The 275150-nt window shown below is 48.9% G+C and overlaps 1 protein-coding gene and 5 long non-coding RNA genes across 17 annotated transcripts; 2 read left to right on the forward strand and 4 right to left on the reverse strand.

Annotated features, from left to right (window-relative positions):
- Window positions 1-854: 854 nt before the first annotated feature.
- Window positions 855-6044, reverse strand: LOC103351426 (uncharacterized). Its single transcript, XR_016221569.1, has 4 exons — window positions 5835-6044; window positions 5667-5745; window positions 5292-5422; window positions 855-2952 (listed from the first exon to the last, which is right to left on the reverse strand). It is a non-coding gene; the product is annotated as an uncharacterized LOC103351426 (long non-coding RNA).
- A 3591-nt stretch (window positions 6045-9635) lies between these two features.
- Window positions 9636-228366, reverse strand: RBM20 (RNA binding motif protein 20). 10 transcript variants are annotated; one of them, XM_089314040.1, is made up of 16 exons: window positions 92189-92377; window positions 90596-90695; window positions 79068-79157; window positions 70060-70789; window positions 68208-68269; window positions 65969-66060; window positions 65559-65656; window positions 54187-54327; window positions 51149-51280; window positions 40750-40829; window positions 38478-39147; window positions 29099-29203; window positions 26198-26864; window positions 24592-24726; window positions 16552-16673; window positions 9636-12551 (listed from the first exon to the last, which is right to left on the reverse strand). In XM_089314040.1, exons 4-16 carry the CDS (start codon window positions 70594-70596, stop codon window positions 12441-12443), a joined length of 2952 nt encoding a protein of 983 aa, XP_089170166.1. In that variant the 5' UTR covers window positions 70597-70789; window positions 79068-79157; window positions 90596-90695; window positions 92189-92377; the 3' UTR covers window positions 9636-12440. The 10 variants fall into 10 exon arrangements, 9 of the variants coding, with proteins under 9 accessions (XP_089170166.1, XP_089170164.1, XP_089170165.1 ...); XM_089314038.1 differs by having other exon boundaries at window positions 69703-70789; window positions 92189-92327; XM_089314039.1 differs by lacking the exon at window positions 79068-79157 and having other exon boundaries at window positions 69703-70789; window positions 92189-92555.
- LOC138845306 (uncharacterized) lies at window positions 40536-42484 on the forward strand. Its single transcript, XR_011382269.2, has 2 exons — window positions 40536-40660; window positions 42251-42484. It is a non-coding gene; the product is annotated as an uncharacterized LOC138845306 (long non-coding RNA).
- Window positions 116075-117024, reverse strand: LOC149121923 (uncharacterized). Of its 2 annotated transcripts, none has more exons than XR_016221561.1 (2): window positions 116906-117024; window positions 116075-116549 (listed from the first exon to the last, which is right to left on the reverse strand). It is a non-coding gene; the product is annotated as an uncharacterized LOC149121923 (long non-coding RNA). The 2 variants fall into 2 exon arrangements; XR_016221560.1 differs by having other exon boundaries at window positions 116745-117004.
- Window positions 162505-163107, forward strand: LOC149121924 (uncharacterized). The gene is made up of 2 exons (XR_016221570.1): window positions 162505-162661; window positions 162853-163107. It is a non-coding gene; the product is annotated as an uncharacterized LOC149121924 (long non-coding RNA).
- A 21302-nt stretch (window positions 228367-249668) lies between the features above and the next one.
- Window positions 249669-267242, reverse strand: LOC149121925 (uncharacterized). Of its 2 annotated transcripts, none has more exons than XR_016221562.1 (3): window positions 266422-267242; window positions 264334-264418; window positions 249669-250595 (listed from the first exon to the last, which is right to left on the reverse strand). It is a non-coding gene; the product is annotated as an uncharacterized LOC149121925 (long non-coding RNA). The 2 variants fall into 2 exon arrangements; XR_016221563.1 differs by lacking the exon at window positions 249669-250595 and adding an exon at window positions 260072-262029.
- Window positions 267243-275150: the final 7908 nt, after the last annotated feature.

Genomic DNA, 275150 nt, shown 5'->3' on the forward strand with positions numbered 1-275150 from the left:
ATAAAGCCTCTTTCTCCCCACCGTCAATCGGACCTGTCTCATGCTCTCAATCACTGCCACATTTCTTTCTAAAACCACCGCAAACCGCCCCCGCGCATGCATGCACAAACGTGCTCTTTGTGTCCTGTGTTCTTGTCACGCTTTCCTCAAGAGCCTCGGATAATCAGAGCAATCCGTACGCTACTGGCACCAACGCCATCCTGAAGGCCAGCATTCTCAGGGGCCTCACATCCAGTCCCTGTGACCACCCAGATGTCCAGACTGTGGTGTGGGCACGCGGATGCGGGGTGGGTGCGAGCGTGCACGTGCAGCTGTTTCTCCATCCAGCTTTCAGAATGTCGTTACAGTGGAAAAAATCTATGCAGACTTATGGAGAGCACTTGGCTGCAGCCCCCTGACAGGATACGATTGCTCCACAAAACTTGAGTAACTGAGTTCCTCCTTGAGTCAGGTCAGAGAGCACAGGGTGGGGGCAAGGAGACCGACATGCACACCATGGGACTCCCAGTGCATGGAAGGGGCCGGCCTTGTGGTGCAGTGGGTTAAGCTGCCACTTGGGCCCCACAGTCCATACTGGAGCACCAGTTCAAGTTCAAGCCACTTGGCTTCCAACCCAGCTTGCTGCTAATGCACCCAGGAAAACAGCAGAAGATGGCCAATTTCTTGGGTTCCTTCCACCCACAGGGGAGACTCGGATGGAGTTCCAGTTTCCTGGCTTTGGCCTGGCCCAGTCCCAGCCAATGCAGACATCTGGGGAATGAGCCAGGGGATGGAACATATTCTCTCTCTCTCTCTCTCTCTCTCTCTGCTGCCCCTTCAAATAAATCTCTTTTTGAAAAAAAAAAAAATGAATACCTTTAAGAGCTCCACACAGTCCAGTCCCAGCACACTGTTCCATTTTAAAAATGTAAAGCAATGGTGCTATATTCATACATCTTAAACACACAATTTTTTCTTTTTTTTTTTTGACAGATTTTAGACAGTGAGAGAGAGAGAGAGAAAGGTCTTCCTTTTCTGTTGCTTCACCCCCCAAATGGCTACTAAGGCCGGCGCACTGTGGCTGGCGAGCTGTGCCAATCCGAAGCCAGGAGCCAGGTGCTTTTCCTGGTCTCCCATGCAGGTGCAGGGCCCAAGCACTTGGGCCATCCTCCACTGCACTCCCTGGCCACAGCAGAGAGCTGGACTGGAAGAGGGACAACTGGGACAGAATCTGGTGCCCCAACCGGGACTAGAACCTGGTGTGTCGGTGCCACAGGCAGAGGATTAGCCTAGTGAGCCGCGGTGCTGGTCTCATTTTTTCCTTTTTTAACATTCCTGAAACCCAGATGCATCTCACAAATGATTAGCACAGTAGAGTTTAACTGGCAGTGTTATTTGCCTTTGTACTTGTGCAAACAACAAAGATGAGATTTATGATCCGAGCTGCCTTTGATGAGATGAAGAATATTATTTGGGTCATAAAGTGACATCAGCTTTGTAAACCACAGCAACAAAGTCCCTGCGCCCTGCGTCGATCTCTCCGTTTCCAGCGCTCTGCTGCTGTGCAGCTGCCCAAAGCCTCTCTCTCCAGCTCTCACACTCTACTCTGCACCCAAACTCTGCAAAACTTCCCTGACATCTTCCCCAGAGAGTTCTCTTTCTCCTCCCCACCTTGCTCTCGCTCCCTCTTTTCCCTCCTTGTCTGGGGGACGAACTCAGCTTCTTCACTGCTCATATGCCCAGCCCTGCTCCTCTGCTTCTTCCCCACTCCGTACGGACAGTCTCGATGAACAGGAAAGAGAAAGGACGGAGAGCTTGCAGCTAAGGCCGGGGGGAGGGAGGGAAGAGGCTTTGAATAGTCTCACAGGAATAATCGTTTGACTCAGAATCAGAGTATCCAGGTGGATGGGGGTGGGTGCACCATGCTGCCCGAGGGCCAGAACGGATGGGAGCTCCTGAAGCTGGGGGTGGGGAGTCTGTGGGCCCCCAGACCTGGGTAGAACATCCTTCACAGGCAGGCTGCCGGCTGGGGCTGGAAAGTTGTCTCCAGACCGACTGACTGATCGGCATTTCCCCCACCAACAGCTTCTTGCGTTGCATGCGTGACCTTGCCACTTTAAATCCCTCCCTCAGGTGGCTGCAATCTTTCACCCAGAGTTGGCAGAGGAGGGGGCTGAGCCCCTGGGGAGAGGCAGACTGTCTCCAGGAGACTCCTGCTAGCTCATGAGCCCCAAGCCAATCAGCACACAGCATGTGAAAGCCCTGTCCAATGGGCACCCCTACAGAATGACAGTAATGCCTTAAAGACCCGGGCACTTCCTCAGAGCCAGTGTCGCTTGCCTATGAAACAAAAGTTTCTTTTCTGTCTAATAAAAGTTTCTGCCTCTTTGCTAACTGTCTCCCGGCTTTTTATTTCTATACTAAGCTGAGGAAAAGAACCCACAAGACTCGCTCCGGCAGCCGCCCGCCCCTCTGCGACTGTAACAGTTCACCTACGACAGAGCATCCTGGGAGCACTCAGGTGTTAACACCTCCAGCTGCGACTGCTTCACATGGGCACAAGCACACTTACACAGACACATGCACACATGCCCGTGCACCTGCGTAAACAACAGGTCAAAGACTTCTCCGCTACCTCACACCACGCCAGGAGGGAGGCACGTGGGGCCAGGATGGCTGCCTCTTTTCCAAGGATGTGGTGGCGGGGGGAGGTGGTCCAGCAGATCAGTGGAAGAGGAAGACAGGAAGACAACTGCTGCGGGCTGGCCAGCTGGCCCAGATGGGGAGACTGGGCTGCAGGGAGCTCAGGTGACTCGTCTCAGCCCAGAGCTCAAGGGCCTTAGCTGGGCTGGCTTGAGGCTGGAGCACAGAAGGGGGAAGGACCCGCCCCTATCCCTACCTGCAAATAAACATAAGCACAGAAGGATGGCCTCTGCGGGGTGAAGGAGTCCTCACGACGCCGGAGAGATGGAGCTGGAGGGGAGAAGACGAGGGAAGGAGATTGTGTTTCCCGGGATCTTAGAGAAAATCCAGGAAAAGCCGGGGGAAGAGCCTGCGGGGGAGAGGGCCCCACTGTGGCAGCCTAGCTGCATAGCTGCAAGGGGGTGCTAGGGCTTCCTGCCTCCAAGCTGTCTGCAGGGTTCTCGCAGCTGGAGAAGTACTCTTGGGAGACCACAGGGGCCCCAAGGATGGGGGTGCGCTGCAGCCTGGCCTGCCAGCCCCCGCCCCCCCCCCCCCGCCCCGCCAGTGCCAGGAGCAGGCGGGAAGCCAGCAGGAGGCCAGGCATGCTTCCCTCGGTAGGGCGCTGGGCAGCGGGGGTAGAAACGAGCAAGGGGAGAGCCGGTCTGAGGAGGAGCTGGGGGGGGGGGGGGAGTGTGTGTCAACACAGTTGCAGCTGCAGCCTATGGGATCCCCAAAGCCTCTCCCAGAGCGGCCGCCGAGGCTGGCTGCACCCAGGCCTGCCCAAGGTCTGCTCAGAGCTCAGGGCTGCTCGGGAAAGGCAGACAGGCTGTGTGCACGAGGTGGGCTTGCAGATCTCGGGGAGGTGGGCAAAAGGCCCTGCGGCTACGAGGCCGTGCTCCCTAGGGGATCTGCTCCAGGGCCTCCTTCTCCGCCCCGCCCCTTGCAGGAGAGCAGGGGGAGAGGACAGCAAATGGGTCGGGTTTAATGATTAATCCTCTAGCCAGCCTAATCTCTATAGACAAGGTCTCGGTCTCCCAGGACTATGAGGTTCTCCCTCCATGACCCAAGCCCCTCAGTGGCTCCCAGGTGCCGGGAGAGGAGGGAGCCAGCAGCCTCCCTGCAGGCTGCAGGAGACGTGGATGAGGTGTGGGCAGCAGGCGAAGGTGTGGCTTCCAAGGCAGGGTGAGCCGAGGCCACCCTCCCAGTGTTGACACTGCCGTCATAAACCCTGCTGTGTTCCCAGTGAGGCCCAGGAAGGACGGGGAGAACTGGGTGGGCCTGGCTAGGTGGGGATGTGGAGTGAGGACAGACCGGTTTGGGGACAAGATGTCCCGGGGGGACAGAGAGCTGAGGCCTGCTCTGTGGCCAGAGGAGAGTCCGGCTATGAAAAGGCTGCGCTGGAGCACACAAGCAGGGCTGTGTCCCCAGCCGTCAGCCCCAACTCCCAGCCCTGCCGTGGGGTGACCGGGCTGGGCCAAGGCAGGGGCTGGTGTAAGGGTGGGGTGTTGTCTGGTACTGCTCCAAGGACCCACCCTGCTCCCAAGCCGGTCCTCACGGTAGGTAGTGACTGTGCTGAGGCCTGGGGTTCAGAGCCTGTGGCTCCAGCTCGTCCCAGGGACAGGCAAGGGGGCTGCTTAGTCCTTCCACCCCCATTCTCTGATACCTGCTCCGTGCTGGGCACAGGGGGAGCAGGAAGCCCTCCCTGCCCTTGCAGACACCTGACTGCTTAGGGGCAAACCGACAGCAGAGCCCAAGGCAACGCGATACCGGCCGGGGAAGAGTGGCCTATGTGTCCGTGTCTGGGCTCAGGGTACAAAGCATTCTGGGGGCCTGTGGGGGAACAGGGACACAGGTGGGGAGCCCACGGGGCTCAAGGAAGGCTGCAGAAAGCAGGGCACGCTCATGTAGAAGGTTGAAGGTGGCTGTAGTGGCCAAGCAAGGAGAAAGTGGAAGGACACTGCAGGCAGTCTGGGGACGTGCGAGGCAGGGGTGTGGCTGAAGCCCACCTGGAGGCTGCGAGGGGGACTCGGTCAGTGGAGAAAAAGTGGAGAAAAAGCCGGCATTAAGGAGGATTGGCTGGGGGCCAGCTCTGTGGGTTGGGCCACTGCCTGCAGGGCCGGCATCTCTTCTGGGCACCAGTTTGAGTCCCAGCTGTTCCACTTCTGATCCAGCTCTCTGCTAATGCACCTGGGAAAGCAGTGCTGAAGATGGCCCGAGTGCTGCGCCCCTGTGCCCATGTGGGAGACTTGGAAGAAGCTCCTGGCTACGGGTCAGCCCAGCTCCAGCTGTTGCAGCCGTTTGGGCAGTGAACCAGTGGATAGAAGACCTCTGTCTCCTGTCTCTCCCTCTCTCTCTGTAACTTGGCTTTTCAAATAAATAAATAAATCTTTGTTGGGGGGCTTGGCTGTGTGCCAAGCTAAGGCACAGGAGCTGCCCACGAGATCAATGCTGCAGAGACCTGGGTGGGCGGCCCTGGGGACACCCACCCCATGGAGGCACTTGGTTTGCCCCTGATGGTGGATTCCCCTAAGGGGGGGTGGTGGTAACAAGGCCCACGCCCCTCCACAGGCCTCTGGCCTGAACTACCAGGGCTGTGGGACAGCTCAGGGCGCGAAGCGACCAGCCCTCACCTCGTGACTGCCAGTGGGTCTCCACTCCTCTCAGCTCTCAGCACCCACAGGCAAGCACAGGACACGCATCAAAGGCACAGGGCGGGAGACGCTGGTGGCGTCGCCTCCGAGTGAGTTCACGGCGAATTGACCTAGGAAGAGATACTGATTGTCAGCACAGAGACCTGTCCCCGAGCCAGAAAGCTCTTTCCTTCCCAGCCTGAAGGAGGGTAGAGACCGGGGGTCCACTCCTGATCAGGCAGGTCTGAGGGCAGTTCCCAGCCTGGCCTGAGGGAGGCAGCACCTGCCAGTCACGCTGGGCTCCCTCCTGCAGGGAACCCCGAAAAGTAAGTGCTGGAGAACCCGCGCCAGAACCCAAACGGGCAGGGTCCCTACCCAGAGCTCTCTGAGGGGGCAGGACGGTCAGATGGCCGGCACGGAGGTGGTTTCATCCTTGTCCCACCGACTCTGGGGCCTGGAAATTCAACCAGTGGACAGGAGAAATTTGAAAAACAGTTTGAGAACAAAATGACCCCTCTCACAAACCCAAGCCAGCATACTCACTCTCAGTGGGCTGGGCGGGGGGCCATGGGCGGTGTCACCCTGCCATCAGGAAACACGTCACAGGGACTGCGCAGTGCGCAGGGTCCCCTCCAGAGGGCCTCCCCTGCAGCCTCCTCCAGCGTCGGCCAGCAGCTCCCGAGGACTCTCAGCACCGCTCGGAGCCTCTGCCCATGCTGGGCACAGTCCCACGGGACCAGTCTTCCAGATTGCACAGCAGGGCAGAACAATCTCCCCCACGCTCCCGCCAGGTCAACGAAGCATACTTCCTCTTTTTGCCTTGCCTCCCAGGAGGCTCTTAGTCACAACTCGCGCTCACCACTTTGCTGGCAGCTCATGGACTGCACACGTGTCACCCACAATATTCTTTAAGCCTCATTAAAACTGTTTGCATTGGCTTAGTCTGGTCACTCCTGGCCTGTGTTGTACATCGTCTCAACTCCTCGTCAGAACAAGGTGGCAGGTAAGTAAATCATCGCATTTTACTCAAGGAGAGGAGGCAAGTACAAAGCGATGGCTGGCATTCTGGGGCCAGGGGAGCTCTCTGCTGAGCGTCTCACAGTGTGGCCGGGACCCCGGGAACAGGGAGCAGGGTACCTTCCTCTCCTCCCTGAAGGAGGAGGACCCGGGCAGCCACAGGGACCTCCTCATTCCCTGCGCGCAGAGCAGCTCCTCTGGCAGAATTCCTCCAAGTGAGAAGAAAGAACCCACGCGTCCTCGGCCTCCTTGCCCGCTTGCCTCCAGTTTTGGGGGAGGGCGGGCGCTGTTTTTCTTGATCTACTTCCTAAGAAGGGAGTTCACAAGCATTCCCGGTACAGCTGAACTCAGTCCTCCTGTGTCCCAGGCCTGTCTCTCCTGCAGGACCAGGGGCTGGGACTTTAGGGAAATGCAGAAACAAGACAAGTCCCAGCCCTAACACAGGCAGTGGAGAACACTCACAGTGGTAAGGAGTATAGGTTGGGTCCTGGGTTCGAATCCCAATTCTGCTCGTCACTGGCTCGATGCCCCCGGCAAACCGCTCTGCCCCTCTGAACCTCCTTTTCCCAAGCAGGGAACTAGGGAGAACCACAGGACCTGTCTCTCAGCACAGGGCACACACACAGTGCGCCATGTAGCTGGGCTCAGGAGTCAGCAGGGCTCACGGCACCAGTAGGAGTCGTGGCCACGGAGGGCGAGAGAGAAAGCGCGTGTGATCCCCAGGTCCCTCTCTGCTGGCGACAAGGCCCCGGGGCCCCTCCCAGAAGGCCCGCTGCCTCTGTGGCGCGCTCTGTCCTCAGCGGCTCTCACCAGGGCACCAGGAGCCCCCTCATCGGCCGCGGCACTTCCAGCCGGCGAGGAGCTCCAGCAGCCCTGGAAAGCTGACTTTTGCCTACGCGCAGTGAGACAGCACATGTGAATCCAGCTGCAAAACTCCTGGCACATGGCCCCGACAGCCTCCCCCGCCCCAGCTCCCACACCCCGTCCGCCAAGGCCACAGGGTCTCCTGTCCTCTGCCCCCACTGTCGAGCCCCTTTCACACTGGAATGGTCTCCCTTCACATCCCCCCAGCGGGTAGATGCCCCTTCTGTTCTAGAAGCTGCTGAGGAAGCCCCTGGGGGACACTGAGGGCAGAGTTTGTCAGAGTGTGTTGAGTGGGCTCCACCTGCACAGCCCCATCCGGCAGCCAAATGCCCATGCCCGGGCCCCTTTCCTCACCGGCGGCCACAATCTCCATGCGGGTGACGAGGGGAGGGGGCACTGTATTTCTAGCAAGCTCCCCAGGCAATAAAAAAAAAAAGATTAATTAATTAATTAATTTGAAAGTCAAGAGTTAGAAAGAGAGAGGAGAGCCACAGAAAGATCCTCCATCTGCCGGTTCACTCCCCGGTCGGTCGCGACAGCCAGCATTAGGCCAGTCCAAAGCCAGGAGCCAGACGCTTCCTCCAGATCTCCCATGAGAGTAGCACAGATCCAAATCTGCTGCTGCTTTTTCCAGGCCAGTAGCAGGGAGCTGGATTGGAAGCGGAGCAGCCAGGGCATGAACTTGCGCCCGTATAGGATGCTGGCGTCGCACGTGGCAGCTTTGCCTGCTACGTCACCATGCTAGCCCCTCTCCAGACAATTCTGATGTCCACAAAGTATGCTAATCAATAATCGTCATGAGTCCCTGCTGAGCGAGTACCAAAGTCCAGCTAGGGCTAGACCTGGAAAATTCATAGAATAATCTAACAGTCATCGAAACTGCCCACGTGGCCCCTGCAGAACGACCCAGGAGGAATTCCAGTCCTGGCCCTAAACTAATAGCAATGTGGCTTTAGGCATGTCACTTCCCCTCCATGCGCCTGTTTCCTCACTTGAAAAGGAAGGGCCAAGACTTGGGGGTCTCTGTGGCCATCCTGCTGTGAGCTGCTTGGAATTGCACTTGGGCCAGGAGCTGGTGCGGGGCCATTGTGACAGCCAAAGAGAACAGGCTGCTCCCAGGGGCAGGTGTCTGTCACTGCCGAGGGAGAGGATCCGTGCTTGTGACTGATGTCACAGGAGCACAGAGGGGCTGGGCTGGACGGAGCCAGCACTGGAACCTAAGAGGCCTGACATGTGCGGCGCTGTGAGGGGCGCACAGCCCAGTGCGCAGGCTGTGCCAGTCAGGCAGGGGCAGCCTGGAGTCTATTCCTGGAAAGGTGGGCAGGAAGGGCGCAGGGGCTCCCGCCCAGTGGGCTGGCTCAGAACCAGCCTGGAGGATCCACAGGGACAACAGCCAGGCCTGGGGGAGGGGGGGTACCTGCACAACTTGCAGGAGGGCCCTGGTACAGGTCACCATCAGCTGAGGCTTCCCAGAGTTGTGCCACATAGAGTGACATGAAGGAATTCCCCCAGGCCCCAGGGACACCCCCCAGACATCCTGGATCCTGAACTTAGGGCAGCAGGATGAGCTCCAGGCCCTTTGGCCAACGTGTCCCCGATAGCACCACAGAGGAGGCTGGGAACTGGAGGCGTGAGCTTGGCCCAAGTGTGGCCACAGCGGGTAGAGGTGGGCCGGAGAGCAGCCAACAGGCTGAGCAGGAACTTCACTCAGATCCACAAGCGCTCCCCGTCATCGCGGGTGGGCGGCCCCACTCTCTCCGCCCCTGGGTCCAGCTGCCCAGCCCCTCCCGGTTGACTCAGGAGCACCGTCAACAAGAGGGAAGGAGCCAGAGGAGCTTGCAGGCCACTCAAAGAACTGGCCAGCTACACCAGGAGACTGCACTGTTTTACCAGAAGAAACGGTTAAAAAAGAACTTGACCCTGGAAATATGGAGGTTGCCGTCCAACACACAGATCACAAACACACACACGGTGCAGCGCTATGCAGCTTACCAAGTGCTTTCACCAGCAATTATCTTCACCCGGAAACAAGCCCGGGAGGCGATTATGATCATTAACCTCTTTTATAACAAGGAAGCCGGCCTTGGAGTCATGCGGCTGAGAGAGGCAGGGCCAGGCCTCCGATCTCTGCTACCGGGCTAACCACCACAGCTTCATCTTCCCGGGGGATGGAGTAGCCGGGAACAGCCTGACCCCAGTGCAGCACTGGAGACCAGGCAACAACCGTAGCAAGGCTAGGGATTTAAACGTGGCCCAGAGGGCTTTCTGCTTGAGCCTCCCAGCCGGGAGCTCCCAGCTTTGTTAGGTTCCGGCGCTGGGGACCAAGCCCCGAGAACCCGAGCCCTGTGCTGCTCTAACCAGGTGGACGTAAAACATTGTGGTTCAGAAGCACCAAAGCCCAGCTGTGTGCTCAGTGAGTCCCACTCCCCCCAGGCGCCAGCCAAACGTGTGAGCCACGGCCACTTACTCACAAGCTTTCAAATTCTCTTTATTAAAAATCAGGTTTTTCCTTTTGTAAAAACACTTCGCGGTCAGTTATACAGATAAGGAAAAGTGGTGACAATTTATGAGACACTCAACAAATTCCAACACTTTACAAGTTCAAACTTAAATTAACTAGTGGGTTTGTTTTTCTGTTTGTTTTCCATGAAGTCACAAAACAAACTCTGGTCCAGTTCAAGTACAATCTAACTGATCACGGCCTCGGACTGTCTGAAAATGGGAAACTGACACTAACGGCTGCTGCTCACGCCAACGCCAAGGTCGCCAAATTCTTTGGGAATATTGTCTGGATCTACTTTTTTGCAGGTGGTCACAACAAAAAGAAAATTGCACAGGCCTTTTGTTAGAATAACCCAGAGCAGAAGTGAATCTGCCACTCAAGGGAGCAACCGCCCTTGAGCAGTTTTCTGGTGAGACACTGAAGTGGGTGACAAACACTGAGGAAAAGCTCCACGAAATCAGCCTTTCCCAGTGGCTTTTACTGCTGCACCGTGTGACATCCATAGGAATCAGAAGTGCGAATGATAGGGTCGGTGAAGGGCCATGCTGATGGAATTGTACAAAAATAAATAAAATAAGTTACCTATGTACACCCAAGTAGAGAATCTTACAGGGTTTTAAACTGAGGGTTCTCAACGAATGCACAGAGAACCTCTCCGCTCTCCCTTCCAGGGGCTCCTCCGGCTTCCTCCAGGAAGACGGTCAGTGTTTCAGCAAGGGAGCCAGGACATCGCTGGGGGACCTGGCCATCTGGGTTTCCATGGGAACGCCGCGGAGGAGGGGCTGCGCCCACTTTGCAGGGATGGTGCCTTCAGCGCCTCTCATGGAGGCTGAAGGTTTTTCCCAGCAAAGTTCAGCAGGGAGGCCACAGGGCTGCCCCAGCCTCGCCCCCGGAGGGATGAGACGCACAGGGCGCAGCTTTCTGGGAAATGGAAGCAGCGTAGCTGTAGTCAGAGTGCGGCGTTAAAACCAGCAGAGTCAGCCCGGGGAGGGTCTGGGCCGGAGAGCCCAGCCTTCTCTGGGGGAGAGTGGGGGGGGCGGGGTTCCTTCCTCTTCAGCCTCTCTTCAGCACACCTGTCCCAGCAGCCCTGCCTGGTACGTGCATAGCTCTCCTCTCCCAGGCTCCCAACCGCTCTCTCCTCAGCGGCGACCGCCAGAAGCCTCACGCTCAGCTGACAGTGATCACTGTCGGTTCCACCCTGGTTTCCTTCCCGTGCCTCGGTTTCCCCCCAACCCGTCAGCGTGAACTTGAGCATCTCGCCACCCCCTCTTCCACTGGTGCAGAGGACAGAAGGTGCAGGGTGCTCTGAGCTACCATTAAAAGAAAACTGCAGAAACAAGAACCCCGCACAACCCCTTCCCAGCGTTCCTGGCCACAGTCAGGAACGCAAACAGCAATCTCCTGGGGGGGACCCCTGGGAGGGAGACCCCTCCCCCTTATTTTACTTTTCACAGGCTGAGCCCCAGAAGGCACCTGCAGAGGAGTGTCTCGGCCCAGGAAACAGCACGAGGCTCCCGGCTGACTTCCAGGGTCCACCCGATAGCTACATAGTGCCTCCTGCGCCCCGACACCTCTGTTCCAGCCCCTGCCGAAGGAACAACCACCTCGAGACCCCGCTCCCCCGGCCGGGGCACAGCACGGGGCGGTGTGGGGATGAGGGCTCTGTCCTCTGCAGCATTCTGCCATCCAAGCCGGCCCGTGCGGTCAGCGCCGGGAGCCCTCGCCCCCTGCCCAGGCTGGAAGGGACCCACCTACAAACACCTACAGCCCTCTCTTCCTTCACTTCTCCTGCGCTCGGGGGCCACTCGGGGGAGGTCAGTGCACCTGGGGTGCAGGCACCAAGGGGAAACCAAGGCCAGGGCCACCTCCTCGCCACTATCACTGGAGCTGATGCCACCCTTGCAGACCTAAGCCTCGGCAGCAGCCGTCTCGGCTGCAGGGAGAAGGCATTTTTGATTTCATTTTTAAGTGAAGCGGCTCCATATCCAATTCATCGCTCAGGAGAGGGCAAACCCTGACATCTGCTGATGGAGGGAAATTTGGATGAAATTGATCTGGGCTTCCAAAATGTAGGGTTCTTTTCTTTCTCCATAAAAATGCACTTAATTTCCGTTTAAGGCATGACTCTGGCAGACTTCTAGGAGAGTTAGCAAAAACTGGAGTTCTTCCAAAAGGTGGTGCAGCTGGGGGAAGGGGTTCAGGAAGCCAGCCCCGGCCTCTGCCCTCTGATTATCTTCTGTGCCCGTCTTGGGACCGCAGGGGCCCCCTCAGCTGCCCCGCGCAGACACGCAGACGCCAGGCGGAGAAGGCGCACTGAGGCCCTGAAGTGCTTCTCTTGACACAGGCGTTGCTGCTAAACTTGGCCGTGCATGGCAGCCTGGCCTGGCCTGTTCTATCCCAGCAAGAATTCGGGCACTGTGAAGATCCCTGAGAAGCTGGCTTTTGTGAAAAAGAAACACTCCTTGGCCCAGGGAGGGGGTGAGGGCGGGAGATGCAGGGGTTGGGGGGGGGCGAGCAGTGAACTGAAAGGCTGTTGGAAAGAGGCCAGGTCCCCCAGGAGCGGGGTGGTGACCGCTGCGGCCAGGCCAGGAGCCGGGTGACACGGTTCCTGGAGGCACTTCAGACGCTCTACACATCTCTGCCAGGCTCTCCTTCCGATCGGGATCAGGCCTGTCTGGCGCAGGGCGAGGCCCGTAGCAGGTCCTTCTTACCCCCCAGCAGCAGCAGCAGCAGTGGCAGCGGCGGCAGCGGCGGCGGCAGAAACATCAGGGCTTTTTCCTGTCAAAGTGCGGCACGATTCCGCTGTCCTCGGGCCTGGGGCTGCCTGCCCCCTCGGGCTCCTTCAGGCCCTCCTCGGCCAGCTGGGACAAGTACTTCTGCGGTGCAAAGACAGGGACAAGGAGGCAGGGAGGCGTGAGTGGCAGCAGGTGGAGAGCAAGCGGGGTGACAGGCCCCCTCTCCTGTCACCTGTGTCCCATGGGTGGGCCACCCTTCCCTGGCATCCTTCTGGGGCTGCGGGACCCATGCTAAGGCCCTCCTAGGTTAGTTGACAACTCGTACGTGCCTGTCGTAGGAAAAACACAAAGTCCAGATACTAACAATAGCAAACACTTCCACAGCCAGGCACTGTTCTAACTGCTTGGCTTCTACAAACTCACTTAATCCTCATGGCAACTCTACCTGCTTTCCAGAGAGAGCAGGCAGCGGGTCCACGTGGGAGGGCGGGAGAAGATGAGCCCTGGCCCACAGCTATTGGGCAGCGGCAGCACAGAGACTCTTGGTAACCCGTTTCCTGCCAGGGCAGCCGGTGGGGAGGGTCCTGGAGCTCCTTCCACGGATTCCAGCATGCACATGTCAGCGCTGTAGCTGGGGCTGCTTCCACACAGTCCCTGAACACTCGCTGCTACGACTGGCCCCCGGCCCAACTAGGTGAGCCAGGTCAGGAGGCCGTGCAGCGTCCGCAGTGGACATGGTGAGACGGGATCAGGGGCAGCAGGTGCACAGAGCACTAGATCAGGAGTCAGAAGCATTCCGTCCGGCACAGTGTGTGAGCTCTGCTCTCAAATGACCAGGGTTCAAATCCCAGCTCGGCCGGCACGTCACCCACTAACTCGGACGTCGGTGGGGTGAGGGTAGCAGCAGTGACTCCCACATTTGGGGGGGGGGGGAGTTGTGAAGCTGGAGAGAAGCTGCACAAAGCATCTGGCTCGGTGCCTGGCACAGGGTAAACACTCAGGCATGTGGGTCTCCTCACAGCCTCACAGTCCTAATCCGTGAAATGGGATGACAGTGTCTCCCACCTCCCCCCTCCCGGGGCGACAACCAGGGTCACATGAGAGGATGTATGTGGAAAGCCCGGGGCTGCCCTCTTGTTCCACAGAAGAGACTGGCTGGCTTTCAGGGCCGGGTGCAGCTTGATGGGGAGCGGGCACCTGCAGACGTCCATGGTCAAGGCTGCTGATGCGGAGCCTGGGTTCATCTGAGTGGTGGGAAAAGGCGCACTGAGGGAGGCAGTGCACCGTGTGTGCAGGCCTGCTCTTTCTCAGGGCAAGGGTCTGCTCTGCCCATCTAGCGCTGCGTCCACCTGCGGTCCCAGGTCACTCCGGGTGGTTCTCCCAGAGCCTTGACCTGCAGTGGGCACAGCAGGGGAAGGTCAGAGAATGGAGGCTCCTCCCACCTGCTCCCTGCCTCCAAGAGCCATCCCGACCCCTCCTCAAGGAATCCTGGTGGCTGCTAAGTTTACATGTGTCTGGCTTGGGTGTCAGCCAGCACCCACTTGCTTGGGTCTGAATTTTTCCCTTTCCACACGTGTATCCGGGGGTGAGGTGGGTGAAGCTGTGAGGACTGAGACATGCTGTCAAGGCTACCAGAAACCCTATCTAGGAAGCCTGTGGCAGAGGCACTGGCTCCCCAGCAGGTGCACAGTTTGGGCAGCATGGCGGGGGGGGGGGGGGGGCATTAGCCAGCATCTACACATGCCTAGAGAATCCGAGGAGGGGCTCTGGCCTGCGGTGGGGGGATGGGGAACGGCAGTTGGTCAAGGGGTCTGACCCAGAGGCTCAAAGCACGGGAAGGCCACTGCCCTGGAGAAAACAGGATTTGGAAGTAGAAGCCCTGGCGAGTCTGAACACTTGCTAACTCCCTGGGTGACCCTGAGCTGTGTGGTCTCGTCTCCCTGAGGGCGTCACAGTCTGCCTGAGAGAGAAGGTTCCTACAGCGACACGTCAGAAGGCACTGGACAGACTGCTTAAAATGCAGACTCTCAGGCCGGGCCCAGAGAGGATGAGGAAGCGAGTGAAGGGGCAGGGTCGAATCCAGGAAGCCATGTTTTGAAGAGGAGCCAGTTGGCAGGGGGAACAAGGTTAGGGGGGGCAGCAGGACCAGGTGACCTCCACAGCCGCTCCCAGCCCGGCCACTCCAAAGCTCCCATCGCGGGGGACCGGGGTGGGAGCGTCCTCGGGCCAGCTGACTGTCCTCAGCCGGCTCTGGGGAGCCCAGTCTGAACTCCCTGCTCTGGGCCCGGTGGTGGCCTCAGGCACAGGGCAGCTGCTCTCCAGAGGGAAATCAAGAGGCTTAAATGACCTGAGTCTGGGCATGGCCCACGCCAGCCTCTTACAAACGGTGACCCGGGCCAGGACATCGTGGGTCTCAGTTTCCAGGGCCAGCTTAGTAGAGTAAAAAGAGGAAAGTGATTAAGAATCAAGTGATCTAGCGCTGGGCCCAGCGGCTCACTCTGCAATGGCTGAATCTTGCCGCCTCGCTCTGAGCCTCAGTTCCCTGGGTTATAAGACCAGAGAGCCCCGACCAGAGCTTCTTAACTGGGGGGAGGGCATTCGAGTCATCTGGAGAACTTTCTCGAATTGCATGTCCCTGCCTCCCCACTTCCAGTTCTGTTGAATATCTGACCTGGGACGTGCACTTCAAAACAGTGCCCAGGTGAGTCTGGTTTACAACCTGCTAGGTCAGGCCCTGTTTACCAATTGAACTGTACCCCGAATGCATGGCTGCAATTAGGGTGCTGACAGCACAAGGACTGCGTGACTTGAGGCCTTGAGGGTCAATCGTATCTGATCACTCGTAGTAAATGCAGGCGGCGTCTCAAGATACTCATTCCGGACATTTGAGACGCCATGCCTTCTGGTAAGCTGCCAAAATGTAGCTTATACCAGAAGTTCATTATGAAACCACACTCTAACATACTCTATGTTAGTTGGGTAGACATTGTAGAACATTATGCCCTATTTCATTGATTTTAAGACACCTTTTTCCACATGTTAACATCTTTGCAATAGAGATAGATTTCACAGTTGGTGGATTCTCACCATTTAATTGACAACATTTTTTTTCTTGTTGGTCACCAAAAATGGCACTGTAGACTGGCTATAATGTAGTATATAGGATATCTTTTACATGCTACTTTTTTTTAAAAAAGCTATTTTTATTTATCTGAAGGCGGAATGACACACACACAGAGCGGCAGAGATCTCCCATGTGCCGATTCATCTCCCAAATGCCTGCAACAGTCAGTGCAGGACAAGGCCAGGCTGTCCCAGTGGCCAGGAACTCAGTCAAGTCTCCCACAAGGGTGGCAGAGACTCAAGTACTTAAGCCATCACACCCAGGGTGTGCATTAGCAGGAAGCTGGATCAGAAGTGGAGTGGGGACTTGAACCAGGCACCCCGATACGGGATGTGGGCATCTCAACCGCTGGGCCAAATGTCCGCCCCATATATGTGACTTTTTAATTTACTATATCGCTTTTGTGATTTATTGCTTGACTCCTGCACTAGAATGGGAGCTCCATGAGGTCAGGGGTTTTGTCTGCTTTTGTGGCTGTCTCCCCAGCTCCTGGAGCAGTGTCTGGTACACAGTCTGTGACAGACATCTGCTGTCTGCATGCACATTTAAACAGAACATGACAGTGGACCCTGTACCAAGGAACAGAAGCAGGAATACCAATACCTGGAGCACCTAGGTCTGGTGGGAAGGGGTCAGCCCCACGAGGGGTCAGGTGAACAGCAGCCTAACTCAGGCTACTCACAGTGGCTGGGGAGGCAGGCATTTTAAAAAGCCACCTAAACAGAATGTGTCAAGTATGAAAGTGAAGATAGACGCCCTGGAAGCACTTGGGAGACAGCCCCCACAAGGCGCAGACTGGTGGGGTCAGTTCTGTGGGTAGAGGGGGAGTTCTGCATGGTGGGAGGGCACAGAAACTCACAGTAGCAGAGGGCAGCCCTGTGTGCATGGGGTAGGGTTGGCTGCCTGCTCCCAGAGTAGGCCTTGAACTTGGGGCTGGAGTCAGAGACAAGCCAGCTGAGGACCCTGGATGCCTGGCCTGGCCCCACAGGGTGCTGAGCAAGGAAGGCCAAGGGTTACCTGCAAATTCCTATAGTGGACAGCACTGCGGCAGTGGGTCACCTTGGCCATCTCCTCGCTGGTATAGAACAGCCCACACAGCTTGCAATAGAACCCGGTCCTGGGAACCACGAACTCCACCCCTGTAGGAGAGGGGATGCACAGGCGTTAGGAGGGCGCCCCCGGCCCCCAGCCCTTCCCGCCACCAAGCGGACACGGGGGTGACAAGTTCCACTCTCCCTCATGGTTGACTTTGGCTGGTTCTCTTGCTCCTCCAAGCCTCGGTTTCGTTTGCCAAGCGGCTTCGCTCACTGGTGGCTGTGAGTATGAGCGATGCCGCCGTGTGGGGTGCTGAGTGCTAGCAACTAAAGGCTCGGCCACTAGCTTTGGGGACGGTTGTCCCCATCTTCTCCTCGCAGGCAGAGCAGGAGGAAGGGGGTTTTGCATTTCACATCTCTAGCCCATGCTCCTCTCTGCTGTCGCGGTTGCTGTTAATTTAGGAATGACGTTCATTGAAGAAAACCTTGCACACAAAGGGAGGCTAAAAAGCCACCCAGAGCCAGGCAACCCCAGGATTTCTTTCCGCATGGCTTCTCTCTGGCAGGGCCCTTTGCGGGCAGTCTTAACCAGCTCCTAAAGCAGCTCTGTGCCTCCCTTTCTCCTAATGCGCACATTTCTCTACCTGCCTCCAGCCTTTACGTCCCAGCCGTCAATGTCACAGTGAATGTGTGGCTCACTAACTGTAACTTCCAGAATTCCAGGAGGCCTTTTGATTTCAAGGGAGGGAGACAATGGGCCCCAGGCATCGAGAAGTGACTGTCACAGCAGAGGGCTCATCTTTGAAGGGTGACTGCCCGGGTTTCTGCAAAGAGGTGTTCTGCCAGTCACGCAGTCTCCCCTCTCCACCCCACCCCCAACCTTTTCTCAAAAATGATTTATTGATTGATTTATTTGAAAGGTGGACTTACAGAGGGCAAGTCAGAGAGAGAGAATGAGAGAGAGAGAGAGAGAGAGAGAGCGCGCAAGTGAGAGATCTTCCATCTGCTGGTTCACTCCCCAAGTGGCTTCAACAGCCAGGGCTGAGTCAGGTTGAAACTAGGAGCCTGGAACTCCATCTGGGTCTCTCATGTAGCTGGACGGGGCCCAGGTATTCAGTCATCTTTTGTTTTCTCAGGTTCATTAGCGGGAGCTGAATCGGAAGCAGAGCAGCCGGGACTCCCACCTGCACTCATATGGGATGCCAGCATTGCTGATGGCAGCTTAACCTGTACCACAACACCTGCCAACGTGGTCTCCTCTTGGAGATGTGGTCAGCAGGGTGGAGAAGGCCCAGGTCTGAGAGGGTCCCGCCCAGACACTGAGGACCTAGGCATCTTGGGGCAAGTCAGTGAATCACTCCTGGGGTTCAGTTTCCCTGCCTGGAAGAGCATGGACCCTGCTCAAGGGCATCTGTAGTGCGGCTCCAGCAAGGGGTGAGCCGGCAGGACTGCGAAAAGCAGCAGCCACTGCAGAGCGAAACAAGAGGGCTGGGCTTGGACCACACTGGGGCCACTGCCTGTGTGTGAGTAGCACCTGTAGCCAGGCTTGGCTGCTCCCTCTGCTCTGCTGGGGGTGGCAACGTCAGAGATCAGGCCACACTGAGATCCGCCCATGCAGGGGACACATGGCAACCTCTGGCAGTGAGGGAGAGGCAAGTCCCCCTCCCCCCGCCCTCCGGGAGGGCGGTCCTGAGCCACAAGACCACATCCTGGCTGCTCTGCCTTCTCTCTCCTCCTCCCTCCTCCCACCCAGGGACAGAGCCGAGGGCCGGGAAGACTCTGGCTTAGAGACGCAGCCTAGCCTTGTCATTAGAGCTCCTTTTTCCATTTCACTGTGTGTGAAAGGGCAGCCCTGGGGAGGGGCCAGGAGGCCTGCCCCTGCCAGCCTTGGCTGCTCGCTGCCTTGTGGTTTGCGGCCTATGGCCTCAACTAGCTTGCTCTAACTGCCACATAGCCTTGAGCCCTCAGCAGGCAGCAGCAGCCCCCAGAAGTGAGGGGCTCAGGCCTCGCTGCCTGGAGGGGGCCAGAGGGCCCTCCCCAACCGCTCTTCCCACCCTCACCGCAAAGGTAGGGAAGGTGGCCCCGGCCCTGCTCCCCTCCACCTCATGCCCAGGCCCTGGCCCTGCCTTGTGCTGGTCCAGCCATGTTAAACAAAGCAGAATTTTTCCTCTTGCGGCCACTCCACCGGGAGCTGAGAGCTCTGAGCCCAGCCAGGCCCTCGGTCCCAACTCAGACCCCACGGGATCCACCAATCAGGTGGGGGTGGTGGTGCTGAAGGCCTGTCCTGGGACCCCCGGGAAGGGGTATAGTTGCCTCGGGGGTGGGGGGGTCCACTGAGCCTGACACTGGTATTGAGCTGGCAGCATCCATGCCTTTTAAACAAAGACCCCGCTGCCCTCTGTGGGGCTCAGGGCAGCATTTCACTTCACCCAGGCGAAAACACCACCAACAAGCAAGAAAGCAAAAACGAGGGAGGCCACGGGGCAGGGCCATGGTGGAGTGGAGAGAACACTGAATTTAGAATCAGACGGATGTAGGCGTTTTACTTGTGCTGTGTGACCCCAGGCACGTCTGAAACCTCTCTGCAACAGTAACACCACGCATGTCGTTAGGGGGAAGCACCTATCATCTTGCCTAGTGCTCAGGAAACATCCGTTCAGAATGTTACCCTCCCAGAAGCCAGCCTGAGCAGCGGCCTCCTGCAGAAGCCGGCTCTGCAGCCTGCCACGACTTTTCCTGGCCTCTGTCCAGCAGGTTAGGGCAGTACGGGGAGTCACAAGACAGCCCCAGGAAAACAGAAGCTAGGCAGGGAGAATCCCCGGACAGCCTGGGGTTGCTGCGGGCCCCTCAGCACTCACAGCGACACCCTGGGATGCGGGGGACCTGAAGCAGCAGCAGCACATGTGTTGCCTTGGCCGTGACGAGCTCTGGAGCTGCTCGGTGCTCTCTCTGCCTCTGTTGTAAAGTACCATCATTAAAGCTGCTTTTGGCTTCTAATAATAGCTCCTGGCAGCAGCCACTTAATTCCGTCATCCTAGTAAAGCCAGCACTGGGATGGCAGTGGCGGGGGGTGTTCTGTGCACTGCAGGCAGGGGCAGTGACACTGGGATCTGAGAGGAGCAGGTCTTAGCAGGCCCACACCGGCCAGGGCCACCCAGAGCTGGCCTGAGTCACATGGGCCATGCCCTTCCCCACCATGACCCAGCCTCTGAGCAACAGGATCGGCCTCTCCCCATGGGGTACCCGGTCCTGGGCACTCCTCATGTCACCTCCCTGCTGTCCCACAGGGACCAAGCTTCCCTAAGTGACCAATCTTGGAAGGGGAAGGTTATGCAGCCCCAGTAAGAGGAAGCACACTACAAGGGCACTTCACAAAGTTCATGGAAAATGCAATGAAGTATATTTTGGTGTAAAAAAAATATCATGAAATCCATGCAAAGTTTCTGCATAATGTGCATTTCCATGAACTTTCAAAAGATTCTTCATATGCGTGGATTTCAAAACTATTTTGTTCGATAATAAACTTTCAATTCCACTTTCCACAAACTTTTTGAAGTACTCCTGTAGTTCTCAATAAACAAACAGTAAGCCGGCGCCGTGGCTCAATAGGCTAATCCTCCACCTTGCGGCGCCGGCACACCGGGTTCTAGTCCCGGTTGGGGCGCCGGATTCTGTCCCGGTTGCCCCTCTTCCAGGCCAGCTCTCTGCTATGGCCAGGGAGTGCAGTGGAGGATGGCCCAGGTGCTTGGGCCCTGCACCCCATGGGAGACCAGGAAAAGCACCTGGCTCCTGGCTCCTGCCAGGATCAGCGCGGTGCGCCGGCTGCAGCGGCGGCCATTGGAGGGTGAACCAACGGCAAAGGAAGACCTTTCTCTCTCTGTCTCTCTCTCTCACTGTCCACTCTGCCTGTCAAAAAAAAAAAAATAAAAAAAAAATAAACAAACAGTAACAACAGAAAACCCTTATTAAGTGCTCTTCTGGAAGGCACTAAGACCTAACAAATATTTTTCCATTTAATCCTCAAAATAACTCTCGGGAAGGCTTCTGTTATAATCCCAGCTTCATAGATGAAGAAGTCCAAGCAGAGGTTACATAAATTGCTTTTTGTTACCCAGCCAGCAAGTGGCCGAGATGAGGCTCGAACCCGGGGAATCAGATTCCACGGTCCGTGCTCCTCACCTCCTGCGCTTGCTGCTGCCGGAGCCAGAGGAACTGGCGAGCAGAGCGGTCTGAGAACAGAACCCTGAGCTCTGGCCTGGACTTCCTATGAGATCTTGGGGAAGTGTCTAGACTTGAGTGCCCCCACCTGTCGAGTGCACACGATAGGATTGTGCCTCTTCTCTGTGGAGTCTCAAGGTCAAGCAAAGACCACGAACATGCACAATCTGCAATGCTCCAAGCCAAACACAACCTAAATGCCCATCAACCCGTGAATGAATAAACAGAGCGTGGTACACCCACATCTATGGCCCAATCCTGCTCAACGAGGGAAGACGTGGACTACTGATACGCTCACCCATACAGACGAATGCCAATTATGCTGAGCGAAAGAAGCCAGGCAAAACCAGGACGCACTGTAGAACCCCCTCCACAGTCAGCTCTAGAAAACGCAAATACTTGGTGGTGGAAAGCAGGTCAGTGGTGAGCGGGGGCCTGAGGCGAGGGGAGGGAGGGATCACAGAGTAGCACACACTCCCTGTCTTGGTCTTGCTCAAGGTTTCTCGGGTACACACGTATGTCAAACCGCACACTTCACAACGGTCAATCACACTGATAGAGCTGTTTCCAGAAAACCAAAATGAGACATCATTTTCCTACTAACAGGCTCACACAGACAAAAGACAGATAACGTGTGATGCTGGCAAGGAGGTGGAAGATGGGAATGCACTCCCAAGGTCACAGAGGAAACTAGCATGGCCTTTGTGCAGTGCAATTTGGCTGCTGTCACGAGAATTTAAGGTGCAGGACGCTGTCTTGCAGAAGCACTGGCAAGTGCAGAGAGCATGTCACAGCACACACGTGCAAGGCAGCAAAGCTTAGCGAGTAGGAACGTAGCTCCAGAATCAGACTCAGGGGCTTGCGTCCTCGCTCCTGCCCCTGCCAGCCGTTAGCTGTGTGATGCTACTGCTCAGATTTCTGATCTATAAAAGAGGCATGAAACAATGGCCTGTCTTACAGGTGTCTTGAGAGGGCCAAGCGAGACAAGATACAGGAAGCACTAGGAGGCCTGCACAGTGAGCGAAGGCAACACAAGCATAGTTACTGCAGTGTTCTCGCAATGGGAAAAACTGAAAACAACCTACACGGTCTCCAGGAGCAGAAGGGACCAGGAATGCACAGTGAATCTTTTCAGAAGGAACGTCTGTGGGGCCAGCGTTGTGGCGCAGCAGGTAAGGCCACTGCTGCGCTCACTTCCCTCACGGGCACCGGTTCTTGTCCCGACTGCTCTACTTCTGAACCAGCTCCCTGCTAAAGGCCTGGGAAAAGCAGCGGAAGACGGCTCGACTGGGCCCCAACCACACACTACTGGGCCCCTGCAGACCCAGATGAAGTTTTTGACTCCAGTGTTTGTCCTGATCCACTCCAGTCATTGCGGCCATTCCATGTGGGGAGTGAATCAGCGGATGGAAGATCTCTCTCTCTCTCCTCTCTATCTCTCCTCTCTCTCTCTCTTTTCTCTCTCTCTTCTCTCTCTCTTTTCTCTCTCCTCTCTCTGAATAGGGCCAGCACTGTGGCTTAGGAGGTTAAAACACTGGCCTGCTGGCCAGCGCCGTGACTCAATAGGCTAATCCTCCATTGCGGCACCGATGCCCCGGGTTCTAGTCCCAGTCGGGGTGCCAGATTCTGTCCCGGTTGCCCCTCTTCCAGGCCAGCTCTCTGCTATGGCCCGGGAGTGCAGTGGAGGGTGGCCCAAGTCCTTGGGCCGTGCACCCGCATGGGAGACCAGGAGAAGCACCTGGCTCCTGGCTTTGGATCAGCATAATGCGCCGGCCACAACGTGCCGGCCGCGGCAGCCATTGGAGGGTGAACCAATGGCAAAAGGAAGACCTTTCTCTCTGTCTCTCTCTCTCTCTCACTGTCCACTCTGTCAAAAAAACAAAACAAAACAAAACACCATATGGGAGATGGTTCGTGTCCCGGCTGCTCTATTTACAATCCAGCTTCCTGCTAGTGGCCGCGGAAAGCAGTGGAAGATGGTCCAAGTGCTTGGGCCGCTTACCCATGTGGGAGACCTGGAAGAAGCTCCTGGCTCCTGGCTTTGGCCTGGCTCAGTTCTAGCTGTTGCGGCTATTTGGAGAGTGAACCAGCAGATACAAGGTCTCTATCTCTCTGTCTCTCCTCTCTCTCTGTCACTCTGCCTTTCAAACAAATAACTCTTAAAAAAAAAAAGAAGGAATAATAGCATAAAATAAGGCATCCTCTAAGAAGAGATCTCTGTTATCCACTGTGACGTGAAAAAAGCAAACTGCAGAACATGATGCGTCTCTAGCGATTCTTCCTTTGTGGGAAGATCCTGGAGGGACTGCGGGAACGGGCGACACCTTTCTTACTGACTGTATATGCCTCTTATTTTTTAACTCATTAGTAATACTCATATTTTTTTCTAGTGAAGACACGAATTATGTTGGTAGAATTTACTCCCAATTTTTGCTGACTCATCTGATTCCAAGTTCTTGGATGACAAGAGACTGGTTCCCCTGCAGGCCTAGCCCTGTATTTGCTGCCTGAGTGAATCATCTCCTCTCCCAAAAGGCAGCCTATGCAGCTGTTTAGAGACTTCCCAGGGTTAAAAACCCAGGCCCTTGCAGTTCATTCTAAGGTCTGTCGGCCTCCTTCCCTCCCCCCCCCCCTCCCTTCCTCCTCTCTTCCCTCTCTCCTTCTCTCCCTTCTTTTCTTTGCTCCTTCCTCCCTTCATTTCTCCTTTTTAAATTTTTATCTTCGAAGATACTGTGCAGCACATCGACCACTTTACAAAAAATGGTTTTTCTCTACACTTGACCCCACAAAAATGAGGGGAAAACAGAGGGTTTTTTTTTTAAGAGGAGAAGAAAAAGAACAGAGGGAAGAGGAACCTGGATGGGAAGGGGGGCCTCCACGGCGAGGAGCCCCAGCCTGGAAGAGCAGCCACCCCAGAGCTTCTCAGACACACCAGCCTCTCAGCTGCCCACATGGCCCTGTCCCAGGCTCGCTCTCTGGGCAGCTGCTGTGACTCCTTTATCTCATCGCCTTCCAACCTCTCAGAGCCAAGGTGCACACTCAGAGATGACGCAGGCTGGAGTGGGAGCTACTCCGGACTCTCCCAGGGAAGCACCTTTACCCCTACCCAGAGACTCTGCTTGGTTCTCCCCCATGGAAATGTGGCCTCAGTGATTCAGTGAGTGAACCCCACCCCACCCCCAATACCTGCCCCACTGAAAGCCACTGGTTTGCTCCAATTCCGTGGCACATATGAGGAAATCAAGGCTCAAGCTGGGACCGACCTGCCTGAGAAAACAGTCACACAGTGCCCCATAAATGGAATAGGAAGGACAGGGCCCCAGTCTCTGTGTTCAATGCTCCCTCTGTCAACCACCCAGGACCTGCCTAAAACACAGTCTATTCATTGCCTCAAAGAGAAAAAAATTGTAGTATTGGTCTGGGAACGGCTGGGCAAGCGGGGAAGGGAGACAGCAGCAGGAGAGGCTCATTTCTGTTGACTGTGGAGGCCGTGGGGCCTCCGCCTCTCTATCTGCACGAGGCTGCGTGGTCAAGAAGACCACGTTAGCCAACAAGACAAACAGGCCTGTGTTAGCTGAGTGCCAGGGTGCTGCTGCCCAAGGCCTGCTCCCCAGAGAGTATGTGGTCAACCAGGGGAGACTGAAACTGCGCGAAACTTCTGGCACCTTGTAAAATTAGGTTATTGTATCACATGTTAAAAACACGACAACAACAACATGGGCAACGCCCTCTCAAGCTCTTAGAAGCTGCTGTGGACTGCAATTTCCTGGAGCTGGGCTTTAGGGAGAACAGTTACATCACCTACCTAGAGGAATGCTGAGCTCACTGAACACATCCTCTGGCTCCCAGGACGGCAACGAAATGGGCTGCTTCAGCTCCGCTTCAGTGTATTCCGGGGCCCTCGTGTCCAGAGATTTCACTTCCAGGTACCTGGGGTTTTCTGTAAAACAGGAGCCAAGGCAAGGGGCTATTGGAGCACACACGTCTCAGAGAGTCCCTGCAGGTGCACCCCCTGGGAACGGTGTGGCTGGGAGTTGTCTCTAGATGCCTAATCTCATGAGGCTACAGTGATGACTGCAAATTAGAACCAAGCGCTATCATCAGGAGCCTTCCCAGAATGCCACACGCCCAAGTCTTTGCACTTGGCCCACAGAGGGTGGGCTACTGATGCCCCTCTTCTGCCCCACCCCCAGCTCTGTCTCATTCCATCTCTGCAGGCAGAGGAATTATAAAAAGGGCAAAAACTGTACAGATGTCTACTGGGGCTGGCAAGAACGGCCACTCTAGTGTCACCGTAGAGAGCACAGGGAGCACTCACAGGCACGAGCTGAGACCCAAGCTGCAAACCACAAGGGGTTCACAACAGAGCGAGGGGGAAAATGTCTCTCCTGCCTGATCCTGGCCTCTTCCAGGCAGAGCCGGGCCTCGGCGTCTCTCTAGGCAGCTCGTGGTAGAGTTTCCATGGAGACTCAGATCCAGGCAGATGAAAAACAGCTCGGGTCAGCCTGACATGGAAGGAAGCCCGAGCCTCCAGGTCACCTACCACTTGGTGCTGTCCATGAGGCTCCGGGTTGAAAGGTTTCTTTTTAAGGCTTTTCTGCAGAATCCCGACCTCCGCTCCCCCACCCCCCATCCTGCCTTGACCTCCCCTGTGTGGAGGCTTTCTATGCAGCGAATCTCGGGGCGTTCTCACTGTGACAGTCTCCAGGGCTGCACTCCCTCCCGCCTGCCCTCCCCTAGAGCCCTTGATGGAGCTTGGTTTCCACTTGGCAGAGAACCCGGGCTGAGCCTATTTTAAACTCTCTCTTTCATGATGTCACAGAGCCAGGCATAGACACAACATCACCTCGCGCGGAAGAGATCCTGGGACAAGTCTTGTGTCACTGCCAGACCCTGGAGAGAAATGGCTCTGCGGTAGCGAGAAGGGGAGCAAGCCATACTCCTTGGGGATGACGCCCTGTCCTTTCCCCAACCCCTCCCTGCTTGCCTCCCACACACCTACCCCAGGAACCACAGCCTGGGTGGGCTCTGCCTGTCAGGTAAAAGGGGTCTTGGGGCTGATCCGAGGAACCCCAGCTCCTTCTGCTGTGAACTTGAGCACATTTTTCTCTGTCCAAGTCCACCTGGGTTCCTTAATGCAGAAAAGTCTGTCCTGTCCTAGAGCGCTTCCCAGAACACACGTGACCTCCTAGCCGATTTCCTTCACTCCACTGGCCTGGAAGCTCAAGCAGGTTAGCCAGGCTCTCCGAGGCTCCCCTCTGGTGCTTGCTCACTCTCTGTGCCCCTCTCCCCCACACCACTGTAACCCCGGGGGGCACCGCAGCCTTCCTCTGGCCTGCACATTTACCTCCGCCTTCGGGTGAGCAGTGGCCTGACCCGCCCGACCCACCGAGACAAGGGAAGGTAGTTACCCTGGGTCAACACTCCTTGGCAAGCCTGGCTTGGGAGGTCGGTCTCGGTGGAGGGGCTGGCTTTCTCCTCCAGGGGGCTGCCTCCACCACAAGCCCCGTCTTCGGGGGTCCCCCTGGCCTTGCAGTCATCGAGAAATGGGCTAGGCTGCCGGGGCCTCTCTTCTGCTGGCTTGGGGGACGACATTTGCTGGACTGGAGGGGCCGGATGAACATCTGAGCCCTCCGTTCCCTTTGCCTCCTTCTCGTAGCAATCTGAGTCCTCCAGTGAGAGGCCGGTCTCGCATTCAGCTGGCTTCCGCTCAGCATCCAGATTTAGGCCAGGCGTTTCCACGTCCATGTCACTGGGACAGCTCGTCGCAGCAGAAGGCAGTTGTCTGGGCGGCTTCAGGCTCATTTCCGCAGCCCCACTCCCCAAGGGCTTCACTCCTTCCTCCGCGAAATCCTGGGCCAAGTCCAGGTCCAAGGTGCTGGTTGCCACACAGAGACATGTTTCAGGGCAGATTTTGTCTTTCTGGTCCTGGGGCACGATTTCTTCCAGCTCTGGGATGTCTGGCTCCATGATAAAATCTTCTTCTTCCCCCACCTCGTCCACTGTGACCAGCTCCTCCATGTTCGTGGGATACCAGCTCTCCCCCTCAGTCTCACTTCCACTCTCCCAGTCTTGCTCCTGGATAAAAATACAAAGCAGAGGTCAGAGGGTGGCTGAAGGCATTGATCAGAAGGCACAACCCTTGTCTGCAAGGACCCCTCATACCAGAAAGCTTCCGAGCATTCTTCCTTCCCTCTGGGAACGACTGGGAAATTGGGAGCCATGACACACTCTAGCCCCGTATCTGTGGCTCATCCTCAGAAAGATGCTCAATGCGGCACCAGATTTGCAGGGAGCCCTTGGTGCTTAGGCCACCGTGGTTACAGTGACACAAAGAATTCCAGCCTCTGGCACATAACAGGTGCTCAATAAATAGCTTTTGAATTAATAGACGATTAAGTTAGAACTCTAAACACATTAGAGAACACTGGGGAAACTGTCTAAGACATTGGCACAGGCAAAGAGTTCTTGGAAAAGACCCCAAAAGCATAAGCAATCAAAGTCCAAATTCACACATGGGATTACATCAAATTGAGAAGCTTCTATACTGCAAAGAAGCACTTAGGAAAGTGAAGAGGTAACCGACAGAATAGGAGAAATTATTTGCAAACTATGCAACTGATAAAGGATTAATAACCAGATTATATAAAGAGATCAAGAAACTCAGCAACAACAAAACAAATGACACAGTTAAGAAATGGGCAAAGGAGTTTAACATTTTTCAAAAGAAGAAATCCAAATGGCCAACAGACACATGAAAAAATGCTCAGGATCACTAGCCATCAGGGAAATGCAAATCAAAAACACAATGAGGTTTCACCTCACCCCAGTTAGAATGGCTTTCATACAGAAATCAACAAACAACAAATGCTGGTGAGGATGTAGGGAAAAGGCACCCTAATCCACTGCTGGTGGGAATGTAAACTGGTATAGCCTCTGTGTAGACAGTATGGAGATACCTCAGAAATCTGAATATAGACCTACCATATGACCCAGCCATCCCACTGCTGGGAATTTACCCAAGGGAAATGAAGTCAGCATATGAAAGAGTTATCTGTATCCCCATGTTTATTGTAGCTCAATTCTTAATAGCTAAGACACGAATCAATCCAAATGCCTGTCAACTGAAGACTGGATAAAGAAATTATGGGATATATACACCATGGAATACTATTCAGTGGTAAAAAAAAAAATGAAGAACAGTCATTTGCAACAAAATGGATGAATCTGGAAAACATCATACTTGGTGAAATAAGCCAGTCCCAAAGGGACAAATACCATATGTTCCCCCTGACCTGTGATAACTAATAGAGCACCAAAAGGCAATCTGTAGAAGTGAAATTGACACTTTGAGAAATAATGACTGGAACAGCCTTTGTCTTGACTGTTGAGGAAGAGTTTTTTTCAATACTATTTGTTGACCTCTTTACTTAACTTAAACATATGTGTATAAAGTCAACTGAAAATAAATCTCAGTAAAAAATAAGAGTGGGAGTAAAAGAGGGAGGAGGAACAGGGGTGGGAATATGGGTGGGAGGGCGGCCACAGTGGGAAGAATCACCATGTTCCTAAAGTTGTAACTGTGAAGTGTATGAAGTTTGCAACTGTAAAAACATAATAATAATAAAATAACACTTTCTGGAGCTACTTCCTTGCACGTGGATGGCCACTCACTGGAACTGTGACCAACTCCCTCACACACACACACAAATCCCGATTCCCCCCAGCCAGGGTGCAATCCCATAACCAAGGCTGTCCCTCGGCCCCTCCTGGAACAGCGCCCTTGGTGCCCCAGCAGCCCACAGACTCATGGACAGAGTGAGGACGACACCCACCACCCCCACCTCTCCTGATCGGGAAGGCGTGGAGCTGGCCACGTGCCAAGGACATTGCTTGTTGCTTTGGCAGCCCCAGCCCAGGAGGTCTGCAACTGGGATTTGCATTTTAATTAAGTAAAGTCATCTTTACAAGCACAGTAGATGCCTTGCTAATCCCAGGCCTGGGCCTGCTGAGGTCAGGGCCCCAGCTCGAGCACCAGAAGTGGGACCTGCCTATTTCGGGAGCCTGGCTCTGGAGCCTGAGTCTCTTTTGAGTGCGTGCTGCCTCTCAGGAGCACAGCCAAACTCTGGAGAGGGAGGCAGAGACGAGGCATGGGAGTCGGGAGATCAGTCAAGGCTGTCAGAAGATCCCAGGCAAATCCATTCCTCCAATAGCTCCTTCATTGGAACCATGCTAGGGACACCCCTGAGACCCAGGGCCAGCAGCCACAGGGCAGATGTGACAACGCTGCGAGAAACCAGGGCACACTTTACCTTCTTTGTCCTTGTGTCTTCTGGGTCAGAGGCCTCTGCTTCTTTCTCCTGTCCGCCCACGGATGCAGGGCTTTCTTCTGCGCTGTCTTGTTCCTCTTTTCCAGCCTTACCAAAAGAAGATCAGAAAAAAACAAATCAGCAGTGAACAATGGCGGGGAAGAGCAAGAGCAGCAGAAGGAAGCATGATTCTGAGCGCGGCTCGCCGCTGTCAGACACGGCTGCGGACGTCACCTTCTGTCCCCTCACAGAACCCTCGGAGGCGGCTACACTGGTCATCTTGGTTTTATAAGGGAGCAAACTGTGGCTCAGAGAGGCTAAGTAGCTGTTCACAGTCACACAGGCAAATGGAGGCAGAGAGCTGTCTCTGATGGCTGGCCAGATGTCATTAGCGGGGAAACTAGGTACTTTTTTTTGCAGTGAGGGTGAGTAGAAGAAGCCAAGGGTGAAATGACTCTAGAGCCAGAGACCCTGGGGTTGGACATAAGATAGCATTTTCCCAACAGAGCTGCCTTGACTGCTAAAAAACAAAACAAAACACAACAAAAAAACCTCCACTCAGGGGTGAGCCTTGGGCATAGCTGGGGACACATGCATTCCAGATCAGAGTGCTGGGTTGCAGTCCTAGCTTTGCTTCTGTTGCAGCTACCTACTAATGCACACCCTGGAGGGGTGGCAGCAAATGATTGCTTAAGTAGCTGGGACATTGCCACCCATGTGGGAGAGCTGGATGGAGTTCCAGGTTCCCAGCTTTGGCTTGGCCTAGCCCTGGTTGCTGTGGGCATTTGGGGAGTGAAAGAGGTATGTCTGTCAGTCTCTGTCTTCCAAATATATAAATAAATTTTCTAGAAAATCACATTCAGGCCACTGTGAGTAGGAAGGGAGCTGTCACTCAACGCTGTCTCTGTCTCAGTGCTACAGTTCAAACGAGCACTCCTCTCTTTCTCAGGATAGTGCCTATGTGTGTGACATTGAGCAACTGGGAGCAGGTGTTGAGTTTCAGAATGAGGGCCTCACCAGCCTTTAAAACAGGGCCACCAAGCTGTAGTCCATGGGACAAACCTGACAACTGCCCCCTCCCCCAGTGTGTGTACAGTCTGGGAGCTAAGGGGGGATTTTCTAATTTTAAACAGCTATCTTTTAAACAATCATGTAAGCGCCCGTCTAAGATCCCCAGTTTTGCCTTGCCCTGCACAGACTAACATGTTTATCATCTGGTCCCTTGCAGAGAACATTTGCCAACCCCGCTGTAGAAGTTTCTGGGAGATTCTCCCGTGACTTAAACTTTGGCTACCAAATCCACAACTACTCCCAGGCCTCCTCAGGGGCACCCTGCATTTTCTCGATGTTTTCAGCTGGGGTTGGTTCAAAGGAAATGACTCTGGTTCTGATGTCTCATCACCAGACACAGCCTCATGAGGACAGGAGCCAGTTGGGGCAGGAATTCAGGGCTGACTGGTTTAGCCTGTTGTACTGACGGGGACAGATGGTTCCAGTCCACAAACCCTCACTCTTTCCAGTGTCTGGAGCAGAAGATTCCACGGAAAGCTTTGCGGAAGTCTTCTGGCTAAGTGCGCAAGACAACAGCTGCGAGTACCTGGTGAGGCTGCGGAAGCCACTCCTTCACCTGCCTGGACACTCAGGGCCTGTCCTACCCTCACCCTTTGCAAGCAGCTCGTGCAGCCACACTCCTAGCCCGCACTGTAAAGAGACTCCCTCCAGATCAAGCTAGGAGAGGCTGCGCCAAAAGCTCCCCTCCCCCCAAAGCAGGCAGAGCCCTGCTCTTCCTTCCTGCAGGAAAGGAAACTGGGGAGCCCTGGGATCACTTCCCGGTGAGAGCAGCACCTTCAGAGGAACAGATAAACACACCCTTGTCCCCAGCTTCCCATGGCAGCCCTCAGACCACAATGTTCGGGCCCCGTCTTGCTCTAAGAAAATAGGGATCTTTTGGCACAGGACACATAATCCTGATTGGCAGCTATGGAACAGAGCTGAGCAGTGGCCAGCCACCCCCATCAGACAGGCAACACAGCCTCAGCCTGCCTCGGTCCCATCACTCCCACTTGGCCACACTCATGTCGTTTGCTCCAGCATCACTACATGGCGTCCAGGTCTCCAACACTGGATCCTGCTCCCGCCTCTCCTGTGGTCCTGGACTCAAGGCTGGCCATCATGCATGGACATGGCCACCACAAACACCCAGAAGCACAAACTGGCTACACCATGTACTTTCTCCAGAGATCTCAGGGTTCCTAATGAGCACAAGCTCATTAACAAGCTACCACGGCCTGGGTCACACCCATTCTAATAACAAGAAAACTGAGGTAGAGAAGAACAGGGTGGGACTGGTTCTAGGAGCCAGGTCTTTGCCTTCAGAGTCTAGGTTCAATCCTCCACCCTTCACTGGGAAACTGTTGAGTGTCCACTCTGGAGCTGGGGACACAGGATACAAAACTCCTGCCTCCTGGAGGTGACACGCAGAGGGTGGTGGGAATAAGGACACACATTAAATAAAACAGACAGTAGGTGGCTGGTGCTGTGGTGTAGTAGGTTAAGCCTCCACCTGCAGTGCCAGCATCCCATATGGGCACCATTTCATGTCCTGGCGGCTCCACTTCCCATCCAGCTCCCTGCTAATGGCCTGGGAAAGCAGTGGAAGATGGTCCAAGTACTTGGGCCCCTGTACCCACATGGGAGACCTGGAAGAAGCTCCTGGCTCCTGGCTTCAGATCAGCCCAGCTCCAGCCGTTGTAGTCACTTGGGGAGTGAATCAACGGCTGGAAGACCAGTCTCTGTCTCTCCTTCTCTCTGTCTGTAACTCTGCCTCTCAAATAAATAAACCTTAAAAAAAAAAAAAAAAAAAAAAAAAAGACAGAAAGTAGGTGAAAGTGCTACCCAAAACAGGAAAGCGGAGAAAGGAGAGAAGTGGGTTGGGCATGGCTGGTGCCGCGGCTCACTAGGCTAATCCTCCACTTGCGGCACCAACACCACAGGTTCTAGTCCCGGTCAGGGCGCCGGATTCTGTCCTGGTTGCCCCTCTTCCAGGCCAGCTCTCTGCTGTGGCCCGGGAGTGCAGTGGAGGATGGCCCAAGTGCTTGGGCCCTGCACCCCATGGGAGACCAGGAGAAGCACCTGGCTCCTGGCTTCGGATCAGCGCGGTGCGCTGGCCACAGCACGCCAGCCGCGGCGGCCATTGGAGGGTGAACCAACGGCAAAAGGAAGACCTTTCTCTCTGTCTCTCTCTCTCACTATCCACTCTGCCTGTCCAAAAAAAAAAAAAAAGAAGTGGGCTGGGCTGAGATCTTACACAGTTGCCAGGGGCGCACTTGGAGATGCTGCCACAAATGAAGACACAGGGATGAGCAGCAGGCAGCAGGACTTCTGGGCTGGGGCTCCTCAGCAGAGCAGTGGGCGCCAATGTGGGTGGCGGGGGTCTTGGGGGGTAGAAGAAAGGCTGTAGCTCAGCCCTGCTGCCTTCACTCCCAAGTTCAGCTGCTGCGTCATATCTGACTCTGGGGCAGCCCCATGGAGACCTGTTTTTTACAGAGTTCATAATACAGATTTTTGAGAATGGGGCAGAAAACTCTTGTTTTGCTGTTATTCCAACTCAGTGAGTTGGGCTGCCCAGCTCTGATTCCCCAGAAACAGTCTGCCGGGGGCCCTGAATCCCTACCAACCCCACTTAGGGACTATGCAAGGTAGAACCAAGCAGGCGGACAGATTTATGGGAAACACACGGGGCTACCTGAGACTCTTTCTGCTTTGGGCTCTTGGGATGACCCATAATGTGCACCAATTTAGATGGACAGTCCTGGTATCCAGGAGCCAGGAGCTTCTTCCAGGTCTCCCATGTGAGGACGGGGGTCCAAGCACTTGGGCCATCTTCCACTGCTTTCCCAGACCATTATGCAAACCAACAAGAGCAGGGTGGGTGAAACTGCAGGAGAAATAAGGTTCCCAAAGAACAGGTACGGGCAGGAGTGTGGAGGTACAGCTCCACCCTTGCCTTGGGGGTCTGCGTATGAGCCCCGGGCTTTACCCCCTGCCAACTCTCGCTCTTTCTCCCCTGGAGCCTTTTCTTTTCTTTTCTTTCTTTCTTTTTTTTTTTTTTTTTGACAGGCAGAGTGGATAATGAGAGAGAGAGAGACAGAGAGAAAGGTCTTCCTTTGCCGTTGGTTCACCCTCCAATGGCCGCCGCAGCCGGCGCGCTGAGGCTGGCGTACCACGCTGATCTGAAGCCAGGAGCCAGGTGCTTCTCCTGGTCTCCCATGTGGGTGCAGGGCCCAAGCACTTGGGCCATCCTCCACTGCACTCCCAGGCCACAGCAGAGAGCTGGCCTGGAAGAGGAGCAACTGGAACAGAATCCGGCGCCCCTACCGGGACTAGAACCGGTGTGCCAGCGCCACAAGGCAGAGGATTAACCTATTGAGCCCCGGCGCCGGCACCTTTTCTTGCAGTACTAACCCATCGCCTGCTCCCTGATACTTGTAAGCAGATATGTTCTTCTTAAAAACTTCGACTTGGAGGTTGGCATTGTGACACAGTGGTCTAAACCACTGCTGTTAACACTGGCATCCCATAGTTGTGGGGAGCAATCCGGACTAGACTAAGTTACTCGAATTGGGACTTATTCTGTGCATCTGCTCTCCCACAATATGGCGCTGGGAGAGAAGTAAACAGCTTCCGCACAGCTGCCTCCAGTTCAACTAATAAACTGTAGGACTTGCTCCTGATTGGAGGAGAGCAGCGTACTCGGCGTGTGGGCAGCCGAGTTGGGATTGGCGGAGGAGGACTATAAAGGAGGAGAGAGACGGCATGCACCAGGAACATCTATGGGGAACATCTAAGGGAACCCGTGCAGCCCCCGAGAGAACCGGCCGGCGGTGTGCCGCTCCCCTGCGGAAGTGGGGAATGCGGCCAGGGGGAACTGCCCTTCCACGGAGGTGGAAGGGATAGTAGCCAACCCGGGAAGAACCAGCAGCAAACCCGGGGAGGGCCGAGCAGACAGAAAGAACAGCGCAGGGTCCAGTGTTGCTCCTCCACGAAGAGGGGGAGCGACATAATGGTGCCGTGACTCGGATATGAAGCCTAGGCAGGGTTTAGTGTCGTTCCTCCATGAAGAGGGGGAGCGACATAATGGTGCCGTGACTCGGATAGGAAACCTGACTCGGATAGGAAACCTAGGACGGATAGGAAACTTAGGAGGGAAGAAACGGGAAGAAGCAGGAAAATACCGGAGAGAGAGACTAGCGAAGAGCCTAGGGGAAAGCCGGACAAGAAAGGTGCCGGAAGAAGCTATTGAAAGCCTAGGCATAGACTCGGATACGGACTGTGGGAAAGAAGTTAGGATTGAAAGCGAAAGTGAAAGCTTTCATAGACTCGGATGCGGACTATGGCGGGGAAGCTAGGAGATTGAAAGCGAAAGTGAAACCTGGAGGAGGCTTGGACTCGGATATGGACTGTGGGAAAGAAGTTAGGATTTAAAGTGAAAGCAAGAAGAAACTTAGACTTAGATACGGACTGCAGGTTGAAGGTGAAAGTGAAACCTATAAGAAACTTAGACTTGGATATGGACTGTGGGGAGAAGCCAGGAGAAATGAGGGAGGAATATTGTTGGAAGAAAACTTAAGGAAACATACCGGGTAGAGAAAAATGTTAGGGAGGATGAAGCCGCGAGTGCAGGCCGAGGCGGAGATATAAGCCACCTTGGAATTCTTCAAGTCACCCCGGGGAGCAAGAGGCGAAGATCTGGAACCAGAGGCAGAGACGTGGGCCGCCAGGTTGGAATTCGCCAGGTTAGTCCGGGGAACTTGGACTGAATGCCGGTGGTGGCGGAAACATTCGCGGAAGCCGCCGCGTGCAGAGAGAGCACGGGGCGTGAATAGATAGGGAACGCTGGCGCGAGGCCGTGGTACAGACGCGAAGGGCGTGGAGACCGCGGAGCGCGCGAAGCCAAGCCGCCGAGAAGCCGCCGCGGGGCGGGCGCCGGCGGGGCGAGGCGCCGGGAAGCCGCGCGGAGCCGTGAAGCTGCCGGCAGGGCGAGGCGCCGGGAAGCCGCAGGGATAAGAGAAACAGAAGTTTAGAAGTAAGATGAGAGAAATAGGAATGCTGGAAGATAGAAGTAAAATGGGAGAAATAGGAATGCCCGGAGATAGAGAAATAGAGAAATAAAAAGGCCTCCCTACAACACTGCAATGTGAGAGCTTGGATTCGGTCTGCCTAATCAAGTGAGGCAATGAGCACCTGCGGGCAGCTAGCAGCTTATGCGCCGCAGGTCACCGAAGACAGGCACGAATTAACATCAGTAAGGCTTCCCCACAATACAATATTAAGCTTGGATTCGGTCTGCCTGATTTAAGGCGGTAAGCGCCAGCAAGCAGCTCGACCAGAGTATGAGCTGCAGGTCACCGAAGATAGGCACGAACCAACACTAATAAGTCTCCCCCACAATACGGCAATGAGAAGGCTTGGATTCGGTTTGCCTGATAGGTTTTGTAAACACCTGCAGGCAATTCCAGCAGAGCAGAGCATGCGCTGCAGGGCACCGAACACAGGCACGCATCAGCGCCTAAAAACCTCCTCACAACATGGCGAAGAGAGGACCCGGATTCGGTTTGCCTGATAGGACTTGTAAGAGCCTGTGGCAACTCTAGCAAGTAGAGCAGAGTGTGTGCCGCGGGACACCGAAGACAGGCGCGTATCAACGCTAAAAAATAAAAAGAAAGGGGGATCTGTGGGGAGCAATCCGGACTAGACTAAGTTACTCGAATTGGGACTTATTCTGTGCATCTGCTCTCCCACAATATGGCGCTGGGAGAGAAGTAAACAGCTTCCGCACAGCTGCCTCCAGTTCAACTAATAAACTGTAGGACTTGCTCCTGATTGGAGGAGAGCAGCGTACTCGGCGTGTGGGCAGCCGAGTTGGGATTGGCGGAGGAGGACTATAAAGGAGGAGAGAGACGGCATGCACCAGGAACATCTATGGGGAACATCTAAGGGAACCCGTGCAGCCCCCGAGAGAACCGGCCGGCGGTGTGCCGCTCCCCTGCGGAAGTGGGGAATGCGGCCAGGGGGAACTGCCCTTCCACGGAGGTGGAAGGGATAGTAGCCAACCCGGGAAGAACCAGCAGCAAACCCGGGGAGGGCCGAGCAGACAGAAAGAACAGCGCAGGGTCCTGTGTTGCTCCTCCACGAAGAGGGGGAGCGACATAATGGTGCCGTGACTCGGATATGAAGCCTAGGCAGGGTTTAGTGTCGTTCCTCCATGAAGAGGGGGAGCGACACATAGTGACATGCTGATTCCAGTCTTGGCTACTCTGCATCGAATACAGCTCCCTGCTAATATTCCCAGGCACTCAGCGGAAGATGACCCAAGTACTTGGGCCCCTACCACCTATATGGGAGGCTCAGATGGAGCTCCAGGCTCCTCCTGGCTTTGGCCTGGACCAGCCCCACTTGTTGCAGTGGACAAAAGATATCCCTCTGTTTCTGTCTATCTCACTCTGCCTTTCAAATAAATGAATAAACCTTAAAACAACAACAAGCATAATAGTTCCCCAGGTCCTTGGGATCCAGTTCAAGTCCTTAGCAAGGCACACAATGTCCTTCACGAACCCACCCCTTCCCTTTCCTAATCTCATCTCCTGTGCTTCCCTCCGCTCAGTCATAAAGACTGTGAGTTTGAAGTGGGCAGAAAAGGTTGCGATGGACAAAAAAAAAGGGTATCCTTTCAATGGACAATGGAACACTGGACATTTGTCCAGTGTACCCTTCCATGGTGTCTGATTCTATCAGGGTCTACACTGTTCTTGATCTTGAAGAATACTATTTTACAACTGTCGAAGTCACAGAAAACTGGTTGTAATGCAAAGAATTCTTGGCCATAACGCTGCAAATGAATTTCAACTGGTACAGATGCACCTGACCCTCCAGTCCCTGTGGGGGAGGCCAGTTGTCCATCCATTAGCATATTATCAGTATCCCTGACTGCCTATATAGGTTGCCACTCTCTGGATTCTCCTCTAAGTTGGCTTTTCCATCCTATAGTTTTCTCATTAACCAATGAGCTGAGTAAAATCTCTGACATCGATTCATCGATGTTTGCTCTAGGCCCACAGTTTTACTTTTTGAAAATATTATCCTTTAATATGCCCTAAAGTTGCAGTCATGTCCAGAGTTTCAGGGTTCTTCACAGTCCTTCACACTTCTTTCCTTGCTGCTGCCTCTACCAAGAACCCAAACTGCTTCTTTTTCCCATTTTCTGAACCCAGCTCAAATGTCACCCCCTCGGTGCAGCTGTGCCTCTCTCCTTGTGTAAAATTCATTGCTCACAGAACAGTTCATCCACTCTGAATTCTAGCATGAGCGCCATCGCATGCAAATTATTTTGAGGGGTCTGTTTCCACCCTTAGACCTTGGGCTATGCCGTAAAATGGACTCTGTCCTATTCGCCAGACCCCCTGTGCCAACCACACACCACCTAGCAAAGCAGCACCCCAGCCGTATGTATGTGTGACTCTTCAGCATTCATGGAGTGGAGAATCGGGCTTAGTAACTGTCACCAAGTCCTGGTTCAGAAGAGACACAAGGAGGATTCAAACAATCAGGTCCCTCACACAGATCTCCCAACCTCGACTACCCCAGCTCTCCCTTCAACACAGGAGGCTCCAGCAAGAAGGGAGCATGGGCATCTGTCAAGTAGATTCCAAACCTGGTACCCAGACTCCTCCTCGTGACCCCCGCCCCCCAGTGTGAACCGGGACAATGCAACAAGGCGCAGGCCCTTTCGGACAGAGAGGAAGGTGTTGGCTTTACTGCAGAGGAAGTAAAACACCGTGGGCAGCATCTGGAGAAACACACCATGCCCTGGACGCCTGGGGTAATTTGGAGGGTGGTGGCTGCTTCTCCTTCACCGCCTCTCACCAAAGCTCTGGGGCTGGTATGCTCTGGGCAGGAGAGAGAAGAGAATGCACCAAAGATCTAATCTCTCTTGGCAGACTCTGTGTCAACACTGCAGGGTTACTCCGCCCTGGGCAAACAGGGCTACAGAGGCCTTGCCACCCGGTGCCTCCCTGACTTCTAATAAGGGCAACAAGTGCCCTTATTAGATGTGGGGCCAGGCTGCCCAGGCAGGATTCTGGCTCTGCCCCTTCCGGATCATGTGTCCTTGGGCAAACCACACAGTTCTCTGTGCCTCAGTTTCCTCATCTGCAGTAATCAGAGCACCAACCTCAGGGTTGCTGTGAGGATTAGATGACCTGAGATAAAGCATTCAGCCCGGTGCCTGGCGTGCAGTAAACAGCCAACCCCCATCACGCTGTTCCTAGGATTATTCTACTATGGGGCCTGCCTCGCCTTACCTGGGGAGGACTTGCGTCATTACCTCATTCTCTGCCATTTTGCTTTCTTTTCTATCATCAGCTCCTTCTTGGTCTCTATCAGGTCTCTTGGTTTTATTTTTCTCACTCTGCTTGGACTTGGCGCCCTCAGGGGCCCTAGCGACCTTGGGCCCCAGCCCGTCTTCCTTGCCTGAGTCATCGGGGTGGGGGTGCCTGCTCTCCCGCAGCCTGGCCTCTTCTTTCCTCCTGGATCTCCCAGGGGCCTCCTGCTGTTGCTTTAGATGCTTGTCTGACTTGGCTTTAGGCTCTTTCCGGTAGTAGCCGTCTTCCCGGCTTTTGTAGCTGGACGCAGAGTGGATGAGGTTGGGGGACCCAGACCTTGGGTACCTGTCCCGGTAGCCCCTCCCTCCTTCCAGTCGCTCATCCAGGTCGGCCTTGTCTGGCTGCCGGGGGTAGTGCTTGCGATCGTGCGCCCACGTGTCAGTCCTGTCCCTCTTGTCCTCTCCGTTCTCCCTCCAGGGGCCTGGGTCTCGCTCCTCTTCCCTCCTGGCATAGGGAGAGTGCTCCCACGAGTCCCGGCCGTTGCCCCAGTCAGCCCGGGAGGGGACTGAGGGACTGTGGGAAGAGCTGCAGGAGGTGAAGCTTGGTGTATGGGACCTTGGAGAGAGGGACCGGCTCACTGGACTGCGAGACCGTGGCCTCTCTGGGCCGTATCTGCCAGGGATCAAAGGAGCAGGATTAGAATTTGTACCCCATGCCACCAACCTGGGCACAGAAGACACAGCCTCTCTGGGGACAGCTGTGCATCCTGCACTCACAGTGCTCCAGAACCACACAGAGTGGCCCAGGAGCAAGGCTTTCCTTCCCTCCTGGCTTCTGGTAGCGGTGGTGGTAGTGGGAGATGGGGGAGGGGGTGGGATGGACAAACAAGAGAACAAAAGCCCCATGCCTGAACAGTTACTTACAGATACACACAGGAGGCTACTTCAAAAAGGCCATGGAAAAACGGAGTTAAAAGATTGGTTGATTTTGGTACAAAAACATCTTTTACAATTGATGTATTTATTTAAAAGACAGAGTTACAAACACACAAACACACACACAGATGGAGAGATGGAGAGAGAGAGAGAGAGATTCTTTCATCCAATGGTTCACTCCCCAAATTGTTGCAAAGACCTGTGCTGGGCCAGGCTGAAGCCAGGAGTCAGGAACTCCATCTGGGTCTCCCAAATGGGTGGCAAGGAGCCAAGTACTTGGGCCACCTTCTGCTGCTTTCGCAGGAGTGTTAGCAGAGAGCTGGCTTGGAAGTAGAGCATCCGGGACTCGATCGGCACTTATATGGGATGCCAGTGTTGCAGGTAGCAGTTTAACCCACTGCACCACAATGCAGGCCCCTTGGTACAAAAACTTTTTGAAGTCTATGCATAATTTACTCATAATGTGCATTTCCATGAATTTTCTAAGTTTCTGTGAATTCCCTAAAGACCATTATATACTCACAGACACATATACACACACACACACACACACACACGTTATTAAACAGATCAACTGAGTCCTACCCCTATCATTCTAAAAGGACGAGCATTTTTCATTTGGGTCTCAAACACAGAAAAACCCTGCAGCCCTCACTGCCCAGGAGACAGGAAGGCATGGTTCTCTAGGACCAAGATACCTTGACCATCATGGGGGAAACAGCCTGGGCTCATGCCCTCTCTAGTGGGGTGAGAGCGCCCCCTGTGGTATCCCTGGGTAAGATCCCAGAATGCATCAGCCAGGTGCAGGCTCCTGCTGCTTTCCACCCACGCTCTCCACAGGGACTGACTTTGTAGGGCAGTGACTGTGGTCAACTTGCAGCCCCCAGCTTGGCCTGGTCACAACCCTCAGTTGGGAGAAATGGGTTGGAAAACTGAATGCATTCAATGTACAGAGTAAATGACTGTGCAGGGAGTTTGCGGGATCATCTGCATTCAGTTCATGAAAAATCCAGAGCTGGCTCCAAACCGAAATGCCCCTCCCTCTACACACACACTGTCAGGCTGTCTTAGTGGAATGCAGACTTGCCCCAGAGGACCAAATATTTAAAAAAGCTTGCTATATTCCTTTCCAACAAAGCAGGAGCAACTGAGAAGCAGCCCAACACCTGGCATTTTCCTGACGTGTAACTGGAGCAGCACTATGGACTGGACTGCATCAGTGCCCAGAAGGGCCGATGGATGGGGCAGAGGTAAGGACAGGACATGTTGTGGTTCAAATACCCCTAAGAGTCAGAAAGAGGAGAGTGTTCCCACTGCTGAGACTCTGCCAAGACCTCACCTGTCTGCTTCCCGGAACAAGTCCCTCTCCCTCTGGGAATGGATGTCCTGGATGATGGCAGCCACGGCTTTCCCAGGTTTCTAGACAAAGAGAGATCACCATGAGATGAGGGTGGCCTTGCAAACACCCAAGGGCAGCTGCTGTGATGTGGGCTGCTCACTGCCCAGGCCACCAGAGGGGGAAAGGTACCCTTTGTGCAGGGGGAAGAAAGGTCTGATGCCAGGGATGTGGAGTGGGAGCGGAGAGAGCACGGCGCCCAGGGAGCTGGGGAAAGAAGGAAGCTGGAGCTTCCTGTCCATGTGCTGGCAACAGGTAGCACTGGATAATTCCTACCACCTCCCAAGTTAAAAATCAAAAGGATTAAACATGAAAGAGAGGAAGGGAGGGAGGGAGGGAGGGAGGGAGGGAGGGAGGACAATGGTTTTATAAATGCGGAGACCTGAAAACCGTTGCATGCAGCCTTCACAACAAGTGTGTGCAAATGGAGACCCAGAGTCTCCCCTGCATAATTTCGGGGCCGCCAGTCACAGGGCGCTCCATGCAGATGGTGTCGCCCAGGGCTGTGCTGAGCTAAGGGACACATTCAAGGTCACAGGTAGTGAAAGACTTGAGTGTGGACATTTTACCTCCAAGCTCCTTTCCATGTCCTTGCCCCCTTTAACACCTTTCTCTAGCATGTTCATCCACAGGGGTGATGTGATGCTCAAAGTAAATATGTGAGCTGGGCAGGGTGTCATGCGGCACAGCTGTGAATGCCAGGCACCCAAGGGCTCTGTCCTTTCCGGAGGTCACTCTGTGGTGGTTGTACCAGCTCAGGACCAAATCCAGCCCCCAAATCCCAAACCAAAACTCTTTCCTACACCCAGGATGAACAAACAATGACAGAACAATACAAAATAAATGACCGGAGCAGGCATTAGCCCAGTGGGTAGCAGTCTGGTTAAGATGCCTGCACCCCACGTTGGAGTACTGGGGCTTCATACCCAGCTCCGGCTCCTAATCCCGGCTGCCTGCTAATGAAGATCCTGGGAGGCAATGGTGCTGGCTCAAGGACTTGTGTTGCTGTGATCCATTGAGTTCTCCACACGGGAGACTTAGACTGAGTTCTCAGCTGTGGCTTCAGCCCGGCCTAGCCTCAGCCATTATGGGCATTTGGTGAGTGAGTCAGTAGACAGGAGGTCTGTCTGTCCATGCCCCCACTCCACCCCTGCCACTGTCTCTCAATAAGCAAATAAAACTTTAAATATAAATCATTTAAAAAAAGAAATTCATGGGCACGAAAAAAAAAAAAAAGGCAGTAACATCTTCCAAGAGATTCTGTGGGATCTATCCCTTTAATAAAAGTGCACTGAGCAGGGAGTTATATCTCAATAAAGTTGATTTAAAAAAAATTAAAACCCAGGGCTGGCTCTGTGGCTCAGTGGGTTAATGCCCTGGCCTGAAGCGCCAGCATCCCATATGGGCACTGGTTCTAGTCCCGGCTGCTCCTCTTCCAATCCAGCTCTCTGCTATGGCCTGGGAAAGCAGAAGATGGCCCAAGTCCTTGGGCCCCTGCACCCACGTGGGAGACCTGGAAGAAGCTTCTGGCTCCTGGCTTCGGATTGGCGCAGTTCCGGCCGTTACAGCCAATTGGGGAATCATGGAATGGAAGATCTCTCTCTCTCTCTCTGCCTCTCTTCTTTCTGTGTAACTCTGACTTTCAAATAAATAAATAAATCTTTAAAAAAAATTAAAACCCTCAGTCTGTAGTACCAACTTTTGGTAGAGTTTTATTAAGAAACTTAATGAATGCCCTTTTCATCCTTAATTTTTTCCATGTAGTTTACAGAATCCTGAAATCTTAGGCGCCATGCAAATATAGGTTATCATCATGTATCTCATTTTGTAGGTGGGAAAACCAGGTGCGGTGGCGTCCTCTGGCTGGGACTCGGACACTATGGGCACTGTGAGTGGTGCAGGCGGGAAAACCGCGGAGCAAAGGTGAGAAGGAAGGGAGAACTGCCTGTGGCTGAGGGCCAGGACACAGAGAAGAGATAACAAATGCTCAAGCCAGGGTGGGGTCTCTTGTCAACCTGAGCAGCAGGGAAAAGGCAAGAAATTCAAAGACGAGGCTGAGACCCCACCCCACCCCCACCCCTGTGGCTGTGAAGAAGTAGGAGGTTAAGAGGCCAGACAATCCCCTGTGCTTAGTCCTGGTCAGGATACACACCCAAAACCGGCCCTGAACAACCTCAGTAAATGGCCTCTTACGTTCAGGCGTAGTGTAAAGGTTGGTCCACTTACTAGTAGCCAGATCAGCCAGGACACTCTGTCAACCAACAATTCAACTGCTTGAAATGCACCACAACCAGAGACCCAAGGCCAAACACGGCAGGAAGCCACAGCTGTTGGCCTGGGCCAAGAAGAAGGCTGGTGCTGCCCAAGACCCCTCCTCCCAGCATACTCGAGACCACCGGCCCTTCAGCCAGGGTTGCTGGCTCATCCAGGAGTGACCGCACTGACCATGGGTATCCCGCTGAGTGGGTCGTCTTCCTGACTGCCCACCTTGGGCCTCACGATGAAAGTCAGCTACCGTGCCATCAGCAGCAAGGGCGGCCAGGACAGCCAGGCCGCAGAAAGACCCCTCGGCGCTGCCTTCCCACAGGTGAGCGTCAGAGCTGGGGAAAGCTGGCAGCAGCCAGCAGAGCCAGACTGACGTGACGAGACGTGCTGCTCCCGGGAGGCCACATTTTGCATCCTAAATCCATAGCTCGTATGGCCAAGCCGGAATAGGCAAAGACTGAGGGATGTGCCTCCAAACTGGGTTAAACATATCACGGCAACTTTTCAGAACATAAAAATTCTCAGGCCGGCACCGCGGCTCACTAGGATAATCCTCCACCTAGTGGCGCCGGCACACCGGGTTCTAGTCCCGGTCGGGGCGCTGGATTCTGTCCCAATTTCTCCTCTTCCAGGCCAGCTCTCTGCTGTGGCCCAGGAGTGCAGTGGAGGATGCCCCAAGTCCTTGGGCCCTGCACCTGCATGGGAGACCAGGAAAAGCAGCTGGCTCCTGGCTTCTGTTCAGCGCGATGCGCCAGCCGCAGTGCGCCAGCCACGGCTGCCATTGGAGGGTGAACCAACGGCAAAAAGGAAGACCTTTCTCTCTGTCTCTCTGTCTCTCTCTCACTATCCACTCTGCCTGTCAAAAAAAAAAAAAAAAATTTCTCTGAAGCGGTGGGATGACAGAATTTCTGTAGCACAATGAGTCCCCACAGCCCCAGGGGTCTCCTGTTCTGAGACCTCGAATCCTCATGATCATTCCTTCCAGCCCAGACCCAGCAAAGCCTGAAGTGGGAGGAGGCCAACGGCCTTGTGGTTTTGAAGCTCACCATGGACAGCATAGGGAGGAGTGGTGAGATGTGTAGGGGCAGCGACGTGGCACATCAGGGCGAGAGGCATCCCAGGAGCTCACGGTCCCTACCGCACTTTGGGCATCACAAACAGCTGGGCCCAAGCCTTCCCCTCTTAGGGTTCCCTCCAAGAGGGGCAGAGCAGGTCCATCAGGCACCACACATGGAAACGTCCTCTTGTCACCCATGTAGTCCCCCAGGAGTCACAGAGATGCCCATGGAGAGCTTCCTTGAGGGCTACAAGAGCCCCTTCTTGGTTTAAACATCCCCCAACTTCCTCCTGGGGGCCACTGTCAGCCCAGTGTCCTATGGAGCTCTCTGGGTTACTTCCATACAGATCCCAGGTCCCTGGTGAGGGTGCCCTGGGCTGTTGACCACACAGCCAACACCAGCCCTTTGCATGGAACACCTGTTCCAACATAAATGGCCTCAGAGATGGGGGCTGTGGCTGGGGAGAACCAACACATCAGGGTGCAAATACTCTACACCGTGGCTAGTGATCACAGGCATTGTGCCACCTTCTGAGCATCAGACGGTCTGTTCTGCTATTTTAAGTGCTGATTACAAGTGTGTGGCTCTCTGGACCAAACACCCTGCTAGCTGCCACCTGAGAAGGACACAGAGTGTCCAAAGGTTTTCAAACAACAGAAGTGGCTTTTCCAAATCCTAAGAACAATCCTCTCCACCTTCCTCTTTGGGCCACAGCATCTATAAGGCAGGCAGGGGAAAGAAGAAAGTGGAGATGAGGCTACAATGATGTCGCCAATAGAAATCTGGGTACCTTTTTGTTGTAGAACCTCTTAAACACAGATAAAAGGAGAGAGAATGGTATGTTGGACCCCCCATTAATCCATTAGCCATCTTCAACAATTCTGTCCAATCCTGCTGCATCTGCCCCCCCCCATTCCCATCCCATCCCTCTCCTCTCTCCCTAGGTTAATCTAAAGCACATCCCAGATGTTCCATCTTCTCATCCACTCTATGACGTTGTTGTTGCAATCCAGCACCCCACAGGGGACATTTATTTCCAATGCTTGCTGACAACTCACCTTGCTGCTTCCAAGACAATAGAGAGATTCCAAGCCTCACACAGACCTTGGAAAGTGCTCCATTCGAAGAGGGAGGCACCCAACTTGGAATCTCAAACAAGGAGAGCAGCCCCAGCTCCACTCCCACCTGGCTGCGTAATCTAGGGTCAAGGTTTGCTGCCTGTGGAAGACTCACTTTCTCCAGCTATAAAGGTGGGATAACAGAGCCCATCTGGCATCCACCAAGAGCCTCTGGGCATGGCAGTGTCTACACTAAAGGCTCAGCCAAATAAAAGGGGCTGCCAGTGAGCTTCATGCCTTCTGACAGCACTACAGCTGTCTCACATACCTCTGGAGCCCTGGGTGATGCAACCTTCCAGATGGGCCCACAGCCCATCACAGCAGGACCCCATCAGGCAGCCCTGATTGTTTCTGACGTAACTGGGCTTCCCAGCCCGTGCACCTCTTCTTGCTCAGTTCCTTCTGCATGCAAACAAGCCTTTCCCCCTGCAGCTGATTCCCTCCATGCTTCAAGGAACGGCTCCCTTCTTTACACTCCAAGTCACACTGACCCTCTGCTGGCTCCTGCACTTACGCACTCGTGGTTAAATCTTGTATAACTCTGCATAAGAATAGCTCGTCCCCCTATTAGACAGTAAACTGACCCAAAGGGAGGACCACGTTTCACACGAATGACAGCTACAGGTACCATGCCTTACATGGAGAAGATCTTCAGGCACCAGTTTGCTGATTGGATCTGTCTAACTGGGAACATCACAGGCCACTTACAGGCCCACTTCCTAAGGTAGGAGGCCTGCTCTGTGGCTAGGAGGCTGGCAAGATGGGCAGTTCTGAAACCAGGCCATCTGCCTTGGAGTTTCAGCCTCACCCCAGATCTACTGAATGAGACTCTGGGAAAGAGGACTTGAACAGCCCTTGACAATGTCTGACACGGTGAATGGGAGACATTGTCTAAATTATTCCAAGTTCCCTTCTGCATCAAAGACATTATAAACTTGCACATCTAGGACAAGCATACAGAGCCACCCAGAAAACAGCCTCATCTTGCCCAGGCCTACAGGAAGAAAAACAATTACTTCATGTTGCTTCCTTGGATTTTCTCTGTTTCATTCATTCCACATGTTTGCTAGACACCTGTCATGTGGAAGGCTCATCCCAAATCCCCCAGGGAATAGAACCCCTGTCACAGCAGTGCATGGGGCAATATGACATGAGCATGAGGAAGTATCATTCATGAGAGGAGAGCAAAAATGCCGTAAAATCTCTCCAGTCTCTCTCTCCATTTTTCCTAAAGAGCAGAAGATAAAGTCAGAGGAGAAAGACCAATCAACATGTTCTCCCACCACTGCAAACCCTGGTGGGACCCAACATGGACCCATTTTGAATACAGAAGTTCATTGTCCACCTCCTTAGGACCCATTCCCCCTCTTCCTGGTAGCAGCTGTTTCTCCCCCGTCTCACTCCAGGGGTCTGGGTGGGTCTCTACCCCTGACTGTAAAGATGTACTGAGTGACATGAGTCTGGCCAATCACAGTGAAGCCTCCCTGTGGCCAGAGATTGGTACAGAGATAGGCACATATAGTAAGCTAGTCCAATCAAAATGACCCTAGCACTTTTGTGGGAGCTAGGAGTAAAATCTCTGGCTACCTCTTATTGAAGGCTATGGAGGATGAGAAGTCAGAGCTGCTGAAGTCACAGTAACCATCACGCCATCTAGGGGAGACAGCCTGGGGCTGCTAAGGACCATCCCAGAACAACATCAACTGAGCAGAAGTCACAGTGGGGAGAAACCAAGTCTCATGAGATCATCTGGGCCCTGGCGCCAGCCATACCTGCTGCCAGAGCTACTCCTGGATTTACCATGCCATAATAATTCCTTTTATTACTGCATCAATAGGTGAGACAAAATGAATTTCTGTTACTTGCAGAGAGAGACCTAGCTGATTCATGTCCACATAGGGACCATAAAGCATGCATTACTCCAGAGTGGAGACCTGCTTTAAAGATACTTTCACGTAAGTGATCCCATGGGACCTTTACAGTGACTCTGAGAGGCAGCGTCACGGCTTGGGGAGCAGAGAACACTCACTGAAGATCAGAACACGATGTGCTCCACAGGCCTTCCCACTCAGAGTGGGCTCTGCGCATCAGCAGTACAGCATCTCCTAGGAGTCGTCAGAAATGCAGAATCAGGGTTGGGTGTCATGATGCAGCAGCTTAAGCCACAGCTAAGGATGTCTACATCCCATAACTGGAGTGCCAGTTTCAATCCTGACTACTCCACACTTCCAATTCAGCTTCCTACTGAACCTAGGTGGCAATGGATGATGGCCCAAGTATATGTATGGGTTCCTGCCATCCATGTGGGAGCCCCACATGGATTTCCTGGATCCTGGATTCAGCCAGGGCTGGATGGCCACAGGCATTAGGGGAGTGAACCAGCAGATGGAAGATGGATATTTTCTCTCTCTCTTTCTCTCTCTCTCTTCCTTCTTCCTCTCTCCCTCCTTCCTTCTCTGTCACTCTGCCTTTCAAATAAGTAAATCTTTAAAACAAACGAAAACATAAACTCAGAATCACAGCCCTTGCTCAGAAACACATTTTAACAAGACCCCTGCGTGGCTGGCACACACACTGCAGTTGGAGAGGCTCTGTCCGTTAGAACGCTGCCTCTGTTTCTTCCTGCCCAGGCTACCTGGTTTCTCTCTGTGTTTTCCTGTGGACGACAGAGATTATAATGACAATATAATGATGCAGCAAAACCAAAATGTTCTTAGGTTTTCCTCATGGCCTTTCCAGTAACTATGATCTGGGGCAAGTCACCTATTAGCCCCAGTTTCCTCTTGTGTGAAATTGAGATAATGATACCTGTCTGACAGGGCTGACGTCAGGATGAAGGCAGATAATGTATGGCAAGTGTTTGGGACATTATTTGCCCCCAAATAATTCAATTAATGGTACACATTATTGTTATTGTTGTACTCTCTTAATTACTGTAATTATCCACCCTACGCGCCTCACACGGTAGGGAGATTGTGAGATTTAAAGGTAATATAAGTTTAAAAAATTGCTAAAACTAAAGAACTCAAGGTATAGTTCTTTCCTGTTCTGGCAACTGAGGTTCCCAGAGGTTAAGCAACTCATCTGAGCTTGCCCCAGCAGGAAGGGATAGCACCTGGGTTGGCACCACCACCCTCCAAGCTGGCACAGGTCACGAGGCTGTGGATGGTTCTGTGGTTACACGTCTCTCCTCCCACCAGACTGAGCTCCTCACACGCCTGCCACTTCCACACCCATGGCACCAGGCCCAGCTCTGGCCAACGGTGAACACTGAATGAGCATCTGCAGAATGCAAACCTTGACCACATGATCTTTTTAAAAAAAACCCATGGTTTTTGCCCCATCCCGAACTATCTCCCTCCGTAAGGCATTACAGCATCTTGGTACTTTAATGTAAGAAGCTGATTACCACTGTAGCTCCTAATTAGAAACTTACGACAACATCTCATCTGGAGACCAAAGCTCCTCTGTGAACTCAGTGCAGAAATTCAGTTCCAGCCCCAGGGGAGAAACCAGGAGAACAGGAACTTTGGCTGGGTACAGAATGGGGAGGGATCTTTCACTGAGAGAAGGAGGGGAGGGGAGGGGAGGGGAGGGGAGGGGAGGGGAGGGGAGGGGAGGGGAGGGAAGGGAAGGGAAGGGAAGCGAAGGGAAGGGAAGGGAAGGGCTCACATTCTGCTTGGAGCACCCTAGTTGGCAAAGGAACTTCAGAGGCAACAATGCAAGCAAAGCAGAATCAGCTTGGGCAAATGGTTGACATATTCCTGGTCTACATATGGAGACCTGTCAGAACGCTATCCTGCTGGAAGCAACCACCGAGCCTTTGTTTTCTGGCTGCAAACTAGAAGATTAAGGGCATTGTTAAGGACTATGAGACCTCAAAAGGGACCCTAAGTAAATGAGGAATGAGATGAAGTAAAGTGGAAAAGATTCCTATTGAATAATACAGAAGGTACAAAATAAGAGCATAGACTTAGATGCAAATATAGCATTAATTATAAGAAACCCAAATAGATTCAGTGCTCCAGTTAAAAGAATTTCTGTAAATAAGAAGACATAGTGCAAAAGGAAAGTATGGGCACTGACTTAAAAAGAAACTTCTTGCCAAAGAATATCCAGATGGAATAGCCAAAAAACAGGAAAAAGTGCTCAAGCTCAGTTAGTAATTAAGAAAATAAAAAATGAAACCATAATAAACCATTATACTCTCCTGCAGAAAGGCAAAATTGAAGTCAGACAAGTCAAAGTGCTAGCAAGAATGTGGACCACTGAAAACTCCCAAACTACTAGGAGTGCAAATGTGGAAAGAGCTTTCTATCGTCTAATAAAGTTATGGGTAAGCATGCATTGTGACTTAGCAACTCCAAGTCTACTTATTTGCTTACCCTTAGTTATATCCTCATGAGCATGTATAGCAGGATAACATGTTTGGGAAGGTTTCTATTAGCCTTGTTCCTAATATCCTGCAACCGGCAGCAATCCAAATGTCCTTCAGCAGTAGAATGGATAAATAAATTGTACAACAGGGATTTATATAACAATTAAATAAACAGGCACACCCAACAACATGGATGACATAACGTGGACTGAAAGAAGACCTGAAAGAATACAGGTGGTATAATTCCACTCTTATAAAGCCTAAAATCAGGCAAACCTAAGCTACAATATGGCTTGGATATGGCTTGTCCCCTAGAAGTTCATGCACTAGAGGCATGGTCCCAAGTTTGGCAATACTGAGGTGGTGAAACTTTTAAGAGGCGTGGCCTAGTGGGGTGATTTCATCACTATGTGCAACACCCTCAGGAGGGATTAATGCAGGTATCAAGGGACCCTAATTAGTTCTCACAAGAGTGGGTTGTTGTAAAAGAGCAAGCCAGGCCCCGGAATGTCTTGGGCTTCCTGTCTAGTCATGTGACCTCTTCTGTACCTGCTCCCACCATCATGATGCTATCTCTCATGGGCCCTTACCCAAAGATGAACAGATAGGGCCACCCAATCCTGAACTTACAGCCTCCCAAAATATGACCTAATCAAACCTCTTTTTTTCCTCTTTGATGAAGTGCCCAACCTCACGTATTTTTCTGCAGCAACAGAAAAGGGATTAACATTTCTACAATAAAGTTGAAGCAGGCATTACTGTGGTAGAACTATAAGAGAAAGCATGGAAATCCTAAAAGTGAGAAGAGTGGAGAGGGAGGGCTGGTTGAGAGGAGAGACTCACAGGGACTCTGTGTTCTGGTCAAATTCTATTCTTTGACTTTGACTGTAATAGTATGGGATTTATGAGCTTTCATGCATTAATAATTTTACAGTTTTACTTTTACATCTGTTTGTATGTTACATTTCACAATTTAAGAAAAAGAAAGAAATATGAGATGAACTAAAAAACAAAGCCCTCTTCAGAATGATCTAAATTCATTACTGAATTCTCACCATGGCCATTTCCTCCAGGTACTGCCTAGAAGAATGGGACTTAAGATACAGATATGGAGAAGGAAGGAGATACTAAGAGATCATGGGGTAGGAGAGGAATTAGGTCTTGAAGGCCTAGATGGGCAGAGAAGAAGGGTGTGCTCATGTTTTATGCCCTGAACTCCCATCACCGACGAGCAATCACCTTTCCCCCTCTTGCTTCTTTCTTCCAAATTTCCCCTGTAAATAAGATTTTCCTCAGCTCCCAGGCAGTCCCAAGCCTCCCTTACATTTTGCACTTACCTCAGGGAGCGCTTCTCTTACATATTGTAATGGTCTGCTCTCCCAAGTGATCTCTTCAAAGCCATTAATTTTGAGTCATTTTTGAATCACACCCCTTTCCCATCAACACTTAGGTCAAGGTCTGACCAGTAAGGGAAACTTGGCACATGCTTGTTGAATGACTGCATGACTGAAAGCATGCTTTACCTTCAGCTGCAGTTCCTTGTATCTCTTAGACATCCGAATGAGCAACTTCTCACCATTGATCACAGCAGATTTTTCTTGGTAATACTGGACCATGGCCTGGGCAGCTTCTGTGTAAGCCATCTCTAAGAAGGCCTGGGGAGAAAGGAAAGACATACCCTGGACTTGACTTTTATGGTCTTCAGCAAAGTTCAGTACAGGGAACGAGTCTACGTATGGGAAGTTCAAGGACAGACAAAACCAACCGATGGTGACAGAGCTCACAGCTGAGCTTCCCTCTGGGGGAATCCACTGGAGAGGACATAAGGAAATCCTCTATTTCTGGATTATAAATATTCTAGAAATGTCCCATATCTTGACTGAGTGCTAATTATATGGATGTACATATGTTAAAAATTAATGGAGTTGTACACTGAAGACACGTGTGCTTTCTGTACTTTAGACTGTATACTTTATCCCTCAATAAAAAGGAAAAAAAGTCAGTACAAGGAAGAGCTGTCTTTGATCCCATCTGTTCAAAGAGACCTCTTTATTTACCTCACCAAATGAACTCATTATCTAATGGCTCCTCTCCTGATCCCCATGGTTACTGAACATCATTCTTCATAACACATTCCACCCTGGGCTACATCATGCCACTGAAGCCCCTGTGGGATGGGAGAGTCCATCGTGGACCCACAGCTCCCAGAGGGGACTGCTGCAAATGTGGCCTTAGGCTGAGCCCTATAAAACTTGCTGTTTGGTGTGGCTGCAGCAGGAGGTAGAGGCACCGGCCCTGGTTATTTGAGTTCTCATTCCTTACACAGTCCCTTACACAGACAGAATATACTAAAAACAAACAAACAAGAAAAAAAAAAAAAACTCAGAAACCCCTAGGCTTGAAGAAAGGCACTGTCGTCACAGAGTTAGAGAAAGGAAACCCTGGGAGGTGTTTCCACCACATTTTCCCTCTTGATTTAATTGCTCAAATAAAATACTTTTGGAGAAATGGGTTTTTCCCTTCGGTCTGTGTCTACAGAGTTTCTAAGCAGTCTGTTTTGACGCCCGTCATTTTACCCCAGGAGCCGCTGTGGCAAATTTGCCGCTGTGGTTGTTTCCTGGATGTGTTTGGGTTGTACCGTGCTGAAGATGTCCTCATTCTGGTCCCTCTGTGTTGACAAGGAAAAGTGGTCCAGGACAGGGAATCTTTAACGTGAGCCCCTGACTCTCTCGTTTCCTTGAACTGAATGAGCTAAACAGCTCATTCCTCCTCCCTTCCACACACTTCTGAACTTCAGCTGCTTGGCTCCTCCCCCATAGCCAGTCCATGGTGAGAGCGTGGGTGGCTTAGAAGTCAATTCCCGAGTGTTTTTATTTCAAGTTCTGCCACCCAGCTTTCTAAGTGCCTCTTTGTTGACAGAAATATTTTAGCACCTCTAGTTCTCACCTGTCAAGTGGGAATTATACGAATCTAGGGACTCTCAATGCATTAATCTTGCAAGATGAATTGTGTATATTTGCCCAAAAATTAATTCCTGTGTAGTGGGCAGAAAGAGACAAAGTGAGTAGTCTGTCCCCAGGTTGGGGGAGGGAGGTCGCCGATGACCTGATGTGGTTTTGACTCCAAAATTCATGACTTAATTTAGAAAATAACTTCTCTTCTGTCTATTCCTCTGATTCATGCTACTAAAAATATTTATTTAAAAAGACAAAAATACTCTGATTTATGGCCATCCAGTGTATAAACTTCCCTTTGGGGGCTGGCGATGTGGCAAAGCAGCCTGAGCTAATGCCTGAGACACCGGCATTCCATATGAGTGCTGGTTTGAGTCCCGATTGCCCCACTTCCAATCCAGATCCCTGCTAATATGCATCTGGAAAACAGTGGAAGATGGCCCAAATGCTTGGTCCTCTGCCATCCATGTGGGAGACCCAGATAGAGTTCCAGGCCCCGGTTTCAGCCTGGTCCAGCCCTAGCCATCGCAGCCATTTGGAGAGTGAACCAGTGGATGGAAGATCAATTCTCTCTCTCTCACTCTCTCTTTCTTTCTCTTTCTCTCTTTCTCTCTCACTCTGCCTTTCAAATAAATAAACAAATCTTATAAAATAATAAACTTTTGACTTTAGAGACGAAGACAAACATATTCAGTCCCAAAAGTCTGCTCAGTCAATTCCCATAGATTATGACTTTTTAGTGCCTTAGGCGACTTAGACATCCATCCACTCCCACGTAGTCTCCCACTACGAGACCCAAGGGCCTCACACACCGATGCCAGGGACTGGTAAGAATGCCCACCCAGGTGGATACTTGTGCATTTCAGATGCATGGCTTTTCTTCACGCAGCTGGTTCCTGACTGATTCCAAATCCAGGACATCATTTATGTTAAACTTAAAAGATGAGACCGCAGCACTCGCTCAGAGGGTCAGCAACACAGCAGAGACTCATGTCCATGAATTTTTATTTGGGAGCCAATTATGTTCTCTCTGTTAATGAGCACCTCATTCCAAAGTGCCTCCCCTAGCCACAGGGTGGCTTACAAAGACCTGTGTCTATCACCAGAAGGGTAGGATAAAGCGAGGGGAAAAACAACACCCCCAACAGAAACCTCTATGTTGTGCCAACAGGAGGTCAGCTGTATCTCCTCTTTATGTTAGGACTGTTCTTTGAAATATTTATGCTGGCTTAGAGGTTAGGACACCCACATGTCATACTGGAATGCCTGCATTTAGTAACCAGCTTCCTGACAGTGCAAACTCCAGGAGGCAGTGGTCACTGCTCGAGGGATGGTTCTGCCACCTGTGTGGAGACCTGGACTGTTCTCGGCTCCTTGCTTCAGCCCAGCCTTGCCCTGCAGCAGCTGTCTCCGGCATCTGGGGAGTGAACCAAAGGAGGGGGAGCTCCCTCCCTCCCTCCCTCTCTCTCTCTCTTCCCCTTTCTCTCAGCCAAATATTAAAAATATAAATACACACACGTGTGTGTACTTGTGTATATGAGTATCATTCCCCTTCTCCAACCTGTGGCTTATCCCGTACACGTTGGAGTGAAAGTGCCCCGACCTACCTGGTTAGTCGACTTCATGAGGATGTAGTTCGTGACTTTTCCAAAGGGCAGCCCCAGGTTAATGACGTCATTCTCGGTGCAGCTTCCTTCTGGGAGGTTGCAGATGTGCACCACACGACCAGCACCTTTCCGCTGTGCAAACTAGTGGGAACCAAGAGCAGCCACTGGTTGTCAAAGCTCATTTCCCTCTCTCCATGCCCTCCCGACATGGCTGCCTTCCCCAAGACTGTAGTCTACAAAACGTATGCAGAAAGAGAATCCACTGGGACACACATGAAATATCAATTTTATACATTTCTTTGCAAAGAGTATTCGCAATATTTGGATGAGCAATGATATCCAGGGCTGTGGGGGAAATGGGGACATCGGTGTACCACTAGCGGGTGGCTGAGTATCTACACCCTTCTGAGAATACACCTGAGCAAAATTAAATAGGCTTAAAACGGGCACATAATTCCAGCATTCCACTTTTGGAAATCCATTCTACAGAAATAAAATACCTAAATAAAATAAAATAAAAGACTTAGAAGAGAGCTTCAAAAAGTTATGAAAAACTGGAATTATAAGTTTCACTTTGGTGCAAATTATTTTGAAATCCAAACACATTTTTTTCATAATATGCATTTTCTATGAACTTTTCAAAGCCTAGCTGTATGTACATAGATGTTTAATACAGTAATTTATGAGGTGACAAAAGTCCTGGAAACAAGCCGAATGTCCAGCAACAGGGGCAGGTTTGTGTAAATGATGGTTCAAGCATACAATGGAAAACTTCAGGGGCTGGCATTGTGGCACAACTGGTTATACCACCACCAGCAATGCTGGCATCCCATATTAGAAGGATGGTTCAAGTCCTAGCTACACTGATTCAGATCCAACTCCCTGTTAGCATGTCTGAGAAAGCAGCAGAAGACGGCCCAAATATTTGGGCCCCATACCCTGTCACTCATGTGGGAGACCCTGATGGAGTTCTTGGGTCCTGGCTTCTGCCCGGCCCAGCCTCAGCCATTGGGACCATTTGGGGAGTGAACCAGTGGATGGAAGATTTCTCTCTGTGCGTGTCTCTCCCTCACTCTCTATAACTCTGGCTTTCAAATAAATAAACCAACCTTTAAAAAAAAAAAAAAAAAAGGAAAGAAAACTATATCACCATTAAAAGGATGTAAATGTTCTGGTATGGGATAATTTTTTAAGACACAGTGTTAAGAAATAACCAATTACCAAGTAGTATGCATACAATGACACAATTTTTTTGTCAAACAAAACTGTATGAGAATAAGATAGATTAGGCAAATGCTATAAAAATGTTGATAGCTATTGGGACTGGATGATGGGTATACAAGGGTTATTTTGAGAGTCTCCACAATACTGTATGCTAGAAATTTTTTGCAATAGGAAAATTTTAAAGGGTATCAGCACAGATGGAGAAAGGCATGGAACAAGCTGGTTATCTTCAGAGGGGCAGAACAGGAAGGGTGCAAGGGGCGCTATCTTGAACCTTTTTCATACATACCACATACTGTTGGAGAATTTTTAAAATGTCCAATAAAGAAAAAAAAACACAGAAATGTTTGTGGGAACTGAATACATATGCACGAGTGTTCACAGCAAAGCCTGTGGTTTAGGCCAGTGGGTTTCAAAACATCTTTTGGCCTTGGAATTCTTTCTTGACATAAAAACTTGCTCAGAAGCCCCAAACTCTCAATAAATAAAAGAGCAGCTGTTCTGGTCGAAACTTAGGGGCCAGCCCCCGCAAAATCCCCACCAGGCAGTGTCGAAGGCACCTCTGGGAGTACAGCTGGGAAGCCAAGGCCCAGGCCAATCCAAGCTCCCGGAGGGAGGAACATCTCTGGTCCAGGCAAACACTACTGTGCCTATACCCTCTGGGACCTTCAGGGATTAGCAACCAGGAGCCAAGCCCACGTGGAAGAGAAGGATGCAATTTTCCAAACCAAAAACTTGCTCTAATAGCAGAGCCTACATTTGCACAGTGACCATTTTCTATGACAAAGTGAACTTCAGCATCTAATTACATCTGATGTGGGTCTGGCTCTGCTGAGATAATACGGGGGAAAGTCCGAGCTCTCATCCCTGCCTAGGGTTAATACTTGGGTAATTCTACCAAAAAAGCCCTCATTTGTTTCCGTGAGGACAACTGGAGTCGACAAGAGCTCCCTTTCACGGTCCAGCCCTGGACTGCAGCAATGCATGTACCCTGTTCAGGGTGTCCAGAGGCCACGCCCATCCCCAGAGAGGAGCAAGGACTCAGTGTGTGGCTCAGGCAGCTCCAGAGCATCCCCTTGCCTCTCTACGGTACAAATGGGAGACTGAGTCTGAGCCTGGCTTGGGAGGGGTACAGGGCCGATGGGAGGCGGGCTGGTGGGGAGCAGAGCCTTTGCTGCCCCTTGGGGTGAGCTAGTGACTTACAGATGTGGACCCAGTGGAGCTCTCACGCAGGGCAAGGTGCTGGCCCTCTGAGACCATCAGCAGGAGGGCTGAGGCTGGCGCTCTGCCCAGCCGCCTCTTGGTGGGGTCCACTGTGACTCTGCTGTGGTCGGTCTGGGGAACGCACTTGGACAACAGAGCAGATGGCAGGACCAGTTCTGGGTGATCTCACTCCCAGCCTGTCCAGGGGCACTGTGAGGGTCCATCCCTCTCTGGTTGGCTCCTCAGCTGACAGTGTGTGAACACAGCAAACGGCTGCTGCTGGGTGGCAGCCTATGCCTGCCAAAGACTAAACACCCTTGCAGCCACCGATCACCAAAGAACAAGATGCAGCCGTGCTGCAGATATAACCAAAGGCACCCACAGGAATGGGTCTCCAGTCTTTCACTCACATTTTAGAATTACATTTCCTGAGCAACCATTAAGATGCCAATCAGAAATAGAAGTTTGGCTTTTATTGCTTCTCCTGTTATTCATTAATATCATCATAAGGTTTTGCATTATTTACTTGGAGCTTCGCAAGGGGTAAGCTGCAAGCAGGTTGTAAGTGTGCCAAGATATTGATCCCTCAGCCTGCAGGCCAAGTACTTCGGGTGACCACAAGCAGCTTCTTCAGTTTATCATTTTCTGAAGAAGCCACATAATGAAAATCTTGGGTGTCACTGTGTTAATGGCTTGCTTCGCATTATGTCTGGCTTCAGGGCGTATAGTAAATCTTATCCAGTTCTTGTCTTGTTGTTGTTAAGCTCAATTTAGGTTCAAAATCATACATGATTCCTAAAAGCTATGGGGGAATGAGTGACATCACTCTAGTCTCTTCTCAAACAGTTCTACATAAGCGCGGTTATTATTTGTCCTGCGCCCTGGAGAATATCTGAGGGAGAAAGGGGAGAGGGGGAGGAAGGAGAGGGAGTGAGGGCCTGGGTGGTTTATTCACTGGGGCACTGGAAACCTGGAGTGCTTCCGAGCGAGCAGCATGGTGCTGTGTAGTAATCCTGAGTTCTCTAATGAGCCCCAGATCGTCCTTGAAGTTACCACCACAATATTCCTCCTTATTCTGGGAGCCACAGTCCAAGAGCCTCAGGGGACATCCAAAGCCACGGATAGTTCTAGACCCTACGTGTACTATGGTTTCCCTCTCCCTATAAACCTATCCTAAAGTTTAATTTATAAATTAGGCACAGTAAACATGCTCAACAACAACTAATAATAAAATAGAAAAATAGTTATAGCATTGGATTGCAATAAAAGTTATTTAAAAACGTAGGAATTGCTTCTGGAATTTTCCACGCGGTATTTGCAGACCACAGTTGACTGGACATAACCTGGACCACAAGGAAAGTGAAATTGCAGCAAGGAGGGAACTACTGTCCTGCAGGGCAGTGGGGGGCTAACCGTTACTTCTGACGTTCAAGAACCTGTCTGGAAGCACACCCGAGTTTCTTCACTAATATGGAAAACTGGGGTCAAATTAAACTAAATTTGACCTAAGGATGTCTCCATACTTTCAGTCCTACTGCAATGAACTTCAACCTAACGTAGTACATAAAGTAACTGACAGGCCAATTCGCCAGGGTACCCCTGTACACCAGTTTACTGCAGCTCATTGAGTACCCCACGCGGACAAGCTGGTTCCCCTCTCCGGGTCTGAGTTATCCCTTTTTCTGGAAGAGGGAGACGGCCTATGTGTCTCCAGTCCTCTGCACACGTCAAACAGCTGCACCTCTGTAGCTCTGAGCTCTAAAATTCCTCCCCTCCCAGAGGCAGTGCCAAGCTAAACCCTCAGCCCCAGGATAATGATCACTTTCCCCATTGTGCTCAGCATAAACAGGAAACCACGTCTTTCCTCGCTCTCTGTGTGAAGGGCTGTTTAACGGTGCATCTGTCAGAAGCATGTTGGCGTCCAACAGCTTGCACAGACAGGCTTGTGAACATTGTGCTCTCTTTGCAGGGCTAAAGCCCTAGGCTCTACGAGAGTTGAGATGACACACTGAGAGGAGCTGAAGACACACTGCCCTCATGCCTTTATAAGGACCCACACACGGAGTGTGCGACACAATAAGCAGGCACCAAGGTCAGGGCCGTGGGAGAATCAGACAGACCTGGATGCATGTCTCTGCTCTCCAGTGCTAACAGTGGACCAGTTTCTGAATCTCTTCAAGCCTGAGCTTGCTAGTCTGAAAGTGGGGAAAATAAACACAGATTCCATGGGACTACTTAGAAGACAAAATGCTGCACTGTATGCTACGTGCTTTGGTGTGATGTCTGGCCTCCAGCAGGCTCCTATAAATAACTGCTTGTCTCTTCCTTTCCTCTAACAGTTAAAGAATGTGCTAATATGATCCTGCAATGTGAAGAATACTGCTGGAATTATGTAAGAGAAGCTCTGTGTTCTTAGGAAATTCACACTGAGCTAAAATAGTGGGGGGTGGGGTGGGGGGAACATCCCCAAGGAGCTCTCAACAATGCTTCAGGAGACACAGTGCATAGCTGATTAGAAAGACTAGACTAGGGGCCAGTGCTGTGGCGCAGTGGGTTAACGCCCTGGCCTGAAGTGCTGGCATCCCATATGGACACTGGTTCATGCCCCAGTTGCTCCACTTCCTGTCCAGCTCTCTGCTGTGGCCTGGGAAAGCAGTAGAAGATGTCCCAAGTCCTAGGGCCCCTGTACCTGCATGGGAGACCTGGAAGAGGCTCCTGGCTTCAGATGGGTGCAGCTTTGGATGGGTGCAGCTCCGGCCGTTGCGGCCAATTGGGGAGTGAGCCATCAGATGGAGGACCCCCCCCCCCCTCTCTGCCTCTCCTCTCTCTGTTTAGCTCTGACCTTCAAATAAATAAATAAATTTCAAAAGACTAGACTAGATAGACAGATAAAAGAGAATGACAAAGTAAACAAAGGAATAGTGAGTCTAGGCAGAAATTACATGGGAGCTCCATACAACTTCTTGCAGCTTTTCAATAGGCTTAAAATGTATATGCAAACTTCCCACAGGTACATCTTAAAGTAACGCTGTGGAGCAGAGGAGCAGAGAGATGTAGATGGAAAGACCTCACCAGCTTGGATTTTTGGTGCGAGGTGTTGACAGACCTGGTTCACATCCACTCCCCTGCTCTGCCTGCTGAGCTCCCAGCAGACACATGTGTGACGGGTACTTGAAACTTTCCAGCCCAGTATCAAATGTCTAAGAGCGGGAAGGTGTGGAGGTTGTAACCAAAGCCCTAATTACCAACCTAAAAAGAGGATCATCCTTTCCTAGCCTGCATGAGGCCTCCTCCTGCCTGAAGCACTGGCCCGGAATGTGCCCCTTGGGATCAGCGGCCTGGGCTGTCATTTGCACATGCTAGGGCTGTGCATTTAAAACCAGTGGTTCATCCTCCGCTGCACTCCCAGGCCACAGCAGAGAGCTGGCCTGGAAGAGGGGGCAACCAGGGCAGAATCCGGCGCCCCGACCGGGACTAGAACCCGGTATGCCAGAGCCACAGGCGGAGGATTAGCCTAGTGAGCCGCGGCGTCAGCTCTAAAACCAGTGGTTCATGTCACGGTGTCCCAGACCTCTGAGCTCACCAGCAACGCTAACAGCTGGGTGGAAACATGAAAGGTACAACAGAATTGAATAGGAAGATTCTGAGACTTGTCTCAATGCCCCTTTAGTGCAAGCAGAAATAGGCTTTGTAGGCAAGTTCAAAGAGGTGCAGTTCAAACAACTCAGAGTTGCAATAAAATGTGGCTTAGAGCAAACAGGCCTGCGGGGTGAGGGAAGTCTCTCAAGGCGCTTCCTAGAGCGATGAGTTTAGGTTCTGCCTTCATAACTGATCCTGTGCTCTGGCCTGGTCTCTCTTAGGTGTGACCTAATTTCCTCTGGCAGAGTCTGTGGTTTTGTGCAAAAAACACCTAAGGACAGACACAGGGCAAATGTTTATTCCTCATATTGTTGGTTTTCAACATCTGATGGCAGACAGCAAATAGGTGTGGACTCCATAGCTATGGAACTTGGCTTGACCAGGAGGTTAGATATGGCCACCCCTGTTTACATACAATGACTCTAAAGAGCAAATTACCTTTGACTTGGACTGACTTTATTTTATTTGTGCCAGACTTGCCTACAGGTTTGGGTGGTTCACCTGTTGAACAACTTAAACAGCCCTGTAAACTTTGGAGTCCCAGAATGTCAAACTGGGAGGTCATCTGTGGTCCACACCCATCACTGTTTGTTAGGACACTGAAGCCTGGGAGAAATTAAGGAATTTAGCTGTGCTCAATTAAATGGTGGCAGATTTGTAATTAAAACTCAGTAGCTGGGGCCGGTGCTGTGGCATAGCAGGTAAAGCTGCCGCTTGCAGTGCCGGCATCACATAAGGGCACCGGTTCCAGTCCTGGCTGCTCCACTTCCAATCCCGTTTTCTGGTATGACCCAGGAAAGCAGTAGAAGATGGCCCAGGAGGTTGGGTCCCTGAACCCGCGTGGAAGATCCCAAAGAAGCTCCTGGCTCCTGGCTTCAGATCAGCCATTGTGGCCAACTGGGGAGTGAATCAACAGATGGAAGATCTCTCTTTCTCTCTGCCTCTGCCTCTCTATAACTCTGCCATTCAAATAAATAAACACATCGTTTAAAATAAAAACAACTCAGTTCTCACTGAAAACTCTGTCAGTCAAATCACTGATTTGGCTGGCGCCGCGGCTCACTAGGCTAATCCTCTGCCTGCGGCTCCAGCACCCCAGGTTCTAGTCCCAGTTGGGGCACCGGATTCTGTCCCAGTTGCTCCCCTTCCAGTCCAGCTCTCTGCTGTGGCCCGGGAAGGCAGTGGAGGATAGCCCAAGTGCTTGGGCCCTGCACCTGCATGGGAGACCAGGAGGAAGCACCTGGCTCCTGGCTTGGGATCAGCACAGCGTGCTGGCTGTAGCAGCCATTTGGGGGGGTGAACCAACGGAAGAAAGACCTTTTTCTCTGTCTCTCTCTCTTACTATCTAACTCTGCTTGTCAAAAAAAAAAATCACTGATTTGATAAATTAAGGTAAATACACACAATAAACAATGTTACAAAATAAGATAGACCTTTATGCTTTCATGGGGAAAGGAGTCTAGAAATTAAGTATGTACTGAGAGCTTCGGTTGAGTGAAAAAAACAAATCACCTAATATTATACTCAGATGGTATTATCTGATTTTTGCAAAAAACACTTTTAATTAAATATGCATGCACATACTAGCTAGAGATAGTTATAATAAAGATATTTACCTGAAGTTTTTTTCTGCAAAGCTGTATTTTCTAATTTTCTAATTATTTTTCTAATTTTCTAGAGCCTTTTCATACCAAGTTTACACTACTTTTTCATCAAGCAAAAACAATGAAGAGTCATAAAATAAAAAGAAAGAAGCACAAGGGTTGACATTCTAGCACGGGGGTTAGGCTGCCACTGTGACGCCAGCATCCCACGCCAGAGCACCAGTTCAAGTTCCAACTGCTGTGATTCTGCTCCAGCTCTCTGCAAACATGCCTGGGAAAGCCACAGAAGATGACCCAGGCACTCTGACCCATGCCACCCACGTGGGAAACCAGGATGGGGTTCCAGGATCCTGGGTTTGGCCTAGCCCAGTCCCAACTACTCCAGTCACATGGAAAATGAACCAGCAAATGGAAGATCTCTTTCTCTCTTTTTAAAGATTTATTTATTTATTTATTTATTTATGTGAAAGGTGGAGTTACAAAGGCAGAGGCAAAGAGAGAGAGAGAGAGAGATTTTTCCATCCACTGGTTCACTCCCTAATGGCCATAAAGGCTGGAGCTAGGTCGATCTAAAGCCAGGAGCCTGGAGCTTCTTCCAGGTCTCCCACAGGGGCCCAGCACTTTGGGCCATCTTCTATTGCTTTCCCAGGCCATAGCAGAGAACATCGGAAGTGGAACAGCACCCATGTGGGATGCCAGCACTGCAGGCGGCAGCTTTACTTGCTATGCCCCAGCACCCCAAATCTTTTTCTTTCTGTCTCTCTGTCACTCTCACTCTGCCTTTCAAATAAATAAATCTTTTTTTTTTTTTAAAAAAAAAAAAAGGAAAAAAAGAAGAAGAAAGTCCAGAAAATAAAACCTACCCAGTTCTCCTGTCTCTCCTCTATCCCTGCTTGGAAAATGCAGGAGAGACAGGGAGCGTGCACCACATTAGTGACTGCTCCCCACGCCTATAGAAGTCAGGAAAACAGACTGTCTGAGCCAGGACAGACAGACAGATGCCCTAGACGCAGCCAGCAGTCTGAGGGGCAACCTATGACTTCCAGTCTGGCAGAAACATTTGCTTCTTTGAGGTTCACTGCCTTTGTTATACAAGTCTGCAGTGTGCAGGGAGCTGGTGTGTAATGCGGGTGCCCCACATTGCTTTGCTCTCCTACTTAAAAACAGGGAGCTTTGGGAGCAGCATCTGTTGTTTGTTCCACAAACAGGCTGAGTCCTGGATGCTCCTTGTTTTAGTCAACAAAATGCTTCTGGGGGCTGGCACTGTGGCCCAGAGGGTTTAAGCCTTATCCTTAAGCGCCTCAGCCTGAAGCCTCTCCCCATAGAGGCTCTGGTTCCAGTCCCAGCTGCTCCACTTCTGATACAGCTCCTTGCTAATGTGCCTGGGAAAGCAGCAGAGGATGGCCCACGTGCTTGGGCTCCTGCGCCCACATGGGAGACCCAGATGAAACTCCTGCCTCCTGGTTTCAGCCTGGCTCAGTCCTGGCTGCTGTGGCTCTCTGAAGAGTGCATCAGCAGATGGAATACCTCTCTCTCCGTCTCTCCTTCTCTCTCTGTCTGTAACTCTGCCTTTCAAATAAATAAATCAATCTTTTTAAAAATTTTTACAATGTTTCTGAAGAGAGGTAGGTAAATGGAATCTCAGGAAGGCCCTGGTGCAAGAGCAGAAGACACCGCAGCAGAAACGCCCCGAAGCCCTCGTGGGACCCTGGAGCGGAGTTCTCATCTCCTCGAGTGTTTCTTTACTCCTTGGATTTTCACAGCAAGCATGAATTTTTCAAGCAGAAAAAGCACTAGAAACGTATCCTGTGCACACGCAGCTGGCGGGGCACTCAATGGAGCCTGGCAGAGGAGACTTTGAGAACAGAGAAATTAGCCTGGGGCGGGGGGAGGTCCCTTGTTTGAGCTTCGCACTACTAGGGGAGTCCTCTTCCTCGTGGAAGGAACACTTCAGAGAAGGAAAGTGACGACGACCTGCCTGAGGCACGCAGCTGGTGGCTCCAGAACTGGCCCTTGAGCTTGGGTCCCTGAGCTCCAAAGCTCACAGAAAGGGCCCTGGTTCCACGGGTAGCACCGAGGCCTGGGCCAGAGCTCACAGATGCTCTGCCTGTGTCCCTTCCCACCCCTTTACGGAACGCTCAGTTGACACCAACTCTCTCTCCTATGCCAGAACCCAGGACGAATCAACAAGCCCTGGTCCCTGGGCCACCTGCCACCCAATCCAGGCTTGTCCAACTCAGTCTTGGTCCCCTCCCCCTCAGCGCCTGGGGCGGGGTCTTAGAGGTGCGTCCATGGCCTTGGGATTGGACACTCCACCAACTCCATCAGGACACGGGGTCACGTCACCAGGGGTCTGACCTCAAGGACAAGGGACAGACTTCACGGAAACCCGTCCACTGACTCTCCTGACCACTGGCCCAGGCAGTGCTCTGAGTGGGTGAAGTGCAGAGAGAGAAAACACGAAATCTTTTTCACCAAAACGTGGGCTTCCAGACAGCTGCTCCCTTGAAGCACTTTTCTCCAGCTGACGTCACAAATGCACAGACGGAAATAAAAACAAAACACATGAACTTCACTCCCCAGCAGCGCCTGCAAGTTAACACTTCATGGCCGGCTCATTCCCTGTTCAGCACAAGTACTCTGAACACAGGGAGGAATTACACATGGAGGCCTGCTCTCCACAGCTTGTGTTTGTTGTGAGAGCGAAAAGAGGGAAAGAGAGGAAAGGAGAGGAAGAGAGAGAGGGAGAGAAGAGGGGAGAGGGAGAGGGAGAGGGGAGAGAGAAGAGGAGAGGAGAGAGAGGAGAGAGGAGAGGAGAGAGAGGGGAGAGGAGGAAAGGAGAGGGGAGGGGAGAGGAGGGGGAGGGGAGAGGAGGGAAGGGGAGAGGAGAGACAGAGAGAGAGACAGAGAGAGACAGAGAGAGAGAGACAGAGACAGAGAGAGACAGACGGGTGGGGGCATAGCCGCTGACATCACAATTCAACGAGACAGGCACGGGCAGAAACACACTAACAGGCGCCCTCTAGCCAGGTCCTGCCAAATGCATTTTGTTTCACAGTTGATTTGTCTCCCAGGGCCCCTGCTGCCTCCAGAGAAGAGAAGCCTTCCCAGCTGGTGGGGGAGAGGGAAGACGTGCAGCCGGGAAACTGGCAAACGCAGACAGCAAGGAGCTGCCACAGCGGCAGGAATGAGAGGGGGGAGCTAGGGCTCTGAGGCTGCAGTGCCTGTTGCAGAGAAAACACCATCAAAACCGGACACACGGAAGCCATCACACAGCACCAACCGTTCCCCCGAGGGCCAGCAAATACTACCAGTGCACCGTCCTTGCTTTCAAACACATTTTCTTGTGCTGGTTCAAGTTGCAGATCTACCCTCTCCTAGGAAATGGTCCACTTCAATAAAGCATCAAAACGTTCCTTTAAAAAGCTGAAAGTTTTTGTTCCCCCGAACTAGTGTTGAATGCTAGACGGTCTCTGCGGGCCTTCGACTTCAAGAATTCATGTCAGCGTTTTTACTGGTGCATCTCAATGCTAGCTGGGCCTAATGCAGAGCTCCTGACCTGACTAGGGGATGTTCTTCCAAGCAACACACGCTCGGAGCCACAGCAGCTGCACCCCAGCCTCTCCTGCGCCTCCACGCCCAGACGTGGCAGGCTTTGAGGACCACAATCACAACGCGGAAACCCATGTTTTCTGTACTCACATTCGTCCCAGGGGAAGCTGCAGGAAACGCGGGAGTTGACTGAGCAAATGTCCTTGCTGGAATGGCCGCATATGATGTCCCAAGATTTGAGGCATAGTCTGAGGATAAATTACACACAGCAGGTGAAGCCTAGTAGTTACCTCCCAAGGCCATCAGGTCATCAGTGGGAAGAGGAACGGGAACATTTCCTTTGAGTGCTTTCTTCGTGATCAGTGTGATGACACCCCAGCCATGTTGACCATCAGCAGAGCTTTCTGTGTAAAGTATCTCAGAGAAGACCCAGGCCCAGGTGGCAGGTGCAACGCCCAGGAGTATGAAAGTGTAAGCAGGGCAGGGCAGGCAAGTCCTGCTTGCTAAAGGTGGGACATAATGGCCTGGGGGAAGCTGCTGACCTGCCAGACCTCGCTCACCTTCGTTTCCAGCAGGGTTATACACAGCCGTGCTGTTGGGAGAGGCACGCAGAGTCCCCTCGGCAGAACCAAGTAGACACCGCACCCCAGCACTGCAAGGGGGAAAAACAGAAACCAATTCCTCGATAAGTTAAAAAAGAATGACCATATGACCCAGAAATTCCACTTCTAAGAATACATACCCAGGATTTGAAAATAGCTGTTCAAACAAACATGTGTCCCTGAAGGTTCCTTACCTCGTTACTCCCAAAAGCCAACAGGTAAAGCAACCCTGATGTCCACCAAACAATGAATGGACCAATAACACGTGTAACAGACATGTGATGGGCTATTATTCATCCACTGGAAGGTCATCCATGCTAGCAGGTGGAGGAAACTTGAAAATATTATGCTAAGGGGCCGGTGTTGTGGCATAGTAGGCTAAGCCTCCACCTGCAGTGCCAGCATCGCATATGGGCACCAGTTCTAGCCATGGCTGCTCCTCTTCTAATCCAGCTGTCTGCTATGGCCTGGGAAAGTAGTAGAAGATGGACCAAGTGCTGCAAGAAGTTCCTGGCTCCTGGCTTCGGATAAGCTCAGCTCCTGCTGTTGCAGCCATTTGGGGAGTGAACCAGCACATGGAAGACCTTTCTCTCTGACTCTCCCTCTCTCTGTCTGTAACTATACCTCTCAAATCAATTTTTAAAAAATTTTTTTAAAAATATTATGCTAAGTAAAAAAGGCAGTCACAAAAAACCCACACATAAAGCACGATTTTAATTAGAGAAACGTTCAGAAGAGGCAAACCCAAAGAGAAAGGAGGCAGATGGGTCATTGCCGGGGCTGGGGAAGAGGAATGGGAGTGACTGCCCCGGGATTCCTCTGGGGCGAGATGAAGACATTCTGGAACAAGATAGTGATGATATTTACATAACCTTCTCAGTGTGCAAAATGCCACTGGACTATCAACACTAAAACAGTTAAAATGGCAAGTCTTAATGTGAATTTTACCCCCAATAAAAAGGGGGGATCCAGAAAAGGGAGACCTTCTTAAAAATTATTTAAAAGTTCTCATTAAACACACATGATATAAAATTTAGCAGCTTAGTCATTTTCAAAGTGTGCAATTCAGTGGGATTAAGAACATTCACACAGTGATGCAGCCATCGCCACCAGGGTCTCCCAAGCTTGTGCTCGGACAAAACTGAGACTGCACCCATGAAACAAACTCCCAATTCCCTGCCTCAGCGACCCATCCTGCTCTCGGTCTAGGAGCCTCACTGCTCAAAACACCTCCTGTAAATAGAGTCACACAGTATTTGTCCCTTTCTGGACAGCTTAGTTGCCTGAGCATGATGTCCTCAAGGTTCATTCATGTTGCGGCCTGTGTCAGAATTGCACTGTGTCACTGTCCATTGTATGGATAGACTGCATTTTGTTTACTCATTCATCTGTCCAGGGGCATTCGGGTTGCTTTCACTTCGAGTTGTTATGACTAATAAAGGAAGACCTTCTGAATGCACCCATTTCAAACCCTTAACCCCAGCCATCTGGTCACCATCCCTGGGCCACACACCCTCTACTCCACCTGCTCTGTGGTCTCTGGGGGTCTGCCCTTGTCCTCCCAGCATCTGTTCACAGCAGGCAGCCAGGGTCCTGCTCTGGAGAGCTTGGGAATATCACTCTGAAGGCTCCAACCACTCTCAGAGCAAAAGTGAAAGTCTTTGCAACAACCCCAGGGGCTCAGGATGTGGGCCATGGCCCTGCCCTGGCTCCCTTCCCTTGTTCTGCCCTGGTTATGCTGTATGCTGCCTGGGTATCTCAGGGCCATGCCAGCTGCGGGGCCTTCAAACCCACTGTTCCCTTTGCCAGGAGGTGTTCCCCTACACTGTCAAGGGCTCCTTCTGCCCTCTCCCCAGAGGTCCTTAGTGAGGCCTCTCCTAAATGCCCAATTTAAAATACAAAGCATGCATGCATACGTGCACACACACACACACTCATTTCCCACTCCCACCCCAGTGGCGTTCTCTGCAGAACGTTTCTAGTGTTCCCTACTAGGAGTGCTATCTAATTTACTTGTTCCTCTTGTTCAGCGTCTGTCTCCCTGCCCCCGGTGAAGGGTAAGCTCCCTGAGGGCAGGGGCTTTGCTTGCTCTGTTCTCTGCTGTTTCCCAGCACCCAGACTAGAGCAAGACACACAGCAGGCGTGCGGTGAGCACTGCGGAGTGAATGCACGAGCCGGTCTCCTGGACGGCACTTACCTTTCAGAGAAGACCAGGCGTTTCTGCGCGTGCAGCTTCCCTTTCACATGCAGCTCCCAGTCCTGGGTCAGAAAGAAAGAAGAATGACCAAAGTGGGACTGAGTCGTGGCTGGGGTCGGGGGGCGGGGACGGGAGGGAACGAGGGCAGAGTCACCATCCAGGAGGGGGGCACAGACAGCCCAGAGGCTCCAGACCAACTCTTCCCTCCCATCCCCTCCCTCCCAGGCTCCTCCCTCTGCCCCTGCCTCCCCAGTCCCCACGCCAGCAACCTCTCACCTCTACATCCCACGCCCATCTTGGACAGCAGCCCATACCTGCAAGTCCGACCCCTCCGCCTCTCTCAGTGGATTCTTGTAGCCACCACTCACCTTCCCACTCCTCCTCTCTGGCACAGACCCCACCTGTTTTTGTGTCCAGTTGGGAGACCCCACAGATGGACCCACAGTGAGTTACCAGTCTTTAGAAAAGGCTTATGAGAGACAAAAAAAAAAAAAAATCCTCAACCCTGCCCAGTGCTCCCCAGGGCTGGAGGAGAGACAGTACAATCCACCCATGTTCCTAGGATGCATATGAATTATGTGACTAAGCAGAGGTGGTGGCGTGCTACAACAGGACTCCAACTAAGCAAGGACTTCATCACGTGGGGGACAGGATGAGGATGGGAGGCAGGGCAGCCTGGGGCTTAGGAGGCACAGCCTCTGGGGCAGCCAGGCCCACTTTGGAATGTCTGTTCATCCACTGTCTCCTAGCAGGCCCCGGTCAAGTCATTTCACCTTTCTGGGACTCAGTTTTCTAACTATAAAATGAGAATAATAATAGAATCTACCTCATAGGATTACCACTGGCACACAGATAGGGTTTCGCATATTAGCTGTTATAATTCTTATTGCTTTGGAATAGTTCATTGCAGTATAATACATTTGGGGTGGGGGGGATGATAAAGAATGGATCTTTGCTTGCAGTGGCCCTAAGCATGTTACCACCACAGGGAAAGGAGACACACAGCTCTCTCTTCATTGTGCAGATGGGAGGACTGAGGCCCTGTAACAAGGTGTGGAAGTCCCACTTGAGAAGTACTCTCTGGCCTCTGAGCCACAATTCTGATGACTTCTCCCCTTCAAACTTGGTGCAACACTTGTTCTCAAAGAACACTAGCTTCTAGGCACAACCCCACCTCACCCCTGCTGCAAGGAGGCAGGGGAGCACCTGAGCTCCTCTCTGCAGCTCCTGTGGGGTCCCTTGGTCTCTAAGCCTCGGCTTCCTCCTGGGGAAGGAATCTCTTCCTCGCCTAAAGCAAGGGACAGGCCCTGGTTCAGTTCTAAAATCTCTTTGGGTTCTAATACCTAAGATTTTAATCAAGGAGACAGACAGCTAACTCTGTCCCCCAGTCCCTAGGTATAACAGTTCCTAGCCTTCGAGCAGGGAGGGCTGGACTGGCGGAGGAAGCCGACCTGGGCTCCCAGCTGCAGCCCCCAGCCCGCCCTGGACGACTCACCTTCAAGTCAAACACCTTCTTGTCGCAGATGCTACAGATGTGCGGCAAGTGGAGGGGGGCCACGCCGTGAAAGTCGTTCAGCTCGTGGGCCTGCAGGGGCCGCAGGGATAGCATCCCCTGCTCCTCCTTGGCCCGCCGCCGGGCCCCACTGAAACCCTGTTTGCTGTTATTAAGCCGACCCCCAAAGGAAGGCGGGGTCCTGTCTGAGGTGGGCTCCTCGGGGTCGTACAGCTCATAGGGCTGGCTGGGGGGTGGTGGCCACAGGTTGGGCCCTGCTGTAAGATCAGGCTTGCTTGGGCCAGAGAACCCAGCAGGGCTCTCCCACTGGCTGTTCACACCCTGCAGCAGTGCTCCTACCTCACCCTTCATGCCCCCGGCCTGCTCCGCTGGAAATCCACCGGCCACGTGTGCCCCTTGGGAGTTGGGTCCATAGAAGTCTTTAGAAAAGGCAGCTTGGCCATCCTGCCCTGCGTGGCTGTAGTGCCCTTCGTAGGCCACAGTGCCCGAGGTGGAGGCTGAGGCTGGCAAGAAGCCAGGCTGACTGTCCGTCTCACTGCCATATGCCTGGCCGGCATTAGCTTTGCCATACTCGTAGAATCCTGTGGTAGCCGGGGTGGGCCCAGTCTTCCCAATGCCCAGGATGACTGCCGGCTGGGCAGCAGTCTGTGGCATCACCCCACTGAAAGGGTGCATCACCATGGCACTGGGGGGCTGGCTGGGAAGGCTCACAGACGGTCCCGGGCCTCGTGTCTGGCCGGGAGGTGAAAAAGCAATGGCATTTGAGGGAAACCGGGCACTGGGTATGGCCGGAGCATGTTGGGGCACCCCAGTATGGCCGTGGGGGGCACTGAGGACAGACGGATGCCTCAGCTGGTTGAAGAGAGGCTGGGACATGGCCACTTTAGAGAGGACTTGGTTCAGGACCGTGGCGGCCGCAGTGTTGGTGGTGACAGCCGTCTGTGCCAGCTTTAGCCGGTGGAGGGTGAGCTGGGCTTGCAGCTGGGCCAGTTGGAGACTGGCAGGCGAAGGAAGCAGAGGGTTCGTGTTACTGGCCGAAAACGGGTTCTTGTCCAGGAGCTTGGCGGCACTGCAGGGAGACAGAGGACTTGATGCACAGCCGGCTTCCAATGCGGGGGGCAAGGGGCTCATTAAGCTTACCTGTGGGCCCCCCAAAATACACACACACACAACCAAGACCCTCCCACCCAGGTGCCACATACAAGCAGTCTGCAAATATCTTACCCACGCATATACATGACAAAAACCCAATCTAATAGAAACGTTATGTGATGGATTGTTCAGTTTCCCTGGTAACTACAAATACAAGCTTAAACCACTAAAAACAGATGCTTAACAAAATAGCATTATCAAGAAAAATAACAGCACTCAGTGTTGGATAAAGTGGAGTGGACACAATATCAATGATAGTCTAAATTCAGACCACTATATTGAAAAGCAATCTCGAAATAGCCATTCAGTACAGTCCTACTCTTCGACTCAGTAATTGAAGCCTATAAATCTGTCCTAAGAAAATGAGCTAAGATGAAGACAAAGCTTCATATGCCAAAGATGTTTGATACTACCTTATTTAAGAGTTCAAAGTTGAAAGTTACAAATATCCAGTAGCAGAGGGATAGAATGTGATCTGAGTAAATTACAATATAGCTGCATAGTGAAATTTTAAGAGGCCATTTACTATTGGTATTCACACTTCTACTTTATTAGGTAACATTTAAAAAGTATACCCAGAACCAAGCCCAAGATGGAAAATCTTCTGACAATCTAAATGTACCATGGATGCCTGCTTTACCCCCACACACAGTCCAGTCCCATTACTGCCAGTGGTAAACACTATGTTGAATTTGGTAAAGTCACTGGTTTAAAAAAATCACTTTAATGGCATGAGAAAATCCATATGCTCCCACACTAAGTTTTAAAAAGCAGACTTCAAGATCGCACAACAGAGTGAATTGTGTGTATTTTTACATCAAACACATTTTCATCTTTGTCCTCAATTCACATCCAAAAGCAACAAGAATTATGCTCCCTCCAACCCAGCTCTCAAACCCGACCAGTATAAGGAATAACCTAAGAAACTGCAAGTGAATAATGGAAATTTGAGAAGGGGGGCACAGGTCAGCTCTCCCAGAATCTTGTGCATTGTGTGTGGTTTGTGTGTGTGTATTCTGTCTGATATGTGATGAAACAAAGACACAAGCTTTAGCCACTCTCACTCATTGCCCAAAAGATAGATAAACCTTGGAATTTATTCCTTGCCCTTGAATCTCAATTGGGTCTCACACATGCCTTCAACTCCCACCCTCCACGGCCACCTGCTGAAACACTTGACAGACCAGTTCCAGGAATTCCCCTCCACGTGTTGCCCTCTACCCCCACCCCAGCCCCTGAGGGTCGGGGCCTTCTGCCACGTGTTCCATAATGTGCACACTGGCAGTTGGTCACCCACCTCCACGAATTTATTTTCTCTTTATAAATTTGGTCTGGCTGTAAATTCATACACTGCCTTCTCTCTATTCTGTGCCTCTTTTCCTAACAATATGCACCTTTCATGGTACCTATATTGGTTGATTATGGTGTTTTCTGGAGCAAAAATCAGGACACCTGGTGTGGACATAGGACAGACTTTCCCAGAGAATCTAGAATATGTGGTTACCACGGTCAGGGCTCCTGAGTAAGACCACATTTTATGGGGCTTAAATTCCCCTTGTGGGAAGTGAATGTAAGCAGGAAACATGTTTGGGAGGCTGAAGAACTGGATGGAATTCTAGGATGTGTGACTGGGAAGAATGGGACTGTGAAATTTGAAGTTGGGACTGCCACGGCCAATCTGGCTGTATGTGAAGGGGGTTAGGAGTGTTGCACAGCTGGGACACTTTAGTGTCCCCTGTCACAGGCTCTGAGCAGTTAAAGTCCAATGATAATGAAGCAAACAAGCGTTTGGGGGACAGCCTGCGTGGGCAAGAAAAAGGGAGACATGGAAATCGCACCCCACACTTCTCTCACTTGGCAGGCATGTTGAGGACAAGGAGCTTCAGCTTTGATTGGTGCTTTGCCCTGGAGGAGGTAGGCAGTGTGGGGGAGAGGACGGTGAGATGGCTTGAAGTTACCGCCATACTACTGTGTGGCCAATGCTTAGCCTAATGTCCCCTCATTTGCTGTTTCCAGCAGTCTGATGCGTCAAGTTATTTTTCACCCCAATTTTGCTTGGCAAGAACCTACAGCTCAGAGACACAGGTGACCTACTTAATGAGCATTCACTGTTGTGAATGCAAAGTGGTGAGGGCATAGAATTCAAACCCCCACTAGGCTTTGTAAAGAAGTAAAAGCACAGCAGGCAATTAAAGCACACAGCTTCTCTTGGAGCACATCTCCAGGGTCTGCCTCACTGCTTTGTTTGAAGTGAGCTCCCAGAACACCAGGCACACCCACACTCCAATACAAGCACAAAACACATTTCAGAGCCAGATAAAAATGACTCGTTACTCATCCTCCTTTGTGTGCAAAGGCAAAAACTTGCAATAAGTCGTTAAACAGGTAGCACCTTCACCCAGCCAGCAGCACTGTGTGCTCCAAGGGCAGAACAGGTTCATTGCAAGTTAACATACTGGGGATGGAGTTGGGGGTGAAAGGTGGGCTGCAAACATTTCCTCCTCTGGAGAGCTGCATCGGGTGCAGCTAAGCCTTGGTGTCTCAGTATGGCCCAAAACAAATCATGGCAGCAGCAGAATGCAAAGGCACTAACTGTTTATATAGGCAAAGATACAAAAGGCAGATGGTCAGGATGTCTGATGATGGATTTCGACTTGTGTAGTATTAAGCCACTGAGCTTTAGAAGGGCAATTAAGCTTAACTCAAAACCCTGCCCACACGGGGCCAACCCTTCCTACCAGGTCTGTCCACCACACAGCCTGTCCTTACTAACGAGGCGATAATGAGGTGCCAACTTGGTTTCCATGACCAGAGTAAGACAAGGTTTTGTTTTCCCCCCCTGAGAAGTCAGCTGCATTTTCTAAACTTGCATTCTGGGCTGCAGAGAGCTCTTGTTGGAGACTCTCCCTGCACCTCTGAAAGGACTTGGGAGAAAAAGTTCTTTTCTACGAGGAAAGCCAGCCCTGTGGGGTGTTCCTGGATCTCCACAGGGAGGAAGTACGCTGCAGAGTAGGGCCCAGGTTACAGAAGTGCACTCTCTCAGATCCTGCCCCAACTTTAATCAACCTTGAGTAGAAGAGATGTCACACGACTCTTCAGAGCTGAACCAAAAGCCCTAGTTAAGGAGGAAAAGATCTGTTACCCTATTTTTCTTATATTTCTTAGCTTCTAAGCGTTACTAACTGAAATTCAGGTGCACATAACAATCACATTTCTGAGCCAAAAGCTGGAGTGCATGACCTGTGGAGCCTAGAAGTGATGTCCCCTACTGTCGTCTCACCTCCTTGGTTGTATCACTTAGCACATCCTACCTTGTGTTAAAAATCACTCCTATGTGCCTTTCTAGTCCATTAAACATAAGCTCCACGAGGGAAGGGAGTAGGTCTGGGAGACTCTGGCATTTTCTCAGCACACCGTCTTGAACTTTGTGGGCTCCCGGTAACTGCTGTGAATAGAACTAAGAAGAAGGATAACGGCCATGGCTCATCAGAACCTGATGGCTGTGAGGAAACGTGGAGCTATCTTTTGTGAACAGACATTTCAGTAGATAAAAGTCCTAAAACAGTTCAAAAAAGAGACTCTAAATATAACTAGAAGGCAAACAGACGTTGCTGTTGTATAGAGTCAAGTCTGCATACTATCTACAATTTCCATCCCCATTCAGTTATCTTTTTTTTAAGTTTCTTTTTTTTTAACTTTTATTTAATGAATATAAATTTCCAAAGTACAGCTTATGGATTACAATGGCTTCCCCCCCACCACCCCGTAACTTCCCTCCCACCCGCAACCCTCCCCTTTCCCTCTCCCTCCCCCCTGCCATTCACATCAAGATTCATTTTCAATTCTCTTTATATACAGAAGATCAGTTTAGCATATGTTAAGTAAAGATTTCAACAGTTTGCACCCACATAGAAACACAAAGTGAAAAATACTGTTTGAGTACTAGTTACAGCATTAAATCACAATGTACAGCACATTATGGACGGAGATCCTACACGAGGAGTAAGTGCACAGTGACTCCTGTTGTTGACTTAACAAACTGACACTCTTGTTTATGGCATCAGTAATCAACCTAGGCTCTTGTCATGAGTTGCCAAGGCTATGGAAGCCTTTTGAGTTCACCAACTCTGATCATATTTAGACAAGGTCGTAGTCAAAGTGGAAGTTCTCTCCTCCCTTCAGAGAAAGGTACCTCCTTCTTTGATGACCTGTTCCTGTTCTTTTCACTGGGATGTCACTCGCGGAGTTCTTTCATGTAGGTTGGGTTTTGTTTTTGTTTTTGCCAGAGTGTTTTGGCTTTCCATGCCTGTAATACTCTCATGGGCTTTTCAGCCAGATCTGCATGCCTTAAGGGCTGAATCTGAGGCCAGAGTGCTGTTTAGGACATCTGCCATTCTATGGGTCTGCTGTGTATCTTGCTTCCCATGTTGGATCGTTCTCTCCCTTTTTTATTCTATCAGCTAGTATTTGTAGACACTAGTCTTGTTTATGTGCTCCCTTTGGCTCTTAGTCCTGTCATTCTGATCAACTGTGAACAGAAATTGATCACCGGGACTAGTGAGATGGCATTGGTACATGCCACCTTGATGGGATTGAGCATGGTACTGGTACAGAAACAGATGGATAGACCAATGGAACAGAATTGAAACACCAGAAATCAATCCAAACATCTACAGCCAACTTATATTTGATCAAGGATACAAAACCAATCCCTGGAGTAAGGACAGTCTATTCAATAAATGGTGCTGGGAAAACTGGATTTCCACATGCAGAATCATGAAGCAAGACCCCTACCTTACACCTTACACAAAAATTCACTCAACATGGATTAAAGACTTAAGTATACGACCCGACATCATCAAATTATTAGAGAACATTGGAGAAACCCTGCAAGATATAGGTACGGGCAAAGACTTCTTGGAAAAGACCCCAGAAGCACAGGCAGTCAAAGCCAAAATTAACATTTGGAATTGCATCAAATTGAGAAGTTTCTGTACTGCAAAAGAAACAGTCAGGAAAGTGAATAGGCAACCAACAGAATGGGAAAAAATATTTGCAAACTATGAAACAGATAAAGGGTTGATAACCAGAATCTACAAAGAAATCAAGAAACTCCACAACATCACAACAAGCAACCCACTTAAGAGATGGGCCAAGGACCTCAATAGACATTTTTCAAAAGAGGAAATCCAAATGGCCAACAGACACATGAAAAAATGTTCAAGATCACTAGCAATTAGGGAAATGCAAATCAAAACCACAGTGAGGTTTTACCTCACCCCGGTTAGAATGGCTCACATTCAGAAATCTACCAATAATAGATGCTGGAGAGGATGTGGGGAAAAAGGGACACTAACACACTGTTGGTGGGAATGCAAACTGGTTAAGCCACTATGGAAGTCAGTTTGGAGATTCCTCAGAAACCTGAATATAACCCTACCATTCAACACAGCCATCCCACTCCTTGGAATTTACCCAAAGGAAATTAAATTGGCAAGCAAAAAAGCTGTCTGCACCTTAATGTTTATTGCAGCTCAATTCACAATAGCTAAGACCTGGAATCAACCCAAATGCCCATCAACAGTAGACTGGATAAAGAAATTATGGGACATGTACTCTATACAGCAGTCAAAAACAACGAAACCCAGTCATTTGCAACAAGATGGAGGAATTCGGAAAACATCATGCTGAGTGAATTAAGCCAGTCCCAAAGGGACAAATATCATATGTTCTCTCTGATCGGCGACAACTAACTGAGCACCAAAGGGGAAACTTGTTGAAGTGAAATGGACACTATGAGAAACAGTGACCTGATCAGCTCTTGTCCTGTTGATGTACAATATAATACTTTATCCATTTTAGTATTTTTTTTGTTCTAGTACTATTGGTTGAACTCTGTAATTAACACACAATTATTCTTAGGTGTTTAAATTTTAACTGAAAAGTGATCCCTGTTAGGAATCTGGAAAGCATTATGCTGAGTGAAATAAGCCAGTCCCAAAGGGACAAATACCATATGTTCTCCCTGATCGGGGACAACTAACTGAGCACCTAAAAGGAAACCTGTTAAAGTGAAATGAACACTATGAGAAACGGTGATTTGATCAGCCCTTGCCCTGACTGTTGATGAACAACTTAATACGTTATCCCTCTTAGTATTTTTTTGTTTATTTGTTCTACTTAATACTTTTGGTTGAATACTGTAATCAATACACAGTTATTCTCAAGTGTTGAAACTTAACTGAAAAGTGATCGCTGTTAAATATGAGTGGGAGTAAGAGAGGGAAGAGGTGTGCAATTCGGGACATGCTCAAGCTGACTTACCTCAAACGGTAGAGTTAGAAACATACCAGGGGATTCCAATTCAATCCCATTCAGTTATCTTAATACACTCTTCTCCCTGTCTAGGGCTAGTTTTTGAAATTGAATAGGGAGGTTCGGAGGCACTGTGGTGTAGCGGGTAAAGTCAACGCCTGCAGTGGTGGCTGCTCCACTTCTGACCCAGCTCTCTGTTATGGCCTAGGAAAGCAGTGGGAGATGACCCAAGCCCTTGGGCCCCTGCACCCATGTGGAAGACCCGGAAGAAGCTCCTGGCTCCTGGCTTTGGATCAGCACAGCTCCAGCCGTTGCAGCCACCTGGGGAGTGAACCAGCAGATGGAAGAACTGTTTCTCTCTCTCTCTCTCTCTCTCTCTGCCCCTGCCTCTATAATAAATAAATCTAAAAAAAAAAAAAAAGAAATTGAATAGGGAATCCCTGCGGTAACTTGAATGATAACCCCCAAAGACGTTTATGTTGCAATCCACAGGCCCTGCAAATATGTAACCTTACATGGTAAGGAGGACTTGGCAGATACGATTAAATTAAGGACATCGAAATGTGAAGATTACCCTGATATTAGTCAGCTGGGCCCAGTGGAATCACAGGGATCCTAACAAGATGAAGCCAGGAGGATCAGAGTAAGGGAAAGAAGATGAAAGGATGGAAGCAGAGAGCAAAGAAGGAGAAGATGGCTAAGCTGCTGGCTTTCAAGGTGCAGGGAGGGGCTGTGAGCCCAGGAAATGCAGACAGCCCCTGGAAACAATAAAAGGCAAGGATACAGATTCTCCCCTAAGCCCCCAGGAGGAACTAGCCCTATAGACACCTTCATTTCAGCCCAATGAGACCGATTTTGCACTTCTGGCCTCCAGACTGTACAGGAATAAACTTACACTGTTATAAGCATGGAAACTTGTGATAATTTGTTACAGCAGCCCTAGGAAACCAGTGCAATCCCCTCCAAATAGTTAGATACAAAAAAGGCTTCCGCTCAGAGAGGCAGTGGTGGGTGTGGGCTGTCCAGATCTGTGGGTATGAACTGATGCCCCACAGGTCCTAGGGAACACAGAGAACTGGACCTGGCATCCAAAGACCCTGTAGCAACTCAGCCAGGAAAAACCCAAAGATCACTTTCTCTTTCAAGTCAGCGTCCTTTACCCAGCTGGAGCAGTGGCAACCAGAGAAAGCTCAGAGTTACAGACTCTTAGAGATTAAACCCACTCAACACCTTCACTAACACAGAAGGCAACTTGTCTGAGCCACTTAGCTGGATGGAGGTGAAACCTTACTGAGAATCCAGGTCACCCAAGCCAGCTCCCAGTGTCCGAGGGAACAGCCTTGCCTCTAAAATTCCCAAGCCCCAGAGCTATCTCTCATCAACTGACCTTGTCCACCCACACTGGTTTATGGTTTGCACCTCCATTCGAAGAGATACCAGGATACCTCCAAAAGTTTGTGAAAAATAGAATGGAAAGATGTGATTCAATGCAAAAATTTTTGAAATCCATGCCTTCCTGCATATTATGAAAGAATGATCAGTGTGTTCTTGCACCAAAATTATCTTCGAACTGCGTTTTCCAAAAGCCTCTCCAAGTCCCCTTGTACAGAGTATCTGCCACACGCAAGGCAATCGCTGAGTGCTGGGGAAATGCAAAGAGGGAGGCCATCTCAGGAGCCACCTTGGTGAGGACAGCACAGATGGGCCCTTGTCGGCGGGTCACGGGCAGGATTCTGTGCATCTCCTAAACCCTGAGCAACCCCACTGTAGTGATAGGGTCAGATTGCAGATCGGGGCGGGTGGGGAGCACCATGGTGAGCAGCACACCTGGGGCTAGAACACCTGTCACACAGCCACACCGAGGGCTTATCCATACTCACAGAAGAGATATGAAGCCCACGGTGGCCGCTCTGATTCACCTGGGCCTGTATAAGGCTCACCGCCCCAGGGCTGAGGTCTTGTTTCTGAGCCTATTATAGAGAACCATGGTTAGATTTCACAATTCATAGTTAGAAACATAATTAGATTTACAATTTTGCTTCCTTGCTTGCTTAGAAAGTCTTGTTTTTAACGAAAGCAACATTTCTCTCGAGCTGTTTTTCTTTTTTTAAGATTTATTTATGTGAAAGGCAGAGTTAGAGAGAAGGAGAGAGAGAGAGAGAGAGAGAGAGAGAGAACTCATGTCTGCTGGTTTAATACCCAAAAGACTGTAATTGCCCAGACTGGGTCAGGCCAAAGCCAGAAGCTTCTTTTGGGTTTCCCTTGTGGGCACAGGGGCCCAAGCACTTGGGCCACCTTCCACCGCTTTCTCAGGCACATTAGCAGGGAGCTGGACTAGAAATGGAGTAGCCAGGATATGAATTGACACCCATACAGGATGCTGGAGTCATAGGTGGCAGCTTAACCCAGTGCACCACAACAGTGGCCTCATCTCAAGGTTTTAAAAATAAAATACTTAGAAAGGAGAAGTAGTTATCTTTATAATGCTGGGAGTTATCAGGGCTCCAGTTGAAAACTGTCTCTAATGGTTTAATTCTGTGTGTTGAAAGGATGGGCAGCAAACTGTGCCCAGCAGGAGAACGCAGCTGCTGTCCCAGCCTGACCATGCCCCTGATGGGTCCAAACTGTTTCATGTTTTATTAGGGGTCCCAACAGAATGTGATGATGGATTAGTTTTTGGGCATAAGGAGAGAGCCAAAATGTCCTCAGCTGGAGTCAGGGTGCTGGAACTTCAGGAAGACAGTATGCATATATGTATGTATATATTTGAAAGGCAGAGAGACAAAGATAGGCAGAGTACTCCTAGCCTAAATGGTTCACTCCCTGAGATGCCCACAACAGCCATGGCTGGGCCAGGCCAATCTCAGGAGTCAGGAACGCTATCTGGGTCTCCCATGTGAGTGGCAGGGACCCAAATACTTACGCCATCACCTGCTACCTCCCAGGATCCCCATTAGCAGGAAGCTGGAATGGGGGTGGGGGGAATGTGGACCCAGGACTCAAACCTAGGCACTCCTACCTATACAAGATGCGGGCAGCCCACGGGGTTTCTTAATCACTATACCAAACCCCTGCCCTCACCAGGGTTTTTGTCTGGTGATGTATCGTGTTCCAAAGGGAGGGAAGAGCAGCCAAGATACAGACAGAGTCTGTATCCGCCCCAAAACCAAGACTCAGAGCACTAAAGGGCCACCTGGGTATTCATGAGCTCCTCCGTTCAGCCCACTCAGATTGAGTGAGGCTCTGTCACGTGATGGGCAAAGGTGCCAGGCACAAGGGACACGGGGTGGAGAAAGAGAAAACTCCCCAAGATTGCAGGCAAGAGACAGATCCACACAGAACGACAAATACCCTGACAGAAGTTAAGCACCAGACAGCAAGGCGTGGGAGGAAAGGGGCCACGCTGTAGAATTTTTAAACAAATTGAACAAATTAAAGAAAATGTCAGCTCAGGGCTGCCTCTGAACAAAGACTCATCCACGCTCTGGGATTGTTAATCCAGCTGCAGATGCAACGCTGCATCAGTGATTCAGCAGACTATGATGACAGATCTGGGTTCCACCTGCCTGGCACTGGTTTTGAGGTTGGGGAAAACGTGCTTAATTTTCCCAGCCCTCATATGTATGATGGGAATAGTAATCCCACGCAGAGTGTCTCAGACCTGCCACTCGCATGCCCCTGGCCACGGTGATTGGTCCAAGGATAGACATTACTTGGAATTTTGTTGGAGCCATCCCTAGGAGGTTCTCTGTCATGCTCAGCACTACTAAACCAGTTGTTAGGCTACCACTTAAGGAGAGCCTTAACCCAGGGGACACTGGCCACGGGGTGGCTCCTGGGTGACTCTGTAGGAACTCCTTCAGCCAGCTTTGCCTGGCTACCCTAGACTCTTCTGTATATAACCAACGTATTTTCTTTATCTGTGTAGCAAAATTGACCATGCAAAAAAAAAAAAAAAAAAAAAGGCGGCCTACTTAAATCATCTATATTCAGTGCAGACAGTTCCCTGCCATTCTCCAGGCTCCTCTGCAGGAGTGGACACATCCAGGGACCCAGGAGTCAGAGCTAAGGGGTCACTACAGGGGAAACCTGGGCAGAAACTGTTGTCTCTGCTGACCAGAGCGACTTGCTTTCTGGAGGTTCAGGGAACAGAACGCTTCTCCTGCCTGCTGCTAAGAGCCCCACACCATGGTGCCAAAGGGGTGTGGGAGGAGAGGCCCAGTGAGGGTGTGGCTGGGGACAATCCTTTACCGGCTCAAGGATCCAGCTGTGGCCACACAGGTGCCCCATGAGCAGGGAAACAAGAGGGGCACTTCCAAATCCACTGCGACGCCTTTCATTACTCAACAGCAGACAGCTCATTTTTGCTGCACTGCGAACTGGCTTTGTGAGAAGCAGTCATCATTCCCCTAGGAGAAACAGACCTTCACTACAGATGCAAGGGTTCTTTAGTCTCCTTCTCACTGGAGGGGAGAAGGGTACGGTGAGTGCCATTGGACTGTCCTGTGTGAACTGTGGGCAGGAACCCAGCATCCTAGGTTCTAGTCCCACTCTTGCTGGTCAGCAGTGTGTCAGTGGGCAAGGCACTCCAGCTCTTTCAGCCTCGGTGTCATCACTCATAAACGGAAATCACCCTCTTCTTGTTTACAGGAGGAGGGTGTGGCAGACCACACAAGGAGAGTCACAAGAGTGCAGGCTTGTTCTCAGAGTTGAACCACAGGTGCCCATCAAGTGCTCAGCACGGTTCCTAGCACACAGGAAGTCACCATTGCTACCACTGCCATCATCATTTCCACTACCATTACTATTGCTATCATCATTGCCATCACTGTCACTGTCAGTGGAGGCAGCAGGTGGACTCTGCTAAGGCAGGGGAATCTTTCTTAGATACAAATAGAAATAAATGGCAGGCGATATAGAGATGTAGATATGGAGAGAAGACAGTCCAAGAGAAGGAGCTGCTTGCTGAGGGAGGAGGGAGAGGGGTGGGGAAGGGGCAGAGGGGAACAGAGTCACAGCAGCTGCTTGGTGAACCAGAGAAGGCGTCAACAACAGCCATAACGGGTTGGGAACAGCAACGGGGATGCAGCTGGAGCTCAGCAGCACGAACGTGCGTGGACACATCTGCAGGCTCTTCTCCGGTCGTGTTCAGCCAGGAACAGAGGCAGAAGCCAAGAACCCCAGCCCAAAGCATGTCAGTGCCCAAGCCAACCCAAGTGGCCCCATCTACAATAAGCACAGCATCGTCCAAGGTAACTACCTCAGGAGTTTAAAGTCACTCCCAATTCAACTGAGTTCACTCTCCAGACTGAGCAATGAACGTGCTGTCTTCTCCTGTGCTAAGATACACAATGCAATCCAGGTGAGAGGTCATGGCCAGGCAACAGAAGGCTGTCCACGTTTGGGCATACTTTAAAAGCATGTACAAACCAAGTAAGGCACAAGGCTCAGAGTCAGGTCTTTGCTGGGTCTGTACTTCTACTGCCTCCTGGGAGCTGAATGTCCCCTGGGATCATAACTGTTCAACCCTCCTATGATGCGCTCACAAGGCAGGTCTGGGTGTGAACCACAGGGTCTGTCCCTGAGTGCCAGGGTACAAAGATGACAACAATGACACCACAGTCATGTTGTGGCTGAAGTTCAAACTCCACCTACTTACTAAAGGTTTTAAGAGCAAGAAGGGGCTCTACAGATCTTTTAGCTGAGCTCACTCATTCTACAGTTGAAAATGAACACCATGAAGTCGGTGTAACATGTGAATCAACCCAAAGCATACATCCGGGTGGAGGGGAGCTGGGAGCAGAACCCAGGTCTCCTCCCTCCCCAGGGTTCATGCGATGGCTAGCGGGGACCATGTCCCCATCGACATTCATAGGCTAAGTCTTCTCCTTCGCGGGGAGAACGGTGGGAACACATGCTGTTTGACAGCCCCCTCTCTATGGGTAACAGTAGCGCCGCTGGGTCATGGCTGCCGGGCTGCTCTGACTAATTCTGAGATTACTGGGTCGGTGCTGCTCTCCCGTGTCTGGGCCTTCGCCATGACATTACCGTATGATGATTCATATCACCACGTACCTCCTGCAATGATTCATAATGCACTAATCACTCTGTCATCTCTCTTTTGTTCCATGTTTTTCAGTCAGTGGATTAATAAGTGCTTTTACCCCATGAGCAATTCAATCTCCAGAACAGCTCTGTGGTTTGTTAAGTCTAATATGACCAATTCCAGATTACATTAAAAAAACTAAGACCATGCAGGCCTGAGGCCATCCAGCAAATAAAGGACTTCTCTAAAAAATAAAATAAAATAAAAATAAAATCAGGGGCAGGAGCTATGGCATAGCAGGTAAAGCCACCACCTGCAGTGTTGGCATCCCGTATGGCGCCAGTTTGAGTCCCAGCTGTTCCACTTCCCATCTAGCTCTCTTCAATGGCCTGGGAAAGCAGTAGAAGACTGCCTAGGTGTTTGGGCCCCTGCACCCATGCAGGAGACCTGGAAGAAGCTCTAGGCTCCTGGCTTTGGATAGGCCCAGCTCCAGCCATTGTGGCCACTTGGGCAGTGAACCAGTGGATGGAAGACCTCTTTCTCTCTTCTGCCTCTGTCCCTGTAACTCTGCCTTTCAAACAAATAAACACATCTTAAAAAAGAAAAAAGGACTTGACTGGGAAGTAAGGGTCTTTCAACAGGAAGGCCAATGATATTCCAGCCTCAGTTCCAGGTTCAAGAGACGGAGCTTCCCACACTGCATTCCAGGTCCTACTTTCCTTGGATGTAGGCTTGGTATCGAATCTCCTGCCTCTAGCACCATTAGGATTGGTACTACTCTTACCAGGGCAAGTATGATTCCCAGAGCCAAGGACCACGCAGTGACAGAAGGGCTGCTAACAGTTTTAAAACCAACAAGACAGGGCCTGCCTTTGCTGCTGGAGTTATCAGAAGGGTTCAAAATGTGCAAAAGAGAACAAAAGAGATAGTACAGCAGATGCAGAGAAAACAGCACACATTCTGCGAGCGTCTCAGCAAGGAAGACTTAAAGCAAAGCGAGGATCCATCCAGAACCATTCAGTACTTTTCCTTCCTCTGGACCACTTTTCTTCCTTTAAAACATCAGTCATTTTATAAAGTGATAGTCTTAAGTGGGAGTTTATTTTTAATATTCATATCTGTGTCAAATTTTTAAAATGCAAAAATAGAAGAGTGTAACAAATACCTATGAATTCTGCCCACCACCACAAATGAACAAATGCTACTATTAAGGTTGTCGCTCCCCCTCTTCGTGGAGGAATGACACAGGACCCTGCGCTGTTCTTTTGTCTGCTCGGCCCTCCCCGGGTTTGCTGCTGGTTCTTCCCGGGTTGGCTACCGTCCCTTCCACCTCCGTGGAAGGGCGGTTCCCCCTGCCACATTCCCCACTTCCGCGGGGGAGCGGCACACCTCCGGCCGGCTCTCTCGGGGGCTGCACAGGTGTTCCTTCAGATAGATGTTCCCCTTAGATGTTCCCAGTGCATGTTGTCTCTCTCCTCCTTTATAGTCCTCCTCCGCCAATCCCAACTCTGCTACCCACACGCCGAGTACGCTGCTCTCCTCCAATCAGGAGCAGGTCCTGCTGTTTATTGGTTGAACTGGAGGCAGCTGTGTAGAAGCTGCTTCTCCCTTCTCAGCGCCATATTGTGGGAGAGCAGATGCATAGAATAAGTCTTAATTCCAGTAACTTAGTCTAGTCCGAGTTGCTCCCCACAAAGGTCATTTCTGCCTCAGGTTTTTTAAATAAAAAAAAGGTAAAACCAGGGGCAGGCATTTGGCAAAGCAGTGAAGACACTGGGACACCCTCATCCCATATCAGAGTGCCCAGGTTTGAGTCCTGGTTCCTCTCCATATTCCAGCTTCCTGCTAGTGTGCACCCTGGGAGGCAGCAGGTGATGGCTCAAGTAGTTGGGTCTCTGCCACACCAGTGGGAGACCTGGATTGAGTTTCTGGCTCCTACCTTTGCCCTGGTCCAGGACAGCTAATGGGAGATTTTTGTCTGTCTCTCAATCTCTCTCTTCCCTCCAATCACCTTCTCTCTTTTTGTCTCTCAGCCTTTCAAATACAATAAATACAAATTGAAAAAACAAAATTATACAGATAAAATTGAAATCCCCACTGAGATTGCGCCCAGTTTAATTCTACCCTCATTTCCCAAGTGATATCCTCACACAGCATGTGTATCTATCTATAATCTGTCTATACATATCTTACCTTCATACAGAAAAAGTTTAAAAAAGAGATCTTCTCTATGTAACGCATACTTTCATAAAACAGCATGGAAGAGGGTTTCAACAAAATTTCTCCCAATACAAGAAATGCATAGCGCCCTCACACAGAAGACTGAGGGCAAAACGACAGAGTGAAAACCTGGTGAGCTCGAAATCAGACCAGGTGGTCTTCCTACCACCTGGTGTCCTCCCCATGGGACTGCAGGTCAGTTGGTCCTCTGGATCTCAGGGGGTCCTTTTTGTTAAGTGAGAAAGTTGGATGCAAGAATCTCTGAGGTCCCTTCCATCTTTGAAAGATGATGACTGTCAAGTTTAACGTCCTCTCTGCCCAATGAAGACAACAATGTCTGTCCAGCTGGCTGTTGGGCAGGACTGTCATAAAGACCAGTCAGGACGTGCAGGTGCTCCACCAAGCATGATGAGGACAATATTAGCAGCTGTTACCATTACTGACAAATCAACCTTTTTCAAATTATTCTTTGGTGGTTTTTTTTCTGAATAAACTATGAGAATATCATTCTTGATATTCTGCAATTCTTTTTTAAAATCCTGTAAAATCTCTGACACATAATAAATGTATGTATTTATGGGTACAGTGTGATAATTCAATATATGTAGATACTAATGCGTCATGCTCAAATTAGGGTAATTAGCTATTTTTAGCTCCCAGGACTTCTTCTAAAGAAACCATTGGTATATATCTATGGCTTAGGGCAGACTGTGTTTCCAGCCAGTGAGCACAAAATAATGTCCCCCATCCCTATCCTCTTGGGTCAAATTGCTCATGTCCAAATGTACAAATGAAATATTTAAGAGTGTATTGGTCTGGATTGCCCCAGTGAAGGGCAATGTGAGTTCCATCCAGGCTCAGTGAATGAGATACCAAAAACATCTTGCTATGTAATTCCCTTTTCTACAAAAACGTGGCACAGACAACTCACAACTTTCAGGATGAGATACAACTCACATCAGGACTTAGTGGTCTGTATCAGACATGATTTTTCAGGAAATGATGTTAGGAAGAATTTCAAGCTAAAATCAAGGGAGCTAGTTTGACTCCTGAGGCTAGGGGAGACCTTTCTGTTTACTGTGCTTACCACAGTGGTGACGATGATGCCCACATTCAGTATCGGAGTGCCTGGGTTTGAGTCCCAGCTCCACTTCCAATTCCAGCTTCCTACTAATGTGCATGGCAGGAGGCAGAAAAGGTGATGGTTCAAGCAGTTGGGTCCTTGCCACCCACATGAGAGACCTGGACTGAGTTCTTGGCTCCTGGTTTTGGCCAAGCCCAGCCCTGGTTATTGCAGACATGTGAGGAGTGGACGGGTAGATGGATGATCTCTCTTTCTCTCTCTCTCTCTCTCTCTAGCTCTCTCTCTCTCCTCCTCTCTCTGTAACTCTGCCTTTCAAATAAATATATAAATATTAAAAAAAAAACCAGAAAACAAAGACTGCCCCAGTGAGGGACCCCCCTCTTGGACAACCTTCACCTGAACAACCACCACTCCTCAAAATGCAGCTCTCAAGTCACCTCCTCCAGGCAGGCTTGTCCAGCTCCGTACCCCATCCAATGTGCACCGGCGCCCTTTTAGGAGCCCCAGAATGCCTTGCTGCTCTGCTAGCCTCAATTTTACTCTCTCTTAATGCCTGTACCACCCACTTTCCTGAGTCGCTACTTCATCACTTGTCTGAGATTCCCACGGAAGTCAGGGTCTGCGCGTTCTGTAGCGCATGGCAGTGCTGGGTGCATGGTAGATGCATGGAACCGGTAAATACTTCTGTGCACCCACTGTCCCCTGGCACGTGTATGTGAGTAACAGTCGTGTGTCACATTGTTTTCATGGCTATTGCTCCATGTGTGCTCCAAGCTCTGAAAGATGAACCTCTGCAGAGAATACAGACTGGATTCACTCTGAACACTTAAAATTATGCAAAAACCACCAGTCACGGCAAGTACAAAATTGTAAAATATTCAACAAACAGACTTGTTGTCATGTTTTTCCTTTTAACTAAACGTGAAGAAAACGTAATCTCTCTGTGTGTGATCTGAGGAGCTCTAAGTGTCTAATCGACATGACTCTGAAATGAGACACATACTCCAGGAATGGGCTCTGTGTTCTCTGGGTTTCCGTCTCAGTAGTTTACGTAACAGATTTTTTTTCTAGTAAATGTATGAGAATGATTTCAAAATCCAAGCCAATTTTAAGTCAAAATAAAAATGCAGATTCATTTAAAGAAATTAAAGTAGCTGTTCTTTTCATAGAGTTCCTGACTCTCAACTTGGACTTTTTTTTTTTTTTAAGATTTTTTATTTATTTATTTGAAAGTCCGAATTACACAGAGAGAGAAGGAGAGGCAGAAAAGGAGAGAGGTCTTCCATCTGATGGTTCACTCCCCAGTTGGCCTCAATGGCTGGAGCTGCGCCGATCCAAAGCCAGGAGCCAGGAGCTTCTTCCAGGTCTCCCACGTGGGTGCAGGGGCCCAAGGACTTGGGCCATCTTCTACTGCTTTCCCAGCCCATAGCAGAGATCGAATGGGTGCCCATATAGGATGTTGGCACTGCAGGCGGCGGCTTTACCCACTATGCCACAGCACTGGCCCCTCAACCTGTACCTTTTAACTGACATGATTTAAGCCAAATGCTAACAGGTTGTGCACAGCTGAGGAGGACAGCAGGCACACATTTGTGGTGGTGCTGGGGGGACTGGTTTGGTTGTAAGTAGGCCCGTTTCTTACATAAGCTCATTCACCAATAGCTGTGCATGTTTCTAGTTTGCTTTACCCTGTACATCTTAGTTTTCTCATCTGTGAAATGGGAGGAGTGGATAAGACATTTCAGTTTTCTTTATACCTTACAATTTGAGGGTGGTGGATGTTTTTTTTTTTTTTTTTTTTTTTTTGGACAGGCAGAGTGGACAGTGAGAGAGAGAGACAGAGAGAAAGGTCTTCCTTTTGCCGTTGGTTCGCCCTCCAACGAGGGCGGGCACACCACGCTGATCCAAAGCCAGGAGCCAGGTGCTTCTCCTGGTCTCCCATGGGGTGCAGGGCCCAAGCACTTGGACCATCCTCCACTGCACTCCCTGGCCACAGCAGAGAGCTGGCCTGGAAGAGGGGCAACCGGGAAAGAATCCGGAGCCCCGACCGGGACTAGAACCTGGTGTGCCGGCACCGCAAGGCGGAGGATTAGCCTAGTGGGCCGCAGCGCCGGCCTAGTAGATGTTATCTTAACTTGGTTACTTATGAGACACGGAAAAGTCTGGATGATCTGGCTGCAGTACAGGACAGACTCCAGGAGTAAGGAATGTCTGTCCCGGGTGATCTCCAGGAGAGCCACTTACCTGCACATAACTGACCCATGTGGCTGTAACCTGACAGGTGAGGTGACAGCAGTGATTCGCCGCTCTGCTGGTCCCTGGAGAGCTCACACCATGGAGGCTGGGCCTGCCCCCAGTTTCGAGGGCCTGAGAATTGGCATTTCTAACAAATCCAGGTTATGCTGATGCTGCCCTTGGGAACCAGTGAACTAGGACATCTTAAAAAGCACTTTCCAGGGCCGGCACTGTGGCATAGGAGGTTAAGCCACCACCTTCAGATCCAGAATCCCATATGGGCACTGGTTCGAGTCCAGGCTGCTCTACTTCCAATCCAGCTCCCTGCTTAAGTGCTTGGGCCCCTGCACCCACGTCAGAGACTTGGAAGAAACTCCACGTTCCTAGCTTCAGATCAGCTCAGTTCCATCTGTTGTGGCCATTTGGGGAGTGAACCAGCGGATGGAAGATCTCTCTCTCTCTCTCTCTCTCTCCTCTCTTTCTCCCCCTCTCTCTGTAACTCTGCCTCTCAAATAAATAAATAAATCTTTTTTTAAAGGTACTTTCCAATTCTAAAACTCTGTGGTGAGTTCGCAGGAATTCAGTAGCACCGGTATTCTTAATGAGCTTCTGTTTGCTAACTTCCCAGTACACCAAGCGGGGACCTCTCTTTTTCTATGGGGATTTCTACTCATTGCAAAAATAATTTCTAGGGCACATATAATCAATCTTATAACTACCTCCCTTTTAGAGATTCAGTCAACATCTTCAACAACACTTAGTCCCCTGGAATCAAAGCACTCAAGGCTCAGAAAACTTTATATATTTTGGCCGACTGATTGACCCAGCATCATATTATCAGGTTTGCTGAACAGGGAGAAAGCATAGCTCCTTTCACGCAGAGGACAGAGGGTTAGATTCCGGAAGGTCAAAAGTTCTTAAATCAAGCAACATCATCCTTATGAAAAAGTCGATTCCCAAACTCATCCTGGAAGACCTAAACTAAAAAATGAACTACCCAAAAAACCTCTTCAATAAAGTCATCTGTATCAGAAGATTTCAACCCTGGTGGCACTTTCGAATTGCTGGGGGAGTTTTTAAAGTACTGATGCTTGGGTTACACCTCCAGAAACTTCGACTCAATATGAGCGCTGGGATTTTCAGTAACTCCCTGGGAAAATTATTGTGAAGCCAAGTCTGAGAGTCACCGGTCTCTAAAGGAATGGAATCAGTCTGGCTTTTTACTACTCTGGATCCCAGAAACCATTTTTTTGTCACTCCCAACATCATGAGCACTTGTCTTAAATTATTCTTAAAAACAAACATGGAAATTTTCATAACCCCACAAGGGTCAAAAACACCATAGGCAGGCAATCAATATTTATTGGTTCTATTGATGAACCTTTCATGCTTCAATAAATCTTTTTGTGGCAAGGTCTCCCCCAGAGTACACCTATAGTTCCTCCTCTAGAAAGCCAGGGGAGGGTTGTAGGGGGAGGATTTTACAAGCACTTTGAGGACATCATCTACATCCAAAAATTTTTCATATTCCCAAAAGCCTGCCTGGCTCAGTGCTGGACAAATGAGAGGCACTGAACAAGTACTTGTTTGACTGACTTGGATTTATGACTGTCTCAAAGCGCATGAGAATGTGGATCCTAGCAGAATGAGCTATTTCATTGGAAAGTACAAGGTACGTGTTTCTGTGTATGTTAGGAATGTGCATGGTTTAATTCCTTTAAATTCCTTAGATTAAACAAAACAAGGTAGGAATTTTATAACTATACAGCATAACTATTTATTGAGAAAGCATCCATTTCCCAACAGATGGAAATTTCTGGTACCTTAAGACATAGTTTTCTGACTACAGCCACCCACGGCAGCGAATATTATGTGACGGTTACTTCTGGCAGTTGCCTCTATCTTACACAGCAACGGCCGTTCCTGCAGAGTGGTGATAAAAGACAAAACAGCGACAGTTAGAGGGAGAGGCCCATCTCTGTTACACTGGCCCATGCTATTCCAGATATTTTATTGGAATACCACAAGTGAAACCTATGGTTAAGATCCAAGCAGATTGAGCACTAGTGGCCTTCGCTGAGGCTAGAGCGTCTGAAACTTGAAGGCTGATTTTTTACTTGAAACCACGATCCCATGCTTGCCCCTGCTCTCCCATCCATTGCTAATTGGGAGCAGCCAAGGCCTGACATGTACACAGTCCTCTATGGTAAAATTGATTACTATATTACTATGGCGAAGAAGGAAGTCATTGCATTCGAAATATCAAATTCCACAAAACCATACATGGCAGCTGTTAGCGTATGCGTGGGGGGATGGGTGGGTGTGTAAAAATTTTAACCCTCTCCCTTTCAGATTTCTAACATCTTTGCAAAGATGTGCCCAAAAAACAGAAAGAGAAAACAAAAGAAGCAGACGCACTAACATAAGGCAGAAACCAATGGCAAAGCCACATAATGAATTTTTTCAAGGTTAAAAAATCCCCATGATATGAGATACATCATATATCCTATTTTATGAGTGTGGCTTTGCTTTTATGCACTTGCCAGCAGAAAACCAGTATTCCCCCACTGCGTGTGTCCAAGCTACTTTTAATTGCATCAGATAAAAAAATGAGGTGAGTCATGTTTGGTGGTGCTTGAGCCTGCCAGCAGCTCATCACATCCTGTCCAAATATGTCCCCGAACCTCACTAGCAAAGTTCATACCCTTGCCTGCTTGCTCGCTCACTGGTAGATTATTAGAACCGTCTTGTTGAAAATGTTAACTTTACTTACAGATACCTAACAGTTGCTCAAGTGCATGGCAAAGCTCCCTCAGAGGTGTTCAGAAGCAACGCCCAGGCGTGTCTTGGCGGAAAAAAAACCCTGCCCATGAATCTGGGTTCACGGCGACTCCCCTTCTGCACTCAACAGATCCGGGACATTTCCAGCGTCCCAAGTCCATTTCCTGTCATTGACAAACCCCAACGATGAACACAAAACACCTCAACTGTAAGAAACCCTCATTGTTCGTTCATGAGGTTTCAGGATTCTGAATGCGTCCCCTTCCAGCCCCTCCGATCTGCTGATAACGCAATCTGTTTTCCAGTGGCCCGCGACTTGTCTCAAAAAAAAAAAAAAAAAAGAGCTTAGTAGTCAGCCTAAAAAGAGCATCTTGACTTCCTGACATTGGGATCCTGGATTTCACTGGGGTCATGGGGAGCTGGTTTAGGTCACATGTTAAAGTGCCGCTGGGAATCACTTCTTAACATTTCCTTAAGCAGGCGGGGGTAGGGACACAGACAAATCGCATACTCATGCACAAACGCTTAGCGCCAAGAACATGGCCAGAAGTGCTGCCTGGACTACAGGAGAAACAGAAACCCCCCGGGTCCCCCCTGGTGCTAGGGAGAGGTGGGATGACGTCATGCGACCTTACCTTGCCGAAGCAGACCAGGGCGCCTGGCACCAAGCGCTGACCTGCGGCCGCTGAAGCTGGGAGTCATTTTGGGTGTCGCGCATGTGCCTCCCTAGAAAATTCCAACAACATTCTACCAGCTTTCTGCACGCCAATCATGACAAGCCTCCACTTGAGCTCTCACGAGTCTGGGAAGGGGCAGAGGAGGGGGGATGCAAGCGAGGGAGCGAGCGAAAGAGAAAGAGCGGTCGCAGCCACCGCGTAGCCGTCTGGAAGGGGAGTCACATGCCGCCAGGAGCCATTCCTACTGCATTACACATGCAGAGTGTAAATGGCAAACAATATCAGTCGATGTTTACGCCACATGTTCTCAGCCTCTTCACATATCAACACCCAAGCCAGCTCCAGGCAGAGAGGGCTCCTAAGAGCATGCCTGAAGGAGGGAGCCCTGGGTACAGCGGGCCGCCGCTTCTCATAAAATTCCGGCTCCTGCTGGCCTGGTTGGCGTCTCGACTTTTTGGCGGTGGTGATGGTTGGTTTGCCCACCGACTTGTTTTTCACTCAGTTTTCACAGTGACAATCTTCAGCGACGTGGCTATGGCTGACAGCCCCTCTAACAAATTCCAGCCATCAGACCTCTCAATCCGGCAGCTCCCACTTTTCCCTCCTGTGTGTGGAACAGGAGACGCAAGATGAGCCTGCACCTCACCATCTCATCTGCTGCGGGGCTACAGCAACACCTTCCCTAGGCAAAATGGCTTCTCCTGTCCCTCAGCAGTGTGTGTGTGTGTGTGGGGGGTGCCCTGCAGGCAAGGCTGGGGACATTTTGTTCATCAGAACTGGGCTTGGGGGAGTGGAATCTACTGGATGGAGACCAGAGATGCTGCTATATTCCTACAACACTCAGGACAGCCCAGACAGGACAGAACTGCTAGGCTAAGACACCAACAGTGCATAGCTGAGAAACTCTCCAAGGCTAAGGCCTCCAACCAGTCTTGCAGAGCACAAGGCAGACGGTGGGGAGCCAAGAAACCCCTCTCCGTGAGGGCCCTTAGAGACCCCGGGCTCTAAGGTGTCTTGGGGTTCCAAGACAGGGTTGGCTTTATCTATGGTTTAATCACTTATGCACTTGCTAGCCTTTCTTTCCAGGAGCCACTACCCTCCTACCATGTTTTTGTTTTGTTTTGTTTTGTTTTTTAACTTTTCTCTTTTGAAACCTCACATGGTCACACCTGAACAATCCAGCCAAACTAAATTCGCTGTGATTTTTCCCAATTAAACTCAGCTGTCACAGGTACCACGTTGCCTGGAAATAAAAAGCTGTCTGGGGCAGCCTGATGTTTGTCCGTGACACCTGCTGCCACTGTAATCTCCTCCCACATGGTTTGCTAGGGCATGCTTTTTAAAGCTGAAACTTTCACCCAAAGAACTTGTAAATGCTTTGGTGACTAAAGCTTACCAGGTTCTCCTATTTTACTCAGACCCTGGGAAGGGGAGGCGTGGAACAGACCTCCTCCTACCAGCACCACCTCTAGGACCGCCAGCATCAGGAAAGCTTCCCTGCTCATGGGACTCAGAGCAAGACACCTCTAGAGCCACAGTGAAAGCCAGTCAGAATCATCTCACCAGCGTGTTTCCTGGACCCCGGGGACCCTGCACCACCCACCTCCCCAGGGATCTCCTCTGAGAGCCCAAGGGCTCCTTCTTCCTAATTTGGTCACAACCCGCAGGCTGCCCCAGGCTCAGTTGGCTCTTGGCAGCTGACTCAGTCCCAGACACCTAAGGGCGTCAGTCCCAGCTCCTGACCCATGGGACCCAGCCAACCCAGCCAGGCCTCGGGCCCCTCCCATGATTTGCTAGGTATCCTCAAGGCACAAGGCTCAGCTCCCATCAGTGAGTGCACATTTTGCCCTTCCTTGGTTTCTGTCTTGTTCCTCTTTGTCCAGGACATCGTTAGGATAAGAGTACATGGAAGTTGCACCACACACATCTCCGCACACTCACATACAAAGTTGTGCTACTCCCGCCCTCAACCCCAGGGAGAAGCAGCAGCTGTGTATAGTGGTTAGGAATCAAGACCCTGCCAGCACTGTGGCACAGCAGGTTAAGCCTCTTCTTCCAACACTGGTATCCTATATGGGCACCGGTTTGAGTCTAGGCTGCTCCACTTCTGATCCAGCTCCCTGATAATGCACCTGGGAAAGCAGTGGAGGATGACCCAAGTGCTGGGCCCCTGCACCCATATGGGAGACCTGGAAGAGGCTCCTGGCTCCTAGCTTCAGCCTGGCCCAGCCCTGGCCATTGCAGCCATTTGGGGAGTGAACCAGTGGATGTAAGATTCTCTTCTCTCTCTTCTCTCTCTCTTCTCTCCTCTCTCTGTAACTCTGCCTTCAAATAAATAAAAAATAAATCTTTAAAAAAAAAAAAAAAAAAGGCAGGGCTCTGGAGCTCGACAGCCACAGCCGCCCAAGGAAAGGGGAGTTAGGGCCGTGCTCACCTCCAGGGAAGGTGAGTGTCCAACACAGCCCCGTGCCCGGTACACTCTTGTTACTGGGGGTTCCATGACGTGACACTTGCACACAGAACATGAACTTGATTACTAAAACGAAAGGCCTCTGAAACATGGCCTGGAGACAACGTGCGGCAGAAGTCAGTACTTGCAGGCTTTCTAACTGTTCAGTCCTGCCTCTTAGCCAGACTAGGACACAACCCCAGAATCCACTTGGAAATGGAGAAGCACAAACTGATCATCACAGACTGAAATTCAGGTTCATGTAGGAAGCACATGTTGATCACCTACTGTCTATCAGCACCATGCCGAGAAAAGACAGAGAGGAACAACGGGCAATCTTGAGTGGATGTGTTATACCACCCACTTCATGCATTATCCCCATCTTCACATGAGATCACTATCCCCGCTTCACAGAACTCTGGGGCTGGAAATGACAGAGTAGCCTGCCTCTGGGGCCAAAGCTATTATGTGGTCGGTAGAAATAAGTCTGTAAAGACTTTGACTTTCCATTAAAACACCCTACAGTGTATACAAGGAGTCACAGCTGTAAAGAACATTAGTAAGTGAAGGAAGTGAACGCTGCAGGTGAGGAACGTTCCGAGTATAAGGAGAGCAGTACCAACTACTCGCAACACCCAGTGCAAAATGAAAAGGTAGGGCACTTGTTCTGCAGAGAACTAACCACACACAGCGCACTTCTAAGTGTGAGACCCAGTATGAAAGCACCCGGAAGTGAGCCCTGGTGGAAGGGAAGCCACATCTTCCATCTTCCCTGACAGTAGCAGTCAGAACACTGCAGTCTTAACAGCTGTTCACTGGCGATTCTAGCCTGTGCCTATTTTTTTTAATAGGAAACTTTTATTTACTAAATATAAAATTCAAAAGTACAACTTTTGGATTATAGAGGTTCTACCCCCCACAACCACCCTCCCACCCGCAAACCATCCCATCTCCTACTCCCTCTCTCATCCCATTCTTCATTTAGATTCATTTTTAATTGTCTTTATATACAGAAGATCAACTCTATACTGAGTTAAGATTTCAACAGCTTACACCCACACAGACACACAAAGTATAAAGTACTGTTTGAAGATTGGTTTTTCCATTAATTCTCATAGTACAACACATTAAGGACAGAGGTCCTACATGGGTAGCAAGTGCACAGTGACTCCTGTTATTGATTTAACAACTGACATTCTTATTTATAAAGCCTTGCCTATTTCTATAGCTATTCCTGTTCCTGCTCCTGACCGAGCGTGAAGGCAAAAGGTGGAACTGAGGTTGGGAGAAGCAGGAGGTGCCTCTGACCCAGAGGAAAACCACTGTTTGTTAGGATACTGGTGCCACGGTGGTGGGGGACATGTGCTACAGTGCATGGTGCAGTGATCCTCCATGGAAGCGGAAGAGGGTACTATAAACACACGGTTATAGCAAGGACAGAACTGTATAGGGGACAAAGGCAGGGACATACACAGGGGACAGCTGTGTGTCGGGGACAAAGGCAGAGAAAGGTTGAGAACTAGCGAATTTAATAAGCATTCTCCTGGGAGGTGGAAGACATGAGCTGGACCTGGCTTCATCACCCACCCAAACCAGTCACCAAGTCCTTGTGGCTCAAGATGTCCAAGTACCAAGTACAACTGTCCCCTGGAATCCAGGAGGCATTGGTTCCAGAACCCCAGAGGAGGCCAAGATCCAAGGGTACTCAAGTGCCTTATTTAAAATGGTGTCACATCTGCAAATAACCTATACACATCTCCAGATCACTAATAATACCTGACATAATATAAATGCTATCTCAAGAGTTGTTAGATCCTATCGTTTAGGGAACAATGACAAGAGGAAAAAATAATCTGTACTTGTTCAGTACAGATGATATTCATTTACTATACCTGGTTGGTTGAGTCCACAGATACAGAACCTGTGGACACAGAGGGCTGCCCGGACATAAGAACTTAGGGATATAACATGGAGCCATTAAAATGTAATGTTTAGATTAAGTTGCCACTTGACATGCCAGCATCTGTTATAGGAGCACAGGTTCAAGTCCTGGCTGCTCTGTTTTGGATCCAGCTCCCGCTAATGTATCTGGGAGACAGCAGAGGATGACCCAAGTACTTGGGCCCCTGCTACCCACATGGGAGACTAGGATGGAGTTCCAGGCTCCTGCTTTGGCCTGGCACAGCTGCAGCTGTTGTAGCCATTTAGAGAATGAACCAGTGGATAGACAGATTAATCAATCTCTCTCTCCTTCTCCCCTCCCCCAACTCCGCTGTCTTTCAAAGAAATAAATCTTTCTTTAAAAAGTAATGCTTACCATCCACATACTATTTAGTATTATTTTTAAACCATGCACAAAGTTGTGTATGGAAGAGTATTAATCTTACAGTCGTGTGAAAGATAAAATAACCCTTTGATAAGAAAATTACTCATCAGAGGACACATTAGCCATTAAACAGAGCTTGTTTCAGATGATGGAATCATAGGTAATTCTTTCCTTGGGTAAAGTTTGCAGTTCTTTCATAAACATCTACTTTTCAATTAAAAGTAATTTTTGTAATTCGAAAGAATTCATCTAGGTTAATACAGCCTCCATCAAGCTTACAGGGCTTTCAAATGACCCCCTCCCTGTGACCCCTGGACCATTCCCCTTCCCCACCCCCGACCAAGACATCTGGCACAACCCCTTCCTATGGCAGGACTCCCTCCTGGGAAACTGCCCGCCCCACAGTAAGGGCAAGGCACAGAAGCGAGGCGTCTGCAGATCTGGCTTCCTGGGAAGGCCAAGGCTCGGGGTTCAGATGGGGTTTTGCACACATATTCCAGGAAGGCTCTTTGCAAAATGGGAGGGATCATGCTGGTCCATTGTTCTGGAATCACAGAGGTTCCTGTCACCACCTCAGATTTCTCTGCCAGAAAGATCAAGGCCATACCCGCGGAGATCTGCCTGGCGCATGCCACAGCTTGACCGCAGCAGCCTGGCTCTTTCCCCTGGGCCGTCCCTCCCCGCCCCCTTCCCCTCACTGCACACCGTCAGGTGGCACCAAGGGGGAAAGGGCAGGACTACACTCCACCATGGACATGGGCTTGGTCCTGGCGTCTCCAGTTTAATATTCTGATCTCCTCTGCTGACTCAGGGTAGAGCTAGGTCATGGTTTTTTCTGTTGTGTGGGCAGTTACAAAGAGAAAAGTAACCAATGAGAACTCCAGGTGAGCCAGGGCTTAGAGGCAACACCTCTAATTCTCATTGGTTGCCTCTGTTTGTCTCTGTTTCTGCATGATAATCTTGTTAGAAACAAATCTCTGCCCACTCTGAATGGGCAGAGCTGGTCTCTGCTATTGTCCCTCCCCTATCCACTGTTGGGATAATCCAGGGGCTGCTTGCAACAGCCCAGTTCTTGGCCAAGAGGGACAGAGGCACCCATGGCCTGAGAGCCCAACACACATGGGCATGGGTGGAAACCTCCCTGGGGTCTCTCCTCCCCTCCCCTGCCTTTCTCCCCCCTCCCATCCTCTTCCTTTTTCTTAGCCCTTTGAAAACTAAGTCGCAACTCAAGGTGAAATTCTCCAACCATCAGTTTCTCCTCAAAACCAAAAAAAGCAGGGAAAGATGGCCCAAGTCCATGGGCCCTTAGCACCCTTGTGGGAGTCCAGGATGAAGCTCTTGGCTCCAGGCTTCAGCCTGGCTCAGCCCTGGCCACTGCGGCCATCTGGGGAGTGAACCAGCAAATGGAAGATCTCTCTTTCTCTCTCTCTCTGCCTTTCAAATAAATAAAATAATCATTCAAAACAAATGAAACTAGAACTGATTCTGCCATCTTTAGCTACGTGGGGCGGTGAGGAGAAGATAAACCAGGGAAGCTGAGGTCTGCAGCCCCTGGTATGGGAGAAAAACAGTGAGTCAGACACAAAGGGGCCCCTTAACAGGACCACGTTAGAAGCCCCAGCCTCTCGTTAGAAGCAGATGTAAGAACACAAGGCAGGGTTCCTTCCCAGAAGGATCAGGCCCAGCCTCTGGAAAGGCTCCATCCTGCAGACAAAGGGCAGCCCAGCCCGTGCGTGGAAGAAGCCAGGCAGGAGCCGTGAGTCAGCCAGCATGGGAATGTGCCCCTCCTAGGACAGGAAACAGGCTCTTTGTTGAGTGGGGTTTTGATTCCCATCTGGCTAACTACTGTTCCTCTGTACACTCTCCAGGGCCCATGAAACAGAAGCAGGAAGCATCACTAAGTTTTCCAGATTGGCTCTGAGGTTGGCATTTGGCATAGTGGTTAAGGTCCCACTTGGGATGTCTGCATCCCACATCTGGGTGCTTGGGTTCAAGACCTGGCTCTGCTCTGTGGCAGCTCCGCACACCCTGGAAGGCAGCAGGTAACGGCTCAGGTGGTTAGGTCCCAACCCAGACTGAGTTCCTTGCTCCTGGTATTAGCCTGGTCCAGCCTTGGCAGCTTCAGGAATTTTGGGACTGAATCAATACATGGAGTCTCTCCCTCTCTCTCTCTCTCAAATAAATTAAATAAAATTTTTTAAAAGACTGAACATAGCTTCCAGAGGCATTGTTCTCTTGTTGGACACACAGCATGACCATATCCTCAGGACCTTTGCATAAGCTATCCTCTCTACCTGAAACGTCCCTCCTGGGATTTGCACAGCCCAACAGGGCAGCCATCAGCCACATGTAGCTATCTAAATTCAAGTTGGTAGCATTAAACTTAACACTCAGTTCCTCAGCTGCACTAGCCACGTTTCAAGCATTCAACAGCCAGGGGTGACCAGCAGCTACCACACTGGGCAGTGCAGTATGGAACATCTCCAGCAGGCCGAGTTCTGTTGGACAACACTGCTTCAAGCTTTCCTGGGACTGGTTCCTTCTCAAGGTCAGGTGTCTGTGCCACTGTCTTCTTCTCAAAGAGGCCATGTCACACCTAGTTATCTAAAGCAGGAATCTAAACCATTCTTGGGTTTGAGTGTTTGTCCCTGAAATCAGGAATTTAGTCCCAATGTCTGATGTTAATGGTACAACAGGGTGGAAACTTAATCCAGTTCTGGTGTTTGGAGGCAGGGCCTTTGGGAAGGGATTAAATTAGATTAGGTCATTTGGGTGGCGCCCCAACGACTGAATTCTGATGACTTTTTTTCCCCCTGAAACCTTTTTAAGGAATACAAACTTCATGCTTTTCATAAATACAACTTTAGGAATATAGTGATTCTTCCCACCATACCTGCCCTCCCATTCCTGTTCCTCCTCCCCCTCCTATTCCCATTCTTATTTTCTACTAAGATCTATTTTCAATTAACTTTATACACATACAATTAACTCTATACTAAGTAAAGAGTTCAACAAGTTGTTATATAAAAAAAAAAACCTGTTCCTCAACAGTCGAGACAGAGACAAGGACTGTTCAAAGTCACTGCATCTCCAAGTGTTAATTTCACTCTATAAATTACCTTTTAGGTGCTCTGTTAGTTACCACAGATCAGGGAACACATATGGCATTTGTCCTTTAGGGACTGGCTTATTTCACTAAGTATGATGTTTTCTAGTTTTGTTGCAAATGACAGGATTTCATTCTTTTTTATGACTGTGTAGTATTCCACGGTGTATATATCCCATAATTTCTTCATCCAGCCTTCAGTTGACCTGCTGACATTTTAAGAGACTGGAGAGACACAGAGAGAGACATGCACACTCCCCGTCTCTTGCTACCTCCATGTTCTGATCTGCCTTGGGACTCCAACAGCAGGACCACCATCTCCAGAGGCCAAACCAATGGGGTACACCCAGCCTTGGACTGTGAGCTTCCAGAACCAGCAGCCAAAACAATCTCCTTCCATTGAGAAGTTAGAGGGCCTCAAATAGTTCATTGTAGGAACACGAAAACGACTGAGACAGTCACCCCCTATCCTACCTTCAGCATTCTAAAACCACTTTATTTATTCTGTGTTATTGCCTGTCCCTCAATGACAGCAGAATCTCACCTGTCTTTTCTACTGCTGTATGCCCAGCACCTGGAACAGTACTTGGCACAAGCAGAGCTCAATGCCATTGAATAAATGGCTCACAGGAGGGCCTGTCTCACACTCTGGGATCAGAAGACATGAGACAGCTACAGGTCTGGTGGGCCCAGATAACACCTAAGCATGGGTCCCTTCAGGAGCACCTGAGGAGAATGAGTGTTGGTGTGGATGCGGAGGTAGTGCAGAGTAGCTGAAGCCCATCTGTGCCCGGTCTTCCTCCAAGATCACCAGTTGCCTTTAATCCCTTGTAGGTGTCAATCAACACACCATGCCCAGCACTTTGCAATGCCTTCTCCTCCTGCTTTTTCAAGAGCACAAATAACCCTTAAGCCACACTATCAGACATTCTATTATAAAAAAAAAAAGATTTATTTATTTACTTGAAAGTGAGAGTTACACAGAGAGGAAAACCAGAGAGAGAGAGGTCTTCCATGCGCTGGTTCACTACCCAAATGGCCACAACAGCCAGAGCCACGCCGATCCGATGCCAGGAGCCAGGAGCTTCTTCCAGGTCTCCCACGTAGGGGCAGGGGCCCAAGGATTTGGGCCATCTTCTACTGCTATCCCAGGCCACAGTGTACTCTGTAGTATACTCTGTGAGTTGGTTCTGAGTTCTCCTCTGCAACAGGAGGAACCACCAGAAGACAACTTTGTTGTTTATTTATTTATTTATTTGACAGGTAGAGTTAGAGAGAGAGAGAGAGAGAGAGAGAGAGAGAGAGAGAGAGAAAGGTCTTCCATCCGTTGGTTCGCCCCCCAAATGGCCACTACGGCTTGCGCTGTGCCGATCTGAAGCCAGGAGCCAGGTGCTTCTTCCTAGTCTCCCATGCACTTGGGCCATTCTCCATTGCCTTCCCGGGCCACAGCAGAGAGCTGGACTAGAAGAGGAGCAACCGGGACCAGAAACCGGTGCCCATATGGGATGCCGGCGTAGCAGGCGGAGGATTAACCAAGTGAGCCATGGTGCCGGGCCTGACAACTTTGTTCTAATATTTACTTAGAAGAAAATTTGAATGGTATGAGCATTATGTTCCATAAAACATGATCACTGTGGTCAAACACCAGAGCTGTATAAAGATATGAAAGTTAGAAAACCTAACCATGCGTCACATGAAACTGATCTTTCAAAAAAAGCTAAGCACAAAAGTCACCTTTGTATGGAATCAAAATATTTAGCAACATAATCAGAGAAGTTGGGCATGGAAAAGAGTCTGTTCTTGGGAGGAGAAAAACCAACAAACAGAAAGCAAAGGAAAAGCAGGCTGCATCTGAGCTGTGCACCAAACTAGGGAAGGAACCCTTCACAGCGAAGGATGCGGAGGGGCTGCAGGCTGACAGCCCTATGCTTGCCAAGAAAGAAAGGAGCGGCTTGGAGCAGCCATGGCTGTCTACCTTCTCATTCTTGCCGAAGAGAGAAACTGTATTCTTCGCTTTTTTTCCTTTAAATAGCACATGGCGATTGTTTGCTGAGGCATTAGCTGATTTCTTAGTGGCATTAATTAATAAATGCGCCAAATTCACTTGTGTAGGAGCACTGCAGACCAATGGGGTTTAAGAGAATTGGCAAGCAGATACAGCTTTCACTCCAGCCAAGTTTTAAGTTGACTTCCAATATCTATCTTGAAATGATTTATAGAAAACTGGGCCTGCTCTGATATGTAAATGTGTTAATCATCAGACTGCAGAAAATCTGGTGACAGGCAACAAAGACTAGTTCCACCACCAAGATTCCTCTCTATTGTCCTTTGCATGGGCACTTGCACACCTGCCAAACTGGGGCAAAGGTTACACTCATGGCAATGAGCCCAGATAGGGGAGGGCGCAGATGGTGTGAGGAAGGGGAAGACAAGAGCTAGCAGATCAACCAATCAACCTCATGAGCAATGGGATGACACATATCCCAGGCAGGTCTCTCTCACCTCAGCAGCTCCTCTGACTCAGTTTCTCTCCTAGGTGACCATAATTGAGTCCTCTGCATACGGCAAGACTGGAGACACTGAGTGGGCAAGGACTCCATAATAACCAGCAGGGTTCTCTCCACATAGTAAAAATCCATCCAGTGCATTCTGAATCAATAAATGATTTAAAGGCTTTGTCTCACATTGATGCACTTCAGATTTCTATCCACATTCGGAACATGAGGACTAACCAGTCAAAAATTTGCTCTTGACATTGGGATTTAAAGGTTTAGCATCTTGATCTAACACAACTGGTCAAAACGTGATGTTCAGGGCAAACCAAAGATTGGGCTCACAAACCTGTGAGTGGCCCCAACTTATCCATTTGCGTATCCTAAGCCACCAGCAGAGTCAGGAATCTGCCTTCATTGTCACAGACACACGTCGGAGCATTAAGAATCAGGGCAGAGAAGTGGCTGCTGACTAATGCCGTCTCTGCAGCCTGAACCAAAGCCAGCTGCCCTCACAGCTGCCTCAGACTTGAATAGGCTGGACCCTGGCGGCTCAGGGCAGCTCAGGACCAGGCCAAGAAGGTTGGGAAAGGATATAGGAGTAGTTTTCCTTTGATGGTTATATTGTCAAGGCAAAGACTGTGCTTATTGGCCAACCAATTAAGGCTACCCCTTGAGGCAAGGACAAGCGGCATCAGGCAAGATGGGCTTTCCAGTTTCACAACATGAACCAGCAGCCAGCAAAAGTCTCATGCATTTCCCCCCAAAAGTCTACACTGGATCAGCCTCCCATATGGCCACTAATCTCTTAAAACAAACAAAAACATTCCCTTAATCGTTCTGCACTGTAAATGTTAAATTTCCCAAGACAAATGACATGGTTGTTGAACACAAATACATAATTTTATACAATAAAAATATAACAGCTATTTCCCAGAAGGGGAGGTTAGGTGAGTTCAGTTACTTGGATGAACCTCTGGCCACAGCAACTCTGGATAAATCACATAAACACGCTGAAGAGTTGAAAAGATAGCACAGCCTTGCCAGGCCAATGTGAGAATAAGCCTGAACCCAACCAAACAGTTCAAGGATTATCTGAGTGCCAGAGCTGTTTTCACCTTGTAGACGCTGGAAGGGTAAGGATGACAGAGGACAAGGCCCAGCACATGTTCAACATAAAGACTCTCACAGGACACTTTTCCTGGCATTGAGCTGGGACCCAAAGGGCCATACTCGCAGGAGCAGGATGAACCAGAGCGTCTGTCCTGTCCCTCCCCCAACACCATGGGCCCAGAGAGAAGCCTGAGCAAAGCAAAAGAAGAAAAAGGAAAGAGCAAAAGTTCACTGAGATGTGACCACAGCCCTGCCCTCAAACAGATTCGTACCTGCAGCAACACAGACACAGGTCGGCGATGAATTTGATTTGTAGCCACTCTAAAATGCAACAGCAGTACAACAACAGCACACTTACTCTAAGTCTCAGGGAATCTGCACAGATAATTTCTTCAGGATAATAATTAACAAAATAGTCAGGCATAGATGGAAATAGATAATCATGCACATGAGGAAATAGGGCCACATGAGTGCAAATGTATAAAAGAGCAGAGAGCAGAAACCCGCCTGGACAGGCCCCAGATACAAATGAGTTCAGTTTCTATGTGCTGACCACATGAAAAAGGAAGCACCAAGCTTGCAAACATCTGCAGAGAACCCAAAACTATAAAAACTGACTTAGTAGATCCGGAAAAGAATCAAACAGAACTTTTAGAAAGGAAAAATTTAGAGGCAAATAAAAATCTTAATAGAAGTGTTTGGCAAAAGATCAGAAACAACAGAAGAGATGAGAAGGAACCAGAGCTTAGATCACAGGAAACAGCCTAGAAAACAGCATCAAAAAGCAAAAACATGGAAAACACAAAAGAATGGATTTACTACTCTGAGGACACAATGAGATGTGCCATACACTTGGCAGGGTCCTAGAAGGCAACCATAGGGATCAGGATGAGGTAACATGGAAGAAATCAAAGCAGAGATTTTCCAGAACTGAAAGACATCTATGGAGTCAAAGGTCCAGAGAATCTCCAGCAGAATAAATACAAAGGAATGCACACCTGGATACATCACAGTTACCCGTAATCAAAACCAAGCAAAAAGCTTAAAGGAAAAATATAGACTGCCTTAAAATGAACGAAGCTAGAATAAAAAATGATATCTCAACACCAAAAGTGGATGCCAGATAAACTGAATAATGCCTTTCATATGCTGAGAGAGCATACCACCGACCTGTAATTCTACACACTAATATGGAAAGTGGAATAATGGCTCCCATGGACACATGGGAATACTCCCTGGAAACGTGACTACTACCTGATAAAGTAAAAAAAAAAAAAAAAAAAAAAGTCCAAATGTGATAGTTAAGAATCCTGAGAGGGGTTGCTCACCCTGGGTTATCTGGGTGGGCCCAAAATGTAATGAGAAGTGTAATTCTAAGAGAGAGGCAGGGGATACTTCTCACCAAGAAGAAAGCAATGTATCAGAAGAGAGACCTGAAGATGCCAGTGACTCTAGCTGCTGGCTTCGGGGACAGAGGAGGGAGCCAGGAACCAAGGAATGCAGAGAACACTGGAAAAGGCAATGATCCCCTGCTCACACCTGAAGAACGGGTTCAGCTCTAGTGATAACCTTGACTTTGGCCCCGGAAAACTGAGCTGGGGCTTCTGTCCTCCACAATATTCTTTACTTAAGAATAAATTTGTTCATGGTAATTTGTTACAGCAACCTTAGACAACAAAGACAACGGTCAAAAATAGTCTTCCACCATGGAGGTGAAATCCAGGAGTTGTCAGGAATATAAAACCTGGAAGAGTTAAACACCAGCAAAGGAGGTCTGAAGGCTGTGTTTCCAGCAGAAAAAAAAGTGACCCTGGGAAAAGACTGGAAATGCACAAGAATGAACAGCAAAGAAAGTAGCAAATGCATGAGAGAACTGAAATGAAGGCCCACAGTGTGTTTTGTTGCTTTCTTTCAAAAATACAGAATTAAAACATCCAACAATGAGAAAAAGGATGTTAGGAAAAGTGAAATTTTTTTTTTTTTTGACAGGCAGAGTGGACAGTGAGAGAGAGACAGAGAGAAAGGTCTTCCTTTGCCGTTGGTTCACCCTCCAATGGCCGCCGCGGTCAGCGCGCTGCGGCCAGCGCACCGCGCTGATCCGATGGCAGGAGCCAGGAGCCAGGTGCTTTTCCTGGTCTCCCATGGGGTGCAGGGCCCAAACACCTGGGCCATCCTCCACTGCACTCCCTGGCCACAGCAGAGAGCTGGCCTGGAAGAGGGGCAACCGGGACAGAATCCGGCGCCCCAACCGGGACTAGAACCCGGTGTGCCGGCGCCGCAAGGCGGAGGATTAGCCTAGTGAGCCGCGGCGCTGGCTGAAATGTTTTTAGAGTATTCTAAGAACCTTGAAATAGGAAATTGTAAGTTTTAGATACGGCTAAGTATAAACATTATAATCTCCACAGTAGAAGCCAGATAGAACTTTCAACCTAGTGGAGAGAAATACAGGTGGTAAAACTACAGAGAAAGCAAAGTTAACACAGCCTACGTGCGGAAGGGGAGGTGAGATGGGACAGGGACAGGCAGGGGCTTGTGTGTGCCAGAGGTATCTCATATTTACTGACCTGGAATAGTTACACTGATGCTGGTTCATTTGTTAAACTCTACATTCATTTTTTTGCTATAAATGCAATATTTTGCAATGGAAAATGATTTTTAAAAATATATATTTGTCCCTTTCAACCATACTCTATGTCCAGCCTCTTCAACCACAGGCTAATGTTTATAAGATCAAAAAGTTGGAACAGGCGCTGTGGTGTAGTGGGTAGGGCCACCACCTGCAGTGCCAGCATCCCATATGGGCACTGGTTCGAGTACTGGTTGCTCCACTTCCCATTCAGTTCCCTGCTAATGTGTCTGGGAAAGCAGTGGAAGATGGCCCAAGTCCTTGGGCCCCTGAACCCACATGAGAGACCTAGAGGAAGCACCTGGCTTTGGCTTGACGCAGCTCCAGCCGTTGCAGCCTCATGGACAGTAAACCAGAGGATGGAAGACTACTTTATCTCTCTCCCTCTCCCTGTCCCTGTCCCTGTCCCTCTGCCTCTGCCTCTCCCACTCCCTCTCCCTCTGCCTCTCTGTAACAACTCTGCCTTTCAAATAAATAAATAAACCTTTAAAAAGAAAGAAAAGCAGATTAGGTTACTCTTTAAAAAAAATATCAAAAAGTCATAGATACGTCCACATAACACATGGGTGTTCATGGCAGCTTTATTCAGAACTTCCAAAACCTGGAAGCCATTCAGATGGCCTTCAGTAGGAGAATGGATAACTTATCTAGACAGTGGAATAGTATTCAGCACTAAAAACAAACAAGCTACCGAGCCACAAAAATACATGGAAGAACCTTCACTGAATATCACTTAAGTGAAAGAAGCCAGTCGGAAAAGGCCACTTGTTGCGTGATTCCAACTATGTGGCAGTTAGAAAAGGCAAAACTATGGAGACAGCAAAGAGATAAGTGGTTGCCAGAGGCTGGGGGAGGCGGAAGGAACAGAAAGAGCACAGAAGACTTTTAGAGCAGTGAAAGTTCTGTGTGACACTATAATGATGGCTCTCTGAAATTGTGCTTTTGTCCAAACACATGGGCTACACAACCAGTGTGAACTATGGACTTGGGGAGATGAGGATGAGCCAAGGCGGGTTCCTCAATTGTGATAAATGTTGCACTCTGGTGGGAGACATTGCTCCTAGGGGAACTGCATGTGTCGGGGCAGAGAACATGTGGGAACTCTCTGTACCTTTGTCTCAGTTTTGCTGTGACCCTAAGAAAAAAGGAGTTTGTGGGGTCTGGTGTTGTGGTGTACTGGGTTAAGTTGCCATCTTTGATGCCAGCATCCTGTATGGGTTCCAGTTGGAGTCCTGGCTGCTGCACTTCCCATCCAGCTCCCCGCTAATGCACCTGGGAAAGCAGCAGAGGCTTGCCCAAGTCTTTGGGTCCCTGCACCCACGTGGAGGAAGCTCTTGGCTCCTGGGTTCAGCCTGGCCCAGCCCCAGTTGTTGCAGCCATCTGGGGAGTGAACCAGCAGATAGAAGATCTCTCTTTCTCTCTATTTATCTCTATCTCTCCCCCCCACTCTCTGTAACTCTGCCTTTCAAATAAATAAAATAAATCTTAAAAAAAAAGTTTGCCTCAGAGAAATGTCTTCTTTCCCCCAAGTTCCTTTCCAAAATCCAACATCAACAGTTATTTATTTGCACATTGCAATGCCAATGCTTTCACCCAGCAAACCCTTTTTCTATTTAAACAAAAAATCCATAGATGATTTCTCCACAGTCTATCTCATCCAGCTTCCATCAACACACACATAAATTATTATACCCACTCTATGGGTGATACATCTTAAGTCTAATGAAGTTAAAGGATTTATCCAAGCTCATATAGGCTTCAAAAAGACAGTTAATTAAAAATAACTTCTCTTTCCATTTTTCAAAAAAATTGAAAATCTAGTTTTTACTCTCCTGTCGTCCTGCTCCACATGTGACAAACACCTGGGGATTTCTCAGTGTTGTATCTGTTGCACTGAGACCCCCCTGCCCCTTGCCTATTTAAGAAAGACCAGTGACCACAAATGTGTGAGTTGAGTGCCTGTAATTAGCTGTGCTTTTGCAAGACTCGCCCTTAATATCGATGTAACCACACATTTCAAATGGTGCAACAGCAGAGATTTTAAAAACAGAACACGTCCTCAAGCCCGGACTTGCGTGTGGCTCCCCAATGAGATGCTCACCAAAAACAATGCTGCTACCCCACGAAAAACAAGCATCACCCCAAAGGGGGCACACCATTCTAGAGAAGAGCAGACATTACCCCAGAACAGAAAACCAGCGTCAGGGAGGGAGCTTGACACAGCTCGCCCAGAGTGGGCGGGGAGGAGCAAGAGCACAAACGAGGGAACTAAGGAATAAATCTGCACAGATTTTTTTTTTTTGACAGAGATGGAGGAAGGAGGGCAAGGGAGGAGGAGAGCTCCCCCACCCACTGGTTTGCTTCTCAAATGCCTGAAGCAAGCCCTGACTGAAGCCAGGATCTGGGAACCCAACACAGGTTTCCCACTTGGTTGGCAGGAACCCAGCTACCTGAGCCATCAGCTGCTGCTCCTGGGATGCACAATGGCAGTAAGCTAGCACTGGGAGCAGAGCCAGGACTTGAACCTGGGCACTCTGATGTGCACTGTGGGCATCTCAACTGGTGGCTTAATTGCTAGAATGAACACTTACCTCTTCAGAGTTTAAAAAAAAATTTTGCCATGGGACTAGCTTTGTGTTGCAGCAGGTTAAGTGGCTGCCCGCAACACTGGCAACTCATACAAGTCCCAGTTTGAATCTCAGCTGCTCTGCTTCCAACCCAGCTTGCTGCTAATGTGCCTGGAAAAGCAGCAGAAGATGGCCCAAGTGGTTGAGGCCTACCATCTACATAGGAGACCTACATGGAGTTCCAGGCTCCTGGCTTTGGTCTGGCTCAGCTTCCCTTATTGAAGACATTTGGGGAGTAAATCAACAGGTGGAAGATTTCTCTGTTTCTCCTCTCTGTAACTCTTGACTTTCAAATAAATAAATAAATAAATATATCTTTTTAAAAATTTTGTGTTGGGCACAGCGCCATGGCTCACTTGGCTGGCTAATCCTCCGCCTGCGGTGCCGGCATCCCATACAGGCGCCAGGTTCTAGTCCCGGTTGCTCCTCTTCTAGTCCAGCTCTCTGCTGTGGCCCCGGAAGGCAGTGGAGGATGGCCCAAGTGCTTGGGCCTCTGCACCCACATGGGAGACCAGGAGGAAGCACCTGGCTCCTGGCTTCGGATCGGCTCAGCGCTGGCTGTAGTGGCCATTTGGGGGGTGAACCAACAGAGGGAAGACCTTTCTCTCTGTCTGTCTCTCTCACTGTCTATAACTCTGCCCGTCAAATAAATAAATAAATAAATCCTTAAAAAATTTTTTGTGTTAATACAAATAAATATTAAAGAGCACCTTCATTTATTTCTAACTCTATATAATTTCCTAGCAAAATGAAACACCTGCCATAAAGCACAAGATTTCCAGCGTGGATCCCTGAAAATATAAGAACATCATATCTGTTTCTGGCTCCTATGCACTTCTCCCAAGTCCCTCTTATTGTCAACCTCTGTGCAAACTCCATCATTCCACTGGACCCTCTTAAGCAAGGACACTCTCTTCACATATGTCAACAAGCTGAGAAGAAAGCTTAAAAGTTACAGAGCCAAAACCACAGCGTGCATTTTGAGAACCACAGTTTTTAAAAAGCAAGGCCATCTTCACTACGATGGTCCGAGTCACAGAGAGTCATAGTGTGTTCATTTTTAGGGCATCCCTTGAGTGTTCCCTATCACATGATACTGTGGCAACAGTGTGCAGTTCTTGCAGACCCCTTCTTCCTCAAATCACTTGGCAAGGAGAGAACACAGAAGACACAAGGAGGAGACGGCTAAACAAAGTGAAGAAATGTCTGTTCTCCAAGAAATGGAGACAAGAAAGGAAATGATTAGATTAAGGCCACAATGGAAAAACGCGATTCTTCAGCACATTTAATGGAAATAGTGTGCTGAATGGAGGTAGTATCTTTGTCTACACCCTAATCTGCTGCTTCTACAACTACCTCTCAAGTTAGTCTCCAAGTTGCCTCTTAAAATTCATTCCTACAGCAAAGACAGGCCATTAGAGAATGCCCTGCCTTTTAACCCTGAACTTGTTATCTAGCCCTCAGACCGGTTTTGCAGAGAAAGTTCGAAGAATCTGTCCACACATAAATTACTTAAGATGACTGAGCTCTTGGTTACAACGCCCCTGGATTGACAGCAGTGATAATTCTAATTATAAATACCCAGCCCCGGTGGAAAACTATGCTGCCTCTCCCTCTCTTTGTCTTCAGAGCTCTCTCACTACAGTCAAAAAGGAAATGAGCCCCTTCATTACTATGGGCTCATCCTATCAGCCCATTTCACAGATGAAAAAACTCAGGCAGGACAAGTCAGCAGGTGCAACAGGGTTCCAAGACTCCTGCTTTCAAAGTACCAGCCCTCACCCTGATCAAAACACTGGTATCCCCGAACTCCCCAAGCCATAGACCCACCAGGCCCTTCCCCCGCTCATCCCATTTACCCACGTGTGTGTCTTGGCTCTTTGTCAGGTCTCATGATGCCAGGGCAATCACGGAGACCAATTAAGCTGGTGCGTCAATGTCAGCAGCATGCGGCTCCTACTCAGTCCCAGCTAATTAAGAACCTCTGCCACCAAGTCATGAGCACAGTGTTCACCCTGAGGCACCCAGGTCCACCCTGCCAAGGACAACAGCAAGGTCCAGGGCTTGAAAGAAATTAGGCAGAGCCTATAAATGAAGAGAGCCAGCGAGTAGAATGGACTGCAGTGATAACCACTGCCCTGCTTGTGCAAGTGTGCTCCCCATACGTTCTTCCTTCTCTGCTCCTCTGGAGACTGGAGAGAACACCGCAGAGCTGGCAAGGGAGGGGGACTTAGCACACCATCAGTCCCACCCTCTGCTTGCAGAGTGAGAAGCCCCTGAGAGGAATGTCTTCACACACACACACACACACACACACACACAGCTTGCTCACGGCTCTGCTAGGACAAGATTCAGTCTTTGAGAGCTGACAATCTCCCCTGTAACTCCCACATTGCACACTGAGGTTAGTGGTTGCTTTGCGCATTCTTAAAAATGTTTTGAACACAGAAACATGTTTAAATATAACAAGCTCTCATGTTCCCACCATCCAGAATCAACCAACATTTTGGCTTAGTCCAGGTTTACCTCTGCATATGCTGTGAGATCAAGTTAACAGTTGTCTCTAGAAAGCCACTTACCTCACAGTGAGTCTGCAGAGCTCAGCCTTCCCCACTGACTTGCAACATGCAGCCACTCCATGCCCAGTGCACATTTTTTTAAATTTTTTTTATTATTATTATTTGACAGAGTTACAGACAGTGAGAGAGACAGAGAGAAAGGTCTTCCTTCCGTTGGTTCGCTCCCCAAATGGCCGCCACAGCTGGCGCTGCACCGATCCAAAGCCAGGATCCAGGTGCTTCTCCCTGGTTTCCCATGTGGGTGCAGAGGCCCAAGCACTTGGGCCATCTTCCACTGCCCTCCCGGGCCACAGCAGAGAGCTGGACTAGAAGAGGAGCAACCAGGACTAGAACCCAGAACCCATATGGGATGCCGGCACTGCAGGCAGAGGATTAACCAAGTGAGCCACTTCGCCGGCCCCAATGCACACTTTTTCTTAGGTTTGTTTCCCTGCTCCCCACTTGCCTCTTTTGTTACAAGTAACACTTGAAGTTTCTTAGATTTTGAGGCTACACAACCACATTGCCTTCATGTAATAAGAACTTTAAAAAAAGATTTTATTTATCTGAGAGGCAGAGTTACAGACAGACGGAGGGAGAGACAGAGAGAAAGGTCTTCCATCCACTGGCTCATTCCCCAAATGGCCACAATGGCTGGAGTTGAGCCGATCTGGAGCCAGGAGCCAGGAGCTTCTCCCAGGTCTCTCATGTGGATGCAGGGCCCAAGCACCTGGGCCACCTTCCACTGCTCTCCCAGGCCATAAGCAGAGAGCTAGACCAGAAGAGGAGCAGCCAGGACTTGAACTGGCGCACATATGGGATGATGGTGCTGGAGGCAAAGGCTTAGCCTACTACTCCACAGCGCTGGCCCTGTAAAAACTCTCTGCCATCCTACCGCTCCATTTATTTTTCTTGTCTTGTGGCACTGGCTGAGTCTTCCAGCAGAACGCTGACTAGCAGAGGTGATATCTACTATCCTTATGTTTTTTTCTGATGCTAATAAGAATGCTTCTAAGATTTCCCAGTGAGCATGACGTTGGTCATGGGTCTTTTTTACGTTTTCAGATTACATCTTCCCAGCTAGTTGGTTCCTTCAGAGCAAGACCTGAGTCACATGCAACTTCCTATCCACTATGGCATGGTGCTTTTTCACACAGCAGGTATAAAATAAATATTTACTGATTGCTTACAGATGTTTAAATGCCTCTACTGTAGAGTTTATTTATTTTATTGACATTTCCTGTTTCTCTAGCTCGAGTAAATGTTGTAGATGCTGGGGCAACATTTAGTCAGATTTTTAAGTTTATTTATTTACTTGAAAGGCATAGAGAAAGAAAGAGAGAGAGAGAGCTTCCATCTGCTGGTTCACTCTCCAAACACCTACAACAGTCAGGGCTGGGCCAGGCCAAAGCCAGGAATGAGTGACAGGGATCCAAATATTTGGGCCATCATCTGCTGCCTCACAGGTGCATTAACAGGAAGCTGGATTGGAAGCAGAGGCAGGACTTGATCCCAGGCATGCTGATATGAGATGCAGGCATCCCAAGTGACTTGCCAGATTTTTTTTTTTTTTTTGACAGGCAGAGTTAGACAGTGAGAGAGAGAGACAGAAAGAAAGGTCTTCCTTCCGCTGGTTCACCCCCTAAATGGCCACTATGGCCAGCGCACTGTGCTGATCCGAAGCCAGGAGCCAGGTGATTCCTCCTGGTCTCCCCTGCAGGTGCAGGGCCCAAGCACTTGGGCCATCCTCCACTGCCTTCCCGGGCCACAGCAGAGAGCTGGACTGGAAGAGGAGCAACCAGGACAGAATCTGGTGCCCCAACCAGGACTAGAACGAGGAGTGCCGGCACTGCAGGCGGAGGATTAGCCTAGTGAGCCGTGGCGCCGGCCGCCAGATGGTTTTAAGGTGAGTGCTCTTTAAGTGTGTATGCACACACATGCTTCTGTTGTGCGTGTAGGCAGGTGTGTGTGTGCACATATGCCTGTGCACACACTTGATGGAGATGGTAACTCATCTAATGAAGCTCCAGGTTTCACGAAGACATTCTGGTTTCTAAGCAGTGAATTCTCTTGGGCACTGGGGTTTTGATGGCTGCTGCACCTGCTCCATCCTTGTTCACCCCATCTGAACGAGGCTGATCTGTAGTCACTGGCCCCTGAGAGGGTCATTGATTTTTTCAGATCCACCAGGTCCTATTCCTCTGTGCTACATGTGCAGCCCAACAGGAGCAAGGCCACAGGCCTCCCGCTGCTCAGAGAGAACACAAATTCCCAGGAGTACAGCCAGACAACCCCCCCAATCAAGGTTGTGCACACAAAACCACCAGGAATGCCACTTGGTAGTGATGAGAAAACGCCTGGTGGGAGGGAGAGAGAAAGCCAGGCTGCAGGCATGTTTCCTTCCCTAGTGGCCCTGCTCCCTGTGCCAGGGGCCGAAACCCTGCTCTCATGCACACAGAAGGGGAGGAGACAGACAGGGGCCCTGATTTGGGGTCCCTCCACCCTGAGCTATCCTTAGTCTTGTCCACACAAACAGCTGAGAGGGAGGGACCCAGGAGTAAAATCAGAACAACCGATTTTACCCTCGGCAGTAGAGTACCAAGGTCACATGGGGGCCGGGGCATGAGGCACAGAGAAGAGCACACTCCTCTTGAGGACAGAAGACCTGGGTTCAAGTCTCAGCCCCGCCACTCACTTGCCATCTCATCATAGCCACCTTTCAACTTCTAAGTGCCTCATCTGAAAAATGGGAACAGCTACTAGAGCCCCAAGAACTATTCCAGCATGGGCCAGATATGAGTGACAGTGTGGGTTGTCCCTGAAAAGTCCCAGGGCCCCTGAAAGAAAGGTGCTTTTAGACTAGTGAGGGACGACCCCTGGGTGTACCTTGCAGGACCCAGGCAAGCTGAGAAGCCAGGATTAACCATGAGCCGGCCTCGGCCAGAAAACCACATAAAGCTTCCCTAGCAGTATCATTAAAACTCCTTTCATCACTTAGCAACCTGTGTCAGGACACAGCCAGCCCAATACAGGCCAGAGCAGAAAAGCCAGAGAGCCAGGCCTTGAGGGTCTCTCATCGGTCCCCCTGGGCCACCCTCCTCTCCTCCCTCTGCCTCCCTACACCTAAGCAGGGACACAGTTCCCCTCCTCTCCCTTCCCATTGCCAATGTGCTTGTCAGCACGCTGGCCAGGGTGACTACAGCAGCTCCCACCCTCTGTCCTCCCCTTCAGTACCCCCTGCTCAAAGCCACGAGAGTTGTCTCCCTAAACAGTTAAAGTGGAAAACATCACTCCGTGGCTGCAAACCTTCTGTAGCTGTCACTTGCCCCAAATAAGCCCAGATGTCTCAGAAAGGCATTCGGCTCTGAGCTGGGTTGATCTTCCCTTCATGTCCCCTCCAGACCTTTCGCCTCTGTAGCTGCAGCCACCACTGACCAGAGACACTCTCTGTACCTGTCCAACCCCAGCTTGGGTCAGCTGGCCCCTCCTTCCTGCATGCCTCCTGCACTGCCCCTGCTCAGAAAGAGCTGGAGGCCTGCCTCTCCTCCCCGGCGCAGGAGCTTCCTTGAGGGCTCGGGCCACGTTTGAGTCTTCTCGTCACACCCCACAGCACCTTTACGTGGGGTGGTGCAGAACGCCAACTGGAGGCTGAACAGCACAGATCAACCTGAGAACATGGTGCATAATGGAGCGGCTAGACACCAAGGCCAGCTGCTGTGTGATTCCGTTTCTATGATCTCTCCAAAGAGGCAGGGGCAGAGACACAAAGGTAGAAAGGTACAGGCTCTCCTCGGCACAGATAAAAAGGTTCTAGAACCAGACAGTGGTGACAGCAGTACAACATTATGAATGTGATGACAGTAGGGATGCTCAAAACGGTGAATTTTATTTTATGTGTGTTTTACTACACGCACACACACACACACACACACCCCACTAAGGCTGAAAAGATAGGGATGCAGAGCTAGGAAGTGTGTACTTTTCAGAGCCTAATTTTTCTCTGTAATTTCAAGAGTCAACAGACTACTCCTGCTCCTGCATCTCCACATCCAGCCAAGTCCCCCATGTTCCCCTGCCACCTCCTCTCAGGGACCCCAGCCTCAGTAGCTCTCGTTTCCAGAAACACCCACATAACACACCCCAGCATGAAAGCGTGGCTGCCCTTGATGTAGGCAGGCAGATAGGATAAAATCAATTAGATTGGTGAGCTGGAAGACCATGCCCCCAGTGTGATCTCACACCCCTACCTGACCCCACCAGTATACCCACCTGCCAGTCAAACTACATAACCACTCCCCCTTTGGGAGTAAATAAAGACCTGGAGCACTATAGGCCCTGCCCTTGCTGCCCCCGAAGTGGCCTTCCGGCAGCTGGCTCTCTGCTTTCCTGCCTACATGCTTCCTCCACGAGGCTCATGGCCTGCTCTCTGCCTTTGCTTTGCTGCCCCCGCTAAGCTACCGGTGGCTGCTCAACCATATGCTTGCTCCATGTCGCTCCTGGCCTGCTCTCTGCTTGGTATAGACCCACAAGATTATTAATATTAAAAATTATTTCTTAAAGATTTATTTTATTTATTTGAAAGAGAGTTACAGCAAAAAGTAGAGACAAGGAGAGAGGTCTTCCATCCACTGGTTCACTCCCCCAGATGGCTGCAACAGCTGGAGCTGCACCGATTCGAAGCCAGGAGGCAAGAGTTTCTTCCAGGTCTCCCATGCGGGTGCAGGGGCCCAAGAACTTGGGCCATCCTCTGCTGCTATCCCAGGCCATAGTAGAGAGCTGGATTGGAAGAGGAGCAGCCAGGACTAGAACTGGTGCCCATATGGGATGCTGGCGCTTCAGGCCTGGGCTTTAACCTGCTGTGCCACAGCACTGGCCCCCAATATTAAAAATTATTAATAAGCCGGCCGATATCACCCTGAATCCTTTTCTGGCTGCCATGCAGGTGCCGGTGTTAGCTCCACAGCTCAGTACATGGTGAGCTCTTTGTGGCAGTCACCTGAGCCCCTGACAATGAGGAAGCCCCTGGTATAAAAAACAAACAACAAAAACACAGTAAGGAAGTCCTTCATGATGCAGAAGCCCCTGGCCAAAAAAACAAACAACAAAAACACAGTAAGGAAGTCCCTCATGATGCAGAAGCCCCTGGCCAGTGGCAACCTGCCCCAGAGATACACGCCCCAGATTAGAATCTGTGTGACAGCAGTGGTCAGCACCCACCTGTCCAGCTTGCCCACGGCTCCTTTGCAGTGCATTTTAACAAATGTAACTCTGCCCCCTCCCTCTGTCTTCCAGTGCTGGTAACGCTGGCCACAGTCCAGGGCTCCATTCACTCTTTAAGGGCAGGGCCTGCCTGGAACCTTCCCTCAGGGTTCACGCACCTGACCTTGCAGTGGAAACCAAACTGCTTCTGTGTTTTTCCCAGTGTTCACTTGCATTTTAGCTGAAACGTTCTCACGTTCTTCTGGCCAGCAAAATCATAACAGTCAGTCCCCTTTTGCCATGATTCAATCTCAGGAAATGCCTTTTTGCCACAGAATGACTGAACCATTGCTGCCCATTGTTCTCACACAGAGGAAAACAAAGTTTACCTCCACTCTCTCCACTTAGAGAAAGTTTCGCTCCTCTACCTCAAACACACACTGTGTGGACATCAAAAGGGGCTGCAGGTTGCATTTTACTAGATCAAGCCAGTAAATAAAAGCAGGTGAGGCTAGAGCTTAAGACTGGATTCATCTAAGGTTTAAAATGAGCTTTTACTTTAAAACTTAAAAAGAGTTTTCTTTTTCTCACTCATTTTCGTCTACTTAGGAATTAGCAAGGGAAATCTAGATACAAACCAAGTCCAGTACCTGGGATCTACTCCTTAGCTGTGGCCTTTGCCAGCCCCGCCTAAGTGAGTTTCCTATGCACAAAATGGGAATAAAATTGCCTTAGAGGAGCAGTGACTGGCTCTGGACCTACAGGAGGTACAGTCAGTCTTCGAGTCCAGGAGGTCAGGAAGTGGGAAGCAGGAATGCACCCCTGGGCCTGGGCTCCAGGCCCCTGCGCAGCTGGTCAGCTGACCCTGCAGGTGGGTGGCCCCGTGGAAGTGCCCTTTCTCTTCGAGAACAGCTCAAACAAGGGTTTTCAAAATCAGCACTCAACTCTCCTCTTTCAGATGATAATGTCAGTACCAGCAACATGCAACCAGGTGGAGATTATTTTCAGATAGGATTTTCTTAAACTTTCTATCCTGAAATAATTAGACTCATGAGAAGTCGCAAAGATACTAGAGAGAGGTTCATGTCCTTGTCACCCAGTTTCCCCCCATGGTAGCATCTTATACACCCCTCTTCTGTGGTTTTTCTTTCCATGGTTTCAGTTACTGTGGTCAACCACGGTCTCAAAATATTAAATGGAAAGTTCCAAAAGTCAACAATCCATAAATTTTATAATTTTTATAGAGCATTATACTTGTTCTATTTTATTATTGGTTATCATTATTAATCTCTTACCGTGCCTAATTTATAAATTAAGCTTTATCCATAGATACGAATATACAGGAAAAAGCATCGTGTACACAGGGTTCAGCACTATGCACGGTCAGGCACCCACTGGGGGTCTTGGAACGTGTCCTCCGTGGATAAAGGGGGTCCTCCTTGGATAAAGCAATGCACCAGGCTAAGGACTTTTGTCAAACGACTGGGTTTCACATGCACCATTATTTTAAGTGTACAGACTGCAGATGTCAAAGTAAAGCAAGCACTGGTGTAGAAATACTACCACTGCTGCAATAAAATCAATACGATGCCATTTTGACAGGCAGTTCAGAACATGCCTATGTTGCTGCATTACAAACAGTCCTCTGCCCACGGCGAGGGGATATTTGCAGCATCCTGCTCCATCCAATCTCCCATCCCGCAGGTAACGAGGTCTCACAGATCTGTGTTCTCACAAGAGTTCTACAAGAACGAGGGAGAAAGGGTTGGTGTTTCCTTTTCCGGAGGGGCAGTCGGAGCACACAGCAGTCCTTACTCCAGGCCCACACCCAGAGCCACAGGATTCCCACGTCTTCATGGGCCTCTCCAAGTGGAACTTGGTGCTAGCCTTGAAATGCGCCAGCTCCACTGAGCAATGCCACCATCTGGTGGTCAGACCGTGAACTAAAACATGAACTAAGCCGCTCTGCCTTTGCGGCCCTGAGTCACCTTTTACACCCACTCCAGCAGGCTCTGCTTAAGGTGCAGCACTTTGCAATAAAGACTGCTTTGAAAAGAGAACAGCCCCTCCACGGGAGATTAAATTCAGCTGCAAATTCTTTGAAGCCCCTCCCGTTGAGAGGTGAGTCTACTTTCCCATGCTGTGATCAGGCTGGCCTCTGGACTTGCTTTGAAACAGAATGCCCAGGCAGCAACGGGTGCTGTGCGAATTCCAAGCCTTGTCTCAGGAGGCCTCAGAGCTCCGCCTCTGTCCCTTGTCAACAAGCCCAGGCTGCCTCCTGCAGGGTGACACTGCACAGGGAACGAGACGGGGAGAGGCCCAGCTGTCTCAGCCATTTCTTCAGGGGCCCCAGACACGTGAATGGGGCCAGCAGGTCCCCCTGAACTGCCACCCAATGCAGCAGTGAGTGAGCCCAGGCAGCACCTGCTGAAGGCAACTCAAGTCTTAACCCACAGAAATCAAGAGAAATAGCAAACTGTTCGAAGCCACCAAGTTCCCAGGTGGCATAGAATATAGCAGTAAATAACTGATACACACTCTCAAAGTCATATTTAAGAAGTCTATACCCTGGAATGCAACTTTAAGACTCTTGATACGATGGCCTGGCTATGGCATACCTGGTGAAGTCACCACCTGCAACACCAGCATCCCATATGGGCTCCTTCTCGGTCTATGACTCTGCCTATATTTTTAAAAGATTTTTATTTATTTGAGAGGCAGGAGAGAGAGAGAGAGAGAGAGAGAGAGAGAGAGACAGAAAGAAAGGTCTTCCATCAGCTGGTTCACTCCCCCAAGTGGCTGCAATGGCCAGAGTTGGACCAATCTGAAACCAGGAGCCAGGAGCTTCTTCCAGATTTCCCATATGGGTGTAGGGGCCCAAGCACTTGGACCATCCTCCGCTGCTTTCGCAGGCCATTAGCAGGGAGCTGGATTGGAAGTAGAGCCATTAGGACTCAAACTGGCACCCATAAGGGATGCTGGTGCTACAGATGAAAGCTTAACCTAGTATACCACAGCGCTGGCCCCAATTAACAGTTTTTTAAAGACTGTTATTGTCAGGTGTCTGCTAAAGAAATGCGGCATCTAAAGCCCAGGGGCAAAAAAGTGTTATTTTCAGGGGCCAGTGCTGTGACATAGTGGGTGAAGCAGCCTCCTACAGTGCTGACATCCCATATGGCCACCAGTTTGAGACCCGGCTGCTCCACTTCCAATCCAGCTCTCTGCTATGGCCTGGGAAAGCAGTAGAAGATGGCCCAAGTCCTTGGGCCCCTGCACCTGTGTGAGAGACCTGGAAGAAGCTCCTGGCTCCTGGCTTCAGATCGGCGCAGCTCTGACCATTATGGCCATCATCTGGGGAGTGAACCAGCAGATGGAAGACCTCTGTCTGTCTCTCTCTCTCTCTCTCTCTCTCTCCCTCCCTCCCTCCCTCCCTCCCCCTCTCTCTCTGTGTAACTCTGACTTTTAAGTAAAATAAATAAATCTTTTTTTAAAAAAAAAGACTGTTATTGTCAGTATTACTATTTTAGATTGGGAGAGGGTGCAGTGCAGAGCATGCACTGGCAGCTCCACATGGCAATTCTACTGTTACACAAATTCTGAATGCTGCATACTCTGATTTTCCCATGTATTTTTACCCCACCACATGTTACCTATCATTCATTCATTCATCAAACACTACCTAAGCCTGTTGAAAGTAACAGCTACTGGAATAGGTGCTAAGTACTTCACACTGAATTAAATAGGATGCCTACCCTTGAGAAGGTCATGGCTATTGGAAAAGACACGTGTGCAAGTGCATCCTAACAATAAAGTAGTAAGTGTCAGATTCAAACAGAAGTGACTACCCCCTCTGAGGAAGAAGGGCAAGGACCTATGTTAGTCCCCACCCAATCAAGAAAAGATAAATCACTCCAAATGTCCTTAGAACAAAGGGAATTCAATCCAAGAAATCTGTCACACAGGCGAGAAGGCAAACACAAAAATAGCAGGGACAGGAATGAGAGCAGAGTCCTGGCAGATGCTCAGCCACTGCCAGAGACCCCGCGACAGTGATGGACAGGGACAGAAAGACCCTGGCATCTTCTTCCTCTCCCTCCAATCCCCTGCTGGTACCTGGCACTGGTCAAACCCAGCAGGAGCCTGGCAAAGGCAGCCTGTAGGGCCCAGTCCCTGGGGAGTGCAGCACAGCAGGGGAGGAGCAAAGAAGGGGGACGACAGGCATGGGATTTACCACAGGGCTGGCGTGGGCCAGAAAGGCTAGGCAATGGACGCAGAGGATGAGTCGCGCTTTGGAGAGATCATTCCAAACCATCCGCACATCTCTCTCTCACATTCCCATTGCCCTGTCCTCACCCTCAGAGTAGAATGAGCTTTCTTCCTGCAACTCTAGCTCTGCCAGGAAAGAATGGTCCAAGGCCATCACAACAGAGAGGACATGAGCCCTTCTCAAGGGAGAATCTCAACAAACATTTGGAATATGCAGCATGAAGCTGTGTGAGAAGGAGGAGAGAGTAATGGGCTTTGAGTCAAGATCTCAGCCAGCAGTGAAGCCTAAATAATAACACCAGGCTAAGAACTCCTCTGAGCCTCACACTCTAAGACAAGCTTATAAAGACAATCCCTATGTAGCCCCACGGGGTCCAGGAGACATTGTGGCTTGATGATGGACAGCAGCTACAGGGCTGTGGGCTCAAATCTAGCTCAGCCTCTTACTATCTGTGATCTGAAGCCAGCTGTTCTCTCTCACAGTCGTTGTTTCCTCATCTGTAAAATGGGATAACTGCTAATTTCCAAGGTTGTTGTAGGGATCAAGTTATGTAATCCCTTGAGGACCTAGGACAGGAGGCCCTCAGAGGGTGGTCCCTGAATCCGGAGCTTCTAAGGCAGGCCTAAACCCCAAACCCCAGCTCTCTGCATTTGAATAGCCCTCCAAGGAATCTGCCGCTAAAGTCTGAGAACCACCGATCTAGCTAAAATATAAAGGGCCCTTGAGAAATAGTAGCTGTTATTGTTATTTTTACAGTTTCAAGGAATAAGTTTAGAAAAGAGAAAGTTTGTCACATCATCAACTGCCACCGTCATCTGGGATGAGCTGGAATTTGAAGGACATTCAAGGCTTTAGTTTCTGGGATCAACTGCAATTCCATAGATGGCTTAGATCGGCCCCCACTGCCCACCTCGACTCAGGGGTACGCCTCCCAGGCCTCAGCCAAAACAGAACTGCCCAGGGCTGTTCATCATCCCACCAGCTCCAGGCCCCAGAGGAGTCTGGGAATATGTCCAAGGGCATGAGAGGAGAAGAGACAGATTTCTGAGATAGAGGGAGAAGGTGCAAAAGAAAGGAAGAAAGAAATATTCAGCCCTGAGAAGTGGACGTGAAAATCTGAGTAGAGAAAACCTCTACCCAGAGATTTGGGAGGTAAGAATGTTGAGAAAAGAGGAAGAAAATAAGAACAGGTAGCCTAAGAGATTCAAGAAAAAGCTCAGAGAGGTGATGAGGATGGCGTCGAAGAGCAGGGAGAAGCAGAAACCAAGACACAGTCTCGTAATATCTTGTGCTTTTGTTGCCCCTTTCCTGCTGATCATGCGCAGGAGGTCTTCACCTTCTTTGGGTAGCATCACGAGATCTATTCCTTAACAGGAATAGCCTGGTAGAAGCCAGGCTCAGGTGCACGCAGCGGCCACTAGATGGAGATGTTTTGCTAAACTGAGTGGGAGACACTTAAAAAATGGGGCTCTATTTCAGGACGCTTTGCACTCCCACTTTGGGCTTGCCCAGGGGAAACAGGGAGGGACGGCAGAGGGCTTGGATGCAAACAGCTGCTCACGGCACTGACAAAAACAACAATTGCAGCAGGCGGGTGAGCATGTAGCACCATGGCGCAGGAAGCACTGGGGCTCCTGTGAGGCAGAAAGAACTCACCACGGCTCTGTCTAGCACACAGGAAATGGTGAAGCCAAAGCCATCCCTTCAACTGCCCTGGCCAACAGCTTCTCGGGTCCACACCCCGGCCACTGTCTCACCACAAGATAAGCAAAGGAACAGGGTGGACTCAGTACCCTCACTAGAAATGTAACTGTGGGTCCGACGCTGTGGTATAGTGGGTAAAACCACCACCTGCAGTGCCAGCATCACATATGGGCGCCGGTTCAAGTCCCAGCTGCTCCACTTATGATCCAGCCCTCTGCTATGGCCTGGGAAAGCAGTAGAAGATGGCCCAGGTCCTTGGGCCTCTGAACCCACATGGTAGACCTGGAAGAAGCTCCTGACTTCTGGGTTCAGGTCAGCGCAACTCCAGCCATTGCAGTCATCTGGGGAGTGAACCAACGGAGGAAGGAAGACCTTTCTCTCTGCCTCTGCCTCTCTGTAACTCTGCCTTTCAAATAAATAAATAAATAAATCTTTAAGAAAAAAAAGATGTTAAAAGTAAACCAATTACACAATTAAACAGTTTATTCAAAAAGAAAAAAAGGAAATGTAATTGTGCCCCCATGTCACTGGAGTTCTTTTTCTCCTCTTAGCACAGGTGTGCATCTCTTTAGGTATCTCCGGCTATAGCTTTGTAGACACATGAACTTTTTCGTGAATATTTATTTGAGAATCAGAGTTACAGAGAGAGAGGAGAGACAGAGAGAGATCTTCCACGTGCTGGTTCACTCCCAAAATGGCTGCCATATATGGGACTGGGCCAGGCCAAAGCTAGGAGCCAGGGGCTCCTTCCAGGTCTTCCACATGGGTGCAGAGGCCCAAGCATTTGTGCCATCTTCTGCTACTTTCCCAGGCACATAAGCAGAGAGTTGGATTGGAAGTGGAGCAGCCAGGACTGGAATGGGTGCACATATGGGATGTTAGCACTGTGGGTTGTGGCTTTTGCTCACTGTGCCACAGCGCTGGCCCCATCTAAACTTAATTGAATGAAATAAGAATTGGCTTCTTAAAAATCTAGGCACCATCCACAAACAGCAGCAGGTACCAGAATACCCACAAGGGCTGGTTCAAACTCAACATCACCAGCATCCACCCTCGGGGTTTCACTTCTGCAAGTCCAGAATCAGGTCTGAGACCTGCATTCCTCTCAGGTTCCCGGCCAGTGCTTCCCTGGTTCAAGACCACATGCTGAGAGCCAGGGCTGGACAGCAATGACCTTCCCCTGAGTTCTCTCACTTTCAGTGTTCAGTCACCTTTGTCTCTCATCGGATTGGCAGTGGTGCTTCCCATCATCCCAATGACAAGCTGAATCAGCTGGGTGCTGCGCAAACTTTGGCCTCCCAGCCCCACCTGGAGATCCTGAGGGTCTGGAATGCCACTGTTAAGGGCCCTGTAACTAACCACTGCCGTCCTGCCAACCACTACGTGCCCAGCACCGTGCTCGGCAGTGACGACAGGTGCGCATCCTTTGGTGCTCCTGTATGTCACTTGCATTTCCTCTTTGCAGAGAGGCATCTGAGACTCAGAGGGGTGACACAACAGCCCCCAGCTGGCAGGCCCAAGGAAATGTGCACACACCCTCCCATGCTAATAATGACTGCCCCATTTCCTTCTAAAGAAAGGGGCCCTGGAGCCCAGCGAGGGCTCTCTGACGAATCTCTCAGGTGAGGGGGAACTGCTCTCTCCCAGCAGAAAACACCAACAAAAATCAACCAAAAGACAAAGTAAGCATTGCGGCTGGCTGTGGACTCTGGGCCATGTGGCTGTGAGGAGCAGGAAGGAGGACAAGCTTTGGAGGGAAGCTGAGCAGAGTTTAAAAGTAGCTTGGTTTCGGCCGGCGCCGCGGCTCACTAGGCTAATCCTCTGCCTAGCGGCACCGGCACACCGGGTTCTAGTCCCGGTCGGGGCGCCGGATTCTGTCCCGGTTGCCCCTCTTCCAGGCCAGCCCTCTGCTGTGGCCAGGGAGTGCAGTGGAGGATGGCCCAGGTGCTTGGGCCCTGCACCCCATGGGAGACCAGGAAAAGCACCTGGCTCCTGACTCCTGCCATCGGATCAGCGCGGTGCGCCGGCCGCGGCGGCCATTGGAGGGTGAACCAACAGCAAAAGGAAGACCTTTCTCTCTGTCTCTCTCTCTCACTGTCCACTCTGCCTGTCAAAAAAAAAAGTAGCTTGGTTTCACTACTGTTCTCCCAGCCTTTGGCAAGCTGCTTAATCTCCCCATATCTCAGCTGAATGACCTGTAAAAGAGGGAGCCATTTAGACCCTGGAGAGCATCAAGCGAGGTGTCTGTGAAAGCCTTTATTTAGCTCAGAAGATGTTGTTTTCATTTTTGATAAAATACATATATCGTGAAATTTACCATTTTTTATAACTCTTTTTTAAAATAAATATTTACTTTTATATTTGAAAGGCAGTTACAGAGACAAGGGAAGAGAGAGGAGAGAGAGATCGAGAGATCTTCCATCTACTGGTTCACTCCCCAAATGGTGCAATGGCCAAGGCTGAGCTAGGCTGAAGCCAGAAGCCTGGAACTCCACCTAGGTCTCCCACATGGGTACAAGGGCCCAAGTACTTAAGCCATCTTCTGCTGCTTTCCTAGGCCATTAGCAGGGAGCTAGATTGGATGTGGAGCTGCCAGGAAATGAACTGGCACCCATATGGGATGCCAGCATTGCAGGCAGCCTAACCCACTATACCACAACACCAGCCTCTGCCATAAAACATTTTTTTTTTTTTGACAGGCAGAGTGGACAGTGAGAGAGAGAGACAGAGAGAAATGTCTTCCTTTGCCGTTGGTTCACCCTCCAATGGCTGCTGCGGCCAGTGCACCGCGCTGATCTGAAGCCAGGAGCCAGGTGCTTCTCCTGGTCTCCCATGCGGGTGCAGGGCCCAAGTACTTGGGCCACCCTCCACTGCACTTCCGGGCCACAGCAGAGAGCTCTGCCATAAAACTTTTAAAAATAATTAGTGGGGGCCAGTGCCGTGGCTCAATAGGCTAATCCTACACCTGCGGCACCGGCACCCTGGGTTCTAGTCCCGGTCGGGGCGCCGGATTCTGTCCCAGTTGCCCCTCTTCCAGGCCAGCTCTCTGCTGTGGCCAGGGAGTGCAGTGGAGGATGGCCCAAGTGCTTGGGCCCTGCACCTGCATGGGAGACCAGGAGAAGCACCTGGCTCCTGGCTTCAGACCAGCATGGTGTGCTAGCCACAGCACGCTGGCCGCGGCGGCCATTGGAGGGTGAACCAATGGCAAAAGGAAGACCTTTTTCTCTGTCTCTCTCTCTCACTGTCCACTCTGCCTGTCAAAAATAAATAAATAAATAATTAGTGGGGCTGGTGCTATAGTGCAGTAGGCTAAGCCTACACCTGCAGTGCTGGTATTCCATATGGGTGCCGGCTCATGTGCCGGCTGCCCCTCTTCCAATCCAGCTCTCTGCGAATGAAGTGGTTGGGCCACTGCCCCTGCATGGGAGATCCAGAAGAAGCTCCTGGCTCCTGGCTTCAAATCAGCTCAGCTCTGGCTATTGTGGCCATCTGGGGAGTGAACCAGCAGACGGAAGACCTTTCTCTCTGACTCTCCCTCTCTCTGTCTGTAACTCTACCTCTCATATAAATAAATAAAATCTTCATAATAATTTATTTAAAAAAAAACTTTTATCTTGGCTCCCCAAACAGGGTGGTGATTTGTGCCGAGTGTCACAGCAGGGAGGACTGTAGGGCAGCCCCAGGCCTGTTCCCAGCTAACACATCTTCCCAGATCCATGCTCGTCGGAGAGCAGACGCCACAGCGGCAGCTGAGGTTAACAATGAGGTGGAAGGAGACAGAAATGAGTCTCTGTGTTTCGGGCATCAGCCTTAATCTCAAAACCAGAGGAATCTCTTTTTTAGGCAAATGCAGCTTGGGGTTTAAGACATTAAAAGAGGCCCCCAGCGACTACCCAGGCACTCTGGGAGCAGACAATGCTAAGAGCCATTAACAGCAGGTTACTAGACCAACCGCACCTGAACAGTTCAGGTACCCGGAGCTGGGTTCTTTTCTCTTTCAACCTGAAGAAGGAAGAAGCTGGGCGGTAAGAAAGTAAAACTTGCATACAAGGGAGTTTTGGGTGCAGAGACAAATGCTGGGTGTAGCTGGGCTTCCTGCCCTCAACAGCTTCAGAAAATGCCCCAGAGACCGTGCGAGGCAGGTGGCCCGGCCCCACCCTCAGGACCAAGGTCCAGAGGTGCAGCTCGCTTAGGGCCTCGTGGTGCCCTCAGGGATTCCTGCAGCAACACCGTCCAGGGCCCAGTTTCCTAGGGCCTGGAAGGTTTGTAGGCAGGGCCTGGGGAACAGCCTACAGCCTGGGAGCTAAGGATGGAAAGGTCCAGGAAGCTCCTGAAAGCCAAACTCTCCCCTGACCGTAGCCTCTGACTGGGGAGTGAGCAGCCCAGAAGGCTTCTCTGACAAGGAAGTGTAGATAGCAAGGTGGACACCTCTGGTGGAATCGCAGACCATCAGGGCAAGAAGGCACTGGGCAGCTCCTCCTAGGGTCACCTGATGCACAAAACAGAATGGGCAAAGCAGAACCTGGCACCCAACTCTCAGGCCCCTATGTTTCTCTCCCTCCCTAAAGTTGGGCAAAGATAGCTTCAGCCAGTTTGGGGCTCTCCCTAAAGGAGTGCACTGTGAATCGCGGCGGGGGGCAGGTTTTGTGAAGGTGGCAAGAGGGTGCTGCAGAGCAACAGGCGCCTGGAAGAAGTCTCAGTAAACTCTCCTGGGGATAAGGTGGGGAGCACGTGCCTTCCATCCAGGAGTGCTTCCAAGAGGAGGTGAGGTCTGAGCTGAGACTTTGTCAAGGGGCAGGACAAAGCCAGATGAGAAGAGTAAGAGGACTGCAGCCTGGGTAACAGCACCTGTGTGGCTGCAGGGACTTGAAAACAATTGCTGGTTACCACCAAGGTGTGGGTCAGCGAATGGCAGGAGCCTTGGCAGGGCAGACCTGTTGAGGAACATTCAAGAACATGTTGAGACTGAATGCTGGCAGCAGGCAGGGGAGGAAGGAGTCTGAGATGAATTGTGGGTTCCTGAGTGTCTGAGTTGGTGGTGGAGTTGGGGGGACACCAGGAAAGGTGGCAATAAGATGAGCTCAACTTCACACACAGGAAGACTTGGGAGCAGGCGCCACCATTTGGGAACAGCTGCAGGCCCCCTGGATGCCAGGGAAGATGGCAGAACCAGAGACCTGCATTTCCTTCCTTCCTACCTGTGCTGTTATCTCTGTAGCTGATTTCTTCTCTTATCTGCATTTACCCTAATGCATGTCGAGTGTGTGTGCTCATTCCTGGGAGCTTCTGGCTTGCATAGGCATGGGAGAGGTCCCAGAAGCAGCAGAGTCTGGAAGGCAAAGACAACCCACACGCTGATGGCAATGGGAGTTGGCCAGAAATCCAGGACCAGCAAGAGGAGGTATCGGGAGCCGCTGAGGGATGCTCAGCTTGACTGTAAGGGTGCTACCTTGGATGGGCAGGAAGTGAAGGAAATGCCACCAAATGCCACAGACTCCAAAGAAGAGATCAATGCGGACAGTAAGGCAGAGAAGGATCCAAACCCCAGAGAATGAGAGCCACGCTTCCCTGGGCCAAAGCTCCCAGCACCGGGGATATCCAAGGATGCTCCTCCCAAGCTGGGTCCAGCTGGCTTCTGCATCCTGTGTCTGAGCTCACAAGAGCTACCGTGATGTCAGTGCATCTGCAGGGCAATGCCCCCTCAAGATGCATTTGCATGTCTTCTTGCAAATAACGGTGTCCTGTTTGGCGCTGTCCTCCGGAGGAAAGGAAGGAATGAAGGTAAGAACAAGCCTAATTAGATTTCACGCCACTGTGCAAGTCTCATGGCCTGCACCATGCAGTCTCATCAGAAACAGAAGCACCCTTCCAAGTCAACAGGACTCCACCCCCACTCACAGACAAGGCCTTCCAACCACTCAGGCAACCGAATCCTACCAAACGCTACACGGCCTTCTTTTCAGAACTCTGGGGCCTCTGATGAGGCCTCCCTCCTTGGCCTGGCCTTGGCATGACCCTGATTCAGTTGAGCAGTTGGCCCGGAAATGCCAAGCTGCTCATGTCCAAGTTCCAGATGCCTCTGCATTGCTGAGGATCAGGGAAGACGGTGCAGGTCTGGGCACTTGGGAAGGGAGGGACACACACACACACACACACACACACACAGATGCACGCACACACAGCTGGGGATGGCGGGCCCAGCTAGACAGGGCTGTAGGGTGGGGCTTTCTCTCTGTTTGCAGATGTTATTAATCACCCAGGTCACACAGAAGCTTGTGCCTTGACAGCCACAAAAGCCACCCAATAGCCAGGCCAGAGCTTTGATTTTCAGGATCTCCATTCATTATCATGGCTCAGTCTTGCAGATGGGATCAGTAATCCCCATTTTGCAGCTCAATGTTGCCCCAAGCCAGGCCAGCAGGAAGTCACTGGCTGGGATGTTCAAATGAGTGCTGATGCCCCTTCCACTTCTCTCTGCCTCCCTGACCAAGCCGGGTCTCAACATGAGTTCTATCTGGAAGGCAGTAGGAAACTGGCTTCCAATTTTCAAGTTCTAGACCGTCCTTCTTCTTTATGCTTACACAAAAGCACTTTTCCCTAACATAAAATTCTCTGAGGGCTCAAGAGATCTGGCAATTCAATAGAACAATCCTTGAGAGACGATTGTGAACAAACATAAGCTCCCCTAGGACAGGGCATTCTGTGCTTTGTTCACTGCTGGACACAGAGACATGGAGTGGGCACCCAGTGACAGCAGGTGGAATAAATGCTTTGCCAGCTTACAGATCCTTGCAAAGTGTTCACGGTCTCCTGCTGAAACGCCTTCTTAAAAATAAGGGCAGATATCAAGTGCTCTTGAGTAGAGCAAAGTGGCTAAATACACCCAGCACAGCCCAGACACATGCAGTCCTCCATCCTCGGGAAAGGAGGCTCCACTCAACACACAAACGCCATCTGCCTGATATCCGGTGTCCGGCCAGAAGGCACCACCTGCATCCTGGTAAGGGCATCACAACTCCCCATACTCATCTATAAATCACCTCGCTGGAGGCTCTTGAGCAGCTGTGGAGCATGGCAGACCTTTCTACTACTTCTCGTGGCAGAAAGAGTCCTCCCACCCTGCCGGGACCACCAGCCCTCGAGGAACACAGATGGTCTAGCTCCCACCACAGGCACAAAGGCCGTGACCTCTGCCCAACCTCTAGCTACTTTCCCTACCCAGATCCTCGCTCTGTGCCCTGATCACCCTGCTCTTCCTTCGCCCCAGGAATAAGCCCTGTGTGTTCCTCCAGCTACTGGGAAAGCTCTCTCCACATACATTGCTTCTTCAAGGAAGCCTTCCCTTACACACCACCTGCTCCCAAGGTCAGACCCTCCTGCTCTACCAACAGTCTCTTGGTATCCTGTATCTTTCCTCTTTTGCATTTACTTCCATTGTAATGACACCATCTCACCCTGATGTTTGCTTAATTAACACCTGTCCAAGAGCAGAAACTGTACCTGCTTCTGCTTATTACTATACCCCAATGCCTTGCACAGCATTTGGCACGTGAAGGACTATGTAAAACCTGCTTCCATAGATTCTGCTAAGTTCACGCTCCAGTAACTCTACCCCTGGGCACAGACCCAACAGAAATGTGTACACATGTTCTCCAAAAGACTCACACAAACATGTTCATGGCCACATGATTTATAATAGCCAAAATATGGAAACAACCCCTACGGAAGAATGAATTGAAAAACAGTGATATACTGACTTAATGGAACACTAGACAACAGTGCAAATAGAGTAGGAGTACTTGCTACACCATGGATGGATTTCACAAACATACCACTGAGCAAAATCACTTAGACATGAAAGAAATCATACCATACCATTCCAATTACATGAAACTATGGTCAGAGAGGTCAAAATGTAAAGACCTTTGGCTGGCGCCGCAGCTCACTAGGCTAATCCTCCGCCTTGCGGCGCTGGCACACCGGGTTCTAGTCCCGGTCGGGGCGCCGGATTCTGTCCCGGTTGCCCCTCTTCCAGGCCAGCTCTCTGCTGTGGCCAGGGAGTGCAGTGGAGGATGGTCCAAGTGCTTGGGCCCTGCACCCCATGGGAGACCAGGAGAAGTACCTGGCTCCTGAAAATAAATAAATTAATTAATTTAAAAAAATGTAAAGAACTTTGGAGGCGGGGGAGTCACTGGAAGGGCAGAGACTGCTCCTAGGGAGCAGGTTTGGAGATGTGTTCACTATGAAAATTCATTCAGTCGTTCTCAAAGCACTGCTGCGTGTGTAAGACCTCAGAGTCCCAGCAGGGTTTGGGCTGCTGTAACAAAACAATGGAAAACTTCTGCTCACAGTTCTGGAGGCTGGGAAGTCCCAGAGGGAGCAAGCCTGCAGTGAGGACACGGACAGCGCCTCCTGGCTGCAGGAGGGGCGAACACCACCCACAGCTTCTTTTCAGAGGACACTGGTCCCAGCCACCTCTTAACACCATCGCCACGAGGGACAGGCTTCAACACACGCATCTGGGGCTCAGGCCATCGCATTCAGTAAAAAAATATTATGAGGGAGAAGGAGACAGAGCGCAAGCGAGAAGAGAGGACAACTCTTCCATCAGATGGTGACAGATCTTGACAGGCCAAGAGGGGGCTTAAGGGGTGCAGAAGCACAGCCCCCAACACTGCAAGCACACAGGTCTGCTCCTCTGTTCCCAGCCCCTTGCTTTCCTCCTCTCCCCTCCCTCTTTCTCTTTCTTTTAGAGGTGGGTAAATGCTTAGACTTGCTCTTCCAAGCAATACCAGACAGAAACGGGACTACTGTTCAACAACCTGGTCTAAAAATCCTGGAATTCAGTCCAAGCAGAGTGTTTTGTATGTAAAGGTCATGGTAGAGAATTAAGCAGGTGACTAAGAATGTGACTTGGGAAGGCCAACTTTGTATTTCTTTACATTTTGTAAAAACTGCACTATGACTGTCTCGCTCTAAGTTTCTTCCCAAGCCCTCAAGTTGCACAGATGTGACTCTGTAATCTTAAATGCATGTTGTTGTTGTTTTTGACAGAGTTAGTGAGAGAGAGAGAGAGAGAGAGAGAGAGAGAGAGAGAGAGAGAAAGGTCTTCCTTCCATTGGTTCACCCCCAAATGGCCGCTATGGCCAGAACTATGCCAATCTGAAGCCAGGAGCCAGGTGCTTCCTCCTGGTCTCCCATGTGAGTGCAGGCACCCAAGCATTTGGGCCATCCTCCACTGCCCTCCCGGGCCACAGCAGAGAGCTGGACTGGAAGAGGAGCAACTGGGACTAGAACCCGGCACCCATATGGGATGCCGGCATCGCAGGTGGAGGATTAACCAACTGAGCCACAGTGCTGGCCCCAAATGCATGTTTCAATCAGCCATCCATATGCATGAATTTCACATCCTTGGATTCAACCAACCAGAGATCAATAGCATGTACTCTCTTTTAAAGATTTATTTATTTATTAGAAAGGCAGAGTTACAGAGAGCCAGAGGCAGAGAGAGCAAGAGAGGTCTTCCATCTGCTGGCTCACTCCCCAGATGGCCATAATGGCCGGAGCAGCACCAATCTGAAGCCAGAAGCCAGGAGATTCTTCTGGGTCTCCAATGTGGGTACAGGGGCCCAAGCACTTTAGCCATCTTCCACTGCTTTCCCAGGCCATAACAGAGAGCTGGATCGGAAGTGGAGTAACCAGGACTTGAACCAGTGCCCCTATTGGATGCTGGTACCCCAGGCAGTGGCTTTACCCACTACGCCACAGCGCCAGCCCCAAAAGTATATACTTTTTTTTTCTTTTTCTTTTTCTTTTTCTTTAAGATTTTATTTATTTATTTGAAAGTCAGAGTTACACAGAGAGAGAAGGAGAGGCAGAGAGAGAGAGAGAGAGGCCCTCCATCCACTGGTTCACTCCCCAGATGGCCGCAACGGCCGGATCTGCACCGACTAGAAGCCAGGAGCCAGGAGCTTCCTCCAGGTCTCCCACGTGGGTGCAGGGCCCAAGGACTTGGGTCATCTTCCACTGCTTTCCTAGGCCACAGCAGAGAGCTGGATCGGAAGTGGAGCATTCGGGACTTAAACCGGCACCCATGTGGGATGCCAGCAGTACAAACAGTGGCCTTACCCGCTACGCCACAGCGCTGGCCCCCAAAAGTATATACTTTTAAAGTCACATCTTTGGAATTGGAGTTGTGGCACAGCTGCTACCCTGTGGACATTGAAGGGCTGCTGTATTTAAGATTCACTGCCAAAATATTGCATCCCATCCTCCACATGTCTGAAAGCGCGACTGTTTCAGGCAAAGGCATTTGTGCTCTTCAAGGCACACAGGTCGACACCTGCTAGGGTTGCATTTGCCCACTTCCCCCTTTGCCGTCAGGAGGCAGGGTGGGGAACAGCATTGCCCTGTAACCTCAGCCTGCAGTTAAATTCCAAAGCCTTTTACCCTGTGTGGTAAGCTCACCAATCTAGCTATGAAGGTAGAAATCCTGGGCAAATTCCCTAATTCCTCTTAAGGTACACTTTAACTGGCAATTTTGATTGACTTCCGCACCTATGCAAATGGGGCAGTGTTCTAAGTTCTGTGGGTGGGAACAGGTGCTTTATTAGAAGGCATAGAACCTCATGATGACAGCAAACTGATGGGGCAAACAGGCACTCTCATACTCCAGAGGGCTATTTGTATCCAAATAAAAATGAATATTGTTTTCTCCCAGCAACGCTACTTACAGAAATGTATCCTCCATGTATATGCAAAGATGTGAGTGCAAGCATGCTCAATGCAGCACTGGCAGCAGAGTAAATGATTAGAAACAACCTAAGGGGCTGGCTTCATGGCTTACTGGGTTAATCCTCCACCTGTGGCGCCAGCATCCCCTATGGGTGCCGGGTTCTAGTCCTGGCTGCTCCTCTTCCAGTCCAGCTCTCTGCTGTGGCCCGGGAAGGCAGTGGAGGATGGCACAAGTGCTTGGGCGCCTGCACCCACATGGGAGACCAGGAGGAGGCACCTGGCTCCTGGCTTTGAATCAGCATAGTTCCGGCTGTGGCGGCCATTTGGGGAGTGAACCAACGGAAAAGGAAGACCTTTCTCTCTGTCTCTCTCTCTCACTGTCTGTAACTCTACCTGTCAAATAAATAAATAAAATCTTTAAAAAAAAAAAAAAGAAAGAAAGAACCTAAAGTGACAGGGGACTGGGCAGATCAATCATGGCAATTCATACAGGGGAATACAATTCAACCCAGACACACACACAAGGTGATGTTATGTGTGCTGGCTGGCAAAACTCCCTGCAGACACTTTATTGATATAACCTTAAGGTGACAGCAACAACTACCCACAATGTCTTTCTTTCATATAAAAAAGAAACACAGACACATGTTTATATATGAGGGCATTTCAAGGAGTTCGCCTAAAATGGACCTAGGAGGGAAGTTAATATTTTGGTGTAAAAAAACTTTTTTTTTTACATCCAAGCATTGTTTTTCCATACATCAAATTTTCCATGAAGTTTTTCAAGGTCCTTCATAAGTGAAGAAAATAACCAGGAAGAGACTTGAGAAACTGACTCAGGGACCCGATTCTAAAAGTGCAAAAGCAGCCACCATGAAGATGAAAATTATTCATCTTAGTGGGCTAGGATCTAGGTATGATTATTAAGGAGCCTCCTGAAGTAAGAATATGTAGGAATTTTAGCCGGCGCCGCGGCTCACTAGGCTAATCCTCCACCTTGCAGTGCCGGCACACCGGGTTCTAGTCCCGGTCGGGGCACCGGATTCTGTCCTGGTTGCCCCTCTTCCAGGCCAGCTCTCTGCTGTGGCCAGGGAGTGCAGTGGAGGATGGCCCAAGTGCTTGGGCCCTGCACCCCATGGGAGACCAGGAAAAGCACCTGGCTCCTGCCTTCGGATCAGTGCAGTGCGCTGGCTGCAGCGCGCCGGCCGCGGCCGCCATTGGAGGGTGAACCAACGGCAAAAAGGAAGACCTTTCTCTCTGTCTCTCTCTCTCTCACTATCCACTCTGCCTGTAAAAAAAAAAAAAAAAAAAAAAAAAGAATATGTAGGAATTTTTATATTGCATCTAAGCTGAATTTCCACAATCTGACTAATGCGATAAAACACGCTCACCCACAGAATTTAGTAAGGTAGGTGACAACATGAAATTGACCAAGATGCAAATCCACTTTCAAAGGGGAAAAAGAGACTGAGCAGAGGGAATCTTTCCCTATGACACTGACAGTTTTAATATCAAAGCCTTATCTGAATGTGAATGACATGAAAGTCACAAATGGCTATCCACCCCCTCCCCCGGCCACGTCTTGAGCTCCTGTCTACACCGACATGAGCATATTTGAGGACCTGGTTTCCTTGTCCCCATTCCTCCTCCACGTCTCTTTCTCCTGCAGTCTCACCATCCTTTGGCTCAGCATCTCTGACACGTGCATCCCCATCCAAGGAGCCCACATCAGCTTCCCAGGGATACCGAGACGACTCTGTATCTGTGATGTCCTAAAACCCAAATTAACTGCCAAGATACTGTTAAATGGGCACACTTCTGCCAAGCTTGTCCCAAAGCTGAGTAATTCCAGGCAGAATATGGACCACTGTGAACAACCAAAACCACCTCCTCAGCCAGTGGCAGTGTTCATTCTGTTTTTACAAAACAGGAGAAGGAACACATCTAGTGAGTGCGGCTGAACAGACACTGCCCGGTCTACTGAGAAGACACGGAAAAGCATGATGAAGCACTACACCGAAGCTGCGGTCAGCACCTGTGAGGCCGTTCTCTTGAGAGGCTAGCCAGATCTCCGGGGATTGAACGTGTCCATTCCCTAGCCTTAGAGGCAAAGCAAGAGTGAACATCGCTCAGCAAAGAGCTCCTGGGCATTCCGCAAAGTCACAGGCATCGGAACACCAAAGGCAGCCAAAAAGTGCCTCATCACGCAAGTGAGGGAAGTATGTGGCCAGAGCGAAGTCAGTATCTCGAGCTAAACAGAAACCGCAGACAACATCCCCAGGGACCGTGCAAGGGGCTGTACCCTTGACTGGCCACGACCTCATTCAAAGCACAAAAGACCAAGGCACTAGCCCTGCACGAGCGATCCTATTTGTAGCAACCACAAATCGTCTTTGCCTCCTCTGTGCATCAGAGATGATTTATCCAGAGGCAGCATTCACAGAAAGACCCCTGGTACAGCACATGAACAATCCTCTCAGCCATACACCTGGCTCTGTACTTGGTGGTCTGCCACACAAGACCTGCTCAACCCTGTACATTTCCAGGAAGGGGCAAGTGATGGAGGTCACTGATTCTCCCCTAGGAAAACCGTCAGAGGTGGGGACAGGGATGGATGGAAGTGAGATACTATGAGCCAGCTCCAGAGACAAAGAGGGAAAGAGGTCCCAAGAACAACTTCAGGTAACAAAGAATACCTCTTTCCCAAGGGAAAGCAAAAGTCTGTCACAGATGCAGGTGTGGCTTCACAGCCTTGCAAGCTTCTCTATTGCTGCTCCGTGCAAAGACAAAGACAGGAGGGGGTAACAGACTGTTGAGAGATTTAGATTTAGTTTGGGTCCAGCAGGGATGCTGGAGCCCGTCGGAATAGATTCCAAAGGAAAATATCAATTAGAACAAAAGGAGGTTTTCTGAGCTTGGTGAATAGGTCTGCTAACACAGGTGCCTGAGACTCACTGTTACTGGCTCCAGACCAGATCCACTGCCTAGGAAAGTTTGCTGCATGTGTTACGGGGAACCAGGCAGAGGACTGAGGCCAAGGGCTCAGCACACTTGGTTTCCAGCAAGATCCTTAAGACTCAGACTCAGAAAACCAAATTCTCACCCTGACAGTGTCTCAGAGTTCTGAGCCAAGAAAACGAGCAAGGCTTCCTGTAGAAGCAAGGACTGTCTCTGTGTATCAGTGATTCCATCTGGCCCAGAGGGCTCCTGGCCCCCAGGGTGGAAAAACTGGAGTTTGGGAAAGAAGGAATTTAGGGAATGATTTCAGAAGCTACCAAAGAATGAACCTCAACAGACATGGACAAGCAGTGAACTGAATGTGCCCATGAAAACCTGATTTTGCTTCTTTCAGAGTCAGGATTAATAAATAAGTCAAATTAGGGGCTGGCACTGTGGCATAGCAGGTTAAGTGTCTACCTGTGGTGTCAGCATCCCATGTGTGCGCCAGTTCAAGTCCTGGCTGCTCTACTTCCCATTCAGCTCCCTGCTGATGGCCTGGGAAAGCAATAGAAGATGGCCCCAGTCCTTGGGCCCCTGCACCCATGTGGGAGACTCGGAAGAAGCTCCTGGCTCCTGGCTTCCGACTGGTGCAGCCATCTAGGGAGTGAATCCATGGATAGAAGGCCTCTCTCTCTCTGCAACCATGCCTCTCAAGTAAATTAGAAAACAAATCAACCAAGAAAATAAACAAACAATAAATAAATGGCTAAATATATAAACAGGTAAAATTAGCTATACCTAATAGAGAAAGGGAAAGTGCCCTCCCAATTCTTGAAAGAAGTGCGAGAACCGACTATAGAAGAGATGCCTGTCTTCACAAGAAACCATTCCCGTAGAAGAGAGCAAAGAGGAATCGGGAAGGAATGATGACTAACAGCAGGTTAGGGGAAGAAAGTCAACAGTAATTACCTGAGAGGCTGAGAGACATGGGTAGAGAGAAAGAGAGCGAGGCAGAGGGGAAACTCCCATGGTCCAGCCCCAGTCACTGTGGGCATCTGGGTAGTGAACCAGTATATGAAAGCTCTCTCCCTCTCTCTGTAACTTTGCCTTTCAAATAAATAAATAAATGCAAATAAATTTTTAAAATAAAAGGGTCAGTAAGCCAAAACTGCAATATAGACCTGGAAGGCTGCTGTGTGTAAGAAACACCCTGGAGAAAAGACAGGAAAGGAGGGAGGAGAATGTTAGAATGAGAGAGAACGCAGATGACAACTTGGGTCAACGTGGCCACTACTTGCCATACATGGGCATCAGAAGCCAAAGCTGTGAAGACTGAGGAATGGGCTCCACAAACATGCACACACGTGGAAGACTCACGTTCCAGCAAGACCCAGAGGTGCCTAACACCAAGTGCAAAAGGTGAGAATTCCACAAGGCCAAATACATATGCAAATCCTGCGAGGAGGGTACACGCTGCAAAAAAGGCTCACATTTGGCAAATTAAGCAGAAGAGAACACTGCTAACTGTAAGACAAAGAGAAATTCCTGCAGAAGCCCGAACTCTGATGTGGACAAAGAATACAAGCACTTGCCTTTTAAAGCTGTTCTGCTGCAGGAATTTCTATTTTCACCATAACACAATGAGAAATTCTAAGGTGACCTAGTCTAGAAATGAAACAGGGGAGAGTGGAGAAGATACTGTAATTTCTAATAGAAAGAGCTGTTGAAAAATTAATTTTAGAAAGATCTATTTATTTTATTTGAAAGGCAGAGTTACAGAGGGAGAGGAAGAGGGAGAAAGGTGTGTGTGTGTGTGTGTGAGAGAGAGAGAGAGAGAGAGAGAGGTCTTCCACTTGCTGGTTCACTCCTCAGATGGTCGCAAAGGCCAGGGCTGAGCCAGGCTGAAGCCAGTGGCCAGGAGCTTTGTTTGAGTCTCCTATGCAGGTGGCAGGGGCCCAAAAACATGGACCATCTTCCAATACCTTTCTCAGGCCATTAGCAGAGAGCTAGATAGGAAGCGGAGCAGCTGAGAAACACACCAATGCCTATGTGTGATGCAAGCCTTGCAGGTGGAGGCTTTACCCACTACCCCACAATGCTGGACCCCTTAAAAATTACTTTAAGAATCAAGATGAAGGTGGCAGCTCAAGTTAAAAAAGGATGGAACTGTAACTAAAACAGGTTTATTCATTAGCTAAAAAGACTGGGTGCCTGGATTTTTCAGAACGATATGGGAGGTGGCAGAGGAATGCAAGGTGAGACAATACGAACGAGGAGAGACAAGGTGGACTGATCACTGCTGTTCTAACAGGAATTCCAACCAGTTTCAGCCTTTCCACTCACCCATCTCAACCCTCCATTGTTTCCCAAGGAATCAAAGGAGTTGTCCTCTTCCTGCCTTCTCTCCAGGAATCAAGTAAGGGAATTGGTAGTTTCTTTTGAGTTTAAGTTTGGTTTTTGTTTGAATTAGAGGGCAGATTGGTGGGGGGCAGGCAAGAGGAAACAAGGAAAGAGCCTGGTTACCTCCCACCTGGGGAAATAATAAACCCCACCCCCATGGTCAGCCTCATGCAGAGTAGCTGAAGATGACTTTTCATACCTCCAACTCACCTTGGTCACTGAATGAAACGCTGGAGATACTTAAAGAAGCATTCAACACCAACCACGTAAATTACTCCTGACATACTGGTTTCTAACTGGGGCAGTGGGAGGCATGCCATGGGTCCCACATGCTGGCACTTCGAGCATGAATGTAGGGTGGTAGGAACAAAGCCGAAAGACACCTCCTCTGACCCTTTTTCATCCACCTGTTTCCTGGCCTGCCGCCTTTGATGCACAACTTCTCCCTTGTATACTTGTTGAATTGGGAAACAGGGAGAAAAAAGGGGAAGCAGCCATCTGAGGAAGAGTGACAGAGGGCACTCCATCCTACCACACTGGGTTGTCAACAGGAGGCCACAGAGCGTGACCCAGGGGCTGGCTACGGGCGGGCACTCTGCCCATTTTACAGAGGTAGCTCCTGGCAGTGAAAAGCTTGTGCAAAGCCATGGTCAGAAGCAGAGCTCCACCCTGTCAGAACCCAGAGTTGGCACAAGGCTGCCTCCCTCTCCCAGACTAGAGAAGGGATTCCCCAGGACAAGTGCTGTGGTCACTTACGCCTGAGGACCTGTTCAGAGCAGAGGTGTTTTCTGGAGTTGGACAACCAGAGCAAAGGGTGGGGTCTGGGAGGCAGTCCCAAGCCAGGACTAAATGAAGTTACATGTTCTTAAATTGTTGCATGTTCTTAAATCTTTGACACGGGGCTCTGCCTCAGTACTGCTACTCAAATGCATCCGCTGGTGAAGGCAAGCCCCAGGAAACCACATCTGATGTGTTGTAGGCAACAAGCCATTATCCTCCTCCATCCGGGGAACTGTATCTCCCCCAGGCAACAGGCAGGGCTGACAGCCAGCTCAGACACACACCTGGGATAAGCCTTAGAAAGGACTTTAATGTTCCCCAGAGAAGGCAGCCAGGACAGCATCCATGGAGCATACCAGTCTACTACTGAGGATGGGCATGGTGCTCTCTGGGCGGGGAACAGGCCGGTATTCTCTGAAGTCAGGGAGGATGGCTGGGAATCAGCCCTGGAGCTTCTAGAACACCGCACCCAGCTTTCAGGTTTGCTTCACGTGCATAGCAGCTGTGCTGAGCCTGGGAGACAGAAGGATGATCGCAGCTTCTATTCTCCTGCACTCTGAGTCTAGCAGAGGTAGACTCTAATCCAACTGTCAAGTGGGAGGCTGTGAGTTGACAACTGCTTCAAAGGAAAGGGGGTGCAAGTAAGGGGGTGCAAGCCTCAGCTGGCATCAAGCAGTTGGTAGGATCTGAATGAAATGTGGGCCATTACTAGGTGAGGGGAGAGGCAGGAGGAACAGACAACAGGGGACCTGGCTCCAGCAAGAGAAGGTAGAGACACCTCCTAGCAGAAAGGAGCTTTAACAACAAACGTTGTTCTATAGACCACAGAGACAGGCAGATTCAGGACAAGGCCACTAACTGCCCTCTCCTCAAGACACTTTCTCTGTCTGAATTTCTCACGCACTTACTGAATGCTTGGAAAGGTCACTGCTGTGGTTGTCACTGCACGGCAGTAATGGTGAACACCCAGTATTGTTCGTGCTTGCGTGCCACGCTGGGTGCTGGGAGGAGGAGCATCATCTCACGTGATGCTGACAACCACCCTATCAGGCAGGGGAGCAGGGAAAGGTCTGCCCAGGGTCACACGGCCTGGCTGAGGCAGGGACCAGATCTGAACCCAGGCTGCCTGGTCCAAGGCTGTGCACATAAATGAAGCAGCATCGTTAGGGGGTCAGCAGGAGATGGACAAACGCCGAGGGACAGTTGCCTTTATCCCTACTGTCAGTGCTGAGAGTCGGCGACTCAGAGCACTTTCCATGACATCACCTGTCTCACTGTAAAACCAGGATGACACCTGTCTACCTACCTCACCGGTAGATGTGAGGTTCACACGAGTGCCTGTGAGTGAGTCTGGCAGGTTTAATGCACCACATAAACGAGAGGCAGTATTATTTTGCTGAAAGCACCCCGATATTAACTTCAAATAGGCGAGGTGAGTGACACCCTCCCAAGACCACAGACATAATTAAAGAGAATGGAGAAGGACATCAAAGCTCCTCTTCCTCACCTCGACCCTGGGGCACACAAATGAGCACAACCAGCAATTCGCTGACCTGTACCAGGCACTAAAGGATCACACCTGAGTGGGGTCTTGGGGACCCCAAACTTGCACTTGGTGTCAGAAGGAGTATGGTCTTCGTAGTCCCTCTGCCATGTCATTCGTTCCTCACATAAACTCAAGGAAGTGGTGTTATTTCCACCTTACAGATGAGAAGATCCAGTAGCTTAGAGAAGCTGTCACTTGCCCACGATCCTACATCCAGCAGGCGGAGAGGAGGAGTTCTTCCCTGAGCGGTAGCATCAGTGACACTCTGCCCTCGGCAGGTGAGTCTGCTTCCTTCCGCTAGACCAGTCTCTGATACCCTGGGAGCCGGAGGCAAATGAATAGAGGGTCTCCCTCTGTGCTGACGCTTTGAACACCAGCCCAGGCATGGGAGAAGGGGAGGTCTTAGAAAGCACTTTAGTAGGGAAAAACACAATGGTGTGTGGATTCTGGGTGGCATCGTGACCTTACCCTCCCCGACTCGAGGCAGGGACACCCGCAGCAGCCCTGAAACCCAAACCTTAGCCGCTTCGTGGTCAGAGCCAAACCAGCCTTTGGGAGCAGGAGGTGAGATGGCAGTGATGCAATGCCTCCCAGGACAGGACATTCCAAGAGGCCAGGCGGGCAGGGAGGGGGTACCCAGAGCAGGAGGGGCAGACGGGGTGGCCAGCCGCACATCTGCCCCCGAGTCAGACATGGTGCCCCTGTGCCCAGCACTGCCGCCTGCCAGGATGGGGACGGGGGAGGCAGGAAGGAGTCTGCACACGCAGCAGATTCCAACCCCAGCCTGGACACCAAGCTGTGGCTGTCAATCCTGACACCCATCACAGGGAGCCTGGGGTGGCCAGTGCCCTCGGCCTGCTGCACACACGCCATCCAAGCTTTAGGCCACAGAACTTGTTTCACAAGAGCTGTTGATTTAATGCTGCCCTCTCCCCAAACAGCTCTGTGGCCTGAAGCCCCAAAATACAAAGTCAAGCAACATGTCATAGCTAAAATTCTTCCTTTTGTTCTTTCTTTCTTTCTTTCTTTCTTTCTTTCTTTACTTTTTGACAGGCAGTCAGTGAGACAGTCAGTGAGAGAGAGAGACAGAGAGAAAGGTCTTCCTTTTGCCGTTGGTTCACCCTCCAATGGCCGCCGTGGCTGGCACGCTGCGACTGGCGCACCACGCTGATCCAATGGCAGGAGCCAGGTGCTTCTCCTGGTCTCCCATGGGGTGCAGGGCCCAAGCACCTGGGCCATCCTCCACTGCACTCCCTGGCCACAGCAGAGAGCTGGCCTGGAAGGGGGGCAACCAGGACAGAATCTGGCGCCCCGACCGGCACTAGAACCCGGTGTGCCGGCGCCACTAGCTGGAGGATTAGCCTAGTGAGCCGCGGCGCTGGCTGCTTTATTTATTTTTTAAAATCTATTCTATGCATTTGCTTTCCATTTTACTTTATACATGTACACAAGAGCAGAAGCAAAACCCAATCAGAACACCTGGCTTTTGCTTTATCCTCAGAGTGCATAGACACAAGTAATACCTAGCTACAGAGACACCTAGCAAGCGACTGTTTGATTTTTGATGGACACATAGTGACACTGTACACATGTGCAGGGAAGCAGGTGGTGTACATGTGCAGTGTGCAATGATCAAATTCAGGTCAGATGGGCTGGTGCTGTGGCACAGTGAGTAAAGCCGCCGCCTGCAGTGCCGGCATCCCATATGGGCGCTGGTTCAAGTCCCAGCTGCTCTACTTCCGATCCAGCTCTCTGCTATAGCCTGGGAAAGCAGTGGAAGATGGCCCAAGTCTTTGGGCCCCTGCATCTGCATGGACGACCCAGAAGAAGCTCCTGGCTCCTGGCTTCGGATTGGCTCAACTCCGGCCACTACAGCCATTTGGGAAGTGAATCTGCCTCTGCCTCTCTGTAACTCTGATTTTCAAATCAATAAATAAATCTTTAAAAAAAAAATTCAGGTCAGGTCAGAAGCATTTTTCATCACCTCCAACAGGTATCATTTCTTGGAGCTGGGAACATCCAAAGCCTCTCTTTAGATATTTCTAGTAAATTGTTAACATTTGTCAACTACCATTAGCATGAGAACTTGCTCTGCTCCAACTGAATGCAGGCACCCAGTACCCTCCACTGACACTCCCCAGCCTATGCTGAACCTCTGTTCTGCTCTCACTTCTGTGAGATCCATTGTTTGAGCTTGCACACGTGAGTGAGAACACACAGCATTTGTCTTTCTGTGCCTGGCTTATTTCACTAAACACAACGTCCTCCAAGGCTCATCCAGGTTGCTATAAATGGTGGGAATTCATTCTTTTCTATGGCTGAATAATATTCTACTAAGTATACAAGGATACTCCATGGAAAATGGAATTAGAAGGTTGCCTTGGTGCACACAATTTTGAAGTCCATGCAAAGTTCTTTCACAATACGTATTTTCCATAAACTTCTTGGAGGCCCCTCACATTGTCTTCCTTTATCCACCTGTTGGTGAACACCTAGAGCAAGTGTGATGCTTTTTAAGGAGAGGGATTTTCCAGGCAGGGTCCAGGCAGGTGACTCCTGCTCTTTGCACCCTCAATGGTGGCTGCCTAAGTGGGCCTGAGTTGGCAGATGAGCTGGAGGACCCACGACGGCTTCACTCCCATGTCTGGCACACTGTTGGTGTGGCTGGAAGGCTGGGCTCACCTGGGACCATTAAGGAGAAAGGATTTTCACTTGGAAATAACTGAGAAACACAGTAGTATTGATAACAGTGACGTGATTGAACCTGGGACTTGAAAAACTAAATCAGCTCTGCCCCAGGTGTTATCAACCCACAGGTCCCCAGCGCGTTGGAGACTGGGCTTCAGGATGTCCGTGAAAACCACGAAACGAACATTTTTTTACAAAATCATTATGTGTGTGCTCCAGAGTAAATTTACCAAGGCCAAAGCGTTCATCAGCTTCTGAGAGGGACTTCTGACCCCAAATGTCAGAGCTCCCAGCACATTCAGGTCAGGCACAGCCTCTGCTCATTTGCTCCTGAGACATCTTTGTGAATCATGTGGGATGAGAATGGTCACCCCGCTGGGCAGTCAGGACAGGGCCGAGATGGCCCCGGCTCACCGACCGTGGGGGCCACTTTATAAGCAGCTCAGTGCCAGAGTTCACTGCTGCCCTCCTCGCTCAGGAGTCCTCGCAAGACTTAACCTTCTTGGGGCCGGCGCTGTGGTGTAGCGGGTAAAGCCACCGCCTGCAGTGCCTGCATCCCATATGGGTACCTGTTCGAGTCCCGGCTGCTCCACTTCCGATCTAGCTCTCTGCTATGGCCTGGGGAAGCAGTATAAGATGGCCCAAATCCTTGGGCTCCTGCACCTGCATGGGAGACCCGGAAGAAGTTCCTGGCTCCTGGCTCCAGCTGTTGAGGCCCTCTGGGGAGTGAACCAGTACGTGGAAGACACTCTCTCTCTCTCTCTCTCTCTCTCTCTCTCTCTCTGCCTCTCCTTCTTTCTCTGTATAACTCTTTCAAGTAAATAAATCTTAAAAAAAAAAAAAAAAAAACCTTAATCTTCTTGAAGACAGAGATTGGGCTTGACCTCTGAATACAGGCCAGGCACACAACCAGTGCCCAAAAGGCCGTGTTCGTGGGGAGGACTGCCTGGATGGGGGGCCAAAGAGTCAGTGCAAGATCGCCGAGCAGCCTGAGTGGCAAGCTCCCTGCTTCCACCCATTCTAAAGCAACCCAGGATCCCTACGATGTGGGGATCCCGCCTCTGCTTCCAGAAACAGAACTGAGAAAATCCTGACTGCAGTTTTAGATGCCAGCAGGTACAAAGAAACCCCTGTGGGCTCCTTCCTAAGAAAGCATTTTGCTGTGAAACCACTGCTTTGAGCAATCTCAGCTCGAGCAGCCTGCAATCTGCTGGCGCAGATGGGGTTTGCACGCAGCCTGGCAAGGCGAGTCCTGAAACATCACCAGTTTGAAATTCCAGCATCAGGTTCTGAAACCACGGATTCTGCACAAACGCCAGCAGATGGGATTCGTCCGTCTGCTTTCAGCATACTGTCAGCAAAGGGGCAAACACAAGCGCCTGGCTTGGACAGGCTTGGTCTCTCACTGAGCAACTCTGGTCCAACAGAGTGACCTTACTGAGCCTCAGCTTCTGCAGGTTTGTTAGAAGCATAGAGTGGGTATATAAAGTGCCTGGCACCGACTAGATGGTAAGTAGTATTATTTGGACATGGGACAGGAGATAAGCCTATATAAGCAAAGCAAATCTTGCTGTCAACACTTGAGAAATTCCATCTGTACTGAGAAGCACATGATTCTCTGCAGAATTCCCATCCACACAACAGAGAAATAAACTAACAATAAAAAGACAGGGCCCGGGCATTGTGGCACAGCAGGTTAAGCCATGGCCTGCTGTGCTGGCATCCCATGTGGGCACCAATTCAAGTCCTGGCTGCTCCACTTCCGATCCAACTCCCCGCTAACGGCCTGGGAAAGCAGCAGATGATGGCCCAAGTCCCTGGACCTCTGCACCCATGTGGAAGACCAGGAAGAAGCTCCTGGTTCCTGGGATCGGCTCCTGGCTGTTGCAGCAATTTGGGGGATGAACCAGCAGATAGAAGATCTCCATCTCTCCTTCTCTCTCCCTGTAACTCTGCCTTTCAAATAAATAAATAAAATCTTTTTAAAAAAGACAGACAAGTAACCCAATTAAAAAATAGACAAAGGATCTGAATAGACATTTCTCAGAGAAGACCAATGACCAATAAGCCCATGAAAAGATGCTCAACATCACTGGTCAATAGGGAAAGGTGAATCGTGATGAAATTGCCCTCCATACTTGTAAGAACAGCTAAAATAAAAAAGGAAGATAATATTAAGTGTTGCAAGAATGGAGAGAAATCGGAACCCTCACTTACCACTGGTGGCATTATACAATGGTGCAGCTGCTTCAAAAACCAGTTCAGTTGCTCCTCAAAATGCTAAATGTAGAGTTACCATGTGATCCAGAAACTCCTCACCTAGGTATATACCCAAGAGAATTGAAAACATGTCCACACAAAAACTCTCACACACGGATATTCAAAGCAGCATGATTCATAATAGCCAGAAAACAGAAATAACCCTAACGTCCACCAACCTAGAGACAAATCAGCAAAATGCAGTCTGTTCCTATAACGGGACATTATTTAATTATTTAAAAATGAAGCACAGGGCCGGGCTGTGGCTCAGCGGGTTAACGCCCTGGCCTGAAGCGCCGGCATCCCTCATAGGCGCCGGTTCAAGACCCGGCTGCTCCACTTTCGATCCAGCTCTCTGGTGAGGCCTGGGAAAGCAGTAGAAGATGGCCCAAGTCCTTGGGCTCCTGTACCCATGTGGGAGACCTGGAAGAAGCTCCTGGCTCCTGGCTTCAGATCGGCCCAGCTCCGGCAACTGCAGCCATTTGGGGAGTGAACTATCGGATGGAGGACCTCTCTCTCTCTCTCTCTCCCTCTCTCTGCCTCTCCTCTGTGTAACTCTTTCAAATAAATAAATAAATCTTTAAAAAAAAAAAAGCACAGGGGTTGGCACCATGGCTTAGTGGGTAAAGCCACCGCCTGCGGCACCAGCAGCCCATATGGAAGCCAGTTCAAGTCCAGCTGCTCCACTTCTGACCCAGCTCTCCACTACTGCCTGGGAAAGCAACAGAAGATGGCCCAAATTCTTGCGCCCCTGCACCTGCGTGGGAGACCTGGAAGAAGCTCTTGGTGCCTAGCTTCGGATTGGCCCAGCTCTGGCCATTGCAGCCATTTGAGGAGTGAACCAGCAGATGGAAGACCTTTCTCTTTCTCTCTTCCTCTCTCTGTCTATAACTCTACTTCTGAAATAAATAAATCTTTAAAAAAAAATGGGAAGCACTGACAGAAGCTACCATGTGGATGGAGCTTGTGCACACTATAAGTAGAAGAAGCCAGTCACAAGGTCACATAGTGCACAATTCCACGGACCTGCAGCGTCCACATCACGCACACTCACAGACACAGTAAACAGATTATCCACTGCCAGGGGTGGGAGGCCAGGGCGGGGAGGGAGGGGAGTGACTGGTAATGGGCATGCAGCTTCTCCTTGGAGTACAAAAGTGTTCTGGAATTAGACAGTGGTGATGGTGGACATATAACTGCACGGATACATAAACCACTGACATGGATACTTGGAAAGGGTGGATTTTATGGTATGTGACATATTTCAATAAAGCTGTTATAAAAAAAAAAACAGCATTCACATCCTACTTCTGGAGTTGCTCAGAGGGTTCTGTGAGCTGACGGATGTGTAGCTCCTGGCACACACCCAGCCCTAGAGCCCCTTGTCCACAGTACTGGAGGAGGAACCCCATGGAAACTAGAAAAAACAACAAATTAACAACAGGGATGCATTCTGAGGCAAGATCTGAGACTGGACATGGAAGGACAAAAAGAGACCTTAGCTTTATAAGCAGTGGTTTAACACTGTATTAATCTATGACTTATATACTTTTCAATTTAAAAAAATTTAATGTTTTTAAAGATATGCTTATTTGAAACTCAGAGTTATAGGGAAGGAGAAGCAGAGACAGAGTCAGAGACAGAGGGAGAAAGAGACGGGGGCAGGGTGGATCTTTCATCCACTGGTTCTTTCCCCAAATGTCTTCATTGGCTGGGGGTGGGCCAGGCTGAAGTGAGGGGCCAGGAGCTTCATCTGGGTTTCCCATGGGGATGCAGGGGCCCAAGGACTGGGGCCATCCTTTGCTGCTTTCCCAGGCACATCGGCAGGGAGGTGGATTGGAAGTGGAGCACCCAGGACTCGAACAGGTGCCCGTATGAGATGCAGGTGCTGCAGGCAGTGGCTATACCCATTACATCACAACACTGGCCCCAACTGTATAATTACATTTTTGTTTCATTGTAGCACAGTGGAACTACTCTATCTGATACCACAAGGGTAAGTCTACACCATTATACAATTGTCCTAACCCATAGAATGTATGAAGAAGCCTCCCAAAAATTCATGGAAAAAGGAAATGAAAAGATAATGCCCATTTCCATGAATCTGTTGAAGTCCCTGTGAACTGCAGGCTTTGGTAGTAATGACGCATCCATGGACTCACGCACACTCCAGGGTGGGCTGTTGACTGTGGAGAAAACTATGCACATGTGGGGACAGGGGGATACGGAAAATTTCCGACCTTCCTCTCAATTTGCTGTGAACTGCTCTGAAAACTGTGGTCTATTAAAAAAACAAGTAATTGAAAAACACCTGCCATTATGCTTAAAGCATATCTTTCTATGAACCATTTCAAGTCATCTCTCCTAACAACCATCATTAAACACTGAAAGAAACCGAGAGCCAAGTCTCTCTTAAAAAAAAAAAAAAACTATTATGTAAAGAAACAAAGAAACAGTCATTTCTAATATAAATGATGGCCATCCCCTAACCCACCCCCCACACCGCCAAGTGATCAAAGGCAGTGGTCAGAGGAGGGGGTGGTTCCCAAAGAGAGGACCCTCCCCAAGTGGAAGAGAAATCAAACCTCTGTCCCTCTGCCCACCCTAAGACACCCTGTTCCAACACCTGGGGGCCCCCAAGATTGCTGTGGGCACGTGTGCTCTGGGCTGTGGGTGAGGCGAGGAGGCAAGCGCCTTTACAAACAGCCTTAATCTGCTTGTCACGTTATTTTTAGGCTTGGTGGCATGAGAGGGTGCAGGGGGATCCAAATGCCAGGCTACATTAAGATGTTTCATGAGAAGCAGGGAGAAGCTTTCACAAGCAAAACCAGAGCCGGAAGCCACAAGTTGTTTTTGAAGATGACACCAATTAGGGAGGCTGCCGAAGAGCTTGCTGATGTGCCCTTTGGTCATATGAAAAGGCTCGGGCAGTGCGGTGATGATTTACAGCCTGGAGGACAGATGCACGCGCACCCCCACCTGTCCTGTCCACGGCAGGTTGCTCACAGGGCCCATTCCCGCTGCTCCACAGGAAGGCGGCCCCAATTCTAAAGCAGGCTGGGCCCTGGTCAGCAGTCTCCCGGGGTTCGAGGTGGGAGACCCATCTGACCAGTAGCAGACAGACTTCTACATGCTGGGGGTTGCCCTAGGGGCTAAAGAGTCACACAACTACAAAGCAAAATCTTTCTTCTCATGGAAGACAGCAAAATATACAAACTAAGTGGGGTCGATGATGAGTGCTTCAAGAAAACCCACAAGATGATGGGGTTAGATACAGGGCCAGGGAAGGCCAAGAGAGAAGGTGACAATTCAGCAGGCGATGTCCTGTGGGCCTCAGGAAGGAGAGTGCCAGACTGCAGGGGCAACAGCTCTGGAGCACCTAGGGAGAGCAAGCACCCAGGGGGAGGAGTGTCAGGGACAGGAAGAGAAACGAGAGAACACGAAGGGGAAGATGACATCATGGAAGGTCTTGCAGGTCACCAACAGCTCTGGACTCCACCCGAGGAACACAGTGGGCTCTGGAGCATTCTGAACAGAAGTCAGGACGACTCGACATGCATTTAAAAAGTCACCCTGGCTACTTGGGAAAGCAGACTTGGGGGAAGAGGAGGGGGCAGGCGCCATAGTGATGGGGTAGGAGAGCAGGCCATGGCGTGGTGTGGGACAAGCACTGTAAAGACTCAGGTCGAGCAGCCAGAGCAGTGGCGCAATAGGTTAATCCTCGGCCTGAAGCATCGGCATCCCATATGGGTGCCTCTTCTAGTCTTGGCTGCTCCACTACCAATGCAGCTCTCTGCTGTGACCTGGGAAAGCAGAAGACGGCTGAAGTCCTTGGACTTATGTGAGAGACCCAGAAGAAGCTCCTGGCTCCTGGCTTTGTGGCCCAGCTCCAGCTGTTGCAGTCATCTGGGGAGTGAACCAGTGGGTGGAAGACCTCTCTCTCTCTCTCTCTGCCTCTGCCTCTCTGTAATGCTACCTGTCAAATAAATGAATAAAATCTTTAAAGAAAAAAAAGACTTGGGTTGGAGGCCGCATGGCCTGCTCCTCATAGGAGCAGAGGTGTAGAGAAGAACTTGGATTCTGAATGTACACTCAGTTACAGTGAGAAAATCTACCTGGGCCTGAGACTGCTGGGGTCCCATAGTGGGTGGCAAAATGCAAACTCGACAGCAGATGTGGGACAAGCATTCCCACTCCAGGACTGCAAGCATGCTGTGAGGTCCTGAGCACCCCCAGGAAGCAGCCAGCAGGGTGGACACAGGATTCCCAAACATTGTGCCCAAACTCCTGGCAGCAAACAGCCCTGCTGACTCCACTATGAACAAAGCAGGCAGGACAGTTCTTACAGTGCTTGGAGGGGTGGGCACCGAGGCACAGCAGGTTAAGCCATCGCTCAGAACACCCACATTTCATATCAAAGTGCTGGTTTGGGGGACCACTGTTGTAGCAGAGTGGGTTAAGCCACCTCCTGCAACACCAGCATCCCCTATGAGCACTGATTTGTGTCCCGGCTACCCCACTTCTGATTCAGCTCCCTGCTAATGGCCTGTGAAAGCAGCAAAAGGCAGCCCAAATGCTTGAGCCCCTGCACCTAAGTGGGAGACCTGGAAGAAGCTCTGAACTTCTGGCTTCGGCCTAGCACAGCCCCAGCCAATATGGCCATTTGGGGAATAAACCAGTAGATGGAAGATATCTCTCAATCTCTCTGTCTTTGTCCTTCCTTCTCTCTCTCCATAACTCTCCTTTTCAAACAAATTTTAAAAAATAAAATCTTAAAAAAAAAAAAAGAAAATCAGCACTGGTTTGAATCCTGGCTTCTCTGCTTCCAATGCAGGTTCCTACTAACACGCCTGGGAAGCAGCAGATGATGGCTCAAGTATTTGAGTCTGTGCGACATACACACACAGACCCAGATGGAGTTCCTGGCTCCCAGCCTTGGCCTGGCCCAAGCCTGGCTGTTGCAGACACGTGGGGAACATGGACAATGGACTAAAGACGTTGGTCTCTTCTCAGCAGTAGGTGTAGGTGGAATGAGTAGAGTATGTTCCAAGAACTCAAGTAAACCCACCACATTCCTTAAAGTTCCCTGCAGTGTTATCATCCATTGGAACAAGATGAAATTTGCATGGATGAAATTGTAGGGAGCTGTAGAGAGAACTGTAGGGAGAGGGAGACAGTAGGGAGTGGGGTGATGGAATATTTATGAGATATGAAGGGAAAAGATGAGACAAGTCCCAATAGTACTTCTAAAGAATATTGAAATATGAGGGTGTGGTGAATTAAATATGAAGATCACCTTCACCAACTGCATCACTTATTAAACACCTTATTTTGCTTTGTGGAAGGAACCATGAGAGGAGAATAGGGAGCCAGCATCACACAGTTCTGTCCTCAGATGCCTGCGATCCAAGATGACCACTATGGTGTCCATCATAGGACACACAGACAAGACCAACATGACAGCGGCAGAGCCACCCGGTTTCCCTCTATGCAGAACCCAAACAACTCACGAGACGAGCTCAATCACTGATATTTAAAAATACAAGCAAAGGGGGATTGGGTATTTAGCCTAATGGTTAAGACACCGCATCCCACCCACATCAGGGTACAGGTTTGATGCTCAGCTCCAGTTCCTGACTCCAGCTTCTGGTTGATGCAGCCCTTGGGAGGCAGCAATGATGGCTCCAGTGACCAGAAGACCTGAGTTGTATTCCCGGCTCTTGGCAGTGTAGGCATTTGGGAAGGGAGCCAGTGGGTAGGAACTTTGTCTCTGCCTCTCAAATAAAATTTTTTTTAAAGCAAGTATAGGAAGGATAACAGGCACAACAATAAATTCAAATTTTTCATACTTCTAAAATCTTTCAAGCCATACTCCAGCCATCTGTTCAACAAGTACGTGCTTACTCAAACACCCACTGCCTTCTGAATTCCAACTTGCTCTTTCTTGTACTCTCATTCCAAGTTAGGACATAATCTATACCTTGAAAGGTTCAATCGCCCAAACAACACCCTTCCAACAGTTGTAGAAAGTGACCAGTGACTGAATGAAGGCAGACAATGCATTTCTAGCTGTGTCAACTGCAGCATAATCAAGACCTTCTGTAGGCGGCTCCAGGGGCGGGAGAGGACAGTGCCCTGGTGCTCAGGGCCCAGGTAGTGGCACAGTCAGAGCACTTGTTCTACAGCAGGAAATGAGGTCGGACCTGGGGCCTGCTTGGAGAGCTGCTTGTGCACCTAGAGCCCACGACTAGGAAAGGGAAGAGACAGATGTTGACAAAGAGGACCTCTCAACTAATTACCACTTGTCTTTTCCAAACTGGGGAGTTAGTGTAAGTACTTTACTTTTCATCATTTATATTCCACCTGTTTTATAAGCAGAGGTGAGACTTCCTGAGACAACTTTGCTTCAAGTCAGCGGAAGAACCACACCCCTAACAACAAGTCTGGATGGTGAGTTCCGGTGCTCACCTTACCTAGTTCTTTCCTCCTGGATGCATAGGAGGATGACACTCCTTGGCCCCCTCAGCATTGAGAGCGCCTATGGGATTAGTCCTGGCCAATGGATGTGAGTAGCAGTGACGTGTCCTCCAGACTGCAGCATTTCACTGCTAGTGGGAGACCCCTCAGTAGCCTCTCCTCCTGTCTCAGTGGCCCAGAAGACTGCATATTCCAGTTAGTGTATGATGAGATGATAGATCCACAGTCATCCTGGGATCCTGAGGGACCATGTGGATCAATCCCTCCAATATTCATGCCCCAATCCAGAAGGGATGTGTGAATGGGTGAGAAGAAAATCTTTGTCATGTTAAAGCTTCTGGGATTTTGCAGTTGTAGCATTAGCTTAACCTATCACGACTTAACACAAAAGCCTTCAACATAGTAGAGCATTAAGATGTGCACACAAATACAACCAAGGAGAATGACCTTGGCCTGACACACAAAAGGTACTCCACTGATGTCTGGTGACAGAGCATATGAATGACTGTCATAAAAGTGGTGCAGGGGCTGGTGCTGTGGTGCAGCGGGTTGACGCCCTGACCTGAAGCACCGGCATCCCATATGGGCGCTGGTCTGAGTCCCGGCTGCTCCACTTCTTATCCAGCTCTCTGCTATGGCCTGGGAAAGCAGTAGAAGATGGCCCAAGTCCTTGGGCCCCTGCACCTGCATGGGAAACCCGGAAGAAGCTCCTAGCTCCTGGCTTCGGATTGGTGCAGTTCCGGTCACTGCAGCCAATTGGGGAGTGAACCATGAGATAGAAGATCTCTCTCTCTCTCTCTGCCTCTCCTTCTCTCTCTGTGTAACTCTGACTTTCAAATAAATAAATAAATCTTTTTTTAATTTATCAAGGATAAATAAATCTTTTAAAAAAGTGGTGCAGACGGTGCAATGATGGGAGATAAATATACTCACTTCCACCTTGGAGATAATCATTAAACAATGATGGGGCAGAAGAAATATTAACAACCTGAAGGTTTTTTAATTTGCAGGTTTGCTGATATTTTCCTCAAGTTTATCTAGGGAAGTCTCTTCAACAAAGGTAATTCTTTTCCCTAGGTCACCCTTGCACTAGGAACCTAAGGACCAAGCGACAATTCAGTCAAGTTAGATTCCCCTGCCCTGAGCTGCTGGGTCTCTAACCAGGTGACTGGTGGAAAATGAGTCCTCTCTTGACTGGGCTGAGAGACGCTTAGAAGGGGTGGATCGTGTTGCCCCCCTGCAGGAAGTGATGGGGCCGAGGACCACCACAAAGGGCTCCCCAGCCCGGCTCTCTCTCTCTGATGCTCCCACTGGCGGCTCCTGCGGCCCTGGGCCACCCACCGCTCCCAGCGGCTGTTCCTGCTCTCTGGGGGCAGCAGCTCCTTCTGACAGCTGCCAGCAGCTGCTCTCACCAACAGGTCTCTTAATAAGTCCTTGCTCTCAAGTAATGTGATCTTCCTGGGGTGCCTCAAGTTGGCAGCTCCCGGGGCCCTCTGTGTCTTGCCCCTCTAGCAGCTCCTACCAGACTGGACGGCCACGTGGCTAGCTCTACATGCATGCCACCCCTGCTAGCACAGCTTAAGACCAGCTTTCTTTGTGGCAGCCATGGTGCTAGAGACGGCCACCGAAGAACAACTCCTTTACCAAACCTCCTCTTTGCCCTCTGAGAGCCGCAGATACAGTTGTTTCTATCTGCCCAGCACGGGCAAGACCCAGGGCCACGAGCCTCTTAAACCAGGGAACACCCTCTTCTTGCTTAAGAGGATCTCCTACCATTTCTCAACCCCAAGTAAACCATGGCCCAAGTATCCACTCAGTAGGCTTGGCAGAGGCCCCAGCTTCCTCTTCCCACATCCCATCTGCAGGATCAGGAGCACCTGCCTGCCTCCAGCCCCAGACATAGACCTGCTTGTCCCAGGTCCTCACTGTAAGGAGTAAGCTTCATCCTAGTAGCTTTCCTGGGACTGATGCCATGTGACATGCATCCTCAAGGATTCATATACCTAAACAACATCAGTCTTCACAAGGAAGTATTTCTCACTGTTCCCAAACAGCTTACGAAGGCAGCCTCAGGAGGGTGGAAAATACATTGGAAAGAATAAGGAGCCCTAGATTCTGGTTTGAGACTAACCATTAACTGCTGGGAAATTCAGAAAAAAAAATACATAACCATTGCCCTAGGCTTTTGTTTCTGCATCTGTAACCTGAGGTTAGATATGCTCCACCTGCTTTAGGGAATGGTCATGAGACTGCCATTAATTAATGAATGTGACAGCTCTTCCCAAATACTGCACAAAGCTTCTGGGAATAACGAGAAAAGCTTGATTTATTCATCCTTAAACTTGCAAGTAATGCATCTATTGAATTAATTTAAAATTTCTTATCACTGCTCTAAACATTCAAATTAGAGTACTAAAAATAGCTATTGTACCCCTGTAGTGTACAAAATGCAACTACAAAACACCAGAGATTGGAGGCTGGTTCTTGTTCCCTAGCAATTTACGCTGGTCAGTGCTATAATCTAATTTAATCTTACCATATCTAAAATGAGAGTCTAAAAGGACTCGCGGTTTATCCAAGCCGTGTCCCTCACTCCACACCTAATGTATGTTACTCTGTGCCAAGACTTCCTTAGGAGCACACAGAAGACCTGCAGCCAGGCCAGACCTGGAACCTATGTGTCTGGATTCCTTGGCCAGGGTTCGTTCCATGTGTGAATCACCTCTCTGCATCCCCCCTGTTAGTCCAGGCTCTCTGTCAAACTGTATCTTCTGTGGTTCTCTCACTGCAAGTCCTGAAGAGTGGGAAGAGGAGAGCAAGAACTGAGAGTGGGCTGAATAAAAGAAGCTTTATAGAAGGTAGCCTGGGGAAACTGAAGGAAAAGATACTGAAAAATGTATGCGTGAGGATGACCTAAGATGAAGAACACCATTTAAGGATACTCCACAGACTACAGAGTATAATAGATGGGCTGACAAAAGTGCTGGGGAATTGTAGATAAAACATAATTCCTACCAAACAGAAGTGTAAAGTCAAGTGCAGGTGAGAAAGTATACACTGTGATGTAACAGAAAGAGATTATTGGGGTCATAAGAATAGTTTTATTAATCTCAATTAATAAATATTGAAATATTTTAGAAAGCTTCTTTATATCATGCTTGGACTATTCCAGTAGCTACCGAATTGGAGTACTCTTTAGTTTAAAAGGATTCATCTCTGGGGCCGGCGCCATGGCTCACTTGGTTAATCCTCCACCTGTGGTGCCAGCTTCCCATATGGGCACCAGGTTCTAGTCCCAGTTGCTCTTCTTCCAATCCAGCTCTCTGCTGTGGGCCAGGAGGGCAGTGGAGGATGGCCCAAGTGCTTGGGACCCTGCACCTGCGTGGGAGACCAGGAAGAAGCACCTGGCTCCTGGTTTCGGATTGGCTCATTGCCGGCCATAGCAGCCATTTCGGGGGTGAACCAATGGAAGGAAGAGACCTTTCTCTCTGTCTCTCTCTCTCACACTATCTCTATCTGTCAAAAAAAAAAAAAAGGGATTCGTCTCTGTTCACAGTGATTTCTGGTATTACCACTACTACCACTACTACTACTTCACACACACACACACACACACACACACACACACAGTATCTTGAGGATGAAGAATTGAGGATTGAGGGGAGCATTTGGTGCAACAGATTAAGTTGCTGCTACTCCACTTCGGTCCTAACTTCAGTTTGGCCAAGCCCTAGCTGTTGAGAAGTAAACCCACAGATGGAAAATCTATATCTGTTTCTGCTTCTCTCTCTCTCTCTCTCTCTCTCTCTCTCTCTGTGTGTGTGTGTGTGTGTGTGTAAGCATGTGTATGTGTCTGCCTTTCAAACAGAATTTCGGTAAATAAATGAAGACCAGAGTTGGAATGTGACTTATTGCAAAGCCACACAGTTAACTAACAGTTAACCATGACTAAGCACCTTGTTTGGATGCATCCTTCTTTGCTGGTGTTGTTTAACTTTTTTATTTGGAGATTTATTATGGATACACATATAGTCACAAGAAATAATATCATATGATTTCATGTAAATTTTACTTAGTTTCTTTCAATGGTAACAAGTTGTATAACTGGAGTACAATATCCTAAGCAGGAGATTGATAACTACTATAATACACAGACCTTATTTAGACTTTACCAGATTTGCATGCATTCATTTGTATATGTGTATGTTTATATCTAGGCAATTTAATTTTTTTAGAAAACTTTTATTTAATAAATATAAATTTCGAAAGCACAACTTTGGATTATAGCGGTTTTTCCCACCCACTAACCATCCCATATTCTACTCCCTCTCCTTTCCCATTCTTCATTAAGATTCATTTTCTTTTTTTTTTCTTTTTTTCTTTTTTTGACAGGCAGAGTGGACAGTGAGAGAGAGAGACAGAGAGAAAGGTCTTCCTTTTGCCGTTGGTTCACCCTCCAATGGCCGCCGCAGCCGGCGCGCTGTGGCCGGCACACTGGGCTGATCCGATGGCAGGAGCCAAGTACTTATCCTGGTCTCCCATGGGGTGCAGGGCCCAAGCACTTGGACCATCCTCCACTGCACTCCCGGGCCACAGCAGAGAGCTGGCCTGGAAGAGGGGCAACCAGGACAGAATCCGGTGCCCTGACTGGGACTAGAACCCGGTGTGCCGGCGCCGCAAAGCAGAGGATTAGCCTAGTGAGCCGCGGCGCCAGCCAAAGATTCATTTTCAATTATCTTTATATACAGAAGATCAACTGAGTATATACTAAGTAAAGATTTCAACGGTTTGCACCCACACAGACACACAAAGTATATGAAGACTAGTTTTACCGTTAATTCTCATAGTACAACACATTAAGGACAGAGATCCTAGATGGGGAGTAAGTGCACAGTGATTCCTGTTGTTGATTTAACAATTGACGCTCTTATTTATTACATCAGTGATCACCCGAGGCTCTTGTCATGAGCTGCCAACGCTATGGAAGCCTTTTGAGTTCACAGACTCCAACCTTATTTAGACAAGGCCATAGTCAAAGTGGAAGTTCTCTCCTCCCTTCAGAGAAAGGTACCTCCTTCTTTGATGGCCCATTCTTTCCACTGGGATCTCACTCACAGAGATCTTTCATTTAGGTCATTTTTGGATGCATCCTTTCTTAATAGAAGAACGACACAAAATAGTACAAAACACAAGTTTAATGAAAATGCATGACAATTCAACTGGAGAGAAAAATGCTATTTATACAATTGTAACATATCACCTTTTAGGTTACTATTTCCAAGGTTTATATGCTTCCTGTATCTCAAATGATGCCAAAACTTTATTTTTTTTATTTTTTATTTTTTTTTATTTTTTTGACAGGCAGAGTTACAGAGAGAGAGAGAGAGAGAGAGAGAGAGGGGTCTTTTTTTTTTCCATTGGTTCACCTCCCAAATGGCCGCTACGGCCAGCGCGCTGCACCGATCCGACACCAGGAGCCAGGTGCTTCCTCCTGGTCTCCCATGTGGGTGCAGGGCCCAAGCACCTGGGCCATCCTCACTGCACTCCTGGGCCACAGCAGAGAGCTGGACTGGAAGAGGGGCAACTGGGACAGAATCCGGTGCCCCGACCGAGACTAGAACCCGGGTTGCCAGCGCTGCAGGCGGAGGATTAGCCTAGTGAACCGCGGCGCCGGCCAATGCTGAAACTTTATTATGGGGTAGGAAGGGTTATTTTCCACTGTAGATCAACAACATATTAGCTGATGTTATACAATAAACAGAGGTGGGGACAGAGATGAGATGAAGACACAATCTGTGCCTAGGAATCCAGAATCCCAGAAGGTAGGAAGAGAACTCATCAGTGAAACTTACGTCTCCTGGCACTGGCACGGTATACAGGTGATGCTCATTAAATGTTGTGGGAGGCAGGAACCAAACAATGAGAACATAGTGACAGAGGGGACAGCTTCATGGAAGAGTGTGAACACAGCATGTTTTCATTTCTTTACCACAACTGCCCCGCCTGGGCTATGTCAATCCCGTCCCCCTCTTCCTCTGGGGGCGCCTCCTGGAAGTCATCGTGACCCAGTTCCTCGCCCATGTGGCCATTTCTGACCACCCAGTCTCATCTGGATTTCTAAGACTCAGCCATGGTCATTTCAGAGCTGAGCTCAGAGCTCTTTCCCCTCCCCTCCTTCCAAGCCAGGCAGGAGCTGTGGCTGTGGTGGCCTGAGAGAAGGACCCATGGTGGCCTGTCCTTTCCACATCTCCATACTTCCAGCTTCTCGCCCACTCTACTGGATAGGGCAGCCAAGGGGAAAGACTGGCCAGCCTCTGGTCTCACATGCACCCTGAGCCTCCTCTGTGGCCTTTGAGCTCAGTAACCCTGACAAGATCCTGCAGAGGTGTGCTACGACTGCCCGAATGTGGAGTCCTGGCCGCGCCCCCGGGTGATGGAGGAACATCCTGCTCAGCACGGCCACACCTGTGTTGCTCGAAAATGACCTCAAACACAAGGGGAGACGTCCAGTCCAGCCATAGTCCGACAACTGACATCTGCTCTCATCAGCACAAAGGTCAGAACTAGAGGCCTTAGGAGCCCAGGGTCCAACAGCGCAGTAAGAATTTGGTCAAATACTGTGGTTTTCACACTTCCTGCTTTTTAGCAATGAACTCTTTTTCATGCAAAATACCAGGTAAAAGTCTAAAATGTAGTGCTATACTGGCCAAAGCAGGTCTGGGGTGGAGCTGAGGGGACCTTAACTCTTCCTTGCCCCTCTGCATCAGCTGGTCCCAATAAAAACATTCCTTTAAACTCAAGTGTGCTTTCCTTTGGTTCTACCTTGAGCCTTAGAATTTTTTAAATTATAATTCATGGGGCGGTGCCGTGGCTTAGTGGGTAAAGCCACCGCCTGCAGTGCCTGCATCCCATAGGGGCACCGGTTCGAGACCCAGATATTCCACTTCCCATCCAGCTCTGCTATGGCCTGGGAAAGCAGTAGATGACCCGAGTCCTTGGGACCCATCAGCCATGTGGAAGACCCGGAAGAAGCTCCTGGCTCCTGGCTTTGGATCGGCACAGCTCCGGCCATCGCAGCCATTTGGTAAGTGAACCAACGGAAGGAAGACCTATTCTCTCTCTTTCTCTCTGCCTCTGCCTTTCAAATAAATTAATTTTTAAAAAAGAAATTATAATTCATGTTGAAAATCCAGTTTAAGATTTGCCAAGACCTTCAGTCACAAGCACAGAGACAAAAATTGGAGGTGAGCCCCTCCCTGCAGTGTCTGGCAGAAACTTCTTTCCACAGCCGGCTTGCCCGGATCTCCCGGTGGCCTGCTCTGGCACACCCAGCCCACCGGCAGGGGTGCCCTCTCCAAGGCGTCAGAATGCCAGTGTCATCCCTGCTCCTCTGACTAAATCCTGGCCATTTCACAGCAGCAGGAGGGCATGCACAGTGCCAGAGATGTCACAGAGATGTGTGGAATCCCAAGCTGTTTATCTCCCCCTGAACCTGACCCCTTCCCCCACACTGACTGGGTGGAAGATGGCCGGCCTGCCCAGTCCTGCTTGCTTCCAAGGGAGCTACAGTTTGGGCCAGGAGCCATATGGTGCATTTTTGATCTGCAGTTGAGGGGTTGAAAGGCATTCAAAAAATAGAAGAAAAACAAAGAAACCTAGCAGCTGATAGCCATGGGCTTCGAATGCAATAAAATTCCATCAAGTGCTTCCTATAAAATTGGATACCAGGCCCAGATGATCCCCAAGTTTGCAGACACTGCTCGATGCTTCTGCTGCAGACAGGGCTCCAGGCCATTGCCTGAGCATCACCATCACCTCTTCAACTGGCCTTCTGAATAAGAACCCCAGGACCCTGGCCCCCAAGACCCCTCCTTCATTAGGCTGGTGGTCATCAATCCATGTTGGAATGATGTTGGAAATGCAAAAGCCCAAAACCAGTTGGACTGAAGTACCAGGTGCATAGCAATGCACAGCACCAGATTCATAATTTACATGGCCCAGAGGGAAATAAAATGTGGGGTGCCTGGTTCACAACTTAGTGAGGATTTCAAACAGTGGCAGCAGAGCTGTAAGCCAAGCACGGGGCCCTTCCAAGCAGATCACCCAGCCCTGCCGATGCACACTCCTTTAACCGTGTGACGACCAAGCATCACTTTTTATTTTTAAAGCTTCAGATCTACCATGTTTGCCTTTTAAGACCATCCATACTGTTTTTCTAAAAAATGCCTAACTTTCTCCAAGGAATAAATTGGCAGGAGAGCAATAAGTCCAGGAAAAACATTTTCAAAATGGAATCTTAGCCTCAGCTTGATTGAGCTATGTTTGTTGACAAATTTTCCAGTTGAAATGAATTGGCTACGCAGCCAATATTGTAAAAATACACACAATGCATTCTGGAATATCAGGTTAGCAGAAATGAAAACTTAAGCTCCATTTTATATCCAGCAATCTACATTTGAGATTATTTACAACATGAGATACTTTTCTTGGGAAGATTAATACGCTTTCAACTTTTTAAACAACAACAAAAAAAAGTGCTTCCTTCTCAATACTCCCAATAGGCTGTCACTAAATATGCTTCTCTTAAAAAGGGAAGAAGAAAACCTTATCACTTGGCAGATTAAACTGTATAAAATTAAGAATTCTCTTTAGCCTCTTTAAAGTGCAATAGGTTCATTTTACAACACAAAATCCAAAATCGCTATATAAAGTTTTCATCCAGCGTCTCCCCAGATCAACTGAATGCATTTCCATGTTCAACATGATCTGTGCACGCATAAGAATAGCTTGATCTTTTCTACGTGATAAGAATACCGAGAATTCTTTAACTGCTATAAAAGGCTCCCAAAAGCCACCAAAAGGCCTGGACCACATTCCTTGGCAATTATCAGTGTGAGGAGGAGGCAGGATCAAGACAGAGAAAGAGGGCAGAGTGGTTAGAAAATGGCCTGGACTGCCAGCAAGCCTCTTGGAGTTGGAGAAACAGCTGCCAAATCTCTTCTGCCTCCAGCTAAGGAGAATCACTTTAATTTCTGAGGTTCAGCCTTCTGAGACAGCCCAACACACCACCCTGACATTTCTCAGCTCATCAGCCCAGCACAGAACAGAAAAGATCTCCCACCCATGCTTGAATTCTGATGGACACATCTCAGAACACTCAAGTTTGTGCAAGCTTTTCCCAGGGCTCAGTCTAGCCATTCAATGAATGGCACTTAAACAGTATCGTTGGTTTCCTGGGTGATGCCAGGAAGAGGCCAAAGGAGGCCAGCTCTGTGCATGGTGGGCCTGAGCTACCTCCTGCAGCTACATAGCGCCATAACCAGAGACACACAGTCTCCAGCCGCTGCAGATGGAGAAGGGAAGGCAGCTCACATTTCTTAAGAACCTATGGTTTACAGAGCCTACCCCCAAGCCCTTTGAATGGATGGTAATTAACCCACAGAAAACCCTACCCTTTTGCAGATAAGAAAGCTGAAGACAGCTGTAAGGTGACTCATTCACAGTGCAGCTACAAACTGGCTTCAAGTTCACGTCCACCAAAACTCAAAGGCTCTGATCTTTGTGCTCCATCAGTGGTGAAACGGAATGGAAGGCACAGGCAACGAGGCAGACTAGCGTGTCTACAGAAGTCTGCAACAACAATGAAACCATAAAAGTCACATGTTTTTCCTTATTCCCAGCTATCAGCATTTCCAAACGATGTCAGTGAGAAGCTAATTCTCAAAAACAAGCGATTTTTTTGGCTGAGGCTCTAAACGACTAGTGCAGCTATCCATAAGTCTGAATGTACACTGGTATTGCTTAGCCTTTAAACAGCCTCGTGTTTACACGCAAGTTATTGCAGAACTCCAAGACTGGCAGCTGCACATTCAGACTCAGGCTCAGCTTCACACATTGGTTTCAGAAATAAATCCGTAGTAATTTAGAATCTTTCAGTTCCAGCACAGTTGGTATCTCCAATCCCTGCACTACTGTTTGTCCTTGGATTCAGAGAGAGCTGACAGGAACTGTGATAGCAGCGGCTGCAGAAATGGAGAGATGAGACTCGAATCACTTCAGTGCAGTCACTGTGTGTGACCACCGGGAGCCTTTTGTGTCTAAACTCTTCCACAGCAAATTTCAGGATAATAATTCTGCTGGGTAAGTACAAATTGGAATTCATATACGAAATATTGAATTTGAGAATAGTTATCTTTAAGACAAATGTATTCTTTTTTAATCATTCATAATTTGAATGAAACAAATGATTAAGTGACTGAAAACTCAAGAAGAAAATTCAGAAAATGTCTGCTGATAACATAACTTTTACTGAAAAGAATTTTTTCATGCAGAGGACAGAAGAGTGAAAAAGTGCTTGCTGTAGGAGTCAAGGGTGAGCTTTCGCTGCACCCCCTCTGCCTGACCACCCCACAGAAAATCAGCAGCCTTGAAGACCGGGGAACAGCAACGCGTGGCTCAGCCAAGAGTCTGACTTTTTGTCTGCAGTGGTAAAATGCTAAAGCTCACTTCCAAGCAATGCCATATTTCTGGTCTCTTTTTGTGAGTAAAGAATGCCCTTTCAAAAAATATATATGCTTCTACAATGATCTTTATTTTTTACTTAAAACACATACTCCATATGAAATCGATGGATTTTCTTCAAACTCAAATTATTTCCAAGGTTTCCTCAAATACAAATGATCATCAAATTCCCAGTGTCGGGTAGTGGTGCCACCAACACCGACAACTGCTTCTGTATCCTCCACTCTCTTCCATCCGTGGCCTCCCAGCTATGCGTGGGGCTCTTATGAACCTTCTATAACCCAACTGCACACAATCAAACGGCTCCTCTTCCCAACTACCCAGTTCCAGACCCACTTTAGACATTTGCTGAAGGCAAGAGTCATCACCATATCATTTGAGTCTCCTTCCCTTCTCTGCCACTTACATAGCCCTGGACACATTGTAAAGGTCAATGGTCTATTTTAGTTTATCTAACAAATACTGATCACATGCTTACTACAAGTCACAGGCTGGAACATAAATTTGTTGTGGGGAGGTTCACGCCTAACAAAGTGTTACTTTATCCCTATTAAAGTAAAACAGGCAATTACCATATGCCCCAGCAATTACATTCTTGGGCATCTATCCCAGGGAACTGAAAACTCATTTTCACACAAAAACCTACACACAAATGTCCATTGCAGCTTTATTTGTAATACCCCAAAACTGAGAAGAGTCCAGATGTCCTTCAACGAGGGAGTGGCTAAACAAATCATGGTCCATACCTATCATGGAACACTATTCAACAGGAAAAAAAGAATGAAATATTGATCTACTAAAAACTTGGGTAAATTTCTAGGAAATAGGCTGAGTGAAAAAGGCTAATCATAAAAGGTCATAAATCAAATGATTCCATTTTGGAAATGACAAAATTTTAGAAATGGAGAACAGGGCCGGCGCCGCGGCTCACTAGGCTAATCCTCCACCTAGCGGCGCCGGCACACCGGGTTCTAGTCCCAGTCAGGGCACCGGATTCTGTCCTGGTTGCCCCTCTTCCAGGTCAGCTCTCTGCTGTGGCCAGGGAGTGCAGTGGAGGGTGGTCCAAGTGCTTGGGCCCTGCACCCCATGGGAGACCAGGAGAAGTACCTGGCTCCTGCCATCAGATCAGCGTGGTGCGCTGGCCGCGGCCGCCATTGGAGGGTGAACCAACAGCAAAAGGAAAACCTTTCTCTCTGTCTCTCTCTCTCACTGTCCACTCTGCCTGTCCAAAAAAAAAAAAAAAAAATGGAGAACAGATTAGTTACTGCCGGGGATTTCAAAGAGGTGAGGCAGGTGTGTGTGGCTATGGAAGGGCACCAGGAGGGATCCTTCTGGGTGATGGAACTGTTCAGGCTCTGGATTGTGGTGATGGAAACACAAACTACACATGTGATAAAACTGCACAGAACCAAATATAAACACACATACAAACAAGGACAATAGGATCTGGGGAACCAGAATAAAATGGAAGGACTAAAGGTTACTATCCTATAAATGTTCCTATCCTAGTTGTGATATTTATCATAATTTTGCAAAACATAAGGAACAAATCTTTATGGAAGCTCTGAATTATTTCTTACTAGCTGCATCTGAATCCACAATTATCTCAAACAAAATCTCAAACTCTTAAACACTTTGTATATGGTGCTTGGTAACCACGAGGTACCAATTTAAGCACTTAAACATGAATTCATTGACTCCTCCAAACAACCACATGTTGCACGTACTGTTATTATTCCCATTTTACAGATAAAGAAACTGAGGTTAAAGAACTTGTCTAAGAGGCACCTAGCAAGTATGTAAGTAGTGGAACCCAATCCCACTGCAAGCAGTCGATCTAGAACTGTCCCATCTGAGATCTCGGCATTTTACTCTTGAAATCTGGGGATGGAAGGATGCAAGAGACCCTGAATCCTGACAGCTGCTTTTCCAGAATGTTCCAAAATCCAAGCAAAAGTATGACCAATCCTTCCCATCATAAAGCCAATCATAAACTTCACATGCTTTCAACTTGAAAGGAAATTAACAGAACTGCTGGAATCCAATGTAAAACCTTGCACCAGGTGGGAGCATGAATGTTTTCAACACTTGAAAGCAACTTGCCACGGAGGTTAGAAACTCAGACAGAGTCAGCCACATTTGGGAGCACGTTTCACGGGGCGAGAGTGAAGAGCCCGAAGAACAACATGCATCTGGGAGTGGATGAAAGGGGAAAGCTGAGGCTGGCGGCCACAGGACCATGTAATCGGGTCATGCTTCCCACACAACTGCCGCAGCTCCCGCAGGCCCGCTGCCCCGGTGCTGGCCGACCGTATCTTCTCTGGCACTCCCTCTTGGAACCCTCCATGAGCACTCGGCCTTATCAGCTTCAGCCCACAAGCTCTTACAAATGCTCGCCAGCCTGTGCCCTCGGGACTGAAACGCAGAATTTATGTGGCATTCTAGAGTTGCAGGCCTACAGCAAGGCAATCTGGCTCGGAAGATTTTCAGATTATCAAGTGGGGCAGGCAGGAATGTTATGGCCTCTGTGGGTGGACATGGGGACATTCATCAAAAAGACAGCTACTGTGAAATCACGGTCTCTCTTTCCCACTGCGATGGCGTGGAGCTGGGGCATGTGCACACGCATGTGTGTGTGGACATGTATGTGTACCGACCCAAGTTATTTTAGCAGAGAATCGCTTCCCAAGACAGGGCACAGGAGGGCTATAGACCCCTACTTTCCACAATACAAACTCCAGTCAGAAGGGCCTTGTAACTTAACACTAAGAGCGAAAGCCCCAGCTCACAGTTTCCACTGGGTAAACGGTTCAACCAGCAGATCACGAGTGGCCCAGGCTGCTGGGACACGCCCTCTGGGGAGGCAGGAGGAAGGGCCAGGCTCTCCCGGCTTCTGAGGCAGGAACCCTGGGAGAGACTCTCAGTCCAACCTCAGCTGGTCAGTTGATGAGAATTAAGTGATCACTGGGCTGGAAAAAAACAAACTTCTTCATAGTCTGTAACTTCTAGGATGAACCCTGGGCAACGGAGTTGAGGACGGCCATCAAGAACGAGGCATCTCAGCGAGCTGCCGTGTGTCTGTTTTCATACTTAAAGGACATGTCTTCTGCTCAAGGGCTTAAAAGTTCCACTCCCAGCTAGGAGAGGGGTAAACAGAGTTTTTGATGTCCACCCACACACCCGCCTGCCCTCACTTCCTGCTCCCAGAGCCATGTCAACGTCCTGTGAAGAGGCGACCACGGGCTTGAGAACAAAGGCTTCGTGGGACATGGCGAGGTGGACAGATGGAAAGGCCCTGGGTCCCAAAAGATCCCATTTAGCCACCACCCCGCGCCTGAGCCAGCTGCCTACAGGCCTCTTGCAAAGGGGATGACACACACCCTCTGTTTAAGCTACCATCTGATGGGTTTTCTGTCTGTTGGCACTCAAATGTTTCAGGACAGTTCCCCTACAATGACCTTGCTCAATAATCAGAGTTGCCAGGACATGCTGACACTTGAATCAAGGCTGGGGGACTCATTAGCCTATCACTTAAATCTGAAGCCCCCAAGTTTAAAAAAAAAAAAAAGATGTAGCACCCACAAACCTACCCATTGCCTGGAAGTCTGGTGTTGGTGCTCAAGGCCCAAGAGATAAACAGGAAGAGGAGGGTGGAGAGAGGACAGAACAGGAAGAGAGAAAGAGATGAGACAGGAAATGAGTGCCCTTTAAGAATGAATGCTTTTTTTTCTTTTTTTTTTAAGGGATGCCCTGGTACTTTTCAGACTCAGCATGTCCCCAGTCCAGAATGACTGTGGGCTGGCTCTCCACCAACACACAGCTCTGAAAAGGCTACACCCCCATCGGTGGAGCCCCTCAGCCACATGGGACAGACGTGTGAATGACCGATGGCTTCTTGCATTGCCTGTGCATGACTTGGCTAGGCAAAACATATTTTACATTAGCTTAGGTCCTGACATTCTATCATGTTCCCTGTCAAGAGGCCAAGTGGTTCTTGGAACCCTGCACACCAAGTGACATATAACAGAACCCTAGCGAACGAGCTGGCTCTTTGCCAAGTGCCCTCAAATGAAAGGCTCTTCTTACCTTGCCCACCTGCATCTCTGTGGTCAGGCTGGCTGGACAGGGAGCAGAAGTCACCTACAGAAAGGTCAGCATCCTCAGCCAGCGACTAAGGTGCTTTTCAAGGAGCTGAAGTCCCCAGGGTGTGGGGCTGAGCCTGAGCTGCCTCGGGCAATCACAGCACCTAGATGGGAGGTGAAAGTGGCACAGTGTGGGACGCTCTGGAAAGAGCGTGAGGATGGCTATTAAAATGAAACCTTCCTTTCCAGCTCCAGGGAAGCTTCTCCTGCCACCCTCAAGGGACACTCCGTCAGGCTGTAAGAAGAGAGCCTTTAAGCGCCACCTCATATGACACTGCCCCGAATGCCTGTGGACGCCGACTGGGGTGTCTGCCTTCCTTACAGAGTGTCAAAACCCTCCGGCCAAGCTCCCCCAAGGCTCCCAACAGTGAGGACACCTCCTGGGGTGGGGGTGGGGGTGCTGCCCTCTTGTGCTCTCCTCTCTGCCCGCCCCAGGACCTGCCACCCGCAGCCTCTTCTCCGGTGCTTCCTGGGTGCCTGTGTCGTGCTCAGAGCTGCACGGGGCTTGGCAGAACACCCCTAAGACACATAAGGCAAAGTCCCTGCGCTATGTACCTTTGTATTCCAAGGTGAGGGAATGAGTGACTCAGGACTGAGTGGAGGGGGATGGATGGGAGATGTGGAGGGAAGAGCACAGAGGAAGGGCAGTCCCAGGGAAGGGCTGGCCGGCAGAGGCTTCTTAGAAGAGGTGGGACTTGCTCAAAGGCTTGAGGGAGGGGTGAGGGAGAGTCAGGGAGGATAGAGGAGATGGAGACAGCAGAAGTGTGATGATTCTAAAGGACAAGGTGGACTCCGGAGCCAGGAAACAGCCAGCACGATGGCTCCGAGGGATAATGAGAAATGCACTTGCAGAGGCAGGCCTGTGCCACATTCTAGCTACCAACCAACGATGCCCCAGTCCTGCCCGGGAGCACCTCTACCCCAACACCTGGCCTGTGCCAGGCTCAAAGTCAGTGCTCAATAAATGCTGAGGAATGAACGCATAAAAATTATTAAGTGCCCTTGGCCTTGCTGGAGGCCCCAGTCCAAGAAACAGAACAGTGCTGGACAGCGAGGACTGCTAGCTGCCACGTGGGCCAGGCAGGTAACAGAAGGGTAACTGGCTGAAGGTGAGCAGCAGGAGCAGGTGGAGACGGTGGCAGAGCAGACACCCCACCCTCAGCCCCTGCCTGACTGCAGCCCAGCACAGCTGCCAAGATGTGTGAGCCACAGTACCACACCTTTTAACGGTTATGTGAAATCCCCCAACTTCAAATGTTAGCAATGAACTTGACTTTGAAAAAACATTCATTGTGCAGATCAAATAAAGCACACCTCTGAAGATGTATTCATCCTGTCAGCAATCTTTGGCTACACAGGATAAAGTTTCTAAGAAGTTCCCCACAAACGGATCTGTGGTGGCACACATACAGATACAGGTACAAAGGGGGCCCTGGACTGGAGAGGGTATCAGGGAGCCCCTGGGAGGCTGGGAATTCCCCCCCATTTTCATCTGTGTGGTGGTTTCAAGAGTGAGGAATGTTTAGAATTTCATCCAGCTGTACACATACAGGTGATGCACTTTGTGATCTGTAGGTTATAACTCAATTCAAAAAGTACAAAAGTAGGTAAACAAAGAGTCCCCCAGAGCTGAACAGGGAACTCCGTGGAGAGTGCTTTAAGTGATGCTGCACCTTCCACCTCATGTTTCCTGCTGCCACCCTCCTTACCCTCTAAGACCTGGCCAGGGCATCACTTCCTCCAGGAAGCTTCTCTCAGCACACCCTCCCTAGCCCAGGTCTGCCCTTGGCTCAAATGGGCATTCCCTGATACAGGCCTTTGAATGCACCTTCCCCCCCCCCCAATGGTTTTCACCTCCCTAAGGGCCTGGGGACAAGGACAGCACCCCATGCACTACTGCCCAGGCTTGGCACCTGCTGGCCATTCAACTAACGCCCGACGGGACAGCTCTACCTTCTCCAGGTGAGCAGCAAAGAGAAGGATGCCTCCCACTTCCATCTTCCTAGAAGTGACAGAGCAGAGAATCTGGAAACATGAGATCTGGGGGAAGCCGGAACCAGCTGGGTCCTGGGTGAGAAGTGCTGGGGAGGGGCAGGGAACCCCTGCAACTAAGGACTGAAACTGAGTCTTACAGCCAGCTGTGGTGGCTTCCCACAGACGAGAGCAGTGGGAGTGTGCAGGATTCTTAACTCACCTTCCTTGCTGCAGGGCTCAAGGCCAACGGTGCTCAAACTTCAGCAGGCACCTGACTCCCCAGGTTTGTTAGAACAGAACCCTGCCTCCCCCCTCCCCAGAGGTACAGCAAGTAGATCTGCAACAGCCTGAGAATTTTGCATTCCTAACAGACTCCCAGGTGGACTCAGATGCTGCGGATCCAGGGACCTCACCCCTCGAGTCCCCGGAACAGACAATACCACCATCAGGAAGGACAAAACGCCGCAAGGCACCAGCGGTCTCTCATTTGCTCGCTTAACAAACTTTTATTAGATTGGTACCGTGCGCAAAGCCAAGTAAGTGACGCCGACATAATTAGAGCCAGTACTTGTGCCCTCACCTTGGTCACCAGAAAATGGATTGCTACTTCTCAGTGCCCTCCACAGGATTTGCTGTTGAAGCAGAAAATGACACCTACTTTCAGGCACTCCTCAACGCTCAAATGATCTCAGGTTCAAACTCATGACTCGCAGAATAAAGTTTTTGAAGTCCACTCCCATCGGCGAACTCCTCTGCTTCCCTCAATGTCTCTGATTAAATGAGTCATTTTCTTGGATCTCCCTTCCATATACCAACTCCCTCAGTTCGGCAGAAGAGGAGTACGCGGTAGCTATTGGCACTTGGGATTGAGCAAGCAGCAGATGAAGTTCCTTGGAGACCAGGCTAGCAAAGGGTCTCCAGGAGCGTCAGAGGGCGGAGGCAGCCTTCCAGCAGACAGGCAGGCACACCGCTGTGTAACAGCACCCTTTCCCTGTCCCAGGCAGGAGGCGCCTTCTGACATATTCAGTTACCAGTGAGTGCCTGGGCATTAAATCTAAATGGCCCCTGATACGGAATGCCCGGGGAGCATGCAGTTGGATTATTTATGCCCTCTGCACCTGTGGAAGCCGCAGTTTAATTATTTATTTCGTGTCAAGTTTCCAATCCTGGGCTTCCAGGCTGCAGATGAATAAGCACCTCAGTTAAACTGCAGGGGACTCTGGGTCAGCACTCAGCAGGAGTCGGAAAACTGAAGGATTTTAACACCCTGGGTGCCATCTCACTCTCCGCCTGTGGATACCCTAAGGAAATTCAATCAGGTATGGCAGCTTCAAGAACCCTTTGAAGCAACAACACCTGAAAAAATTCAGTTCTGCCCTCTCAATGAAAATGTAACTCAAGAGGTAAAGACACAGCCTTTGAGGCACAGACTCGATACTCTGCCAACACACATTTCACTCGCTGTAGGAGTCCACTGGGCCTCCAATTCCTTCCCAAATTTGGGTGGAGCATGTTTCAAACTTGCTGGAACTCTCAAATGGTGTTTGATTAAAATACTGCGCTTCTACTCCCTTTATGGGCACATGCGTCTGCTGCTTAGGAGCTGTCTCCTTCCCATAGTCACTTTCTCCCTGCCACACTCATTTCTCCTGGAGCCATCAGCCTCTCTCCTCTGAGCCCAGACTGAAAATCCTTCAGTCTTCAAGCATCCTGCTTATGCCTCATTGTGCTCACACCTCCGTCCTGCTCACACCTTCATCACACCACGCCTCTTGGTCCACGCCAGGTGAGCACACTTGAGGGCCTCACCTACCAGGCTTGTGCTTTGCAAGGGCAGGGCCCTTGTCCTTAGTCATTTTTATTTCCACAGTATGTGGAACACAGTAGAAAACCAACGTTGGAGTTAGGGGGATAATATAATTTGTATCATATGTCCTTTTGGATTGAGAGATTTTTCTTTACTAAAAATATTAACTTTGAATTAGTTTACATTTTGACAATGGGGACAATATATTAATGTCAATTTTGTGATATAGAGGTATAATGTTAAATTATTTTTTGCTTTCTAGAAATCGAGTGAAGTGTTTGATAGCATGCTGCCACTGTCCCCTGTGTTTTCTTTTTTTTTTTTTTTTTTTTTGACAGGCAGAGTGGACAGTGAGAGAGAGAGACAGAGAGAAAGGTCTTCCTTTTGCCGTTGGTTCACCCTCCAATGGCCACCACGGCCGGCGCACTGCGCTGATCCGATGGCAGGAGCCAGGTGCTCCTCCTGGTCTCCCATGGGGTGCAGGGCCCAAGCACTTGGACCACCCTCCACTGCACTCCCTGGCCACAGCAGAGAGCTGGCCTGGAAGAGGGGCAACCGGGACAGAATCCGGTGCCCTGACTGGGACTAGAACCCGGTGTGCCAGCGCCGCAAGGCGGAGGATTAGCCTACTGAGCCGCAGCGCCAGCCCCCTGTGTTTTCTCCTCTCTGGAATGATGTACTGTAACTGGACATGGACGGGAGGCACACAGCTCCCTCCTGGGTGGCCGGTGCCTGAGGGTAACCACAACTGGCTTTCGGCCACCCACTTACCTCATTCCGTTATTCCCTGTGGCACTCAACTCTTCTCCCCTGAGAGCCCCACGCTTTTCCCTGCCTGAGCACCGCTCTCCTTATCTGAAATGCCTTCTCTGCCTACCTTCCATGTCCTGCTCAGGTGCCACCTCTTTAAAACTTGCCTCAGCTTTGGATCTGAATCATGACAGAAACAAAGCAGATAGCCCTGAAATCTCACTACTGCAGTCTGCAGCTAGGCTTATAAACCCCAAGGGTTCGCTGACCTGTCAGGTTGGTATTAGAATCTGGGTTTCCCAACTCCTCATCTTGTGTTCCTGAACTACACTGCCTTCTGAAGTCTTGTGGCATTTGTTAGCATAAGCGTTTTTAGAGTCAACTTCTTATGCATCTGTTATATTTCCCTAATGAGATTGTAAGCCCCTTAAGGGCAAGGACTTCTTTGCATTTTTAGCACCACTATAGTGTTCTCTCCTTCGTTATGAACTAGCTAAATAAATGGTGGTGGCAACAAAAATAAAATAAAACACAGTACTAAAGCATATTCTAACAGAACTGGTTACCTTCCGTTTACTATTGTTGGCAGGTCTGTGGTTTGGAAATTACTACTTTAACCCCAACCATCATCAACTCTTCACTTCAAGCAGAGCTACTCAAAATTCAAACCCCAACTCTTCTTCATCTGCCTTTCCTTGCTTTAGTAACTCGAGTCCAATTTCCTGTTGCAAACAAAATGGTTAGATGTCCATTTTGCCATATGTTCTGCTATGGGGAGGCAGTGGCTTGATTCACATACAATTCTGAATTGTATGTGAATTGTTTCTGAAGTCCTGCATAAAGTTGCCAGCTGCTTCATCAGTGTCCCCTTCCCCTTAAAGGTAGCTACCCAAGTTTCTGACATAAGGAACATCCCTGCCCCAACAAACATGGCATACCCAAGAATGAATAACCCTAACAATAAAACAGGATCAAGAGGTTCTAAGCTCTACAATTTGGATGACTGAATCATCTTTTTGAGGACAAAAACTGTCTTTTGGGTTTTTGTTTGTTTGTTTTGACAGGCAGAGTTAGACAGTGAGAGAGAGAGAGAGAGAAAGGTCTTCCTTCCGTTGGTTCACCCCCCAAATGGCCGCTATAGTCGGAGCTATGCCAATCTGAAGCCAGGAGCCAGGTGCTTCCTCCTGGTCTCCTACGCGGGTGCAGGGCCCAAGCACTTAGGCCATCCTCCACTGCCTTCCCAGAGAGCTGGACTGGAAGAGGAGCAACCAGGACAGAATCCGGCGCCCCGACCAGGACTAGAACCAGGGATGCCGGCGCCGCAGGTGTAGGGTTATCCTAGTGAGCTGCGGCACCGGCCAATGTCTTTTGGTTTTAGCTTCACTCCTTAGCTTTCCCAGTGCCCAGGGAGTTGTCTGCTTCGTGTGCTGCTCAATTTGGGAAGCCTGTAGTTACAACAGTGCTTGGCACACAGCAGGCACTCAATAAACACTTGCTGAATGAATGACTCCCCCAGAAAACAACTCCCGGGGACCAGGTGGAAGCACGGGGAAAGTCACAAAGCTCAAGAGCCACACAGATGCTCGTTGCTTCTCCTAGCTCTGTCTGACCCAGTTGCTGAAAAGAAACTTGAGAAATTACAACTTGAGCCAAATATATCACTGGTTCATTCTGTTACACAAATTAAATGGGCTAAAGACCATATAAAAACAAAGTCAGTTTACCAAAGGTGAGGATAATTGCTTGTTGATAATGGTATTCTACCAAAAACCCTACAGAGATCCTAAAATATAAATTATGTCACTAGGATATTGGAATCATTTTTATATAGCCTAATAATCTTATATATACCTTTCCACTTTTAATTGGTCATAAGACACACAGTAAAATATTTTATTAAATATATGGCAAAAATACAATACACATAATTAATAATATATTCAAGCAAACCGCTCAGGTACTTGGTATTTCATAAAGAAGTCACATGTCATTTAAAATGAATTTCACTCTTAGACAAGAAAGTAATTTAATAACCAAGTAGCAATTGATTTTCTAGTAGTTCTGTTTACAAACAGTCATGGTTGAAATGGACAAATGTCTAGAAACACACAATCTACCAAAACTGACCCATGAAGAAATAGAAAATATAAGAAGACCTATAACAAGTAAGAAGATCAAATCAGGATTCAAAAAAGTTAAGTCCTAAGGTGTGGTGTTGTGGCACTGCATGTTACACCATCGCTTTTGAATGACCACATCCCATGTCTGAGTGCCTGGAATCAGATCTCACCTCTGCTCCTGATCCAGCTCTCTGGTAATGCTCCTAGGAGGCAGTAGATGATAGCTCAAGTACTTAGATTCCTGGCACCCACACATGGGGACCTGTATGGAGTTCCTGGCTCCTAGATTTGACTTGACCCAGTCCTAGCTGTTGCAGGCATCTGGGAGTGAACCAGAGAATGGAAGACCTCTCTTTCTCTATCTCTCTCTATATATACCCCCTTTCTCTCTCTTTTTATTTCATGCTGCCTTTCAAATAAATAAATATATAAAAAGTTAGCTTCTAATAAAGGAAATTTTTGGGCCAGATGGATTCACTGGTAAATTCTACCTAACATTTAAAGAATTGATGACAATCCTTTTCAAATTCTTCCAAAAATTGATGAGGAGGGAATATTTCCTATTCATTCTATGATGCCAGTATAATCAGGATACCAAAATCATACAAAGATACTGCATGAAAACAAAACTAAAGAACAGCATCTCTTATGAATACCATGTAAAAATTCCCAACAAAATACTTGTAAGCTGAGTTCAGCAGCACTTTCAAAGAATTCAAGGATAGTTTAATCAAAAAATCAAGGTAACATACAGTATTCATAGAATAAAGGAAAAAAAACCCACATGATCATTTCTCGATGCAGAAAAAGCATTTGACAAAAGTCAATACCTTTTCATGATAAAACTACTCAATAAACTAGTAACTGAAGGGAATTTTCTCAACATGATAAAGGCTTTCTATGAAAAACCCACAGCTAACATCATACCCAATGGTAAAACACTGACAGCTTTCCTCCTGAGATCAGAAACAAGACAAGGATTCTTGCTTTCTCTACTTCTATTCAACAAGGCATGGGAGGCTCTAATCAGAGCTATTAAACAAGCAAAAGAAATGAAAGGTGTTCAAATTGGAAAAAAAGTAAAATTATTTCTGTTCACCAATGGCATGATCTTATAGATCTATATAGAAAATCCTAAAGATTGGGCCAGCGCCATGGCTCAATAGGCTAATCCTCTGCCTGCGGCGCTGTCACCCGGGTTCTAGTCCCAGTCAGGCGCTGGATTCTGTCCTGGTTGCTCCTCTTCCAGTCCAGCTCTCTGCTGTGGCCCGGGAGTGAAGTGAGGATGGCCCAAGTGCTTTGGCCCTGCACCTGCATGGGAAACCAGGAGAAGCACCTGGCTCCTGGCTTCGGATCAGTGCGGTGCGCTGGCCGCAGCGCGCCAGCCGCAGCGGCCATTGCGGGGTGAACCAACAGAAAAGGAAGACCTTTTTCTCTGTCTCTCTCTCTCTCTCTCTGTCCACTCTGCCTGTCAAAAAAAAAGAAATCCTAAAGATTACACACACACACACATACACACAACTATTTGGGCTAGTAAATAAATAGTAAAGTTGCAGGATACAAAAATCACACATAAAATCAGCTGCATTTTTATATACTAGTAATGAATAATCCATTAAGGAAAATATGAAAGCAGCTACATTTATAATAGCACCAAAAAGAATAAAATACTTAGGAATAAAGTTAATCCAGGAGATGAAACACTTTTACATTGAAAACTGCAAAGCATTGCTTAAAAACATTGGAGAAGACATAAATAAGTGGAGGCATCTCATGTTCATAGATTGAAAGATTTAATATTGTTTGTTTTGTTTTGCTTAGAGACACAGAGAAAAATCTCCCATCTATTGATTCATTCCCGCAGAAGACTGTAACAGCCAGGGCTGGGCCACGCCACAACCAGGAGCCCAGAATATAATTCAGGTCTCCTGCTAATGCATACCCCATAAGACTTAATGTTAGGTGACCTACAGACTCAATGCAATCCCTATCAAAATCTAAATCACTTTTTTTGCAGAAATAAATATTTATCCTAAAATTTATATAGACTCTCAGGGATGAACCCAAACAACTAAAAACATCTTGAAAAATAAGAACAAAGTTAAAAAACTCATAATCTTGATTTTAAAATTAACTACAAAGCTACAATAACCAAAACAGTATGCTCCTGGCATAAGGGGAGATGTATAGTCCAATGGTAAGGAGAGGGAGCCTAGGGAGAAAAATCAACTTCTCACATACAAGCTCACTTGATTTTTCCCAAGAGTACCAAGAACATTCAGTGAGTAAAGCTGCTGCCTGTGGTGCTGGCGTCCCATATGGGCGCCGGTACAAATCCCAGCTGCTCCACTTCCAATCCAATTCTCTGCTAATGTCCTGGGAAAGCAGTGGGGGCTGACCCACATGCTTGGGCAGGCCCCTGCACCCATGTGGGAGACCCCGAAGAAACTCCTGGCTCCTGGCATCAGATCAACTCTGCTCTAGCCATTGCAGCCATTTTCTGTCTCTCCCTCCCTCAGTCTGTAACTCTGCCTCTCAGATAAATAAATAAAAATCTTTTTAAAAATGTATGCAAACAATTGCAACATGGCTAAAAGACACTCTACAGAATACCTATTATTCTTCAAAGTGGTAAAGGTTATAGAAAACAAAGGCTGAGAAACTGTCGGAGGAGACAGAGGGGAAATCATGAACTAAACGCCATGTGGGGTCCAGGATGGGATTCTGGGACAGGAAATGGATGTCAGTGAGTAAGTAAGGAAATCTGAATAACACCTACAGTTCAGTTAATCATAGTGTAACGATCTTTCTTTTTTTAAGTTTTATTTATTCACTTGAAAGTCAGAGTTACACAGAGAAAGAAGAAGAGGCAGTGAGAGAGAGAGAGAGAGAGAGAGAGAGAGGTTTTCCATCTACTGGTTCACTCCCCAAATGGCTGCAATGGCTGGAGCTGTGCTGATCCGAAGCCAGGAACCAGGAGCTTCTTCTGGGTCTCCCAAGAGGGCGCAGGGGCCCAAGGATTTGAGTCATCTTCAACTGCTTTGCCAGGCCAAAGCAGGGAGCTGCATGGCAAGTGGAGCAGCCAGGACTCGGAACACCCATATTGGAGACAGCATCCATATTGGGATACCAGCACTGCAGGCTGGGGCTTTAACCTGCTGCACCACAGCGCTTCCCAAGGATCTTAATGTCTCCATTTTGGCCAATGTATCAGGCTGTGGAACGCATTAACTACAGGGGAAGCTAAGTGAAAGGCATATGAGGACACTCTGTACTTGCTACCTTTCTAGAAATCTAATATGGTTCCCAAAGAAATATTTATTTTTCAAAAAATACAGAGTTAGAAAGGAAATGTTTGAGAATACAGAACTGATGTTTGGATCTGTATGAGGTAGATAACAAAAATTATACCTGTTTCACTTTTCAAATACAAATAATGTAAGTTTAAGCAAAAAACAACAACAAAAACCAGTTGAGGCACTGATTCACAAACAGCTATGTAGTGGTGGGTGCCCACTGTCTCTCATCCAAAACCCAGGGAGCCAGATCTGCTTTGAGGTTTAGAATCCTTTTCATTCCACAAAATAAGCAATGGTGCCTGTGCTGCCCACACACCGCAGCGGGGCTCAAGGCAAGCACTCCAGCGTCTGCTCTCTGCAGCGTGGGGTCACGACCCACCTCCAATGCTCCCATCCTTCCAAGTCAGAGTCTGACATCAGATCATTTTGTTCAAAACTCAACAAAAAACAATGCTCAGTTTTCAGAGCTGTTTGGATTTCAAAATTGCAAGAAAGGAATTGTGGACTGGATTAACAATAATAATAATCAATACAAAGGAATAAAACTTCTGATTTTTAGTCAGATTTCAAAGTTTCTAAAAATTATCCCCTTTTTTCTGTCTCTATTTTTTTCTAACGATTTATTTATTTGAAAGACAGAGTTACAGAGAGGCAGAGGCAGAGAGAGAGAGAAAAAAAGATCTTCCATCTGCTGATTCACTCCCTAAATGGCTGCAACAGCCAGAGCTGGGCTGATCTGAAGCCAGGAGCCAGGAGCTTCTTCAGGTCTCCCTCGTGATGGCCCCAAGGACTTGGACCATGTTCTGCCGCTTTGTAAGTGCATTAGCAGGGAGCTGGATCATAAGTGGAGCAGGACTCGAACTGGTGCCCAAATCAGATGCCAGACCTGCAGGCGGGGGCTTTACCAGCTACACCACAGCACCAGGCCCTTTTTATTTATTTATTTATTTTCACATTTTGGGTTGACAGTCATGACACAGAGGAAGGACAAAGAGGGCTTCTACGATGCTGACAATGTTTTATTTCTCCTTGTAAATTTTTAGATCGGCGTATAAAATTTGTACTTATTTATGGGCACTTCTAATTTGATGCACCTACAATGTGTAATGACCACATCAGAGTAACTGCATTTTCATCTCTGCAAAAATCAATGCTGTGTCGAGAACCTCAAACTCTCTTTTGTATTTTGGTACCAGTTTCCCAAACTCTCACCCCCTCCCCCAGTCATGGTGGTCTCTAGTGACCTCTGCTCTACTCTCTACTTACATTATCAACTTTTTTAGCATCCATGAAAGAGAGCGAACTTCCAGAGTTTGTCTTTCTGCGAATGTTTTATTTCTTAATCCAGGGGCGGTTAGAAGAGTGAACATTCAAGAAGCTATGCCCTTTACAGTTGTGTACTTCTCTATATATTAAATGTTGACACACTGTTTGCTTAAATAGCAGCAACCATACAACTAACTTATCACCACAAAATGTTAACGGGGCAAGACATGTCCCTGGCATTTCCCAGCTCCACAGAGGTGAGGTGACCTGCCCAAGGTCACAGGGCAAAGTGGTGGGACAGCACAGACCCCAAGCTCAACTCCCGAACTGCTGTGCAAAACAGGAGATTTCTGTTTCAAACATTTGTTCTACAATATGTGTTACTAATTAACTGGGAAAACGTGTAATACCATCACAGTGGAGTTAATACCAAGACATTTTTTTCTCATTTAGATTTATTTTTTCCCATGAAATCACTGAACTGATGTCTGGATCAGATGTCCCCGTTTAATTTGGTGTAACTATGCTTCTCTCTAATAATGCATAAAACCATCAATGACCATAAATACAATTTAAGTGTTTTGTCACATCATCCGACTTAATCATTCTGCTATAAATATATCACGCATGATTTAAATCACATTGATTGGGCTCATCACTAAAATAAAAACATTCACCTTCTGGCTAGCCATGACATTTTAAGGTAAGAAAAGGGAACATAATTTGGGCCCCTTTGATTTATGTACTTTTAATATGTTAATACCTTCCTAGTCACTACCATATGACAGCTTTTCCTTTTGTTTAATTTACAATCTTGCTTTTGGTAGTCTGCAATCTTGTAATAGGCAGCTGAACTGGGACAGTAATGAAAAAGCCCTAGCTTAACCAGAGAACACAATTTAATGATTTCTTCCACTGTAAAAAGACCAGGAAAGATGAAAGATGCATACAAACAAGAAATTCCAAATACCAGGCATCTGCAAACCCCAGTCCTCTTGGATAAGGCTGTAATTTCCCTAAAAGAACACATGAAAACCAGGAATTCTTAACTGGGCTCTTATCTATACAGCTTGACAGTCTGTGAAAACTGGGGGGGGTGGGGGGGGTGGGGGGGGGGGGACTGGGCCCATGCTTTGATCAGAATCTTAAAGGGACCTGTGACCTTACATACAAGAAGGGTAAAGAGGGGGCCAGTGCTGTGGTGCAGCAGGTTAAAGCCCTGGCCTGTGGCACTGGCATCCCACATTAGCTCCGGTTCAAGACCCAGCTGCTCTGCTCCCAATCCAGCTCCCTGCTAATGAGCCTGGGCAGGCAGTAGAGGATGGCCCAAGTCCTTGGGCCCCTGAGCCCATGTGGGAGACCCAGAAGAAGCTCCTGGATCCTGTCTCCTGGCTTCAGATAGGCTCAGGTCTGGCTGTTGTGGCCATTTGGGAAGTAACCAGCAGATGGAAGACCTCTCTTTCTCTCTCTGTCTCTACCTCTCTCTGTCACTGTCTTTCGAATAAATAAAATAAATATTTTAAAAAAAAAGAGGAAGAAGAAAGTTAAGATCTGGTCGCAAGACCCCTTGGTTCTATCCCACATTGTACCAAACCTGTAAACAGCCTTGCTGGCATCACGTAGCTCAGACTGCATCTCGGATCCTCACAAGAGCCCATGATGGAGGCAGGTAGATCTGGCTCTGTTTTGCAGCTGAGTGTAGTAACCCTCACACGACTGAAGAACTTGTCAGAGCTATGTGGCCACATTAAATGTGGGTGCAAAATGCTGGGCACAGTTCCCATCAGAGCTACCTGCAGGCTTATGTTAAATAACTGTGAGGAGCTAGGAGGTCTCTTAAAAGTTCTCCTGTTATTTCATTCTGAGCCATTGGGTTTCTAAAATAAAGACCTCACAGCACATAAAATCATTACAGAAATGCAATTCTCAGTGCATAAGTTTTAATTTGGGCCAGCACTGTGGTTCAGTGGGTTAACGCCCTGGCCTGAGAGCACCGGCATCCCATATGGGCGCCAGTTCAAGACCCGGCTGCTCCACTTCCATTCCAGCTCTCTGCTATGGCCTGGGATAGCAATAGAAGATGGCTCAAGTCCTTGGGTCCCTGCACCCACATGGGAGACCCAGAAGAAGCTCCTGGCTTCAGATCGGCAGAATTTGGATTGCGGCCAATTGGGGGAGTGAACCAGCAGATGGAAGACCTCTCTCTCTCTCTCTCTCCCTCTCCTCTCTCTGTGTAACTCTGACTTTCAAATAAATAAATAAATCTTTAAAAAATAAGTTTTAATTTATGTTTAGACAGCATGCAAAAAAAAAAATCTATCCCTGAGCACATTACTTAATGTTGATCAGGTTAGCTCCATGCCCTCCCAGTGCCCAAGGTGACCTCAAACTCAAACTTGGCTCTTTGTTTTCTGTTTGCCTCCCAGCCACTCCCTTTCCAGGCACTAAATCCACCAAGGGCAGCAGCAGCTCTCTTCCTGCATCTTCCAAGCCTGCAGCTGGGTGTCCTCGCCTACCCATCCTCCCTGGGAGCCTCACCTGGCTTCTTTCCATCTTATTAAGGAGGACGAGGGACTTGCTAACCAAAATAGCAAAGAAAAGTACATTCTGCTGTCCCCATTCTATCGAGGTGCTCAAATACCAGAGCTATCTTCCAGTTACCCCATGACCACTGTGAACAGTCTGACCTGACAGAATATAGCTCTGTCACCGGTCTCCAAGTCAAAAATAGATCACCCACCACTCAGAAGGCACAGGGCTCTTTCCCACCCTTATCTCCGACACCAGCAGCTCCGTGAAACGCGCCGAGCCCTTGATGGAATGCAACATACAATCAGCGGTATGCTTTCCAAATCACTTCTCTTTGACAGGTCCACCAAGGACAAGATGACAAGAAGTCCATGAGGTCGTGTGTGCAGCGCACTGAGTGTCCACAGCCATCACAAGCCCCAGGGAGGACAGCAGAAGCCCACACAACAGCTTTCCCAGATCAGCAGCTGCTGCAATTGCCTTGTCTTATGACTGAGCAAACCCACCCCCTGCTGCCTCTTGGACAGGCTGCCCTCCTGTGCTACAGGTTTTGTGAATATGTTCACTGCCCAAGACGTCAGGATCCACCAGTTGTCCAGATACTTCACCAGCACTTACTTCTCCTTACTTGTCTCATGCACTTTTCCAGGGAAAGGGGGTTGGGGAGCATCAGGGAACGGGGTATTTCGATGGCCCTAAGCTTCAAGAGATCTACATCTGGGGCTGATGTGGTAGCAATGCAGGTAAAGCTATCACCTGGACAATGGCAACCCATTTGGGCACCAGTTCAAATCCCAGCTGCTCTGCTTCCAATCCAGCTCCCTACTAGTGGCCTGGGAAAGGCAGCAGAAGATGGTCCTAGTGCTTGGATCCCTGCTACTCATGCAGGAGCCCTGGATAAAGCTCCTGGCTCCTGGCTTCCTTCTGACCCAGCCCTGGCTGTTGCAGCCATCTGGGGAGTAGACCTGCAGACAGAAGACCTGAGTGTGTGTGTGTGTGTGTCCCTCTCTCTATATAACTTTTTCTAATAAATAAATAAATCTGATGGAGAACGATCTATAAGTCTGTGACTTTATTAGATGGCCCCACAGTGAGTGGAATAAACATGTGGTGACAAAGTCTATGATTCTCCCTTGTAAATTTTCCTTTAAAGTGCCTGAACTTCCACAAAGCTTTGTAATACACACTTCTTTAGGGGCTAAAGAGGGTAGAAATTAAGATGTGATTTATGAGGCTTTGAATTATATACCAGGAAAATCAGAAGTTCCCAAACTCCTTTGTTTGTCTTTATTTATTTATTTATTGGCAAGGCAGAGAGAGAAAAAGAAACCTAACCCCTAAATGCCTAAAAGCCGTATCTAGGAGCCAGGAATTCAATCCAGGTCTCCCATGTGGGCTGCAGGGACCCAAGACCTTGGGTCATCATCTGCTCCCTCCTGGATTGTGTCTTAGCAGGAAGCTGGATATGGAACTGGGAATCAAACCCAGGCATCCCAGTATGGATTGCAAGTGTCCCAAGTGATGTCTTAACTGTTGCAGCAATTTGTTTATCTTCTGTTTTGTTTTGTGTTCTAAAAATGTCTTCTGTAAATGAAAATTCTTGTTTTTTCAATTTTTCCCTACACTGACATTATGGGAGAATTCTTTTCATGAATTTCTTTAAATTCTGAATGAATTTACTCATTCCCCCAAAAACTAATTAATTAAAAGTCTTTATAAGTGAGGCATACAAGCCTGTCCTTAGCCACAGATGTGGCTTGATTTTTATTTCTTCCTTCCATCATCATTGGCCAAAAAGCCCTAAAAAAAATTTTTTTCTGAAGTCATAGAAAAAGCCAATGAAAACATAAGAGGCATAGTCACTCTTCACCATTTACCTAATCTTCCATATGGCTACTACTGCAAAAAATTTAATCATACGGAGAAGTTTCTCCTATTTGAGAAAACTGACTCAACATGTTCATTTTGTTTTTAAAGGCAGATCAAATAGATTTGGAAAAAAGAATTGAAAGCCTGATTCTCTTGCTGACTGAGGCAAAAAACATTTAAATCGACATTTTACTTTTATTTAGAAATGAGCATACAAAAGCAATGAATCTCTATTTACTCTAGACTCTGAATCTTAGCAGCAAGTTTTTCTACTTTTAAAATAAACTTCCCTAACAAATAACATAACATGAAAACTGTTCAAGAGCAAGAGGGGAGCAAGAGTTAGTTACTTGAACCACACTCAGAATTCAAAATAGACCCAGAATTTCCAAGAAAATACTACAAACTCCTCTTGAACACAAAATTAATGAAAACTAGCTACCAGCTCCAATTGCCCTAATGCTGACACTCTCACTGCAAGGCGGGCAGCTGTGTAGTAGATTGAGATTATACAGTTGGCCAGTGCTTTGGGTTGAAAAATAAAACTGCCTTCTGCCATTAACAAGTTACCAAAACCTATTAGCTCTGGAGGCCTCCAGATGTCCACAAATTTGTTACTAGAATAAAGTCAACAATGAAATCAATAAGGTGGCCAACATTTAGATGAAACCAAAGAAATCCAAACGGTGTGATACTTGGCAAAAATATGGAATCATAGCCCCAAAAGGGGAAAAAAAAAAACCTTGTATCTATTTCAATATGAATAATTGAAAGATAAACAACTGGGGGATAAGGAACATAGGAATTCCAGTTAACAAATGTAGAGAAATGAGTGAAATAAAAAAACCACAATTAGAATATGGTGGTGGGAACTCTTGAAGGCAAGTGCCACCCAGGGATGCTAAGACCAGCAGGTAAAATCTAGTGAGAAACAAGATATTTGCATAATGTTTCAGTAACACCTTCAAAACAGTCTTAATTACAAAGAAAAACAATTGCAACTTTTAACTTTACAGTTAACACCACCTTCAGCAACTGGGTAACTGGCGCACATCCCTTCCATGAGATTCCTTCTTAAAAATCCATCACCTCGTGCTGACAACGTGGCATAGCAGGTTAAGCTTACCCCCGTGGCACTGGGCACCAGTTCGAGTCCCAGATGCTCCACTTCCAATCCACCTCTCTGCTATGGCCTGGGAAAGCTATGGAAGATGGCCCAAATTCTTGTGCCCCTGCACCCACGTGGGAGACCCAGAAGAAGCTCCTGTTTCCTGGCTTCAGATCAGCCCAGCTCCGGCTGTTGCGGCCATCTGGAGAGTGAACCAGTGGATGGAAGACCTTTCTTTCTGTCTCTCCCTCTCATCCGTAACTCCACCTCTCAAATAAAATCTTTTCCAAAAAAAAAAAAAAAAGCATCACCTATTCTAATAATGAGAACACATCAGACAAACTCACGTCCTGGAGCACATTACAACAGAATTTGTCAAACTGCAGCCTGATGACCAAGTCCAAACCTCTGCCCATTGCCATACACTCAGTGAGACTGGCACACGGCCATGGTCATTCATTGACACCTTGTCTAAGGCTGTCTTTGTGCTACCACAGTAAAGATGAGCTGCTGTGACCGTAGGACCTGCAAAGCCAAAAATACAATCTGCCCCTTGATGGCTAAGATTGGCTGATCCCTGTTCCACAAAATAACTGGCCAGCATTCTTCCAAAGTGTCAAGGCCACAACAGACAAGGGGAAAACTGAGGAATTGTTACATGCTGGGGGTGGGGGGGAGGCGGGGGGAACCATAGAGACACAATTAAATGCCTGGCTCAAACCTGAATTGCATCCTGAAATAGGAAAAAAAAAAAAAAAAGTGGAAAAAAATGTTGCAGTCTGGGAGGGGAGAAAGTCTCTAATTTGGCTGATGGTGGTATACTAATATTCCATAGCGCATTTTGATAAATGTGTCTTGGTTAGGCAATACGTTAGCCTTAGGGTCAGCTAGGTGATGAGTACAAAGGTACTCTCTGGACTGTTTTTGCAAATCTTCTGTAATTCTAAAGTTATTCCTAAATGAAAAGGTCAAAGACATCTGCAATGAACTCCTCGGGCTGGCCGGAGGTGGAGAGGGAGCTAAAGCAGCTGCCGTCTCCAGACCAGCATCCACCGTCCAAGGTTTGTCTTCATGACGCTTAAAGGCAACTGTAAAAATAATTGCAGTGCCCTGAAGGCAGACAGGATTAGCGGACCGCATTCCTGGCTTCAACCAACAGTGCCTTCACAGTGTCGTGGGGATCCCTACACTCGCATGGAAAGAATTAAACAAGAAAATGAACTCAGACGTCGAACTTGCTCCCATGCCAGCTGGCCAAGCCTAAGCTCGCCCTAAAAGATGGGAGGATGTGAAGATTCCCTGGGAAAGCGTCAGCAGGGACGGGGGAGGCAGACCCCACAGCAGAGGAGCCACGGTCTGACAGCAGAGGGAGACGGTGTCCCTGGGATTCCGAGCCAGCTCTGTCACCAGCTCCTCGAACAGCCCTGACAAGGGCGTGAGATGCCGGCGGCAGATGCGTCTCTTCTCCATCTGCCCAAAGGCTGCCCCTGCCCAGGCTGCGAGGAGTGGGGGAGAAGCAGCCAGCCCCTGTCCCTCTCCCACCAAGAAACTCTATCACATCTACAGATGCCAGACCGGAGAGACTCAGACACACAAGAGTGCAAGAAAGAAGCTCGAGAGAGGTGTGAAGGGACATGCAGAGAGATGAGGGAAGGGAACGTGGGGGTGCGGTTCTCCCAGGGCAAAGGGACCAAGGGGCCCTCAGGAACCGTCTGTCTCCTCCAGTTGTTCCGATGGTAAAGGTCCTGGAGCCTCCCCTAAGTGCCCACTTCCTGCCCCAGGGGCCGGCTCCGTGGGACAGTGCCCGTGAGCCCAGGCTGTGAGAGCGTGCGTCAGTCCCAGAGCTGGCCAGACACCCGTGGCAGGCTCTGGCTTAGTGCTGACGGCGCAGCCCAGCGAGGCCCAAGTCATCTATCACCCTCGGCCGGCAGGAGCGCTGAGAGGACGAAGCCCGGGAGCTGGGCTCCACCCGCCTCTTCCGCTGACCGTGCTCCTCAGCCCCTCCTTGAGAGAACGAACCCCTGAGGTGGGGAAAAACCAGGCGGTGGCCGGTGCCATCTGGAGAAGGAGGCAGAGGCGTTTTATGAATGGACCATTTGGACAGGAAGCAGCCTTGGGCCTTCCCTAGCCAATGCCATCCCTCCCCCCTCGGAAAATTCCTTCAGCCACATCTGCGCGGAAGAAGCCGACACGCCCAAAGAGCGAACCCACCGCCCACTGCCGGGCTTCCGCCCCCACCGAGAACATTCCAGTGGTTTTGCCAAACAAACTGCTCTGCCCCTGAGCAGCCTGCGTGACAACAGGTGCCCTAACAGCGGCCCTAATGCAGCCGCTCACAGTGTAGGGACTTCACTCTTTCTAATTAGCCTCAATAATTATTATTAAAGTCACTTAGAAACCATCCTGTCCTACTACACTTTTTTTCTAGAAATTTCGGAAGAGGAGGCTAGGAGGGGCAGCATCTATCTAGAGATGAAACTGACCTCCGACAGCCTCTGGCACGGGCAGGCTTCAGCTGTGAATGACAATCGCCAAATGAAGGGCTCTGCGGCCATCTGGGTGCAGGGCTTGTCTGCCTGGATGGGAAGCGCGTCTGCATGTGCCTCGGTCTGTCAGGGACAGAGACAGACAGGGCTGCCTCTCAGCCCTGAGCCAAGCTCTCACTCAGAAAACAGCTGAGCTGCAGACAGATGGCCGGCCCCCTGCTCCACCTGCCGGATCTCCCACCTCACCTTCAGAGAAGGTCTGAGAGGTCACAGTCACGCAATCATGGTTGACTTCTAAAGCAACCCTGCGAGGCAGGCAGCCCAGGTAAGAAACCAAGCCATGGGAGTCGTTTCTGATATGGGATGCAGGCATCCCGAGCAGCAACTTAACCCACTGTACCACAAGGCCCATCCCCTGCACAATCATTTTTAACCTCTGTTCTTTGGTTAGGTTTTTATAAGAATCTGTTTTGCATGAATCATGTTTTGAGTATTCTCATAGCTCTATCTATATGCCTTGGGTTGAATGAAAACTTTGCTTTTCCTTCCTATTATTTACCTTGACTAACGCTTTCATAACTATCTGTATGCTTTTTGGGTTATGGTTGTTTTCTGCATTAGACAATGAAGTCTGCCCCTCAGGATCCCACCTGCTCTGTTCACCAGTCCGCACCTGAGACAGTGCCTAGCATGTAGTAAGTGTTCAGTAAATACCTCTTTTGAATGAAACAGGAAGGAAGTTGGGCTGGAAAGCAGCAAGCATTGGAGAGTGGGAACTCCCCCTGCTTCAAATAAAATAAGCTGGAAAGCCATTATTTTACCAGTGAGGTTGATATCACTGTCTCTACACAGATACCTATGACAAAAAGACATGCAACAGGAAATACATGTCCATCAAAACCGCCAACTAAACATTCAAGACTCCCTGCTTTTAAATATACGTATTAGAACATTTGAAAAATTAAATAATGGATAACAATCCATTTTTCCAAAGTGCCACTTGGTACCAATAGGTCTGCAAGTATCAATCTGATTGTAGACATACTCGAAAACTTAAAAAGTCTATAGTGACTCTAAGATTCTAATAAATTTTTCTGCATTTTCAGACAAACTGATCTTTATTTTTTTAGTTTTATTTGTGAGGAAGAGAAAGAGAGAGGGGAAAAAAGTTATTTGCTGGTTCACTCTCCAAATGCCCTCAACTGCCAAGACCAGGCTGAGCCAAAGACAGGAAGCAGAACTCAACCCAGGTCTCCCATGTGGACAGCAGGAACTCAAGTACGTAGGCCATCGTTGCTGCCTCCCAGGGCCTGCACTAGCAGAAGTCTGGTGTCAGGAGCTGCAGCTGGGAAGCAAATCCAGGTACTCTGATGCTGACGCAGGTGGACTCACTGCTAGGCTACGTACTCACCTGAACTACATTATTTTTTAATTTTAATTTTTCTCCACAGCCTCTTATATCCCAAAATTTCAAAGCCAATACTGGACTGGGAGTAATAAACAGCACTTGGTGCTTTCAAAGAAACCAAGTTTGAGTATATCCAGCATATGGGACAGGAACAAACTGGCTTGTTACGACCAAGGAGACTGAAAACCAGAAAAGAACAAGAAATTATTCTTCCTTACAGCTGCTTTTGCTGTGGAATTTGAAATTTTTGGATGAGGCAGTGTAAAGACAAACCCTACAACCACAGAGAGCAATGCAGAGGAGAATTACCACGTGAACAGTCAGATGCACAGGGACCTGGGTGGGAAGCCATAAACCCTGCTGCTGCATGGGCTCTGGGAGTGCTGTTTCTCATCAGCATTTCATCTGGGTTTTTTCTTCCACTGTTTTTTTTTTTTTTTTAATGAGCTTTGTTTAAATGTCTCTGTCATGGTTCTAATTGTTTCATGCATTGCTTCACTTTATAAGCAATTAAGTGTGCTCCTTTCAAATACTTATTTTTTTCTCTGTGAGATGCATGACACTTATCTGTGGTCAACAGCATCAGGAAGCAGGAACCAGCAGAGCCAGAACACTGATAATTCAGCCCCCGGAATGCACAACTGGCACCAGATTTCAGTACACTGGCAAATGTCCTGTACAACTGGCACATTTCAGCACACTGGCAATGTCCTGGTTTTACCCTCCACATTTTGGAAGACAAAGACAAATGCAGTGAGCTCCTAAAGCAATGCAGAAGTTCAATCTAGAAGTTCATTGCTAGGATACTCCAAAAGAAGGCACAGAGGACCAGGTGTTTTTGTGAGCTATTTATTACTACAGGTGCCTACCAAATAAGTCCTTCCTGAATCATGTCTTCCCTTCATTCCTTCTCATTCTCAGAGACTTCATCACAGCCTCACATAGATCTGAGAAAAATAAGCCCACAGCAGCTGTACTTCCTGCCTGCTTACTCCCAGCCTGGCATTCTGCTAAGTGATTCTGTATACTATCTCATTTAATCCTCCCAGCAGCTCTGAGGTTAAATCATTATCATCTCTCTTCCATAATAAGGAAGAGAGGCTCAAGAGCACGGCTAGTAGGCGGTAAAGGCAGAGTGCGACCGCGGTCCATCTGACTTGAAGTCCTGGGCTCCCGCAGAACCCCAGAGAGTCCCTGGGAATCTCACCAGGAGCTGGAAACCATTACTAGGAGATACTGCTGTATGATCACAAGGAGCACTGCCTCTTAACGCAGGCTGCCTGATTCAGACCACCCGAGCCCCAGCTCCTCCACACACCAACTGTGCGTTATTTAACTTCTTTATACAGCAGTGCCTCTGCCATAAAGTGGATAGAACAAAATGTTCCCTGTCTGGCAGCGCTGCTTGAGGATTAATAAGGTAATGCATATAAAGTCCTGAGAACCACCTTGTGAGCACACAGTAAGTATTAGTTGCTAGGGGCCGGCGCCATGGCTCACTTGGCTAATCCTCTGCCTGTGACGCTGGAATCCCATATGGGTGCCAGGTTCTAGTCCCAGTTGCTCCTCTTCCAGTCCAGCTCTCTGCTGTGGCCCGGGAGTGCAGTGGAGGATGGCCCAAGTGCTTGGGCCCCTGCACCCGCACAGGAGACCAGGAAGAAGCACCTGGCTCCTGGCTTCGGATCAGCACAGCGCCGGCCATAGAGGCCATTTGGGGGGTGAACCAATGGAAGGAAGACCTTTCTCTCTGTCTCTCTCTCACTGCCTAACTCTACCTGTCAAATAAGTAAAAAAAAAAAAATTTATTAGTTGCTAGGGGCCAGATTGCGGAGTCATGGGTAAACTTGCTGCCTGTGACACTGGCACCCCATATGGGTGCCATTTCGTGTTCCGGCTGCTCCAGTTCCCATTTAGCTCCCTGCTAATGTCCTGGGAAAAGCAGCAAAAGATACTCAAGTGTCTGGGCCCCTGCCACCTGCATGGGAGACTCAGATGAAATTCCAGGCTCCTGGCTTCCATCTGCTCCAGGGCTGGCCATTGCAGCCATCTAGGGAGTAAACCAGTGGATGAAGATCTCTCCCCCTCTCTCTACAACTCTGACTTCGAAATAAATAAATAAATCTTACATATATATTAAATATGTATATATTAGCTGCTAATAATGATTTTGTTGATGGTGACTGTGGTGGTGGTGGTTTAAAGCCTCTCTTCTCCACTTAGGAAGCTCCTCCGAAGCCAGCTCATCACCTTAGCTTTCTGCCTATCACAGTTAAGCTCTCTTGTCCCTTATTCTCCCCATGTTGTCCTCTGAGTGTAGCTTCAGTAACTTCACTTCCACACAAAACTTGCTCGGTCCATCAAAGCTCCTCCAAATCCCATCTCCTCCATGAAGCCTCCCCCAAATACCAAAGCCTCATGGGTTTTCTCCTAATCTGCACCACACAACATTGGCACTTATAGCATCATCATCAATGGGGTACTATAAATACAAAATTATATCCTGCCTTCAAACATTCATTAGCATTCTCACCTTTGCCATCTTATGCCCAGGACTCCTTGAGGCTAGTATGTGAGCCACTTCTATCTCCTCCACAAGCAATGGCAGAGGAATCCTAAAGTTAATTGTACTGAACTATTTTAAAAACCAAGAGTAGAGAATGAAATCAAGAAAGAGCCTTTAAGAATGGAGTCCAGTGGCAGCCTCAGAAATACCAGATGGCTGTAACTGATCTCAAAGACTTAAGCAGTGATCAACCTTAATGCCTGTGCTTATTACCAACTTGTTAATACACAGCCTCCTAACGCAATTAAAATTATTTGGATTAAACAAATTGAACACCATTAATCCAGTGAGTTTTAAAATGATCCTCAAAGACTTGGGAGACATTATTGAGCGTGTGTGGTGATGACAAAATGTCCAGTCACAGCATTGTGGTGAAGCACTGTGGTACAGTGGGTTAAGCTGCCACCTGTGATGCCAGCATCCCATGTGAGCACCAGTTCAAGTCCCGCTGCTCTACTTCTGATCCAGCTGCCTGCTAATATGCCCGGGAAAGCAACAGATGATGGTTCAAGTACTTGGGCCCCTGCTACTCACATGAGAAATTAGGATGAAGTTCCTGGCTTTTGTCTGGCCCAGCCCCAATCATCACAGCCATTTGGGGAATGAACAACCAGAAAGATTGATTTCTCTCTCTCTCTTCCTCCTTCCCTGTAAATTTGCCCTTCAAATAGATCTTTAAAAAAAAAAATCCAGTCACAGGTTATATAATCCAAGTCCTTCCATCATCTACAAATGGGCTGGGAATTGGGGATGAGTCCAAGGAGATGCTCAGAATTTGTTTATCCAGTAGGACACTGGAATCCTCCCCTAGCCTGAAAGTAGCAGAACACTGCAGTCTCAAGTGTAAGAATTCGCTGTCACATGCAATGCACAATGAATATGAGAACCAGGTGCAGAACAACGACAAGGGCACAGGTTTTCTAATGGATTTCCTAGAACATGAGACTTGACCATGACAACTCAAAAATGAATCCCACCCGACCGTGCACTCGTTACCAAAGCCCTATCCTTCCTTCCAACGTTTGCAGATCAAACTGCTTTACATGACTTCTACCTATCTTCCCACTCTTCATACACAAAGGGTCTGAACTGCACCATGGAGAAAAGATCCCTTCTCTTTCCAGACAGCAACCTTGACAAGCAATCGCAATGCCATCGTGCAGGAGGTGGCCTCAGGCCCAGTCCCTGGCTCAAGAAGGTTCACCCTCACTGCCAAAGGGAAACCCCCATGGGTGGACTCAGTCCCCTCAAAAAGTCTGGGAGGCCAACCCCAAAAAGGTACACACACATGGAAAACAGCATTCCCTTTTTATGTGACTCAAGTTCACAGACTTCCAAGCAAGGACAATTTCTGACACTTCTATGCTTTAAGTTTACCAATCCAACACAAACTCTAGAGCTACCTCCATCCCTGAAACACAACCAAACCTTAGTTCCCCAGCTTCATCACAAGCCAAGGGCCTCAAAACATAGAGTGGGAAATAAGCAGTTTTCAGAATGCAGCTGTAGGTTTGCAATCTCACAGGCTTCCACAGCCAGAACCTCCTAAGCTCTGCTCACACAGGCCTTCATACCCATATCTCAGGAGTCTCAAAATACACAGTTAGCAGGAGGAAAAATTCCTCTATACCTTTGAAAAGTCATACAGTAACAAGACTATAATAGTATGATTAAAAAAGGAAGAAAGAAAAGGCTGAAAGATATTTACTGGGTGGCCAGCACTGTGATGCAGTGGGTTAAGCCACTGCTTGCCACACCAGCATCCCACACTGGAGGGCTGGTTTCAGTCCCAGCTGCTCCACTTATAATCCAATTCCCTGCTAATGCACCTGGGAAAGCAACAGATGGTAGCCCAGGGCTTGGGCCCCTGCTACCCTTGTGTGAAACCAGGATGGAGTTCCTGGCTCCTGGCAGCTTTGGTCTGGCCCAGACCTGGCTATTTGCAGAGTGAAACAACAAATGGAAGTTATCTCTCTTGCTCTTGTTCTCCCTGTCTTGCTCTGCCTTTCAAATAAATAAATCTTAAAATATATATATTATATACATAAACATATATATTTATATATTATATATAAACATATATACATAAACATATGTGTATATATATACATAAACATATATATACTAGAGAATTTTAAAAGGAAACACACACACACACACACACCCCTAAATACCCAGCAATGGAGCAGCTATCTGTATTTGATAGAATATCATGCAGCCAGTATGTTTGTTTATAAAATAATGTGGTGTGGAAAAAAGAAAAGTTCAAAGTTGCTCATTATAGTACAATTAAAACTAGAAAAAAATAAAAACCAATTTATCCATAGCAAAGAACTAGATCAAACGGCAGCTGACAGAGGAGAGGGGACCCAACAAGGGTTGTTTTTAACTGCTCTCCAGTAATAAGCACGTATTGAGCTTTATTTGAGAAGCGTGTTTAGGTACAAGTCCACGGTACAACCCAGCACGCCGCGGGCATGGGCGTTCCGAAGGGAAGTCGCTGCCCCACTCCAGGTCTGTGACTCCCAGACCAGGAAATGCCTCGGATCCTTTTCCTGGGGACGTGGCCCCGCGCTTCCCGCTGCAGAGGGGCCCCGGGCTCCGTGCTCTCCTCCTGCACCCAGGGCTCCCCGGTGTGAGCCGGGGGAGGGAGAGGGTGCGCAGCCCCAGAGGCCACCTCCTTGGGGTCGCTGGGTGCAGGCAGGGGACATCGCGCGCTGCGGAGGTGTCTCCGGCTTCCGTGTGTGAACACACATGAGGGTTGATTCTCAGGGGAGCTCAGCAGGAACCAGCAGGATTAAAGGGGAAGGCAGATCAAGCCATAAACCGACAGGCCGGCTGCAATCGCACCACTGCCCCCACCCGCAGGGTCCCAGGCATCGCTGTCGCCTCCGAACCCGCTCCGCAGTCCCCTGAGGACAAGCAGCGTCCATCCGGTGTCAGATCCGGGATTCTCCGTGCACAGCCGCCCAGGAAGCGAGAAAGAGGAGGCCCTCATAGGTTTCTTCCCTCCTGGGAGGATTCGCGTTCCCAGCACGTGGGCGTCAGCGTCCACACTTCATCCCCGCTGACATTCCCACCTGATGCCAAAGGGATGTGGGGTTGATTTAAAAACCCAGGGAAGAACCCTTAAATCATACAGAGAATCACTCCAGGCTGGATCTGCTCTGTAAGTGAACGGGTAACAACTTAGCGTTTCCAGAAGAGCGATTTAAAGGTGGGTGAGGGGAGGGTGTTTCTTGGAAACATCAGTGAATGTATTTCTGAACTGCCGCTTCTATTTTTAATCTTTTTTAATTACAGAGATGTGTTGATCTAACACCGTGTATGATACTTGGTTAGGCACTTTTCTGGGTACTATAGAGGAACAGATTCATCTCCAACAATAACCCTATTAGGTAAGTACTGTGGCTACACTCCACCCAACCCCTACTCAGTCCATCGTGTTTGCCATAACAAAATGCCTAAGGCTGGGGGGCCGGCGCTGTGGCTCACTTGGTCAATCCTCCACCTGAGGCGCCAGCATCCCATATGGGCACCAGATTCTAGTCCTGGTTGCTCCTCTTCCAGTCTAGCTCTCTGCTGTGGCCCCAGGAGGGCAGTGGAGGATGGCCCAAGTGCTTGGACCCCTGAACCCGCATGGGAGACCGGGAAGAAGCACTTGGCTCCTGGCTTCGGATGGGCATAGCTCTGGCTGTAGTGGCCATTTGGGGAGTGAACCAACAGAAGGAAGACCTTTATCTCTCTCTGTCTCTCTCTCTCTCTCACTATCTAACTCTGTCAATTAAATAATTTTTAAAAAATGCCTAAGGCTGGGCACTTTATCAAGAAAAGAGGTTTATTTAGATCACTGTTTTGGGGGCTGAAAGTGCAGGCAGGGGTGGCCCCACCCATGTGACCTTTGGTGAGGGCCCCTGGGCTGCATCAGGTCACAGAAGGTGGCATCATGGCTGACTGCATGCAAGAGGGAGAGAGCACACAGTAAGACACGTGGAAGACAGGGCTGGGGCCACATCCACTTTCTGTAAGAACCTGCTGAGTTTCTGTACCACAAAAGAAACTGAAAGAGTCAGGAAAGTGAAGAGGCAACCAACAGGATGGGAGGAATTATTTGGAAATTATACAACTGGTAAAGGATTAATAACCAGATTATATAAAGAGAGATAAGAAACTCCACAACAACAAACAACCCACTTAAGAGTTGGGCCAAGGACTTAAACAGACATTTTCCAAAAGAGGAAATCCAAATGGCTAACAGACACATGAAAAAATGCTCAGAATCACTAGCCATCAGGGAACTGCAAATCAAAATCACAATGAGGTTTCACCTTACCCCAGCTAGAATGGTTTTCATACAGAAATCAACAAAGAACAAATGCTGGCAAGGATGTGGGGAAAAAGGCACACTAATTCACTGTTGGTGGGAATGCTAACTGGTAAAGCCACTATGGAAGACAGTTTGGAGATTCCTCAGAAACCTGAATATAGCCCTACCATACAACCCAGCCATCTCACTCCTCGAAATTTACCCAAGGAAAATTAAATCAGCATAACAGCTATCTGTACCTCTATGTTTACTGCAGCTCAATTCACAATACCTGAGACATGGAATCAACCTAAATGCCCATCAACAGAAGACTGGATAAAGAAATTATGGGATATGTACTCTATGGAATACTACACAGCGGTAAAAAAAAAAATCCAGTCATTTGCAACAAAGTGGAGGAATCTAGAAAATATCATACTTAGTGAAATAAGCCAGTCCCAAAGGGACAAATATCATATGTTCTCCCTGATCTGTGACAACTGAGCACCTAAAAGGAAACCTGTAGAAGTGAAACTGACACTATGAGAAACAATGACTTGATCAGCCCTTGTCCTAACTGTCAAGGAAAAGCTTACTATTTTATTCATTTTAGTAGTTTCTTTTTCTACTTAATACCATTGGTTGAACTCTTTACTTAACACAGAAATATTCTTAGGTATTTAAAACCAATTGAAAATTGATCCCTGTTAAAAATAAGAGTGGGAGTAAGAGAGGGAGGAGATGTACAGTTTGGCACACATTCCCGCAGACTTACATCTAAGGGTAAAGCTAAAAAATTGCCATGGGACTCCAAACTCCATTAAGTTGGCAGGTACTAATGCCACCTTACATGTTAAAGTGACCATATTAAGTGTGTAACTGATCATATAGATAGGATTACATGTCACAGGGATCAATAAATAAGACCAAGTGTCAGCTAATAATAATTGATAGAATTAAAAAGGAGAGAATGATCCAACATGGGAAGCAGGCCACATAGCAGACTCACAGAATGATAAATGCACTAACTAGCACTCTGACCTCAGAATCAGCCCTTAAGGCATTTGGATCTGGCTGAAAAGCCCATGAGCATTTCAGGCAAGAAAAGCCAAGGCACTGTGGCAAAAAATGATCTACACAAAGGATCTCTGTGAGATCCCAGTGGAAAGCAGGGGCCATTCAAAGAAGGATGTGCTTTTTTTTTAAAGATTTATTTATTTATTTGAGAGTCACAGTTAGACAGAAAGAGGAGAGGCAGAGAGAGAGAGAGAGAGAGAGAGAGAGAAGCCTTCCATCCAATGGTTCATTCTCCAATTGGCTGTAATGGCCAGAACTGCGCAGATCTGAAGCCAGGAACCAGGAGGTTCTTCCGGGTCTCCCACATGGGTGCAGGGGCCCAAGGGCTTGAGCCATCATCTATTGCTTTCCCAGGCCATAGCAGAGAGCTGGAATGGAAGTGGAGCAGCTGGGTCTTGAACCGGCGCCCATATGGGATGCTGGTGCTTCAGGCCAGGGCATCAACCCGCTGCACCACAGTGCCGGCCCCAAGAAGGATGTACTTTTCTCTGAAGGGAGAAGAGAACTTCCACTTTGATTATGGCCTTGTCTAAATACTGACAGAGTTTGTGAACTCAAAAGGCTTCCACAGCCTTGGCAGCTCATGACAAGAGCCTCGGATGATCACTGACATCGTAAATAAATAAGAGTGTCAATTGTTAAATCAACAACAGGAGTCACTGTGCACTTGTTCCCCATGTAGTACCTCTGTCCTTAATGAACTGTACTATGAGAATTAAGGGTAAAACCTGTCTTCAAACAGTACTTTACACTTTGCGTGTCTATGTCGGTGCAAATTGTTGAAATCTTCACTTAGTATAGAGTTGATCTTCTGTATACAAAGATAATTGAAAATGAATCTTAATGAAGAATGGGATGCGAGAGGCAGTAGGAGGTGGGACGGTTTGGGGGTGGGAGGGTGGGTAAGGGGGATTAGAACTGCTATATTCCAGAAGCTGTACCTATAAAACTTATATTCATTAAATAAAAGCTTTCTTTAAAAATAAAAATAAAAAAGAACCCGCTCTCTGGGGAACCAACCAGAGTCCCAAGACAACCAATAAACCCTTCCAAGGGTGCTGCCCCAGTGATCTAATCACCTTCCACTACACCCTGCCTCTTTTTTTTTTTTTTTTTTTTTTTTTTTTTTTTTTTTTTTTAGAGGTAGAGTCACAGACAGTGAGAGGGAGAGACAGAGAGAAAGATGTTCCATCCGCTGGTTCACTCACCAGATGGCCACAATGGCATGAGCTGTGCCAATCTGAAGCCAGGAGTCAGGAGCTTCTTCCAGGTCCCCCATGGGGGTGCAGGGACCCAAGGACTTGGGCCATTTTCCACTGTTTTCCCAGGCCATAGCAGAGAGCTGGATTAGAAGAAGAGCAGCCAGGACTCGAACCAGCACCCATATGGGATGCCGGCACTGCAGGTGGAGGATTCATCACAGCACTGGCCCCCGTCCTGCCTCTTAAACTGCCACCACCTCTCAGTACCAAGACACTGGGGGTGAGTTTCCAGTACAGGGACCTCAGGGGACATATGCAAAGCATCTCCAAACCACAGCACTCCCACTTTACAGAGCAGTAACTGAGTTCCCGGGAGGCTAATTAACACTGCCAACACTCCAAACAGCCAAGATTCAAACCCCAGGCAGAGCCATTCCAGATACCACTTAACTATGGTGGAAACAACACCCAGCATCGTGGTCAACTTTTCAAATGGATAAAACTTTACTGCAAAGCAATATGGGAAATATATAAATAAAAATATTCATACTCTTTGATCTGCTGATCCCACTCCTGGAATATTCCCAAACTGCATACATGAAGTACTCATTACTACATTATGGATAAGACTAAAAAGCTAGAACCATAATTTCCATCAGTAGGTAAATAACTAGATACATTTTGGGAGATTAGCCCAGTGGAGTATTAGGCAGTCACAGAAAATTATGTGATGAAGAAAACACATGCTGCCAGAAGCTATTTTAACAATATAGTGTTAAACAAAGAACACGCTGTAAGACTGCATGCAACACGGTAGTCCCCTTTATCCATCCGTGGTTTCCCTTTCCATGGTTCCGGTTACCAACAAAGTACAATCCAAAAATATTAAATGGAAATTTTCACAAGTAAATGGTTCTGGGGCCAGTGCTGTAGTGTAGAGGGCTAAGCCTCTGTCTGCGGCTCCGGCATCCCATATGGACACCAGTTCATGTCTTGGCTATTCCTCTTGCGCTCCAGCTCTCTGCTCGTGGATTTGAAAGACAGTGAAAGATGGCCCAAGTGCTTGGGCCCCTGCACCCATGTGGGAGACCCAGAAGAAGCTCCTGGCTTCTGATTGGCCCAGCAACGGCCATTGTGGACATCTGGAGAGTGAACCAGTGGATGCAAGACCATTCTTTCTGTCTCTCCCTCTCTGTCTGTAGCTCTACCTCTCAAATAAATAAATAAATAAAATCTTAAAAAAAAAAAAAAAAGAAGTAAAGAATTCCTAAGTTTTAAATTGCATGTTGTTCTAAGTAGAATGAAGAAGAAATCTCCCCCATTCTACTCCAACCCACCCCGGCTGTGACTCATACCTTGGTCCAGTGTATCCATGCTGAGTCCACTTCCCAGCAACCAAAACCCAGAAGCAGTTATATCACAGCTGTCACGGTATTACAGTGCTCGGGTTCAAGGAACCCCTACTTTACTTAACAGTGGCCCTAATGCACACTAGGAGTGATGCAAAGACACAGGGCATAAAACACAGGAGAGATTAACCTGCATTGCTGCAGGCCATACAGGACAAATACAGTACAGATGGGCTTCACTACTCTCCACAGATACTTTGAGGCATCCACCAGGGATACTGAGATGCATCCCCTTTGAATAAGTGGAGACTATGTCAAAACACACACGAGGGCAGGTGTTTGGCCCAGCAGCTATGATACCCACCTCCCACATCAGAATGTCTGGGTTTGATTCCCAGCTCTGGATCCTGACTCCAGCTTCTTGCTGATGGCGACTCTGGGAGGCAATGGTGGTGGCTCAAGTAGTTGTGTCCCTATCACTCACAAGGGAGACCTGAATTGGGTTCCTCACTCTGGCCATTTAGGGGGTAAACCAGCAGACAGGGAGTTCTGTCTCTCTCTTTCTGACTCTCAGATATACAAAAGATAAAATATACACGCAAAAGTAAAAGGAATGAACATAAAATAAGCAAATAATTGAGTATGACAAAGAGATTATTGATAATATTTTCAAGCAGTTTATATTTTTAAAGCAGTGTTGTTATACATAAGAGAAAAAGAAGCATATCTCAAAGCATTCGTGAGAATAAGCCATGTTTTCCCAAGCCAAGGACATTCCAGATGGTTCCAACAGTAATGAAATGGTCTCTGATTAGGGGAAGGAGGATCATGCTGGCAGCTAGGCAAGAGGACTCTGTGGGGAGCAACTCGGACTATACTGTTACTGGAATTAAGACTTATTCTATGCATCTGCTCTCCCACAATATGGCGCTGGGAGAGAAGAAAACAGCTTCTGCACAGCTGCCTCCAGTTCAGCCAATAAACTGTAGGACTTGCTCCTGATTGGAGGAGAGCAGCGTACTCGGCGTGTGGGCAGCCGAGTTAGGATTGGCGGAGGAGGACTATAAAGGAGGAGAGAGACGGCATGCACCAGGAACATCTAAAAGGAACATCTAAGGGGAACACCTGTGCAGCCCCCGAGAGAGCCGGCCGGCGGTGTGCCGCTCCCCTGCGGAAGTGGGGAATGTGGCAGGGGGAACCGCCCTTCCACGGAGGTGGAAGGGACAGTAGCCAACCCGGGAAGAACCAGCAGCAAACCCAGGGAGGGCCGAGCAGACGAAAGAACAGCGCAGGGTCCTGTGTCGTTCCTCCGCGAAGAGGGGGAGCGACAGGACTCCTGCCCACCAGGCAAACACTGGGGATTCCGGGCCTCACATCAATCCCCACAAATCCTAACAGTGAAAGAAGCAAAGGGTACCCCGGGGCTTTTCACACACAAGCTACTATTTCTTCAGCAGTGAGAAAGCAGGCTCCAGGCTCAGCAGGGGACAATTTCAGGATGTACCCCAGTCTTCCTTCCTTCCTTATCCATCTGGTGCCACCCAACAGTCGAGAAAGAGAGAAGAGCCAGCCCAACCACGGCCTGGACCTACCCTGAAACTCCAAGATGTGAAGTCCTTAGGCTCCCCAAGAGGTCAAGTTGAGGCATGCAAAAAAATACTCCCCTTTACAGATGAAACTAAGAAAATTTAACTAAATGGTTTCAAAGAGACAAATCATCAAACTCACTAAATAAAGCTGAGCCTTGGTTTCAAAAAATGGCAAAAATATCGGGAAAAGCTACATGTGGTCAAATGGAATGGTTTCAAGGAAGTGGTGTATTGGTTTTAATCCAGGAACTCTTTTAATCAGGGTTTGTTCATTCACCAAGTCACAAACCTTACCCAAAATCCAGTGGCCAGATACACAGATAGCAGTGTGGCTTGGAGAGCCAATGCCCTATCACTGACTGCAACCAAGTGATCATGCAAAGTTTTCAAAATTAAAGACAACCTCTGAGGCTAACTGTTGTAATCTAATTAGAAGTTTTAGTGACAAGAACACGAGGGGTGTAGGGGGTAAAGCCGCTGCCTGTAATGCCGGCATCCCAACTGGGCACCAGTTTGAGTCCTGGCTGCTCCACTTCCAATCCAGCTCTCTGTTATGGCCTGGGGAAGCAGTGGAAGATGGCCCAAGTCCTTGGGCCTCTGCAGCAGTGTGGGAGACCCAGAAGAAGCTCCTGGCTCCTGGCTTTCGATCTGCACAGCTCCGACCAATCTGGCCATCTGGGGAGTGAGCCAGCAGATGGAAGACTTTCTCTCTCTCTCTCTCTCTCTCTCTCTGCCTCTGCCTCTGCCTCTATGTAACTCTGCCTTTCAAATAAATAAAATCTTTTTAAAAAAGAAAAGAACACAAATGCATGCAAGTGGTTTGTTTAACGGTAGGCGAAAGCTCACAAGACATTTTTCAAACAGATGGCGGTGGCCTATAAACACATCATATTTAATTTTGATTGCTTTTAACAGAATACACACATACTATATGAAAGGATCTCTTTATTTAAGTATGATTCCTATACCCCAGGAGCAAAGTGACCATACTACCACACTCAGTCATGCGCATGCATACTCCTTCCTTACATGCTCCCTTCTCAGACACTATCTGGAAACATTTTTGTAGTTCTCCAGCCATTAACAACTTCCCCATCAGTGGATTAACAAAAATAACTGGCCCTTTAAATGAATCTTCCACTCTGGTGTTGTGATGCAGAGGATTAAGCCACAACCTGTGATGCCACACCCCATGTGAGCACTGGATCAAGTCCTGCCTGCCCCACTTCTGATCCAGCTCCCTGCTAAAGAGCCCGGAGAAGCCACAGAAGACAGCCTAAGTACTCACCCCAAGCCACCCATTTGGTAGATTTCAATGGAGCTCCAGGCTCCTGCTTCAGCTTGGCCCAGCCTTAGCTGTTGCAGCCACTGGGGAGCCAATTAGCAGATGGAAGATCTCTGTGTCTGCCTCTCTCTGTGTAACTCTGCCTTTGAAATAAATAAATCTTAAAAACATAATAATAAATGAACTTTCCACTTAATCCAAAAAGACAGCTTGCAGCCATACACAAAAATAAAAGGACATTTTTCCTCTGCTGAAAAAACAGCACCTTATTAAAAGGGTTCAGGACATCATGAGTTGAATACACTTTCATGTAAATGTGCAAAGAAAAATGACAAAATGTGCACAAACTGCAAACATGTTCATTAACAACGACCATTTTTAAAATCACTTTTCAAAAAAATAAAGAGCTAGGATATATAATGACCAATAAGTTGGGTTTCTTTTTTTTTTTTTTAAGTGTTTTATTCTAAAAATGTCCCAGGGAACTTTAAGAAGTTCACGAAAGAACCTTGTCCATCTCTGCCTTCAAGTGAAACTTTAGGCCAAAGAATCTTAAGAGCTGGGATGAACTCTGGCCTCTACCCTCCCCTCTTCGAAGTCCTCAAAGAGCAGACATTAAGAAGATTTCAAAGACGGAATTTAAGAGGGCTTCTAAAAGTGTCCCTTAACAGTCTCATCACTCATCATGAACTCCCTGGACAGGAATGACACTTGTTAAAGTTTTTTCCCTCTCTCCCTCCACCTGTTGTCCCCAGCCTCCCCCACCCCCTGGCCCCCATGCCAGGGCCAGGGCCACTCGCTCTTTCTGTCTGAATGACAAGATCTCCCTTAGAACTCAATATCTCCCCTTCATCCCAAGTGGCTATGTCTAAATTGGAGCCCCTGTAAAAACAGGTGCCAACCAGGGGCTATTTTAAATCTGAGCACAAACTGGTTTGTTCGGTTGGTGAGTTTTTCCCTTAAATTTCTTCAGCATCATGAGGGTCTCTACTTTAACCTTCCAGAATAAATGAAGCTGTGACAAGTGAAGGCACAGTCTGTTAGCAGGGGGTCATCCTAGTAGTCCCTAAGGTCCCTGGGGGCCTCCCTTCTCAAGGTAGACCAGCTCCCTGTGCTGAAATTCCAGGCGAGATGCTTAGCGTAAGTAAGTAATTGAGTTAAAGGAGATCTAAAGAAAGATTTCACATTCACATTCATATGCTAAACTTGGTTAAAAATAGACTCAAGGAGGGCCTGACTTCACTTTTAATTTTAGCCTGGTGATGAACATGCCCTAAAGACAGAAAGTCACCAGGCATTTTCCTGAGTGCAGTGATCTTCGTATTTTTATAAAAAGGAAATGCAGCATGTTCTATTAATAAAAGTGCTGCAGCCTCAGTTAATCTGGACAGTTCGTAAATCAGGGCTCCCTCTGGCTCCGCCGCCCTGAGCCGGTAGCACTCTCACACCCAAGCCCCAGCAAGTGGGCAGTCACATGCATGGGGGGTCAGGGGTCGGGGAAGTGAGCCCAACACCACCCATGCCCAAGGATCAACAGCCACATGTGATGGCTTTGGGATCCTGGGGCACTACAAGGCATGGCTCCTGGACACCTCCCAGGGGACCAAGTGACTCCATCAGGTGCATTTGCCAATAATTCTTAAAGGGCTCATGAAATGATCCGCATTGCCAGGAAGGAGCCCAGTGTGGTGTACAATGCAGTGAGGCAAGGCGGGCTGGGTTATGGATATTAGAGGTAGACAGGATGGAGAGAAAGGAGAAAAATGTGGTGCCTGCTTCTGAGAGGACAAATTTCTCCCCCTCCTTTTAGTCTCAAAGCCGGCAGAGTTAACATAGGCTATTTACCTTCCCATCTACTCACCTAAGAAATACCGTCCCCAGCTGTCCACAGCCATCAAGCCATGTAACAAAATAAAATGTGATCAGGCAGAAACTTTTCCACTGTTAGGGCCCTGAGCCTCCTCCTCCAGGCTAAATGACAATACCAAACTCAGGCAAGGCCACGCGGGTCCCAGAGACAGTGCTGGGCAACGTTCTGAGGCTGACTCTGCTTTGGGATCCTCAGGGTCCAGTGCACTGCACTTCTGCCCTATTTCCATATGAACGTAAGAGGTCTCCCCTCCTGCCAGGCACTGTGTTCAGCAGGGGATGGACCATCTCATGCAGTCCTCCTAACAACCAGATGAGGCTGGTTGGATAAACAGGCACAGAACAGTAAGTCACACCCAGGAAGTGGCAGGCCTTGCTACTCTAACCCAGGTCCCTCAAGCCAAAGCCCAGGCTGATGGCAACAGAAATGACCCAACAAGGTCAAGGTGAGAGCCATTCAGTCTATTTCCACTTTCTTGCCTTTCCCTGTGGTAAATTTCCCTCTCTCAAAGGAAGACCAATTCCCATGTTTCAGCTGCAACTTTTTGCCTTTGCTCCCCTTTCCCCATGTTTATATTAACAGCAGCTTCCAAAACGCAGTCAACCCTTGATCTAAACAATTCCACAACAATCTAAGCCTAACAGGGACATGAACTCTGAAGGGTAAGATAGAAAGGTTCTGATCTTTGGAGACAGAATGGGTTAAGATGCCAGCCTCCCACTCACAGGCCATGTGACTTTAAGAAGTTACACTGGGGCCAGCACTGTGGCGCAGCAGGTTAACACCCTGGCCTGAAGTGCTGGCATCCCATATGGGTGCCGGTTCTAGTCCCAGCTGCTCCTCTTCTGATCTAGCTCTCTGCTATGGCCTGGGAAAGCAGTAGAAGATGGCCCAAGTCCTTGGGCCCCTGTACCTGCATGGGAGACCTGGAAGAAGCTCCTGGCTCCTGGCTTCAGATCGGTGCAGCTCCGGCCGTTGTGGCCATCTGGGGAGTGAACCATCAGATGGAAGACCTCTCTCTCTCTCTGCCTCTCCTCTCTCTGTGTAACTCTGTCTTTCAAATAAATAAATAAATCTTAAAAAAAAAAAAAAAAAGAAGAAGTTACACTATAGGGCCAGCATTGTGGCACAGTACTTTAAATCAATGCTTGCAATGCCACCATCCCATTTCAGAGTGCTAGCTGAGTCCCGGCTGCTCCACTTCCCATCCAGCCTCCTGCTAATGCATCTGGGAAGGCAGTAGAGGATGGCTCAAGTAGTTGGACCTCTGCCACTTACATGGGAGATCTGGATGGAGTTCCAGGCTCCTGGCTTCAGCCCGGTCCAGCTCTGGCTATTGGGGCCATTTGGGGAGTGAACCAACAGATGGGAAATCGCTCTCTCTCTCTCTCTCTCTCTCTCTCTGTGTGTGTGTGTGTGTGTGTCCCTCTCTCAATGTCATTCTGTCTTCCAAAAAAAAATTTTTTTTAATTATCAATCTATATCTGGTTTCACTCTATAAAAGTTTCCATCCCTCTCCTTATTTGAAGTTCATCCCAGATATATCATTTCATCTCTACATACTACTTTCTTTAGTATACTGCTCTAGAGTCTAACAACTTCTTTAAAAACATAATCATGGGGTCAGCACTGTGGCATAACGGGTAAAGCCTGCAGTGCCAGCATCCCATATGGGCGCTGGTTGAGAACTGGCTGCACCACTTCCAATCCAACTCTCTGCTATGGCCTGGGAAAGCAGTAGAAGATGGCCCAGGTCCTTAGGCCCCTGCACCCCCATGGGAAGACCCAGAAGAAGCTCCTGGCTCCTGGCTTCAGATTGGTACAGCTCTGGCCATTGTGGCCAATTAGGGAGTGAACCAGCAGATGGAAGACCTCTCTCTCTCTGTCTGTCCTTCTCTTTCTGTGTAACTCTTTCAAATAAATAAATAAATATTTTTAAAAACATAATCACAATACAATTACAACTATAAATGAGTAATTTAGGGAGCATCACTGTGGCGTAGTGGGTAAAGCTGCCATCTGCAACACCGGCATCCCATTTGAGTGCCAGTGTGTGTAAAGCTGCTCCACTTTTTTTTTTTTTTTTTTTTTTTTTTTTTTGGACAGGCAGAGTGGACAGTGAGAGAGACAGAGAGAAAGGTCTTCCTTTGCCGTTGGTTCACCCTCCAATGGCCGCCGGCGCTGCGGCCGGCGCACCGCGCTGATCCGATGGCAGGAGCCAGGAGCCAGGTGCTTTTCCTGGTCTCCCATGGGGTGCAGGGCCCAAGAACCTGGGCCATCCTCCACTGCACTCCCTGGCCACAGCAGAGAGCTGGCCTGGAAGAGGGGCAACCGGGACAGAATCCGGCGCCCCGACCGGGACTAGAACCCGGTGTGCCAGCGCCGCTAGGTGGAGGATTAGCCTAGTGAGCCGCGGCGCCGGCTTTTTTTTTTTTTTTTTTTTTAAGATTTATTTTATTTATTTGAAAGTCAGAGTTACACAGAGAGAAGGACAGAGAGAGAGAAGTCTTCCATCCACTGGTTCACTCCCCAACTGGCCGCAACAGCCACAGCTATGCTGATCCGAAGCCAGGAGCCAGTACGTTCCTCCAGGTCTCCTATGCGGGTTCAGGACCCAAGGACTTGGGCCATCTTCTACTGTTTTCCCAGGCCATAGCAGAGAGCTGGATCAGAAGAGAAGCAGCCAGGACTAGAACCAGAGCCCATATGGGATGCCAACGCTTCAGGCCAGAGTGTTAACCTGCTGCGCCACAGTGATGCTCCCCCACCCCACCCCCAGCTGTTCCACTTTCAATCCAGCTCCCTCCTAATCCGCCCACAAAAGCAGTGGAGGATGGCCCAAGTGCTTGGACCCCTGCATCTACGTGGGAGACCTGGAAGAAGCTCCAGGCTCCTGGCTTCAGTCAGGCACAGCCTGGCCATTGTGGCCATTTGGAGAGTGAAACAGCAGATAGAAGATCTCTCTCTCTCTCTCTCTCTCCCCCTCTCTCTGTGACTCTGATTTCCAAATAAATAATTTTAAAATGTTAACTAAATAACCAAATAAATAACACTGAAAAAATAATTCCTTAGGTCCAGTATCCAGGCTATTTAAATTTAAGTTACTGGGCCGGCGCCGCGGCTCAACAGGCTAATCCTCCGCCTAGCGGCGCCGGCACACCGGGTTCTAGTCCCGGTCGGGGCGCCGGATTCTGTCCCGGTTGCCCCTCTTCCAGGCCAGCCCTCTGCTGTGGCCAGGGAGTGCAGTGGAGGATGGCCCAGGTGCTTGGGCCCTGCACCCCATGGGAGACCAGGAAAAAGCACCTGGCTCCTGGCTCCTGCCATCGGATCAGCGCGGTGCGCCGGCCGCAGCGCGCCGGCCGCGGCGGCCATTGGAGGGTGAACCAACGGCAAAAGGAAGACCTTTCTCTCTGTCTCTCTCTCTCACTGTCCACTCTGCCTGTCAAAAAAAAAAAAATAATAAATAAAAAAATAAATTTAAGTTACTGAATAGCTACGTAATTTTTTTTTCACAGTTGGTTTGTTTGAGCTAGGATCCAAACAAAGATTATAGATCAGAAGTATTTAAGTTCCTTTAAACCTACAGACAATGCCTCCTATTATCTTTACTATTGCAATTTTTGTGTTAAAAAAGCCAGATCTTCTGGCCTGAAGGTCCCACATTCTGGCAGGTAAATTCATCTCCATATATCATTATGATATATTCCTCTGTCCCCTATATTTTCTTTAAACCAGTAGTTAGATCTCGTATCAGGCACTGATTCAGGTTCTATTTTTGATGATGCCGTGTACTTCTTACTATGACGCCTCAGAAGGCAAGGGATGTCTGGAAGTTGTTCTTTGTGACATTACAATTGATCAGTGAGTTTGAATGTTGCCTGTCTCATCCATTGTAGGGTTTCCCATCAGCCTCACTCAAGAAGTTAGTAGTCATTAATAACCACATTGCCTGAATTCATTATTTCACTAGAGGTTGTAAGATGCTTAGCCGGCGCCATGGCTCACTTGGCTAATTCTCCACCTGTGGTGCCGGCACCCCAGGTTCTAGTCCTGGTCGGGGCACCGGATTCTGTCCTGGTTGTTCCTCTTCCAGGCCAGCTCTCTGCTGTGGCCTGGGAGGGCAGTGGAGGATGGCCCAAGTGCCTGGGCCCTGCACTCTCATGCGAGACCAGAAGAAAGCACCTGGCTCCTGGCTTCAGATCGGTGCAGCGTGCCAGCTATAGTGGCCATTTGGGGGTGAACCAACGGAAAAGGAAGACCTTTCTCTCTGACTCTCTCTCTCTCACTGTCCAACTCTGCCTATCAAAAAAAAAAAAAAAATATGGTCATTGCAACTCCATTAGCACAATTCTATAAGGAAGTTTTTCTCATCAACTATTTAGATATTGTAAGGTAGCCACTTAAGGAAAATAAAAATAAATCATTATTCCTTTCCTTTTCTTGACCAGTTTTCAAAATAATAAACTGATTCTCCAGCATCCACAGTGGGAATTATGAAAATTTCAATTCATAGATTTTGTTTTTACACATTCTAACATATTTGATGTCTGTCAATCCACTATGGTTTTTCTCTTTAACACTCAAATTGTTCAGTATCTGGGTACTAGGAACCCCGTCAAGTTGGCTTTAAGTCCTTCTAACAGGGCACAACAGTCTTTGTTGCTTTGCTTTCTAGTGTAACAGGATATTCTGGCTTATCTTGTACTGGCTTATCTGGAATTGGCCACTTTTCTAAGGATTCTTAGTTTCTTTATGAAGGAAAATTACATTTAATAGACACAATGTGGACAACTTGAGTACTTATTGTTACCCAGTTGGTCATTATTTCTAGGCTGTTTGGTGGACAGGGTTAGAAAGCACTTTTCTGAAAAAGAGAAGGAACACCAGAGGTTCATATTGATATTTCCAACTCAAATTTAATGCTACAGGATTTTTCACTTAACATCTTAGATTGGAAAACTGTTGGCTCCTTTTTAATGTCCTGAGAATCTTGGTTTCAAGTGATGTTCAACATAATTATTTTATACATGCATATGTATATGTGGATATATATATTAGTATCAGTACAGAAGCATCATATTATTTTTTATTTGACAGATAGAGTTAGACAGTGAGAGAGACAGAGAGAAAGGTCTTCCTTCCGTTGGTTCACCCCCCAAATGGCCACTACGCCTGGAGCTGTGCTGATCTGAAGCCAGGAGCCAGGTGTTTCCTCCTGGTCTCCCATGCAGGTGTAGGGGCCCAAGCACTTGGGCCATCCTCCACTGCCTTCCCAGGCCACCACAGAGAGCTGGACTGGAAGAGGAGTAACTGGGACTAGAAGCTGGTGCCCGTATGGGATGCCAGTGCCACAGGCGGAGGATTAACCAAGTGAGCCATGGCACCGGCCCCAGTAGCATCATATTATTACTAAGGATAATACTGAAATTATCTCAAGTTTCATTTAGAATGAATTTCAACCTAAGGTAGAGTCTACTAAATGGGTATTTGGCATGAAAGTTGAGATGCTGCTTGAAACATCCACATCCCATATCCAAGCACTTGGGTTTGAGTCCCGGCTTTGCTTCAGAGCCAACTTCCTAATAACGCACGCCCTGAGAAGGCAGCAGATGATGGCTCAAAGTACTTGGGTCAAGCACTTGGGTCCCTGCTACCTATGCTGGAGACATGGATGGAGTTTTTGGCCTTTGGCTTTGGTTTGGCCTAGCCCCTGCTATTGCAGGCATTTGGGGAGTGAATAAGCAGATGGAAGATCTCTCTCTGCCTCTGTCTGTCTCTGTCTCTGTCTCGTTTCTCTCTCTCTTTCTCCATTTTTCAAATAAAAATACGACTTTAAAATATATATATATTCCTGGGGTCAGTGCTGTGGTATAGAAGGTTAAGTCTCCACCTGAAGTACCGGCATCCCATATGGGTGCCAGCTCAATTTCCAGCTGCTCCACTTCTGAGCCAGCTCCCAGCTAATGCACCTGGGAAAGCAGCAGAAGATGGCCCAAGTCCTTGGGCCCTTGCATCCATGTGGGAGACCTGGAGGAAGCTCCTGGCTCCTCGCTTCAGTCTGGCCCAACCCAGCCATTATGGCCATTTGGGGAGTGAACCAGTGGATGGAAGATTATCTCTCTCTCTCCCCTTCCCCCTCCCTCCATCTACTTCTCTTTTTGTATCTCTGCCTTTCAAATAAATAAATCTTTTTTAAATTTAAAATATATATTTCACTAAAGATAAATAATCAAACTTGCATATTAAAGTTATCTGAAATAATCTTCTGTGTGGCTGAGTCTCCAGCTTGGTAGATAATGTATTTCAGTTTGTTCTAGATTTGGGATTTTTTTATCTATTTTGGATTAATAATTATTAATATTAATTATATTTCATTATATTATTTACTAGTTATAATCTGTAATTATATCAATTATATAAATAGTTAATTATATTATCACAATTAATTATATTGATGGTATGGTGATTAATTAACTATATTAATGGTATTTTTTTAATATTTATTTTATTTATTTGAAAGACAGAGTTACAGAAAGAAGTAGAGACAGAGAGGTCTTCCATCCACTGGTTCACTCCCCAGATGGCCGCAATGGCTGGAGCTGTGCCACTCCGAAGCCAGGAGCCAGGAGCTTCTTCGGGGTCTCCCATGTGGGTGCAGGGGCCCAAGAACTTGGACCATCTTCTACTGCTATCCCAGGCCATAACAGAGAGCTGGATCAGAAGAACAGCTGGAACTAGAACTGGCACCCATATGGGTTGCTGGCACTTCAGGCCAGGGCTTTAACCCACTACACCACAGCACTGACACCCTATTGGTATTATTATTAATAATCACTTACATTAATAGTATTTGCTTATTTTTAAGAAAAATGCATTCAAAAAAGTTTAGCTTCTACCCCAATCCATCCATCCCTCACCAAATAATCAATTTTATTGTTTCATTCGTCCATTTATTTGAAGTATAAGCAAACACATATGCATTTCTTAGATAAGAGAGCATGGATCCATCTTTTCTGCACTGTATTTTCATTAACAGTATGCCCTGGAGATAACTCTGTGGCAATCTACAGAGACTTTCTCCTTCCCTTTTTATTGCTACACAGACACACAGTAGGATGTCTCACAGCTTATTCAACCTACCCCTATTCGGGTTGTTCCCAGTGTTTTGCTATTACAGAGCCATGATGGAAAACCTTATGCACGTGTCTTGTCTTATTTTTGCCTGTGTATCTTGGCATAGATCCTATAAGTAGGATTAACTGGTCAAAATGTAATGCACACGGCTGGCATTGTGGCATAATGGGTAAAGCTGCTGCCTCAGACAACAGCAGCCCCTATGAACACCGGTTCCAGGCCTGGCTGCTCCACTTCCTATCCAGTTCCCTGCTAATGGCCTGGGAAAAGCAGTGAAAGATGCTTCAGATACTTGGGTCCCTGCCATGCACATGGAAGACCTAGAAAAAGTTCCTGGCTCCTGGCTTCAGCCTGGCCCAGCACTGGTCATTATGGCCACCTGGGGAGTGAACCAGAGATGGAAAATCTCTGTCTTCCATCTCTCCCTCTCCTTCTTCTCCCTCTCTAAATATTTCAAATAAATATATCTCTTTTTAAAAAAATATCTGAAAGAGATTTTAATTAAAGCCATCTAATCTAATTCTCCACACGAAAGGGCAGTGATGTGCTCAAGGCTCCCAGAGCTGCCTTCATCCCTCGGCCTTCCTGACTCACGCTGGCACTCTTCCTATAATTCTTTTCCCCTAGTTATGTCAGAGAAGTTGAGCAGAACATTAAATACTCAGACGGAAAATATCATGGGTTAGCCTGGGTCTCTGTGAACGATGAATAGCTCCCTGAACAGGAAAATGGAAGTTCATGGGGGTTGGAGGGTCTCCTCCGTACTTCCTCCCTCCCTAATCCCCTTCCATCCTTTCTAACAAAGCGCAGATCCGACTTGGAATTGAACGGTGCCACAGGCGAGCCCTGGCTCCTGCCCACACCCACACCACCAGGATCCTCTTTCCCGAGCTGCTCTTCCCCCAGCATGTGAGCTTAGGCAGAATGTAGACTTGGATCTTCCTGCTCATCCCTATTTGAACGTCTCTCCAATCTGGCCTCTCTGGTCACTGAAGCCAGTTTGAACATAGTCAGTCCTGGGGATCCATGCATTCCACACCTGCAGACACAGCCAACTATGGATTGAAAATATCCAAGGAAAAAAAAATAGCACCTGGATTGACAAGTACAGACTTTTTTTTCTTGACAGTATTTCCTAAACAATATGATGGAACAACCATTTACATAGCATTTACACTGCATCAGGTGATAGAAATAATCTAGAGATGACAAACTTCTAGGTGCCTGGGGGCAGGTGCTGTGGCTTAGGTTAAGCTTCCACCTTCAGTGCCAGCATCCCATATGGGCTCCTGTTCGAGTACCAGCTGCTCTACTTCCAATCTAGCTCCCTGCTACTGTCCTGAGAAAGCAGTGGAAGATGGCCCAAGTGCTTGGGGCCCTGCACCCAAGTAGGAGACCCAGAGGAAGCTCTTGGCTCCTGGCTTCAGATCAGCCCAGTTCCAGCCGTTGTGGCCGTTTGGGGAGTGAACCAGTAGATGAAAGATCTTTCTCTTGGTCTCCCCCACTGTCTGCAACTCTACCTCTCATATAAATAAATCTTTAGAAAAAAAAATCTAGGTGCCAGGAACTGTTCGTGGGTGCCTGGGGATGTATTACTGAATAAAGCTCCCCTGTACTGTAGAACTGTTTAAATAAGCAGTATGCTGGGGCTGCTGCTGTGGCGCAGTGGGTTAAAGCCCCGACCTGCAGCGCCGGCATCTCATATGGGCATTGGTTGAGACCCAGCTGCTCCATTTCCAATCCAGCTCCCTGCTAATGTGCCTGAGAAAGCAGTGGAGGATAGCCCAAGTCTTTGGGCCCCTGCACCCACGTGGAAGATCTAGAAGAAGCTCCTCCAGACACAGTGGCCATTTGGAATGTGAACCAGCAGATGGAAGACCTCTCTCTCTCTCTCTCTCTCTCTCTTAACTCTTTCAAATAAATAAAATAAATCTTTTTTAAAAAAAATAAGCAGTGTGCCAGCTTAGAGCTCAAACTATTTTTGTGACCCAGAAATTTCCATCATTGAAAGCTTTGGTGCAATGGGGTTTAAGGATGGTTCCAAAGGGTCATTTCCACCATTTCTCCTATATGGATCGAATCGCACAGAAGAAACTCGGCCTAGAGATTGCCTGTGCGTACACATCAGGTTCCTGGCTAGATATGAAAGATCAAGACAGGAGTCAGGGTCCATGACAACATGTGTACTCCACGTGCTCACCAATGCCTGCTCATGGGTCATCTCACTGATGGCTGGAATAGGCCCCACACCCTACAACAAGCCCACTCCTTTAACACATCTGGAAACTCAGAAACTACACACCTCCCCTGTGATCACACAGGGGCTTGATGGTGGAGCCAGATCAGAGCTCAGGTTTCTGACTTTCCCAATATGGGCAGCACCATCACTACCACCATCCTGCCTCTCCAAATACTAACATCTGTCTAGTCCTTTCTGACAAGGAGACAAAAAACAAAAACAAAGCATCCATTAGAGAAAGCTAGGCTTTGGTGTCACATTCATTCTGATCCCTGAGATCATCCTGGGTGATATTTCTCATCAATAAGTCAGATCAAAGGCTCTGGGTTCTAGTCCCGGTTGCTCCTCTTCCAGTCCAGCTCTCTGCTGTGGCCCGGGAGGGTAGTGGAGGATGGCCCAGGTGCTTGGGCCCTGCACCCGCATGGGAGACCAGGAGAAGCACCTGGCTCCTGGCTTCAGATCGGCGCAGCACTGGCCGTGGCGGCCAGTTGGGAAGTGAACCAATGGAGGGAAGACCTTTCTCTCTGTCTCTCTTTCTCTCACTGTCTGTAACTCTACCTGTCAAAAAAAAAAAAAAAAGTTAGGCTATTGGATGGGCCTTGTGGTGCACTGGGTTAAGCCACCGCTTGGTATGCTCACAACCCATATTCGAGTGCTTAGGATCAAGTTCCACTTCCACTTCTGATAGACCTTTCTGCTAATGTGCACCCTGGGAGGCAGCAGGTGCTGGCTCAAGTACCTGGGTCCCTGCTACTCCTGTGGGAGACCTCGATGGAATTCCTGACGCTCCTGGCTTCAGCATGGCCCAGCCCGAGCTATTGCAGGCATCTGGGGAGAAGACAGCAGCTGAGCTCCTCATTCTCTCGTGTATCCAACTCAGTGCCAGGTGCTGAAGACACCAAGATGACCAGCGCTGACCCCACCAATAAGGACTCTGAGTGGTCTTTAGGGGAGGAAAAAAGTGGTAAATTTGCATGGTGTCAATCCTACAATGAAGGCCCCAGAGTATCACAGGAGGACGAGTTCCCAACACCTCTTCCTGCTTGGAGTCAGGGAAACTTCCTTGGAAAAGGTGAGGTCTAAGCAGAATCCGTAAAAATGAACCACAATGTCCTCGTGGAGGAGAGGCGAGAAGGAACCGGCAGGCAGAGGGAGCCGGAGGGAGATGGAGACAGACAGCAGGGGCAGACACGCGGCCTCCTGGTTACAATGCCCGTGTTCCCCATCACAATGCCTGGGTTCCATTCCCAGCTTCAGCTCCTGATTACAGCTTCCTGCTAACGTACACCCTGCAGTCAGTTGTGATAGCTCAAGTAATCGGGTCTCTGCTATCCGTATGGGAGACCCAGACTGAATTCCTAGCTCCCGACTTTGGCCTGCCCCAGCCCTGGCTATTGCAAGCATTTCTCCATCTCCACCTACCCCTTCCTATCCTCTCCCTCTCCCTCCCCATTCATTTCTCTCAAGTTTAAAAAAAAAAAAAATAGGACAGGAGAGCAAGCCCAGGGGTTGGGGAGCCTACTGGGGCAGAACTGCAGGACCCTTCCAGCAGCCTACGAGAAGACACACAGGGCTTTTAGAAAGGAGATAACGGAATCAAGACTGCAATGGGATACAGAAAACAAAGATCAGACCCCAGGCCCTGCTGGGTGCCAGGCCAGAAGCAGGGAGGCCTGAACTAAGGGGCTGGCAATGGGCTAGGAAAAGGAGGAGGGGTTCAAAAGAACGGGAGGAGGGAGAGTAAGTTGGACCGAGTCAGAAGGCCTGGCTCTGAGCCTGGGCTCTCCAATCACTGGCTAGGTGACCCTGAGCCACTACTAGTTACTTAATCCCTACCTACTTCACAGGGTTGCTGGAGGATTAAATGGGATAACCTAGGAGGAAACAAAGTACCCTGTGTCTGCTACAGCACTACAGGAACACGGTGCGGATCACTTCCCCAGGGACCATGCCTCTGCAAATGCCTCCCAGCTAGGGGACTTGAAATCACCCTCAGAGACACATGTTCGCCCTGCTCCACCTAGCCTCTCTGTTATCTTACAGGCCTTTGGTAGATCCAATCTCCTTTCTGGACCTCTCTTCCTACAAGACAGCTGAGCAAGATGACCTCCAGGTTCATTCCCGCATGAAGCCCAGTGGTTTTGCTGTCTTATTCATCACGTGATCCAATCTCTATGTTAATAATTTTTTATCAACTGCTAAACCAAGGGAAGATTTGTCAACAGAAGAAAAGCTGAGCTGATGACTGACTGCTTCTGAAAACCAAGCTGAGAAGCTGTGCTTTGTTTAAACGTCTTGAAGGCTCACACCAATACTCTCCAAAGACAGTAACAAAAAGTCAAACGTACTACCCCCAAAAGGACTCTTTTAAAAGACTTTCATTATTTTCATTTTTATTTGAAAGGCACAGAGACAGAGAAACACAAAGAGAGAGAGAGAGAGAGAAAGTTCTCCTTTCCACAAACTTATAACCCAAAAATGTATGCAATAGCCAGGGATGAGCCAGGCTGATACGAGGAACCCCAAACTCGATCTATCTCTCCTGCAAGGGTAGTGGGCATACAGATAGTTGAGCCACCATCAGCTGCCTCCCAGGTGCACATTAGCAGGAAGCCAGATTGGAAGCCTAGCTGGGACTTGAACCGACACTCCAATATACAATGCAAGAATCCCAAGGGGTGTATTAAATGCTGCATCAAATGTCCGGCCCCCAAAAATGATTATTATATATAACATCTATGCTCTTAAGAGATTGTTATCATTGGCCCAGTTGTTTACCTATGAAAAACTAAAAAGATGCCCAAAGACTTATTATCTTATCATCTTTATTTGCAATAGCCCAAAACAGGAAACAACCTAAATATCCATCAACAGATGAATGAAGAAACAATTCACAGTATAGACATAAAACAGAATGCTACTCAGCAATAAAATGGCCCAAACTTTTGATACAGGCTACAACCCTGGTAGACCTCAAAATCATAATACTAAAAGAAAACCTATAGGAGAAAATACTTGCAAATCATATAATTGATAAAGATCCAGAATTTATAAAGAATGCTTAAATACAAATCAAAACCACAATGAGATACCACTCCATACCCAGAATGATGACCATAAAAAGAATAAAATGTGAAAAACAAGTATCAGCAAGAATATAGACAAATAGTCACCTTCAATCACTGCAGGAGGAAATGTAAACTAGTTCAATACTTCAGAAAGCAGCTTGGAGATCTCTCATTAATTTAAATACAGCACTACCATAGGACCTACCAATTCTACTCCAAGATGTATACCCCAAAGAAATGGAAACAGATGTTCAAACAAAAGCTTGTATACAAATGCACACTATTCACAAGATGGAAACAACCCAGATATTCACCAATGGATGAATGGCTCAACAAACATTATCTCCCCACACAATGGAGTATTATTCAACAATAAAAGGAAAGAGGTACTGACACATGATACAGTATGGACAGACATTGAAAGGATTGTGCTTTTGAAAGGAGTCGACACAAAAGGCTTCATATTATATGATTCCACTGATCTGAAATATCCAGACAGGAAGATCCAGACAGGAAGATCTGAGGTTCCCAGGGACTAGGAAGAAGTAGGAATGGGAAGTAACTTCTTAGTGGATTTGAGGTTTCCCTTTAGGGTGATAGGAACATTCCAGAACCAGATGGTGGGGACTGTCACACAACGTGAATGCACTTGGTGTCTCTGAAGTACACACTTTAAAGTGGTTAAAGGGGAAAATGTCACTGCTGTGGTTTGAATGTGCTTTGTCCTCCAACATTCACATGTTGGAAGCTTGGTCCTCGTTGTGGCAGTGTTGGGGTGGTGGAACTTTAAGAAGTGGGTAGTGACAGGTCATTAGGTCACTGGAAGCACTGTCCCTGTAAAGAACTACTGTAGCTCCCTTGGAACCCATCTGTTCTCCCTAAAGTAAGCTTTATAAATGGAGGCCACGCCACACACTCGCCACCTTCTGCACACGCGGTGAGACAGCCCATAGGGCCCTCACCAGAAGCCAGAGATGCAGTTGCCCAACCTTGGGTTGCAGCCCCCAAAATTGCACGAAATAAACCTCTTTCCTTTATAAAGGACCCAGCCTTGCGCATTTTTTTTTATAACAACAGAAAACTGACTAATACAGAAATGTTACAGGGGCTGGTGCTGTGGCATAGTGGGTAAAGCTGCCACCTGCGGCACAGGCATCCCACATGGGTGCCAGTCCATGTTCTGGCTGCTTTACTTCCAATCCAGCTTCCTGGTAATGAACCTTGGAAAGCAGTAGAAGATGGCCCAAGAGACACAGAGGAAGCTCCTGGCTTCGGACTGGTCCTGCCCCAGCCGTTACAGCCTTTTAGGGAGTGTACCAGTGCATGAAAGATCTCTCTCTTTCTGTCTCTCTCTGCCTTTCAAATTAGAGAGAGAGAGAGGGAGAGAGAGAGAGATGTTGTAAGTATTTTATCATTTTTAAAAATAATTATTTCTGAAAATCAGAGTTCTGAACGAAAGAAGCTAGGCAAAAAAAAAAAGAGTAGATACTTTGATTCTATTTTATACAATGCAAACTAATTGACAGTGATAGAAAGCAGATCAGCAGTTGTCTGAGGGGACAGAGTTAAGGAGGGAAGGGTAAGTTATAAAAAGCATGAGAAAGCATCCTTATCTGGCTGTTCAGTGGTTCGATGGGGACTTCAAACACATACAGCTAAGTGTGCTTCAGCCACACCACTGTAAAATTGAAAAAGGATGAAGTTTTGGATGGCTCTTTAAGTTTCTAGATTTATTGAATTGCTATTTGAATTACACTGAGAAATGCACTGTTTGAAGGATCTTTACCATAAACCCTATCTCAGGTCAAAAGCAAACAGCCCCTTCCTGATTTATTGGCTCTGCTCAGTCTGCTTTTCACATACTATGGCTTCTTAAAGCAAAAGAATGCCTGTAACAATGTCTGCAAAGACAGGTCAAGAAGCTTGCCTGGAGCAGGCTAATGGAGCTGGACGTGGCCATGTTTCAAGTCAGGAATTCCTCTGGCTATTAATAGGAGCCTAGGACACTTTAATCACTGCTGAATCCCGGTTTTCTGAATTGGTTCAAAATGGTCTGGTAGTCCTTGGCAGACATTCACTTTGCAAATCAAACTATCATATCTGTTATTATTTTAGCACATGCTGCGAGGATTATAAGTGTTTATATACTCTGCATGAGCATCAAATTCAGGTCTTGCCTAACATGCATAACGAGCAGAATGAGACAGGGAACCAGATGCCAGAGTTGGATTTGCTCATGGAATTTAAATTGGGATATGGATTTCACTTTAAACCAAAAGGCATGCTTAAAGCTACAAGAAGAAAAAGAAATATTTTAAAAAAAGCTTTTAATTGACTACTTAGTTTGTCTCAAATTCAATCTACTTTCAAATCTATTGCAGCCATGTTTTCTATAATTTTTTTGGTAAGTGATGGGCTTTATATAAATTAAGGATACAAATACTGACATGTAGATGATAGCACCACTTGAATTGATACAACATTCTCCATTCTCAGCCTAATTCCACTCTAGCAGTTCTTTCATCAATACTATTTTTCTTAGCTTTTCTGAGACCTTGTAAGGCTGTGACTTGCCTTTCTCATCTATGAAATGGACAGAATAACAGCATTTGTCTCACAGAATGATTGTTGGATTAAATGATAAACAGACTAAATACACACAAAGTGCTTAGAATATAACTGGCACACAGGAAACATCCAATGAAAGTTAGTTGTTATTTTCCTTATTATTGTTGTTCCCTTTTCCAGATGAGAACACTGAGGCTCAGGGCCAGTGATGTTAAAGTTGATTCCAGAATAGAGAATGTGCCTGCTCCTGATTCTTTTCACTGTACCACCTTCCCCACCCATACATATTTTTGTGTGTGTACTAAACTGGAAGAGGCAAAAATAGCCATGTAACTTAAATCTAAAAAGCATGAACAAACCAGGAGTCACTAGCAGCATCAGGACTCATCCAGTTTAGGCTCCGGGATAAGTCATCACTCATTTTTAAAGTCTGCTTCATATAGCACTTTGGAAAAGGGAGATAAAACTCGTCTGCAAAGAGCCAACACAGCTTCAAGGGGATGCTTTTAAAAACCTCATGAGCTAGCACCCACTTCCTGCCATTAGCTTTAAGAGGGATTTGTATGCACTCTGTATGGACATTAAAAAGCGCTGCGGCCGAAGCCAGAACGCCTCCAGTAGGAGCTGAGTGGAAATTAACCGGCCCATGATCTGGACATCCGAAGTCAGTACTAGAAAGATCAGAGGCTCCAGATAGTATCTACAAGTTGCTACCGCACAAACATATCTGCAAGGCTGTTTGATTCAAACCCTATCTCTGAACGAGTCCATTCTACAGAGAGTTATTTATCTTTCTAATTCCACCCATTGTGTTAGAAGCACCTTCAAAAACTTTGTCCAAGTTAAAACAGGAACCCATTTGATGAAACCTGGTTGTGAAGTACAGAGATCTCATGGTATCGTGCCACAGACAACATGCTAATGGCGAGAAGACCCTGTAGTAACTGGGGGATCAAACAGCCGGACGTACATACGCTGCCCATAGCATAGTTTTGCCAAAACGCGTAACCTGAATCTGGCCATGAGGAAACAACGGTCACACCCAGATCATGGTTCATTCTACAAGATAACAAGAGGGCAAATGAAATCGATGAGTGCACATGGTAGATTAAACCAGAAACATCTTAAGCAAATGCACTTGTGAACTGAACCAGGTTCAAAAACCAGCTACAAGAAACATTTTTCTGACAGAGTAAGTTACAAGTCTGTTTGTTTAATGTTCTTAGATATGATGACAAGACCATGGTTATAAAACTTATTTTCGGGCCGGCACTACGGCTCACTTAGCTAGTCCTCCGCCTGTGGCGCCAGCACTCCGGGTTCTAGTTCCGGTTGGGGTGCCGGATTCTGTCCCAGTTGCTCCTCTTCCAGTCCAGCTCTCTGCTGTAGCCCGGGAAGGCAGTGGAGGATGGCCCAAGTGCTTGGGCCCTGCACCCGCATAGGAGACCAGGAGAAGCACCTGGCTCCTGGCTTCAGATCGGCGCAGTGCGCCGGCGGCAGCAGCCATTTGGGGAGTGAACCAACAGAAGGAAGACCTTTCTCTCTGTGTCTCTCTCTGTCTAACTCTGCCTGTCAAAGAAAAAAAAAGAAAACTTACTTTCGATAGTTCAGGAAAAGAGAGAATACACAAAGATAGTAAATGCACAGTTTTGAAAGCAAAATTTACTTTTTTTGAATGACAATCAAAATTACACCCTTGGTTGAAACAAAGTTGAAGTAGAGTGGATGAGGGATGAGGTGGCAGAAGAAATAATAGGCGTTTCTGTCACTGGCTGGAGAGTAAGAAGTAAAACGGATCTGCTTCCTTGCAGGAAAAATATTAGTTACACGTGTACACCTTTAAACTCTCATCTTTACACTACAGCCTGAAGCTACTAAGATGTTTCAGATGCGAAAGCAAAGTAGGCATTGGATTTCTTCCTACTAAGGATATGGGGAAAGTTACGCTCGCCCAAGAGGAGCAGAGGAGAAAATGGCAGGAACAGAGCGAGAGAGGCTTGAGCGAGGCCCTGCGTCCTGCAGCAAATCCAAAGGGGGTGCCCAGTGGGTGAACACCAAGGGTGCCTTCCTCGGTTTCCTTGGGGGATGTGAGAAGAGGCAGCAGATTCTTCTACAAGTGGCCCCCCATCTCTGCCCTCCCCCCGTTTTCAGGCACACACAAAGGTAGCCCAGCCCAGCAGAAGTCACAACAGCTGGACAGACGGGGACTGTCGCCCACCGACCACGGCCTCACCGTGTGACCGAGAACAATTCACTCGACATCTCTGCTGCTCATTTGCTTTATCTAGAAAACCAGCAAGGCAGGGCTACAGCCACCCTCAGATGCCTGCAGGACTAAAACTAAGACAGCAAGGGACAGCACGGTCTTCAAGTCTTAATGTAAAATGTATTATTTATTTTTTAAAAATGGCATCCTTTTCTCTGCCTATAATACAGGCTCAGTGAAAGAAAACAGAATGTAGACAAAAAGGAAAAAAGATAAAGCACTTTCACAGCACCAACCAGTCAGAGCTGCAGTGTGTATCTTTGTATTTCTTGCTGAGATGGTTTTTCAGACTGGCAGGCTCCAGTGTACACATTCGCACACCTTTTAAAAAATTTTTTTTTTCTTAAGAAAACAAACGAGATCCTGGCATGCTTGCTGTGTGCAGATTTATTTTTAGTTAATACTATGTAGTCCTCACTTCACGTTAAAATACACGAGACAACAGCACCATTCTAACGGCCGGACAGCTCATGACCTCGTGTACGCACACGGTTGATTTTCCCAACTGAGGGACACGCAGGTGGCCTCTCCCTTCACGCTCTTCTCCACAAGCTGTAGTAACAGCCTCATGTTCATCCTCATTTGCACCATCAAGTTGATAAATCAACAATTTAATCATGCAACCTCTCTCTCTTTTAATGCAGTTAATCTTCACATATTGGACAAAGTCTCTCTTTCACTCTGGTCTCTGCCTCCTGCTAGCTGGGAGGACACAGCATGGGGCCCAGCGCCAGTGCCTAAGAAAATCTAAGAACCTCCACAGAGGCAAAACCACGGCCCAGCTTGGAGGCACAACAATCTCCTCCAGGCAGGAAAAAGTGTTTCGGGCTGCGAGCTCCCAGCCAGTCTGAGCAGCCCACGCAGCCGAATGGCAGCGCGTCACGGATTCCAGGGCCCCTCGGCAGCCCAGCTCCTCTCAGACATTCGTGGTTCCCGGATTCACTGAACACAATTCTGCTGGCTGAGTTCAGCCCAGCGTGGAGGAATGGAAATTCTTAGGTCCGTCTCCTATGTAGAAAACAGTATTTTTTTTTCAGACTCCAGGATTTAACATTCCACAATAATTAATATTTCAAAATAATTATTTGCAAACCCGCTCAAATTGTTTAGAGATTAGAACACAGTATAAAACTTCCTCCTCTGCACTGCTATTTGTGTCCTTTTCTGATTTTAAATTATGTCATACATCCAAATATTCTCTGCAAACCCTGGAGAAAACATTTAATTCTCTTTACGTAGTTAATTTTTTCATGGACGATCAATTTCACAAACATACCTAGGCCTGTAGCTAAGTTCAACAATTAACTCCTACAGACTCATGTAAGTTTATTCTTAAAAGGAGCTACCATTGGCTGGCACCGCGGCTCACTAGGCTAATCCTCCACCTGCGGCACCGGCACACCAGGTTCTAGTTGCGGTCCGGGTACCGGATTCTGTCCCGGTTGCTCCTCTTCCAGTCCAGCTCTCTGCTGTGGCCCGGGAGTGCAGTGGAGGATGGCCCAAGTGCTTGGGCCCTGCACCCCATGGGAGACCAGGAGAAGCACCTGGCTCCTGCCTTCAGATCAGCGCGGTGCGCCAGCTGCAGCGGCCACTGGGTGGTGAACCAACGGAAAGGAAGACCTTTCTCTCTGTCTCTCTCACTGTCCACTCTGCCTGTCAAAAAATAAATACATAAAAAATAAAAATTTATGAAAAAAAAAGGAGCTACCATTGATCATTTTGACTCCCTGGAGAAGCTGGATTAGGAAGGTTAATTGGCTTGTTCAGGTCACCCACTCCCAGTCCAGGGTTGATTTTTTTTTTTTTTTCTTCCCTGACCTCCCTTGTCAAAAACCCAATAATTAATTTGGAGCAAAGGCACTCATTTTCTACTGACACCATCAGGCAGATCCTAAATTGTTCTGTTCAACAATGAATTCCTAATAAACCAAACAAAAAGGCTTAGTGAAATGAAGGCATCCTTAGAAATACCTATTAACTTGTCCTCTCCTGGTACTGGAGGTCAGGCTAAAGGACAGGTCCCACAAAATTCAAAAACAACTCTGGGAAAGCAAAACTGAAAAGTACTTAAGATGTCAGGACAGCGGTCAGGCTTGGGCCAGGGCGGGAAGCGGCAACTGAGGGGCTGAGCTGATGGGTCATTAGTGTGATGGAGAGAAAGCAGGTGCAAAGGCAAGGCAGAAGCAAATGGCCCTAGGGCATCCTTAGAGCAAATGCCCACATTAAAGGAGGGGAAAGTAGCGTGAAAAATATCTTCATGGGGTGATAACCACCCCTCAAACACATGCATGACCCCAGCCTTTTGTTTCTGAACACAGGGGAAGATTTATTGGGCAAGCTGAGCTACAAGTTATTAACACATCCTCACGCAAGTTGCTTAACTGCTCCCTTTTTGCTCATAAAGTACATCCGTATCAATATGTGCCATCTCCCCTAGGGTGTGCTGTCAGCAAGTGGGAAAAATTGCCTTATAAACCATCAGGGGACTTACTTATCTTATAAAATCCAGCAGAAGTTGGAGGAAGAGAGGGATCAGCTAGCTTGACTGAAACTTCCACCACTCTAGACTTCATCGTACTAGATCAAGATTTTCGACACAAACACAAAAACACAGAACAGAACATTTAGGGGGAGGGGCTCCTTCCCTTCGACATCCTTCTCAAACAGCTGGGGGCAATGACTTGTCTCCAAAGTTGCTATCTGTAAATGTCAAAGACTGAAACCTTGTCCAGATCCTTCGAAGGGTGGAATTTAAACAGTGACCACCCATTAAGCCATCAAACTGTCAGCCCACCAGTGGTGCTAGAAACCAAATTCGCATTCCTAACCCCAAAACATGCCATCTTAATTAGAGGCAGGATTTCCTAGTCCATGCACTGACAGGAACAAGCAATATGAGGTATCTGGGATAATACATCTGTGACTAAGATCCACCGGGTCCATTAAACAGAAAGGGAATTGCCATGCAAGTCTTTCTACAAACCACAAATTAGCATCTTTGCCTTAATTCTGGAACGTAGATCACTTTACTTGCTGCAAAACTTTTCAACACTCCATCTGAACACAGCCATCAGTCATTCAGATCAGCCATGGATCCCTTGCTCAAACATACAAAATAATATCAGTTAAGCCATCCCAAGCCAGATCATTACTATGGCAGCAAAGACAAGTCAGATTAAGTGGCATTTGTGGAACAGGAGACCACTTCAAGCTTTCGTCTGGAAGGAGTTTCATGGTGGCCAAAGGGAGAGGGGAGCTCGGCTCTGGAAAATTTTACAACTCCACAGTCTCCAGCTCCTCCATTCTCAATTTCCACGTTCAGTTTAGATAATGTTCGTTTCCATCCCTAGGCTGGATCCCCAGTCCCAGCCTTCTGTGTATTCTTGTTTCTCAAAGCTCTGAGTTGAGCGACACCAGTCTGTTTACCTGAAGATTAGCCATTGTGGGCAGGGAAGAAATACTAATCTAAACTGGAGTCAAAAACCTACAGCCTCAAGAGAAACGAGAGAGAGAGAGAAATTCGATTTCACTATGAGTCAATCCTCTTGGGGTTTTTCCCTCCTAGTGACTACTTGGGACGGGCAAAAAGACTTGAACGGATAGATCAGCATTCAAATTCCAATGCCCAGGTTTGGGCTTTGTAAATTACTCATTTGATAAGCTGCCAAGTGGGAAGCAGAAGGAGAAGTGGACAGAAGGATAAAAGAGGTGTTCAAGCTTTTCCTCTTTCTCTCCCCCTCCGGCGCAGGCAAGAGAACAACTCTGTGCACCATATGTATTGCCATCCACTGTGACGAATGGCAATAATGTTCTACATTTCACAATACTGATCTCTTCGGCAATTTGAGAAAAACTGCTAAACTGGATGACTACAGTACTACCTAAAAATACTTATGACAACAAACCCTCTAATGAAATTTCTCTTAAAGATGCACCTTTAAGAGGCTTTCTAGAGGAACAGTTTTCAGACTGCTAAGAAAAGACCCGGCACTCTCTCCTCGCGTTTGGGTAAATGCTTAATCCACTCTCACAGTTTCCCTTGTCCGATGCTCGTCTTACATGCAGCTGAAGACGGTGTTTACAATTTTCAAAATTCTATCTACAATTGTATTCTTATTTCCTCTAGAAATGAGTTCAAACTGATGCTAGAATCTGTGCAGATGTTAGCCATTCCACCCTCTCTCCAGACGAGGACCACAGATGAAGGTGAGGTAATGTCCCTTTTTAGCAAATTCCCGTTTCCTTCCCCTGGTTCTGGATATAATTATCAGCACATCCATCAGAGCGGGTGAACATCACACACAATGTGCCTGGAGATCACTCACCGAGGATTACAGGAGACCCTTCCAAATGCAGGATGCCTGTAAAATTATCTGCAATCAGAGTCGCTACTTGTAACATTTTCTATTCTGAGTCAGGGGAGCACTTAGCATTGAAAACACAGCCAAGGGTTCTAATTGCTATGCAGAAGACGAGGAACTTTACAAATCAAAACTGGATTAATGTGTTCATAAGCCACCAACACTTACATACAGGTGCCACCAGCTATCACATGCTCAATCAAAACTTGTTCTATTTTTATAATTTTTATGTCATCTATACTTAAATATGCAACCTGATGTCATGCCTCCACCAGGAATATTTTGCTGAAAATCAAATAATTTAGGAAAATGATCCATGTTCCCACTTCATAAAAAGGATGTCTGTTTATTTGATTAATTTTCACGATGATTAGTGCTACATTTTGCGGTCCCGTCTAACGGCGGATTCAACATTTCACACAGAAGTGAGTGGCTCATTTCACCCTGATGAGAATTTTTAACTTGCCGCCTAAATTTTAATTGTCTGATGTTTATCAAGGTTAACAAATAACTTTTTGTAAATCAAGGATTAGATTTGATTGGAAAGCATGTTATTAAAACAAAATCAGTCTGTATGTTTGAGGTGATAAATCCTCATAAAACATTCACCAACATTCTCTGACGATTTCTTACTTCTGCTAGAATGGAATCTATATATAATTTAAGTTCTCAGTTTATTCTGAATTCCTAAACTGGTCGCTAATCTCCTCTGAAGGTGTAACGTGTATTTCTTGTTGCCCAAACAATGTAAATAATGGTTCATGTCATATGTAATAATACCTCCACATTGGCAAACTTGGAGAATGAGCATTTAAGGCAAAAACCTTATGCGATATTAGTTAATTTTGTCTATGACCTGGCTGATGACTTTACAAGTAATGCTAATACTGGCCAGGTGTTGGAGTGGACTGAGAACATGGATGATCCTCAACTGTAGCTAACAAGGCAAAGATAGGATACTAAACAAACCTGATTAGAACAAAAGTGTGCCATAAAAACCGACTTCAAATACAACCTTCATAAGTACTGATAACGACTTCTGAAGAGCAAACACCAAAATCAATCTCATTATTTGTTGTCACACCTCATGTGTTTAGCTACTTAAAGGCTGTTCTCTTAAGACCCAGTAACATGCAAGTGAACAGGAAATGTTTTTTACTTTGCCCATTACTATGGTTTTACCAAAACCAGTGACTTTACCCATAATGAAATCTGTTACTAATAAAAATCAAGAAACACAGATATTAAGAAGCAGTAGGGAATTATAATCCTTAAACACCAGGCAGTGTGAAGACCGACCTCCCTATCATTTTGAAAGAGACCAAAATTTCTCTTCGGATTTCAATAAGGACCTCACTAAAATAACTAGGAGAAAATCATATTTACTACGCGTTTGACGGGAATTTCATTGGAAGCCCCAGGAGGCGGACACTCATTCTGCGGCCGAGCGGCCGTCTCCCCACCGCCTCTTCTCAAAGATGGCTGATGCAAAAGGCACCTCTCCACTGCGTAAAAATGGTTGTCAGATTAAATTATGCAAACGTCGTTTCAAAATAACCTGCTCAGGTTTCAGCGCATTGAAGATGGACCTGCGAAGCCTTTGCCACGTCCCGCCTGCAGCGGCATTTCAGTAGGTACTGAGGGGGGCCCAGCCCCGGACCGTCCGGTACGGGAGGCCTCTGAGGCCCAGGCGCCTCGACGGCGGCCAACACCAGCGCAGACCCGAGACGGCCACCAGGCGCTGGGACAGCAGGCGAACGGGCCATCTTTGGAAAAGCTCCGTCTTACCTTTTCAGACTCTAGAAGTGGAATTTTCAAAGTGGTCTTTACAGGGCAAATTATTAATGACACGAGGTCACTAACACACGTCTTAAACGGTCCCCTTCCGCCAAATGGCTCTCACTTCAACCTCGCAACATTTCATATGCAGGCACCCATCACCCATATTTCTGGGAATATAAAGTTCTCGGGTTTTTTTCCTAATGAAAAGCAAATGATAGGGAAATGCAGGGAGATAACAAATACCAAAACAATTCCAGCAGCCTCCATACTCAGCCTGCTTTCAAGCCCCGAAGCACATAGGTGTTTACAAATAAATAACTGGTCAAATTGGATCTTCGTTTTAGTAAGTAAACTTTAGGTTTTAAATGGGCTTTCTCTGTTGGCTTATATTTATACTAAGCACTAAAGAGAAATTTTAAGTAACAAACTGTCAATCATATTTAGTAAGAATTAGCTGAAATCATTTTTACAAAACAACAGGAAAAGAATATTTTTGATTTTCAAATAGTTGGAAACTGTTAGAGAGTGAAATTACAGAAAATATCAAATTTTAAAGCCAAAAGCTGTCACGAGGCCTTCGCATGCCCCCAAAGATAGGAAACCATTTTTTCTGAAATCCGAAAGCAGCGTTATTTGAAGTCAAGCTCGGGTTTTCTCTCTATTACGTAAGTCAGACTTGAAAACAATAATCATGAACTGCTACTTCTCGGCGCACAGCCCATCCCGGGCCTGCATTTTAATGTTTACATAACCCGCGCATCAGCTCCGCGCTGCGGGACCTCCGCGGGCCACGGGTGCGCGGTGCGGGCGCTTCTCGCTCACGGCCCTACGCTCCTCACGCCAGGTCTGAGGGCCGCGTGGCAAGCGGAGCAAACCCCTAGGAAAGACCCTACACATAGGAAACCAACGCTGTAGGCCTCACACGGTCCCAACCTGGAAGGAACAAGCAAAACAGAACAGCACCGCCTGGCTCTCGTGTGCCCCAAGTGGGCTGAAAGGGCGTCTCGGGGACCCCCCGGCCACCCCCAACTACCCGCGCGTGGGAAAGACGGGGCACCCCCGCCCCAGCTCTCCGGGGCCACAGACGGCAACGTAAATGAGAGCCGGGGCGCCGCTGCGAGAACCTCGCGCGGCCCTTCCCGCACGGGCGTCTAACACTTTCGGGACAGAGCAAAGCAGGCCGCTTCCCGCCCCTGTCACCCCCGCGTCCCGGGCTGGCTCCAGGGGCGCCACCAAAGCGGTTTCACGCGTGAGGCGCTTCCCTCCCCCGCACACGCTCACGCGCGCACGCAAACGCGCATTCCAGCGGCCTCCGAGGGCCGCAGGGATGAAACTCAGCCTCCCCAACCTGAGCGATTTTAATGACATCTCTGAAGAGAAAGAGGTTGAGGAAAAACAAGATCATTCCCCGCCATATAACTTGGCTGCCTCCGCCCCGGCCTCTCTCACAGCCCGAGTGCCATCGACTCTGCCCAGAGACCCGGCGCGACAACTTCAAACGCCCGGAGGCCAAACGGAGTTGCGCAGCGACCCAAGAGAAGCCTCCCAGGGGGCGCCCGGACGTGTCCCTGAGCGCGCCCCCCGGCTCCCGGCTCCCTCCTCTTACTTTTGGATGATCTGGGGAAGGCCGGCTTGAGGCGGCGGCGGTGGCATCCCTCGCGGGCCCGGGGGCGCTGGGGGCGCCGGGGCACCCGGCACGCCGCAGGCATCTCTGTCCGCTGGCTCCGGACCGCTGGGGTCGGCGTCCTGGCTCATGGCTGCTGCCAGCACCATGCGGGGCGAGACCGACCCGGGCTCGCGGCGAGAGAGCGCGCGGGAGGGGCGGTCCCGGCGCACGGGCGCTCACTGGCCGGGGTCCCCGTGCCTAGTCCCGTTGCCCTTCCCGGTGGCGCGGGGAGGAGACGCGAGGGGCGGGGAGGAGGCAGTCCCGGCAGCGCCGCCTCCTCCTCCCGCCGCTCCGGCCCGTGCGGCCAGGCCAGGCGGGGGCGGGGGGTCAAGGGGGCGTCTCCCGGCCGGTGGAGCTGCTCCGCGGCGGCCGGGGGCTGCTGGACGCCGGGGCAGCCACCCGCCACCGGGACGCGAGCCGGGCGCTGGGCAGCGCGTCGCACCGCGTGAGGAGGCGAGACGCACGCCAGCCCGTGGCTCGCCGCCGCGCGCTCTCCGCTCCCGGGAGCCGCGAGGCCTGGGCTGGCCCCGGGGACGGTGCGCACCACCTTGCGCGGCCCCTGCCAAGCCGGACGGACGGAGCGCGCCCTGGGTGTCCGCGCGTCTGGCGCAGCGCTCGCTCGGGGCTCCGCATCTTCCTGCGGCGGGAGCCTGGCCATCGCCCCGCACACGCAAGGGGACCCAAACCCGCGGGTTTCACCCCAGGTTTCAATTCAGCTGCTGGTGTCAGGGATCCCAGCAGCACCCCGGGGGTGGGGGCGCCATGGGTTTCCCCTTTCTTTTGCTCCTCGCTGAAAGGACCCCGCCACGACCCCCGACCCCAGCCGAGCGCACAGACAAAACCCAAGCACGCCTTTCACACTGGTGATTTATTGGCCAAATCTCACTGGAAATGTGAAGGGGCGAAGGAGCGCGTTCGCCCACAGAGTGCGGCAGCCACCGCCGCCTTGAAGTTCTGGTGCGCGTCGCTCCACCAGCCTGAGGCTGAGCAGCTGCCCCGCAAGGCGAAGCCTCCGGCGCGGGCGCGCGGATGCGAGATGAAGACGAACCTGGAACCGCAGAGGGGCCCAGGCGCGGGGGCAGAGCCCCGGGAAAGTAACCACTTTCCAAGGCTTTACCCGCCGTCGGGCGCGCGAGCTCTAAATCCACACACCTGCGGCCCGAAGGCGCGGATTAGATGGTGCCTTGGAGCCAGAGCGCGCGCCAAGCTGTCCACGGCCTAGAGCCCGCTGTGCTGAGCATCTCCGGCCAGCCTGCGCTCCTCCCGCATCCACGCGAAAGAAGATTCTGGAGCTGGACACTCCGATACCTGGCAACTAACTGATCCCCTGGAAGACGCTTTCCTGTCCGCAGGAAGTTTCGGTCAATTTCCCCGCCCCCTCATCACCTGCGCCGGCGCGCGCCCTGATTTGTCACCCCACCTGGGCTTCCCACCGGCCTTCCCTTGCCCTTTGCTTCCTACTCCTGTAGCGCATGAAATGGTCTGACTCCTTGTAGTCCTAAAGATCAGATCATCAGTCCACAAAATCGCCCCCATTTCACGACGAGAAAGCGTCAGGGGGACTCTTCCCGGGACTCGCGCTGGAACAAGAGTCACGCCCGGGTCGTTCCTCATCGCTGCTTTGTATCGCGAAATTCCTGCCTGAGGTTTCCATAGGACCCCAACTCCTCTCCCCCACCCCAGACTTCCTTGGTGGAAGAAAGTGACCTGAAATTGTCATTACGCTCTCCCAGCAATTAAAAAAAAAAAGTTCCGTATAATTGCACTGGGATCTCCCCCGCTCCGCGCCCCCTAGAATCCTTCGAAACCTCCTGGGAAGGGCCCTGTAGTTAAATAAAAAGAAAGACCTGGTTTTGAGACCAGATCTGCAGTTGATCGGTGGAATGAGTCAGCCGCTCTGGGTGTCAGTTACCGAAAGCAGTGTAAATTAGGAGCGAGGCGATCCGGGCTTGCAGAGTCACTGTGGGGATTAGGGATATTGTATCTTGCATATTTGGTTCAGGATCTGTTCAATCTGGCAGCCACCACAAAAATTCTTTCTATTCCCATCTTGTAGCCAAAGAGAACAACAGATTTCAACCCCAAAGAAGTTGAGTGCCTGGAAGTCACAATGTGGATATAATTAAATCTGTCCCCTAACGTTTTAACTGGCAAAGAAGAAAAAAAAAATCCTAGACCATATTATATGAACGCAGCTCTCTGCCTCTCGAAAATGATGTGCTAACACATGACGAAATAAGGCAGGATGTGTAAATGTGAGTATTCGCTCGGGTTGTCTTGCATCCTTCCTGCAAGGTTGAAATTTTCAAAATAAAAAAGGAAAGATGGATGATTCACAAGATGTTTTTCAGAAATCCCATTTCCATGACTATAGCTTCAGATTTGCAATTTATGTGTCAGATAAAAACTGAAATTTGAATCGGACGAGACTCAGGGGGGAGCAGGCAACACCAGCTAAAACCTGGGGATGGCGATGTTTTCAGAATGATGTTGCGTTCCGTTTCCCATTGTGCAAGTGTGTTGAAGAGTTCCAAAGAAAAATATTTTTCAGCTCATATTTTCTCACTTCCTTTGAGGATAATGACAAAGCAGAGTCCCTAGCAGGGGTTATAGCTCTGTCTTTTTCTGCCCTCTCCCACCTTCTCCCCACCAAGGATGTCTTCCTGGTAACAAGCAAGAGAGGCTGTGACTCACCTGACTCAACACGTGGGGAGTGTGACTGGGCAGTGGGGCTCGACATCTCTCTCTGTTCCATTCTGCAGAAGCATCCTGTCCCTCCTTGACCTATAAGCAAACCAGGATCAGGCAGTGAGGCTGTTGTTGATGATGAATACTTTAACATTTAACAATGTTAGCTACTAAGCGCTTTCATAGATGAGTTTACTCACAATAACCCTGTTACCTGTGTTTTATAGTTGAGGAAACTGAAGCTTGAATAGGTATAAAAAGTTGCTCAAGGTCACCTTGCTTCTAAGGGGCAGAGCAGGACAATAAGTGAGTCAGGCTGTCCCCAGCTTTCCTGTCACCCTTCCTATGCTGCCTCAGTAGCAGAAGTGGAGCAGAGATCTCACCTGTCCCTGTTTGCTGGGGGGCCACCTGTGTCTCCCAGTCAGTATAAAATGCTCACTTGCACTAGCGTTCAACTCAGCCTCTCATATCCACCCAGATCAGTACACGAATAGGGGATGTCTACATTGACACCTTACAAATAAGAAAATTCAAAGAAACAAAACCACCTGGCAGGAGGTGGTAGGAAGAAGCAGGAAATGGAGCCCAGGTCGCTACTGTGCCAGGGTTAAACCTGCTGGGGAGGCTGGCACTCCGGCTTGCTTCATATCGTATTAATACATGCCTGCTGTGTTCAAGGCGCTGAGTCTAGGAGCATTCTCAAGCCTTCCCACGTTTACACTTTTCAGACAGAGATGCTTCAAGGATGTGCCAAAGATGACTGGGATAATACACAGCAGACTGAGGTCCAGACGCTGGTCTGAATCCCCATGATCCTCTGCCCTGGATAGAAAGTGGAAAAGTGCACGCACCTCCTGCTGGGATTGTGGGCATTCATCTCTGCAAATCATTGAATATGTGCGGCTACTCCACATATGTACACTGCTACACTATTTTGAAAATAACAATTTACTTTTTAGATTGTAAAGTCGGATAATATCCAGAACCCATGTGAGACCAGCAGTCTCATATACGGTGGGTGAAGGCATCAGTTGCTGGGACCTCTTTGAAGTGAATTGGAACTGTCTATTCGGTTTGCAACTAGGAAACTGCCACAGCAGTTACCACTCTGGAAACTGATCCTGTGGGTTTATTTGTAGAAAGCTGGGTGTACAAGGGAGTTTATTGTGGGGCTGTTCAGCACAGAAAAAACTAGAAACAAAGCGCTAAGCAGTGAACTGCTTGTAAGGACAGCACCAATATACAAGTGAATTCATGGCATAGAAGGTTAAGCCACCACCTACAGTACTGGCGTCCCATATGGGCACCAGTTCAAAGCCTGGCTACTCCACTTCCTATCCAGCTCCCTGGGAAGGTGGCCCAAGTCTTTGGGCCACTGCTACCCACGTGGGAGACCAGGAAGAAGCTCCTGGTTCCTGGGGAATGAATCAGCAGATGGAAGATCTCTCTCTCTAGATGGAATTCTCTCTCTCTCTCTCTCTCTCTCTAGATAGAGATAGAGATAGAGATAGAGATAGAGATAGAGATAGAAAGAAAAATAGAGAGAGAGGCATATATTCAAAATTTTTTAAAAAGTGACACCAGCATCTCATATGGGTACCAGTTCGAGTCTCAGCTGCTCCACTTATGATCCAGCTCCCTGCTAATGCTCCTAAGAAAGCAGCGGAAGATGACTCAAGTGCTTGGGCCCCTGCACCCACGTGGAAGACTAGGAAGAAACTCTTGACTCTCAACTCCTGGCTTTGGCCTGCCCCAGCCCCTGCTGTTGGTGGCCATCTGGAGAGCGAACCACTGGATGAAAGTTCTCTCACTCTCTCCTTGTCTCTCCCTCTCTTGGTAACTTTGCCTTTCAAATAAATAAAATAAATCTTTTCTTTTCTTTTCTTTTCTTTTTTTTTTTTTTTTTTTTTGACAGGCAGAGTGGACAGTGAGAGAGACAGAGAGAAAGGTCTTCCTTTGCCGTTGGTTCACCCTCCAATGGCCGCCGCGGCCGGTGCACCGCGCTGATCCGATGGCAGGAGCCAGGATCCAGGTGCTTTTCCTGGTCTCCCATGGGGTGCAGGGCCCAAGCACCTGGGCCATCCTCCACTGCACTCCCTGGCCATAGCAGAGGGCTGGCCTGGAAGAGGGGCAACCGGGACAGAATCCGGCACCCCGACCGGGACTAGAACCTGGTGTGCCGGCGCCGCTAGGTGGAGGATTAGCCTAGTGAGCCGCGGCGCCGGCCCATAAAATAAATCTTAAAAAAAAAAAGAGAGAAACAAAGAGTAGGAGGAAGGAAGATGAAGGAGGAGGTAGAGTCCTGTAGTGGCTGCTTCCTGAAAGGTGGAACCCATTAGCCTCAGCCTCTGGGAAGTGAATACTCCAAGTCAGATAAAATTACACACACACACACACACACACACATAGTAAATAGGGCAATTTCATGTTCTTGTTTACCATAAAATGCGAACAAACTGATGTATGATAAATTGGGGAAAAATGTTTTCTTTATAACAAATAAGACACTGAAAAATGTAACCTGTAATTTGTATTTGCTGGTTGGAAATGGGGTCAAAGAAGTAGGATGGCTGAAATCTGCATAGAATTTAGAAGTTCAGAATTCTCAGAGCCAGCACTGAGGCATAGCAGGTAAAGTTGCCTGCAGCGCCAGCATCCCATATGGGCAACTGTTAGAGTCCTGGCTGCTCCTCTTCCAATCCAACTCTCTGCTATGTCCTGAGAAAGCAGTGGAGGATGGCCCAAGGACTTGGGCCCCTGCACCTGTGTGGGAGACTGGAATAAGGTCCTGGCTCCTGGCTTCAGATCAGCGCAGCTCTAGCCCTTGTGATCAATTGAGCAGTGAACCAGCAGATGAAAGACCTCTCTCTCTGCTTCTCCTTCCCTCTCTGTGTAACTCTGACTTTCAAATAAATAAATCTAAAAATAAAAAAAGTTCAGAATTCTCAAAGCACATGGAATAGGAAGAAGGCAGCTCCTGCCCAGGATGCTAAGTCACAGTCACTGCTTCCTGAATCGCTGAGGGGTCTTTTCTCCATCTTTGCTAGGTCTGTGTTTTAGCTCCCAAGTTCATATTGTGCTTAGATACCAAATAGCCCCAAGTTGAAATGTTTATCTCTGGCGGAAAAAAATTTTAATAATGTATTCAATGTATCTAATATTAAAGAAAATATTTAATATTAAAAATACTCTGTTGATATTGAAATGGAAGACAGATTTAATATAAAAATACTTTGTGATGACTGAGTAACATTGCTATGGTAAGAAATAACTATGTTAAATATAAACCCATCATATTACAAATTTTTTGAAGATTTATTTATTTATTTGAAAGGCAGAGTTACAGAGGGAGAGGAAGAGGGAGAAAGGAGAAAGAGAGAGAGAGGTCTTCTAACTGTTGGTTCACTCACAAGAGTGAATGGCTGGAGTTGTGCCAATCTGAAGCTAGGAGCCAGGAGTTTCTTCCAGGCCTCCCACATAGATGTAGAGGTTCAAGGACTTAGGCCATCTTCTCCAGCAAAGAGCTGGATCAGAAGTGGAGCAGCCAGGACTTGAACCGGCGCCCATTTGGGATGCCGGCACTACAGATGGTGGTTTTACCCGCTACATCATAGCACTGACCCCTATAATTTTTTTTTAAAAAGGAGGTAGATCTATATGCAGTGGTAGACAAAGATTTCTAGGTAGATTACTACAGAGAAAATGCAATTTCCTCAAGTGTATTGAAGTACAACTCAATTTGCTTAAGTATAAGAACATACAGCACTCCTGGGAAAATTATCCAAGTAATTAATTATTGTTAACTGTAAGTACCTCTGGAAGTTGGAACATGGCAGCAAACTTTTCCTTTTATATTTTTTGAATATCTGAAATAATTTTTTAATTGCTAAAATGTATTTGAAAGAGGGAGATCTTTCATCTACTGCTCACTCCCCAAATGCCCACAACAGCCAGGAGTCCAGAACTCAGTCCAGGTCTCCAATGTGGGTGGCAGAGCCCCAAGCACGTGACCATCACCTGATGTCCCTCCAGGGTCTGCATTAGCAGAAAACTGGAATTGGGAGTAGAGTTGAGACACAAACCCAGGCAGGCACTTGGTTGTCCCAAGCGACACCTCAGCTGCTTTGCCAAATGCCAGCCCCTGAAATATGATGTTACTGTATATATGGTATTTTAATCATTTTAAATAGGAAAATGTGTTTTTATTAACTAATGACAATAAAATTTAGTTATTTATTTTTTTAACTAGCAATTCTTAACAACAGCATACTAACAGGATGTCTAATTTTAAGTACAAAATTAACCTGAGATAATGAAGAAACGCACTGGATAATGTACTGTCCAAACTTAAGCCTTTATATAGCCTAATGACCCAGATAGACAGTTAAATATTTAAATCATTATGTTACCAGGAATCACGTTGCTACAGTTACAGTCTATCAGTTTGACAGTTATGGACACATACTAAGCAATCTAGCAACATCAGCCGTAATACCTTAACTGTTTTCTGGGCGTTCATAATAACAGCTCCCCTTCCTTAAGTGTTACCCTACAGGCTGTCTGGAGTACATATTTCTCATTTAGTCCTCACAACCACCTTGCTAGGTGGCCTTTGTGCCCATTTTGCAGATAAGGCTCAATGAAGCCCAGCCCCCTGGCCAGCTAATAGGCGGCAGTAATGCAGGTCTACCTTCAGTTGCTACTACTTCTGGAGTTGAGCTTCCAGCTGCTCTCTGGGCGTTTCTTGATATTATGGGGCTCTGGCGACTGGACATCCCTCTGCTAAGTCCTAAAGGGCTGACCTTTTCGCTCTCTCCAAAACCCCATCCTTTGGTTGCCGCCTCTCCCCACTCCCACTTGGGCTTTATGTATTTGCTGGTCCCTCTCTGAGAACCAGAGTATAAAGTCTTCAACTTGAACCCCCACTGAATCCTTGCAGATGTCTGAAAACAATCCTAAAATAAAATCCCGTCCTGCCTTCGCCAAAGATCGCCTCTCTCGGAAAACGCAGGAGAGACTGCGGCTGAAGGATGCTGTTTAAAAATAATATGGTTACTCATGGAACTGGATGCGCGCTTGAATTTGAAGGAGACAGTCAGGGAACTTTAGCTGAGGAAAGGTGAGGACATGACCCGTGACGCTCTTTCCTGCCCAGCAACGAGAGCGTCCCTCATTGGCTGCAGGGGAAAGTTTAGCCTCCATCTCCCTGGTTGGGAACTCACCAGCCAGGCCCCTGGTCCTCCAATCAGCCAACGTTGCAGTTGGTTGGGAGCCAGACAACGTGGGTTCTGGACCATTGGGTGCATCTAATGTCCTTGAACAGAAAAGCCGTTGTCCCAACTCAGGATGACCTCAGCATCTTTGTCTCCCCTAAAAGCATGGCTGTCCCAAGCCCCAGGTGGCAATAGCCATGTCCTTTCACCCCTGGTTCGGTCCCCGGGTGACAAACCAAAGACTGCAGACTGAGTGCAGCATCCCAGGGGCTCAGAGCAGGGGACAGCAGGGGTCCCTGGGGAAGAGGAGGGTTGAGCTCTGTTCAAGACAGAAAATGAATTTCTCCTGTTGGTTGTTTCAAAGGGAAAGGAAGGCGCCTTACGACGCGGGGTTACCTTGTGTATAAAACAAGTGGCTGCTGAATTTTTTCTGGTGCTGGGGGCAGTGATGGAGGCATGACATGAATGTGAGAGAAATGGTAGCTGGGGCCAATCGCATGATTTAAGTTCCATGGAGTTCAGCACCCCCTGTGGAGACCCAGCTTCCGTGAACCAGCTTAATCTCCAGGGAATGTCCCTGTCATTCGGAGAACCCAGCCAAGCCAAGCTGCCCTTCCCAGACCGAGGGGGATTCCTTTACCCTGCCCGCCGCCCCCCCCCCCGGCCCTGCCCACTGACTCCTCTGTCTTCTCTTATCACCTGGCCTGTCTGTCTGTCTGTGAGGCCAGCTGGTCATCAGAGAATAAACATCTCAGGCCTTTTGCCCACCAGCTCTGAGATCAGGTGACCATTATGGAAAGCAACACCAGACCGGAGGCCTCTGCGTGCCAGCGTGACGCCTGGAACAGTGAGAGCCTTCCATGTGCTGACCTCACTTAACGGGCGCCCATGCAGCTGGCCCAGAGTCAGTGCCACTCCCTGGTGAGGCCCCTTTGATCATCCTACAGCCTCCTGGTGTGGGGAGTCCCTGCCCGGCTGCCTCTTTGCACAGACCCTGGAGTCACAGTGGCTGGAGGAAACCCTGGCCCCATAGTTTGCTAGCCAGGGCATGAGGCCTCAGTGTCTCCATCTGAAAAATGGGAGTACTAGTGCCTACATCATGAGATCCACAGGAGGATTAGATGTGAAGCACTGGCCCATAGTTGGGGCTCAGCGAGCTGCTGCTGGCTGTTTGTGCTTTGATTACTGGACTTCTCAATTGGGGAATCTTCTCTTGAAAGGCAGAAGCGGGGCCAGTGCCGTGGCATAGCGAATGAAGCTGCCACTTGCAGTGCCAGCATCCCATATGGGCGCCAGTTCAAGTCCTGGCTGCTCCACTTCCGATCCAGATCTCTGCTGTGGCCTGGGACAGCAGTAGAAGATGGCCCAAGTCCTTGGGCCTCTGAACCCATGTGGGAGACCCAGAAGAAGCTCCTGGCTTTGGATAAGCACACCTCCAACCGTGCGGCCATCTGGGGAGTGAACCAGCAGGTGGAAGACCTCTGTCTTTTTCTCTCTGCCTCTGCCTCTCTGTAACTCTGCATTTCAAATAGAAAGAAAGAAATAAAGAAAGAAAGGAAGGAAGGAAGGAAGGAAGGAAGGAAGGAAGGAAGGAAGGAAGGAAGGAAGAAAGAAAGAAAGAAGGAAGAAAAGAGGAGAGAATAAAAAAGGAGGGGAGGGGAGGGGAGGGGAGGGGAGGAGGGGAGGGGAGGGGAGGGAAGAGGCATAGGCTTGCTCTGGGTCCTGATGCCAGTCACCTTCTGTGCCTGCCGCCCCCAGAGTGAAACAACCCAATCCTAAGACCATGTGGAAGGTGAATGGGAAACAGCGGTCTTGTGAGGGGAACACTGTGATTTGAAACTCACAAACCTGGGCTTAGGTTCTGGTTCTGCCCCTTGCCAGCCCAGAACCGTGAGCAGCCCTCAGCTTCATCCACCAGATGGGGACAACAAGCCTTTCTTTCCTTGCGCTGTGGGGGCTGAGCACAGGCCTGGCACACCGTCACCTCTCCCCTTGGGATAATGACATTGTTTGCACAGTCACACACCACCGGTCAGAAAAACCAAATGCAGCGAGAGCAGTTGGCCAAGAGAGCAGAAGGGATGACAACTGTGGTCCTGTGTGGCCTGGGGAGGAGGGGGACTCAGTGGGGATGGGGACTGCCTTCTCCTTGGCATGTTTTCTCCCAGGAACTTGGCCTCTGATGACTCAGAGGATCCCCGGGAAGACCTGTTAGGATTGGGTGGTGTCGGCTGACTCGCCTCCCCACTCCCCCCAGAACCCACCCAAGGAAGAGCCAGCCAGCACTTCGAGGTGTCCAAGGGAGTGCTGTGGTTTGAACTGTGTCCCTCAAATGGTATGTGGAAGCCCAACGCCCTGGTTCCTGCAAATGCGACCTTATTTGGAAAGAGGGCCTTTGAAGTTGTAACCAAGTTAAGACGTGGTCATTAGGGTGGGCCCTCATCCAATAGGTCGGCTGTCTTACAAGAGAGAAATTTAGAGCCAGCCACACGGGGAGTGCCAGGTGGTGACGGGGCAGAGCTTGCCATGCTGCCGCGGCACTCCAGGGACACCAAAAATTGATGGCAATTCCCTTCCAGAAGCTAGGGAGAGGCAGGGAGGGGCTCTACCCCGAGTCTCAGGGGAACATGGCCCCACTGACACCTGGATTTCTCCAGAACTGATGGCAACAAGTTCCCATTGTTTGAAGCCACCAAGGTTGTTGACAACAGCTCTGGGAAACTGGTACAGGGAGGAAAGGGACTAGGGGAGAGGGAGGAGCCAAGGGGTTTTGAGTCCTTTTTGCAAAAGCCCAAAAAAACAGATGAAGGACTGCACAGCCAGAGGGAGGTCTGGGGGCCCCCATCCCATGAGGGCTCGAGCTCAGTTCCAATCCCAGGGACACCAAGCTTCCTTCCAAGGAAGGCAAGGTGTTTGGAGTCACTGGGACACAGAGGTGGGGGAGGAGCCAGGAGACAAGGCCCCACAGTGCAAGGAGCAAGGATGATCTGACAGGAAGCCCCACAGCCTCAGTCCGGCCCAGCCCTGGCCAGGCTGGCACATCTCTGTCTTCTCCCTGCTCCTCTTGTGTGCAGTGCCCCCTCTCCCTCCAGGCCCTGCCTGCCTGCCTGCGCCTGCCATCCTTCCATGCCCAGGTGCCTTCCCAGTCTTCCAGTCCAGGAGCGCCTCCCTCCTTGCATCCATGGGAGGCACAGCCCACGTGGCGGTCCAGAACGTACCCCCTAAGGAATCACGTGCATGTTAATTGAATAGTGGGATCCCTGGCTATTGTTCCTTGATTTCATTTTTCTTGCGTCTTGCTTTGTTCTCCTGGCAGCAAAGACTGGGTGGGCAAGCCTTTGATACTAGCTCTTTCAGCATCACTGAGCTCTGTCCACAGGAGGTCCGTCGGTTTCTGGGATTCAACACAAGAATTTTGACCATAGAGACCTAAATATCCGGAGAGGGCTTCAGCTTTGCTTGTAGTAGTATCATTGAAAGTTTGGACTTTTTAATGTTAATATTTATTTATTTATTCATTCATTCATTCAAGAGGCAGAGAGATAGAGAGCATTCATCTCCTCCGGTTCACTCCTCAAATGCCTACAATGGCTGGGGTTGGGCCAGCCCAAAGCCAGGAGCCAGAAATTCAATCTGGGCCTCCCATGTGGGTGGTAGGGACCCAAGCATTGAGCCATCACCTGCTGCCTCCCAGGGCACCCATTAGCAGAAATCTGGGGTCAGGAGCAGAGCCTGAACTTGAACCCAGCCATTGCAATGTAGGATATAGGCATCTTAACCAGTGGGGTAAACACCTATTCCCAGAAGCATGGACTTTGACATGAGAGAGGTGTATGTGTGAACTCTCACTCTACTGATCTGTGAACCTGGGCAAGTTACCTAACTGCTGTGTGCCTCAACTTCCTCACCTGTAAAACGAGGCCCATGGGTTGTGAGGGCTACATCACTGTGGGTTTGGCACATGGAGTAACCTGAATAATTCACCTATGGAATGAGCCATCCATGGCAGTAAGTAGCACCATGTGTGCCAATCTTAGTGACAGCCCAGTGGGAAGACAAACTCAGTTTCTCCTCCCATAGGCTCACAGCACAGATGACGCCTGCGATCCCACGGGGTGCGGGGATTGCTCCCCACCAGCCGGCCAGCAAGCAGGGAATTCTACAGCAGTCACCAGCTGGGCGTCCTCTACTTCGATCCAGTTCTGTCACTAAGACCTGGAGACAGCACCAGATCCCACGGGTCGGGGGCTCAGTCCCGAAGGCTGCCCCACCTCCGACACCAGCCTCAAACCTGGGTCTCCAGAGCTTCTGACCATCCGGCTACAGCTTAGGAGTCCCACGGCTGAAAGGCTAGAGCTACTCTTAGCACTCAGGGAAACACTTGCTTACATTTGCCGGTTTACCATACAGGGTATTTTAAAGGACGCAAATGAACAGCCAGAGGACGACGTTTCCAGGATGAGGTTTTGAAGGGTCCCGAATCCAGACACTTCCTCCCCGGGAGGCTGGGGCACGCCCCTCTCCCAGCCCACGGATGAATTCCTGTTCGCCTTCCTGCAGTTCTCCTCATGTCCCGCTGACCAGAGGTTCTCCAACCCTGTCCTTTTGGGTTTTTACGGATACCTCGCAGGCTAAGCATGCTGACAGCATGGACAACTCTGGGGAAACGCGATTGGACAAAAGGACGTGATCTGATGCTAACAGACACCCAGCAAGGCCCAGGCTCAGATTCCTCCCTCCCGGGTGTAGGGCAGGACCCCTTCAGGAATGGAGGTCTTACCATCTGCTTTCAGGCAAGGTTGGTCTGAGAATGTCCTTATGGTCATCTCCAAGAAAGAAAGGAGGGAGAACGATAGAGTTGTGAGGTTTACGTGGGGAGGGAACCACGGATGAAAACCAAAAAATATAAAACATAGAAGATAAATACAATATAAAAATGAAAGATAAAAAACACAGAAAATATAAAGCAGATCAGTTAGCTTCCTTGGGAAGCAGATCCTGGGATACTGATGGGGTACAGGATTATCAGGGGTGCTCCTGAGATCGACACATGTGGAAGTAAAAGGAAAAAAATCAGGCCTGGATAGGAGAAGCTGGGCTGTGCTAAAACCCCAGCGAAACTTCAGTACCCCCATGGAAACCCTAAGCTGGGATTTCCCAAATCAGCAGCAGCAAAACAGCCCTCTGTGTTTCCACACCTCCATCCTCCTAGGTTCAAGTCTAACAGCAAAACGAGTGTGTCTCTCTCCCATCGACCCACAACATCCTATGACATTTCCCTGGCTTTGGTGTCTCAAGAGCCTGTTTGTGAACAACTCTTTGATGAGAAGATGTGCTCATCTTCTTGGCTGAGCCCAAGTCACATGCTCACCCTAGGTTGTATCAATGCTACCTGAAGCCTGCAGGTTGACAACTGGAGAGACTGGGGCCGTGGTAGTAGGAAAATCAAAGGGTGACAGGAATGAATGGATTCCGGTCCTAGAAAGCCTGCCAACTGTTTGTTCTTTAACTGAAAATACTACACACACTCCCAACCTGTGGTATGGCAGGTGCACACTGACCATGAAGGACACAATGCTTTGGAAGACAACAAGTATTTCAGGGTGTTTGACACACGGAAGAGTATTCAAAAAACTGTTTGAAAAATTAAATGAATATGCCAAATGAACAAGAAAAGCAAGCAAGCATCCATAGGGTGATCCTCACACTGAGTTATTAGGATAACCCTAAAGAGGCTTCTGGGCTGTTAGGATTTTAGTTTCCTGGTTGCAGTCACTTTGTGGAAAATCACCAAGCTCTACATTCACGCATCCTTTTTTGCACATGTTACTCTTGAGTGAAAAGTTTCTTTAAAAGTTGCAAGGTGTAGTGGGTATTCAGCCTAGCAGTTAAGGTGCCCATGTCCCATACTGGAGTTCTAGGTTCAGTTCCTGACCCCAGCTTCTCGCTAATGCAGGCCCTGGGCATCAGTGAGGCCTCAAGTACTTGGATCCCTGACATGCACATGGGAGACCTGGATTGAGTTCTAGGCTCTTGTCCCCGGCCCAGCCTGGCTGCTGTGGGATTTGAAGAATAAATTAACAGATGGGATCTCTCTCTCTCTCTCTCTCTCTCTCTCTCTCTCTCTCTCTCCCTCCTGCTCAACCAAATTTTAAAAATCAAAAGGAAAAAATAAATCTCCCATAGTCTGGGCATGGGTAAGACAGCTGCATTCTTTCCTCATGTTCTAATCTTTTCTTTCTGTGACATCATGACCTCTCTGCAGCTGAGTGTTTATTGCCCACAGTAAGGTGGGTTTCCACAAGGTGGGCTTTCATGATGGCTGATGTCCCTATAACTTCCGCAACACCAGCAAGTAGGACTTGAGTTTGTAAGTGTGCACCATGAAGGTATTACTGAAGCAACAGTTTTTATAATGTGTGCTTTATATTAAACTTCAAGGGTTCAGGTTACTATCTTTTCATTTTTTTGCAGGAACTGAAAGTAAGTAACCATGACAGTCCACCACTAACTAGCAAATGCTCCCAAAGAACAAGTGTGTTCTCTTCCATAACCAGCACACCATTAAGACACCCAAGAAATTTAAATATTGATCTAATAACATATTATCGCTCTCCCTCTTCACGGAGGAACGACACAGGACCCTGCGCTGTTCTTTTGTCTGCTCGGCCCTTCCCGGGTTTGCTGCTGGTCCTTCCCGGGTTGGCTGCCGACCCCTCCACCTCCGTGGAGGGGCGGCTCCCCCTGCCACTTTTCCCACTTCCACGGGGGAGTGGCACACCGCCAGCCGGCTCTCTCGGGGGCTTCTCAGATGTTATCCGGATGTTCCTGGTGCATGTTGTCTCTCTCCTCCTTTATAGTCCTCTTCCACCAATCCCAACTCTGCTACCCACACGCTGAGCACGCTGCTCTCCTCCAATCAGGAGCAGGATCAGCTCCTGCAGCTTGTCAAACTGATGAGGCAGCTGTGTAAAGGTTGTTTGGTCTCTTTCTCTCAGCGCCATATTGTGGGAGAGCAGATGCATAGAATAAGTCTTAATTCCAGTAACTTAGTCTAGTCTCAGTTGCTCCCCACACATATAATTTTCGGTTTGTATGAAAAGTTCCTCATTTGTCTAACTTTTTTTTTTTTTTTTTTTTAACAGGCAGAGTGGACAGTGAGAGAGAGAGACAGAGAGAAAGGTCTTCCTTTGCCGTTGGTTCACCCTCCAATGGCCGCTGCGCTGCAGCCGGCGCACCGCGCTGATCCGATGGCAGGAGTCAGGTGCTTGGGCCCTGTACCCCATGGGAGACCAGGAGAAGCACCTGGCTCCTGGCTTTGGATCAGCGCGGTGCGCCGGCCATGGCAGCCATTGGAGTGTGAACCAATGGCAAAAGGAAGACCTTTCTCTCTGTCTCTCTCTCTCACTGTCCACTCTGCCTGTCAAAAAAAAAAAAAAAAAAATGCTTGCTACAGTCATTTATTACAAGTGTAGGCTTTCTAGTTGTATCATCCCTCTATATTTATCAGTTGATTTTTTCTATAAAAAAAAGAGTGTGTCTTTTTTTTCTTTTTTCTTTTTTTTACTTTTTTCCCTTCCCCTCCTTCTCTTCTCCTCCTCTCCACTCCCTTGTATGTTCGTGCATGCGTGCGCACGTGTATGTGTGTGTCTGTCTGTCTACCTGTGGGCTTTTGGATTCCTTTTTATCCACTGCACTCAAAATCCATTACCATTATTATTCAAATTGCCTTACATGTGCTCAATGAAAGACTCTTCAGGTCCCCTTTGACATGTTCTTTTGATGCCTCCTGAATTTCTGCCTCCACATAGTATTCCAGGCTCACTCTGTATTTTCCCTACCCAGACCTAAAATCAGCCATTGCCTCAAGAACTTTGTGTTTCTTTAAGAGAAAAATGTATTTAGAAACCACTGTCAGGGGGCTGAATGTGCACATTGCTACTAGGGTGTCAATGCATTGAACGTCATCAGTGGATAGATTTTTGAATGTGTTTTAGTCACATATTTGTATCTCCTTCCCTTGTTCACAGCAAAAATCCTATGTTCTGGGGCAGATGTCTGGGGTAGCTGTTGCGTTATCACTTGGGATGCATTCCTCCCATATCAGAGTGCCTGCTCAAGTCCTGGCTCCTCTGCTTCCCATCCAGCTCCCTGACAATGCACTTCTAAGAGGTGGCAGGTGATGGCTCAAGTACTTGAACCCCTGCCACCCATGTGGGAGACACAGATGGAGTTCCTGGCTCCCAGCATGGGCCTGGCCCAGCCCTGGCTGTTGTGGTATAGGAGGAGTAAACAAGCAAATGGAAGATATGTCTTACAAATAAACTGAAAATAAATACACTAGTTTAAAACAGAATCCTATGTCCCCCAAATCATAACTGGATTCACTCATCTAAATAATAAATCTAAGCAATACCACACAAAACATGCAGGTACTTCAAAAAGTTGCTGGAAAATGAACATTATCTTTTCATTACATTTTCCATTAACTTTTTGAATTACCTTATAGTTTCAGAATACTTTCCCAATACTATTTCTAAACCAGCTTGGTAAAATTCCAGGTTTCTTTGCACCTATCTTTCTCCATACAAAATATTCTAAATGTGTACATTTAGAGTAGCATGTGCAAATATGAAATTTACTTGTTTCTGCTTTATAGTCTATATCTGTATTCAAATTTAGGCTTATTTGCTTTGTCTTTTTTGGTAAATTTTTTTCATGGTTAAAAGCTCAAAAAAACTAAACTTGAAGAAGTCTCCCTTCCACCCCACACCCATTTCTTTCTTATCCTCTAATACTTAATATTTTCAGTCATTTTGGTTTTATTTTTCTGCTCCTCTCTCACTCTCATTCATTCCCATGTGTATTCAATATACACATATTTTTTCTTTAAAGATTTTTAAGTGGGAGGGATCCAGTGCTACGGCCTAATAGGCTAAGCTTCCACTGGCAGTCCCAGCACCCCATATGGGCGCTGGTTCTAGTCCTGGCTGCTCCACTTCCAATCCAGCTCTCTGATACAGCCTGGGAAAGCAGTAGAAGATGGCCCATGTCTTTGGGCCCCTTCACCCATGGGGGAGACTTGGAAGAAGCTCTTGGCTTCGGATCTGCTAGGCTCTAGCAGTTATAGACATTTGGAGAGTGAACCAGCAGATGGATGACCTTTCTCTCTGTCTCTCCCTCTCTTTGTCTGTAACTCTACCTCTCAAATAAATAAATAAATAATCCTTTAAAAAAAAAGGCTTTTAAGGACCATGCTATATCTTTTCAATGAACTCTTTTGCTCTTTAAAAAAAAAAAAAAAGTGCTTACTGGGGCTGGTACTGTGATATAGCGGGTAAAGCCTCCGCCTGCAGTGCCAGCATTCCATATGGGCATCAGTTCGAGTCCCGGCTGCTCCACTCTTGATCCAGCTCTCTGCTATGGCCTGGGAAAGCAGTAGAAGACGGCCCAAGTTTTTGGGCCACGGCACCCGTATGGGTTCCTGCTTTCAGATCGTCACAGCTCTGACCATTGCAGCTAATTGCAGAGTGAACCAGCAGATGGAAGACCTCTCTCTCTTTCTGTCTCTCCCTCTCTCTCCATGTAGCCCTGACTTTCAAATAAATTAATTAATTTTTAAAAAGTGCTTAGGGACCAGCCTTGTGGTATAGCAGGCAAGACCACCAGCATCCCACATGGGCACCAGCTGAAGTCCTGGCTGCTCCACTTCCCATTCAGCTCCCTGCTGATAGCCTGGGAAAAACACAGGAAGATGGCCCCAGCACTTGGGCCCCTTCCCTTATGTGGGAGACCTGGATGAAGCACCTGGCTTCTGGCTTTGGCCTGGCCCAGCACCAACTGTGTGGTCACCTGGGGAGTAAACCTGAAGTTGGAAGATCTCTGTCTCTTTCCCTCTCTCTCTGTAACTGACTTTCAAATTAATAAATAATTCAAAATGTGCTTAAATGAACCCTGCTGGGTTTCTTAAGTTATTTATTTGTTTGAAAGAAAATTATGATGATTAGGTCTATAGAGATTGCAAATGCTTTGACAAAATTAAATATGTATTCACAATCAAAACATTAAAAAACAGGAATCAGTGAATTCATTTTAATATAGTAAATGTCTAAATAAATGTACATATACATAATATACACATATATAAAATATATATATAGGAATGTATGGGTCATTCCCGAAATCATCATCTTACTTAATGGAAGAAAACCTGAAGTCAGGAACAAGACACAGATGCCATATGCCCATTATTATTTAACATAGTATTAGAGAGACTAGCCAACGCAGCTGACAAGAGAAAACTGTCAAAGGTATACAAACAGAAAATGAAAAAATAATACTATATTTGTAGATGACATGCAAGCATACCTAGAAAAATCAAAAGTTATAGTAAAACTAACACAAGCAAAATAATTCTGTGGTATATACATGTACAATAATTATATATCTATATTCACAAATAATACAGAAATATAAATATGTATTTACATAAAAAGGAACCAACTAAAGAAGATAATGGAAGAGAAAATCCTATCTTATAGTTTAAAAAGCACAAAATGGGAGCCAGCACCGTGGCTCACTTGGTTAATCTTCCACCTGCGGTCCTGGCATCCCAAATGGGTGCCGGGTTCTAGTCCCAGTTGCTCCTCTTCCAGTCCAGCTCTCTGCTGTGGCCCGGGAAGGCAATGGAGGATGGCCCAAGTGCTTGGGCACCTGCACCCGCATGGGAGACCAGGAAGAAGCACCTGGCTCCTGGCTTTGGATTGATGCAGCTCCGGCCATAGCGGCCATTTGGGGAGTGAACCATCGGAAGGAAGACCTTTCTCTCTGTCTCTCTCTCTCACAGTCTAACTCTATCTGTCAAAAAAAAAAAAAAAAAAAAAAAAGCACAAAATGGATGGGGGCATTTGGAGCAGCAGTTAGGAAGGTGACTGGGAACACCCACATCTCCTATCAGGGCCTGTGTCAGAGTCTTAACTCCACTTCCAATTCCAGCTTCCTGCTTATGCACATCTTGGGGGCCAGCAGGTGATGGCCCAAGTACTTGGGTCTCTGCCACTCACATGGGAGACCCAGGCTGGGATTGAGTTCCGGGCTCCTGGCTTTAGTGAGACCTAGCCCCAGCTGTTGTGGCATGAGGGAATGAACCCGTGGATAGATCTCTCTCTCCCTTCAGTTGTTTCTGTGTCTCTCTGCCTTTCAATAAAAATAAAAATATGGAAAAATCTTTCAAAGCATCTGATACTTAGGAACAAACTAAGATGACATACGTGAACTACATGGGAGTTCCGACACGCTCTGTCAGGGCATTGCAGGGGTGGCACTGGGCATCTAAGAAATGAGCTACATAGTCAGGAATAAGAAAGCACGGTAAATGGTAGGCAAGCCTGGCTCTAAAAATGACCACCTGCATAAATAATTTGGAATCCCTGGGTGTCACAAGCCCAGGCACCGTGAGGGCAGCGTTGTCCCAGGAAAGGGGTTGTGGGTGCTGCCTTCCTGGCTTGGCCGGCTTTCCCCTGGCTCCCGGTCTCTTGTCCTTCTGGGCTGAGTCTGGCAGCTGGTGTCAGTGTGGCAATTTGCTTGGCTCCATCCTCCCTCCTAGTATCACTTTTTCTGCAATAAAACTTCTGCTTTGATCTGCCGGAGTGTCAAGTGTTTTATTTGCTACCACTAAAATCATCAAAAACCGCTTGGTGGAAAACCTTAAGACACTTCCAAAAGGCATCAAAGAAAAAAAATCTCTCCTACCCTTTGAGGAGACAATTCACCCTCATAAAGATCTAATTCTCCTCTAAATAATATATAATGGTAACATGACTTTTATAAAATTACCATATCTTTTTTTTCCTAGAGAAATTGATGCTAGAATTCAAGTGAAAAAAAAATTCAAGACTAGTGATAATAATGTCCATAAAAGAAGAGCCATGAGAAGAAATGCGGCTTGTCAAATAAAAACTGAGATTATGAAGGACCTATAATTAAAACTGGTAAATGAATAGACAGACAATTAGAATAAAATAGAAAGTACAGAAATAGACCTAAGTACATATGGAAATCTAGCATTGGATAAAGATGGTATCTCAAGACTTGAAAGAAGGGCTGATCCTTTTAATAAGTGTTGTTGGAACAACTGGATTGCCATTTGGAGAAGATAAACTTGGACCCATGCCTCACATTGTACACCAGAATAAACTTCAAATGGATCAGACATCTAAGTGTAGAAAATGAAATCATGCAGGTACTTAGGGAAAAAAAATAGCAGTTAACAATTTAATTTCAATGTGGGGAAACCTTTTCTATTTCTGACTTCAAATCTAGATGCAATAAAAGATTGATGAATTTCACTTTGTAACAATAAAGCAACATCAGCATGGCAAAACTACAGTGAGATCAAAAGACCAAAAAACCTAGAGGGAGCCGGCATTTGGCACGGTGGTCACGACATCGCTTGGTATTGCCCATGCCCCATAATGAAGTGCCTGGGTTCAAGTCCTGGCTCCGCTTCTGACTCCAGCTTTCTATTTATGCAAACCCTAGGAGGCAGTGGTGACGGCTAAAGTAACTGGTCTCCTGCCAGCCACGTGCAAGACCTAAATTGAGTTCCTGACTCCTGGCTTTGGCCATTGTGGGCATTTGGTGAGTGAACCAGTGGATGAGAGTGCTCTTTCAAAATAAAAATGAATTAAAATTTTTTTAAGTTATGAGAGGATTTTTTTTAAAAGATTTATTTTATTTATTTGGTAAAGACAGATAGAGAGGAAAAGATAGACAGAGAAAGACAGACAGAGTGCTGGGTCACTCCCCAAACGGCCACAACTCTCCCAGGTGCTGCTCCTGAGAGGGTACCCAGGAGCCCACCACACGCAAGTCAGCTTCAGACTCCTGCTGGAGAAACCCACGCACAGACTTGGCCTCCGGTCTTCACAGACGGTTTGTAGGAAAACATAACCACAGAGAAGTATCTTCCATTTTTTTCAGTAAGAAGTTTCAAGAATATTATCTTCTACATAATTTAGTGTCATCCTGAAAAGTTACTTTTATAAATTAATTCCAGGGCCGGTGCCGCGGCTCACTAGGCTAATCCTCCTCCTTGTGGCGCCGGCACCCCGGGTTCTAGTCCCGGTCGGGGCGCCGGATTCTGTCCTGGTTGCCCCTCTTCCAGGCCAGCCCTCTGCTGTGGCCAGGGAGTGCAGTGGAGGATGGCCCAGGTGCTTGGGCCCTGCACCCCATGGGAGACCAGGAAAAGCACCTGGCTCCTGGCTCCTGCCATCGGATCAGCGCGGTGCGCCGGCCGCAGCACGCCAGCCGCGGCGGCCATTGGAGGGTGAACCAACGGCAAAGGAAGACCTTTCTCTCTGTCTCTCTCTCACTGTCCACTACCTTTCTCTCTGTCTCTCTCTCACTGTCCACTCTGCCTGTCAAAAAAAAAAATTAATTCCAGGAAAACTTGCCGTTTCTTCATAATAAAGCTGTATGATTTTCAATATTCCATTTTACCACAGCTACCAGGAAGCTCAGAGCCCTAATCTGAGCAATCATAGCCAATCACTTAAGCCTTACAGTTTGTATATTGGCTTTTATTCCTATATTTAGCAATGTATATTTTATTTTTAAAATTTCATTTATTTATTTTTATTTGAAAGGCGGAATGAGAGAGAGAGATCTTCCATCTGTTGGTTCACTCCCCAAATGCCACAACAGCCAGGGCTGGATTAAGCTAAAGTCAGGAGCCAGGAACTACATCCAGGTCTCCCACATGGACGGTGGCAGGGACCCAAGCCATCATCTGCTGCCTTCCAAGGTGTGCGTTAGCAAGAAGCTGAGTAGGATACAGAGGCAGGATTTGATCCCAGGTACTCCAACATGAGAGGTGGGCATCCAAAGCAACAGCTTAACCCGCTGTCCCCTATTTTTAAATTAATTTTTAAACCATATTTAATGTTTTTATTATAAGCTACCTCAAGTCTTTTGTTTAGGGCATGATAATTAGTCACGGTGACCAACACTAGCACTGGGGGTGAAGCCAGCACACCCTTTCGTTGCTGTTATCAGTCTAAACTGTTTAACTCTTGAGGGCAGATAGTTTACCTGTGGGCTGGTTTAATTCCTGACCTAAAAACTAAAGGCAATGATGCCGCCTTCCGGGGCTGCGGGGAGGATCCATGAAGTGACACTGACCAAGGAACTGACACGTGGAGCCGCTCAGCCAAGGAAAGCTGGCAGAGGCAGGACCATCATTAGCATCCTAAGGAAATCAGAGCCCTTGGATCAAGTAACCAAGGAGGAAAGTGTAGGTCTCCAAATCTTACTGGGATGCAGGGATGGTGGTGTTTGGTGGCTGGCATAGGTTTTGCATATAATGAATTGTTGGCCATTCAAATCCGTCTGTTCTTCTTAGCAGGCCCTTCCTTGGTCTTAACTGGCAGCTGTTGTGTGACATTGTTGAAGTGGGAGGGGCTCCCATAGCACCCAGGACTGCCCCCGGCCTGCGTTTGCCACCTGCTGGCTGTAAGCCTCCATGAAGGCAAAGTGTCGGATTCCGCTGCATCCCCTGGATACGTAGCACCTGACAGCAAAGCACATACTAATTAAATATTTGTCCAACAAAGGAATGAGTTTATGTCCTGGGGTCTTTTCATCACCATACTAACAAGGGAAAAGGAATTAACCCCTTCTGTTCCATCATCCTTTGTATAAAACACCTATATAAAGTAAAATTGAGCAATAACTATACCACTTATGTAACTTTGAAATAAATATTATGTCACTGAAATATTCACAGAATTGAAAACTTGGAACTTAATGGGTTAAGTGAATTAGAGGCATTATTACTATATGGTAATTAAAATGATAGTCCTAAACATTCGGTGGGAACTTAAGGAAATAAGTAAGAATGTTAAGTGATGGACAAGTTACTTAAATTTCATTTGGCCAGGAAAATGGAGCTATGCCACCCACTGAATTGATGTTTTGTGATGATCAAATGAGAGAAAGGAGGTGAAATATTTGGCATAATGCCCTCTATAGACATGTTTGATTAAGAGTAATCCTTTTGTTGTTCATAATAATAGTGTTGAAAGTTTTAAAAAGGACAAAATAAATCTTTTAGGACTAGTGGGATTATGGTTAATAAAACAATGTACTTTTCATGATTTTTTTTTTTTTTGACAGGCAGAGTGGACAGTGAGAGAGAGACAGAGAGAAAAGTCTTCCTTTTGCCATTGGTTCACCCTCCAATGGCCGCCGCAGCCAGCACACCGCGCTGATCCGATGGCAGGAGCCAGATGCTTCTCCTGGTCTCCCATGGGGTGCAGGGCCCAAGCACTTGGGCCATCCTCCACTGTCTTCCGGGGCCACAGCAGAGAGCTGGCCTGGAAGAGGGGCAACCAGGACAGAATCCGGTGCCCCGACCGGGACTAGAACCCAGTATGCCGGCGCCGCAAGGCAGAGGATTAGCCTAGTGAGCCGCGGCGCCAGCCTTTTCATGATTTTTAAAATCTAGCTGGGAGCCGGTGCTGTGGCTCAGCGGGTTAGTGCCCTGGCCTGCAGTGCTGGCATCCCATACGGGCGCTGGTTCGAGATCTGGCTGCTCCTCTTCCGATCCAGCTCTCTGCTGTGACCTGGGAGGACAGTGGAGGATGGCCCAAATCCTTGGGCCCTATACTCATGTAGGAGACCCAGAAGAAGCTCCTGGCTCCTGGCTTCAGATCAGCACAGCTCCGGCCATTGCAGCCAACTGAGTAGTGAACCAGCGGATGAAAGACCTCTCTCTCTCTCTCTCTCTCTCTCTCTCCCTCTCTGCCTCTCCACTCTGTGTAACTCAACGACTCCCAAATAAATAAATAAATCTTTAAAAATAATCTAGCTGAATAATGTTATTATACATTTTCTACAATTTCAAACATTTTGGTGTTTAAAATAAAAGTGACTAAGGTTTACAACCAGTTCTGTGAGCATCAAAAACAAACAAACAAACAAAAAGTAAGGATTAAGCCCTACTTGCTCTAGTGTGGGGAGCAACTGAGACTAGACTAAGTTACTGGAATTAAGACTTATTCTATGCATCTGCTCTCCTACAATATGGTGCTGGGGAAGAGTAAACTTCTACACAGCTGCCTCTCGCCAATTTGACTGATAAGCTGCAGGAGCTGATCCTGCTCCTGATTGGAGGAGAGCAGCGTGCTCAGCGTGTGGGTAGCAGAGTTGGGATTGGTGGAAGAAGACTATAAAGGAGGAGAGAGACAACATGCACCAGGAACATCTGAAGGAACACCTGAGCAGCCCCCGAGAGAGCCGGCCGGCGGTGTGCCGCTCCTCCACGGAAGCAGGGAAAGTGGCAGGGGGAGCCGCCCCTCCACGGAGGTGGAGGGGTCGGCAGCCAACCCAGGAAGGACCAGCAGCAAACCCGGGAAGGGCCGAGCAGACAAAAGAACAGCGCAGGGTCTAGTGTCGTTCCTCCGCAAAGAGGGGGAGCGACACTCTAGAAGGTTTCAGTGAATCAAATGCATCTCCAAATGTGAATGTAGTCCTGCGCCTTTTTCCTGCTTTTCCAGTTCTTTCTCTCTTGCCTTAATTTTCTCATGGTGTGGCCAAAAGACCCTGCACGAAAAGGGGGAGTCAGTGACTAAGCGAAAATCTGCAGCTTCAAAGGGTCAGGACAGCCAGCCTTGCAAGGAAGCAGGGTGCAACCCAGAGTGTGGAGACCCACACAAAGAACCCGGGATGGCTGGGGAGTCCAGGCAAATCCATTGTGATAGATGCTGGATTTGATAGGCTTGAGTAATCAAGACCAGGAATGTGAAAAACAATGTGCCCGAGAAAAGCCTGCTCAGATCCTCACCAGGCTGCAACTGGCAGAAATGTCTCCACTCAAAACAGTTCCAGCCTCCCACTGCACACACCCAAGCCTCCCACCAGCCCTCTCTAAACCACCTCCCGCCTTGCACTCCATCCCCCAGGTGGAGAAACACAGGAGCCTTGCCTAGTTCACCTCTGCCAGTGTCCAGAGTCTCCACCACCGATCAGCACCAGGCAGGTGACTCCGGCTGCCGAATAGGTCACTCCCCGGCTCCAGAAATAGCACACACTTCCTTCCTCTGCGAGTTCTACCCACTCCCTCTGAGATCATACAGACAGAAACTGTGTTAAGGGACCACTCTGGCTAAATGTCAACAGTCGTGGGCAGTTGAATCCTTTTGTTTTAAAAGATCAGCGGTCTCCTTTGCACCTGTTGGCAGAATAGCAGCTTCCTCTGTTTCATTCACGCCCATGGGCCAGTCCCTCATAGTTTCAATTACAAAGTCAATAGCATTTGTGAGGTCTTGCTGGACAACTTCACTAAGTGCTCTCATGAACTACGAGGTACGTGGTACTAGGCCCATTGTGGGGACAGGAGAGTCGAATCTCAAAGAAGTTCAAAAGCTTGAACAAGATCAAAAACCAGAGCTAAGATGCAAAACTAGGGCTTTGGCCTGCGGAGCGCCTGGCCCTCCAAGCCCAGAAGTCGGTACAGACACAGCATATTGGACTTTAGAGGTTGCTCTGTACATTCATTTTTTGGAACACAATTGCTGCTCCAAGCACATAAGAATCAACAAAATATTTTAAAAATTCATCTTTGCTCAAAAGCACAATGAATGTGTTCATAGACTATGCAGAATGTACCTGAAAATCAAAATGCTGAAGGATATTCAGAAATCTAAGAATGGTAGATCCCTAAGGAAGGAAGCCAACAAAATCAAATAATAGAAAGGAAAATGTCATACAGAGAAAATTAAAATAGTTTATCTGACAAAATGTAAATGATGCTTGTTACTCAAATGAAGGAGTAATTTACACACAAGAACAAAATATAAGGAGTCAAACAGGCAGGGAAAAAAAGGACAGATGAGTAAAGTATAAGAACAAATTCGGGGCCGGCGCCGCGGCTCACTAGGCTAATCCTCCGCCTTGCGGCGCCGGCACACCGGGTTCTAGTCCCGGTCAGGGCGCTGGATTCTGTCCCGGTTGCCCCTCTTCCAGGCCAGCCCTCTGCTGTGGCCAGGGAGTGCAGTGGAGGATGGCCCAAGTGCTTGGGCCCTGCACCCCATGGGAAACCAGGATAAGTACCTGGCTCTTGCCATCGGATCAGCGCGGTGCGCCGGCTGCAGCGCACTGGCTGCGGTTGTCATTGGAGGGTGAACCAATGGCAAAGGAAGACCTTTCTCTCTCTCTCTCTCTCTCACTGTCCACTCTGCCTGTCAAAAAAAATTAAAATATTAAAATATTAAAATATTAAAATAAAAAAATTAAAAAAAAATTTTAAAAAAAGAACAAATTCGGGGGCCGGCACTGTGGTATACTAGGCTAAGCCTCCTCCTGCAGAGCCGGCATCCCATATGGGCACCACTTCATGTCCCGGCTGCTCTTCTTCCAATCCAGCTCTCTGCTTATGGCCTGGGAAAGCAGTGGAAGATGGCCCAAGCGCTTGGGCCCCTTTACCCACGTGGGAGGCCTGGATGAAGCTCCTGGCTTCAGCCTGGCCCAGCCCCAGCCATTGCAGCCATCTGGAGAGTGAATCAGCATATGGAATATCTCTCTCCGCCCCCCTCTCTCTGTAACTCTGCCTTTCAAATAAATAAAGTAAATCTTTAAAAAAAAATATGAATCTTGGCCAAAATAAATAAGAAAATTCAACTCTTAGCCAGGATGAAATGACAGAGATCAGATTCACTCTCTTGTCAGAAAAAAAAACAAAAAACAAAACAAAACAAAAAAAAAACAATGGTTTTCAAGGCACCTGACTTCAGGCAACAAAGAGTGATGCTGAACTAAGGAAAACAACAAAACAAACCCTGAGACCACCCTGGCTTCCTGCGGGGAGAAAGGTTCCAGGCCACGGCCCCGGGACAGGGAGCTGAAAGGGATCCTGGGGGGCTCCTTGGGTTGAGGGGAGAGAGTCTGGCGAGACCAAGGCAGTGAGAGTTCACTGGACAAAGCACCGTAGAGATGAGAGCCGCATGGAGAGAGACTCTCAGAGACCTCATCAGCACCCATGGGTGAGGAAGCTACTGAGATGAGGCTGGGAGGAGGACCTGAAGGAGCTGCAGGGAGCAGGACCAGCAACAATGCCTGCAACAGGAGGTCTTGCCTCATCGTTGAGGAAGAATCAGCCCAAGATGGAGCACTGCTCTGGATCCTCCTAATAAATCAGAAAAGCAAGACCCAAAGAGTCAGGTTTCCTCCAAGGAGTAGTCGGAACAAAGTTCAACAAGTTTAAGGGAAGTCATAGTGATATGATGGCACTGTGGCGTAGTGGGTAAAGCCGCTGCCTGCGTTGCCAGCATCCCAGATGGGCGCTGGTCTGAGTCCCAGCTGTTCCACTTCCGATCCAGCTCTCTGCTGTGGCTGGGAAAGCAGTGGAGGATGGCCCAAGTGTTTGGGCCCCTGCACCCACGTGGGATACCCAGAAGGAGCTCCTGGCTCTGGATCGACCCAGCTCCAGCTGTTGCGGCCATTTGAGGAGTGAACCAGCAGATGGAAACTCCCTCCCTCCCTCCCTCTCTCCCTCTCCCTCCCTCTCTCTCTCTCTCTCTCTCTTCCTCTCTGTAACTCTGACTTTCAAATAAATAAATCTTAAAAAAATAAAGTATCCAGCACCCAACTGGATAAAAATCACAATATCTGGCACCCAAAGATTACTATGCATGCAAGAGCGGCAGAAAAACACAACACATAATGAAGACAGTAATCAGCCAACGAAACCAATCCAGAAATGCACAGATGTTAGAATGAGCATAGGAAATTAAAATTATTATTTGTAAAAGTATTTATTTATTTTATTTGAAAGGCAGAGAGATAGAGATAAAGAGACAGAGATCTTCCATCTATCCACTGGTTCATTCCCCCAGTGCCCACAGCATCCTGGGCTGGGCCAGGCCAAAGCCAGAGCCAGAACTCAATCTGGATCTCCCACAGAGACAGCAGGGACCCAAATACTTGAGCCATCACCTGTTGCCTCCCAGCAACCTTTGAGCCTTAGCAGGAAGCTGGAACCCAAGGTGGAGCCAAGACTTGTACCCAGGCACTGCAGTATGGGATGTGGGTGTCCCCAGCAGCATGTTAATCACTGCACCAAATGCTCACCCCAAAATAATTCCTTTACCTACATTCCATACGTTTAAATAATTAAGTAGAAATATGAAAACAATATAAAAAGACCCAAATATAACTTCTGAAGATGGCAATTACACTGAGATAACAAATAAATAAGCTTGATGTGAAAATGACAAAGTAGGCATCACAATGGAAAGATTAGTGAAGCTGAAGGCATAGCAATAGAAGTTATCTAAAATGAAACCCAGAAAGAAATTAGAGTTGGAAAATGGAAAGAACACAGTGAGCTGTGATCACCTCAATCAGCTTAATACGATGGTTAGAGGTTTTGAAAGGAGCAAAAGGAACTGACGCATATTTTAAGAAATATGGCTTTCCATGTCTGAAGAAACTTACAAGCTCACAGATGCAACTCAATGAACCCCAGGCACAGAATATAGGAAGAAACTGCACAAAATGCATAACAACCATATTGTTCAAAATTAGTATTAACATAAGAAAATCTTAAAAATAGCCAAACAAAATTAGATATGTCTCCTACAAATATTTTTTTCTAGTCTGTGGCTTGTCTTTTCATTCATTCTTTTTTTTTAAAGAATTGTTTATTTGTTTGAAAGTCAGAGTTACAGAGAAGGAGAGGCAGAGACAGAAGATTTTCCATCTAGTGGTTCACTCCCCAAATGGCCACAACTGTCAGGGCTGGGCCAGGCCAAAGCTAGGAGCTGGGATCTTCAACCAGGTCTCATCTTATGCTGCTTTCTCAGGCACATTAGCAGGGAGCTGGATCTGAAGTGGAGCTGCCAGGACTCGAACCAGTGGCCACATGGGATGCTGCCACTGTAGGCAGTGGCTTTACCCACTACACCACAGCGCCGGCCCCTTTTCCTTCTCTTGCCTTTGTCTGTTGCAGAGCATGTGTTTTTAATATTAATGAAGTCTGATTGATCAATTCTTTCATATAGTATGCTTTTGGTGTTATAGCTAAAAGTTCATCACCAAACCCAAGATTTCCTCCCATGTTATCATCCCTTTTGTGAAAGGTGTGAGGTCTGTGTCTAGACTCACTTTTCGCATGAGGACATCCAGTGATTTTAGCACCAGTTGCTGGGAAGACTCTTTCCTCCATTGCATTGCTTCTGCTGCTTTGCTGTAGATCAGTTATCTATGTTTACGTCAGTCTAGTTCTGGACTCTATTCTGTTGCAGTGATCTAGCTATCTATTCTTTTGCCCATAAGGCATACCCGATAAAAGTTTGTTATCCAACAGATATAATGAAATCTTGAAGCTCAACTATAAGGCAAACATCCCAATTTAAAAGTGGATCAAAAACCATAACAGATGACAAGAGCCTAGGGTGATTACTGATGCCATAAACAAGAGTGTCAAATTGTTAAGTCAACAACAGGAGTCACTATGCACTTACTCCTCATGTAGGATCTCTGTCCTTAATGTGCTGTACATTGTGATTTAATGCTATAATGAGTACTCAAACAGTATTGTTCACTTTGTGTTTCTATGTGGGTGCAAACTGATGAAATCTTTACTTAATATATGCTAAACTGATCTTCCGTATATAAAGAGAATAGAAAATGAATCTTGATGTGAATGGAAGGGGAGAGGGAGCGGGAAAGGGGAGGGTTGAGGGAGGGAGGGAAGTTATGGGGTGGGGGGGAAGCCATTGTAATCCATAAGCTGTACTTTGGAAATTTATATTCATTAAATAAAAGTTTAAAAAAAGAACCATAACAGACTCTTCCTTGAAGATGACACACAGATGGCAAATAAGCACATGAAAAGATGCATCCTATCACACGTCATCAAGGAAATCCGACACCACTGTGCACCTGCATGACCAAAATCCAGAACAATGACAACACCGAATGCCAGTGAAGATGCAGTGTGGGGCAACTTTTTTCTGCCAAGGGCCAGTGGGGTGTTTATAGCATCATTTGCAAGTCATACAACGTTATCAACTTACAAATTAGCCTGCTACTGATTTACTGAATTTCAAGTCCCATTTGCAGCTGCTTTGCAGGGTCAGACCAAATGATTTCAAGGGTCTTTTATGGCCCCCAGGCTGCTCATTCCCCACCTTGATAGAGCAACAGGAACTCTTCATTCATCGTTGGTGGGAATGCAAAATGGTACAGCTATTTGGAAAATCATTCGGCAATTTCTTACATAACAAAATATACTCTTACCATTTAATTCCTCAATTCGATTCATTTATCCAAAATGAACCAAACACTTCTGCCCACACAAAAACCTACACATGGATGTTTATAGCAGTTTTATTCATAATTGCCCAAACTTGGAAGCAACCTGGGGCTTGTGTTGCGTTGCAGTGAGTTAAATCACCTTGTAAGATGGAGTGCCGATTTGAGTCTCGGATACTCCACCTCCAACCCAGCTCCCTAGTGCACCTGGGAAAGCAGCAGAAGATGGAGAAGATGGTCCGAGTACATGTGCCCCTGCCACCCACGTGGGAGACAGGAATGGAGTTCCAGGCCCCACGTTTCAGACTGGCCCAGCGCAAGCTGTTTTGGCATTTGGGGAGTGAACCAGTGGTTGGAGGATCTCTTTCGCTCTCTGCCATTCTTTCAAATAAATAAATCTTTTTAAAAACAATAACAACTTAGAGGCAAGCAAGGTGTCCTTGGTAGTGAACGGATAAGCTGTGGTGCAAGCACACAATGAGATGTCATCCAGTGCCAGAAAGACAGGAGTTATCAACCACGGGGAGCTGCGGGGTGACCTTAAATGCGCATCACTAACTGAAAGAAGCCGATCTGAACATGCTGCGTACTGTTGGATTCCAAATATATGACATTCTAGGAAAGGCAAAACTGTGGGGGCAATAAAAAGATTCGCGGTTGCCAGTGATCACTGGGGAGGAAGAGATGAGCAGGTGGAGCACAGAGCTTTTAGAGCAGCGGAAATACCATGCAGGATGCTGTCATGATGGACGCACAACACCAAGAGCGAACCCCGGTGTCAACATGGGCTCGTCGCTGTAACAAACACAGCACTCTAGTAAGAGGTGTTGGGACTAGCCAAGGCTGTACATGTGTGGGGGTGGGGTGTACATGAGACATCTCCGTACCTTCTTTGCAATTTTCTGTGGACCCGAAATTGCTCTAAAAGCTAAAGTCTTTCTTAAAAAAGCCAATACATTAAAAGAAACAAAGAAAAGGATGACAGCAGACTTCCTGATTTCTCATCAGAAACAAGAGAGAAGACTGGAGCTACATCTTTAAAAGACAGAAAGAAAAACCCGCCAACCTACCGTGCCACATCCGGAAAAAATATCTTTCAAAAACAAAGATGAAACAAAGCCATTTTCAGATGTTGAGACAATTCACTGGGACCAGATCCACACTAGGCAAGTTCAAGATCACCCAGCCAACCAGGAGCCCACTGATCTGAAAATGGAGTCAGCTACAAAGGGACTAACAGGAGGAGGAGGAGGAGGGAATGATTCACAGCCAAGTGGGACATGGTGAGATGGCACACGGTTTTGAATTGCTTATTTCTAGAACTTTCCACATAGTATTTTTGGATCACAATAGGCTATAACTGAAATCACCAAAAGTCAAACTTTGAATCCGAGGGAACTACTGGATTGTGAGTCTTTCATTTAAGACACACACTGCTGGTGTGTACTGGTCACTTGATTATAATTTACATTCTCTGAAGATATTTTCAGTGTGTCTTGGTTTTTGTGACATGTCCATTGAAAGCTTTTACCTTTTTTTTTTTTTTTTTTTTTTTTGGACAGGCATAGTTAGACAGTGAGAGAGAGAGACAGAGAGAAAGATCTTCCTTCCCTTGGTTCACCCTCCAAATGCCTGCTGCAGCCGCGCACTGCACTGATCTGAAGCCAGGAGCCAGGTGCCTCCTCCTGGTCTCCCATGCAGGTGCAGGGCCCAAGTACTTGGGCCATCCTCCACTGCACTCCCTGGCCACAGCAGAGAGCTGGCCTGGAAGAGGGGCAACCGGGACAGAATCCGGCGCCCCGACCAGGACTAGAACCCGGGTGCCAGCGCCGCAGGTAGAGGGTTAGCCTAGTGAGCCGCGGCGCCGACCATCACCCATTTATTTTAAAGATTTACTTATTTATTGTTGATTTGAAAGATTGAGAGACAGACAGACAGGTTGTGAGTTCTGGTTCACTCCTCAAAAGGCCACAACAGCCAGGTCTGAGCCGCGCTGAAGCCAGGAGCCAGGAACTCCATTCTGACCTCCCACATGGGTGGCAGGGGCCCAGTTACTGGAATTATCACTGCTGCCTCCAGGGTCTGTGTTAGCAGGAAGTCAAGAGCCAGAGCTGGCGATGGAACACATTCCTAGCATCTTAACTGCTAGGCCAAATGCTTGGCTCCATGCAGAGCTACAGTTTGGTTTTTTAAAGACCTGTTTTATTCACAAGGCAGTTGGTCATGGGGAGGAGAATCCTCCATCTGCTGGTTCACTCCTCAAAAGGCTGCAACAGCCAGGCCTGGGCCAGGCCGAAGCCAGGAGCCTGGAACTCCACCCAGGTCTTCCACATGGCTGGCAGGAGCCCAAGTACTCAAGCCATCTTCCACTGCTTTACCAGGTGCCTTAGCCAGGAGCTGGATCAGAACCAAAGCTCATATGGGACACTGGGGTCGGTATTGGTGTTGCAGGCAGAGGCTTAACCCACTGAGCCACAATGCCAGCCCCATGCTGTTTGGTTTTTCAATGTAGTTGAACTGATCTATCTTCTCTTTTGACACTTAGTCACTTTTAAGTCCAATTTCTCCATTAAGTATAAAAAAAGAGATGACCTCAGGCAAGGTCTAGCCATGCTGGCCTGAGCCAGAGCAAGCGGGGAGTCATTTTTCTGCGACTTTTCAGCTGTGGATCTTGGGGCACATTAATTTGCCTCCCCTTGGCCCACACAACGGGGACAGTGGAGCCCATTTTGCAGAGTTGTCAGAATTAAATTAGACCGAGCGCACGAGGCACCTAGCATGTGCTTAGCATGGAGTGTGAGCCCCGGGCAAGCTCTCAGAATGATGCGTGTGCGGGTACGTGTGCGTGGTGGGGGTAACAGGTGTCTGTGCATGTGCGTGTGTCTGTGAGTGGGAGGAGGCGGGGCCCAGCTGTGGGATACAGCTCACAGTTGGCTCAATTACTCATGGCCTCAAAACAAAAGAGCTGCTCCAAGGATTTACAGGCCGCAGGATCATGCTAAATCCCCCCTGGCCCTGGCTCTACGCCAGAATGCTCCTTGCCCACCCGCCTCCCTCAGCTACCGGTGGCCAGAGCTGACTGTTTTGCTGCCTCCCCAGGATGGCCTGGCCCACGGACGCCAGCGGAGTGGAGACTCCAGGGTGGTCTAGAGGGGGCAGAGGCCAGAACCATGGTGGTCTGCCAGGCTTTGCAGAGACCCCATCTGGACGGCTTGCCTGCTTCTGAGACCCCCTCCAGGCAAGGAGATCAGTCTGGCCCCCGTGAACGGGGGGATGCGTGCCCTGGTCTCTCCCCCTTACTCCGGCCCAGCCTGGGCTGCCCAGCCCACACCCCTCACCCACCGGCAGTCACCAGTGAGCCTGGGTGCCTCTGAGTTTCTGAGAAAGGGTGAGGAGGCACCAGCCTTGCGCACCCATGCCCATCCTTGAGTTCCGGGAGATCTGGCAGCTGAGAGCAGTCCTGCTGTGAATCTGGTTCTAACCAGAGTAGCTGCCGTGCCTCTTCGCTGTCGAGCTCTGGCAAGCAGCATGTCCTGTGACTTGCGGAAGGTGAGTGCCACGCAGACACGTCTGCAACTAACTGGAAAGTTGCCACGCAGCCAAGCAGGTATCTCTCGGTTTCCCGGGGAGGGCTGGGAAAAGGCTGAGGCAGCAAATGCAGCTTTGGTTCCACGCACAGGGCTGTGGCACTGAGAAGAGACAGGACACCTGGGCTCGCCCCATCAGAGGCAGGCACAGCCTGTGACTCTGAACCAGGCACACGCTCTCACCCCCGTCCTCTTCCAAGCATCAGACACAGGTCCTGGAGCGCAAGGGGAGCCCGCAGGGATGCTTGGGCGGACTCAGGGTCCCAGTGGTCGCCCAGCACTCTTCCCACTCGCCCGGATGCCACTGGGGAAGTCCTACACGACAACATCCTGGTGGGACCCGTCTGGAGGGTGACTGTGGTAGACTGAAGACAGCTGAAAAATTCTGCTCTTCCTCCACCGGAGAGGTGGGGCCCGATCCCCCTCCCCAAAGACCAGGCTCGGCTTGGTAACTTGCAGTGCAAATTGAACGATGTGGAAGGGAGGATCAGGCTTGCAGGGCCAGGCCATTCGGAGCCCGGCAGCTTCCGCTTTGGCCGCTTGTTAGTGCCCTCTCTGCAGTCCTGAGCCCAACAACGCTGACATCTCCATGCCAGGACAATCACATGGAGGCCTCTGGCTGACGGTCCCAGCCGAGCCCAGCCTCCCAGCCACCCCAACAACATGCCAGCCACGGGAGTGAGCCGTCGTGGGCCCTCCAGCACACCTGCCAGCTCAGGCCCACTTAGGGGGCCGCCACTTGAGGGCACAGAGCAGAGAGTCACCTGCCTGGACCCTGCCTGGATTCCTCAACCACGAAACTGAAATATCACGAAGTGGGGGTGGCTACCTGGTGTCCTTTGTTACACACAAATGGACTTCGCATCTGGGGGGCTGGCTGCTGAGTCCTTTCTGGACCAGAAAACACCCTGAGTTTTACACACGTTGTCAGCGCAGATTTCTTTAACGCTTGTCTGAAAGCTGCTCCTCATTCCAACCATCAGGAACACAACTTAGACACCAACTAGCACAAAAAATTAAACCTAACTGAGCATCCAGTGTGGGCAAAGCACTCTGTTCTCACTTAACTCTCAAACTACCTTCAAGCTACTCTCTCAAACAAAGGTTGACAGACTTGCCCAGGATCACGTGACTGGGGCCAGCGTTGTGGCACAGCAGGTTTAGCCTCCACTTGGGATACCAGCATCCCATACTGGAGGGCCTGATTCGAGTCCAGGCTGCTCCATTTCCTAGCCAGCTTCCTCTTGATGCATCCTGGAAAGACAGCAGAGGATGGCCCAAGTGTTTGGTCCCTGTCATCCATGTGGGAGACCCGGATGGAGTTCTGAGCTCCTGGCTTCAGTGTGACCCAGCCCCAGCTGTTGAGCTGTTTTGGGGAGTGAACCAGTGGATGGAAGGGCTCTTGCTTTCTCTGTCTCTTGCTTTCTCTCCACTCTGCCTTTCAAATAAATAAAATAACTTTAAAAAAATACACAACTCAGACGTGGAAGGCTGGGGTTTCGAACCTGGGCTTTCCTCTGGAGTCTACGGGCTGCCTCCCTCAGTGGTGGGGCTGCCTAGGCCCTCCTTTTGTGAGACCACCAGCCCACACGGGCCTTGCTGATGACATGAGCGACTCAAGGGCCAACACTGGAGTGAGGGTCCCGGCACCCTAGGAGAGCTGCCTCCAGGATGATGGATGAGGACAAACCCCCGGCGCAGCCTCTCTTCCCCCGGCCCAGCCCCCTCCTCAGGCCCTGCCGCAGCTGTCACCATCACAGCCCTGATCCAGTTACAGACCCCAGAGCCCCCGGCTGCCATGGCCTCCTCCTCCTCCTCCCGGTCTGCCGGAGGGCAGGGAGCGTCCATCCTGGGAACACGGGGGCATGAATCCACTGATGGTCAGCTGCTGGCATCACAGTGGCCCCCAACCCTGAGCTCATTCCCTGGGGAGCAAGGCTGCTGGTGTTTGAAGAGGGACAGGGCTGTGTGGCACCCTGCCATTGGCTTTGTTCAGACATGCACTGCTGCACCAGGCTGGTTCTGCACCTGCTGCTGGAGGGAGGCCCCTCCCACCTCCCAGCTCCCACCCAGGGGACATGCACGTGCACGCTCAGGGTAGCCTCTGCCTCCCACCCATGGCCTCCCACACGATCGGCTCACGAGACATGGCCTGGTTTAACTCTGGGCGTCACACTTGGTTGGTGGCTACAGTCCTGTTCCTAATCCAAGCTTCGACTTCCTCATCGGAACAACTGGCTAATCACAGCGTCCGGTTCATGGGCCGCTGTACCCCAGGTCCTCACCAAGTCACTGCAGAATGAAACAAAGGCGCCCTCCCCAAACCTCAGCCTTCCTTCCTTACGGTGTGGATCCTCCTTCTCTCCTCCCCGCTCCCCTCTCTCCACCACCCTCACTCCTGCTCACCTGTGCTTGGCCACAGCTGCCCTCTATCAGGTCTCCTCCCTTCCAACGTGGGGAGTCCCAGGCTGGTTTCCTCCCAGTCACACTCCTGAGAGCAGAAGTGGTGATTAGAGGAGCTTCACATGTTTAGAAAATGGATCCTGGAGCCAGCGCTGTGGTACAGCAAGTTAAGCTGCTGCCTACGGCGCCAGCATCCCATATGGGCGCCGGAACCTGTCCCAGCTGCTCCACTACCGATCCAGCTCTCTGTTAATGTACCTGGGAAAGCAGTGGAAGATGACCCAAGTCCTTGGGCCCCTGCATCCACAGGGGAGACTCAGAGTTCCAGGCTTCTGGCTTTGGCCTGGCCCAACCCTGGCTATTGTGGCCATTAGGGGAATGAATCAGCAGATGGAAGATCTCTCTCTCTCTCTCTGAAACTCTGCCTTCCAAATAAATAATTATAATCTTACAAAAAAAAAAAAAAAGAAAACAGACCCAGTGTTTGGAAATATGGGCCAAGCATCCTGGGTGCTCCCCTAAAGCCACACTGGAGCACGGTTCCACAGCTCCCCGCCCACGGATCCTCTGACCCTTCAGGGACAGCCACTATCGGGCCACTCTTTCCCACAGAGCAGGACCCAGACTCCGGCAAGTAGGAAGTGGTTCCTGTGGCTGCAAGAGGCAACCCTGAAGGTTCTTCCTGCCCCAGAAAATGTTCATGATCCTGCCGGTCCCCTCACGAGTGAGAGAAAGGCGTCTCTCAGAGATGCTTGCTACACTTTGTACGAAGAGTGCTTTCCGCTTTTCAAGCCCTGGGCTTCCACACTGATCCCGGTTTCAGGAGGAGGCCAGAGCTGAGTGGCAGCAAGCCCGAGGGTACACACTGGGAGGGAGAAAGTTGAAGTCGCCGTGGACAGTGACAGGTGCTGGGATGGAGAGGGCTGAGCAGTCCCCTTGTCCTGAGGAGCTGGTGACCGGGTATCGGGGGGGAGGGGGGAGGGCAGACTGAACTACAAAGGCGAGCCTGCTGAACACAGTGGTGAAATAGAGATGGCAGCTCGCTGGTCCCTCTTCCTTAACTTCAGAGGGAGGAGATGAGTGGGGGAGTCTGGTCCCCATCAAAGTGGGTTTTACAGACGAGAGACTTCAGAGAAGATTCCCAGGAGGTACAAAGAAGGTTTCAGAAGTTGAGGGTGAGGCTGAAGTGTCCAGAGGATTAGTAGTAGAGAGTTTTAGAGGTGGTGAGGACCTGCACATCAGAGATGGCGGGGAGGCCGACTGACCGGGCCAGTGTGCAGCCAGAGGCCGGGGAGGTCCTGCCCAGCTGGGACCAAGACAGCCTCACCGCTGAGTTGGCCGTGGTCCCGCTGGTTTTCAACATGGCTTCTAGAAGCCGCTGGCCAATAAAGAAGGCATCCGGGCAGCAGAGAGTAGCGCAAGGTCTCCAGCTGCTCACCCTGTGCCACCAGCGACTGCCCTAGGCATGGCCTCCTCAGCTGTGAGTCTCCGAGTTCCCCGTGACCAGCAGGCTGGGGGGCAGACTGGCGAGTTTAAAAATACCCTCCCCTCGAGACAGGCGTCAGCGGCAAGGCCGCAGGTACAGTGGGGGAGGTGGCACGCCACCGTGGCGGGTGGGGGAAGGAGGCCTGGGGTGCTCGCCCTGTGATCCCAGCCCTCGAGCAGGAGGCCTTTCCAGCCTTCTGCCATCCACAGGGCTGCCCCACTGTGCAGTTAGCGAACACCAACCTTCACTGTCCTCTTGGGTGAAAACCAGAACCAAATCTCTCCCGTGGTTCCCTTTGCTCAGAGGCCACGGAAAGGCCTTTGCCAGATGATTCTTCCAAGGGCAGAGCTGGCCCCACCCCACCCTCAGAGACCACTGAAGGAACACCATGGCCAGCAGGTGTCACCTGCGGCCTGTGGCTGAGCCTCTCCAAGGAGACTCGGGAGAAACCGCATTTCGGCACCCACGCCACGTGAACGTGATGACGAGGTGGGGCCTGGCTCACCCAGATTCGGATTAGGAGCCCCTTGGTCTGTGAGCGAGGTAAGGGTCTCCGATGTGCGCCTAGACAAAGCTCTGTATAATTATTTATTGCAGAATCCTACCTGGCTGCCACCTTCAGCCCCAGGGTCGGGCAGAGTGGATCCCACAGAGGGCAGCCCCTCCCCGGCGACCTCTCCTCGTCTCCACAGGCAGAAGTGAGCTAAAGAGAACGGCAGCAAAGACTGGGAGAGCGGCGGCCTGCGGAGCTGGCCCAGGGGCAGGGAGGCTCACCGACTGGGGGGCCCCGCCCCGTGCGCCCCCTCCATGGAAGACAAAGCCTGGGCTCCAGTGAGAGCTGCAGGGCCGTGGGGGCGGAAGCAGCTCTTTCAGGCCCAGCCCCTTCCTTGGAAAATGGGGACGACAGTTCCTCTTCCGGGGCGTGGGGAGCGCGTGTGCCCTGGCAGGCAGTCACTCAGCCCAGACCTGGCGCGCCTGGAGAGCCGGCTCTCATTGTCCATCACTGGTCCAGTGCTCCTGGACACAAATGCGCCCTTCTCACAAGACATGGTCCTGACGCTGGCTGCGCTCAGAGCAGAGGCGCCTACAGGGGCGTCTACTCTGAAGGCATCCAACAGGATGAGGGCTTGTGTTTTTTAAAATGGCAGAGGAGGGGCCGGCGCTGTGGCGTAGCAGGTAAAGCTGCCGCCCACGGTGCCCCACATCCAATATGGGCGCCGGTTTGAGTCCTGGCTGCTCCACTTCTCTGCTGTGGCCTGGGAAAACAGTAGAAGATGGCCCAAGTCTTTGGGCCCCTGCACCCATGTGGGAGACCCGGAAGAAGCTCCTGGCTTCAGATTGGCGCAGCTCCAGCCATGTGGCCATTTGGGGAGTGAACCAGCAGATGGAAGATCTCTGTCTCTGTCTGTGTGTGTGTGTGTGTGTGTAACTCTTTCAAATAAATAAATAAATCTTAAAAATAAAAGACATTATGGTATTTATACACTGTGGAGTACTACTCAGCTGTAAAAAAAAATGGCAGAGGAGCAGAACTGGGCCAGGGCTGGGGGCCTGCACTCGCCCTTCCTGAGGAAGGGGAAAGAGGAAGGATGGTGGTCCCAGGAAGGGGCGTGCCTCACAGGACCCTCGGAGCCCCCAGCCTCCAGGACAGTTGACATGGTTGCCCCTGCCCCCGTGTCCGGGTCTAATAGTGCAGCAACCTGGACGATTCTCCGTTCTTCCACCTTCCAGATCCCTCCCTGCCACAAATGTCGCAGGCTTGTGCTTGGAAAGCTGACTGTACCTGCGGGCCACAGACTGAAGCACAGTGAGGATTTGGGGAGAAAGAGCTAAGGGGGACAGGAACAGAATCACAGTCCCGCTCTTGAGAGCTGGAAGATGGGCCAGAGCCAGCCCCGGGCTCCTCCAGGAAAGCCGGGCTCCAAGCGGCAGGGCAGGACCCGGGGTCCGGCCTGCGTGGGGTGGACTTTTCCCTTTTTAAATAGGGAGCAGAGGGTAGGGCTGGGGTGGCTGAGAGGAGCTGGAAGGCTCAGTGCGAGCGAATGGCACTCAGCCGGCAGCCGGCTCTGCACAGGTGCAGGGGGAGGCAAAGAAGGGGCTCCCGTGTGGGGTGGGCAGCCGCTTCTGGTACCATCAGAAAGAGCTTCCCTAAGCCAGGAACTTGGGAAAAAAAAGGCTTCTGCTACAGGGGCACTGCAGCCCCAGGGGTGGGGGAGGGAGGCAGCAGGAGTAAACAAAACTACACAAATACTAGCCCCCACCCTCCCACCCCCAAACCCCTCTTTGTCGGCAGCTCTGACACCCACCAGGGGAGAGGTCTTTCCCCCTTCCCTGTGGCTGGTCTCTCTGCAGGTGCTGGCACTGCCTCCCAGGTGAGCTTAAACTGGCAGCGAGAGGGCTGGTGGAGCGCCATCAGCCAGGGCTCTCCTCTCAGCCCCACCACTGTCCGACAGCGGCCATCAGGGACAAGCTGCTTCCCCCTCCCCTGCAGACGGGTTACCACCGCCCACTTCAAGTTGCTGCTCTTAATAGGGGGACCGAACGTGGGCGGGAGGCCCTATGTGGTTCCCGGTGGGTATAATGAAGTCACCCACACACGCCTGGCCTGCATGTGTCCGTGTACAGGCCATCTCCAAAAGTCTGGACTCCTCACGCTTCCGCTGAGGAATCAAGGACTCTTGGAATCAAATCTTCCTCCGGTGGCCAGCCCAGGGCAGAGGTGAGATGGACAAGGCACGCGTAAGAGAGGGACAAGACGAGGGTTGCAGGAAGGAGCTCTGGGCTTGCTTTCCTGAAGTTCCTAGGAGCTTCACTCTCACAACTGAAAGACACGCTCGTTGCTTACCTATCCGCTTGTACCTTAAACTCCAGGCTCAAGGCCAGGATTCATATCCGTGTCACAATGAAAGTGGCATCAGGGGACAGCAGCCTGGCATGAGCCCAACGGAGGTACAGAGGCAGGGCGGAGGAAGCCCTTCTGCGATGAGCCCTTTGTCCTCAAACAGTGAAGAAGCTGGCCTTCTTTCCCCAAGGCTTATTAGGTTTGGGGATCTTAGTAGGCTTTCTAATAAGAAAAAGAACCAGCAAGTGCCCCCATCACTCTGGGAGGAAGTAAGAGACTCTGTTCTCCAGTCGTCTTGGGAGACGACGTACAAATGGTAAACTGAAAAGCAGGCCAGGTGGAGGTGTTACGGGTGAGACAGAAACAGAAAATGAGGAAAAGGAAAGCGACCCCTCACAGGTGTAAATGAGGGGTCAGCAGGAACAGGCAAACAAAGCAAAACAAAAAACTGCTCCAAGGAGGAGCAAGCAGGGCCATTTTAACAAGGTCTAAACAGCAATGCAACCTGTTGCGAGCATCAGGAACTTTGCTAAAAGCATCCAGTTTCTCACGGAGCTACAAGCAGTCCACACCGAGCTCATAATCTCCCACACCAGAGAACATCACACCCTGACCTTCCTACTGCTCCGGGGACTACTAATAAGGAAGCCCAGTTTGAAAAACTACACTAAAAAAATGGAGAGCTTGACATGTGCCAAGGGCCCCCTCTAGTGGTTCTGGGATCAAATGAAACCATTTGGGATTTAGGATACTGGGAGAAACGGTGGCAGCAAGGACAAGGTTGCATCCTTTGTAGCCATCACATTTCTGAGGTGGCAAGGCGGATTTTCGGGTTTGAAAACCTCTCCTGGCTTCCGTGGACCTTTAACGCATTACACATAACTGCCCTGAGACAGGCACAAATGGTGAGGCCCTTTGCCATTTCTTTTTTTTTTTTTTTTACTCCCCTATATGAGGAGGTCATCAAAAATTCATGGTAAATGCAAAACATGTAAGAACAGGTTTTCAGACTATGGACTTCAAAATTATGGGGACCAAATTAGTTTTTTTGATGCTGTTTTCCACAAAATTCTCAAAGCACTGTCACAAGTACTCTCACGTTTCCAGACCATCACATTAATGGCTAACATCAGGCTGAATTCATAAGGCTTTATAAAGCTTACCCCTGCACCCATCAGTGTTCATGTTTGGTATGAACTTGCCAGGCACTACACTGAACCATACAGAATCCACAAAAGGCAACATTCAGACGCTGACGTCTCTCCGCAACAGACTTATACGAACCAATGTGATGACTTGAGAGAGTAAATATATCCAGGCTCTCCTTGCAAACCTAATCTGTGCTGCCTCAGGTCCCTGTGCAGTCACTGGCTGCCACAAGCGCTCTTACACCCAGGAGACTCTCTGTCTCTAGGAAGGGGCAGCTGGGAGCCACATGGTGGCAGATTTATGGAACAGCACTGGCATCTTCCATGCACAAGACTGGCAGCCAGGAGTAACCCAGTCCCCCTAGGACACTGAGACCAGTGATCAGTGTTCCTAAATAGGCGAGATCGCAAGAAAATGGCAGCCGTGGGGAAGGAAATGGCAGAGAACACAAGATGGTGTCAATGCATGTCCTTAATATCCATTCTCCGTGTACAGATAGGTGACATCACCCCTCTTCACAGTGAACTTGGGAGAAACAAAGAGCTAAGGCATTAGAAAGTGTCCTCTGCTGGAGCAGAAAGCCAAGTCTTGTTTCTGGCTTTGTCAGTTACTAAACTCTGTGTGTTCTCACTCATTTGGGTCACTTACCTAATCTAACTTTCCTCATCTGTAAATTAAAGTAGGAAACTAAAAAAAGAGTGTATCTCTGGGTCTAAATATATCCAAACTGCAATGTCCTGGTATTTTTAGCTTAGACAAAGTGCAGACAAGAAAGCTGTATTTAACAGGACAAGCTTTGCAAAATCTGAGCTCTGGCCAAACCAACAATCCATCTAGAAATATTCAATCAATCAGTTTTATCAAGGATTACTTAATGTGGCCAAAGGCAATAGACAGTTGAAATTGACTGTGGCCTATTACTTTTACCAGGTGAGGTCTGTTTCTCCCAAAATTAGTATGAAACTATGAGAACAAGGGCATCACTATTAATCCTCATATAAAAGTAGAGAACAGTTCTAGCTAATTACCAGTAATCAAAAAGGGCAAAGATCTCCACGTACAGGAGGAGAGACACTCCATTTCTAGGTGGTAGGTTAACACTTTGCTGTCACCATTTTTAACTGTGAAAATGTGCACTGGTTTCCCTTTACTCTTCCCCTGTTTAGCATATCAGACACAGCAGAAACTGGCAAACCTGGATTGTTTACTAGTGCTCCAGGGCCAGAAGTGTCATGTAAAAGGTAAAGATAAAGAACGAACACTGTTTCTGCTGCAACAAATCATAAGACAGCACATATTCCAGAAAAGCATCTCTGTAGCAGGTTCCCGGGCCCTGTGAAAAGATCATTTGTTGGGTAATGGTGACTCTCAACACTGCTCTCTTTCTGAACATCAGCATTTTCCCTGAATGGAGTCTTAGCTAGAACATAGCTTATATGAGTTTCCCTTATCCCACATGCTCGGGACCAGAAAAGTTTTGGATTTGGGATTTTTTCAGTTTGGAATATTTTTAAAGACCTCCCTGATAAAGCATTCCTAATCTGAAAATCTAAAATAGTCCAAACTCAAACTTTTTGAGTGTCATGTTGGTCTCTAAGCTTCAGATTTGGGTAAATGATTAGCACCAGGTTCAGAGTCCACTTAGGATATATGCATGACTGCACACTGCAGTTCCAGTTCGAGTGCTGACCACTCTGCTTCCCAGCTGGCTTCCTGCTAACGCACCTGGGAAAGCAGCAGAGGGTAGCACAAGTGCTTGGACTCCTGCTACCTAATGAGGCATACCTGGAGCTCCTGGCTCCTAGCTTCAGCCTGGCTCAGACCCAGCCATTGCCACCATTTGGGGAGTAAACCAACAGATCAAAGATCTCTTCCCCCCACCTCTTTTATTTTTCCCAAGACTTTTTTTTTTTTTTTTTTTTAAATCCAGAATTACAGAGAGGCAGAGACAGAGATCTTCCATCTGCTGTTTGATTCCTGGAGAGCTTCTTCCAGGTCTCCCACATGGATGCAGGGGCCCAAACACTTGGGCCATCTACTACTGCTTTTCCCAGGCCACTTGCAGGGAGCTGGATCAGAAATGCAGCAGCCGGGACATGAACCAGCACTATGCCATAACACTGGCCTGGGTTCTTTCAATAAATAAATCTTTCAAATAAATAAATATTTAAAAGAAAAATAATATGCACTGCTGATAATAATCTTGACATGTCACAAAGATACTTCACTTCTAGGGTATACTTAATACCAGAGTATTATCAGAAAAGCCCAAACGGAGAAATTTTCTACAAAATATCTGAATTCCTCAAAACTGTCATGGTATAAAAACAAGACTGAGAAACTGTCACAGACGAGACAAGACAACTAGATATAATGCAGTATCCTCTACAAGAGCCTAGGAAGATCCAGGATACAGTGGAAGTACTAGTGAGATCTGAGTAAGACCTGGAGGCTAGTTGACAGTAACACACCAACACTGAGTGACAAATATACCCCATATGGAATCATCACACGTTGAAGCCTTAACCTTCAATATCTCAGAATGTGTATTTGGAGACAGGGCTTTAAAGGGGAAGTCAAGGGCCCAGCCCTGTGGCGCAGTGGGTTAAGCTGCTGCTTGCCACGCCAGCATCCCACACGGGAGTGCGTGAGTTCCGGCTGCGTTGATTCCAACCCAGCTTCCTGCTCATGTGCCTGGGAAGCCAGCAGAGGTTGGCCCAAGACCAGGATCGACTTCTGGCTCCTGGCTTTGTCCTGGCCCAGCTCTGGCTATTGTAGCTATTTGGGGAGTAAACCAGCAGACTGAAGTTCTCTCTTCCACTCCTTACTATTCTGCTTTTCAAATAAATAAACCTTCAAAGAGGTGATGAAGTTAACATCAGGCCTTAAATCCAATCTGATTGGTATTCTCACTGGAACTTCAAACACTTGTCTATTTAAATGTATGCTTTGGGGGCTGGCGTGTAGCACCATGGATTAAGCCACTGCTTACAACACCAGTAAACGTATCAGTACTGGTTGGAGCTTCTGACACAGCCTTCTGCTAGTGCACCTGGGAAAGCAGGCACCCATATAGTCACCTGGATGGAGTTCCAGGTTCCTGGCTTCACTCTGGCGCACCCCAGATTTTGTTGTCATTCTGGGAGTGAACCTGTGGGTGGAAGCTATCTCCGTCATTCTGCCTTTCAAATAAACATTTTTTTTTAATGTGTGCTTCAAAAGACACCAGTAAGAAAATAGACAAGTTACAATTTGGGAGAGTATACTTGCAAATTTTATACCTGACAAGGGACTTGAATCTAAAACATGTAAACTCTTATAATTCCCTAAGAATACAAATAACAAAGAACACAAATGACAAACACATGAACAGATGCTTAACATCTTTAGTCACAGGGAAATGCAAATTAAAACCAAATTCATGGGCCGGCGCCGCAGCTCACTAGGCTAATCCTCCGCCTAGCGGCGCCGGCACACCGGGTTCTAGTCCCGGCCGGGGCGCCGGATTCTGTCCCGGTTGCCCCTCTTCCAGGCCAGCTCTCTGCTGTGGCCAGGGAGTGCAGTGGAGGATGGCCGAAGTGCCTGGGTCCTGCACCCGCATGGGAGACCAGGAGAAGCACCTGGCTCCTGGCTTCACATCAGGGGGCCATTGGAGGGTGAACCAATGGCAAAGGAAGACCTTTCTCTCTCTCTCTCACTGTCCACTCTGCCTGTCAAAAAACCAAACAAACAAACAAATTCACAAGAATGGCTGTTAATTAAAAAAAAAAAAAAGTGTTGGTGACGATGCAGAAAAATCTTCACTCATACACTACCTGGGGGAATGTAAAATAGTCAACTCCTTTGGAAAACCTGTACAACTCCCCAAAGCATACAGAGCAGCTGTATGACCAAACAATTCCTTTCCTTGGAAAACGTGTCCACACAAGAAGTTGGTTCACAAATGCCAATGTTGATGGCAGCACTATTTATAACACCATGGGTGGGTCCAACCAAAAGATCCGAGTGATGAACAGATAAAATAATTGCATAGTATATATCCATATAATGAGATACGATTTAGCAAAATTAGAACTACTGCACATACAATATAAATGAAATTAAAAACACTAAGCTAAGTGAAAACAGCCAGTGCACCTACTGCATGGTTTCATGTACGTGATGTCCACAAAAGGCCAATCTATTAATGATGGAAAATAGGTTTGTAGTTGTGGGCTACACAAAGGGGAATTGCAGAGTGGCTGCTACCAAGTACAGGATTTCTGTGGGGATAATGAGAATGTTCTAAATAGACTAGAAATGGCCACGCAATTCTTTGAATATACTAACACTGGAATGCACAAAAGTGCATGTTAGTAAACTTTATGGTATGAATTATCTTTCAAGAAAGCCATTTTAAAAACACAATAAAAAGTCCCAGACTTCAACAGGACTGGGGAGAGGGAACCCATTATTTCAAAGCCTTCTGAAACTACTTATCCAGGAAAACAAGGAAATTATAGGATGCATGTAATGTACTGGCTTTAATGTTCTCAGTCACTTGAAACTAACTTCTCAAACACACAAATTCTAATGTAAAATTGCCATCCTAAATTGAAAGTAAATTTTAGGGGACAACACTGTGGCACAGCTGGTTAAAGCCCTGTTCTGCAGCATCGGCATCTCATATGGGCATCGGTTTGAGTCCCAGCTGCTCCACCTCCAATCCAGCTCTCTGCTGTGCCTGGGAAAGCAGTGGAAGATGACCCATGTACTTGGGCCCCTGCACCCACATGGGAGACCTGGAAGAAGCTCCTGGCTCCAGATTGGCACAGCTCCGGCTTTTGCAGCCATCTATCTCTCTGTAACTCTTATCTTTCAAATAAAAGAATCTTAAAGAAAATAATTTTAAAGGACCGTAACCTTGAGTTACACCAGGGACTCTAATCCTCGGTGAAAGTGAGCATCACCTCGGGAAACTTTAGAAACAGCGATGAGTAGAACCCCATCCCCTAGTATCTTGATTCAGCTGGCCTGGGCAAGACCTCAGCAGCACCTTTTTTGAAGTTTCCCAGATTCAAGCAGGCAGCCAGGATTTCACAATCACTGATCTAACAATCAAAATACAGAACTGTGCTTTTAAATATTCTCTTATGTGAAAGTAACACTTTCTTAGGTAAAATAAAAAGTATTTAAAAAAAAAATCTGGGGGCTGGCACTATGGCATGGTAGACTAAGCCTCCACTTGTGGCACTGGCATCCCATATGGTGCCAGTTCAAGTTCTGGCTGCTCCCCTGCTGATCCAGCTCTCTGCAATGGCCTGAGAAAGCAGCAGAGGATGGCCCAAGTGCTTGGGCCCCTGC

The sequence above is a fragment of the Oryctolagus cuniculus genome, chromosome 15, assembly GCF_051225735.1.
Source record: "Oryctolagus cuniculus isolate XC-2025 breed Fujian yellow rabbit chromosome 15, ASM5122573v1, whole genome shotgun sequence".
Classification (NCBI taxonomy): domain Eukaryota; kingdom Metazoa; phylum Chordata; class Mammalia; order Lagomorpha; family Leporidae; genus Oryctolagus; species Oryctolagus cuniculus.

Excerpts from the sequence above, each read along its gene's own strand:
- RBM20 (XM_008270500.5), bottom strand. The coding sequence starts at position 228,232 with ATGGTGCTGGCAGCAGCCATGAGCCAGGACGCCGACCCCAGCGGTCCG. Across the intron at positions 66,061-68,207 it reads CGCCTGGTCTTCTCTGAAAG|TGCTGGGGTGCGGTGTCTAC; the intron begins GTAAGTGCCGTC and ends TCCCCCTTGCAG. Across the intron at positions 29,204-38,477 it reads GCAAAATGGCAGAGAATGAG|GCTGGAAAAGAGGAACAAGA; the intron begins GTAATGACGCAA and ends TCTTTTGGTAAG.